This window comes from Sciurus carolinensis, chromosome 9 (assembly GCF_902686445.1).
Source record: "Sciurus carolinensis chromosome 9, mSciCar1.2, whole genome shotgun sequence".
Taxonomy (NCBI): domain Eukaryota; kingdom Metazoa; phylum Chordata; class Mammalia; order Rodentia; family Sciuridae; genus Sciurus; species Sciurus carolinensis.
Genome location: NC_062221.1, coordinates 124174739 through 124463096, shown reverse-complemented (window position 1 = coordinate 124463096; position 288358 = coordinate 124174739). Strand labels below are relative to the sequence as shown.

Sequence of the window (288358 nt, the reverse complement as noted above, 5' to 3'; positions counted from 1 at the left end):
CACCAAGGTCAAACCATATCAGTTCCCAGAGTTAGATGGTTTAGAAACCAGTCTCTCAAATGGAAACTGCAAATGTTTGGGTGCTACATGTGTGATCCAAACTCTCAACTGCTAAGAGAGAAGCTAGGTATTAGGATAACACCAACCCCAACCTGTAAGGTGCTGTAGTGGGATAAGGTTTATGGTATGAATGTATCACAGTTTTCTTATCCATTTTGATATTTTCTCAGTGGCATGATATACCGAAGTCTCTTAATTAGTTTCTGGATTTCTCTCAGAGGAAATTGATTTGTGCATAACTGTTTATTTGGTGCATTTGTAGGAGAAGGAAAAGTCAGGCTCCTGCTATTCCATCATTTTTCCAATGTCCTCTGCTCAATATGTTTGAAAACATAAATGAATTGCAATATCTCGGAAAAATAAAAATTGTCAAATATGAATGAATACTTACAGCAGTCTATTGTTTATAAATTATATTCTGCTGTCAGCTAGAACAGTAAGACAAGATGAAGAAATGAAGATTAGATGTGGGCAAATCAACCTCAGGAACATTAGAATTATATACATAGAAAATCTGAGATAAACAGAAATATTATTAGAGGTAAGAATCAGCAAGTTTCCTGAAAATAAGAACCTATGGTAAAATCATGTGTTTTCCTAATAGTTGTTAATCCATATAAAACTTTATTTAAAAGAGAAATGTTTAAATAATTACGATAAATAAAATAAAGCTTCTAGGATCAATTATACAAAAATCTGTTCCATATTGTAAAATTGCATGGAAAATGCTATAAAACTTTATCTAAAATATTTTGGGAACTTTAAAAATCAAATGGAAACATGTAGTCATGGATAAGGTAAATATCATGACGATGTCAATTTAATTATGAATAAACTGAATATAATTATGAAAAATTGAATAGGATTTTAGATGAGGTTAACCAACTGATTTAAAAAATGTATTCAGGAGAAGAATGGGTCATATATATTAAAAGCTATTTGAAAAAATAATAATTTTGACTAGTGGAGGGGTTGTTACTCTGTTGCATATCAAGGCTCATGATGAAAGTATATTATAAATACTATACAATGCTGACAAAGGAATAAGTAAAGAGACCAATTGCACAAAATAGGGATCCTGTTAAAAAACAACAGAACAACATTGTAACTCAATATAAGCCAGAAGTAGTATTGAATGTACAAATAAGGAAGAAATGATGGAACCTATCTGTAATGGTGCCAGGAAAGATGATTATTCCAGTGGAACAAAACAAATCTCTGAGACACTTTACACAAATGCATGAGTGTGCACACACACACACACACACACACACACACACATACTCCTTCAAATTTGTTAAGACATAAAGTGATACAGGAAGATATGAAACATTTTTTTTAAATATATAAAAATTGCATACTTGAAAGTAAGGTGTGGGTGAGTTTTTATTTCAAAAGGAAATAAATTATAAACCATAAAGGGAGAACTTAAACTGCATCAAAATGAAGAACTTCAATATATCAAACAGTATCATTTAAAAAAGTTAATTTGCAAGCACTGGGCATGAAAATGATATCTGCAGTGCATTTAATTGATAAAAGTGTTTGAATATAGAATAAGAACCATAACAGCATTCCAATAGAAGTACAGATAATGGATGTCAAAGGCAATTCTAAATAGTGCAATCATAAAATGTGCATGTGAAAACATGCTCCATCTCCTATAAGAAATACTTATTTCAATTCAATTACTATAAGAATTTAAGAACTCTTATTTGATCCCTAATTCAAATATGAGATACTCTTATACTTCTTTGAGTAAAAAGATAACATTTAACCTGATCAGATAAGTCAAATTTAGAAGAAAAAAAAATCTGTCCATCAGTTTTTTTTTTTTTTTTTCTAAAACTGTGAAGTAATTCTTATACTCTGTTGGTGGGAGTGCCAATAGCTTTAGCTAATCTAAAAAGTAATTTGACAATGTCTTTATTGTTGAACATTTGTTTATTCCTTACCTTATGATCAAGCTATTCTACTTCCAGGTATATGACCTAGAAGACTGAACACAAACAAGATTACAAGATTGCTCATTGCATCCTTGTATTCAGCAGACAAAAATAAATAAAAATTAATATTTCACCAATAAAGAATAAAGAAATTGGGATATGTTCAAAAAATGAAGTAATATAAAATAGCAGTGGAAAAAATGAACTAAAGCCTTCCATATCAATATGAATAATTGTCAAAATGCAATTCTGTTCTCATAAAGTTAAAAATGACCCTTAGAGGTTTCAAGATGGCAGACTAGAGGGCGGCTGCATTTCATGTTGCTCCAGGACGCAGGATTCAAAAGAGGAGATAGTGAAAGACTTGGGACCAACTCAAAGCCCCCGGGTGAGTCTCTCCCGTTGGGGAGGCGTCCCAGATGGGGCGGTAGCCCTGGAACGCAGGGAACTTTGTGAAGTAGAGTTGCCTGGCGAGACGCCCCTCCCCCACAGGAGCGGTAAACACGGACAACTGGGATCATCGTAGAGGAGGCAGCTCAGCACAGCGCTTGGACTCGGAGCAACCACTGGGGCTCCGGGCGGCTGCCTGAGGAGGAGCTGCGTGGCGAGCTATTTGGACTCAGAATGACCGCTTCTGAACACCGAGGGGGCTGCCCGGAGGAAAAGGAGGAAGGTGGTGGGTCGCTTAGTCTAGGAGTGACTACATCAGAACTACAGGCAGTTGCCAGAGGAGGAGCTGCGTGGCGAGCTGTTTGGACTCAGAACGACCACTTCTGAACACCGGGGGGCTGCCCGGAGGAAGAGGAGAAGCGTGGCGGGTCGCTTGGTCTAGGAGTGACTGCATCAGAGCCACAGGAGGTTGCCAGAGGAGGAGGCGAGTGGTGAGTTGTTTGGACTCAAGCGACACTCCTGAACACCCGGGGGGCTTCCCCAAGGAGGAGGAGGAACAGGGTGGGTCACTTGGACTCGGAGTGACTGCCTAGGGCTACGGGCGGTTGGCGGGAAGAGGAGATGCGAAGTGAGTTGCTTGGACTCCTAGTGACTGAGTCAGAAACCGGGCGGCTGTCCGGAGGAGGAGGTGTGTGGTGGGTCTCTGGGTCTCAGAGCTATTGTATGGGGCTCCAGGTGGCGGCTCAGAGAAGGGGCTGCATAGCCAGGCGATTAGGTGCAGAGCAAGGTCCTAGGACCGGCTTCTTACTGGAAGAGCCACACAGAGACACACCTAGGGGCAGAGCGAAGATTCCAGGACTGCAGGCAGATTCTCTGAGGAGAGGCAACCTAAGGAGACTCGTCTGTGAAGGGTGAGGATCCCAGGCCCAGGAGGTAGGTCTGGGCCCCTGGGAACGTTGCAGAGGAAGACAGCCCAGACCAGGCGGTAGGTGTAGATTGAGGGGAACCTCTAGGAGGGGAACTGACCAGCGAGACCTCCCCACTGGGTGAGGCTTCCCTGCTGGGTGAGGTTTTCCCACAAGGACGGTAAAAGCAGAGACACAGGAACAAACAGGCCTTGCCTCAGCCTGCAGCCTAGTTCCCCTTGGATGACAATTGGTCAACAAGTGGAGGCACCTCTGCCCACTAGCAGGGAATATACCCCACCTGAGGGTCACCATCCCTAGAGAGGCAGCTTCTTTGTGGAGCACCGCATTATCAACTTCCTCCAAGACTGCAGGTACTGAAGGATAAGAGGGGATATACTAGCAATCTTCAGGGACATTATAAGTCAATAGAGGAAGTCTGCAATATCTTAATGACCTACTGATTCCTGAACAATATGAGAAAACAAGGGAAGAAAATGCCCCAAACAAATCTAGATGTTACATCAATAAAATCCAACGACAGCATGGCAGAAGAAACATCAGAAAGGGAGTTCAGAATGTACATAATTAAAATGATTAGGGAAGCAAACGATGAGATGAAAGAGCAAATGCAGGCATTGAATGATAGCACCAATCGACAGTTAAAAGAGCAAATACAGGAAGCAAAAGATCATTTCAATAAAGAGTTAGAGATATTGAAAAAAAAAACAAACAGAAATCCTTGAAATGAAGGAAACAATAAACCAAATTAAGAACTCCATAGAAAGTACAACCAATAGGATAGAACACCTGGAAGACAGAACCTCAGATATTGAAGACAAAATATCTAACCTTGAAAACAAAGTTGACCAAACAGAGAAGATGGTAAGAAATCATGAACAGAATCTCCAAGAACTATGGGATATCATGAAAAGGACAAATTTGAGAATTATTGGGATTGAGGAAGGCTTAGAGAAATAAACCAAAGGAATGAACAATCTATTCAATGAAATAATATCAGAAAATTTCCCAAATCTGAAGAATGAAATGGAAAATCAAGTTCAAGAGGCTTATAGGACTCCAAATACACAAAATTACAACAGACCCACACCAAGGCACATTATAATGAAAATACCGAACATACAAAATAAAGACAGAATTTTAAAGGCTGTGAGAGAAAAGAACCGAATGACATTCAGGGGGAAACCAATACGGATATCAGCAGATTTTTCAATCCAGACCCTAAAAGCTTTCTAGGAAACAACATTTTTCAAGCTCTGAAAGAAAATGGATGCCAACCAAGAATCCTATACCCAGCAAAACTTACCTTCAAATTTGAAGATGAAATAAAATCATTCCATGATAAACAAAAGCTAAAAGAATTTACAAAAAGAAAGCCAGCATTACAGAACATTTTCAGCAAAATATTCCATAAGGACGAGATAAAACACAAAGAAGCAAACCAGCAAAGGGAGAAATTACCCTAAAGGAACTGTCAAATAAAGGAGGAACCAAGTTGTGTCAAAAAAATAAATAAATAAATAAAATTTAAAAAATGAACCAAATGAACGGGAATACAAATCATATCTCAATAATAACCCTGAATGTTAATGGCCTGAATTCATCAATCAAAAGACATAGACTGGCAGAATGGATTAAAAAGAAAGATCCAACAATATGTTGCCTGCAAGAGACTCACCTCATAGAAAGAGATACCCATAGACTAAAGTGAAAGGATGGGGAAAAACATACCATGCACATGGACTCAGCAAAAAAGCTGGGGTATCCATCCTCATTTCAGATAATGTGGACTTCAAGTCAAAGTTAGTCAGAAGGGATAAAGAAGGACATTTCATACTGCTTATGGGAAGCATAAATCAGCAAGATATAACAATCATAAACATTTATTCCCCAAACAGTGGCTCATCCATATATGTCAAACAAATCCTTCTCAATTTTAGAAACCAAATAAACCGTAACACAATAATACTAGGTGATTTTAACACGCCTTTCTCACCACTGGACAGATCTTCCAAAACAAAATTGAACAAAGAAACCATAGATCTCAATAACACAATCAACAATTTAGACTTAACAGACATTTATAGAATATACCATCCAACCAAGAGCGAATACACTTTCTTCTCAGCAGCACATGGATCCTTCTCTAAAATAGACCATATATTATGCCACAAAGCTAATGTCAGCAAATACAAGAAGATAGAGACACTACCTTGTATTCTATCAGATCATAATGGATTGAAATTAGAAATAAATGAAAGAGTAAAAAACAGAAACTACTCCAACATCTGGAGATTACACAATATGCTATTATATGATGAATGGATAACAGAAGATATTAGGAAGGAAATTTAAAAATTCTTAGAGGTAAATGAGAACAAAGAAACATCATATCAAAGTCTCTGGGACACAATGAAAGCAGTACTTAGAGGAAAATTTATTTCATTGAGCGCATTTAATAAAAGAAGTAAAACTCAACAAATAAATGACCTAACACTACAGCTCAAAGCCCTAGAAAAAGAAGAACAGACCAACACCAAAAGTAGTAGAAGACAGGAAATAGTTAAACTGAGAGCTGAAATCAACGAAATTGAAACAAAGAAACAATACAAAAAATTGACAAAATAAATACTTGGTTCTTCGAAAAAATAAACAAAATTGATAAACCTTTAGCCACACTAACAAAGAGAAGACGAGAGAAAACCCAAATTACTAAAATTCAGAATGAACAAGGAAATATCACAACAGACACGACTGAAATACAAAACATAATTATAAGTTATTTTGAAAATCTATACTCCAACAAAATAGAAAATTTCGAAGACATGAACAGGTTTCTAGAGACATATGAATTGCCTAAACTGAACGAGGAAAACATACACAATTTAAATAGACCAATTTCAAGTAATGAAATAGATGAAGTCATCAAAAGCCTACCAACAAAAAGTCCAGGATCAGATGGGTTTTCAGCCAAGTTCTACAAAACCTTTAAAGAAGAGCTCATTCCAATACTTCTCAAAGTATTCCATAAAATAGAAGAGGAGGGAACCCTCCCAAACTCGTTTTATGAAGCCAATATCACCCTGATACCTAAACCAGACAGAGACACATTGAGGAAAGAAAATTTCAGACCAATATACTTAATGAACATCGACGCAAAAATTCTCAACAAACTTTTAGCAAATTGCATACAAAAACATATTAAAAAGATAGTGCACCATGATCAAGTGGGTTTCATCCCAGGGATGCAAGGTTGGTTCAACATCAGGAAATCAATAAATGTAATTCACCATATCAGTAGACTTAAAGTCAAGAATCATATGATTATTTCAATAGATGCAGAAAAAGCATTTGATAAAACACAGCACCCCTTCATGCTCAAAACACTAGAAAAAATAGGGATAGTGGGAACATTCCTTAACATTGTAAAGGCCATCTATGCTAAGCCCATGGCTAATATCATTCTTAATGGTGAAAAACTGAAAGCATTCCCCCTTAAAACTGGAACAAGGCAGGGATGCCCTCTTTCACCACTTCTTTTCAATATTGTCCTTGAAACTCTAGCCAGAGCAATTAGACAGACCAAAGAAATTAAAGGGATACGAATAGGAAAAGAAGAACTCAAACTATCCCTATTTGCTGATGATATGATGGTATACTTAGAGGAACCAGGAAATTCCACCAGAAAACTTTTAGATCTCATAAGTGAATTCAGTAAAGTAGCGGGATATAAGATCAATGCACATAAATCTAAGGCATTTTTATACATAAGTGATGAATCTTCAGAAAGAGAAATTAGGAAAACTACCCCATTCACAATAGCATCGTAAAAAATGAAATACTTGGGAATCAATCTCACAAAAGAGGTGAAAGATCTCTACAGTGAGAACTACAGAACACTAAAGAAAGAAATTCAAGAAAACCTCAGAAGATGGAAAGATCTCCCATGTTCTTGGATAGGCAGAATTAATATTGTCAAAATGGCCATACTACCAAAAGTGCTATACAGATTCAATGCAATTCCAATTAAAATCCCAGTGATGTACCTTACAGAAATAAAGCAAGAAATTATGAAATTCATCTGGAAGAATAAAAAACCCAGAATAGCTAAAGCAATCCTTGGCAGAAAGAGTGAAGCAGGGGGTATCACAATACCAGATCTTCAACTCTACTACAAAGCAATAGTAACAAAAACGGCATGGCATTGGTACCAAAATAGACAGGTGGGTCAATGGTACAGAATAGAGGACACGGACACAAACCCAAATAAATACAATTTTCTCATACTAGACAAAGGGGCCAAAAATATGCAATGGACAAAAGATAGCCTCTTCAACAAATGGTGCTGGGACCATTGGAAATCCATATGCAACAGAATGAAACTAAACCCATATCTCTCACCATGCACGAAACTAAACTCAAAATGGATTAAGGACCTCGGAATCAGACCAGAGACCGTGCATCTTATAGAAGAAAAAGTAGGTCCAGAGCTTCAACATGTCGGCTTAGGACCAGACTTCCTCAACAGGACTCCCATAGCACAAGAAATAAAAGCAAGAATCAATAACTGGGATAGATTCAAACTAAAAAGCTTTCTCTCAGCAAAGGAAACTATCAGCAATGCAAAGAAAGAGCCTACAGAGTGGCAGAAAATCTTTGCCAATCATACTTCAGATAGAGCACTAATCTCCAGAATCTATAAAGAACTCAAAAAACTCTACACCAAGAATGCAAATAATCCAATCGACAAATGGGCTAAGTAAATGAATAGACACTTCACAGAAGAAGAGCTACAAGCAATCAACAAACATATGGAAAAATGTTCAACATCTCTAGTAATAAGAGAAATGCAAATCAAAACCACCCTAAGATTCCATCTCACCCCAATTAGAATGGCAATTATCAAGAATACAAGCAACACCAGGTGTTGGCGAGGATGTGGGGAAAAAGGTACACTCATACATTGCTGGTGGGGCTGCAAATTAGTGCAGCCACTCTGGAAATCAGTGTGGAGACTCCTTAGAAAACTTGGAATGGAACCACCATTTGACCCAGCTATCCCACTCCTTGGCCTATACCCAAAGGACTTAAAATCAGCATACTACAGAGATACAGCCACATCAATGTTCATAGCTGCTCAGTTCACAATAGCCAGATTGTGGAACCAACCTAGATGTCCTTCAATTGATGAACGGATAAAGAAACTGTGGTATATATATACAATGGAATATTACTCAGCCATAAAGAATGATAAAATTATGGCATTTGCAGGCAAATGGATGAAATTGGAGAATATCATGCTAAGTGAGATAAGCCAATCTCAAAAAAAAAAGGACGAATGATATCGCTAATAAGTAGATGATGACACATAATGGTGGGTGGGAGGGGTTAGTGTTAGGGTTAGAGTTTGGGTTAGGGAGGGGGGCAAGAATGGAGGAAGGAAGGACTGTATAGAGGGAAAAGAGGGTTGGGAGGGGTGGGGGGGAAGGGAAAAAATAACAAAATGAATCAAACAGCATTATTCTATGTAAATTTATGATTACACAAATGGTATGCCTTTACGCCATGTACAAACAGAGAAACAACATGTATCCCATTTGTTTACAATAAAATAATAAAAAAATAAAATTAAATTAAAAAATAAATAAAAGTGATCCTTGCAAAGTTAGTGCTTTGTGAGATAAAGCATCTTGATTCTATGCTATCACTGCAGAATAGAATGACCAAATGGGCAGAACTAATCGAATTTATTGGGCTAGTAACTTCCTTGTGATTGAGGCAGAAAGAAAATTTTCACATGCATACATTCTACTTTTCAACTTTATTTTGAGGTAAAAATTTGAAATCTGCAAGCATAGAAGATTATCAAAATTTGGCATTTGGTTGAATTTTACTGCTAATATTTTAACAGTGACCTGAATTACTTCCATATCATTAGTATTCTGTTTGTTTCTGTAATGATTTCTGCATGATGTTATATGCAGTAGCACAATTGTGTAGACTCTACATACACATACATACATACATATAAGAAAAACACATTATAGTAGAAGTCCGTAATTTCAATAGGTGAGTCCATGATTACTTTGTAAATGTTTTTCAAAAGTGTGCCATATAAAATAATGATCATACATCATCCTAGTGATAGACATTAAGAAATTAAAATATTTATTTAAGACAGAGCAAGATAATTGGTGCAGTATCTCTTTTCCTAAGATTTCCAAGTTCCAAAATTGTCAGAGACATTTTTAGTCTGAGACTTTAATAAGCATAAAAGGTTCTTTATCCAAGGTCATTACATCAAACTTCAACAGGAGAATAAATAATCATGTAGGAGTTATTTAATTGACCATGGAAGCACATGCCAATTTAGCTTGGCATTTTGCATGATTCCTGTTGAACACTTTTTAACATATTATAGAGATACTTGGGAGCTCACCTTTGAAGCGAGGTATTTATTTAGGTAAATAAATTAAAAAGAACCACCATGACAACACACACACACACACACACACACACCTTTCCTAGAAGATGTCTACCATATTCCAAAGCTTAAGCACACACACCAAGGTCTTATTTTTCTCTCTAGGCTAATTCTGTTTTTAAGGTGTACACAGATAATGTTACAGTTTAAGAAACTCCATATCCATATGTTCCCATTTGCATTTCGTATTGGTTCACGTATGCCATTTTTACAAAAAAAAAAAAAAGAGGTACTACAAGATATCTGTCGTCTTAATAAAAAAATTAATGTTACCAAGTGAAAAAAAAAACTTAAGCACAAAATTCTCTTACCCTATTTTAAGTCATAATAGCAAGATTTTATCTCTGTGAATATTCCAACGTGTCCCTTGTTTAGGTATATGATATCAACCACTTTTCTCCTCTCAGCTCTAAAATGGTAGAAAGATGATGATCTCTCTTAAGTTCATGGTTGGCATAAAAGTTTAACATCTGTGTGCAGCATTGAGCAGAATTGTAAGCAGTAATATACACCAAAAATATGGGAGTCTTTCTTATTAGGGCTTGCACAAAGCACTAATTAGTGATGACAATTATTAAACATTTTTCCTTCTCTTAAACCCAGTTTATTTTAATAATAATTACTCAATTCTATGTATTAGGCAGTATGTATGATAGGTGAATAAGAAATTATCTGGGCCCTCAATAAATTCAGTGTCCAGTAGGAAAGAAATACACAAACATAATTGCAATGTAATAGAATTAATAAGCTATAGGATTTCCCAAGAGTAGGAAAAGTAAATCCAACAAAATGATAAATGGATGATTTAAGAAAGAAGGTGATAGCTAACTTGAGTACTCAAAGATGAATTAGAACTAACCAGATTTTTTTTTTTTAAATGAAAGGGACCTTTCAGTCAGGAAGAACAGACAAAGGAGACGTGCCTGAGAATATAAATTCTTTAGTTGGATAACAACTTCGAGGAGTAAAATGTCAAGCCCGGATTAAGAAAAAGAAACTCTCGAGATGGGCAAGGACCTGGTGATAGGGACCTTAAATAAATGGGCAGAAAACGAGCATCCTTAGATGGATTATTTTTAAAGGTCAGATTTATTTTGGATAGCTATTTTCTGGTTGGTGGATGATATCAAAAAGGTCAAGTCTAGAAAATGGGAGACCAATTAAGGAGCTTTTATAAACGTGCAGGCAAGAGACAATGAGAGTCTCAAGGAGGAGGGACAGTGAGTAAGGGCAAGATTCCAGAAATATTTGAGGAGCTATACATTTGGGAAGCCTTGATTGTGTAGATTAAGAGAAAAGAATAAAGATAAAAATGACTCTCAGGTTTCATGCTGGGGTGGCTGGGTGGGTGAAGATTTCCTAAGCACAGGTCCAGAGTAGAAATGGGACAGAAAGAGAGAGAGACTGAAAAAGACCTGGGTGAAAAAAGATGAGTTAAGCCATGGGAGAATCAACAGCAGATTTTCAGATTGTCAACATATAATTCAGTAAATATTAGAAGAACAGACACAGTAACTAGAAAGACATTCCAGAGTTTACAAAGAAAGGGGTCCGAACAGAGCTCTGGGGAAAAACTTATGAGAAGAAACAGGACACGGAAGTGGATGAAGCAAAAACAGAAAAGAGAAGCAGAGAGTCCCTCTTCTAAATCTAACAGAAGAGGATTTTAATCAACTAGTACCCTTGCATTTAATGAAATGTCATCTAAAACCATACATATTTGCCCCCATTTTTTTTCATAAAGGATTTCCAGAGGTCATTTTGATTTCTCAGAAGATCAGCTGTACTCTTCTGTCCTCTGATGTCCAGTTCGCAGAGTGTATTCAGTACCACATTTTTTAAAAGGATATTTTCTGTACTCCTAACATAGTTTGTTTTAACTACTTTTGAATTTCTTACTGAAATAAAATTTAAGTGAGATTCTCTTCCAGTTAATACCCACCTGTCCAGCCCTTAATGTGGTCCCACATGGCAAACAAGTTCATTCTATGAATAAAGAAATAACTTAAAAGTTTAATGCATACACTCAACTGAATCAGAAACAGACATTTTTAAAGGTCTTTTCAAAAATAGGATGGGAAGAATTCACCAAATCTTTAGCAGGTGTCTCATGGTTGTCAACAAAATTTAAGTGCCTTCCTTTTGTGGTATGTGGTATGTATCTTGGGGACAAAAGGATGTAAAACACAGCTCCTGCTCCAATGTCCCATAGTCTGGGAAAAGCATACATAAGGAAGTAAATTATTACTAGAATGTGCCACCATTCTTAAAAGCTTATATGAGGTGTTATGAGAGCTCAGGTATTATGGGCTGATTTGAAAATTAGCCTAACTAATTCCATCTTGTTCAGACACCTCATGGTGTGAAGTTGGCCCCCTTCCACATAAACCCACTCCACAGAAGCTAACACCTCCACTTCCACCTACTTGCACCCTGACCTCAATAGCCTTGCTCTATGGGACTAATGTGCTATGGGACTAAACTGTTACTCTGAGAACATAATTTCTGAGAAAATGTAACTTGGCACTTTTCCACTTTATTAAGTATATCTTGTGATTTATGATTGTCTCTCCTGCCTCCCACTCCTTCTCTGTGGTTTTATAAACTGGTTCCTTATAAGTTGGGTGCTACTCCCAATTGAGGTCAAATTTCGCCCAGCCAGCAAATAAAATTTTTATCTTCACCTTCAAATGACCCAGAGAATTATTTGGAAATTTGGGGATAGCACTTTAACATTTTGGAGGCCCCAGCGAGATACCTTCTGGAGTCCAGATTTGGCTCTCAGCCACCCGGGACTCCCACCCCACAAACACAGAGAGGGGCTCCCTCCTCTCTGATTGTGGGAACTCTTTGCTTTGCCAGGGTTTGGATCCAATGTGGTGACCCATTGGAGCCCTGCCGCGAAGAAGGATAAAAGAAGCTACACGTGCTTAAAGGTACCTCATTTGTTCTCTCCATTTGGATGAATGTGAAACCTAAAGGTGTATCAGCAAGATTGATTGTAAAGCCTCAAGGTGTATCATCTAGATTGATGGTAAACCCTCTGTGGTGTTTCCTCTAGAATGAATGTAAAATGCAGAGGTGTGTCAACTAGGTTGACTGTAAATCCTTAGAGGTGTTTCAGCTAGATTGATCCTAAATTCTTATAGGTATTTCAATTAGCTGACAGGACACCCGGTTTGGCCCAGATCCTCAGATAAACAGGTCAAAAGGGTGGTCTGAGACTGGGAAGAGAGGAGAGAGTTCCTTTTTCCGTGGATAATTGTCTTTTGTTGATCATGTGTGTCTGTCTACTTGTCTCTAACACAAGCACCTTCACTGTTGCCCCAGTGAGAAAATATTCTTCTCTCCCTGACAGATCAGACCTGCCAGTGACTCACTGTCTCGCTGCCCCCAGATCCACAAACTCACTGATTAGATTTTTGTCTGTCAGTTTCCTCCTATTTCTGCCTGTTGTTCTAACCCTTAGCCTCATCATCTGGGATGATGGGATCTAACCAAGCTCATCATCTGACCCTCTGAGATGTATGTTAACAAATTTCTCATCGGGTTTCCATATTGATTATGGGATGCCTTTAATGCCTCCAAACCCTAATTAGCATGACCCATGTTCAGTGTGGGATAGCCAAGCAGGGGATCTGTGGACCCCCAAATTGTCCAGAAGGTCTGAAATATGGTATCTGGTAGTCCTGGCCACCCTCACTGTTCCCATATAGAGAACAAAGACTGAATTTAATTTTGAACCCTCCAAAATGGTTGCAAAAGTGGATTAAGGAGGCAACTCAGTCAGTAAAGATTCTGACCCTGGAGGGTAATGAAGGTCCTCAAAGTTATCAAAAAAATTTTTAAAGTTCTAAATATAAAATATATTTAGTAAAAAAGAAAAATGGACTAGTCGGTCGCAGTCGCAGAGCAAGCTGGTGAGTGAGTCAGGCCACCTGCCTTGCGGAGCTAGACAGCGGGCAGCCAACCTGCCCAGCCACTAGGCCAAGGACAGACGCCATCACTGAGCAACCCCGCCTGACCCCTGCACCAGGACGGCGCCATCACTGGTCAGTCGCAGTCGTGGAGCGAACTGGCGGGTGAGTCAGGCCGCCTGCACTGTGGAGCTAGCCAGAGGCTACTTTATAGGCTGGTACAGGCAATTCGAATTATTCCTGAGGGCATGGCCATCATCATTGGAAGGGCGGCTCCCTTCCTGAGACACCTACAGGAGGCTAGAGGACCTTTGACAAGACCCAGGAATCAAGAAAAGGAGGTATCAAGAGACTCGGGACCAACTCAGAGCCACCGGGTGAGTCTCTCCCAATGGGCGGGCTCCCCGGATGTGGCAGTAGTCCCAAAATGCAGGGAACTTCGTGGAGTAGAGTGGCCCAGTGAGACTCCCATGCTTGAGCCGAGAACCCAGTCAACCAGTAGTATTTCAGAGGAGGGCCCCACAGCGAGAGGCGTCAATGCAGAGTGAGGGTCTGAGGCCCAGGTGGTAGCTCCAGTCCCCAGAGAACATAGCAGAGGAGGGCTGCTCAGAGAAGAAGTCCCTCACAGGGACAGGATCCCCAGACCAGGCGGAGGTCAAGACCCCTGGAAACATCACTGAGGAAGTCTTCCCAGTCCAGGTGGTAGTTCTGGACCAAAGGGAGCTGCTCAAAGGAGAGCTGCCCAGTGAAACTTCCCCAGGGTGTAAGTCTTCCCTGCTGGGTGAGGCTTTCCCACCAGGGCAGTAGAACTAGAGACACAGGCCCAGATCAGATGTGCCTCAGTCTGCAGTCTAGTCCCCCTTTGGCTGACCATCAGTCAACAAGTGGAGGCACCTCTGCCCACTGACAGGGAATATATACCACCTGAAGGCCACCACCCCTAGAGGGGCAGCTTCCTAGTGGAGCACCACATTATCAAATTCCTCCAAGACTTCAGGCTACTGAACACTAAGAGGTGAGTTATTGGAAATCTACAGAGACAATATTAGTCAATAGAGGAAATCTGCAATATCCCAGAGTTTCACTACTAGAGGGGTAGATACCTGATCAATATGAGAAAACAAGGGAAGAAAATGTCCCAAACAAACAATGGTATAGATGGTATAGCAATAAAATCCAAATATGGCATGGCAGAAGAAATGTCAGAAACAGAGTTCAGAATGTACATAATTAAAACAATCAGAGAAGCAAACAAGGAGATGAAAGAGAAAATGCAGACATTGAATGATCACACCAATTGACAGTTAAAAGAGCAATACAGGAAGCAAAAGATCATTTCAATAAAGATAGGGAAAAAAAAACCAGAAATCCTTGAAATGAAGGAAAGAATAAACCAAATTAAAAACTCCATAGAAAGCATAACCAATAGGATAGAACACCTGGAAGACAGAACCTCAGACATTGAAGACAAAATATTTAACCTTGAAAACAAAGTTGACCAAACAGAGAAGATGGTAAGAAATCATGAACAGAATCTCCAAGAACTATGGGATATCATGAAAAGGTCAAATTTGAGAATTATTGGGATTGAGGAAGGCTTAGAGAAATAAACCAAAGGAATGAACAATCTATTCAATGAAATAATATCAGAAAATTTCCCAAATCTGAAGAATGAAATGGAAAATCAAGTTCGAGAGGCTTATAGGACTCCAAATACACAAAATTACAACAGACCCACAACAAGGCACATTATAATGAAAATACCTAACATACAAAATAAAGACAGAATTTTAAAGGCCACGAGAGAAAATAATCAAATTATATTCAGGGGGAAAACAATACGGATATAAGCAGATTTTTCAATCCAGACCCTAAAAACTAGAAGGGCCTGGAACAACATTTTTCAAGCTCTGAAAGAAAATGGATGCCAACCAAGAATCTTATATCCAGCAAAACTTACCTTCAAAATTGACAATGAAATAAATCCTTCCATGATAAACAAAAGCTAAAAGAATTTACAAAAGGAAAGCCAGCATTACAGAACATTCTCAGCAAAATATTCCATGAGTAAGACATGAAAAACAACAATGTAAATCAGCAACAGGAGGAACTACCCTAAAGGAACAACCAAATAAAGAGAAACTAAGACGTGTCAAAAAGAAAAGAATGAGTCAAATGATCAGGAATACAAATCATATCTTAATAATAACCCTGAGTGTTAATGGCCTGAGCTCATCAATCAAAAGACATAGACTGGCAGATTGTATTAAAAAGAAAGACCCAACAATGTGCTGCCATCAAGAGACTAATCTCATAGAAAAAGATACCCACAGACTAAAGGGGAAAGAATGGGAAAAAACCTACCATGCACCTGGACTCAGCAAAAAAGCAGGAGTATTCATCCTCATGTCAGATAAAGTGGACTTCAAGCCAAATTAGTCAGAAGGGATAAAGAAGGACATTTCATACTGCTTAAGGGAAACATAAATCAGGAAGGCATAACAATCATAAATATTTATGCACCAAACAATAGCTCATCCATGTACGTCAAACAAATCCTTTTAATTCCAGAAACCAAATAGACCGCAACACGATAATACTAGGTGACTTTAACACACCTCTCACCGCACTGGACGAATCTTCCAAACAAAAATTGAACAAAGAAACCATAGAACTCAATAACACAATCAATAATTTAGATTTAACAGAGATTGTAGAATATTCCATCCATCAATGAGCGAATACACTTTCTTCTCAGCAGCACATGAATCCTTCTCTAAAATAGACCACATGTTATGCCCTAAAGCTACTCTTAGCAAATACAAAAATGATAGAGATACTACCTTGTATTCTATCAGATTATAATGGAATGAAACTAGAAGTCAAAGACAAAATAAAAAACAGAAACTACTCCAACACCTGGAGATTAAATAATATTCTATTGAATGATACAAGGATAACAGAAGATATCGGGGTAAAAAATTCCTAGAAGTAAATGAGAACAAAGATACAACATATCAAAATCGCTGGGACAATATGAAAGGGATAATAAGAGGAAAATTCATTTCATGGAGCACATTCAATAAAAGGCAAAAAAGTCAACAAATAAACAACCTAACACTACACCTCAAAGTCCTAGAAAAAGAAGAACAGATCAACACAAAACTAGTAGAAAACAGGAAATAGTTAAAATCAGAGCTGAAATCAATGAAATTGAAACTAAAGAAACAATAGAAAAAATTGACAAAATAAAAAGTTGCTTCTTTGAAAAAATAAACAAAATTGATAAACCCTTAGGCACACTAACAAAGAGAAGAAGAGAGAAAACCCAAATTACTAAAATTCGGAATGAACAAGGAAATATCACAACAGACATGATTGAAATACAAAATATAGTTAGAAGCTATTTTGAAAATCTGTACTCCAACAAAATAGAAAATCTTGAAGACATCAACAGGTTTCTAGAGATGTATGATCCACCCAAACTGAATCAGGATGACATATACAATTTAAATAGATCAATTTCAAGCAATGAAATAGAAGAAGTCATCAAAAGCCCACCAACAAAGAAAAGTCTGGGAACAGATGGGTTCTCAGCTGAGTTCTACAAGACCTTCAAAGAAGAGCTCATTCCAATACTCCTCAAAGTATTCCATGAAATACAAGAGGAGAGAACCCTTCCAAACTCATTCTGTGAAGCTAATATCACCCTGATACCAAAACCATACAAAGACACATCAAGGAAAGAAAACGTCAGATCAATAGACCCAATAAACATAGGTGTAAAAATTCTTAACAAAATTTTAGCAAATCGCATACAAAAACATATTAAAAAGATAGTACACCACGATCAAGTGGGTTTTATCCCAGGGATGCAAGGTTGGTTCAGCATCTGGAAATCAATAAATGTAATTCACCACATCAACAGACTTAATTTTAAGAATCACATGATTATTTCAATAGAGGCAGAAAAAGCATTTGATAAAATACAGCACCCTTTCATGCTCGAAACTCTAGAAAAAATAAGGATAGTAGGAACATTCCTCAACATTGTAAAGGCTATCTATGCTAAGCCTATGACCAATATCATTCTAAATGGAGAAAAACTGAAAGCATTCCCCCAAAAAACTGGAACAAGGCAGGGATACCCTCTTTCACCACTTCTATTCAACATCAACCTTGAAATTCTAGCCAGAGCAATTAGACAGACCAAAGAAATTAAAGGGATAAGAATAGGAAAAGAAGAACTCAAACTATCCCTATTTGCCAATGACATGATTCTATATTTAGCAGAGCCAAAAAATTCCACCAGAAAACTTCTAGAACTCAAATGAATTCAGTAAAGTAGCAGGATATAAAATCAATGCTCATAAATATAATGCATTTTTATTCATAAGTGATGAATACTCTGAAAGACAATTTAGGAAAACTACCCCAATCATAATAGCCTCAAAAAAAATTTAGTAATCAATGTAACAAAAGAGGTAAAAGACCTGTGCAATGAGAACTGCAGAATACTAAAGAAAACAATTGAAGAAAACCTTAAAAGATGGAAAATCTCCCCTGTTTTTGTATAGGTAGAATTAACATCGTCAAAATGGCCACTCTACCAAAGACACTATTCAAATTCAATGCAATTCCAATTAAAATTCCAATGACACTCATCAGAGAAATAGAGAAAGTAAACATGAATTTCATCTGGAAGAATAAGAGACCTTGAATAGCCAAAACAATCCTGAGCAGGAAAAGTGAAGCAGAAGGTATCACAATACCAGACCTTAAACTATATTACAGAGCAACAGTAACAAAAATGGCATGGTATTGACACCAAAATAGACAGGTAGATCAATGGTACAGAATAGAAAACACAGAGATGAACCCACATAAATACAGTCACCTCATACTAGACAAAGGTGCCAAAAACATACAATGGAGAAAAGATAGCCTCTTCAACAAATGGTACTGGGAAAATTGGAAATCCATATGCAGCAAAATGAAATTACACCTCTATCTCTCACCCTGCACAAAATTCAACTCAAAGTGGGTCAAGGACCTAGGAATTAGACCAGAGACTCTGCACCTAATAGAAGAAAAAGTAGGTCCAAATCTTCATCATGTCAGTTTAGGATCAGACTTGCTTAAATGACTCCCAAAGCAAAGGAAATAAAAGAAGGAATCAATAATTGGGATAGATTCAAACTAAAAAGTCTTTTCTCAGTAAAGGAAACAATCTATAATGTGAAGAGAGAGCCTATAGAGTGGGAAAAAAGTCTTTGCCACACACACTTCAGATAGAGCACTACTCTCCAGAATCTAAAAGAACTCAAAAATCTTTACACCAAGAATACAAATAACCCAATCAATAAATGGGTGAAGGAAAGGAGCAGACACTTCACAGAAGATCTACAAGCAATCAACAGACATATGAAAAAATGTTCCACAGTTCTAGTAATAAGAAATTCAAATTAAAACTACCCTAATATTCCATCTCACCCCAATTAGAATGTCTATTATCAGGAATACAAGCAACAATAGGTGTTTGCGAGCATTTGGGGAAAAAGATTCACTCGTACATTGCTGGTGGGGTTGCAAATTGGTGCAGCCACTCTGGAAAGCAGTGTGGAGATTCCTTAGAAAACTTGGAATGGAACCACCATTTGACCCAGCTACCCCACTTCTTGGCCTATACCCAAAGAACTTAAAATCAGCATACTACAGAGATACAGCCACAACAATGTTCATAGCTGCTCAACTCACAATAGCCAGATTGTGGAACCAACCTAGATGTCCTTCAACAGATAATGGATAAAGAAACTGTGTTCTATATACACAATGGAATATTACTCAGCCATAAAGAAGAATAAAATTATGGCATTTTCAGGTAAATGGATGAAGTTGGAGAATATCATGCTGAGATTAGCCAATCCCAAAAACCAAAGGATGAATGATCTCTCTGATAAGCAGATGATGATACATAATGTGGTGTGGGAGGGAGGCAAGAATGGAGAAAGGATGGATTGTATAGAGGAAAGAGGGGTGGGAGGAGTGGGGGAAAGGGCAAAATAACATACTGAGACAAACTTCATTACCCTATGTACATGTATGATTACACAACTGGTGCATCTCTACTTCATGTACAACCAGAGAAATAAGTTTTACCCCATTTGTTTACAATGAATCAAAATAAATAAATTTTTAAAAATTAATGATATTAGTGGTAACATTTCAGAATGACATTTAGATGGAGCTTTAGACAGTTTTTGTATTTCCAGTTCTATCTTTTACTACTCTGCATGTTTGTCTTTTAAAATTCTCCCAATAAAAATATGTTTTTAAAATAAACCTGGAGTATAGAAGCTGGAAAAAAAATGAGACTGCCTCATTTTTGACTGTAACAAAATTTCTTCTAAATGAGATCATATGAACTGCCTGCCATCAGATAATGGGACAACATTCACTGCAGCCATAGCCCATAAAATATCAAAGGCTTTAAACATAGACTGGAAGCTTCATTGCGTTTCCTTGTCTCAAAGTTCTGGGCAGATTGAGCACATGAACCAGACTCTAAGGCGTATCCTCAGTACATTTGCATTAGAGACCAGTGCTTGGTAGCCAATGCTTTTGGCCTGTTGCTCTTTTGTGGACCCAATGCACCCCTTACAAGGAAAATCTTTCTCCCTTAGAGGTCACACATGGAAGACCACCCTCTTTATTCCCCCAGGTATTTAATGTTCATTTGGCTGAAATCAGTCACCAGACTCTGGTTAACTACTTTAAGTCTCTCCAGCAGATACAAAAAAAAGGGCTTACAGATTCCTTCATGAGCACCAACCCAAGAGACCACTGGTTTCCAACACCCATTCCAAACAGGAGACAAGGTCTACATCAAACAGTTCCAAAGGAAAGGGCTGACACCCAGCTGCAGAGGACCTTACTCCAGCATCTTGACCACCCCAACAGTGGTAAAGATGAACAGTCTCACTGTATGAATTCATCATATCTGAGCAAAGCTTGCCATGACACATCCTGCAGAGAATGAACTGCCCACTGAGACCCCATCCATCTTATAAAGATAAAATTTTTTAAGAAGACTAATTTTTAAATTTCGCTTGGACTGTGTCCTAAGGCCCAGACTGCTGAACTCCCCAGGTACAATTTTACCATGTCTTCTCCCCATGAAATTCTAGCTCAAGTAGAAAAATGGATCCCTAGACCAGGTCAGACAGGTCTGGATAAGCCTTAGTTAACTGTGCATTTGGAAGATACATCCCCATTTTAATGGCAATCCTTATACCCTGAGATGACATGATATATGTGTGTCTTGACGTCTCACCCACACCTAAATACTGTAGAGATCTCTCTCGTTTTATTGTCCCTCCTGGTTATATGTTAAGATAGACACCTATAGAGGTGGGCCTAATGATACAACTTGGCTTTCAGATTGGACAAAAATTTCCCCTAACTTTATGCTGGTGGCCCTTTTAAGAGTCAGAATCAAGGATTTGATTGTTTCTAGAAAAGGGGGAAATGTTACGGGTTGATTTAAAAATTAGCCCGGACTCACTCCCTCTTGTTCATACACCTCACCCTGTGTGAAGTTGCTCCCCTCTTCCACATGAGCACACTCCCAAAGAAACTAACATCTCCACTCCCACCTGCTTGCACCCTGACCACAATAGCCTTGCTCTAATGGGACTAATGCCAAAGTGTTTTTCTGAGAGTGTAATTTCTGAGAAAATGTAACTGGGTACTTTTCCACTTTATGAAGTATATTTTGCAAATATAATTGCTGCTTCTACCCCTCACCCCTTCTTTGTGGTTTTAGTTCCTTATAAGCTTATAAGCTGGTTTCTACCCAAAATCGTGGTGGGTTATTGCAGAGAGCAGCTTGACTTCTCTATGCTTTTGGCTGCAGGAGAAAAATAAAGCTTTTGTCTTCACCTTCAAAGGACCTGGAGAACTATTTGGAAATCTGGGAAGAGTACCTTAACACAAGGGAAAACCTCCAAGTGATATTTTGATACTAGTTAAACCATCAGCTTTAAAAGAGACAATGGGTTAGAAACACTTTGCAAATTACAGTACAACACTATATTAAAACTGCTAAACAAGGAAAGCTATTTTACCCTTTCTCAGCTTGGTCATTAGTGTCTTTACATTTAAGAAACATTTTCCTTCTGATTTGGATTGAGTAGGTTTGAGTTTTGCCATCATCTTCCTAAACAGTACAACTGGGATTGAAGTAACATTTGGAAAGAGAAGTTTGTGTTTGTATACAGAAACATAGAAAAGGACATCTGTTATTGTCATAAAAGTTTTTAAATTTTACTGAAAAAAATCTTATTTGATGTATTCTATGTTTCTTGAAAGTTAACGAAGATCGAATTAACATGTTTAAATATTACTTAGGCAGTATTTCCATAAAGAAAGCTATTAAAAACACCCAAAAATAATTTTTAACTTCTTATGCTCTTTCTTCTTTTCCCCAGTGTGCAGAACAAGTACAGAAAGATATTTTTATGAATATTCACCATACAGTGCATAAATGTGTCTCTTTCCTGGAAAGTAACAATACCCTAACTCCTTATTTTCTACTTTCTTTTGGGAAAAGATGACTTCCTACAGATTTACATGCCACTCTGTACCCTGGAGATGCATATTCAACAACGAGTACAAAGATCTGGATATAGAAGCAGCCTTAACTCACCGGCAGTCAAAATTGGAAGAACGTTGCTAACATCAGTTTCATTGGGATTCATAAAGGCAGTCGCCATAGCAACATCATTTTCACAAGGCCCAGAAATGCTGCATTTTATTTTATTTTTAATGGAAAAGCAGAAGGTCAGATTATCATTTTACCCTATATCCCATTTATTCTTTGCCCTCACACGGGTCTCATTGCATTAAAAAGGAGCTTTATAGACATAAAAGATTGCTTCGCATTTAAGTGGAATAATACTGTTTCTTATAGAAATATACTGTGTTAGAAGATTTAAGATAAATCTTAGAGAAACTCCTGAAATTAAAAATTTTACTTGATCCTCACTATGAAATGTAGGGAGTTAGCTATTAAACCTGACTCTGGAAATTCAACAAAGAAGTTCCTTCGAGAATCAAATAAAATCCAGTTTGTAAGATTAAAAGGTCAGGAAACATTTCACATCTTTCTATTTTTCTGTTTTCTTTAAGAATTAACTCAAGAAAGAGAGTGATTATTGTTTTAATGATTTTGCTAATAGATGTCTATTTATATTACCATACTAGGTTGTGTTGCTTAGAAAATAATGCATGCTTTTTCTTTATAAAAGATAATGGTGGAAGAAGAAATGGAAGGGACAGTTGGCAGCAATTTTTTTTTATTTTCTTGGTTATTTAAAGGATTTTTCCTAGAAAAAGTAAAAATTTTTACTTATGTTTAAATTTTCTTTTCTCAGTATTCAAACATTATGTAAAAATCTTTCATTTTAGGACTACAAGCATTTTTAAGATTATAGTATTACAACTATTTAAGTGCATTTCAATTTTGTTTAAAGAATTCTAAAATGAGCTTTGACTAAATTGACTAAATGCATAATTAGGTGAGGCAAGAGACTTTTCAGAAGTTGTTGTTGTTGTTAACCAATAACATTATTCATGAGACAAACCTGAAGGAAACTAATGAAAATATTTTATACTATCTGTTGAACAAGTAATTCTTTCATAATATGTCTCTTCTAAATAAAAAAAAATCTTATAAAGTTAATTTGAGTTCATTGTAATGACCCAAAATATTGAAGTATGAAATTTGAGTATATACACAGCAGAGATCTTAATAGGTGCTTCAACACTTTTTTTATTTCTGCTACTGACTTGACAATAATGGAATTAAGACATCTAGAATAAGAGTGCAGAACTATGGAAATTAGCTTTTATACATTTTATTAGGATGTATAATACCAACTGGATAACTTCTGGACATGAAATACAGCTTTTTAGGTTAAGGCCTACACTTTCTTTGAAGAGTAAACTTTACTTGTCTACAAAGAATATTTGGTTGATGAGAAAAGTTTGGGAAAAGAAATAGCCAACACTAATGAAATATAGCCAAATTGACAAATGACTAAAAATTCCAAATAGATAAAGAGCTATTTGAGTGAATATTTTCTAATGACAGGCTGGTTCTAAAAATTATAAAATTACAAAAATAAGGCAAACAAATACATCAATATTTACTTTTGATGTTATCTTCATTAAATATGAAAAACTTCCTAGCATAATAAAGGATTAAAAGTAATCAAATGTTATTTATCTTAATACACCCATTGAATGAATATAGTCTATATCCTTGTAGTATAATTTTACCAACATATGGTTCCAGAATATTTTTTCAATTAATAATTCTGACTTTTATCTTCCTTTAATATGTATTTGCTCAAAGAAATGAAGAGTTGTGCTCAATTCATGTACAATGAATCCAAATACATTCTGCTATCATGTATAACTAATTAGGACAAAATAAAAATAATAAATAAAATAAAATCCTATAAGCACATTCTTATTTTTTATGGCGTTGAATCAAATAGAAAATTTTGTTGTATCAGAAATTCACTGTATTCATTTCATCTCATATTTCTCACTTTATCCACCTTTTCCAATATCTATCACATTTGTAATACAAAATCCATTAATATGAGTCTAATTCCTTGTGAGTCCTTGTTTTAGTCAGCTTTTTTGCTGCTGTGACTAAAGGACCCAACCAGCACAACTCTAGAGAAGAAAAGATTTATTCAGAGGCTCACAGTTTCAGAGGTCTTCATCCATAGACAGTAAACTCCATTCTTTGGGACTCAAGGTGAGGCTGAATATCATGGAGGAAGAATGTAGTAGAGGGAAGCAGCTCATATGGTGATCAGGAAGCAGAGAGGGCTCCACTTGCCAGATACAAATACATATCCCAAAGCCACACCCCAATTCCCACCTTCTCCAGCCACACCCTAACACACTTTAGTTATAACTCAGTTAATCCATACCAGGGGATTAATCAGTGATTGGGTTAAGACTCTCACAACCCAATCATTTCTCCTCTGATCCTTCTTGCACTACCTCACACATGAGCTTTTGGGGGGACACCTCACATCCAAACCATAACAGGCCTCCTCTACACACATTTCTCATTCTTCCTTCTGCCCAACTGAGTCTCCCTCTGAACACCATTTTATGTGAAATACCTTTCTTCCTCCTGCTGCCATCTTGCATCCCTCTCTTCTAAACAATAGTGCCAGTCTCATGTCTGCCAAAAAATTTTCTCATTCAATTTCACTCTCTTTCGCCTACCAGCAGAACATCCCTCTTAGGACCTATATAATCATTGCACCTCTATGTCTATTTAGGTTTCATGCATGCCTTGTTTTTTGTTTTGTTTTCATAGTGTCAATTCCAGAGGACTAGGAGAGTAAATTTATCATATACAAGATATGATTTGTTCATTACATGATATCATGTACAAGATTTGAGTCACTCTGAAATGTCATGAAGTCTTCTCAAATTGTCCACAAAAGGTTGAAGAATGAAATCTATAAACAATGCAATTTTATGAACAAATTTTATTTTAATGTTATATCTAGTGGACAATGTCATTGTACAAAAGTGACCTCTGCTAAAAGATCATATTTATGTTTGACTGGCACATGAATTATGGACCAAAATATGTGGTTAAATGTGTAATCTGTAGATCAAGAGTATCAGCCATTTTTAGCCTGACAGAAGGAAAAAGAAAAAGAAATCTTTCTTAGATAGACTGGAGATATGAAAGAAGAAGAAAGGAGAACTCCAGTACTATAATTGAAAGATAAACTTCAGGAACAGAAACATTGCAGAATCGAGAAAAGCACACAGTTTGATGAAACAAAGCAGATAAGATAAATACCTTTAAACATATATAAGAAGGCCATCTCTCAAATCAGAGACATTAAGATACAAAAACCTTATTAGTTTTTATTATGGTAGTCTCCACGTGAAAAAAATTCCTGCAGATGCCTCTCAGAAACTTTTGAATGTTCTAGGGTCCCTAAATCAAGGTATTTCTATATAGAATTAAGTGATCTTTAAACCCGGGTGTTTAAAGCACAAACTTTTATTTTCATTAACCTCTAATTCAATAAGTTAGCATTTCTTTTTCATTACTAATGTTAACAAAATTCAGTGGTACAGAGACAATCGTGTTTGTGTTGACATTACTTTCACCACATTCTAGTAAGTAGTTACAGTTGTAAATATCATTTATGCTTAAAACTAAATTGAAATTACTGCAAACTTCAGAACATTATTTTGTGTATTAATAAAAAAATGCATGTGTTACTATTTCAAAAATTTGAATGCTTGTTATTTTTGATGATTTCATTTCTCTATTATTGGTTTCTTTTGTGATCCTGTGTGTGTTTGTTTGTTTGTTTGTTTGTTTTGCAGTTAACATTATACCCAGCAAGATGCCATAGGCTTCACTGGACAGTCAAAACAATTCATGTCCCTATAAAGATGAGATCCCTTGAAATAATCCTGACATGTAGAAGTCTTATATTCAATGACTTAGCATGAAATAGTTCTTCAGCAGTGTGTGCTTAGGAGAACTTACTTCCATATGTTCGTTCAGAAGTCCATTCAATACGCTTTAGGTAAAATCATTTTAAGTTGAAGTACTTTTGAAATTTTCATGGGAAGTGAAAAATAAGAACATGCCCTGCAGTAAATATTGTACTGTGAGCAGAACATAGTTTATTGGTAGGAAATTTGGGTTGATAAGTTCAAAGGACAAATGTTCAATAAACCACAGGAGTTGATATTAGGCTGGAGGGTGTTCAGCAATCATGACCTCTTGAGTATCCCCAGGATTTCACTGGACATCTGGTCACAGTGTTCGGTCTGACCATTGTGAAGTCCTGCCAGGTTCCACGAAAGCCAGCAGTCATTCCACCACCAAGTCACATTCAGATCATTACTTTATGTGGATGACAGCCTGCATTTACTATGCCACTTCATGAGGCCGTCACATCCAGGGTTCCAGTCACAATTTATAACAGTGCCTCCAGCCCCATCTGCTTGTCTGTCCACACGTTCTTTCTCTCTATCTCTCTCTTTCTCTATCTCTCCCTTTATCTTTTGGTGGGTAGTCATCTAGCAGCTGAAAAGCCTTACATGTCCCGTGTAAATGTGAAAAAATTATTTTTCCATGATGAAGGCCTTTATACCTTAGTCCCTAAAATCCCTAAACCATAATATTTCAGATTTGAGAAATTAAAAGGACATTTTGTATGCATGTGTAAATATGAGAACTTATGCATTCACTTCTACCTCCTGCTTTCACAGTCAATCCATTCTGGTAATGGAAGAATCAGCAGCTTCTGGTCATACTGTGTCCTGCAAAATATAGTCTACCAGCTGGGCTGTAACTAGGTCACAATAGTGCTTTTCTATATTCTGGGAGAGCACAAGCTTACAACTAACAGGAGACATGATAAGCCTAGTAAGTCCCTTATGCTCCTTTTTTTTTTTAAATATAAAATGAGTTATTTGATCACAATCAATATTGTGTTCTGTACAATGATGAAGCTTTCAAACATCCAATAAGATGAAGGATGAAAGCATTTGTTGCATGTTGAGAAGGAGTAGAAAAGCAAAATTCAAAATAAGATCATAAGCAAGGAAGGAAAAGTTATTTCTTTCCATGATTGAAGAAGTTCAAAGTAATCAACCAGGAGCTTAGAAAATTGCTGGTATCCAACCATTGTATGTTTCCTTGTTGGAGGGAGTTTCAAATAGAAAGTTTTCACTTAAAAAGGCTACAGTTTGGAAGTGTCTGTTCCTCAAATATTCATGTGTTTGAAACTTGGTTCTTACTATGAAGGTGTTGAGGTCATGAACCTCTAAGAAATGGAAACTAGTGGGAGGTCACTGGAGGCCTGCCCTTGGAAGGGATTAAGAAAATTCTCATGGAATCCTGAGCTAGTCCTCACTAGAGTGAGCTGTCAATACAGTAGGCTTAGTATTGACCCCAAAGATATTCAGGCCCTAACCTCTGGGACCTGTGAATGTTAATTTATAATGCAAAAAGAGACTTCAAAGTTGCAATCAAGTTTAGGATTTTGACATGAGCAATTATTATGGATTATTCAAGTGGTGCCAAGTTACAATTATCATGTGTCCTTATAAAAGGGAGACAGAGAAAGGTATAGCTACAGAGACCAAATGCAACGTGATGAAGCAGAGAGAGACATAAAGACACTTCACTGCTGGTCTTGAAGATGGAGGAAGGGACCACAAACTCAGGGATGTAAGGAATGTAACTCTAGAATCTAGAAAAGGCAAGGATTCAGATTCTCTCCTACACCATCTAAAAGAAGCACAACCCTGTCTTGATTTCAACCCCATAAAACTGATTTCAGAATTCTGACCTCCAGAACTATAAAAGAATAACTGCACATTGCTTTAAGTCATCAAGTTTGTGATGGTTTGCTATAATTGCCACAGGAAACTAGTATCCTTGATAAAAAGTGACAATACATTTATGTGATTATTTTCACATCACAACAATCCAGGTGTTATATTTTGAATGTGAGGTGCCCTCCCCCAAAACTCACACGTAATATAATGCAAAAAGATTTGAAAGAGAAATGATGGAACTACAGCCTTAACCTAATAAGTAAGTGAATCCCTGATGGGATTAACAAAGATAACTGAAATGATGGGGTGTGGCTGGAGGAGGTGGGCATCAGGAGCATGGCTTTGGGGTATATATTTGTATCTGGCAAGTGGAGTCTCTCTCTCTGCTCTCTGATCATCATGAGAGCTATTTCTCTCTATCATACTCTTTTGCCATGATGAAGTTGGCTGTATATGGACTGAGATCTCTGGGGCTGTGAGCCCTTAAATAAACTTTTCCTCCTATGCAGTTGTTCTGGTCAGGTTTTTAAGTCACAGCAGTGAAAAAGCTGACTAAAACAGATATTAGTACTGAGAAGTGGGTCATTGCTGTGAGTAACCCAGCCAGGTTGTTCAGAAGCTTTTTGAGATTTTTGGAATTGGTGGGAGGAAGTTTGAGACTTTAGCAGTGTAAGCTGGAAATGCTTTAGATTGTTGTAAGGGGATCTTAATTGTTGATTCCAGTGGGAACTCAGGAGAACAGAATGCCTATAGGACTGTGGACAGCAAAGACACTACTCAAAAGGGTGTAGAGGAAAAGGAAGACGCTATTGGTAATTGAGCTAGAGGCCATTCCTCTTATGGCCTGGCTAAGAAATTGTCTGCATTTTGCCTGTGTCCTGAGACTTTCTGTGAGGCTGATTTTAAAAGCAATGGACTTCTTAATCTGGTGGAAGAAATGTCTAGGCAGCATAACATTCAGTCAGTGATATGGATATTGCTGGTGGTTTTTAGCCAAGTTTATTGTGATATTCAGGAGCAGAATGCAGAGAAGAAAGATTTGAAAAATTTGGACTTGAAAGGCAGGAGTAAAATTGGGGCTAAGAAAGTTGCAGTTGTTAAAGACATTACTCCCACTAAAGAAATCCTGAAGACTTTGCCCAGGGACAATAAGAAAGATGACTTGAGGGCATCTCAGGAGCTGGCAAGACAACACCATCTGTGGCTTAAGGGAGTAAAAGTGAAAATTCTCTTGAGAAGAGACCTTCTTGCACAAGGAGTCCTAGGAAGTTTTTTCAACATGCTCAGCCTTCCTAGTACTCAGAAGCCACTGCAGCCAGGATCCCTGGAGGCTGTCTACTGATCCAGATGGCAGCAAACCTTGGCATCAACCACGTGGTGCTGGTTCTGTAGGAATGTATTATGCTTGAGTTAGGGGTTTATGGAGGCTTCCATCAAGGTTTCAAAGGAAGACCTAGAGACCAGGAAAAAGTGCAGCAGAGTATGAGTCCCTGTGGGCACCCCCTGAGAAGTCAAAGTGCAGAGATGTGAGGAGGAAACCAAAGCTGTAGTGGAGACCCCCAAGATTAGGAAATCCCAGGAATGGGACTAGGGATGTAGTGCAGGGGCAGCTCACTAGCCTAGCATGTATGAGGCACTGGGTTCAATCCTTAGCACCACATTAAGAATAAATGAATAAAATAAAGGCAATCTGTCCATCTACAACTACAAAAAAATTAAAGAAAAAAAAAAAGAGAAATCCAGTAACGCGGTACATCATCCTAGGAAACTGCAGGAATCAAGCAGAGACAAGTCAAGAGGAAGGCCAATTGGACTGCAACCATAGGGGAGGAGCTACACAACCCCTTTAGAAAGAACGTCATTATTGTCATGTGTTCCAGATGCTGAACGTGGAACTATAGGACTTGTTTGTCAACTGGATTTTGGCCTTGCTTTGGTCCCATTCTTTCTTTCTATGACCCTTATTTTGTGACTGGAAATGTTTACTCTGTATCATTATATATTTATAATGATTGTAAATTGCTTTTAACTTTACAGAAACTCACAAAACAAGATTAGTACAAGCCTCAGAGAGAATTTTGATTGTGAAATTTGAGCAATCTCAGAACCATTGAGATTATGGAAACTCTTGGAAATGGAGTAAATGTGTTTTGCATTGTCAGATGAGTGTGGGCTTTTGGGGGCCAGGGTTGGAATGTTATGGTTTGGATGTGAGGTGTCCTCCAAAAGCTCACATGTGAGAGACAACACAAGAAGGTTTGAAGAAATGATGGGATTGTAGTCTTAACCTAATCAGTGAATGAATCCCGATGGGATTAACTGAGTGGTAACTGAAATGGTGGGGTGTGGCTGGAGGAGGTGGGCATTGGGAGCATGACTTTGGGATATATATTTGTATTTGACAAGTGGAGTCTCTCTTTCTCTGCTTCCTGATCATCATGTGAACTATTTCCCTCTACTATACTCTTCTGCCATGATGAAGCTGGCTGTATATGGACTGAAATCTCTGAAGCTATGAGCCTTTAAACCTTTCCTCCTCTACAATTGTACTGGTCTGGTTTTTAAGTCATGGCAATGAAAAAACTGACCAAAATGCCAGGGTTTGCTAATTCCACTCTCTAAGAAGGACAGAGCTCTGGGCCTAACTGTCCTGTGACTCTTGGCTCTCTTCTCCAGGTGGCCAAATGGAGCCACAGTCTTGAGATTCATGCTATACTGTGACGCACAAGCAAATGTAGAAAGATAGAGCAGATGTTTACTTCCTATTTACTAAGCAACCAGTATTATCTTCCATGGAGACTCAGATTTGTTTTATCCTGGTGGCCGATAAGCCTTGATAAGAAGGAGTGTTAAATCCAGGCATTCTTACAGGCAGCCTTGGCTACTTCTAACACCACTGAGTCAGTGTGGGTGGTGTTGGGAAATGAGGCAGATTGAATTCACAGAGCATGTCATCCTTCCCTCTAATTGTTAAGACTCATCTCTTCAGAAGTGAGCATCTACCTGAAACAAATAACCTCATGCTCTAGGCTCATCTCAATTGTATTCCCCAAACTTCTTTGCCCCTGATTATCAAATCCCAGACCAAACAACCAGATCAAAGCAATGATATGCACCTTGATTCAGATAATTTTTTTCCAGGCAAAAAGGACAACTGTGTCCACTGTCCTTCAGAATCACAGCTGGTAGGACTGTAATGCTGTGAATTTACTTAGAGACCACTTTAGAACTTTGGGAGGAACCATCTGTAAACCGGGGTGTATTCATTTTTTATTTAATGAAGGATCAAATACAGCTTCCATATGACTCTAATGGTAGGCATGGAACAGGTGGCAGGTTATCCAGCAGGATACATTCTGGGGGTGAGATCAAACTATCCCTATTACTTACTTGTGTATTTCAGACTGTGTGTGCCTCATTCTATATATGCCACTTCCATTCAACGATGTAATGATGCAAGGCAGGCCCTACTTTATCAAGTGGTGATCAGATGACACCTAAGTTGAGAAGTATGGTCCTCTGGTATCACCCATGGGGATCCAGTCTCTACCTTCTTGTTCCCAGTACCAACCATGATCTGTTTTTTGAAAGGATACAGATTATTTAACTAAGCAAACAAAATTTGCTCAAATATCCTAGAGAAGTGGTGTTCAAAATATGTGACCTCAAGGTTCTGCAAGAAATGCATTTTAATTTGAAATTCAGGACAAGGCATTCAGAAAATCCTGAACAAAATAAACAAGTTTTAATAAATGGTGCTGTTACTTTAAGCTATGTACTCTGATATTTTTCTTTGTATTCTTTTCTCTTTCATATTTTTAAAATGCTGCTCAAGACCTGTTAAATGGATTTCACAACTCACTAATGGGTCACAACACACAGTTTGAAACATGCTGCCCCAGAGGTCTCATGGTAAATCTCCAACTGGGATTTGCTAGAGGAGCCATAGAACAATCCAATCGGCTACAGAAAGTTCAAGCAAAATTGATACTACTGCTTCAAAAGGTCCAAATGGCAGAGCTGCTCACCCTGCAGTGTCTGCTGGAAAAGACTCTCTGGACCACACTTAAGTCTGGCAGCCCACAGAATCACGAGGAAGTGGGTCAAAGCAGCACCCTCCACTTGCTCTACATTGGCATTAAATTTAAAGGGCCAGTGAAGCATTCTTTCTTCCCCTTCACACAGGATGCACAACTTTTCTTTAGTTTTTAAGAAGATAAACTACATGCTTTAGTAGTCTATCAGATGGAAAAGCAAGTGCAAGATCTTCTAGGTTCTAGGAGGAGATGAAGGAAAAAGGGAGGAAGAATACACAGAGGACCAGACATCCTGGTTTAGACTTATATAGTAGAAAAATTTAATTGCAAAACAACCAGATAATCTGAAAGATCCTCCAAACAGTGAGACTTCATCTCTTGAAGATCCTAGGCAGATAGGAAACAAGATTCCTCTATATTCTCAATTCTTGGGAGCTGTGGAAAAGATGTCCAACTAGTGTCTAAGACCATCAATAAACAGTCTCAAGTCATAGTTTCAGGTACCAGAATAGGGTTTGCTTCCATAAGGTGGAGCTTTAAAAGAAGTTTCATTAGAAAGTTCAGTGGAGGAGGAAACTTAGACCATGATATAGTCTACAACTTCTAGAACAGTGATAGGCAACAGTGTCTGTGACCAGCTAGACAAGAGACCCACAAGAGTTCTGAGAGCACATAGAATTCACATGTGAATCTGAACCCCTCCCTTTGTTCCCATGCAAACATGGGAGCTGTCTTTACACTTGAGTCATAGGATGTAGAAGAGATAAATAGACCTGAAAAGGAGTTTGAGTTTTTCTTGCTTTAAGAGGCATTGGAAGAATTTTAGGAATTTTTTTTATCAATTATGGTAAATAATGAAATTATTATACAGCATGTACAAAATTGATCCTACTATAGTTTTGAACATTATACATGTAGATAATTGGTCCTACTATAGTTTTGAACAGGGATTAATTTTGTGGAACCATGTGAATCTGTAATGCTTCAAATTTAGTTGTACATGTAAACCATCTGGTTAAAATAGTCCAACCTTTTCTGTGGTTTAGTTTTTCTGGGTTTCAATTACCTGTGATTGACCATGGTCTGAAAATATTAAATGGAAAATTCCAGAAATAAATAATTCAGAAATTTTAACTGTTAACCATTCTGAGTAGCATTATGAAATCTCACAGCATCCCACTCTGTCCTTCCCAGAACACAAATCTGTACACACTCTGTGTGTTAGGAAACAGACAGAAGAGGATGGTGAGAAAATTCAGTTAAGAGAACAATTCTATAAAATGGTCCCACTGTGCTGACCCCCACATGTCTTCTTTGCCAAAAAGCATTTACATGAAGCCCTGCCTGGCCTAAGTGGACAGGATATGTCACATTCTTCATCTAACTATCAACAGGTAGTTATCTACAAGGAAATGCAGGCAGGAAATAACATTTATAAGAGGAACCCAATTTACTTTGAAGGGAGAGGCAATTTTTATCCTTTTCACAGGCCAGATTACAAAAGATAAGAATAATTACTCCTGAGGATCCAAGATGGTGAACTAGAGGGAAGCTGCGTTACTTGTCGCTCCTTAACTCCGGATTCAAGCAGAGGATATCTGTTTCTTGATTGCTCACTGTCAGGCGCCTATCATCTGCCATTTGCCTGCCTCTTGCCTGTCCATCACCTGCCTTACACCTATCCATAACCCAACGAACGAGGTTCACCTCCCGATCGTCCAACAACAGTCAGCAAACTGATCGCCGACCACCAGTGGAGCACCAGCTGCCTCCTGTTGCCTGGAAGTTCACTGTTACAGTACCTGCAGGTTTGATTACACATGGCTGTCGCCATTTTGAGACAAGAGCCAGGCCCCATAGACCCCTGGTCAGACTGACTGAGCCCCATCTCCAGGATCCCTCAGCCTGACCGATCACTCCCTGCCTCTGGGGCCCTCACATCCACTGACTGCTCCCTGCCACCGGGACCCCCAGACCAACTGACTGCGCCCTATCACTGGGACCCCAGACCGACTGATTGCAACTGGCCTCCAGGATCCCGCAACCACACAAAACACACTCGACATCCAGGACCCCTGCCTGACGAACCGCATCCCACCTCCAGGATCTCCTACTGACCACGGCCACACCCTGAGTTGCAACTCCCCATTTGCCAACGCATTTCGAAGCCAGAGCGCCCATCTTGGATAATCCTGGAAGCCGTAGCTCCGATCTTTAAGTGGGGCAAAACCGATCCTGAGATGACTGCTGGAGGTTTGAAGCTCATTGTCAGGTACCTCTCATGCATCAGGCTACTGAACACTGGGAGGTTTCATTAGTATACAACTGTTATACAGTAGATTTTCTTTTTCTCCTTATTGAAAAAATTTAAGTTTTTATTTCTTTACTTTTCTTGCTCTCTTTTCCTTTTGTTTACCTGTTCCCTCAGAGTCTCTTTCTCCCTTTTTTGCATGCTAACATTCAATTTCTTTTGATTACACTCTTACCCTTTCTATTATCTAGAACTTCTGTATATTCTTTTCTTATCCCGTTAACAGCCACATTCTACATCCCTCTGCATCCTCTTTGTCCTCCATTTGAAACTGCAGACCTTATTGCAAATCGGTTTGTTTTCTGAAGATAATATTTGAACTCATTCTATTTATTATGACAATTTTGTTATTATCCTCATAGGGGCTATTTGGTCTAGGATTGCATAGTGTCTGAATTGGGCACTGTTAATATTGATCTCCCCTTAAAGAAAGGGTTTTGGAAACCTATAGGACCACTATAAGCCTATGGGGGGAAATCTGTAATACCCCAGATCTGCACTGCTAGAGGGGAAGATATATGAACAACATGAAAAATCAAGGGAAGAAAATGATCCAAACAAATCTAGATTCTATATTAATAGAATCCAATGACAGTAAGTTAGAAGAAATGTCAGAAAAGGACTTCAGATTATACATGATTAAGATGATTCATGAAGCAAAGGATGAGATAAGAAAGCAAATACAGGCAATGAATGATAATACCAATAAGCTGACAGAGCAACTGCAGGAAGCAAAAGATCATTTCAACAAAGAGATAGAGATTCTCAAAAAAAACCAAACAGAAATCTTTGAAATGAAGGAAACAATAAACCAAATAAAAAACTCAATGGAAAGCATCACCAACAGACTAGACCACTTGGAAGACAGAACCTCAGACAATGAAGACAAAATATTTAATCTTGAAAATAAAGATGCCCAAACAGAGAAGATGGTAAGAAATCATGAACAGAATCTCCAAGAACTATGGGACATCATGAAAAGACCAAATTTAAGAATTACTGGGATTGAGGAAGATACAGAGATACAAACCAAAGGAATGAACAATCTATTCAATGAAATAATCAGAAAATTTCCCAAACCTGAAGAATGAAATGGAAAATCAAATACAAGAGGCTTACAGAACACCAAGTGCACAAAATCATAACAGATCCACACCAAGGCACATTATAATGAAAATGCATAACATTCAAAATAAAGATAGGATTTTGAAGGCCACGAGAGAAAAGCACCAGATTATGCGTATAGGGGGAGACCAATACTGATAGCAGCCGACTTCTCAACCCAGACTCTAAAAGCTAGAAGGGCCTGGAACAACATATTTCAAGCTCTGAAAGAACATGGTTGCCAACCAAGAATCCCATACCCAGCAAAAGTTACCTTCAGATGTGAAGATGAAATAAAATCCTTCCATGATAAACAAAAGTTAAAAGAATTTACGAATAGAAAGCCTGCGCTACAGAAGGTTCTCAACAAAATATTCCATGAGGAGGAAATGAAAAACAACATTGGAGGTCAGCAAAGGGAGGAACTACCTTAGAGGAAAAACCACTCAAAGGAGAAACCAAGCCAACTTAAAAACCAAAAATAAGCCAAATGACTGGGAATACAAATCATATCTCAATGATAACCCTGAATGTTAATGGCCTAAACTCATCAATCAAAAGACATAGACTGGCAGAATGGATTAAAAAGAAAGACCCAACAATATGCTGCCAGCAAGAGACTCATCTCATAGAAAAAGACATCCACAGACTAAAAGTGAAAGGATGGGAAAAAACCTACCACACATATGGACTCAGTAAAAAAACGGGGTTTCCATCCTTATATCAGATAAAGTGGACTTCAAGTCAAAGGTAGTCAGAAGGGATAAAGAAGGATATTTCATACTGCTTAAGGGAACCATAAATCAGGAAGACATAATGATAGTAAATATTTATGCCCCAAACAATGGTGCATCCCTGTACATCAAACAAATCCTTCTCAGTTTCAGGAATCACATAGACCACAACACAATAATTCTGGGTGACTTTAATGCACCGCTGTCACCACTAGATAGATCTTCCAAACAAAAACCAACCAAAGAAACCATAGAACTCAATAACACAATCAATAACCTAGACTTAATGGACATATACAGAATATTCCATCCATCAACGAGTGGATTCACTTTCTTCTCAGGAGCACATGGAACCTTCTTGAAAATAGACCATATGTTATGCCAGAAAGCAGCCCTTAGGAAATGCAAGAAAATAGAGATACTGCCTTGTGTTCTATCAGATCATAATGGACTGAGAATAGAAATCAATGAGAAAATAAAAAACAGAAATTACTCCAACACCTGGAGACTAAATAATATGCTATTGAATGAAACATGGATAACAAAAAACATCAGGGAGGAGATAAAAAAATTCTTAGAGGTCAATAAGAACGATGATACAACATATCAAAATCTCTGGGACACTATGAAAGCGGTACTAAGAGGAAAATTCATTGCATGGAGTGCATTCCAGGAAAGAATGAAAAGTCAACAACTAAATGACCTAACATTACAGCTCAAAGCCCTAGAAAAAGAACAGAATAACAGCAAAAGTAGTAGAAGACAGGAAATAATTAAAATCAGAGCTGAAATCAATGAAATTGAAACAAAAGAAACAATTCAAAAAATTGACAAAACAAAAAGTTGGTTCTTTGAAAAAGTAAACAAAATAGACAAACCCTAGCCACACTAACAAAGAGAAGGAGAGAGAAAACTCAAATTACTAAAATACATGATGAAAAAGGAAATATCACGACAGACACCACTGAGATACAGAACATAATGAGAAGCTACTTTGAAAATCTGTATTCCAACAAAATAGAAACTACCGAAGACGTTGACAAATTTCTAGAGACATATGCTCCTCCCAAACTGAACCAGGAGGAAATACACAATTTAAACAAGTCAGTATCAAGCAATGAAATAGAAGAAGGCATTAAAAATTTACCATCCAAGAAAAGTCCAGGACCAGACAGATTCTCAGCCAAGTTCTACAAGACCTTCAAAGAAGAACTCATTCCAATAGTTCTCAAAGTATTCCAGGAAACAGAAAAGGAGGGTACCCTACCAAACTCATTCTATAAAGCTAATATCACCCTCATACCCAAACCAGGAAAAGACACATCAAGGAAAGAAAATTTGAGACCAATATCCTTGATGAATATAGATGTGAAAATCCTTAACAAAATATTGGCAAACTGTATCCAAAAACATATTAAGAAAATTGTGCACCACGATCAAGTGGAGTTCATCCCTGGAATGCAATGATGGTTTAACATCCATAAATCAATAAACGTAATCCATAATGTCAATAGACTTAAGGATAAGAATCATATGGTTATTTCAATTGATGCAGAAAAAACGTTCGACAAAATACAACACCCCTTCATGCTCAAAACTCTAGAAAAAATAGGGATAGTAGGAACATACCTGAATATTGTAAAAGCTATTTATGCTAAGCCCATGGCCAACATCATTCTTAATGGAGAAAAACTGAAACCATTCCCTTTAAAAATGGGAACAAGACAGGGATGTCCTCTTTCACCAATTCTATTCAACATTGTCCTCGAAATTCTAGCCAGAGCAATTAGGCAGATGAAAGAAATTAAAGGGCTACGAATAGGAAAAGAGGAACTTAAGCTGTCACTATTTGCTGATGACATGATTCTATATTTAGAGGGTCGAAAAACCTCCTCCAGAAAACTTCTAGACCTCATCAATGAATTCAGCAAAATAGCAGGCCATAAAATCAACATGCATAAATCTAAAGCATTTTTATACCCAGGCGACAAAACAGCTGAAAGGGAAATGGGGAAAACAACTCCATTTGCAATAGCCTCAAAAAAAATAAAATACTTGAGAATCAATCTAACCAAAGAGGTAAAAGATCTCTATAATGAAAACTACAAAACATTGAAGAAAGAAATTGAGGAAGACCTCAGAAGATGGAAAGATCTCCCATGTTCTTGGATAGGCAGAATTAATATTGTCAAAATGGCCATACTACCAAAAGTGCTATACAGATTCAATGCAATTCCAATTAAAATCCCAATGACGTACCTTACAGAAATAGAGCAAGCAATCGTGAAATTCATCTGGAAGAATAAGAAACCCAGAATAGCTAAAGCAATCCTTAGCAGGAAGAATGGAACAGGGAGTATCACAATACCAGAACTTCAACTCTACTACAAAGCAATAGTAACAAAATGGCATGGTATTGGCACCAAAATAGACAGGTAGATCAATGTTACAGAATAGAGGATACGGACACAAACCCAAATAAATACAATTTTCTCATACTAGACAAAGGTGCCAAAAATATGCAATGGAGAAAAGACAGCCTGTTCAACAAATGGTGCTGGGAAAACTGGAAATCCATATGCAACAGAATGAAACTAAACCCATATCTCTCACCCTGCACAAAAATCAACTCACAGTGGATCAAGGACCTTGGAATCAGACCAGAGACCCTGCATCTTATAGAAGAAAAAGTAGGTCCAAATCTTCACCTTGTTGGCTTAGGATCAGACTTCCTTTACAGGACTCCCATAGCACAAGAAATAAAAGCAAGAATCAATAATTGGGATAGATTCAAACTAAATAGCTTTATCTCAGCAAAGGAAACTATCAGCAATGCGAAAAGAGAGCCTACAGAGTGGGAGAATATCTTTGCCACTCATACTTCAGATAGAGCACTAATTTCCAGAATATATAAAGAACTCAAAAATCTCTACACGAAGAATACGAATAACCCAATCAACAAATGGGCTAAGGATATGAACAGATGCTTCAGAGAAGAAGATCTACAAGCAATCAACAAACATATGAAAAAATGTTCACCATCTTTAGTAATAAGAGAAATGCAAATCAAAACTACACTAAGATTCCATGTCACCCCAATTAGAATGGCGATTATCAAGAATACAAGCAACAATAGGTGTTGGAGAGGATGTGGGGAAAAAGGTACACTCATACATTGCTGGTGGGGTTGCAAATTAGTGCAGCCACTCTGGAAAGCAGTGTGGAGATTCCTTAGAAAACTTGGAATGGAACCACCATTTGACCCAGCTATCCCATTCCTCAGCCTATACCCAAAGGACTTAAAATCAGCATACTACAGAGATACAGCCACATCAATGTTCATAACTGCTCAATTCACAATAGCCAGACTGTGGAACCAACCTAGATGTCCTTCAATTGATGAATGGATAAAGAAACTGTGGTATATATATATACAAGGGAATATTACTCAGCCATAAAGAATAATAAAATTATGGCATTTGCAGGCAAATGGATGAAATTGGAGAATATCAAGCTAAGTGAGATAAGCCAATCTCAAAAATGCAAAAGACGAATGATCTCACTGATAAGCGGATGATGACACATAACGGGGGTGGGAGGGGGGCAAGAATGGAGGAAGGAGGGACTGTATAGAGGGAAAAGAGGGGTGGGAGTGGTGGGGGGGAAGGAAAACATAACAGAATGAATCAAACATCATTACCCTATGTAAATGTATGATTACACAAATGGTATGCTGTTATTCCATGTACCAACAGAAACAACATGTATCCCATTTGTTTACAATAAAAATGAATTAGAAAAAAAAAAAGAATAATTACTCCTACCCATGATTAAGAATCCAATTAGAACCAGTCAGCATGGGCCAAGGTGACACAGTTGTCATGGCAATGGGGACTTGAAAGTGTGTCATCCTGTTGTCATTCAAAAGTCAAGGGGTGGACCTGGACAGGGCTCTCTGGAAGCTTCTCTGAGATCCCCAATAAAACTGGAGTGCAGGAAAGGCACATGGTCCCTCTCTTATCTGAGAGGACCTACTCTCCCTTGAGAGTGTCCCCTTTCCCTTTCCTATCCCTTCAATAAACTCATGTCTGTTACTCTGCATGTCACGTCTGAAGCCTTTCTTATTTGATCATAAAAATTGGGATTTGAAGAGGGGGTCTTCACGCTGCCTCAGTTTTCCAGAAGGTCCCTGCTCTGTAACATGTGTACTACATGATGGTTTAAGTCACTCAGTAGCCCTCTTGAGGATCATGTTGATGTCACCAATTCTCAACGTTTTTGTTCAGGTAACCCTTATTTTACTTAGCAACTGCACTGAAGTCCAAGAGTAGTGATGCAGAAGAGGTACCAAGGCATAAAACATGAAGGACAGATTGACTCTGGTATCTTATAGCAAAGCTGTATATAGGACAAAACATAGTATGTAATGATTCATGACTATCCATGGTTTTATGCAACCACTGGGGATCTTGGCACAAACCTCTTGCAGCTAAGGGGAACTATTCTATGTTAAGCCATAGTAAATGAGATTCATTTTTCTTTTTTTTAAAAAATGAAAAATGTAAATAGACAGAAAACTTCAGATATATTCAACAGACAATGAAGCAGGGACTCATAGCTAGTTTTATCCCAGTTCAATTTCTTACAAAGATGTCACTATAAATCAAGCAATCCAAAACTGTACTTTACGAATAATGAATGAGACTGAGAGATATAAAACTCCTTGACCAAGGTCCCACATAAAGTTAATGACAAAGAAATGACTGGAATCCAGATTCAGTATAATGTTTATTTTGAAATTCAGTAACTCCATTAAATTCCTTTTCTGTATATGTAGCTCAGATTTACAACTGGGGCATGAAAGTGGAAGAAAACATCTGTATATTAAATTTCTCCTCACTATACATCAGCTGAAAAGGTGATGCAGGAGATAAGTGAAATACTTCAATAGCCTACTTCTTCAGCATTCATGTATTATGTATGAGCGAGAAGGGTATATAATTGTCATTATGACCTCCTGAAGGAGCTTAGAGGGTAAAGAAATTTTTTCATTAAGATCCTGTGATATATTAGTAAAACGTACACAAGGAAGATTGATAATTACAATGACATTAGAAAACATTCAGTCACAGTTTTAAAAATGTAAATTTATACCAACATAATTGATTTTTATATAAAATGACATTTGCTTCATTAATGATAATAAATTTGTTTGTGACATATATTAAAATACATTCAGATAAACCAATTTTTAGATAATCACATTCCAGATTACTGTGACAAACTTTTAAGGACACACACATAAAATCTCATTTGAGCAAATTTCTTTCATAATCAGAAGTATCTTTCAGATTCTAATTCACACCTTTCCTTCTTCATAAGGGCAATATTACTACCTGCCTCGAATGTGTCCATCTCCCTCTTGCCAGTCTCACTTTCTACATTCAGAAATGTAGGCCCTTTTGAGCCTCTGAATAGTCTGTCTCCTCAGTCTTCATTTCTTTTAACACCCTCTGGTTTCCCTCATGAACTCTCCTTCCAGAAGATGAGCTCCTTCTTCAATGCTAGGTCTCCCTACCCCATTCCCAAGTTCCTGCTCCCCACCACCTTCCATGGGGTTACCCTCCACTGAATGAAACCAGCCACCTTCTCAAAGTCACATCTTTTGGGGATCTTCTGGCACCCAGTGACTTGTAGATGAAAGGATGAAGGCCCAGATTCATTGGTCCTGTCTTCCCAATTCTGCAGGCCACACAGGGACAACTACAGTTGGTGGAGGTCGGGATGTGGCAGCAAAAGAACCCACTCCTCCCTCGGTCTGTTTCTGCTTCTTTTGCTCTCCATGAGTGTTAATCCCCAAAGCATTCCCCATGGAAGCTTCCCAAATGCTGATGACCTCAGAGTCACCTTCCTGGCAGAGCCTGTCCTGAGATACTGCCTTCTTGCCTGAAATCCTAAGCTCTCCATGAAGCCTATCAATAGTAAGGGACTGTTCTGTTCCCTCAACACTACTGAAACTCACATAGACAACTGCCTGCAAATGATGAACATGAAATCATATTACATGTATTTACATTTTTTATTTTGGTAAAAATTAGTTAGCATAAAATGTACCTTAGTGAATTAAAAAAATTAAGTGTATAGTGTAGTACTATTAATTAAATGTGAATTCTTATGCCACAGATCCCTAGAACTTTTTCATCTCATATTACTGTACCCTTTGCACAGTTAATCCTCCTATCCCCAGCCTCTGGCAACTACTCTTTTACTTTCTGCTTCTAGGAATTTGACTACTTTAGAAGCTTCATATCAGTGTAACTATGCAGTATCTGTCCTTCCGTGATGGGTTTATTTCATGTAGCAGTGTCCTCAAGATTCATCCATGTTGCAGCATATGACAGGATTGCTCTCTCTTTTATGGCTGAACAATATTGCATCATGTTTGTGTACTACATTTTCTTTATCCTTTTATCTATGTACATTAAGTTTGTTTCTATCTCTAGCTATTGTGAATAATGTTGCAATGAACGTGTACTTGCAGAGTACAAATATCTCTATAAGATCCAGTTTGCAATTCTTTTTTATAAATACTTAGAAATGCATTAAATTATAAATTGTTTTGTTCATTCATTTACCTAATATGCATGACTCGATATTCCTGTTGATCAATTGGAAAATACATAAATATATTCATTTGAATTACGACTACCATGTCATGATCTTTTCCCATTGTTCTGTCATAATACCTTAGGGATTTGGGGTGTGGAGTGGAGCATTTTATTTAAAGAAATGATTTTATTATCTTGCCTAAGATTAAGCATGGGAGCCAGATGGGTTCTTCTGCAATCAGTGATTTGCGAATGACCATGAGCATTCCAGAGAGTTCATGGCAGTCATTCCTATTTCTCTGCTGTTAATCAATTCACAAAACAAAATATATAAAACTTTTCTTTCCAGTGAATGTGATGTGAGCTGGTGGAGGTCAGGAGAGTGCTCTGGGACCTGAAAGATGGCTCACGGATTCATGACTCAGTGGACCTCACTGGACATCATGTAAGTTGACAGGAACATGAGCCATTATTTTCAGCTAATTTTAATGTTAATTCTAGATAATCCTATGGAACTAACATGTACATTCTATATAATACTGTACACTATATAATACGGACTCAAGTTGAAACAGTCATTAACAGCAGGAAGCATAGGTAGAAGGATATTGAACTACAGATAAAGAGAAGCAAATGAAGGTAAATTACTCTGAAATTTTGTTTCAGAGCAATCTTTATTAGATCTGGCTAATCAAATTCTTAACTAACATTTTAAAATGCTTCTTCTGAGTTGAAACTCAACGTGAAAAAGACAAAGCAAACAATGGACTGTCCTTAATTTGACTTTAGCCTCTTTAGAAATAGTGATTACTAAATACTCAAAATGTGTATTAGCAGATATATGTTTACAAAGCATGGTTGGAAATAAACCCAAATGGTTTCTGTGTTCATTCAATCTAAAAACAAAACACAAAATGATAAAAAAAAAATACAAACTGCAGGAGTCATCAATGATGTATTGTGAAAGCTGTCTTTCCATGATTTTTCATACCACAGGACTTAATATTCTACACACATTTCACTTCCAATATAAACTATGCCAATATATTTATTTATTTATTTTTAAATCACAATTTTCTTTTGTAATTCATTTAAAATAAATTAACTGGTAGATGTCAGTTGTTATTTGAAAAAAGCTGAAATCTGTCCAGTGAATTTTAAGAATAGTAAATATATATATATAAGATTTAACATATGATACCAGGAAACACTGTTTCCTGGTCTATGTCAACAGAGAGAACACATTTAGGTGAAACACCGGTACATTATCAAGAGAGATGGGGAGGCCATTTAAATTTATACTACTTTTTTGGAAGGAATTAAAGAGAGACTATATTTATAACTCTGAGTCCAATGTGTTAAATGTCTTTATTGCACACTCTCTTTCACTATCTCATACAACATGGCAAGAGAGTTGTTACCTACCTCTTTTCTCTCTGCATCCAGCTACCCCAAATTTCTTCTCCCTTAATCTTTGCAATTGCTTCCATTGTGCTGATAAACACATATTTTAAAAATACCAATAAATAAAAATAAAAAAGCAATCCCAGGAGTGGCTTAACCAACAAAGGAGTCTTTTTCTTTACACGGAGGTAGGAAAAGCTGTGGCTATTTCTACTCTATGTGTTTTCTTTGATCTCTTAAATGTCATCTTTTCCCAGATCTCTTTATTTAAATGCATAATTTATATTCTATTAAAATTTACAGATCTTCAACTGTACACTGTAATGAGTTTTTACTAATATATATACCTCTTCAAGCAATACCCTATGTTCTAACTGTATAGATAATTTTGATTAACCCAGATGTTCCTATTTTACCCTTGTCAAACAGTTCTTCACAATTAATGGAGCTGGTGGCTCTAATGGTTTGTATCTTCATTTTATTATTTATCCATATTTTTCATGTATCAGAACTTAATTCCTATTTTATCTCAAGGTGGTATTCTATTGTGTTAATGTATAATCTTTTGTTTATTCTCTTACTGAGACACATCACTGTTTTCTCCCTCTCCATTATTTTTAATAATGTATTGATCTAATAGGCTTATACTTAAAAATAATTAATTTTATATCCATCATATCAACCAAACATATGTTTATGCATTTAATGAAGATTGTAGACAAGGATTCTTACATTCTACTGGGAAATTATAAATCATTTTAATTACTTTGCAGAGAAATTTGGCAATATTTAAGAAAGTGGTAGAGGTGCATTTTCTATTATCCAATAATTCCACCCTTAGTTTTATGTTCTAAAACATTTTCAGACATACACCTGAGGAAAAAAAATCTATAAAAATGTTCACAGCAAAATTTTTATAAAAGCAAAAAGTCAAAGGAGCATAAATCTCGAAAGAAGACTGGATAAATTGTGATAGATCCCTAAATTGAACACTGTGTAGCAATGAAAGTAACTAAATGTGGGTCACTTGTATCTACTTGGATAATTCTCATGAATATTTATATTGAGCAAAAAAAAATGGGAGTTAAAAAAACTATAATACCAATTATTCAAACTTTAAAAATAGTGAAAGAATAGCATATGTACAAAAAATATATTAAGAAACATATAGAAATGATAAACATTATATGGAGGATAAAAGTCACCTGTGCAGAAGTGGGAAGTAGATGAGACACCAGAAGTTTTGATTAACTTTCATAAACTTGGCTGTGAATATATGAGAAATCGTTTTAGTATCTCGTTTCTTGTATTATATCTGAAACATTTTACAATTGTAATAAATTTTCTTCTATGGCACTAAACTGCTCAGAAGTGAACACAGATTCAATTCCTAAAAGGATCCTTTAGAAAGTATACAAAAGTAAGAGGAGCTGAAGCTAGAATATTTGGGAGACACAGAAGCAGCTGCGCTTTGAGTCTTGATTCTGTGAATCAACTTTGCAAATAGCTAAATGTGTTGAATCAAGAACTGGGTAATGATTGAAGAAAATGTGGCATATTTCAGGTCTAGGGAAATTACTGTGAAGAAATATTTTGGTCCTACAAACATTTTATGCTTTGACATTGCATTCAAATAGATGAGAATGTATTTGAACATTTAGACAATTAGAAACAGTAACAGGTTGGTAATCATTTAACCTGCTCAGGGGGAGGAGGGCAATAAAAGCCCTGATGTGTAGTGACTGTCAATTCCAATGATATGAATGCTCACACCTTGGTTGATTTATGCTGCCAACTTGGCCTTTGATGAATGCAAACCTGGGAAGAAATGTATACAATTGATTTTCATGAACCGGCTCTAGAACTTCACTGTGTGAATGTAAAGAGGTGTCACAGAAGACTTCCCCAAGAGACTAGAAAGATCTGGTACTGGAAGTCTTTCATGGTCTAAAATGATATGGGATTTTCCCAATGCTCAAATGAACGCATGGTGATTTAAAAAAAAAATACAAAGAAGAAAGTATAGAAGAGCAGGATCTTAGTACGTTCCTATGTTAATCTAAGAGTACAAGTTTGTAACTTCCTACATTTCAGAGGCTAAGTCTTTACCCTTCAGAAAACAGATCTACTTCTGATAATAAGTCTTGGATAGTCAAAATCAGAGTATTGTTATAATGAAATGGTGATGTCCTCAGTAGAAAGAAGTCAACAAGCACAGGTTAAGAGCTGAGCTGATGGCAAAAGATCAGGGAATGTATAAACTTGTTTAGTTGAGGAAAGGATTGCACAGAGGTCAGTTTCACAGTTCCCAGAAAATAGTGGAAAGAGTAAGGGTGCACTACTCTGCATGATTCCATCCATGAGAAGAGTAAATAAACCAGATGGGAGAAGTTTCCATGCATTTACTTTTAAGTTCTCAGGCATCTCCTGTTCCTCCTCTGCACCACTGAATTTCTGGAAACACAGTCTCAGACTCTGATCAGCAGGAGCATAAATTGAGTGTAAAGCACTCCAAAGTGTTTCTAATACTGCCTGAGAACAGAGGTTAATATTGTAGACTCTTCCCTAAACTCATTCAAATTCAGTCCCCTTTTGGGTTTCCTTCCTGCAGATAGATTAAGAAACACACTATGACCAGGCGCATGCCTGTAATCCCAGCAGCTCAGCAAGCTGAGGCAGGAAGATCACAAGTTCAAAGCCAGCCTCAGCGACTTAGGGAGGTCCTAAGCAACTCTGCAGGACCTATCTCAAAATAAATACCCAAAAAAAAAAAACAAAAAAAAAAACAGGGAGCTGGATATGTGACTCAGTGGTTAAGTGCCCCTCAGTTCAATCCCCAGTACCCTTCCCCGCCCCCCAAAAGTGAAATGCATTGTGATAAAATTGAAGTCTCAAATAATGTTGGAAATTCTGTGATTAAATTAGAATTTTTATTTTGTCTCTCATTATCTTCAGCTCAGCATTCCAGCCACTTAGAGTCATGAAAGAATGGTATTTGATATGCAAACAATTATTTTGCAAATAAGTTCTTTTTCATTGAAAAGTTAACAAACCGTCTACTTAAATATTTATCATACACACACACACACACACACACACACGCACACAAACTAGGTACAAACTGAGTCCTTTGGCAATGTATTCAAACTAGAATTTTAAAAATTCAAAAACAGAAACAAATATTCAGGTCTAATTAAGGAAGCCCTGCAGCATCCAGGATGATTAACACCAGTAGCACAGCTTGACTCTAGGAAGCCTTTGTCCATGCATGCAGATAATATCGTGCTAATTCCATTTCAGAAAACTTTTTGCAAGTTGTTTTATTTAATGTCTACTTTAGAAAGCTCACTACAGTTATATGGATGATAAACTACACAGATATCACTTTATGAAAAAGAGGAAAAGCCAAAAATGCCACTTTCAGAGAACCTATACCTCAGTTTTATTCAGAGCAAATAATAACCTTCAATCATACAGGAAGAAACACAGCCTTAGGTTTGAAATGGGTTCTCAAACTACACATGCAGGACAATATTATGCTAATACAGTTGATTCGCTGCTGTCTTTGTCCCCTGTTTGTCCAAAGTTAACAGTCAAACACTGAGCAGTGCAGCTAACATTTGGAGCCATTTTACAGGGTTACAATGTCAGCACAGCATTTCACTTCTCTGCAGCTACTGGGTCTCCTGGCCTTCCTCCTCTTCTGTAAAATAATTTTGATATTGAGGTCTTGAAGGTCTCCTCAGGAGTTTCCCATTGGTCATACTGGCAACAAGAGTCTTGCACATAACATCAGGCAAATCCTCCATGTCTGAGTTGTTCGCAGCCAGCGTAAGTCCAAAACAGTGTTTATTCCTTGTTTCGGGAATTCTTGATCCTAAACAGAAATACTGTCTGTTTTGCTTTTCTTTGTTATGATCATGCTCAGGAGGAGAAGGGTCATCCCCGTGATGGGGGATGAACAAAGGACCCTTTTTAGTATTGCTGCATTGACATCTGGTCCAGGCACCTGGTCATCATATCTTCACCATCCATTCTCAGATCATCTAGCAAGATCTTGATCATTGCAGATTGTTTGGCAATTTCTATATCAACTTCAAAAACCTCTCCATCAGAGCTCTGCAACTTAATTGAAGGTATGGCATTAGGACTCTATGGGAGGGCAGGCGGAGGCAGAGAAGAGCAGGACAGTCAGCACAAAGAACCTGCCCAAATTATGCTTTGAAATTGACCAAATTATGAAATTGACCAAACTATGCTTTGTGCATGTACATACATTGCAGTATCATTATCATGTATAGCTACAGTGCGTCAATAAAACCACAAACAAGCAAAAACAAAACAAAGGCAGAGGCCAAGGCCTCTCTGCAAGTTTTATCTTTGACCATTGCTCATACGTAAGAGAAAAATGATCTAACCTTAGTAGTTTCTTTTGAAAACAGAAAGAAAACCTAACTGTGATTTTCCAAGGGATATCTTAAGGATATTACTATGTCAGCTTCTTTGTTAAAGATTTAATAGCAGAGAAAAAGTCTAAAATTTTCATTTGAGGATATTCTATATGCTGAACTGACTAGTAGAAATATTGTAACATACATAGCTTTAAAAAACAGTTCCATTATTGCCACAGAGCCATAAAAATAAATTCTGCTGTTCCCACTGTTTAATAATAGATTTTTAATTACTACTTATTTTTTTCTTGTGATTTGGGGATTCATTTCATTTTCTGTCTACTTTATGATGAAATAATACACTCAAGAATTATTTTTCAAGGATTTATGAACACATTAAAGACCTTGTTTCTTAGGTTGGCTCAGGGTCTCCCTAGTTACCAGGACTATGTTTAACCCAAATAGTAATTCAAGAAAGTAGCTTTAGTAATTTTTCTCAGAAATCTCACACTATTAGCTATGAGGTTATTAACTTAACCTGTCTTTATGTCCTTGACTGCAGTGATTTTAAAAATGCATGTTTTCTTAAGTGTGAACTGACACTTAGAAATTTTGAGAAGGAGTTTCCCTCTAATTGTTTAGAGTACAAATGCTATTTAGAAATGTCACCTAAGGGGGTTTTCAAGGCGGCGGACTAGAGGGCGGCTGCATTTCACGTTGCTCCAGGACGCAGGATTCAAAAGAGGAGATAGTTAGAGACTTGGGACCAACTCAAAGCCGCCGGGTGAGTCTTTCCCGTTGGGGAGACGTCCCAGATGGGGCGGTAGCCCCGGAAAGCAGGGAACTTTGTGAAGTAGAGTTACCTGGCGAGATGCCCCTCCCCCCACTGGAGCAGTAAACATGGACAACTGGGAACATCATAGAGGTGGCTGCTCAGCACAGCACTTGGACTCAGAGCAACCACTGGGGCTCTGGGCGGCTGCCTGAGGAGGATCTGCGTGGCGAGCTGTTTGGACTCAGAGCAACCGCTTCTGAACACTGGGGAGCTGCCCGGAGGAAGAGGAAAAGTGCGGCGGGTCACTTGGTCTAGGAGTGACAGCATCAGAGCCACAGGCAGTTGCCAGAGGAGGAGCTGCGTGGTGAGTTGTTTGGACTCAAAGCAACCGCTCCTGAACACTGGTGGCCTGCCTGGAGGAGGAGAGCGGTGGGTCACTTGGTCTCCAAGCAACCGCTCCTGAACACCCGGGGGACTACCCCGAGGAGAAGGAACAGGGCTGGTAACTTGAACTCGGAGTGACTGCCTAGGGCTATGGGCGGTTGGCGGGAGGAGGAGACGCAAAGTGAGTTGCTTGGACTCCTAGTGACTGCGTCGGAAACCAGGCGGCTGTCCTGAGGAACAGGTGTGTGGCGGGTCTCTGGGTCTCAGAGCTATTGTATGGGGCTCCAGGTGGTGGCTCAGAGGAGGGGCCGCAAAGCCAGGCGATTAGGTGCAGAGCAGGGTCCCAGGACTTAGGCGGCTTCTTGCTGGAAGAACCGCACCGAGACACGCCTAGGGGCGGAGCGAAGTTTCCAGGACTGTGGGCAGATTCTCTGAGGAGAGGAATCCTAAGGAGACTCATCTGCGAAGGGTGAGGCTCCCAGGCCCAGGAGGTAGGTCCGGGCACCTGGGAACATAGCAGAGGAAGACAGCCCAGCCCAAGTGGTAGTTGTAGATTGAGGGGAACCTCTAGGAGGGGAACTGACCAGCGAGACCTTCCCACCGAGTGAGTCTTCCCTGCTGGGTGAGGTTTTCCCACAAGGACGGTAAAACCAGAGACACAGGAACAAACAGGCCTTGCCTCAGCCCGCACCCTAGTTCCCCTTTGGATGACCACTGGTCAACAAGTGGAGGCACCTCTGCGCACTAGCAGGAAATATACACCACCTGAGGGTCACCACCCCTAGAGAGGCAGCTTCCTTGTGGAGCACCGCATTATCAACTTCTTCCAAGACTACAGACTACTGAAGGATAAGAGGTGATATACTAGCAAACTTCAGGGACATTATAAATCAATAGAGAAATCTGCAATATCTTAATGACCCACTGATTCCTGAACAATATGAGAAAACAAGGGAAGAAAATGCCCCAAACAAATCTAGATGTTACATCAATAAAATCCAACGACAGCATGGCAGAAGAAATGACAGAAAGGGAGTTCAGAATGTACATAATTAAAATGATTAGGGAAGCAAACGATGAGATGAAAGAGCAAATGCAGGCATTGAAGGAGGAGATGAAAGAGCAAATGCAGGCATTGAATGATAGCACCAATCGACAGTTAAAAGAGCAAATACAGGAAGCAAAAGATCATTTCAATAAAGAGTTAGAGATATTGAAAAAAAACAAACAGAAATCCTTGAAATGAAGGAAACAATAAACCAAATTAAGAAGTCCATAGAAAGCATAACCAATAGGATAGAACACCTGGAAGACAGAACCTCAGATATTGAAGACAAAATATCTAATCTTGAAAACAAAGTTGACCAAACAGAGAAGATGCTAAGAAATTATGAACAGAATCTCCAAGACTATGGGATATCATGAAAAGGCCAAATTTGAGAATTATTGGGATTGAGGAAGGCTTAGAGAAATAAACCAAAGGAATGAAAAATCTATTGAATGAAATAATATCAGAAAATTTCCCAAATCTGAAGAATGAAATGGAAAATCAAGTTCAAGAGGCTTATAGGACTCCAAATACACAAAATTACAACAGACCCACACCAAGGCACATTATAATGAAAATATGTAACATACAAAATAAAGACAGAATTTTAAAGGCTGTGAGAGAAAAGAACCGAATGACATTCAGGGGGAAACCAATACGGATATCAGCAGATTTTTCAATCCAGACCCTAAAAGCTAGAAGAGCCTGGAACAACATTTTTCAAGCTCTGAAAGAAAATGGATGCCAACCAAGAATCTTATACCCAGCAAAACTTACCTTCAAATTTGACGATGATAAAATCATTCCATGATAAACAAAACCTAAAAGAATTTACAAAAAGAAAGCCAGCATTACAGAACATTCTCAGCAAAATATTCCATAAGGAAGAGATAAAAAATAAAGAAGCAAATCAGCAAAGGGAGGAATTATCCTAAAGGAACTGTCAAATACAGGAGGAAACAAGGTGTGTCAAAAAATAAATAAATAAATAAATAAAATTTTAAAAATGAACCAAATGACTGGCAATACAAATTATATCTCAATAATAACCCTGAATGTTAACGACCTGAATTCATCAATCAAAAGACATAGACTGGCAGATTGGATTAAAAAAAAGATCCAACAATATGTTGCCTGCAAGAGACTCATCTCATAGAAAGAGATACCCATAGACTAAAGGTGAAAGGATGGGGAAAAACATACCATGCACATGGACTCAGCAAAAAAGCTGGAGTATCCATCCTCATTTCAGATAATGTGGACTTCAAGCCAAAACTAGTCAGAAGGGATAAAGAAGGACATTACATGCTGCTTAAGGGAAGCATAAATCAGCAAGATATAACAATCATAAACATCTATGCCCCAAAGAGTGGCTCATCCACGTACGTCAAACAAATCCTTCTCAATTCCAGAAATCAAATAGACCACAACACAATAATACTAGGCGATTTTAACACACCTCTCTCACCACTGGATAGATCGTCCAAACAAAAATTGAATAAAGAAACCATAGATCTCAATAACAGAATCAACAATTTAGACTTAACAGACATTTATAGAATATACCATCCAACGAAGAGCGAATACACTTTCTTCTCAGCAGCACATGGATCCTTCTCTAAAATAGACCATATATTATGCCACAAAGCTACTGTTAGCAAATAGAAGAAGATAGAGACACTACCTTGTATTCTATCAGATCATAATGGATTGAAGTTAGAAATAAAAGAAAGAGTAAAAAACAGAAACTACTTCAACACCTAGAGATTAAACAATATGCTATTATATGATGAATGGATAACAGAAGACATTAGGAAGGAAATTTAAAAATTCTTAGATGTAAATGAGAACAAAGAAACATCATATCAAAATCTCTGGGACACTATGAAAGCAGTACTTAGAGGAAAATTTATTTCATGGAGCGCATTTAATAAAAGAAATAAAACTCAACAAATAAACGACCTAACACTACAGCTCAAAGCCCTAGAAAAAGAACAGACCAACACCAAAAGTAGTAGAAGACAGGAAATAGTTAAACTCAGAGCTGAAATCAACAAAATTGAAACAAAAGAAATAATACAAAAAAATTGACAAAATAAATAGTTGGTTCTTCGAAAAATAAACAAAATTGATCAACCTTTAGCCACACTAACAAAGAGAAGACGAGAGAATACCCAAATCATTAAAATTCGGAATGAACAAGGAAATATCACAACAGACACAATTGAAATACAAAACATAATTAGAAGCTATTTTGAAAATCTATACTCCAACAAAATAGAAAATTTCGAAGACATCAACAGGTTTCTAGAGACATATGAATTGCCTAAACTGAACGAGGAGGACATACACAATTTAAATAGACCAATTTCAAGTAATGAAATAGATGAAGTCATCAAAAGCCTACCAACAAAGAAAAGTGCAGGACCAGATGGGTTCTCAGCCGAGTTCTACAAAAACTTTAAAGAAGAGCTCATTCCAATACTTCTCAAAGTATTCCATAAAATAGAAGAGAAGGGAACCCTCCCAAACTCATTCTATGAAGCCAATATTACCCTGATACCTAAACCAGACAGAGACACATCGAGGAAAGAAAATTTCAGACCAATATCCTTAATGAACATCGACGCAAAAATTCTCAACAAAATTTTAGCAAATTGCATACAAAAACGTATTAAAAAGATAGTACACCATGATCAAGTGGGTTTCATCCCAGGGATGCAAGGTCGGTTCAACATCAGGAAATCAATAAATGTAATTCACCATATCAATAGACTTAAAGTCAAGAATCACATGATTATTTCAATAGATGCAGAAAAAGCATTTGATAAAATACAGCACCCCTTCATGCTCAAAACACTAGAAAAAATAGGGATAGTGGGAACATTCCTTAACATTGTAAAGGCCATCTATGCTAAGCCCATGGCTAATATTATTCTAAATGGTGAAAAACTGAAAGCATTCCCCCTAAAACCTGGAACAAGGCAGGGATGCCCTCTTTCACCACTTCTATTCAACATTGTCCTTGAAACTCTAGCCAGAGCAATTAGACAGACCAAAGAAATTAAAGGGATACGAATAGGAAAAGAAAAACTCAAACTACCCCTATTTGCTGATGATATGATTATATACTTAGAGGAACCAGGAAATTCCACCAGAAAACTTTTAGGTCTCATAAGTGAATTCAGTAAAGTAGCGGGATATAAGATCAATGCACATAAATCTAAGGCATTTTTATACATAAGTGATGAATCTTCAGAAAGAGAAATTAGGAAAACTACCCCATTCACAATAGCATCGAAAAAAATAAAATACTTGGGAATCAATCTCACAAAAGAGGTGAAAGACCTCTACAATGAGAACTACAGAACACTAAAGAAAGAAATTAAAGAAAACCTTAGAAGATGGAAAGATCTCCCATGTTCTTGGATAGGAAGAATTAATATTGTCAAAATGGCCATACTACCAAAAGTGCTATACAGATTCAATGCAATTCTAATTAAAATACCAATGACGTACCTTACAAAAGTAGAGCAAGCAATTATGAAATTCATCTGGAAGAATAAAAAACCCAGAATAGCTAAAGCAATCCTTGGCAGAAAGAGTGAAGCAAGGGGTATCGCAATACCAGATCTTCAACTCTACTACAAAGCAATAGTAACAAAAACGGCATGGTATTGGTACCAAAATAGAAAGGTGGATCAATGGTTCAGAATAGAGGACACGGAAACAAACCCAAATAAATACAATTTTCTCATACTAGACAAAGGGGCCAAAAATATGCAATGGACAAAAGATAGCCTCTTCAACAAATGGTGCTGGGAGAATTGGAAATCCATATGCAACAGAATGAAACTAAACCCATATCTCTCACCATGCACGAAACTAAATCCAAAATGCATTAAGGACCTTGGAATCAGACCAGAGACCGTGCATCTTATAGAAGAAAAGGTAGGTCCAGAGCTTCAACATGTCGGCTTAGGACCAGACTTCCTCAACAGGACTCCCATAGCACAAGAAATAAAAGCAAGAATCAATAACTGGGATAGATTCAAACTAAAAAGCTTTCTCTCAGCAAAGGAAACTATCAGCAATGCAAAGAAAGAGCCTACAGAGTGAGAGAAAATATTTGCCAACCATACTTCAGATAGAGCACTAATCTCCAGAAACTATAAAGAACTCAAAAAACTCTACACCAGGAATGCAAATAATCCAATCGACAAATGGGCTAAGGAAATGAATAGACACTTCACAGAAGAAGATGTACAAGCAATCAACAAACATATGGAAAAATGTTCAACATCTCTGGTAATAAGAGAAATGCAAATCAAAACCACCCTAAGATTCCATCTCACCCCAATTAGAATGGCGATTATCAAGAATACAAGCAACAACAGGTGTTGGCGAGGATGTGGGGAGAAAGGTACACTCTTACATTGCTGGTGGGGCTGCAAATTAGTGCAGCCACTCTGGAAATCAGTGTGGAGACTCCTTAGAAAACTTGGAATGGAACCACCATTTGACCCAGCTATCCCACTCCTTGACCTATACCCAAAGGACTTAAAATCAGCATACTACAGAGATACAGCCACATCAATGTTCATAGCTGCTCAATTCACAATAGCCAGATTGTGGAACCAACCTAGATGTCCTTCAATTGATGAACGGATAAAGAAACTGTGGTATATATATACAATGGAATATTACTCAGCCATAAAGAATGATAAAATTATGGCATTTGCAGGCAAATGGATGAAACTGGAGAATATCATGCTAAGTGAGATAAGCCAATCTCAAAAAACCAAAGGACGAATGATATTGCTAATAAGTGGATGATGACACATAATGGTGGGTGGGAGGGGTTAGTGTTAGGGTTAGAGTTAGGTTTAGGGAGGGGGGCAAGAATGGAGGAAGGAAGGACTGTATAGAGGGAAAAGAGGGGTGGGAGGGGTGGGGGGGGAGGGAAAAAATAACAGAATGAATCAAACAACATTACCCTATGTAAATGTATGATTACAAAAATGGTATGCCTTTACTCCGTGTACAAACAGAGAAACAACATGTATCCCATTTGTTTACAATAAAATAAAAGAAAAGAAAAGAAATGTCACCTAAGTTAATGAAAAAGTACACCCTGTGTAAGATTACTGACTTTGGGGTGGGGGGGTGTGCTCCTTTATATGATTTTTTTTAAAAAACTCACTAAGTTGTTTATCTACAATGGGATTCTTTGGGTTAATATCACCTGAGCTATGTTAATCTCCAGAGGAGTAAGTTGTTTGCCTGAATTTATCCATTTCCATCTGTCACATGGAATCTGTGCACATGTGTAGTGTACCTCTAAGCACTAGGCACGGTCTTAAATTTCAGTCAAGATTTATTGGTCCTTGGTATTCTTGAAATCTTTACAGTCTTTTAGGTTTTCATTAAAAGAAATTCCACTATGCCTTCATTTGTTTCTGTGTCATTTTGCTTTCTTCAAAGAGAATGTAGTTCTTTTGGTGTATTTAAAAATACTTGCGACTTTCCTACTTAAGCTACTTCTTTAAGCTGCCATCAACTAGGGTCTTGTTGGACAAGAATCAACAGCTGGTTGAGAACCTCATAGGTCCTTTCAAGGCATAAGCGAGATGAAAACGAAGGACAAAATCTGTAGAGAGAAATGCAAAGAGCAAAGATCAATTTCGTCCTCATTGAAAACACCGTTTCAGGGGCATCTGCTTAAGAGTGACAGATCACACCGGTACATTTTCCATGCTGCCTGCAGGAATATAACCAAAATGACAGTGAAGAATAAGAAAGGTAAACTCACAATCCCTCAAGGATAAAGAGAGCAGAAGAGACAAGAAGACAGGTCAGCAAAAATTTAGAAGCTAGAAAACAGATGGATGATTGATCATGGATTTAACTGGTCAGAGAAAGCCAAAAGCTACCGGCTGCCCATAAAGCAAAGTAGCTGGCCCTGCAGAACTACAAAAGAGGTGAAGAACTATGGTGGGAAGATTGGGCTTCAAAGCAGAAGGAATGATTGAGATTCCCTATAAGATGCAGGTCCTTAATAGATTCTTCACACTAGTGCCCCAGCACTGAGCACATCCTTGAAAAGAGGAGTAAGTGTTGGATTGAGAATGGAGGGGCCATATCCTTCCCATACTCCATTCCCAGACTCAGACAAGAAGGAAAGAGGGGAGGAGGGAGACAAATAACCTTACTTCCTTTTATACCGCCCCATGGAATAATAATGAAGTACCGAGGTCAGTATTTGGACTTAAACAAATGCATGGCACATAACTCAAATGAGCATATTATCAAAAAATCCTGTTCTATTTAGTTTTGAACTGCATTATGAGGATTTCAGCTTTTAAATTTTTTATACATATTCTTAATTATGTTTTGCTTTGTGTTATATTAAAATTAGGTCTAACTCCCTGTTCACTTGTGGATGGAGAGTGAGAGATACATCTAAAAGTAGAGAGTGTAGTTAAAAATGTAGTAGCCACTAAGACAAATTTCTGGTAAATGTGACAAGCACATAGCTGCACAAAAATGCCAACCAATTTAATTTTTAATGGATGTCTAAGATAAGACAATAAAATCCCACCCATTTTAAGAATCAGGAACAATGAGTGATTTTAAGAATCAAGATGATTACTCAGGGAATATTTATTCCAAGAGCAGTTATTGAACAAAAGTCACAGCAACATAGTCACAGAAAAACCTCAGTGGTTTAGATGGTGGCATTATGTAAACCAGTTTTGTTTCCCAGAATGCTAGCAGAAATCAAGAGTGTAGTCAGCAATGCCTGACTTGTTAGTTGATAGATGAAGGATGCGAATCCCCACAGGTTAATATTGAATATCACGGGTTTGGTGTGAATCTTTCTTATTGACAAACAAACAAACAAACAAACAAGAACTAGGAAAAGAGTTCAAAATTTTTACAGAGCTAACAGTAATGGTTATTTGTCCAAAGTGGGTCTTCACTAGGGTCTTATGAATTGCCAGAAGTAATTGGCCACCTGCATTTTCTATGAGCTATAATCTAACATTCTCACAAGGATTCCTAAAAATGTATCCTTTCCAGAATGTTTCAGCCCAAATCAGCTTATATTGAGAGAAAAATCACCAAACGTCCCCCACATCTCTATCTCTATCACTTTTTTGCTTGGGGTGCTTTATATCAGTAGATGAGATGCTCAGACTACTGTGGAAATAAAATATAACTACTTAGAAATAGATTAAGCGTCCTATTTTCTTCTTTAAGATATCTTCCTTTGGAAACCAACTCTTTACATGTTCTACAAATCAATGGAGTCTTGAAGTTTCTTATAGAAAAAGACGTTATAAAATTTTTCAAGTAAAATTAAGTTAATAAACTTTTCTTGATTCCTCCTTATGTGGGTTCATATGAAATCTTGGACCTTGATTATAACAACAACAAAAAAACAATGCTTTTTAACTGATACAAAATTGTATGTATTTTGTGAGTCCAGTGTGACAATTTATACATGTATATAACATATAATGATTAAATCAGGGTAATTAGCATTTCTATCTCATTAAACATTTGTCATTTCTTTGGATTGGGAGCCTTTGAATTCATCCAAGTTTTTTATAATGTAAAATGTATAATAAATTGTTCTAAACTATAATCACCCTACCATACTATGAAATAATACTTTTTATATCCCATATTTCAAAGTTATGAATTATACTTTTATACCAGGGGATCAATCATAGTCAATGCACCATACGTGCTATTGAAATATAAAGTAATTTTTATTTTAATAATTTTCTTTAATAAACTCTATCCCAAAGGAAATTTAATGAATCAGCTAATTGTTCTTTTTATTACTGTTAGCTAGCATTGAAGTTCTGATTTGTTGCTATACATTGCCAATATACTTCAGATTTTACTATTTTTTTGTTTCTGTATTTTTTTTTCATTTTAGGAAATATCTTGTGATGTTTTTAGGGAATAAATTGTGTCTCCCATTCCCAAAAGGAAAAAAAAAAAAAAAACCTATGTTGAATCCCTCACCTCTAGTGTGACTCATTGTTTACAGAAGGCCCTAAAGAGGTAACTAAGATTAAATGAGGTTGAACAGGTGGTATCTGAATTCAGTATGACTTGTGTCCTTCTACGAAGAGAGAGGGAGATACTAGGGATGGGTGGGCACAGAGGAAAGGTCACACAAGGACAAAGTGAGAAGGTGGTCATCTGCAAACTGTGGAAGAGGCCCCAGGAGGTTCCAGATCTGCCAACCCCATGATTTTGAACTTCCAGCTCCCAGAACTGTGTGACAATTAGTTCCACCCAGTTAGTGGTGATTTGTGGAGAGTAACTCCAGGAGAATAACCCAGACAGCCATTTTTATGTCTTTGTAACCCTACCCATACAAATACTCTTTGCTCTGAAAAGTTCTATGTTTTGGAAGACACATAACTCCATAGCACTTTATTATAACATGGTTAAGAAAATCAAATAAAGAAATACAAAGCCAGAGAAATTGGCAAACTGAAAACACTTCTTTTGGTAGATGGCAGTGCTCATTATTATTTGTCTTACATTCCCAGAATGGTATTCTTGGGTCACAAAGAATACACCACCTGTTTTTTTTTTTTTGTGTGTGTGTGTGTGTGTGTGTGTGTGTGTGTGTTTTCTCTGGTATAGAAGAAAGAGAAATGACTTCTTGTTAGATAGGAGGAGATATGAAGGATTATTTGAGAGAGTGCTGTGCTTACCAGTCTTGAAGTTCACATATCTGTGAATGCCCCCAAATGGCATGACTCTGAGTACATCCCCATCCACCTAGAGACTTAATAAACTTCCAGTTGTAAATGCGAGATTCCCGTGAGTCTTTCTCAAGTGCAGTGGCCTTACATAGTTGGCCCCTTCTGTTTCTGCGTAAGATGGCTACTCTGCCAAGCTCACCCTTCCTGGACTGGTGCCCACAACGTCTATCACCATGCTAAGCATGTTTGACTGTATCCCAAACCACAAAACCAAGATCAGGCTGGATCTTATGATTCCTTAAGGCAGATTTGATGAGGTTACAACACAGAGAGAAAATATCCCTCTCTGCTCTCTATAGATGGTCAGGTCCATTTTCAGGATTCATACATAATTTCTAGTTGTGAAATGTATGGACCTTCTTTAACAGCATTTGGCACAATCCATGTTCTGTATCATAGACCTAATGATTACCTACCTTCAACTTGGGGCATGGAAGAGCCAACCGATCCCTCTACAAGTGTCCTGACTACTATCATACCTCTGAGACTAGTCTCCATAGTCCCAAAACTCCAACTGAAGGAAGGTCCTTCCTTCATCCTACTATGAGCTTCGTCCTCTTTCCACAGGGAAGTTGATTAACTGAGGGAATACTTCTCCCTTGAGAAGAGATCTTACCCTCACAGAGATGTGGCTTTTCCTTCTGGCCCAGTCAGAACAATTATACCTGAACATAGATGCCCTGAATGAGAGCATTTCCCAGTGTCTACGTTATTTGGTTTTAGACAAGAATAAGAAATCAAGAGTCACCCCAAATGCTCATACTATGTGAAAAGAAATGTCCTTCCTTTTCTGGTTTCCTTCCAGTGCAAGTTTAAAATTGTGGCTCTATCTCTTTCTTGAAGTCCAATTCATTTGAGATCCTTATTCCAGAAAACAGCTGCTCAAGCAAGAATACATACAATCTCCAAGAATAAATTACAGTATATAAGCAGACTGTATTATAAATATATTCATAAAACAGAAACACATCTCTTAAAGAAGCAACAAAATCTGTAGACACATAGCTTTGCCAAAAACTTATGCACAACAGTTAAAAGTACCAAAGAGACTACATAGCTTCTCAGTTTATAACATCTGCAGTCATGTTTACATACTCAGGAAAAGAGCCAGAGATGAGAGAAAGATATGCCAAAATGCAGAATAATAGATGTATGTGGGGAAAAAAATCCCTTAGGTGCATAACAGTTAGGAGATAGAAAAAGGCAGAAGTCGTAACACAAGTAGACAGATTAACCTTGGATAAGAGGAAAAGCTGATCTTGGCTTGGGAGTAGAGATCTGGAAAAAGATTCTAAACTAAAACTGAAATCTCTATTAAGACATGAGAAACTGCAGGATAAAACATTAGATTCATTTTAGTACCACAGTTAACTCCTTGGTAATTTGCAAATAACCCTCTCTACCTCTCTGACTTTGAACTGACTTTAAAAAAGGAAAGTATAGATTGCACTCTTGATTTAGGATATAGAAAGTGTGAGCATAAAAGTAAGATGGTAAACATGCACAGAAGTATATGATGTATAATTAATAATCAAGGGTCTAGGTGTAGTAGTGCATGCCTGTAATCCCAGCAGTGGCTCAGGAGTCTAAGACAGAAGGATCACAAGTTCAAGACCAGCCTCAGCAACTTAGTGAGGCCCTAAGCAACTTAGTGAAACCTTGTTTGAAAATAAAAAAATAAAAATGTTGGAAATGTGGCACAGTGCTTAAGCACCCCTGGTATCAAAATAAATAAATAATCAAGGGACATGTAATTAGAGAAGGCTTATATGTTTGCCTGGTAACTATAAACCAGAGGCATTATTTTCAGTAGATGGAAAGGTAGATTTCCTCCTTGTTGACTCGAATAATATCTCTTATTGAAGGTAGGATCATATTGAATCTATGATATGAAACTTAGATTACATCAGATGTTACGATTCACCAGAGCAGAATATCATCATGTTCATTTGTAAAGGTGCCCCATACCTCAGAATGGGCACAAGAGTTAGCAGTGGAAATACAAGAAATTTTGAAGTGATCACCTTTAATATTCTTGTACCACTATATATTAGCAACAATTAGGCAGATCTGTGAATTCCTTCACAAGATGGGAATAAAAGCAGTACCTCCCAAGTTTCCTGTCCCTCCTGTCTTTCCTCTTGATGAGGCGGTTCTGGTACAAATAGAGGCATAAACACAAGGACAATATCAGGGGAAACCATGATCACAATGCCCAGAGGACCCCGGTGAGGAGGAAGCACGTAGGTACCACTGGGATCTGCAACCTCTTAGTATCTTGGCCAACTCCACAGAACCTCCCAACTGGAATGCCTCATCCATGGCTCAGTTTGGGGCCTTATTTTTGCTATATATTCTCTCCTCAAATATTTAAATACCATCTGTGTTAGTTTCCTAGGGCCACTGTAGCCTAATACCACAAATTATATACCTAACATCAACAGAAATGTATCATCTCACAGTTTAAGGTGGTGGCAGGGCTATGCTCCCTCTGAAACCTATGAGGAAGGATCTTTCCTTGACTTTTCCTGGTTTCTTGTGGTTTGTTGGAAAGCCTTCGAGTTCCTTGGATGGAAGCTGCAATGATCCAGTCTCTGTCTCCACCATCACATGGAGTTCTCCACTAGTATTTTTGTTTCTCTCCTCTTTTTATGATGACACCAGTCATACCAGATTAAGGCCCCACCTTACTCCAATATGACTTCATCTTAACTAACTCCATTAGCAGCACCATCATATTTCCAAATAGGATCACATTCTGAGGTACCAGAGATTAGGACCTTAATATATTCTTTTGGAAGGACAAAATTCAACCCAAGAGACCAATTATATACTGAAATCTCCCAAATTTATATCTCTGATGTTAATCCTGAAAGATCTCGTAATGGTCTACTTGGTGTCTCCACTTGATTAGCAGAAGAGACATCTGAATATGTACAAAACTTAACTATCCCAAACCCTCATTTCCAAGCTTTTCTTTCTCTGCTTGCCTCACCTCAATAGAAAATTTAACATCATCCATCTGCCTCATTGTTTCACTTAAAAATCCAAAAGTCATGTTTGTTGCGTTTTCAACCTAATACCTTAACAATATCCCACTCTTTCTGCCATTCTACTCAGAGCCAAATCATCTGTTTCTCTCCTTTATTCTGCTTCTACAAAATCACCACGGAGTATAAAAATACCCTCCTAAATTATCTTATTGCTTATCTCACTGTCTCGCTACAATCCATTTTCCATACAACAATAAATATTTCAAAAATATAAATCAAATCCTTACTTTCTTCTTCTTGAAACCCTCAAAGATTTTCTACCATATTTAGAATGAATTTGAACTCACCATGGCCCGCCTGGGCTAACAAGACTGGAGTCTAATGCCAGCATCTCATATTACTACCTCCTGATTTATCTTGGTGTAGTCATGCATGGGAACACTGGTTATAGAAACGCTCTTGTCCAAAGTGTCCAGAGTATAAACACGAAGTGTTCCTGGAGATAAGAGGAGTGAGAAATGGAGGTGGAGGGAGAGGAGAAGGGAAGAACAGGAATGAGCATTTCGTGGTTGCAGAGATCTGGAATCCATCCATTTCAGTATACCTACTTTAAACTAACCCATCTCTTTTCAGCCCTGCTAACTACTCTACTGCCTTCCAGCTTTACCTGGTGCCTCCAAGTTCTGAGCATTGCAATGGGAATTCCTTTTGCAGATGTTTAGTTTGAGATTATTTTCTTTCTGCCAGGCTAGGTGCTTTTCCTTGACTGCCTTGCTATCTTTCAAAATTTATAGAAATCTCTCGTCAGTAGATGTTTTCTATTCAGTCCTCTTTGACTTTATGAACTAATACCTTTTCAATTCTTAATTCTCCTTAAGGGAAGTTTGGGAGAGTGCTAAGTCTTGCATCAAGACATAGCCCAATACTTTAGGCCCTGCATTACTAAATAGTTCTAATCAATTCTCTTCTCAAACCTTCTCAGCTCCTCTCCTCCATTTTAACTAGTGCTTCCAACATCTGACCACTGCAATACAAATACCTGTTACTGCTGTTGAGGGTGTCTTTGCTCTGTCTATAAAGTCATACCCCAGGAAATGAGGGAAATGAAAGAATCCAAGACAAATTCTAGGGGACTCAGCAGTCGAATCCTCTGCTCTTCACACCATTTCCAGTGCTATTTGCAGTATTCTCCAACCTTCACTCTCAGTTGTTTTCACCTACCAATCCTCCATTACAGGCGCCATATGTAAATTTCTATTTCATCATATTCTTTTAATGAAATTGTTTCTCGTTTACAGTCTATCTGACACCATCGAGGGGCCTTGTACATAAAATATATGAGATAGGCGCCTAAATTTATGGCATTTATATTCATTCATGAGCAATTGTTAGTAAATAATAAACCAATCTGTACTTAACCCAACTGGTCATAAGTACTGTACAGAAAACTAAAATGTAATGTAATAGAAAGGAAGAGTGACAGGGGAGGAGGCACAAAGGGAAAGATTAGACTAAGAAGTTAAGATGAAAATCACTAGGGCCGGGGTTGTGGCTCAGTGGCAGAGGCACAGTGTTCAATTCTCAGCACCATATATAAATAAATAAAATAAAGGCCCATTGACAAATAAAAAATATTTTTAAAAAAAGATAAAAATCAGTAAATGGGTGACATCTGACTCAAAACCCAAAACACAATAAAAGGACATAATTAAGAATTTCCCATTTGAAAATCTAGAAAATAGACTCCAGGAGAAGGAAATGTCAGTGCTGTGAGCATGTGTGTGTGTGTGTGTGTGTGTGTGTCTCTGTGTGTGTGCGTGTGTGTGTGTGTGCATATATGTGTTTGTGTGTTTATGTATATATATATATATATATATATATATATATATATGCATCTAAATTAACTTTTTCTCTATTTTTTTGGTTGTGTTCATTGTTCATCCCTCATTAATTTAGGCCAGCAAATGACTCATTAAAACTGTGTGCTCTCTCCTGCATGTTTAGAATCCATTGCTACCTGACTTATTATTTTGCTATCCTCGTTTGAATTTTCAAGTACTATACTCCGATTGGTTGCACTTACCCCCTTTTAGTTCCCTAAGTAATGCTATAAACCACTTTCCAGACGAGAGATTTGCTACTCCTCTATCTGATGCCCGTTCCTAATGTACTCAACAAGGCAGAGAAAGAAAAAGGCCATTTGGTACCAAAACACCTGCCTGTGGTTTCCCTTTGTGCTTCCTCTTGTACAACTACAGTCAAGTCAGTTTCCTTCATAGGGCGGATAAGTGAGCCGCCAGACTGACACATCTCCAGGAATCACCAACTGAATCAACCTTGGCTGTATGCTCAAGGTCACTCTACCCTCAGGTCTGCTATCATTCATGTTCTGTTTTTAATTTGCCTTTGAGAGAAATTCCTGGAAGACATCAGAAAACGAGTCCTGGCAGTAGCAGAGGTTAAAAGCAAACAGATAAGTGTAGGTCTTCCACACAACAGCATAAGATTGAAACTGATTTTCCCTAGAGAGTGAAAAGATAATATGCTTTAGGTTTCTTAGTTCACTTTCCCTGGTGTGAATCATGTACTCAACCAAAAATTATTGCACACAGTTCTGAACCAAACCATGTTTAAAGTTCTTAAGAAAATATCAATGAACAGAATAGATCCAGTCCCTGCCTTTGGGAACTTGTGCTCATTTGGTGAAGATTTGCCATACATCTCTTATTACCTAGTATCCTTTGTTTTGTTTTGTCTTCTTTTGTTGTTTTGTTCCTTTTTTTGCAAGTTAGCCATCTAAGGAGGATCGCCTTTCCAAGGAAGATGTCAGAAACAACATTTGGACTTTATTGCAACTAGAACTCTAGCACGTGATTTGACTCTTGAAATGTATTCTGATGATGCTTGTAAGACAAATGAACACAGAAGAAAATGCTGGGAATGTGGACACACATGCAGAATCTATGTCTTACAAACATGAGTGGCATTGCAAAGTCTGATTGGAAGCAGTGACAAGGGTTCCTGTAATGTACTTGTTGACAGAGATGTAAAGTCTTCAACTGAGCAACTTCATGGCATAATTTGGATATTTCCTAGATTTGTACTGTTCAATATGATCATTACCAAATATTTGCCTCTACTGAATACTTAAAATGTATTCAGTAAAATTGATGAATCAAAAATTTCCATTTTATTTCATTTTAATTTATTTAAATTTTAACTTGAAATACTTCCTTTAGTTAACTGAAAAACTTTTAAAGTATGTTTGAGGCAATTTTGGTTGGAAATCTACCTTCTCAACTACATAAAATCTAAACATAGACTATCTGATGAAATTTTAACTCACAAATTAAGATCAGTTGCAAATGATAAAGAACCCAGAATTTTTTGACTGTGTTAATAAGTATGTAAAATATATCATTAATGATTATTTATATTACTTATATGTTGAAATAAAATTTTGAAAGGGTCAAGACAAAAGGTATTATTAAATTAATTTCAAATCTGTTTTACATTTTTTTAGCATGGATATGGAAAATTTGAAATTACATGTGTAGCTCACATATTTTTACTGGACAGCAATTTTCTAAACCAGTGGTTCTCAATTTTAATATGCATCAGAATTGTCTGGCATCCTTAAACCAAAATGATGTTTTGATTGAGAATAAAGGAGAGTGAGTGAGAAAGTGATCTCTGAGAAAGTGGTAAGTTGTTATGATCTTAAGATCTGGAGAGAGGACGGCTACAGAGAGATGGGATAACTGGTAGCAAGGAAATGATCACCACTTCTGAGAATTTCCCAAGATTCTGTGGTCAGAGTTAGTGAGGAACAAAGTCAAGAAAGGCAGATGGAAACTACACCATCCATGACTTCCAGTCTTGGTGAAGGGTTTGAAGTATTCCAAGGCCAAAGAGAATACACAAAAGAGTTTCAGTCAGTGGAGGATTCAGATATATTTCAATTTTTAAAAGTTTACAAAGCTAGTATCTGGAATCCTGTTTAGATATGAACCAGAGTGGAAATTGAGAGACAAGTTAGAAGTTATTGCCACAATAAAGAGAGGGCATATAAAATATGCAAAACAACCTGATGGAACCCTAAGCAGTTGTTGAAAATAATGATCATCAAGACTACAAACGTGGGAAGTGCTTAGGATGCAATGTTAACGGAAGAGAAGAAAATAAATGATATGGATAATGTGCTTCAGTGCGGAGTTCTGCATTCATACCGGAAAAGGCCAAGTAAGAATGCAACCCACCTCTCCAAAGAAGAAAAACAGAGGGAGTATGGATGATATTTTTTCCTTTTTCAAAATTTAAATTAATGTAAAATTTTAAAGCAACATAGATTGAGAGGCTTGGTGTAATTAAATGAAGAATTTCTTTCACCATTCCTCTTAGTTCAGTGGAATTCGTTTATTGGGCAAGAAGATAAATTTGTCATAATGTGGGCAGTATTTGTGCTTGTGTTTATCACTGAAGATTGAGTTTCACTTTACTTTCTTAATACAAGGAGGTATTCCGTGCGTCTTTCCATAGCATTCTCTGTGCTACAAGCACAAATGACATATCATCCATTTGAAGAATTTCTGTCTCTACTAGTATCAATGCATCAGACCTTGAACTGGGAAACAAGGTGAGTCGTTGATATGCTAGACATTGACAAAACCAACACCTTATCTTCTAACCAGTGATGACTTGGGGACTTAAATGCTATTGTTACATGCTAATTTTATATCCTGCTACCATACTAAATCTGCATCTAACATCACAGAGATTTAATTGTATAAAATGAAACTGTACAAGTATCCTTAATGATGATAAATTCTCCTATAACCTGAGAGAAGCAAAATAATTCAAAATTCAGAGACCAAAAAATGAATAAATAAAACTACACCAATAAATTTTACCTCTTAAAAATTAAAATTATTTGTATGACATAAACACGATAGGCAAGAAAAGAAAAATGACAAACTGGTAGAACATACTGAAATACATATCACATGCAGAAGGTTTGATATCCATAATATACAAAGAATTGTTTAAGGAAACTCCCCCAAATACTATGGACAAATAGGTATGTTATGAATAAAAAATTCAAAAAAGGATTAATAAAATAACCCTGAGAAAAATGTTCAGTTTCAACCACAATAAGAGAAACACAAGAAATACCACCTCTCATATCAAATTGGAAAGAAAGATGAAAGAAAGGAAGGAAGGAAGGAAAGAAGGAAGGAAGAAAGGAAGGACGGGAAAAAGAGAGAGAGATGGGGAGGGAGGGAGGGAGGGAGGGAGGGAGGGAGGGAGTGGGGAGAGGGAAAGAAAAAGAATCAATGGCTTGGACAAGATAGTATGCAGGCACGCTGTTGTGGATCCATATTAGTAGGAATGCAAAATGTCACAGCCCCCTTAGAGATAAAAGTGGCAATGTTCAACACTTTTACCTATGCATTTACCCTTCAACCTAGCAATCCATCTCTTGTAAATTTATCCTGAAGATAAACATATTTTCAAGGCCATTAATTCCAGCATCATGTGGAATTGCAAACAACAGGAAGTGACTTAATATCCAAACAAATAAGAAAAAAAAGGCACCCATTCAATGTTACACTTTTTCATTTTGTTTTTATTTTTTATTTTTATTCATTGTACACAAATGGGGTAAAACTATTGCTTCTCTGGTTATATGCAAAGTAGAGTCATACCATTTGCATAATCATACATGTACATATGGTAATGATGTTTGTGTCATTCTATTATCTTTCCGTCTCCCCACCCCTTCCCCATGCCTCATTTCCCTCTACACAATTCATCTTTCCTCTATTCTTCCTATACCTTTCCCCCACCAATTATGTATCATCATCCACTTATCAGAGAAACCATTCAGTATTTTGTTTTGGGGGGATTGGCTTCTTTCACTTAGCATGATATTCTCCAACTTCATCCATTTACCTGAAAATGCCATAATTTTATTATTCTTTATGGCTGAATAATATTCCATTGTGTATATATATCAAAGTTTCTTTTTGCATTCATCTGTTGAAGGACTTCTAGGTTGGTTCCATAATCTAGTTACTGTGAATTGAGTTGCTATAAACATTGATGTGGCTGTGTCACTGTAGTATGCTGCTTTTAAGTCCTTGAGGTATACATCAAGGAGTGGGAAAGCTGGGTCAAATGGTGGTTCCATTCCAAGTTTTCTAAGAAACTCCATACTGCTTTCCAGAGTGGCTGCACCAATTTGCAACCCCACCAGCAATGTATGAGTGAATTTTTTTCCCCAAATACTCGCCAATACCTATCATTGCTTGTATTCCTGATAATAGACATTCTAAATTGAGGTGAGATGAAATCTTAGGGTAGTTTTGATTTGAATTTCTCTTATTACTAGAGATGTGGAACATTTTTTCATATGTCTGTTGATTGCTTATAGATCTTCTGTGAAGTGTCTGCTCCTTTCCTTCGCCCATTTATTGATTGGGTTATTTGTATTCTTGGTGTAAAGTTTTTTGAGTTCTTTTAGATTCTGGAGATTAGTGCTCTATCTGAAATGTGTGTGGCAAAGATTTTTCTCCCACTCTGTAGGCTCTCTCTTCACATTATTGATTGTTTCCTTTGTTGAGAAAAGACTTTTTAGTTTGAATCTATCCCAATTATTGATTCCTGTTTTTATTTCCTTTGCTTTGGGAGTCATTTAAGCAAGTCTGATCCTAAGTCGACATGATGAAGATTTGGACCTACTTTTTCTTCTATTAGGTGCAGAGTCTCTGGTCTAATTCCTAGGTCCTTGACCCACTTTGAGTTGAGTTTTGTGCAGGCTGAGAGATAGAAGTTTAATTTCATTTTGCTGCATATGGATTTCCAGTTTTCCCAGCACCATTTGTTGATGAGGCTATCTTTTCTCCATTGTATGTTTTTGGCATGTTTGTCTAGTATGAGATAACTGTATTTATGCCAATTTGTCTCTGTGCCTTATATTCTGTACCACTGGTCTACCATTCTATTTTGGTGCCATACCATGCTGTTTTTGTTACTGTTGCTCTGTGGTGCAGTTGAAGTTCTGGTATTGTGATACCACCTGCTTCACTCTTCCTGCTAAGGACTGGTTTAGCTATTCTTGGTCTCTTATTCTTCCAAATGAATTTCATGATTGCTTTCCCTATTTCTATGAGGAATGTCATTGGGATTTTAATTGTAATTGCACTGAATTTGTATAACACTTTTGGTAGCATGGCCATTATGACAATATTAATTCTGCCTAACCAAGAACATGGGAGATCTTTCCATCTTCTAAGGTTTTCTTTAATTTCTTCCTTTAGTGTTCTGTAGTTCTCACTGTAGAGGTCTTTCACCTCTTTTGTTACATTGATTCCCAAATATTTTATTTTTGAGGCTATTGTGAATGGAGTAGTTTTCCTAATTTCTCTTTCAGAGGTTTTATCACTATGAAAAAAAATGCATTAGATTTACAAGTGTTGATTTTATATCCTGCTACTTTATTGAATTCATTTATGAGTCCTAGAAGTTTTCTGGTAGAATTTTTCAACTCCTCTAAATACAGAGTCATGTCATCAGCAAATAATGATAGTTTGAGTTCTTCTTTTCCTATTCATATCCCTTTAATTTCTTTAGTCTGTCTAATTGCTCTAGCTAGAGTTTTAAGGACAATGTTGAATAGAAGTGGTGAAAGAGGGTTTCCATGCCTTGTTGCAGTTTTTAGGAGGAATACTTTCAGTTTTTCTCCATTTAGAATGATGTTTACCACGGGCTTAGCATAGACAGCCTTTACAATATTGAGGTATGTCCCTACTATCCCTATTTTTTCTAGTGTTTTGAGCATGAAAGGGTGCTGTATTTTATCAAATGCTTTTTCTGCATCTATTGAAATAATCAAGAGTTTCTTAACATTAAGTCTGTTGATGTGGTGAATTCCATTTATTGATTTCCAGATGCTGAACCAACCTTGCATCCCTGGGTATGAAACCCACTTGATCGTGGTGCACTATTTTTTAAATATGTTTTTGTATGTGATTTGCTACAATTTTGTTAAGAATTTTTACATCTATGTTCATTAGGGCTATTGATCTGAAGTTTTCTTTCCTCGATGTGTCTTTTTATGGTTTTGGTATCAGGGCGATATTAGCTTTATAGAATGAGTTTGGAAAGGTTCCCTCCTCTTCTATTTCATGGAATCATTTGAGGATTATTGGAATGAGCTCTTCTTTGAAGGTCTTGTAGAATTTGACTGTGAATCCATCTCATCCCCAAAATTTTTTTTTATTGGTAGGCTTTTGGTGACTTCTATTTTTTTACTTGAAACTGATCTATTTAAATTGTCTTCCAGATTCAGCTTGGGTGGATCATATGTCTCTAGAAACCTATAGATGTCTTCAAGATTTTCTATTTTGTTGGAGTATAGATTTTCAAAATAGCTTCTAATTATGTTTTGTATTTCAATAGTATCTGTTGTGATATTTTCTTTGTCATCACAAATTCTCCTTCTCTTTGTTAGTGTGGTTAAGGGTTTATCAATTTTGTTTATTTTTTCAATAAACCAACTTTTTTTGTCAACTTTTTGAATTTTCTTTTGTTTCAATTTCATTGATTTCAGCTCAGATTTTAATTATTTTCTGTCTTCTACTACTTTTGGTGTTGATCTCTTCTTCTTTTTCTAGGGCTTTGAGCTATAATGTTAGGTCATTTATTTGTTGACTTTTTTCTACTCTTATTGAATGCACTCCATGTAATGTATTTTCCTGTTAGTACTGCTTTCATAGCATCCCAGATATTCTGATATGTTGTATTGTTGTTCTTGTTTACCTCTAGGAATTTTTTTTAATCTCTCTCCCTCGTTGTCTTCTGTTATCCATGCATCATTCAATAGTGTAGTCTTCAGGTGTTGGAGTAGTTTCTATTTTTCATTGATATCTAATTTCATTCCATTTTGATTTGATATAAGTTAGTATCACAATTTTTTTGTATTTGCTAAGAGTAGCTGTGTGGCATAACATATGGTCTATTTTAGAGAAGGATCCATGTGCTGCTGAGAAGAAAGTGAATTCACTGGTTGATTGGATGGAATATGCTATATATGCCTGTTAAGTCTAAATTATTTTATTAAGTTCTATGGTTTCTTTGCTAAATTTTTGTTTGGAAGATCTGTCCGATGGTGAAGGAGGTGTGCTAAAGTCAACTAGTATCATTGTGTTGTGGTCTACTTGGTTCCTGGAATTGAGAAGGATTTGTTTAAAGTATATGGGTGCACTATTGTTTGGGGCATAAATATTTATGATTGTTATGTCTTGCTGATTTATACCTCCCTTAAGTAGTATGAACTGTCCTTCTTTATCCCTTCTGACCAACTTTGGCTCAAAGTTCACCCTATCTGATATAAGAATAGAAACCCCTGCTTTTTACATGAGTGCATGGTATGATTTTTTTCCCATCCTTTCACCTTCAATTTGTGGGTATCTTTTTCTGTGAGATGAGTCTCTTGAAGGCAGCATATTGTTGGGTCTTTTTTTAAAATCCAATCTGCCAGTCTGTCTTTCGATTGATGGGTTTAGGCCATTAACACTCAGAGTTATTATTGAGATATGACTTGTATTCCTGGTCATCTTGGCTTATTTTTGGCTTTTAACTTGACTTGGTTTTTCCTTTATTTGGCTATTCTTTTAGGGTAGTTTCTCCTTTTGCTGACTTACATTGTTGTTTTTCATTTCTTCCTCAAGGAATATTTTGCTGAGAATATTCTGTAGTGCCGGATTTCTATTTGTAAATTGTTTAAGCTTTTGTTTATCATGGAAGTATTTTATTGCATCAAAAAATCTGAAGGTAAGTTTTTCTGGGTATAAGAATTTTGGTCGGCATCCATTTTCTTTCAGAGCTTGAAATTTGTTGTTCCAGTCCCTTCTTGCTTTTATGATCTGGGCTGAGTAATCTGCTGATATTTTTATTTGTCTTCCCCTATATGTAAACTGATGCTTTTCTCTTCCAGCCTTTAAAATTCTATCTTTATTTTGTATGTTAGGTATTTTCATTATAATGTGCCTTTGTGTGGATCTGTTGTGATTTTGTACATTTGGTGTCCTGTAAGCCTCTTGTATTTGATTTTCCGTTTCATTCTTCAGATTTGGGGTATTTTTTAATATTGAATGGATTATTTTATTGAATAGATTATTCATGTCTTTGGATTGTGTTTCTGTGCCTTCCTGAATTCCAATAATTCTTTAATTTGGTCTTTTCATGATATCTCAAAATCTTTGAGATTCTGTTAATGATTCCTTACCATCTTCTTTGGTTGACTTTGTTTTCAAGATCATATATTTTGTCTTCATTGTCTGAGGTTCTGTATTCCAAGTGATCTAGCTTGTTGATTATGCTTTCTACTGAGTTTTTAATTTAGTTTATTGTTTCCTTCATTTGAAGGATTTCTGTTTTTCTGGCTTTTTTTTTCAGAATCTATATCTCTTTATTGAAATGATCCTTTGCTTCCTGCTTTTGCTCTTTTAACTGTTTATTGGTGTCATCATTGATTGCCTACATTTGCTCTCTTATCTCATTGTTTGCTTCTCTGATCATTTTAATTATGTACATTCTGAACTCCCTTTCAGACATTTCTTCTTCCATGCTATCATTGAATTCTATTGATATAGCATTTAAGTTGTTTGGTACACTTTCTTCCCCTTTTTCTCATGTTGCTCATGTATCTTCCCCTCTAGCAGGGTGAATTCGAGGTATTGCAGTTTTCCCCAATAGACTTATAATGTCCCTGCAGGTTTCCAATACCTCATCTTGAAGTGAGAGATCAATATTAGCAGCACACAATACAAACAATGTGCATCCTTAGTCCAAATAGTCCCTATTAAGATATTAATCATATTGTCTTAATAAACAGAGATGATGAATTCAATTATTATCTACAGCATAACCCCATAGGTTTGAAATAAGGACCACAGTTTCTAATGGTGGACAAAGTGGATAGGGATGAATGTAAGATATAACATTAATGAGGTAAGAAGTGAGTCTATAGAGGTACTATGTCCTAGGAATAGTAAAAGCAGAAATAAAAGAAATAGATTGTTAGCATGAGAAAAGGGAGAAAGAGTCTCCAAGGACCCAAATAGATAAGAGGAAAATAGAGAGAGTGAAAAAATATAAATAAAAGAAAAAAGTAGGAATAATAGTAGGTGTGATAAGAATAATCATAATACTACTAATTGTTTAAAAATTCTACAATAAAACTATACTGTACTGTTCAAACTTCCTAGTCTTCAGTAGCCTGATGCCTGAGGGGAACTTGATAATGCAGTGTCCCAAGAAAGGTGCTGTCCAGGTCGGAAATAATTGATGCTAGTGGGCAGAGGTTACCCCACGCATTGATAGATGGTCAGCTGCAGTGCAGGTGCTAGACCATGGGCTGGGGTGTGGGCACTGAAGACAGCCATTCAGGCTGGGGTTTGGGCCTTGTCGAGGAAGATGCAGGTGGGCAGTGGGCCTGGTGGCTGGGCAGGGACTCGGCATGCTCAATGTTACACTTTGGAGCAATAAAAAAAAATGAATGAGTACAATAACTGTGAACTGATATGGAATGATTGCCTAGTGAAAAATGCAAAAGAATGTATACAATGCTTAAGACAGAAAGAGAAAATTTCTTTCTTGTTCCTCTCAATTCCATAATCTTTTAATGTGTATAAGATAGTTTCAGATTCTTTGTTTTTTATTTTTTTGCCTATACCACCTCAAAAAACAAAACAAACTTCTAAAATATGGTCTATAAAAAGAAGAAAGAAACTTGATACAGAAACCAGCACATAAGGAAGGTGGTTATTTTCAAGGTGTTTGGAGACTGTAATGGTGAATGGCAAGATTGACACGTCTTTAAATAAACCTCTGCATGTTTTCTCTCTTACTTTTTTGTTTGTTTTTGTATCAGGGATTGAGCCCAGGAGTGCCTAACCATTAGGCAACATCCCCAGAGCTCCCCTTTTTTTAAGGCAGGGTCTCCCTAAGTTGCTTAGGGTCTCTCTAAGTTACTGAGACTGGCTTTGAGCTCACCATCCTTCTGCCTCAGCCTCCGGAGCCACTGGGATTATAGGTGTGCACCACCGTGCCCTGCATGTTTTTGGCTTTTAGAAGCTTTCTAATATTCTGCACATTCAGAAAACAAAATTAAATCAACAAGAATGGGAGAAGAAAACAAACAGTAAGAACCTCAAAGCAGTAAAACTGAAAGCAAGTTGAAACAGATGAACCCAAGGGCATTTTAATTGAATTAAAGTCGGGGAAGGGAAGGCACAAGGTCAAGTAAATTATGAATACATTAGTTGAATCTATGCCCTTGGTCCTGGATGGAATATAGTGGAGGATGAAACAAAAGCACACCCTGAATCTTTTCAGTGTGTGTCTTTTGTTGTTGGTTTTTTTGTTGTTGTGTGGTTTTTTGTCTTGTTATGTTTTGTTTTGGTGTGTGTATGTATTGGAGTTCTGGGCAATTATATAGATGAAGCGATTCTGAAACAATTCTGAATGTATTAGAGGAGTGAACATGAAAGTTAATGCTTCAGAGTTACAGATATGGAGTAGGAGAACTTCAGGAAGAGCCCTATGATGATGGATTAGAATTAGAGATATCAGTGTGAACTCAGATTTCTAAGACATATATGTATGTGTGTGTGTGTACAAGTGACAATGGAAACATGTTTTTATTTTCTAGCTCTGTCCACTGTAAGAGGCAAGAATCAAAGGCAATCCAGTGGCAACAAACACAGCTAGTGCTGAGAGTGTCTTCTGATACCATTATCCATTACCGATAGTCAGGTCTCCTCAGAGAACAGACTGAGTACAGGACTGGAACATGGAAGATCCATCAAACCTGGAACACTGTTTATGTCAAATAGTTAGGAAGTGCCTGAAACCACTGTGGTGTTGCCACAATGACATGGAAGTCCGCTCGAAGGCACTCCACTGGCTGAATATGGGGCATTTTGAAATGAACAAATGGTATATCCACCCTTGGAAAAATAGGACTTCATGAGACCACTTCTATAATCAATCAATAAATGAGGAAGAAGGGATTCTCATTTTGCATGTCAAGCTCCTAGTAGTGTACACAGAGAGAGCACTGAAGTACAAAACATAATCATCTTATAGCCACCACAGTAAAAATCATTCAAGCAAAAACCATTAATGCATCTTAATATGGAAAAAGAAAATTTCCTGAAGATCAGGGTATTTGCATGACTTAAGGTATCCCCATAGAATGCATATTGTTAGGAAAGGAAAAATTAGCAACTCTATGTTGAAAATTTCTAACAGACAAACATACACACTGAGATATTTAAGAGGAAAGAGCTACAATATGTAGAACTTATTCTCGAATGGTTCAGGAAAACAATAACATGCACAGGTATAGAGAAAGAATGCATACAGAGGGTGACTGAGTGCTGTTAATAGTGAAACCATGTTGAAATGGTGCACTAAAATAGACCTTGAGATCCAGAAACAGAAACCTGGATTCTAAACCTCCTTCTTCCTGCTACTTGCCCACCTATGTCTATTGTGGCATGGTTCACAATGGTCAAGATATGACATCAACCTAAATTGATCACCTAATCACCTAAGTGTCCAAACGTAGATGAATGCATAAGGAAAGGGTGATATATATGTACACACACACACACACACACACACACACACACACAATGGGATCCTACCCATGCAGTAAACAACATGGAAATCTTGTCATCTGTAGCAACATGGATGAACCCAGAGGACATGATGCTAAGTGAAATAAGTCAGGCACAGAAAGGCCACCACCACAGTAGCTCACTCAGATGTGGAATCTAAAAAGGTAGGTCCTCTAGGCCCCTAGTTGAGGCTGGAGCTGGGGTTAGGAAGGGGAATTAGGGAGAGATTCATCATTAGGGTATTGTTATGGTTTGGATATGAGGCATCTCCTAATAAGCTCATATAATAGGCAATACGGGAGTGTTCAGAGGTGAAGTGATTCGATCATGAGAGCACTAACCTATTCAGTGGATTGATCCATGTGATGGATTAATAATTTGAAAGGTCTACTATATTGGGTGGTAACTGCAGACCAGAGGGGCATGATTGGAGAAGGTGGGTCTCTGGGGACTTTCCTTGGGGACTACAGCTTATCTTCCTGGATTCTCCCTCTCTCTCTACTTCCTGACCACCATAAACTGAGAGACTTTCTGCCATGATGTTCTGACTCGTCCCTGGTCAGAGCTATGGTATTGTCTGACCCTGAACTGAACCTCTGAAACCAGAAGCCAAAATAAACTTCCCCTCCTCTAAGTTGTTTTCATTGAGTTTTTTCATCACAAGGGCAAAATGCTGATTAATCCAGGTACAAAGGTAGAGTTGGGTAGAAGAGATGTTCTGGTGTTCTGTTGTGTGATAGGGTGACTATAGTCAACAATATTGTATACTTCATATTGTATATTCAAAGCTGTAAGACAGAATTTTGAATGTTTTTGCCATGAAGAAATGATAAATATTTGAGATAATAGATGTGTTATTACTTTGATATGATTGTTTCACAATGCACACATATACCAAAACACAATGTACTCCACATATACATATAAATATTATATGACAATTTAAAATAATTTTCAAAAACTTGGTTCTTTCTTTTAAAAGTAGCTAAATATAAGGGACAGTATTCCCTAAAGCAGAATTTTCAAAACTAGTCACTTTGTTGTGGTGCTCAGACAATGGTATCCACCACTGGGAACTTGTTAGAAATGCAAATTGTCAGGTGCTAACCTTTAATTTCTGAATTGGGATTGAGATCATTACATTACAGTGTGTGGTGACTTTGATGTATGCTTAATTTTCAGCACCACACATCTAAATTATAACCTAATATTAATAATATAGCATATTTCAGGATTATTAGGATAATTAAATGAGATGTTATGTGAAGATTTTCCAAATTGTAATTAAAAACGCATTGCTAATGGCAGATTGCTTTTGTGTGACATAAAATTGTATGAGAAAAATCCTGAAATCAATAGAACTTTGAGCTTTTATCAAATTAATCTTTTAAGAAACTTTAAAGTTTATTTCCTTAAACTTTATTTCCCATGCTTTATCCCAGGTCTAGCAACAGGGAGTTGCCTCAGTAGAGCTGTATTGATGCTGAGATAATTGCTGTTGAGAAAAGCCCTCAGCAAGTGCTTTATCTTCTGTTTTTAATATAGCCAAACTAAGAATCTTTAATTTCACTTGAACCAAACTTTTTTTTTTTTTTTTTTCAGTTTCAGGTTTGACATTTTAGATTTGGTGGTTAAGGGTGGAATCTCTGCTCAGGAGTTATATGCTCAAAGCACTCTCTTTAGATATGTGACTAAAAGGCAAATTTACTTCCTATTCTGAGTTTCAAGGACTTCACTCACACAATAGGGATTGTAATAATAGCATCCATCTCACTGGAATGTTGAGAGTTTTAACTCACATATCCAAAGAATATGTAGTAATGGTCTTGGTGTGTAATAAGCTTTCAGTATTCTTTCTGTATTCTGAATGCCACACTTCAACCATGATTTTTCTTCTTGCTTTCTTCTAGTTTTTTTCTTCTGTATGGGCACTTTGATTTCTTGGCATCCACACATCTTGAAGAGGAAGCAGAAGCCTTATGTACATATAAAAGTGTTTTGTTGCATTTATTAGTGGATAACTAGTCATAAGAAGTGAAACTGATCTGCATGACTTTATGAAGAAATAAATTATTTGAAGAGAGAATTGTGAGTTAAGAGAACTGTTGGGGATTGTCATCAAACTTGGAACACTCTATTATATCACTGCAAATTCTCTGTGTGATCTCTCTGTGTGGAATCTTGCCTCCCTCTAATTGATGTGGTACTCTGGCCTTCGTTTTCCCATCTATGAAACTAGAAAACTGACACACAATGTATGAAATTCTCTCTTATCATAGTTAAATAAAACTAAAGGTTAAAACTGCTCATCTGTCATATGTGATCTATAGCTTTTTTGATCATCTTCAAACATTTATAATGTGGAAGTATACATCATCCAGAGACATAACTGTAATACAAACACAACACCAAATTACTCATGATATGCTAATAAATGCTCATTGATGAATGTTGCTTTTACATTTTCAGAACTATGACTGGAATTTAAACTTCTCAGAGGTGAAATCATTCAATCTTCAAATGCATTTGAAAGTTTTCACATGACATTAGTCTTTAGGAAACATCTACTCTAACAGGCATAATCAGGTTGAAAGATCTTACTTTAAAACCAGTTTTTATCATTCTAACACAATACATGTTTATTGTAAGTATTTGAAAACATAAAAAGCAATAAAAAGTAAATTAGGATCCAATAGTAAACATAGTTTTGCTTCCTTTTTAAAGCATCCCTGACCATTTCTCTATATCGTTAAATATGCTACAATATGATAGAATTGCAAAATGTAACATTTATCTTAAGAACTAAGCAGTAACTTAGGAAATTTATGAAATAACAGTCATGATGCTTCTGCAAACACATGCCTGAGGCAGTCTGGTATGTGTTTGCACATGCGAGGGCAAACTTGCAGCCTCTGATGGGGGGAAGGGTCCAGTGAAGTCACTCTGCCACTGGGGTGCCTTTGTTTCTCGAATTATTTACCGATCACCTGAGGCATTAGCCACGGCTGCTGCATGGAACATGCAGAGTACAAGGCACAGGTACATACAGTGTCTGACTATCTTCATGGGAGCCCCATGATTTGCTATGGACCATAACGCTTTCTTTCTTCATGATCTGTCTTTCTAGATAGCTGAGCAGTTACATCTTCAGCTGGCTTATCTTCCAGTCATTTAACTTGTTAGGTCATCTGCTTTCTGAGCCTGGCAGAAGAGTATGGCTGTGTGCTGCCATATAAACCATGCACAGTTTCAAATGAAGTTGTTTCCAGATGTCTTTCCATATCTTTGCCTCGTTCCATTGCTGTGACAGGGGACCTACGGGAATCTGTTTATTGCCCTGCCATTGCCACAGGATCCCCTTAAGCCCATCAGGGCAGCTGAAAGCACCTAACACCTAGGGCTGTTCCTGGACTGGCATGCCTGATTCTTGCAATTGCTCTGCGGCTACATTTTCTTGAGAAAAGGCCTCAAGATGTTCAAGTTCCCAGTACCATCAGGCTTTCCTTTGGAGGGACAAAAGCATTTTAACATTCCCAAGAAGTTCTGTGACTGTTTGGGAATAAGGAAACTTGGACTTTATCTTTAAGAGCAATACCCAACCAGATAGCCCCGAATACTTGGCAGACAGCCCAGGTCCTTGCAATGTGGAGGGTCAATGGTCCATACTCTCTCCTAGAGATACACCACACAGTTTGAGTCGCCTTCTCTAGGTGAGGAAAAGACTCAGAAGTTAACATCGCATCATTAATATCATGAAACATCCATACTGTGTCAGGTTTGCCCACCAGGCTAGACTTGTCCTCATGTTCCCATGACATATGGTTGGGCTATGTAAATTTCTTTGAGGAAGAAAAGTCTATGATTGTCCTTCCCGCATGAAGGCATCTTGCTTTTGCCTTTTTTATTTGGACCCCTTGTGTTTCCTTTGCCCTCTCTTTGCTACTTTTTGTGATCCATGCTGTTATTTCTCACTTATTAATCTTTTCAGTTTCTCCCATATCAGCCACAGCCTGTGCTGCTCAGAAAACAGGAAGATGGACTAAAGGGCTCAGGATTGAGACCAGAGTTCCATAATATTGCTCTGAAGCATTTGGAGAACTGTCCTTCGTTCCTGATGTGAATGTTTCATTATCAGGACCAGTGTGGTTGACTGTATAAACGGTCTGCTTCATTTTCAACTCTCTTAGGAGGCCTTGCAGTTCTTCCATCCTAGAGGCTTACGTTAGGTAAGCATTTTTATAAGCAATATCAGTCAGATGGCATGGTCCTCATTAACAGCTGAAAGTGAATGTTGCTGTAGGGGAGGGTGAGGGTGACTGAGGCAGTTTTATTCAGTTCTCTCCCTGATAGGACTATGTCTCCAGTACCAGAGTCCCAAAGTCTGCTCCATTTCCCTGGCTTTCTGCCTAAAATTCTTCCAAGTTCTATCAATTCAGCAGCACTACAGAGACATACATGTACCAGTCGGAAGGAAGCAGGTCCTCAATATTCATTCCCACTAGCTGTGTACTGATACCCAGCCAGTGGTGGAGCAGAATCAATTACTAGGACAAAAAAAATAAAGAAGTTCTCATTTGGGACAGAAAACATACCCACATATTCATACTAAATATCCTACAATAAACATAATAAATAAATAATATGGTAGGGTAGCAGATAAAATATGCTATGTCAAAGAGAAAAAAGTAGAGCATGCACAGTTGTGGAAGGTCAATCATAGGGAAGAAGAGAGGCTGGATGGAATCTTGAAAGTGTGGTCCAAATATACCTCATCAAAGATGTGACATTTAATCAAAACTGTGAAACAGCCACTCTGCCTACTTCATTTTCTCCCAAGACTTTATATAGAAGGTCATCATTGGAATGACCAGATAAGATCTTAATTGTTACACATTTAATTTTAAAAATTAAATAGTAAAAGTCAGCACAGGCTGAGACTTTTTTTTTAAAAAAAAGAAAGAGACACCTAGAGGAAGGTCAAGAGAAAATGTTTAATAAAAGACACACTGAACTTTCTTTAATGAGCATTTTCTCATTATTGAAATATTTTTGAATCCTATTTTTCCTTTATATCTTATAAGGATTTTCCCATAATTTAAAAATATTAACTATTAATCCATATATGTATCCTAATTTACTTAAATACTCTATCTCTGCTAAACACGTAAGTTTTTTGGTGTCTTTTAAAATCAGAATAAATTGTTATAATCATTGATCTTCATGGACTCACATAGACATAGACACTGATTTGGAAATAGGATTCATAAACTGTTACTCTTCATCTTTCAAAGATCTTGAAATATTTTCACTTTCTTTTAAATTTTAGGGTTGCAAATCAGAAGTCTAATGTTTACCTGATATTCTTTTTTAAGTAAAAATTTTATCACATATGGAAATTTACATTTTTTAAATATATAGTTGTTAACATAGACCTCTAGGAGATATATATCTGTATAATTCTATATAAATACATATATATATGTGTGTGTGTGTGTAAACATTTCAAAAATTCTCGTTAGAACCCACCATTTAAAATCTGAAGATTCAGATATCATTACAGCAGCCCACACCAGGCCCAGTGCTCACTGTTTCCAACACGAATACCAGGAGCGTGCCCCACCCCATGGTCTAGTGCCCACACTGCAGCTAACCATCTATCAACACGCGGGGGTGCCTCTGCTAGCATAGATTATTCCTGACCTGGAGGCCACTATCCATAGTGAGACAGCACCCTTCTTGGGACACACATTATCAAGTTCCCCTCAGGCATCAGGCTACTGAAGACTAGGAAGTTTGAACAGTACAGTATAGTTTTAGTGTATATTTTTTATTAGTAGTATTATTATAATTATTCCTATTATGCCTACTATTATTCCTATTTTTTTCTTTTATTTATATTTTTCCACCTCTCTCTGTTTTCCTCTTATCTATTTGGGTCCATGGAGACTCCTTCTCCCTTTTCTCATGCTAACAACCTATTTCTTTAATTCTGCTTTCACTATTCCTAGGACATAGTACCTCTATAGACTCACTTCTTACCTCATTAATGTTATATCCTACACTCATTCCTATCCACTCTGTCCACTATTAGAAATTGTGGTCCTTATTGCAAACCTATGGGGTTATGTTGTAGATAATAATTGAACTCATCATCTCTGTTTATTAAGAAAATATGGTTAATATATAATAGGGACTATTTGGGCTAAGGATGCACATTGTTTGTATGGTGTGCTGCTAATATTGATCTCTCACTTCAAGATGAGGTATTGGAAACCTGCAGGGACACAAAAGTCTATAGGGGGGAAATTGCAATACCTCGAATTCACACCGCTAGAGGGGAAGATACATGAACAACATGAGAAAACAGGGGAAGAAAGTGTCCCAAAAAAACCTAGATGCTATATCAATACAATCCAATGACAGCATGGAAGAAGAAATGTCTGAAAGGGAGTTCAGAATGTACATAATTAAAATGATCAGAGAAGCAAACAATGAGATAAGAGAGCAAATGTAGGCAATCAATGATCACACCAATAAACAGTTAAAAGAGAAAATGAGGGAAGAAAAGGATCATTTCAATAAAGAGACAGAGATTCTGAAAAAAAAAAAACAGAAATCCTTCAAATGAAGGAAACAATAAACCAAATAAAAACTCAGTAGCAAGCATAATCAACAAGTAGATCACTTGGAATACAGAACCTCAGACAATGAAGACAAAATATTTGATCTTGAAAACAAAGTTGGTCAAACAGAGAAGATGGTAAGGAATCATGAATTGAACCTCCAAGAATTAATATCGACTCCGGCGGTGGGCCCCGCCCACACAGCCAGCTTCTCCAGGTTCTCGGAACGGAACTGGCCCGCTAGTGAGAGCCTGTCTGAACAGAGCAGGCTCCGAGTCCCGGAGCCGCTGCAGTGCAGTGTACTCCTGCAAAGAACCAGCGGAGAGCCTCGATCTGCAATCAGCCTCAGGGATAAGGGCAGGGCAGCCGGAGACCTCTTCAGGCGGCTCTGCCCACTCCGGCTGCGGGCTCTCTTCACGGGGCGATCCAAGATGGCGGCCTAGAGGGAGACTGCACCTCCGGTCGCTCCAGAACCCAGGAGTTAAGAAGGGGAGGCATTGAGAGACTCGGACTGAAGTGGAGCCACGGGTGAGTCTGCCCACTGGGTAAAGCTCAGCCCGGGTGGCAGGCCCAGATAGAGGTGGCTTAGCAGAGCCGGGCAGGGCAGCTTGAGTCTTCCCAAGGTAGTCTTCCACACTCCGGCAGTGGGCTCTTCCCACACGGCCAGCTGCACGGTGCAGGCCCACAGTGAGAGCATTTCCGCACAGAGCCAGTTCCAAAACGTGGAACCAGTAGGGGGCTAGGGGCAGTATTCTTCGAATGAGCTGCTTTATCAGATTCCTCCAAGACATCAGGCTACTGAAGGCTGGGAGGTGATACACTGGAAATCTACTGGGTCACTATAAGCCAATAGTGGAAAACTGCAATATCTCAGGGTCCCACTGACAACTGACCATTATGAGAAAACAAGGGAAGAAAATGTCCCAAACAAACCTAGATACTACATCAATAAAACCCAATGACAGCAGAGCAGAAGAAATGTCAGAAAGGGAGTTCAGAATGTACGTAATTAAAACGATCAGGGAAGCTAATGAGGAGATGAAAGAGCAAATGCAGGCATTGAAGGAGGAGATGAAAGAGCAAATGCAGGCATTAAATGATCGCACCAATCAACAGTTAAAAGAGCAAATACGGGAAGCAAGAGATCATTTCAATAAAGAGTTAGAGATACTGAAAAAAAACCAAACTGAAATCCTTGAAATGAAGGAAACAATAAACCAAGTTAAAAACTCCATAGAAAGCATAACCAATAGGATAGAACACCTGGAAGACAGAACCTCAGACATTGAAGACAAAATATTTAACCTTGAAAACAAAGTGGAACAAACAGAGAAGATGGTGAGAAATCATGAACAGAATCTCCAAGAACTATGGGATATCATGAAAAGGCCAAATTTGAGAATTATTGGGATTGAGGAAGGCTTAGAGAAACAAACCAAAGGAATGAACAATCTATTCAATGAAATAATAACAGAAAATTTCCCAAATCTGAAGAACGAAATGGAAAACCAAGTACAAGAGGCTTATAGAACTCCAAACATACAAAATTACAACAGACCCACACCAAGGCACATTATTATGAAAATACCTAACATACAAAATAAAGACAGAATTTTAAAGGCCGCGAGAGAAAAGAATCAAATTACATTCAGAGGGAAACCAATAAGAATATCAGCAGATTTTTCAATCCAGACCCTAAAAGCTAGAAGGGCCTGGAACAACATATACCAAGCCCTGAAAGAAAATGGATGCCAACCAAGAATCTTATACCCAGCAAAACTTACCTTCAAATTTGACGATGAAATAAGATCCTTCCATGATAAACAAAAGCTAAAGGAATTTACAAAAAGAAAGCCAGCATTACAGAATATTCTCAGCAAAATATTCCATGAGGAAGAGATGAAAAACAACGATGCAAATCAGCAACAGGAGGCGCTAGCCTAAAGGAATAGCCAAATAAAGGAGAAACAAAATCATGTCAAAAACAAATATGAGTCAATTGACTGGGAATACAAATCATATCACAATAATAACCCTGAATGTTAATGGCCTGAATTCATCAATCAAAAGACACAGACTGGCAGATTGGATTAAAAAGAAAAATCCAACAATATGCTGCCTGCAAGAGACTCATCTCATAGAAAGAGACACCCATAGACTAAAGGTGAAAGGATGGGGAAAAACATACCATGCACACGGACACAGCAAAAAAGCTGGAGTATCCATCCTCATCTCAGATAATGTGGACTTCAAACCAAAACTAGTCAGAAGGGATAAAGAAGGACATTACATGCTGCTTAAGGGAAGCATAAATCAGCAAGACATAACAATCATAAATATCTATGCCCCGAACATTGGCTCATCCACGTACGTCAAACAAATCCTTCTCAATTCCAGAAACCAAATAGACCACAACACAATAATACTAGGCGATTTTAACACACCTCTCTCACCACTGGATAGATCGTCCAAACAAAAATTGAATAAAGAAACTATAGATCTCAACAACACAATCAGCAATTTAGACTTAACGGACATATATAGAATATACCATCCAACACAGAATGAATACACTTTCTTCTCAGCAGCACATGGATCCTTCTCTAAAATAGACCATATTTTATGCCACAAAGCTACTGTTAGTAAATACAAGAAGATAGAGATACTACCTTGTACTCTATCAGATCATAATGGATTGAAATTAGAAATAAATGACAGAATAAAAAACAGAAACTTCTCCAATACCTGGAGACTAAATAATACACTATTATATGATGAATGGATAACAGAAGACATCAGGAGGGAAATAAAAAAATTCTTAGAAGTAAACGAGAACAAAGACACATCATATCAAAATCTCTGGGACACTATGAAAGCAGTACTTAGAGGAAGATTTATTTCATGGGGTGCATTCAAAAAAGAAGTAGAAATCAACAAATAAACGAGTTAACACTACAGCTCAAAGCACTAGAAAAAGAAGAGCAGACCAATACCAAAAGTAGTAGAAGACAGGAAATAGTTAAAATCAGAGCCGAAATCAACGAAATCGAAACAAAAGAAACAATCGGAAAAATTAATAAAATAAATAGTTGGTTCTTTGAAAAAATAAATAAAATTGATAAACCCTTAGCCACACTAACAAAGAGAAAGAGGGAGAAAACTCAAATTACTAAAATTCGGAATGAACAAGGAAACATCACAACAGACACGAGTGAAATACAAAACATAATTAGAAGCTATTTCGAAAATCTATACTCCAACAAAACAGAAAACCTTGAAGACATCAACAAATTTCTAGAGACATATGAACTACCTAAACTGAACGAGGAGGACATACACAACTTAAATAAACCAATTTCAAGGAATGAAATAGAAGAGGTCATCAAAAGCCTACCAACAAAGAAAAGTCCAGGACCAGATGGGTTCTCAGCCGAGTTCTACAAAACCTTTAAAGAAGAGCTCATTCCAATACTCCTCAAACTATTCCATGAAATAGAAGAGGAGGGAACCCTACCAAACTCGTTCTATGAAGCCAATATCACCCTGATACCTAAACCAGACAGACACATCGAGGAAAGAAAATTTCAGACCAATATCCTTAATGAACATCGATGCAAAAATTCTCAACAAAATTTTAGCAAATCGCATACAAATATATATTAAAAAGATAGTGCACCACGATCAAGTGGGTTTTATCCCAGGGATGCAAGGTTGGTTCAACATTCGGAAATCAATAAATGTCATTCACCATATCAACAGACTTAAAGTTAAGAATCACATGATTATTTCAATAGATGCAGAAAAAGCATTTGATAAAATACAGCATCCCTTCATGCTCAAAACACTAGAAAAAATTGGGGTAATGGGAACATTCCTAAACATTATAAAGGCCATCTACGCTAAGCCCATGGCTAATATCATTCTAAATGGTGAAAAACTGAAAGCGTTCCCCCTAAAAACTGGAACAAGGCAGGGATGCCCTCTTTCACCGCTTCTATTCAACATCGTCCTTGAGACTCTAGCCAGAGCAATCAGACAAACCAAAGAAATTAAAGGGATACGAATAGGAAAAGAAGAACTCAAACTATCCCTGTTCGCTGATGACATGATTATATATTTAGAGGAACCTGGAAATTCCACCAGAAAACTTTTAGAACTCATAAGTGAATTCAGTAAAGTAGCAGGTTACAAGATCAATGCTCATAAATCCAATGCATTTTTATACATAAGTGATGAATCTTCAAAAAGAGAAATTAGGAAAACTACCCCATTCACAATAGCATCAAAGAAAATAAAATACTTGGGAATCAATCTCACAAAAGAGGTGAAAGACCTCTACAATGAGAACTACAGAACACTAAAGAAAGAAATTCAAGAAAACCTTAGAAGATGGAAAGATCTCCCATGTTCCTGGATAGGCAGAATTAATATCGTCAAAATGGCTATACTACCTAAAGTTCTATACAGATTCAATGCAATTCCAATTAAAATCCCAATGATGTACCTCGCAGAAATAGAGCAAGCAATTATGAAATTCATCTGGAAGAATAAAAAACCTAGAATAGCTAAAGCAATCCTCAGTAGCAAGAGCGAAGCAGGGGGTATTGCAATACCAGATCTTCAACTCTACTACAAAGCAATAGTAACAAAAACGGCATGGTATTGGTACCAAAATAGACAGGTAGATCAATGGTACAGAATAGAGGACATGGACACAAACCCAAATAAATACAATTTTCTCATACTAGACAAAGGTTCCAACAATATGCAATGGAGAAAAGATAGCCTCTTCAACAAATGGTGCTGGGAAAACTGGAAAACTATATGCAATAGAATGAAACTAAACCCCTATCTCTCACCCTACACAAAACTCAACTCAAAATGGATCAAGGACCTCGGAATCAGACCAGAGACCCTGCATCTTATAGAAGAAAAAGTAGGTCCAAATCTTCAACTTGTTGGCTCAGGATCAGATTTCCTTAACAGGACTCCCATAGCACAAGAAATAAAAGCAAGAATAAACAACTGGGATAGATTCAAACTTAAAAGCTTTCTCTCAGCAAAGGAAACTATCAGAAATGTGAAGAGAGAGCCTACAGAGTGGGAGAATATCTTTGCCAACCATACCTCAGATAGAGCGCTAATTTCCAGAATCTATAAAGAACTCAAAAAACTCTACACGAAGAAAACAAATAATCCAATCAACAAATGGGCTAAGGAAATGAACAGACACTTCACAGAAGAAGATGTACAAGTAATCACCAGATATATGAAAAAATGTTCAACATCCCTAGTAATAAGGGAAATGCAAATCAAAACTACCCTAAGATTTCATCTCACCCCAATTAGAATGGCGATTATCAAGAATACAAGCAACAATAGGTGTTGGCGAGGATGTGGTGAAAAAGGAACACTCATACATTGCTGGTGGGGTTGCAAATTAGTGCAACCACTCTGGAAAGCAGTGTGGAGATTCCTCAGAAAGCTTAGAATGGAAACACCATTTGACCCAGCTATCCCACTCCTTGGCCTATACCCAAAGGACTTAAAATCAGCATACTACAGAGATACAGCCACATCAATGTTCATTGCTGCTCAATTCACCATAGCCAGATTGTGGAACCAACCTAGATGTCCTTCGGTTGATGAATGGATAAAGAAACTGTGGCATATTTATACAATGGAATATTACTCCGCAATGAAGAATGATAAAATTATGGCATTTGTAGGCAAATGGTCGAAATTGGAGAATATCATGCTAAGTGAGATAAGCCAATCTCAAAAAACTAAATGACGAATGATCTCGCTGATAAGCGGATGAGGACATATAATGGGGGGTGGGACGGGCTAGCATTAGGTTTAGGGTTAGGTTTAGAGTTAGGCTAAGGAGAGCAGTAAGAATGAAGGAAAGAAGGACTGTGTAGAGGGAAAAGAGGGGTGGGAGGGGTGGGAGGGGTGGGAGGGGTGGGGGGGGAGGGGAAAAATATAATAAACATCATTACCCTATGTAAACGTAAAAAAAATAAATAAATAAATAAATAAAAAAAAAAAAAAAGAATTAATATCATGAAAGACCAAATTAAAGGATTATTGGAATTCAGGAAGGCACAGAAACACAATCCAAAGGAATGAATAACCTACTTTATGAAATAATACCAAAAAATATACCAAATCTGAAGAATGAATGGATAATCAAATACAAGACACCAAATGTACAAAATTACAACAGATCCACACAAAGGCACATTATAATGAAAATACCTAACATACAAAATAAAGATAGAATTTTAAAGGCTGGAAGAGAAAAGCATCAGTTTACATATAGGGGGAAACAAATAAAAATATCAGATACAAATAAAGATAGCAGATTACTCAGCCCAGATCATAAAAGCAAGAAGGGACTGGAACAACATATTTCAAGCTCTGAAAGAAAATGGATGCCAATCAAAAATCTTATACCCAGTAAAACTTACCTTCAGGTTCTATGATGCAATAAAATCTTTCCATGATAAACAAAAGCTTAAACAATTTACAAATAGAAAGCCTGCACTACAGAATATTCTCAGCAAAATATTCCATGAGGAGAAATGAAAAACAACAATGTAAGTCAGCAAAAGAAGGAACTACCCTAAAAGATTAGTCAAATAAAGGAGAAACCAAGTCAAGTTAAAAGCCAAAAATAAGCCAAAATGACCAGGAATCCAAGTCATATCTCAATAATAACCCTGAGTGTTAATGGCCTAAACCCATCAATCAAAAGACATAGACTAACAGATTGTATTTAAAAAAAAAAAAGACTCAACAATATGCTGCCTTCAAGAGACTCATCTCATGGAAAAAGATACCCAAAAACTAAAGGTGAAAGGATGGGAAAAAACATACCATGCACACAGACTCAGTAAAAGGAGGGGGTTTCCATTCTCATATCAGATAAAGTGAACTTCAAGCCAAAGTTAGTCAGAAGGAATAAAGAAGGATATTTTATACTATTTAAGGGAGGTATAAATCAGCAAGACATAACAATCATAAATGTTTATGCCCAAACAATAGTGTATCCATATACTTTAAACAAATCCTTCTCAATTCAAGGAACCAAATAGACCACAACACAATGATACCAGGTGACTTTAACACACCCCTTTCACTATTGGATAGATCTTCCAAACAAAAATTTAACAAAGAAACCATAGAACTCAATAATACAATCCATATTTTAGACTTAACAGACATGCATAGCATATTCCAATCATCAACAATTGAATACACCTTCTTCTCAGCAGCACAGGGATCCTTCTCTAAAATAGACCATATGTTATGCCACAATGCTACTCTTAGCAAATTAAAAAAATAGAGATACTACCTTGTTTTCTATTAGATCATAATGGAATGAAATTAGAAATCAATGATAAAAGAAAAAACAGAAACTACTCCAACACCTGAAGACTAAATAATGCACTATTGAATGATGCACAGATAATTGAAGACATCAGTGGGGACATTAAAAAAAATTCTTAGAGGTAAACAAGAACAACAATGCAACATATCAAAATTTCTGGAACACTATGAAAGCAGTACTAAGAGGAAAATTCATTGCATAGAGCACATTCAATAAAAGATGAAAAGGTCAACAAATAAATGACCTAACATTACAGCTCAAAGCCCTAGAAATAAAAGAATAGATCAACACCAAAAGTAGTAGAAGACAGGAAATAATTAAAATCTGAACTGAAATCAATGAAATTGAAACAAAAGAAACAATTCAAAAAGTTGACAAGATGAAAAGTTGGTTCTTTGAAAACATAAACAAAATTGATAAACCCTTAGCCACACTAATGAAAAGAAGGAGAGAAAAAACTCAAATTACTAAAGTTCATGATGATAAAGGAAATATCATGACAGACACTATTGAAATACAAAACATAATTAGAAGCTAATTTGAAAATCTATACTCCAACAAAATAGAAAATCTCAAAGACATCAACAGGGTTCTAGAGACATATGATCCACCCAAACTTAATCTGGAGGACATAAACAATTTAAATGGATCAATTTCAAGTTTGAAATAGGAGAAATAATCAAGCCTACCAACTAAGAAAAGTCCAGATGAGATGGATTCACAGTCAAGTTCTACAAGACCTTCAAAGAAGAACTCATTTCAATACTCCTTAAAGTATTCTATGAAATAGAAGAAGGGGAACCCTCCCAAACTCATTCTATGAAGCTAGTATCACCCTGATACTTAAACCAGACAAAGACACATCAAGGAAAGAAAACTTCAGACAAATAACCCTAATGAACATAGATGCAAAAATTCTTAACAAAATTTTAGCAAATCACATACAAAAACATATTAAAAAGATAGTGCACCATGATCAAGTGGATTTTATCCCAGGGATGCAAGGTTGGTTCAGCATCTGGAAATCAATAAATGTCATTCACCACATCAACAGGTTTAATGTTAAGAATCACATGAGGGGCTGGGGAGATAGCTCAGTTGGTAGAGTGCTTGCCTAGCAAGCACAAGGCCCTGGGTTCGATCCCCAGCACCGCAAAAAAAAAAAAAAAATCACATGATTATTTCAATAGATGCAGAAAAAACATTTGATAAAATACAGCACCCCTTCATGCTCAAAACACTATAAAAAATAGGGATAGTAGGGACACACCTCAACATTGTAAAGGCTATCTATGCCAACATCATTCTAAATGGTGAAAAACTGAAAGCATTCCCCCTAAAACCTGGAACAAGTCAGGGATGGTGAAAAACTGAAAGCATTCCCCCTAAAACCTGGAACAAGTCAGGGATGCTCTCTTTCACCACTTCTATTCAACATTGTCCTTGAAACTCCAGCCAGAGCAATTAGACAGATCAAAGAAATTAAAGAGATATGAATAGGAAAAGAAAAACTCAAACTATCACTATTTGCTTACGATATGATTCTATATTTTGAGGAATCAAAAATTCCACCAGAAAACTTCTGGAATTCATAAGTGAACTTGGTAAAGTAGCAGGATATAAAATCAAAACTCATAAATCTAATGCAGTTTTATTCATAAGTGATGAATCCCCTGAAAGATAATTTAGGAAAACTACCCCATTTACAATAATCTCAAAAATAAAATATTTGGAAATCAATCTAACAAAAGAGGTAAAAAACCTCTACAATGAGAACTACAGAACACTAAAGGAAGCAATTGAAGAAAACCTTAGAAGATGGAAAGATCTCCCATGCTCTTGGATAGGCAGAATTAATATTGTCAAAATGACCATACTACCAAAAGTGCAATACAAATTCAATGCAATTCCAATTAAAATCTCAATGATGTACCTCATGGAAACAGAGAAAGCAATTATGAAATTCATTTGGAAGAATAAGAGATGCAGAATAGCCAAAGCAATCCTCAGCTAGAAGAGCAAAGCAGTTGGTATCACAATACCAGAACTTCAACTATACTACAGAGCAATAGTAACAAAAATGGCATGGTATTGGCACCAAAATAGACAGGTAGATCCATGGTACAGAGTTGAAGACACAGAGATGAACCTACATAAGTACAGTCACTTCATACTAGACAAAATATACATTGTATGCCAAAAACATACAATGGAGAAAACATAGCCTCTTCAACAAATGGTGCTGGGAAAACTGGAAATCCATATGCAGCAAAATGAAACTAAACCTCTATATCTCCCCTGCATAAAACTCAATTCAAAGTGGATCAAGGACCTAGGAATTAGACCAAAGATCCAGCACCTAAAATAGAAGAAAAAGTAGGCCCAAATCTTCATCATGTTGGCTTAGGATAAGACTTCCTTAATGTGACTCCCAAAGCAAAAAATAAATAAATAAATAAAAGCAGGATCAATAATTGGGATAGACTCAAACTAAAAAACCTTTTCTCAGCAACAGAAACAATAAATGTGAAGAGAAAGCCTACAGAGTGGGAGAATATCTTTGCCATACACACTTCAGATAGAGCACTAATCTCTAGAATCTATAAAGAACTCAAAACACTTTACACCAAGAATACAAATAATACAATCAACAAATGGGTTAAGGAAAGGAGCAGACACTTCACAGAAGATCTATAAGCAATCAGCAGATATATGAAAAAATGTTCCACAACTCTAGTAATAAGAGAAATGCAAATCAAAACTACCCTAAGATTCCATCTCACCCCAATTAGAATGGTGATTATCAAGAATACAAGCAACAATAGGTGTTGGTGAGGATGTGAGGGGAAAGGTACACTCATACATTGCTGGTGAGTTTGCAAATTAGTCCAGCCACTCTGGAAAGCATTATGGAGATTCCTTAGAAAACTTGGAATGGAACCACCATTTGAACCATCTATCACATTCCTTGGTTTATATTCAGAGGACTTAAAATCACCATACTACAGTGACACAGTTACCTCAATGTTTATAGCAGCTCAATTCACAATAGCCAGATTGTGGAAGCAACCTAGATGCCCTTCAATGGATGAATGGATAAAGAAATTGTGTTATATACACAATGAAATTTTATTCAGCCATAAAGAAGAATAAAATTATGGCATTTGCAGGTAATGGATGGAGATGGAGAATATTATGCTAAGTGAAATAAGCCAATCCCAAAATCCAAAGGTCGAATGTTTTCCCTGATAAGTGAACGATGATACATAATGGGTTGGGTAAGGGAAGAACGGAGGAAGGATGGATTGTGTAGAGGGAAATAAGGGGTGGGGAGAGACGGGGGAAGGAAAGATAATAGAATGAGAGAAACATCATTACCCTATATACATGTTTGATTACACAAACAAATGGTATAACTCTACTTCATGTACAACCAGAGAAATGATAGTTGTACCCCATTCGTGTACAAGGAATCAAAATTTAAAAATAAAACAAATATCATTAATGCTCATAATTTTTAAGATTCAAGGCAATCTCATAGCGTGAACTCCTATAAAAATCAACAGTTACCTATACCCTATACATAAAGGCACAAAGTAAACATTTCCATTCCACAAGGGAGAAATAGGGGCATTGAAAGAAGGAATGGAAACAAAGCAAGAGCAAAACTCAGCTGGGCAAACAGGTCCTGCAGCTCCACGTCCAGTTTCTGGGGTACATGGCATCATGATGTTTCCAGAGGGCTTGTACAGCTCTGTCCCTATAGCTTTGCTGGTTGCAGCCCACATGGCCTATCTGTTGATTTACCTCTGCTCAATTCCTGAAACTTCCCTCAGTCCATGTCCTACTTCATTGGCAATTCTTAATCTCAGGGCTCTCAACTGAAGCTTTGGTTTTCTCCTCACATATCCACACATCACCTTCTCAGGGGCAACCTGCAGGGACTCTGACCCTGGGATAGTGCCTGGTCTTCCAAGTCTTCCTATGAAATCTTGGTGGAAGCCTCCATGACCCTTTAATCCCATCATCCTGCATTCCTGCAGAACCAGTACCATGCGGTTGCCACCAAGGTCTGCTGCCATATTGAGCAAAAGTCAAGCCTCCAGAGACCATAACTGCAGCAGTCTTTGAGTACTTGTGAGGCTGAGCATGGGGAAGCAACTTCCTAGGCTGCCCTGTACAAGCAGGGTGCCCCACTGGTCTCTTCTCAAAGGAATTTTTACTTTTTCTCATTGAGCCTGAGATGAGTGTGATCTTGCCAATTTCTGAGACCCCTTAAGCCATCTTTCTAACTGTCTCTGGGCAAAGTCATTGGAGGTTCATTAGTGGCTATAATGTCTTTAACAACCACAGCATAACCTCAGTTTTCTGCTCAAACTGCAATTTTTTTCATATCTTTCTGCTTTGCTTTCTGCTCCTGATTATCACAATAAACTTGATTGAAAGCCACCAGAAATATCCATGCCACTACCTGAATGTTATGCTACCTATAAATTTCTTCCACCAGATTAAGAAGTATATCACCTTTAAATTGAGCCTAACAGAAAATCGCAGGACATGGGTAAAAAGTAGACAACTTCTTAACTAGAACATAACACGAATGGCCTCTAATCCAGATATCAAGTGTCTTCCTTTTCCTCTGAAACCTTGAGTTCCCCCTTTACTATTCACAGTCCTGTTGGCATTTGAGTCTACTGAGCTTCCACCAGAATCTAAAGCTTTTCAAGCTTGCATCTCCAAACTTTTCAGAATTCCTCCCACAAATTTCAGAAAGCTCTGTTTCAGAACTGCATAGTTAGGTTAGACAAAGCAGTGATCCCACTTCTTGTTACCAATTTCTATTTTAGTCAGCTTTTTTGCCACTCTGATCAAAAGACCTGACAATAACCATTAGAGGAGGAAAAGTTTATTTGGGAGCTCAAAGTTTCAGAGGTCTCATTTCATAGGTGGCTGATTCCATTCCTCAGAGCTCAAGGTGAGGCAGAACATCATGGCAGAAGAGTGTGGCAGAGGAAAGTGGCTCGGGACATGAAGCAGAAAGGGAGAGCTCTCCCCACTAGGACAAAATATAAACCCCAAAGGCAGACTCCCACCTCCTCCAGCCCTACCTGCTTTCTGTCACCACTCAGTTAATCCTTTTCAGGGAATTAATTCACTGATTGGGTTAAGGATGTCATAATCCAATCATTTCACCTCTATACCTTCTTGCGTCATCTCACACATGAGCTTTTTCCTGTAACACAAGACACACACACACACACTTTAATGGAATGTCTGTTAATATCAATTTCTATTGATGATTTTCTTTTTATTATTGGTTTTCTATTGATTATTTTTCTTATTGATTTTTAAGTTCCTTAAATAGTAAGGTATCAGCTCTGTTCATTCTATGAATTGCAAATGTTTTTATCAGTCAAATGATTAGCATGTTATAAACAGAACATTTTAATTCTTACTTAGTCAAATTGGTCAATATTTTCTTTTATGGTTCCTGAATTTGGGAAATGTTTAGAAAAGACTTTCCTCTTTCAAAATTATTTGAATGTCATCCCCTCTTTCTTTTATCTAATATTTTCATATTTGGATGTTTAAAATTCTTAAATATTTAATTCATATGGAACTGACTTCAATGGAAGAAGGTAAGGCTCCAAATATGCCTATGCATAGTCCCAACTTAATTCATTGGATAACTTGTCATTTCCCATTATTACACTGTTTTATCATAAATTAAATTATTGTACATCATTATGTCTGCCTTTGGTTTCTTTGTTCTCTTCAATTGACCCTATATATTCCAATGGCTGATCCAAACTGTTTTAATTATTGTGATATTATAATATATATTTAATATCTGCTAAAGTTAGTCCCATGCACTATTTCATTTCAAAATGTATGTTCTTCTATGTTTACACATAAACTTTAGGATCAAATTAGCTTGAAAAAAAATCAGGTTGGTATTTTTACTGAAGTAGTTTTGTTCTCAAATTTATAGGATAGTTTGGAAGCCTTATTATCTCTTAGTTAAGAGAAGTATCTATATTTACTCCCCCTCGATTTTCTCTCCTTTCTTCATAACACTGAGTACTTTCTGATTTTTATTTGCAAGAAAGAAAAATTGATTTTTTTAGAAAAGAGCTTTGGAGTCGGTTCCCTTTGATCTTCCACATACCCAAGCATCTCACTTGCTAATAATTTTGCTTCCAATCTTTATAAAATCTTTTTTCTTTCTCTTTTCTAATGGCACGATGCAGTCACTCCAGAATATTGTTCAACAGTAGCAATGACTGTGTACATTCTTGTTTTGTTTAGTTTTCCCTTTCTTTACTGGCATGCTTCATGTATTTAATAAAAACATTTTATCAGCTTTCAGCAAAGATACCATACAGTTTCTGGACTTTCCAATTCTCCTGGTTTTCTCCACTGTCATTTTTTTGTCCAAATACCTTCAACCCTGAAAATTCCCTTCATTTGTTTAAAGATAAAAAGCGATGTTTTTTATCCATTGCCGATGAAGGAAAATATAGTGCTGGAGGCCAGAGAGAAAAAGGAGCTGGTTAAACACCATAGCAACAGCCAAGACAGGGTTAGGAAAAGTTCCTTCAGGACAAGGCCGAGTCCGCACTGCACAGAAGGAAGCGCCGCACAGTGGGGAGGAGTCGCGCCACCCCGCCCTCTGCCCCTCGTTAGTGCCACCGCGGAGATGAAATGTGAGCCTGGGTGGCCCCCGACGCCAGAGCAGTCGCTTCCCTGGTGCCCAAGCACCGTGGGGAGGGACAAAGAGTCCTCAGCCCCCGGCGCCCCGGGTCCTCGCCACCGCGCCCCAGCCCGGAGCCCCGCACCTCCTGCCCGACGCGCGGGCCGGCTCTCCTCAGAGGCTCGCTGGGCCATGGCCAGGTCCCCGCTTGACCTGGCTCTCAGGAGAGCTGCTCTCTCCATCTGACGGCACTCCATCCTCCCGTTCCCTCCCGGTTCCGCGCGTTCCTTTCGCTCCAGCCTCGGTCCAGTCAGTCCGTCCGTCCTGGCGCTCAGTCTCGGGCCACCGGCTTGGATGGACGCCCTGAGGCTGCCCGGGCATCCAGGGGTCTTGCTTCCGAAGTTGGTCCTGCTTTTTGTCTACGCAGGTCAGTGATGGAGGGAGGAGGGAGAAGGTCCGGGCTCTGGGGACTTCGATCAGGTCCCAGCTGGGCCAACGCACCTTTGTAGGAGGCAGACCTTGTGGGGTCCCCGCGAGGCGACGGCAGAAACCAGCTCGCTTGAGACCTCTGCTCCGCCTTTTGTTTCTGAATTTTTGTTTTTTCTTTCCTTTAACTTTTCCTGTTGCTTTTTCCCCTCTTTTTCTCTCTGCCAAGCAACTTGGATACCGCAATCCAGTACTGGGGGATTTCACTCTAAGCAGGGCACAAAGTATCAAGGATTCAAGGGGAATCTGGGGTGAGGGCGGGGACTAAGGGGTAATGGGAAAGCGCTTTCCAAAGGCACCTGAAGCAGAGAGGCGCTGCTGAATTTAAAAATAATCCAATTTGGTGAAATTTCCATTTTGTTATAGCTTACTCATGATCCCTTCCATCTCGGACTTTTTGAATATTCTGTTGGTTTCTTGTTTTTGATTTTGTTTTTCTTGTTTTCCTTTTAGAAATAAAAGCCTTACACTTTTGTTTTTGTTCTTTAGGAGATTCACAAGTATTGAAGGCTGGTCAGTTAGATGCTCTGAGTTAAACACAGTTTTTGAGAGGCATGAATTCACCCAGAGTCTAATCTCTTTTCTTTGATGTAGTTAAGCACTCTTACGTGAAGGGCATCTCATTTTCCTCCTTCCATTTACTCTTACTGAGAATGGCTAATAATTAATGAAGCAAAGTGAGTTTTCTTGTTTTGTGATTGATACAGAGCCCTCAATGGCCTTTCATTGGTTATTCAAGTATAAAGTTGATTACACATGTGCTCCTCGCATCTGTTTGGTTCACAAAATAACAGCAGCAAAGTTCTTTGTAAAATGTTTTCATGTTTCTAAGTTCCTATGACAAAAAAATCACAGGCTTACCCATGACCTTGCAATGCTAAGTATATGAATAACTTTGCAGTTTACCTTTTGAGACTTTACAAAAATACTGCAAATGAAATGAAGATGCTCTTCTACTTCATTACCTGAGCATCAAGAGAATTGAATTTCTTATCCAATTTTGACAGAAAGGAGTCAGAATAACTTCTATAGAAATTTTTGATCTGTTTATTAAAATGCAAAATGGTGGATGTCTAAAAGCACTCACTTAAAGATATTTTATTGTAGGGGAAATGCTGACTTTCTAATATAGAAATTCGTAGAAGTAGAAAAGTCTCCTTCTATGAGAGGAATCCAAGATTGCAACATTCCTTTTACTTAACTCCTATAAGGCTTTCCATATGTGATGGAGTATCAATTGCATTCATGTTAGTTTTGTGTAAAAATCTATTAGTTCATTTGAAACAATGATGATTCTTTCCTCCTCTTCTGCTTATCAAAAGAAAATAAGAATAGAAAAACAATAAACAAATGAAATACGCTTAATCCTTGCTTACCCTTACCCAACCACTCCACTAAACCAGTTTTTCTTACTCTTGTGTGTATTTTATTCCCTCTGGTGGCCTGAAAGTTTCTACTTTGCACTTCTGTCCTTCTCTTCTTCCAGTTCTCTTAGTGCTAGGTCCCCAGCTCTCTAGGGCTCAGGAAACTAGAAGGGTTGGCCCACTGCATAGGTGGTTCCTAGGGATATCTTCCATTCCTGTTTCTGTGCTTCAGTTCCTACCTAGTAAACTGCAAAGTAATCCCAATTCAATGCTAGGTTGTCTTAGTGTCTTTCATAAGAAATGTATAGTTAATGAGTTATTTGGTGTTTATTCCTGAACTCCTTATTTCAGAGGCCTTTTTAAGCTTACCCTATTTATTGGAAAATAAGCAGAGGTCACGCTCTGAGATTTTGCTGGCAAGATTTTCAAAAAATAGGGATGCCCCAGACAAGAGGAGATGGGGTAGGGCATATAGGGTGAACAAAGGCATAAGCAATGAGCTGGGTATATGCAATGATGGGTAACTCAGTTTGGTTGGAACTAAGATGCAAGATTACAAGTGTCTGTTGGGGCTAGATGCTGGAACACCACAGAAATAAAAATAGTTAAGACAGTGTGGTAAATGAATTGACAGTTTCATGGGACCAAAACTTAAGTAGATAAACCACCTATCTTCTCAATTATTTTCTGTAAAAGTAATGCATTAAAATTCACATTCCGTTTATTTTTGCAAATAACAGTAAGGTTTCTGTATCTGAAGTGTCATGATTAATCCTGGGGTTACTTTTGGAAAGAGACCCAATGTAGTGTTTATATAATTGTCCAACTCCCACCGTAGGCTACAAAGACAGGATTTGGTCAAGGTTTTACCTTCCTGGCTGTAGCCAGTGCCTTCTGTCCCCTCCCTTTCCTTCCTCTCTTGTCCTTAGCTATAGTTTGCAAAAGCCATTTGCAAGCATGTGCTTCAAACCAGATATGGCTTTTCCTGTACTGCACATTCCTTAAGCGGGGTGCGGGGTGAGTAGGGGAAGCTTCTTCCACATCATGCCTGTAATTAAAAAGCCTTTGAAGAAAGTTTGAACTGGCTGATTTTCAGGGATATTAACTTGGATATTAGAAGTAATATTATTTATCTTTCAAGGACAATTGGAATGTTCCATTCTTTCACAAGTGAGAAAATGACCCCGTTCAATTCAGAGTCTAATCTTCATAAAATTATCATCAACTCAGCCAGAGAAAGCAATTAACATAACAAAATAAGCTTTGAGGTATGATTGAAACCTCAGTTTGGAAAGGTTGTGATTGTGACTGTATTTGCCATACTATTAAATTTGCCCTTTTCAGTAGTAGCTTAATTCTAGGACATAGTCAAAAGTATTAGAAAATGCCATAAAAATAATGGACAATGTGTGACATGATCTAGATGTTTACTGTAGGTATAATCCAGTTTCTTGGCTACAAGATTTTGGGCTTGGTTTTCTGTAATGTTGGCTCAAAATATTTTGATAACACCATGTTCTTATTATAGTAGTAATTGGAGTACAATAGTAGTGATTGAATCTTTGATATTCATGGAGAGTTTTAGAGGGTTTCACTGCCCTGATCATCATTCAAAAGGCACCTGTGAAGTTATTTACATATTAGTATCTTCCTCTGACAGAATAGTGAGGAATTGGCTGTCTCGTGATTTTAGGGGCTCTTTTCAGAACATGAAGCAATGTATCTGCAAAGTCCAGAGATAATTGACAAATCTAAAATTTTAAACAAATTGAACAGCCCTAAAAAAAAAAAAGAGAGCTACAGAAAACTTACTGAGAAAATTATAAAATAAGGAGCCTCAAAAGTGTGACATCCTTTGCAAAAAACAGTGACTGTCATACATTAGCTTCTCCCTTAGATCTAAATAATTTGTGTTTCTCTTTGAAATTTAAGACTGGATTTCAGTAAAGTTACTGAAAACCTCAAGGTTCATGTTTATTAATCTATTAAGTAGAAATAAAATTGAGGGAAAGATAATGTGAACTTTCTTGCTTGTTCCACAATAGCCATGCATTATTAATGAAGGCAGATGAGCTTTGGGACCTTCTGAACACATTCCTTTGTAAAGAACTATTTTAGCAAAGAGGGGATTTAAAACCAGTCTAAATTTTCTTTTCTAAGAGGGCAATTCAGGGATGTGTAGACACAAATATAATATCTTGTACTTTAAATATTATAACTTATAGGAAATAAAAACTTTGTATAATATATATAAATGATAGTATCTTCAGGGATTGAGTTGAAAATGACTTATTTGGTGATTCTAGAACATATAACTTAAATTATCAGACTACTTTATGTTTTCCTAATCATATGCCTGAAATCCACACATCCATTATAATTTATATTACTGGTTATAACTCAGTGATAACCTTATACTGTTGTACATAAATCACTTAGGTAGAATAAAGAATTTCAAAAGTTAGTTCAATTTTTACTCAATATTTTTTGGTATAATTTTATTTATTGAAAAATACATTGAAAAAAATAGCAATTTGGTTTTGTTGACTCCAACATATCCTGCTAATCCAAAAACACCCTTTCCCCCTTTATACTTGATGTTTCTTTCATAGCTTATGAATTCTTCCCTGTGATGTTAAACTGTTAATTATTCACAAATTAATTATCTATGTGAACTCTTTCTATAAGTAACTCATCACCTTCCGAGTCATTTGTGTTGCCCTATGTATGCAAACTAATTATGAGGGTAAAAATGGGGGTTAAAGGAAAAGCATATAATGCATTGTCATGACAATCATACATTAGTTTTAAATTATCACTCTTTGGTAATACCCATTTCAAAAACACTTTCCATTCATTGAGGTTGAGAATATAACACCCTAAAATCAGAAAATCACCAATTAAAAACTATTCTAAGAACTCTGTTGACAGATTGAATGACTGACTAGGTGACTCATTCATTCATTTCTCCCTTGGTTGTCTCATTCAACCATCACCACCTGCCTGTGCCTGTGCTTGGTGTGGGAGATTCAAGCACGGTCTTGGCCTTTACCAACTTGGAGTGTGACTGTGAAGAAAGGCTAGTTTAGACTCTTGCAAACGTTTTGGAATTTGGAGCCTGACAAAGAAGAATCAAGTGTACTGAGAACTGATGGTCAACCTAAGATTTGAATATGATCTCACAACTCTTAAGTGCTCTTGTGGTTTTCCTTTTGCAGAGGATTGCCTTGCTCAGTGTGGCAAAGACTGCAGGTCATACTGCTGCGATGGAACCACACCCTACTGTTGCTCCTACTATGCCTACATTGGGAACATTCTCTCGTGAGTATTGGTCAAATTTGGCAATATTGATCTCGTCTGGTTGTTTTCAAGCAGTACTAAATTATAGGTATGGGTTAAAACAATTAATATGGGTTGCTTATTTTGGTCCTGGAAATTGAATCCAGGTACACTTTACCACTGAGCTACCTCCCCAGCTCTTTAAAAAAAAATCTTTTAAATTTTATTGATTAATTTATTGTTTGTGGTACTGGGGATTAAACACAGGGGTGCTCTACCACTGAGCTATATACCCAGCCCTTTTTCTTTTCTTTTCTTTCTTATTTTAAGTTGCTGAGGCTGGTCTTGAACTTGCCATCCTCTTGTCTCAGCCTCCCAAGCTGCTGGGATTCCAAGCATGCACCATCACACCTGGCCCATGTAGGAACTTTTGGAGTGATGGGGATATTTCACATCATGTTGTTGTATAGGTTATATGACTGGACATAAGTCAGTACTTGGAACTATTCATTTGCAATTGTGCATTTTATTGTTAAGCTGTCTCGAAATGGTAGATCAGAAACATAATAAAGATTGGTTATTAGCATAAAGTGTTTATTGGAGATATTAAGCACTCATCATTACCTAGTATATTGTATTATTTGACAAAATGGTCATGTTAGTATAAGTTGCCTTGACTAGAAAAGAGTTTATAATGATTGTTTTATTTCTTAATTTTGTGTACTACAATAATGTTTTAAATAGATCTAATGTACTTAATAATTTTTAAATGTTGTCAATGATATGTTTTCATCTGCTATGATGAAGTATTTATATGTTAACATTTATTATTTAATTATGGCTGGTTTATTTTACCATCCAGGTATTATTTTGTCTAATGCATCCAGTAGATAACAAGGGAAAAGAGATATTATGAATAAAAGGCAGTTGAGATAGAAAACATCAAATCTTCACATAATACTCAGAAAACCACTTCAGAAACCAATTTTAGAGGTCAAGATAAGGTGTGGGTGAATAGCGTAAAATAATAAATAATCAAACCACATACACACACACAAAGACATAAACACAATATGGAAATAGGTACCTGTAGGATATGTTAACTATTTCCCCGAAACTAATTAAGAATGTGTTTTAGAGCTGCTTCCAAACAAAGGGCAATGAGGGACAGGACCTGCCTTCAGGGTTGAGCATTTGGAAGAGCGTGCACCTGTCAGTTCTCTGCACATGCAGCTGAGGAAAGGAAGGTAGAGAATTAGAAATTAAAATGGCCTCCTGTCAAAATTCCCATGGCTTTCAGATGGCAGTGGTGGTCAGACTGCTGTCCTATTGGTTTGCTTTTCAAGCGAATGTTGTAATGATTTCTGTTCCCAGTCTGCTTAACTTGTGCCCTGTGAAGACTGAGTGGAAATGGGAACTATTAGGCACTAAGTCACCTGCCCAGCTATTTTAGGGACGTGTCATTGAGCAGGCTTATAACACATCCTCCACTTCCTGAGAATAGAAAACCTGGCACCACAGAAACTTTCTAGAATCAGAACTGGGGCTGATGTTAGAGATCATGTCCGTTTGAACATGGCTTAAAAAAAAAAGGGCATACTATGGGACACTCTTGAAGACTATAGGGGGAAGGTCAGGCTGAAATAAAAAATGAAATGTGGAATTTAAGTATTCTTTGAAATGCAAATAAACTCTAAATTAAATATTTGAATATTCCCTCATGGAAGATTTGGTAGGAAAAGAGAGTTAAGCCCATCTTCTACCTTAGAAAACTGTCAGAATGATTTTTACAGGAATTATATCAGCTCATACGTAAATATTTAATGATGTTTACAGTTTCAAAGTAATTTAAAGGGTTTAAAGCAATTTAAAATTCCTTATTTATAAATTGGAAATTTATTTTTGAGTAATCTTCATATGCTAGATGGTACTGTTCCAGATGGCACTAGCAGATAATGCAGATTTGGGGAACTTGAGGTCAGAGAGATCCTGGGATTGTTTGATCTTATCTCCTGGTCCATTGCTCTGTCCACTAACTACATTGTGGTGGGCATAGTGTCCCTGTTTCTCACTTCAAGTTACCTGCACTCTGGTAAATATGCATAGAATGTGTAATGACTCATTAATCACAATATTTTTAAAATTTAAATTTACAGATGTACTTTATGTGTGATTTACGTATGCAGTTAAATCCACACTCTTTTGATACATGCTCCAGATCTCTAACCAATTTCACCTTTTGGCTAAAGTAAATCATTAGTGGTATTCATGTATTTATTTGGGTTATTAGGACCATGTACTCGTTGTTTTGGGGGAAAAAGTAATTGTGTTTTAGAAGGGAAAATAAACACAGATGGAATTATATTTTTGGCAGTTAAAATTGAACTTTCTGTTCAAAATAGAAGCCATTGACTATATCCCTTGCTAAACAATTCCTAGCCAAAAAAAAGAGAGAGAGAGAGACTTTAAAGTGTTTTTCCCCACTGGATAAAGAAGAATACATTTTCAGGATTTCCAGTTATTGTTTAACATTTGAAAAGAGTTCTTAACTCCACCCAAAGCTTTATTTTATTTTTTTTAAGTTGTGGGAGGGTGGGAGAGGTGCAGTAGTTAGAAAATAATCAATTCTGAGACTACATACCAGAGTCCCTTTCATGCACAATATTTTCAAATATTGCTATTTTGGAACTTATAAACTGTGTTCCCCCTTTCAAGCATCCAGGCACATTCTTGGTAAAAATCAGTTTAATGATCTTAACAGAAAGTTAATATTTTGTGGTTATCAGGAAAAGTAATAAGGAAAAACAGCAATAATACAATAAAATGTTAGATATGTTAAATGAGTAATTTTATAATTTGCTTTACTTTTGTTTATTTTCAAAGTAAAAAAATGGCTGAGTTTAAAATGAGCTAAAAAGAGTAGAAAGTGTAATTTGGCACATTCTAGACTGTTCCTAAGTTGGTAAAGTTAGGTCCACATGACTCTTCTTACTGAGGTCACCCCATAACAAACCTACTTATCAGAGTTGAGGAGAGATATTCAGTCCTGAATTATGTTTACTTCACCAGATTTTACTCTTTTGCAACCTAATCATTAAGATTCACTTTTAAAGAAATTATAGGAGCTGACTTATATTACCTTTTAGTTGAAAAGTTTTATTTTGCTCAGTTTCTCCCTTCTTTTTGGATATTTTTGATACCAAGCATGAATTACTTTGGGCAAATAAATTTAGGACCCTCACCCCAATTTTGTTGCTTATTTTACCTGTTTCACCTAGGAGTTTTAAGATTCATTTCTGTCTCATGAAAAACTTTAAAGATTAAACTTAAAAAAATAGAATACCTACTTTTGGTTCTTATAGTCACAAATACTGACTTCCGTATAGAATTGTGTTATCTTCCAGAATTTAAGAATAAATTTCACACTCATTGGCATATACTATTCAATCAATTAATTATCTATAAATGCACACAGAGAGCCTGTTACCATGCAGAACTAGGCAAAGTCCTGGGATCCGAAGATGAATAAATGATGCATCTTGACTTCTAAAAACCTGGAAATCTAATAAGAGAGTGCAGCCAAATAATCACTGGTGTGACCATGAAGTATTAGTGAAGGACCAGAGAGAAAACAGCCTAGTCCATGGTCTGTGCGTGCGTGCGTGCGTGCGTGCATGCATGCGTGCATGTGTGCGTGTGTTTAGAATAAGATATTTAGGGAAACTTCATAAAAGGCACTTGATCAGAGTTTTGAAGGAAGAGTAGATATTCATGTAAATGGACAGTGAAAAAAGGGAAGCATATTCCAGACAGAGAGGCTCCTGCGTACAAAGACATAGATAGGAGGAAGGAAGTGATCAGTTGGGAAAAACCCATGTTGTTCAGCATAACTAGAGGGGGGGAGGTTAAATTCTGACTATAACATGGGGATAACTGGGTCAGATACAAGACAGATTCTTACCAATGTACTTTTATTGGTCATTCCTACCAAAACTACAAAGAAATAATTCGGTATTTTTCTGGCAAAACTAGTCATCTGGTTTATTCAGGAAGCATGCATGCTTAGACACCACTTAAGACCCTAGACAAAGGTGAGCAGGCTCCAGATGAAGATTGATTTTATTTATTCCACTGATGAAAAGCATAAAATACAAACTTCGAGATGTTACATTATATATAAGATTTTATGACAAACATGCAACCTCATAATTATTTCTTCAGCTTAAGAGATTTTTGACCAGGAGGACAACTACTTGAAGATTAGAAACATTGGTATGCTTAAAAACGAGAATTCTGGCCAGGTTGAGAAATAAACAATTGGCCACCAGATTGATTCTCAAACATTTCATTCAGTAACTCTTTTCCATGAAAGACGAAGTACTCTGTGATGAATATGGAAAAGGACATTTACATTTTTGCTGATGATGAAATTTAATTGACATTTCCTGGAGAGTGGATTCACAATAAAGTTGTAGTATATGGAGTACTCTTTAAAATTGGTAGAATTCAAGGGAAGAAAGGGTACAAATGAGTGACTAATTACTGTTACCCAGTGGGACAAAATAAAAACAGGACACTCCTGTAAATTAAGTTATTCTGCCATGTGAGTAAGAAAATAATTGAATAACATTAAATATGAACTAAAACTTGACTGGTTTGGACACAGTGAGCCAGATGACAAGATATAGGATTTAATTCACTAACTCAGAAACAGGTTTTTGCTTTTCTAATTTGCCATTCTAAAATGCTGATCTGTCCAAGGATTCTTCAGAGCACCATCTGGTCATCATAAAAATCCCCACGGGAAAAAAAATCAAGAGGAAGAACTAATAATGGAGATCCTGGTGGGATTAAGTTTCTTTTCTTCTCAATGAAATGTGAAAGATGTATTACCCGCGGTTTTGCAAAGACAGCTAATAAATATCACAACCGTGATTTCAGAGCCAGGCTGTGCATGAAAGCAAAACTAGATTAAAAGATAAAGGTTTCATATTTTCAAATGGCACTTGAGGTCCTATGATCATGAACTGAGTGTTCTGAATTAAACACAGGAGGCTACTAAAGCACTGAAGAAACAATGCATTTTAATAGGCCTTCGGCATTTATTAAAGACATCATTTAAATTAAAATAGTTTTAGTCTTAGATGTGGAAAAAACTGAAAAATACATACTGAGGGAATCAAAGTTTGTGAGGTCTTATTTTTGTTTTAATAATGATACAAAGAAAAGTAACTAATATGATGTTTACAAAATACAAACTTGATTTAAAATGTACATTAACATATTTGCTCTAAGAAAGCCAGGGGCTGGGATTGTAGCTCAGTGGTAGAGCACTAGGCCCAGGGTCTGATCTCAAAACCTCAAACACAGACAAATAAAAAGGTGGGAGGTTCTCAGGAGACACATGATTACATCTTATGGGTTATTTTTAGTAAGAACAAACATAAGTATGTAGTATCTAAAACTTTTCTCCATCAAATTTATAGTGTATCCTAATTACCTTGGTAAATCAAGGATAATTGTCAGAATTATAATTTGGTTTTATAATGGAATAAATGCAATCTCTAGAACATATTCTCAAGAGTTTATTGCTACAAATATACACAGGGATATTCAGTAACCTATAGAAGCCATGAAATGAGGCGACACTGAATCAAACATGGTTCCTGCAAGTGAGGTTCCTGCCAGTGAGTTGCCTAGAAGCTATTGAGGACTGTAGACCTCTAAGCAGACAGCTTAACTGCTATGGAAAACACAAAATGCAGTAGAATCCGTGAGAAGAAGCTTTTACTTCAACATTAGAATGCTCTAACATCTTCTAGAAGGAGAGTACTTTTAAGAACTTGGGTAGAAAAACAATTGATAAAATTTATCACTCAGAATATAACACTTAGGAAACTCAGAATACAGAAAAATATTTTAACCTAATATATAATCTTAATAAATAAATAAAACCCCACTTAACCTTGAACACCATACTCAATGATAGGACAGTGAAACCCTTCCCTTTAAAGATAACAATAGGACAAACCGGTGTCTGTTACCACTACTATTAATTATTGTGCTGAAAACCCTGGCCGAGCAATCAACAGACAAGTATAAAGACAGGTGAAAGGAATTGGGAGGGAGGAAATTAAATTGCTTTTATTTACAAATGATATAATTTTCAATACTCTTCAGGTTATAAAAGCGAATAGTAGAATTCACCACCATCACAGGATACAAGGTCAGTGCACAAAAATTAGTTTATCACTATATACTAGCAACAAATATGTGATATATATATACACACACACACTATAGGTATATGGACTATATATATATGTGTACATACACATATAAACAAGTCTCAAATACAACATTAAATACTGTAAGATATAAGAAATCAAATAATATATGCTTTGCATTTATATAATTATACAAATACATAAAAATTCAAGGTATGAAAGAGAAACCTGAAGAAATTGAGAAGTATATATAAATCATGGATGGGAATATTATAATGATGTCATTGCTGGAATATGTTACTTATTCCTGAACTATTTACAAATTTGGTGTAATTCCAATCAAAATCCACAGGATCCTTTTTTTAATCAAATTTAAAAACTAGGCTTAAAATTTATCTGAGATAGTAAAGACCTAGAAAAGTGAAGATAACTATGAAGAAGAGCAAGGTAAAAAGACATGCCTCATTGACATTAAGGTTTATTATAAAGGCATAGAAACTGTATCATGCAATACTGGATCACAGATAAACCAAATAATAAAGAGCTTACAAATTGACTCATATATGGGGGAGCTTGATAGGTAACACAAATAGCATTAGAAACAAGTAGAGGTGGATGGGTTATTAGATAAATGATGCTGAAAGTATTAGCTACCCTTTGAATGAACACCAATCTAGATTAGTCCATTGCTGTGCAACCACAACTCCATTCCTATTGGACTAATTACATAAATGCAGAAATCAAACATTTATATTTTTTAAAAAGGGGAAATATAACAAGTATGTACATTATGTTTTAAAAAGTTAAAAGAAAGAATTCTGAATGTTTTCACCATATAAAAACAATAATTCTCTGTGAAGATAGATATATTTAACCTGATGTATTAGAAAATGTATACATGTATGAAAACATCATGATACTCAATTAATATATGCCATTTTTTATGTTTTTATGTATCATATCAGAAAATAAATTTAATGTAAAAAGCAAACAAGAAGGGAAGATTGGCATTATAGTGTTAGGATAAGAAAGGTTTTTAAAATAAAAAAATAAAAAGAACAAACAGTAAAAGGAGAGAGATACTAAAAATCATTGAACTGTACAGTTTAAAATGGTGAGTTTTATGGTATGTGAATTATATGTTTTTTTTTAAATGTTAAATATATAGGCCAACAGAATTCCTAGATAGAAGTAAGAGGAAAATTCCCCACTTGGAGAAGATACTGGCAATTCTTATGATTAACAAGATATTAGTATCCAGGATACCTCAATAGGAAAATGAGCAATTCATGTACAAAAAGGTCATAGGGCAGAATACTGAAGGGCCACGAACACGTGGAAGAGGTACCCTGTGGCTGCCTGAAGCAGGGAGAAGCCATTAGAAATGATGAAATGCCTTCCCACATCCATCAGCTGGACACACTCCATAATCCTGATAGCACCAATCAAGGTGGACTGAAAGGGTTCCCACACTACCGAAAGGAGAACAGAAACCCCTTGAAACACTTGGAGAACAATTTGACCCCGTCTTGTAAAGCTGAAGACGGCAACCCTTAGAAATTAACAGGAGTTCTTCAATAAGCATTTCCTAGAAATTCCCAAACACATGTGAGGAGACATTGGACGACATATTATTTAGAATAACAAAACATTGGAAGCAACGTAAATATCTGCCAGAAGAGCGTAGATAAATAAATTACAGTATATTTGTTCCATGGAAGAGGCAAGTGATTAAAATAAATCAGTGTATATTAACATATCATTATAGTAAATCTCAAAACTGCAATGCTGTGTGAGAAAGAATGAATCGAAGATGAATGTGCACAGCATGATGCAATTTACATAAACACGTAAAATAATTCTGTGTATTATTTATGGAAATGTGCACATGGTGAAAGTGCAAATGTATGAAGGAGAGAAGGGTACACGTGAATTTCAGATTGCCCAGGACTGAGGGATGTACAGGGTTGAAGGATTTCCAGTGCTGCAACAGGAACAGATCACAATGGGCAAACTGAGACAAGTTGGTCACCACAGGGAGAAGCATAAGACCACACAGCTTTCAACTCTGTAATATTTTATTACTTAAATTGAACAACCAAAGCAAATATTACAAGTCATTAAAATGCAATAACTCTGATTGGGTATGTGGGTATTTATGTGATCCCTGACTTAACAATGGTTTCACTTGTGATTTTACTTCACGCTGGTGTGAAAGCAGTATGATTCACTAGAAATGGTACTTCAGGCCAGGTACTGTGACTCACCCCTGTAATACCAGCAACTAGGGAGGCTGAGGCAGGAGGATCTCAAGTTCCAGGCCATCCTCAGCAATTTGGCAAGACATTGTCACCTAATAAAAAGAGCTGGGGATGTAGCTCATTTGTAGAGGACTCCTGGGTTTAATCCCCAATACCATCAAAAAATACATGAAAAGAAATAGTACTTAAAATTTTGAATTTTGAACTTTCCCAAGCTAGTGATATGCAATACAAAACTCATGATACTGGGTAGTGGCAGCAAGTGCCATCTCTGGTCAGCCATGCGATCCCAAATGGAAGCTGTTGACCCAGAATTTTGGGATATTGTGTTTTGTGGTTTTGCGTCCCATCATGTCTACAAAATGCTCATCTGTGAGAATATATGAGATAACCAACACTTTGTTATAAAATAGGCTTTGTGTTCAATGATGTCACCCAACTCCAGGCTAATTTAATGTTCTGTTTATATTAAAGGTAGGTTGTGCTAAACTTTAATGTTCTGTGGGTTGGGGGTATTATATTCATTTTCAACTTATAATATTTTCAATTAATCATGAGTTTCTCTAAATGTAACATTATTAGTTATGGAGCTTCTGTGTTGGTAATGCATAATTTGAAAATCCTTGTAATTAAAAAGAGAATAAGGAAATGGAACTTTGGATGAAGGTTGTAATGCAATAACCTGGACACCTTGTTCACATACAGAATCTGATTTAGTAGGCTCGAGTGGGGCCTGAAATTCTGCACTTCTAATGACTCCCAGGTGATGCTGGTGTTCCCCATTTGGTGTTGTTTGACAATGTCTTGTGCTACAGGATGAAATGATAGAAGAGATTGGAACTTGTGTACTGATGGGATGTAGGGCTAGGAATTGGGGCTTAATGAGGAGAACGAGTCCTCGTAATTTCTGGAGTTTCTGTTTGGGATGATTGGATGGATGGCATACTGAGAACTAATGAGGATACGCAAGAGGTTCAGAGAAGGGAATGGATTCTTCTTTTGGCTTATTGAATGGGGGGAGGCTAGTAGACTACTCATCAAAGTCTGTGAGCCTTCAATGGTGGAATGCACCAATCTGAAGCTGAGTGGAAAACACAGAGCATCACATAGAGACTTGGAAGTGAAGAGCCTATTGCTGCTGATGGAAAAGTTGTGCCAAGATAAATGAGCTGTTCTGAAGAAAGGTGGAAGAAACAAAAGAGCAAGCCAATCAAGTAGCTCCAGAGAAGTTCGGGAGCATGCTGGGATGTCTCCCTTTTTCACATTGGGATGCCATTTCAGCCTCCTTCACCTCTATCAGAACTGATCTGCCCTTCCCTCTTCACCTAAATATATCTACCATATCAGTGGGGACAAATGCTCCTATATTTTTTATTTGTTTTTGTGTTTTATATTGCATAAAATGTAGGATTCATTAAATTTCAGTTCATTCTGAATGGCATATGGCGCCCTAACAAAGCAGTTTAGGAGATGGCCCATCTATATTTAATCTGTGCCCAAAGCAGATCGACTCATATCTGGTCATGTATTCCAGGTTTTAGGGTTCTTTTCATTAAATATAAATCACAGTTATTATATTATAAAAGAATGTGTTTTGGTGATGATAGGAATTGTTAGAATGAAAAGCACTACAATTTACTTAATGCTTTCTCCATCCCAGATGCTTTATGTATTAATTTATTCTTTAAAATAGCACTTGTAGCCTAGGTATTATTATTTCTGAGGTTCAGGCTTAGAGTTATGTAATTCGTGCAGTTTCACATAGCTGTGATTTAGTGGACTAGCATTTAAACCTAGTTACTTTCTGCTTTTCTCACCGACTTCTGATAATCTGAAAGAGGTTTCAAGACAGACTGAATGGAAATGATTGCTATTCTTAGGAAGACCTGCACTGTGCTTGAGGACAGCCTTTTCTTGCCCTCAGTATCTGAACTAAAATCCCTCTTATATGCTGCCATGACAGTATCCTTTCTGGGCCATGTTACTATTATCAGTTTATCCAAGTTCCTAAGTTATCAGAGTGTCCTGTCAGGTTCACATACCACACATAAGAGTACAAGGAGTCCATCTGCCAACTCACCATCCAAGCTACAGGGGCTGTTGGCTTGAAAGATCCAATGACAGATCATTTAAAGGCAGGACAATCCTGCATTTAAACATGAAAAACCTGAGATTTTGTGGGATCTAAATTAATATTCATCATGTGGATAAATATTTGTTTAGACAAGTGAAATCGTAATCTGAATATGTTATTGGTTTCAGAGACTGTCTTCATGGAATGCAGATTAGATGTCATTGCAGAAGAAAAGGTGTGATGGATTCAGTTGTCACTTTCTAATCACACTGTTTATGATAACTTAAAATCAGATGAGGGGGACTAGAAATGAACTGCCAATTTGATGATCATGATTAAACTTCTTGTCATGTTCCCCAGTGAATGCTGTCAATCAATGAGGCAATGTGTTCTGCCCACCTATGACCATTACAACAGGCTCCCAAGCAACTCAATGCACTTCTATAATTTTTGGAGATTACATGTTTTATTGATATAATTGAGGAAGGAAATTTACATACTCTCAGTGATTTTTACTCCCTTGTATTGGGAGAATTCTGGCAGGCAGCTGCAGCATAGAGCACAATGTCTCCCAGCCGTCTCCCAACTGCAAAATGTTAAGCTGAACACACCCATAGCTAATGAAGATTGCAGAGGGTGATGATAACCTCATAAAATCTAATAGGAATTCATCCAAAAGTGCCACAGGTGAAAGCCTTAGCTGTTTAACCCATACCAACTCTCTGTGATTCAAAGACAAACACAATCTCTAGTTTCTATATCACTATGCTATGGAGTGAGGAGGAAGAAAATAGACCTTACAGGTAAAGAGAAAAAAAAATTTGTGCCTTTGCATAAATCAGACAAAAAATAGAGAAAAACGTTGCACGTTACTTCAAATGTATTTCTGTATGCATTCACACTGCCAAAGGGCAAAATGAACTATTTCTCTCTGCTGCATTTTGCAAAAGATAAGTGTTACCTTATCTTTTTTGGAGGCTGCTCTTGTGTTATATCTGGTGTTTGTAGAGGAGGGAAATGCTATATTAACAGTATAGAGTTGGTTGCAAATAATCAAAATATCACCGAAATATATTTGAATTGAGGATTTTTTAAACTTGATTTTTATTAATATTAATTGTACATGTTAGTGTGATTCATTGTGACATTTTACATGCATATAATATCAATTATCAAACCTAGTCTCCCTTTATCAATACGCCCCCACTTTGCAACCTTCAGTAATCAGTAGTCTACATTCAGTTTCATTTAACTTCCACATATGAAAGTATACATGCAGTATTTATTCTTCCTGTATCTGGCTTTTATTTCACTTAATATGCTGTCTTTCAGTTCCATCCATTTTGCTGTAAATAACAGAATTTTATTCTGTGTCATGGCTGAATAATATCTCATTTTGTATATGTACCACATTTTCTTTATCCATTCATCCATCGATGGACACCTATCTTGATTCCATCTTTTAGCTACTGTGAACAGGTAGAATATATATTTATCAAAAAGTGCTGAAAACTTGACTTTGAGATTACAATCTCGGCTAATACCCATCTTGACATTAAGTAGATAGACCTCACTCTTTGCCAGGTAGACTCAAACAGGAAACAAATCTTTGATTCTTTTACCAGTACTTTTAGCAATAGGAAGTTGTAAAAGAAAAGTTACAAAGGTTTAGATTCAGAAAAATCAAGTTTGGGTTGCTCTTTTTTGCTATGTGAACTTAATTTTTCTTATATCACTGAACTTCAGTTTGTAAATGTATAAAAGGAAAATCTTACAACTTGCCTCCTTCTCATATTTGAGCTTTTCAACTTTTTTCTGTCATTAATGAAAACATTGGACTTTGAAAACATCTGGATTTGGGGAAAAGTGGAAACAGAGAAAGAGCAAAGTGACTTCTCCAAGGTCATTTGAACAGATTGACTGGGCAGAGTGCCACTTCGGGTGAGAGGCTCTGTCCCTGGCCCTCTGGATTTCCTCAACAGGAGGATGCCACCTGCTGAAACTCGGGCATCCTCCCCCCAAGAGTGCACTCTCGGCCTTGCGTGAAACAAATGGCCCTCTTAATCAAATGTGATTGGAGTCTGATAACTGCAAAGGTAGCTAATTAAGTCTGGTGTCCTGCTGCCCAGCAATTGCCAAAAGCATAATGCAGCCCGAAAAGTCAGATGCATTAGGTATACAAATCTGCCATGCTGCCCTAGGCCGACCTGTGAGTTAGAGAAAACAACTCAGAAACAGAAACAAGTCTAAATGAAAGTACATAAACCTGATTTATGAAAAACCCCACACGCAACACCAGTGATCAGGAGGTAATGATTTGCTTTGTAGTTTCATTATAAAATTCCAATGAGTTCTCTTTTCAAAATTTATTTTATGCACAATTTTTCAGAAATATTTATTTTGCATATGCCGGGTTCTTCTGGGAATAATTTGTGCACACAACATATGTTCTAACTGGTGGTCATATCAGTAGTTATCACAGTGCTCTCTAGATATGAGTGTGTCTTCGCATGTAATCATTGAGATTTACCCTGATTAGGCTCTTTAAAAACTCTGTTAATCAGCAGTTCTCTCAGTACAAGTCAGTGCTTTTAAATTTACAAGAAAAGGGGCAATGACTTGCCTCTGACATTATTGCACATAACCTACATTTACAACAATCTCCAGTCTACACATATTTTCAGGGGTAGCAGATAAATGCCAGATGGTATGCCAAATAAAAAGTCATTGATCAAAGCAGGGACCAATCGAGGTCTATCGGTTCCAAAGTGACTTTCCTTTCATTCAGCTTGTTGGCGTTACACAGACAACTGTTAGACCAGCTGTATATTTTGTTTAGTGTTTGTGGTGCAATAGTTTTTGTCTCGTCACCTTTAACTGGAAGGGTTGTTTCTGGTCTGGGCAGGATGAAGAGAGCAACTACTCAGGGCTGTGGAAAGTGAATAGCGGGAAGAGGGGGAGCAGAATTCACAGTACCACCTAATCAACCTTGACTTCATCCTGTTTTCCTTTCTTTTCCCCACCATGGACTAAATAACCCAAAACACATTAGAGGGCATTAAGGCTAGAGAGAACTGCTGGAGAAGCTCTCTAGTCTCAGTAAAGTAAGCAAGGGCTCTTTATGCTTTAAGACGCTGGGAGATGTTCTCTGATATTTTACTTTTTTAGTAGTAGGAGATGGGGTGAATCCTATTGCTTTTTCTTTTCTTCCTGTCCTCCTACCACTCCACCATGGATATGAGCCCATTTTTTGACATATGCATAGAGTAGAGTAAATAAAGCCCATTAATTTGGCCAGAGAACAAGAAAGGGTTACCCCAGGAGCTAACAAGTGCTCTGGAGATGGTAGAGATGCAGAACTCAGGGAAGGGGCTGCTGTAGTTACTTTTGATTCCTGGGCTTACCTCCAGCTGCACATGCATAGATCTGACCCTGAACAATCCACCATAGACCCAAGAACTGAATACAGGTGAGACAGCCACCAAAATTCCACAGTGGCAATTGAGTGGTTACAAAGGGGCCCATCTGAACATCAATACAAAGGCTGTGACAATGGAATTTACATTGAAACCACAACCCATAGAAGTCTGGTTGGAACTTATTGTCTTACCTGAATCTAAATTGATTGTCTTCTAAAACAAAAATATCAAAATTCTCCATAAGCTTAAACAAAACTTAAAGTTTCTTGACATAATCAAAAATTCCAGGTTGTGATTCAATACTACTCAGCATAAAAATAACCAAGGAAATTTTAACTCATAAGCAAGCGAGGTATCAGTCTCACTGACAACAGGCGACAGAGATGTTGCGATTATCTGGCAATTATTGTAAAAATGATTCACAAAGTAATGACAAATACTATTGGAGATTAGTGAAAGGCCAAAATCTCAAAAAAGATAAGACAACATGAAATTTTAGAACAATAACAAAAAATAGTAAGTAAGGTCAAAAAATGCTCTCTATGTGAGCTCAAAGGCAGAATAGTGATATAAGAATAAAAAATAAGTAAACTTCAAGACAAACTACTAGAAAGTATCTAGTCAGCTAGCTTTCCAAAATGAGAGAGAAAAATACTGAAAAAAAATGAGGCTTTGGAAGTGCATGAGGGGTGGAAGGCTTGCCTAGCATACATGTACCCTTGGGTTTGATCCCCAGTACTGAAAAAAAGAAAAAGAAATTGGAAAAGAAAAAGAAAAGTCTCTAGTGTCAATAGAGCAATGACTGACATGAATATAGACAGGGCCTGGAGTTCATGGTCATCAGTGTCCTAGAGAAGAGGAGGAAGCTCATGGTGCTAAGTCCAAGCATGGTGGCACACACCTGTAATCCCAGCAACCTGGAAGCTTGAGGTAGGAGGATTGCATGTTCAAGGCTGACCTCAGTAATTAGCAAGACCCTCAGTGACATAGTGAGACCTTGTCTCAAAAATAAAATATACAAAGAACTAAGGATGTCTCTCATTGGTAAAGCACCCTGAGTTTGATCTCCTGTACCAAAAAGTAAAAAAAAAAAGGTGTGGTGTTAAAAGAGATCCAAGTTTGGTGAAAGAGATAAACTTACAGATTTAAGAAGCCCCACAAATTCCATAAGGATAAACCAAGAAATCCACACCCAAATACATTACACATACACTTCTCAGATTAAGAAAAACTAAGAAAATATTAAACTAGCTGACCTGGTCTAAAAAGATTATGCTAGAGAAAGTTCTTAAAGAAAGCAAAAGATACCAGAATATCAAAAAGGAAAAAAGAGCATTGGTGTACACCTGGGTAAGTATTGTATCAATGATTTTTCTCCTCTTCAGTTCTTTAAGATGCATTTGGCAGCTGAAGTAAAAAAGAAATATGTGGCATGATACTGCTTTCAATGGGTATCGATGTCATAAGAGTTGATGCCTCTCCAGCACAAAAGGGATGTGTTCAGAGATCGAGAAGATGGTAAAGTTTCTATATTCTAACTAAAGTGGTATAAAATCAGTTCAAAGCAATGATAAATTAAGTGCATATTCTGAAATTCCCTACAGAATCCACTGTTTAAAAAACAGTACTTGGGCTGGGGAGATAACTCAGTTGGTAGAGTGCTTGCCTTGCAAGCACAAGGCCCTGGGTTCAATCCCCAGCACCAAAAAAAAAAAAAAAAAAAAAAAAGTACAAATCTACAGAGCAGTATAATTGAAATCACAATAGATAAATTAAAATAGAATATTATTTAATTAATATATAAATGTTCATATCACCAGAACAAAAACTGGAAAGGGGAATCAAAGGAGTGTATAACAGAGGAACAAACAGACTAAATTCAAACATCAATAAGTACATTAATAGTCTGTACCAGGTTAAGGACAGAGAATAGACATTTTTAAAACTGACCCAAATCTACTAATATAGGGAAATTAGAAGTAAAAGGATGGGAAAAAATGTGCCATGCCACCATGAACTGAGAGAAAGCTAGAGTGGCTCCATTGACATAAGTTCTGAGCAAAAATATATTACCAGAGATCAAGACTGACATTGCAGAGTGATGCACCATCAGTCAATCACGAAGATGTGACAATCCTGGATGTGGATGCACCTAACAAGAAAGAGAACATATCTGAAGCAGAAACAGGAAGAACTGAAAGGAATGATAGATAAACCTGTAATTATGGTAGACTTCTCTCTCCAAAGATAGAATTGATAGAAGGGGTCAAGGGAAAATCAGCAAAGATTCAGAAAACCCAAGAGATTCCATAATCCAGTGGACATGGTTGAAATGTCTAGAATATTCCTCTCAAGCCGAAGGTGTCCTTCTCAAACACCTTCTTGGAACATTCTTTAAAATAGACCACAACTGGGGTCACAGAACAGCAACACTGAAATTAATGAAAAATGTTATCTGACAATACTGGAATTATGCTGGAAACCAAAAACAGAAAGAAAGGAGGGGAAGTCATGAACACTTGAAGACTAAACAATATACAAAAATAACCCATGGTCAAGAGGAAGTCTTAAGGCAAATTTAAAAATACTTCAAACAAAAGTGAATATTCAACATAAGAAATAAGCAATGAAGCAAGAGTAGTGTCCAAAGGGAAATTTAGAACATTAAATTTATTAAGAAAAGTTTTAAATCAGTAATCTGTTTCTATTTTTAGGAACCACAAAAGAAAGGCAAAATAAACCCAAAGCAGGGGTATGAAAATGGAAGAATAGAGAAAAATCATGAAACCAAAGCTTATTCTTTCAAAACATTCATGAAATTAGCAACCCTCCAACAAGACTTACCAAGAGAAAAATAGAAAGGGCATAAATTACCAGTGTTAGGAATGACTGAAATATCTGAGGTATTCTTTGTAATATATTATCACCACTGCAATATGATACATAGTCGAAAAATACAAAATTGCATATTGATTTTTAAATTTTATATAAATCCCCCCTCATTTATCAGTTGCCCATATAGCCAATAAGTAATCATATAATTCTTTTTTTGTAGAGGGATTCCTATAGCAATTTATTCTCACAATTCTGGCAGTATTTGCCCATTTCTATTTTTTATGTGTTTTTAGACATGTCATCTCCCTTTGACTAAATTCCTGAGTGAAAACTTATATTATATTCACATTTTTAGTGTCTTTTTTTCCTAATATGATACCCAGTCTTATGATAGTTCAAGCTTGACAAATAGCTAACCATATGGTAGATACTTGCAAACTATTAAATAAGCAGTTGGTTGTATAATCCAAAGAGAAAGAACTGTGGAGACAAGTAAAACCAGGTATGCCTCCTGGCTCCATATTAGCTAATAAATTTGGACAAATTCATTGACCTCTTTGACTCTCTGTTTTCTTTTATTTAAGAGGAGATCATAGTATCAACTTTCAAATTTCTTGTAAAGTCTAAATGAAAACAGTATTTAATTTCATGCCTGTGTTAAAGCAGATGCTTAAAATTGTTGGATGCCTTAACCCATGCTGCTTGTGTATTGCTGAACAGCTGGAACTACATCATAGAAGAGTGGTGTCCAAATTGTCTTCAGTTGGGAATATAAAGATGATCTAGACATATGTGGTAGTGCACGCCTCTAATCCCAGTGGCTAGGGAGGCTAAGAAAGGAGAATCTCAAGGTCAGGTCCGACCTCAGCAATTTAGTGAAGCCCTAAGCAACATAGTGCTCTTGTCTCAAAATAAAAAATAAAAAAGGAATGGGGGTATAACTCAGAAGTAAAGTGCCCCTAGGTTAAATCCTCAGCAGCCACCCCCCAAAAAAGATGATCCACTGGGGTGTCATCAGGAAATCATAGAAATAGAAAAATTTTTGAATGAATTACTTTTGGTCCTTTATCACAGTAGGGCAACTACTGGCTTAAACAATCTATGACAGATAGATAGATAGATAGATAGATAGATAGATAGATAGATAGATGTATTTGAAATAATAGGATTTATCTTCTCTATCTTATCATTTTAAAATTTACCACCTCTGTTATAATGTACATACGTAGTACAGTAATGCAGAAATATATACATATAATTTTTAATAAGCACACATATTTTGAAACTGTCTATAAAAATGTTTTTCCAGATGTGGTGAATGATTATAAAAATTTGAAGACACTAAGGTAAGGGAGAAAATGGTTGATTGAGTATACTTTGGGAAAGACAAGCTGTATCTGTTGATTTTTTATCAAAGTGATAAAATATTCCATTAGGTCACCAGGTACTAAAGAGAATTTTAAAAATCTAAATATCTAGACCAGTGGTTCTCAACCAGAGGTGATTTTGCTCCACGGTTGGCATCTGGAAATGACTTGAGATATCTTTTGGTAAATAATAATAGGAGTACTGGCATTTGGAGCAGAGATGTCAGATATGCTACTAAATATCCTACAAGACTCAAGCTGGTCCTCCACATCAAAGAAGTATCTGACTCCAAATGTTAGTAGTGGCAAGGTTGAGAAACCCTGAGCTAGGAAAGAAGTGATCAAGCTTCAAACTAGCTCTGCCCTTTAAAGGCCTTGAGGCAAAGCGTTTAAATTATTTTGTAGATATTTTAATCTACTTTAAAGAAGATCTAACATTTTTTTCACTTAACCAAAATGTCACTCTCAGTTGGCACTGACATGCTTATTATAAAGTCTCTTAAAACTTAAAGCACATATTATCCTGTATTGGTATGAGGCGACAAATAAGTGGCACTATAACAATCATTAGAGAAAAAAAAAGAAAAACCTATTCAGGCCTGTTTCATTAGCACATGTTAAAATATCTTAAATATTTCAAAAGAAATAGAACAAGTGGCTGAGCTAACCATTCTTCACCAGGACACCGAGTGAACCTCCGTACATTATGGAACAAATGTTGAATAAAATCATGACAAACTTGTTTAGTTAAAGAACAAGGCAGAAGAAAAAAATTTTTTGATATTTGTTATAATGAACAATAAACAAGGAAACGACTTTATCGAAACTCACATTCAGGGGAAAGAGGACAATATGGGATGTTGACTTACTGTAAGTGAAATTGTATTCATTTCTCTTTTTCTTCTGTACTTGAGTGTCATGCTGGCAGACTGCAAATAATACCATGAAAACTTAGATTTATGCCAGTCTATTCTAAACCAGTCCAATATTTGACAATCCCTGATAGTTTGTACAGGGTGAACACCTCACTTAGGAATTGAGATCTTTGAGGAGTAGGCCCACTCTGATATTTTCCCTCATGCACCAAAAAGTCATCAAGAGATGGCAGAAATACTAATTTCCATGCTGTATAGTGAGCAAACCCCACAGATGACATGGAATAAAGACAAAGACATGGGAAACAGAAAGTTAAGGATGTCAATAATTAAATTTGATGATGTAAATACTAAAATAATTAGTTTCAACTGAGGCTTATTACGAGAAAAACACTGTTTCATGAAATGTGTAAGAGAATTTTGGAAGGGAAAATAAAGTAATACAAAACCAAAACTCTTTAATCACTGGCAGCCTTCCCCAACTGTGTTCATACATTTTTAAAAATTCATTAAACTTTTTAAAAGAATGATCCTGGCTTTTGCCTTCTGGTATAAATATTTATGAGAAGGGAGAGCTCACACAGAACTGTAGAGACCCAAAAATTCATTCCTTTCTGGGTGCAGGAAGAAAGTTGTTCATAAGGGAAAAGAGCTTATCCTGAAACGATTTATCTGAAGCCAATAAAATCTGTTCTACTTTTCAGATTATGCTATTAGGTAGTCCAACCCCTAGGTGTTTCAATTAATCAATGGTCTGATTTAAAAATCTGCAAAATCTTGTAGGGTTTTTTTTTTCTGCATTCATTTGTTTCAAATAGCATTTTTAAACTTGCATTTGCATACGAGAAACAAAAACATACTTTATTTCTTAAATTGCATTTGAGCTTTTAAATGTCTTGCATTTGTAAACATCAGGCCTTAATTATTGTCTGTTCAGCAGAAAGTAGAGATTTCATAGCATTTAAATTAGAGGTTCTCAAACTTAAGCATGCATGGACTCACCTAGGAATGCTTGCTAAAAATACATTTTCTCAGGTCCCAATCTAGGAATTCAGATTCAAAAGGTGCAAAATAGAGAAAGAAAAGCTTCCCTTGGACCACACTAGGCTAAGTAAACCACACCAAAAAGCATTTTGTTTCAGACTCTTATTACCCTCTTTAGTTATCAAATTAAAGTATACAATTAATGTCATTTCATGAATTTTAACTTCCTTACCCTTGCCTAGACCTATGTAAAGGATTATTTAAAATTGCTCTCATAAATATATATCAGGAGTATTAAAAATAAAATACTATAAAGATTTGCTTATGTTTGGTCAAAGTAATTAAATAGAAAGGGGAGACCAATGACATCTCATAAGCATCCAAATGGTCAAGTTTACAAAGCTTCTACCTCTACCATAAATAGGCTGTAAAATAGAGATAACATTACAATCTGCCTCATTGGTTGCTATGTGGATTCAATGAAGGCAAACCTATGAACCACTTGGAACTGGTTCTCAGTAATTACTGCTACCAGTGTATGCTTCCTTTATATCAATTAATACCTACGTGATGGGTAAATCAGGAGTGGGTATTGCTATAACTGATAAGTCGTATTTGTTTAAATGTGATCTTTCCTTGGAAAGAAGAACCAAAAAAGTGCAAATAAAATTATAACCTTGAGCTGGAAAGGACAAACTCTTAACCTGAGTGCTTCAAAGAGTGGACCCTAATTTTTTAAAGAAAACTAAAATGAGTGCTGGCTCCAGGGCTTCCAAATCAAAAAAAGGTGCCCTCCTCCTTGCTTAGCTCTTGACTTCTACACATGTCCTTCCCCTATGCTCAAGGGTCACTTCCATCTTTCATGTCTTGATGCTGGCAAGTTGATCTTTCTACTGGACTGTTTCTACATCTGTTCATGTCCTCTGGAGGCAGTCTCAGGCTGCATTAGCTTTCTGCCAGAGCTGGGCATGCTGTTTCCATTATTGTTGCAATAGTACACTAAGCAGAGCGAAATCTATGGTAACATGGGTGAAGTTTTCTCTTCAGGTCTCCTCTCTACCTCTGCCTGGTCTTTTAATCTGTTGTGTACTGCTATAACAAAATACTGACTAATCCAGTCCATGAGACCTACCTCACTCCTGAGGGAAGCATTAATCTCTTAAAAACCTACTAACCATCTTTTAAATACCCACAACACTAGAACACTGGGGACCAAACTTCTAGCAGTTAAATCTTTGTGGGGCAAACAATGATCAGCATATAGCAGGCCCCTTTCTTGCATCTAAGTGGATGCAAATGTGTGGTCATGAATTTTTATAGCACTTGAAAAATTATTTTAATTTTTAAGATCATTATCTTTTTTCCATTTCAATTTCCTCTCTCTTTAATGGCTTAGAATGGCTACACAACTTTGGGGGATCCAGCTGGAATTGTGGATGCATTTTCTGAGTTTATTTTAGTATGTATTCTTGTGGGTGATAGTCATATTCATGTATAGTTAGTTAAGTTGTTGCTGGTCATTTCTATATAGGAAAAACTCCCAAGAATGATCAGGTAGCAACTGCATCACTTATTCAACATTCTAAAAGGAAGGAGTACTTGATTATGTGAGTGAAGTGTGTCCCACGGCTATGCAGAGTAGAAGTCATGGATAGTGACGAAGAAACAAAATTTGAAATATAGGAGCCAGGGCAGAGTCTGTGGAAAATTCTTCCAAATACAGTATTACCACTTGTATATGAATGATACCTAATACAAATTTTCTCAAATTTGATAACAGTCCTACATATTTACCCATTGACACTAACGTACTGTGAAAGAAAAAAAAATTCTTAAACCAGGAATAGCCAAAAGCAAGTTATAATCCCTGAAGCTAGTAGAATACTAGTTTTCTCATCCCAGTTTGGAAAAAGATATTACAAAGTTGTTCTCACGTGAACACGGGATCAGAAACTTTTGCAGCCAAAAAATGTAATAAACCATGGAGGAATTTATACTACTGAGTTGTGTTGAGCAGTTACTCTAATGTATTTATTTCCTTAAAGAGAAATCCCCGAATTTTATAAGATTCAAACTTGAGAAAACAGATCCAGAGCTGGCTTTGATTAGGAAGTTGCACAAATTTTAATTATTCTGCCTCAAATCTGTTTTTCCCATAAGTCTTATTATTTTTTATTCATAATATTGCAGAACTTGGGTGTTTTGTTTTTGCAGAAGGGATACGCCATGCTACCGTAGATTCACCTATTAGGTTAATAATATGATATGCAATGATGATTATTATCACTACAATTGTTGGATATTGCAAAGAGCAATGAGGTACATGTGTGTGTATGTAAATAACCAAACCAGTTAAATAATAGAAAGATTTTTAAAAATATTATCACATTTCCTATTTCACTTGCTAAAAACTGAATTTTAAGAACATCTCAAGAGTATTAAAACTCAAAGAAATGCTACCCCAACTGTTTCTGAAAATTAAGAACGAAGCAAATCAGTGATTTCCTGAAGTATTTCTTGAACATGTATTTTATTTTAAAAGGTACAAGCCATTTCTTCCATGTTTTTAAGAAATCTCGGATACCTACCCTGAATAGCAAAGTCTGTTTACCCAAGGAAATACATAATTTGTCTGTTCATTTAAATTAGTTTCAATTATCTGTTTAATCTTTCATTATTGAGAAGCAAATAATGTAAACTGTCTTTAATATTAGGAATATGGACCATATTAGCCAGAAGATAGAAACCATTCCTCCCTGCCTTGTTTGCCCATCCTATCATTTCATTAAATCTGGTATCTGGGGATCAAACCTTCAAATTGTTCGTTAGTATCTCTCAGTGAAATAAAAGAAGAGAAAGCAGGCTAAAGGACAGAGAATGGAGGGGTGTACTTCACACTGGTACTTGGGAGGGATCACATAGGAGGTGCTGAGGCGGTTAATTTTGAGCACTGTGAAGCTTTTGAAGAGTGCGGTCTCACCAGGAAGGAGGCAAATCCAGACTCTGAACACATGACATTCGAGAAAGCTGAACCTGAAAAATAAGATCTTTCAAAATGGCTTGAATATTTTATATTTATAATTAAATTTGTTTAATATAAATTAAATATATTTACCAGGTTAGGAATTTGACACAGACCAGAATATATAATAAAGAAATTATTTTCTTTTGATGTGTTCTGAAACATTACTTTAAGATGTTTTGATGGTTATTTAAATTCTCACATATGTGTCATTTTATGCCCAAAGAGTCATTTATCTTATTCTTTAAAGATTTAAACCTGTGTCCCCATAACATTAAAATATATAAATATTTGATAATAAATTTAAAATTTTAAATTTATTTAAGTTATAGTAAATAATGTGCATAAAATTATCTTTCCTTCTGGCATTTTCGTTAATTGGTGTATTCCAAGTGTCACCAGGATGTCTGCCCAGCCCTGGTGTCATTAGAGATGGATCCTGCCTGCCAAGGGTTTATGAAATTTAGTTTTGTAAGTCAGAAAATAGATTTATAAACATGGCATTCTTATGATAGACATTCAGCTAATAAATCCTAAACATGCTTTGATTTATAAATCATTTTATTTGCCTTGGAATTCAGTTGACTGACTTATGAATCAGCATGCTGAAATGTATAATTTGATCAGGCATAAATCTTATTCTATAATTTCTGTTTTAACACATGATTCATAAATCCTGGTCAGTATTATGTTATGGGTTTTCCAAACTCCCTACTGGTGTTTTTTTATACACCTAGAACTGAGTCTCTAAAACCATATTTGAGAATTTTGATGAAGAAGAGAGTGATTATTTGCCTGTGATTTGGTTAAATATAAAAAGTAGCTGAGAACTTTTTCTGTATTCTGGTGGGTGGGTTAGTAGAAGCAAGTTCTAAATTCATGGATGATTTTGAAGTATTTTAGCCTTAAGAATAGTAAAATATTGCAGTTAGAATTGGTCCTGACTTTACATAGCAGACAGCACTGGTGTCAGAGATGATTAGTTGTCTCCTAATGTCCAAACTCTTTTATTCAATAGCAATTGAATCTCAATAGAGTGTCATGGCTCTTCGGGATAAACACTACCTCCTCCAGCCCACTTTGCAGGTTGTGCACCGTGTCACAGTCAGATAGTGAATGTGACTATCTGACTGACTTTCAGCCAGTGGGGTGTGAGCAGGTGATTGTGTGCAATGTCAGTACCTATTCTGGTGGGCGTGCAAGAGTAGCTCAGGTCCAGGTGCAGAACAGGAAGAGCACAGACTCCTGACAGGACATGCCATCTTCAGATCCCTGGTGCACATAAGGCTAGAAAAACAGGTGAGGGAGAAAACAGTTTACAATTTTTAAAGAGTAATTGACACCTCTTGTATAACAGACAAACGTTCTTCGATTATTCAATAAAATGTGTTCGATGTTTTGATTGTCAGGCACTCTACTGCTCATTGTGGAAATAAAGGTACATAGGATTTTGTCTTTGCCTTAATTAAATTTATCATAATAAAAATTTCTTTTTAAAATTTTTGTTTATTAGTTTAAATTTTAACCGATAAATAAAAATTATACATATTAATGGGGTACTGCTGTTTCTGAGCCCTATCATATAGAACATTGTTTTAGATGTTTTCTAATTGCTACAAGAGCATAAAAATGCAATTAGTGGTCATTTATTGGATACAACCACCTTGCTAATTTACTTAATTTACTTAATACTTAATACTTAATTTACTTAATACTTAATTTACTTAATACTTCTAGTAACTATTTCATACCTTGTTTTGAATTTTCTGTGTAAATAATATATATATATATATATATATTATTTATAATCTGAAAATAGAGTTTCAGTTCTTTTTTATGATATGTCTTCTTTTCTTACCTTATTTCCCTGGAAACATTGAATAGAACTGTTAGAGAAGATATCTTTGCCTTGTTCTACAACTTAAGAGCAAGTTCTCAATTAAGTGTGACATTAACTCTACTTTTTCCCACCAATCCTTCTTTATCAGATTGGGGTGATTCCCTTCTGTTCCTGGTTTGTTGAGAATTTCTTAAGGAATGGAGGTTGAATTTCATCAAATTCTTTTCATGGCTATTGAAATGCTCACATTTCATTCTCTTGAAAAGTGGGTTGATTTTCAAATTTTAAACCAGCCTTGCATTCCTGGGGAAAATCTCTCTCTCTCCCTCCTCCCCCCATCTATCTCTCTCTCTCTCTCTCTCTCTCTCTCTCTCTCTCTCTCTCTCTCACTCTATCTCACACACACACACACACACACACACACACACACACACAAACACACCATGACCGCCTTCTCATGCTACTTGTGCTGCCAAATGCAATAGTGTCTTCCCAGCCTTTAACTAAGTCTGCATTCAGGGTATATCTACCTTAATTTTTGTATTCAAAGCTCCACTCCTCTAGGCAGCAAATAATTTGTGCTTTTTAGAGTTTTTTTGACTATCCCTGCCTCTTAACTGAAGTATTTAACTTTGAATCAATGTAATTGCTGATGTGCTTAGATTTAGTTCTGTCAGTTTGCTAATTTTTTGTCCATCTTGTTAGTATTATGTTCCCTTGTTGTACCTCTCCTACCATCTTGCATTAATTAAGATTGCTTTTAGAATTCCATCTTCATTGATCTTTTGGCTTTTTAGCTTCCTTCTTTGTATTATTCTTTAGGAGGTGTTCTACAGATTACAATATGTACCTTCAAGTTTTTAGCATTTTGGAAATTAATGTTTTAACAATTCTCATAAAATGCAATAAATTCACAATCTTGCAAGTCTTTTAGACCTTGTAATTTATGCTATGGCTTTCCTGTTTATTACACACACTATCATTATTTTAAACAGTCTTAAGAATTTGAAAGAAGTTAAGATCTGAATTTTCTCCTCACATCATTTTCCTTCTACTTGAAGAACTTCTGTTAGCTTTACTTTTTGGGTAAGTGAAGAATTATCATTGTTTTTGTTAATCTGAAAATGCCCCTATTTCACCTCTATTTCTGGAAATTATTATTGCTCCATATAGAATTTTTGGTTTGTTGCTTTCATTTCACATTTTTTAAAGCCATCATTCCACTATTTTCTGGCCTCTGCTGTTTCTGCTGAAAATGTCAGGGATAATTTATACTTTTGCTCTCATATAGATAATATTTTTCCCCTGGATGCCTTCAAGATTTCTTTATCGTTTGTTTTTATCAATTTCACTATGACATTTCCAAAGTTTCTGGAGTTTTTTTGCTTTTGTTGTTATATTTTCCTCTATAATACATAGGAAACCTAAAATTTGAGGTCTGTAAAATATAGGGTTTTTTTCATTCTTTCTTCAAACATTGAATTCTTCATCCTGTCTCTCATCTCCTCTAATGCTCCACATGCATTTGACCTTTTGATACAATCCCACAAAAGCACTAAGACCCATCTTTTTCTCTTTTTGTTCTCTTTTTCTCCAGTCTTTATGATTTTGATTGAAATATCTTCAAGTCACAAGTTCTTCTTCCATCTGCAATTTGCTGACAAGCTCATTCAATGAATTTTTCTGTTTTAGATATTTTATTGGTCATTTGATGAATTTTCTATTTTGTACATTTTTATAGTTACCATCTCTCTTTTGAGATTTTCTATTTATCCATTCATCACAAACATATTTCCTTTGGTTCCTTGAGCATGGTTGTAATATCTCCATTAAAATTCTTGTTTACTAATTCTAGCAGCATCTTGGTTATTTCAGGATTTTTTTTTAATTGCCTTTCCTCTTGACCATGTGTCTAGTTGTTTAGAATTATATACCAGACATTGCTTTAAAAATACATGATAGGGATTGGATTTTGTTATTTCTTCTTGTTAATTTTTGTTTCTTTGTGTGATTTATCAGGGAGTTAACTTGAGAGGACACAAATTTGTTCATGTCACTCCTGTAATGGGTAAAAATCTAAAATCTCTGTTAATTCTTTGAACCTAAGGTGGGCTGCTGGGAGTTTACTTCATGTAGGCACAATTCTGAGGTTTACCTGAGATTTTTCCCAAGATTTATATGGGAAATATAATACCCCAACTTTTTTGGTTTTCTCTGATTTCCTCTTTCACTATCCCTCTACTTTGTAGTCCTGAATTTCCTCCCTTGGTTTTTAAACCTACTGTGCTGCTCAGCTTCTGTCTAAATTATAGCTAACTTGCTTCTTCTGACTGGAGCATGCCCTTAGGCAAAAAGCCCCATCAATTGCAAACTCACTTGATTCCAGTTCCTTCTTCCCAGTTTTGACTCACTTCCTATTCATGTCTGCTTTTGCTTTCTTTCCAGTGACTTCAGGGAGTTGCTTTTACATTTATCGATAATCTATGGTTGTTATCTGTGGTGGGGTTATATCAATAGGAAATACTCCCCTTTCACCATTCCCATAGAAGATACTGCCACATCCCTGAACTCAGTCTTAAGACCAGAAGAGAGATGCCAAAGGCATCTGGAGAGAGTCCAAGAAAAGTTCTTTTAAGAAATGATTACTTACAATACAAAATAGATGTCTTCCTGAAGTGGCATTATGTATCAACCTTGTTTTTCCACTTACTTTTATATTAAATCAGAAAGAAGTAGATATGCTATTATGAAGCAGGGAGAGGGGATGTGAATCCCAGACATAATAAAATGCTACTTAGGAATGCACCAATGCTTCTGGTTAAATAGTGTAGATTGAATGCAAATGTCTCTCTGTAATTCCTTCTGAATCTTCACAAAGCAATGACATTTTTTTAAGACACACAAGGACAAAAAGAGGTAATAGTTTGAAATCTGGAAAATAATTTAAGCCCTGGTAACTGCTGCAGTCCAGAGAATGCAGAAAACTGAATGAGGCAGAAAGCCAAAAAGCTAGTAATTTCCACACAAAGTACAGTAATCCTCTGGGACTAGAGACAACTGGTGCTTTAAAGACAGTTGTGCCAAAAATGGGTATAAAAACTGGAGTGTGTATGGAACATCTTTAAGACAAGTTAGACTTCCCTCTTCGCCCTCCAACTCTGCAGCATGAAGAGAAAACCTGAAGTCTGTTACTGGAGAGGTTTCATCAGACAGCCCCTGAATTTGGAGACAGACAGTATATTTGAGATGGGAAGGTGAGTTACTGTGCTGAAATCTGAGGGTTATGGGAAAATCTTCCCACTGAAGAGAGATTTATTCTCTGCATGCCTCGCGAATGGCCAGCAGCTGGGTTTAAAGTTTAAGGTTAGAGATCGGTGAACTGCTTCCTGGAAAAATCAATCTACCCAGAAGTAAAGACCTACAGCAGGAATGTTTAACCAGAGGGCCTGAGCTTGAGGGAGCACAACAATTTATCTCCATTTTGACTCACCTCTGAAAGTGAACATTTCTTCCATTTCTGAATGTAGGTGGCACATCGTCATGCTATAATTGTGCCTATGATTTTGTGACCAGTAGCACTCATTTATTTTCTTACAACCTGACTCATTGTTTTGATCTCAAAATAGCATTTATACTCATCATTATTTCAAAATTAGCAATCTGAAGAAATAATTCTGAAGCAGGGTCCATAGCCATTTTAGTCAGTTTTTGTGTTGTTGTGACCCAAACACCCAACAAGAACAATTTAGAAGAGGAAAAGTTTATTATGGCTCAGAGGTCTCAGTTCATGAAAGGCCAACTCCATTGGTCTGGGCCCAAAGTAAGGCAGAACCTCATGGGGGGAAGGGCTTGAGGGAAGGATGCTCCCTCACCTCATGGCAGCAAGGAAGCTGAGAGAGGGGAAGAGGCCACAGGAAGAACAACCCTTCCAGAACAAGCCCTTGGTGACCAGCCTTCTCCAACCACTTCCCACCTGCCTATAGTTCCCATTCCATCCTTCACAGTAGGATGCACTGATTAGGTTACAGTTCTCATAATCATTTTACCTCTGAAAATTTCTACATTGACCAGAGCTTTGGGGGTCACCTCATATCCAAACCATAACAATAGGCATCACCAGATTTCATGGCACTAAGAAGTGTAAGAGCCTCTGAACTGTGGACATGAGCATTAATGATCCCACAGTAGCATCTACAGTGAGAGTCACATACGGATAAGCCACACTCAGCCTTCCAAATCAGTGTTTTTCAAAGTTGTTCTAATTAATTATATATGACAGTAGAATGCATTTTTACACATGATATTTAAATGGAATATAATTTCTCATTCTTCTAGTTATACATGATGTAGAATCACACCAGTCGTGTAGTCATATACACACATAGGTTTATAATGTCCAATTCATTCTACTATGCTTCCTACCCCTCTACCTCCTCCCCTCCTTCACTCCCTTCTGTCTAATCCATAGTACCTCTATTCTTCCCTAGCCCCTCCCATTGTGAATTAGTATCTGCATATCAGAGACAACATTTGGCCTTTGGTTCTTTGGGATTGGCTTATTTCACTTAGCATAATATTCTCCAGTTCCATCCATTTACTGGAAGGTGCCATCATTCCGTTCTTCTTTAAGGGTGAGTGATATTCCATTGTGTATACATACTATATTTTCTTTATCCATTCATCTGTTGAAGGTCACCTAGGTTGGTTCTATAGCTTAGCTATTTTGAATTGAGCTGCTATAAACATTGATGTGACTGTGTCTCTTTGGTATGCTGATTTTAAGTCCTTTGGGTATAAACCGAGGAGTGGGATAGCAGGGTCAAATGGTGGTTCCATTCCAAGTTTTCTGAGGCATCTCCACACTGCTTTCCATAGTGATTGCACCATTTGCCGTCCCACCAGCAATGTATGAGTGTACCTTTTTCCCCACATCCTTGCCAACATCAATTGTAGCTTGTGTTCTTGATAATTGCCATTCTGACTGGAGTGAGATAGAATCTTAATGTAGTTTTGCCAAATCAGGTTCTTATGAGCCCCATTTTAAAATATAATTTGGCATCTAAGGAAAACCTGACATTTCAGGAAAGGCTCTGCCATGAAAGGTAGAGACAGAACAAAACAAAGCATCACTGAACAAGACGGGAAAGAAACAAAGTGGAAAAATAAACACACGAAGGAAGCATTGTGATTAATATCCTGACAGAAATAAAAGACTATATTGCTTTCATGAAATGAGACCAGTCTCATACATACAAAAGTAAGAGAGTAACAAGGAGATCTTGGAAATTAAAAAGATAGCTTGAATAAACATACAAGAGACAGATGGAAAACAATATTTGGGACAAAATTACTCTCGAGGTAATTCTTTCTAGAAAGTAGAAGAAAAGGTCAAAGAGAAATGGTGTTTTATCCACTATAATTATTTTCCACTTAAAAAACATTGTGCATTTTAGTAAATAATTTCTAACTTCCAAGTTTGCAGATTGTGATACCAGTGTAATGCCACTACCCACCCCCATCTACCTGTAGTTAGAAACAGGTGGTTGAAAATAATGGATAGTTTGAAAAAGGATTAGTTGCTGGTAGGGCACCAGTAATTTTCTGTTTCCACAGACTGCAGTATCTGATAAAGGAAGGTTCGGCTCTGTGGTGGTCACTGCTGTTGCTCCTCTTGCTTTGTTCCAACTACTGCGTGAAAACAGCAAAAACTGGATACTTTATAAATGTATGAGAAATTTCAACAGAAATTTATTCCTCATAGTTCTGGAAGCTGGGAAGGCCAAGCTCAAGATACTGCCAACCTCCATGTCTGCGGATGACCTGCTTTCTCATAGACGAGGCCTTCTCTGTGTGTTTTTATGTGGTAGATGGGGCAGGACATCCTTTTACAAGCACATTAATCACATTATTGATGGTTCATTCCTCATGACCTAATCACTCCCCAAAGTGCCCAACTCCTAATATTGTCACACTGGGACCAGGTTTCAATGGATGAATTTGGGGGGAACACAAACATTCACCAACCATTCTTAGCTTTCAAATGACTGGTTTCATGGCAGGATTCCTCACCCTTGAGGTTATGCATCAGTCCTGGCTTGCCTTGACTTGCTCTGGCCAGTGAAATGTGCGCCACTTCTGGAGAGAAGCCCTTAGAAATTGTTCAGTCTGGCACATGCTCTTCTTTGTCACAGTAAAGCCTCTGCCAGCCCAAATTGCAGGATGCCAGTTAAGGACAAAGCCTCCTTTCTGCCAACCCAAATTGGACATAAAGATGGAACAGTAGGTAAACTTTGCTTGGACCATGCACTAAGAGCTTGAGGTTATTTGTGTCACGATGAGAACAAGAATCTTTATCTTCTACCTCCCTGTATCTGTTTATATATCTTGAGTTATGAGCTGCTATGATTTGAATATGTCCCACATAAGTTCATGTTTTTGAACATCAATCCCCATATTCATACATCAGTAGTATTTGGAGATGGGTCTTTGAGAAGTGATTAAGATTAGATAAGGTCATGAGGATGGGGCTACCATGATGGCATTAATGGCTTTATTAAAAAGGAGAAGACTGAACTCTCATGCTTGTTCTGTGTTACTCTGTGATGCCTTCTGTCATGTTACAATGCAGCAAGAAAACCCTTCCCAGTTGCTGAGCAGATGCCAGAGTCATCTTGGACTTCCCAGCCTCCAGAACCATAAGCCAAAGAAACTTCTATTCTTTATAAATGACACGGTGTTTGGTATTTTGTTATGGCAACGGAAAATGGACTAAGATATGAGCCAAAGGGAAATGCTACACAAAATAGAACAGAAAAATAAAATAGAATAGAAAAAGCAAACTGAGATTCCTTCATGTCTGAAACCTGACCTGTTAAATGAAATAGTTTCATTCGGTGGTTTCAGTCAAACATTGTATATATCCATACCTAATTTCAGAATCACAGACTCTCTGAGCCTCTGAAGATGCTGTTCTCTCTCTCCAATAAACTCTTCCCTGGACCTTCCCCTAACCCCTTCAAATAACTAATTAACTTAAGCTCCTCAGTCACATGCTCCTCTTCCATTGTTTCCCTAGGAAACTTCTCTAAACTCACTATTGGGGAAGGCTCCTTGCTTTAGTCTCCTACAATATATTTTTGCTTCACAGCTTCCCAGTATTTATGGTGACACATTCTTGGCTCCTTTGCTTGACTGCAATCTCCATGAGTGCCGAATCTCTATCTGGGCTGGCTCACAGCAGATGCTCAAAGATTATTTACTGAATGAATGAACAAGTAAACGAAGCATCCAGAAAGCTGAGGATACATCTAGAGAATACAGAAATGACGTAGTTTGGGGAAAATGCAGAAATAAAGATCAAGGCACAGATGAAAGCAGACCCTGTTAAAGGACTGTGATGCGGTGGTGCCCGCGAAACATCACAAAGCATATACATTTTCGTTCCGGTGTCTCAGGGCTGCCAGTGTCATAAAAATAGTGAATAAAAATCAAAAGGAAAGAGTTATCATTCTCTTTCTACCTAAGTATTGAATTTTAAAAGCCAAGCTTCAGGCCCTTTATAATCACATTAGAGTGACTCCTGCCATGCTTTTCTAACATGAAAACCTCTGAAGTTTGGAGGAAATGGTGTTTAAAATGGACTAAAGTGACTGACTTATACCTTCTAAAAAAAGTCTTAAGTTGCTGCCATCCCTGATTTTGAACCGTTGTCATTTGGCATTGCCTCCCTTTGATAATGTGCTCTCTTTGTTCATTCGCACAGACTGTACATAGACCCATTTGTTAAAAGCACAATAAGGCATCTCATGGAGAAGCGGGGCTCAGCGCCTGTGTGCCGCTGTCAGCGGTTTGATACATCTGCCCTCTTTTTCATGCTTCTCTGGCAACTTAATGCTTAAGTGACACAGGAGACGTCCAAACTCACTGATCCCTGTGGATAGGGAAGTTATGAACATCCTCCTGCAGAGGTCTCAGAGTTCACTCCACTCTTGAGATTGGAGGAGAAACTGAAGCAGCCTCTGGAGGGTGGGACTCCGACAATGGCCACAGCTGTACCCTGGGAGCAGAGGCCAGGGGAAGAGCTCAGAATGCAGACACTGTGTATAAAACAAATGAAATTAGACAGCCCTCTGGTTTTCTGAGGGTGCTGAAATAAAACTTGGTTTGGAAAACATTGAATCCATAACCATGGGGCTAGGTGCTAGGAAAACTCTCCCACGCTTTCTTCCCTTCACCCACATGAATAGAAAGAGTAGCACTTTAGTAGTACAATTCCTTATAATAGCAAAATTATTTTGAACTAAGTTCTTCCATCCTTCCTTTCATGAGCCTCCCTCCCTTTTTGCCTGAATTCAACAAAGAGCCTTCTTAAACTGACTTAGTCTTTGATCCAATAGATGCGTTCACTTGGGGCCAGACCGTCTCCATGCCTCCCTCTTCTAGCAGTTGTAGTGTCAGAAGACAAATTTCCAATGACGTGTGGAAAACAAAAAATGCATGAATAAAATAAATAAATAGGATAATAAATAATAAATAAAACAAAAGAGACATTCCATGTAGATATCACAGTTGCCCTGTAAAATGAGAATAGTCATATTTGCCTTGCAGGTGCAAGGAGTCAAATTAATTCTGTGAAACCAATATGAGCCACGGTTATGATACCTGGTCCTATTAGTCCATCATAGCAGAAAACAAATAGCACATTCAGTCTGGAAATTAAAAGCTGTTTGGTAAGAGGACCTTTTAGAAAGGTGTAGGCAGGGATTACAGAAACCAACAAAACATGGGTACAGCATTCTGGGCTACCAATGGTAGAGAGTTTTTACCATCCCAAGCCAGAGAGAAGAAAGGAGAATGAGCAATTCCTAAACTCTGGAAAGGCAGCTGTATGCAAGGGGCCATCCACAGGAATGATGGCTGTCCAGAAACAAGGCAGCCAGCTGGCAGCAGTGGACTGAAGAAGAGCCAGAGGACCACAGGTTTCCTTCCCACTCCCCCATCCACCTCCATTCTCCAGCCTCCGGCTTCCACTGGCCAAACCCAAACAGAGGTCAGAGGGCAACTTGATCGGTTGACAGAGCCACTGACAGTCAGTCGTCCTGACTACTGATAAAAACAGAGAAGAGTAGAGTTGATCAGGAGGGGTAAGAAAAAAATATCCAGCACATTAACACATAACAGAGATGTGAGGCATGGCCACTACCTCTCTGGCACTGAGTCTGATGACATGAGCAAGGAGTGATTCATTCTTTAATCCACTTATTTAACATTAGTGCTGTACTAAGCCCTGAATGTGTAAAGAAACTGCCAACTTCCCACAAAGTTTGATATCATTTATACCCTCAAAGTGTTCTAGTGGGGAAATTAGGTAAAGGGGCAAATGAGAATATATATTACAGCTGTATTAGTAAAGTATTATTGAAATTTTGGTTTTAAGATCCTGTTGGACAAATTACTTAAACTGATTTGAAAGAAGTGCTGACACAGAGCCAGAAATAGTGGTGGGTGACATATTGTGTATGCTTGGAGCTCCATGTCTATGGTACAATTAGACTTTGATAAGGAAATTTATACCATTTGAGTAAATCTTTAAAATACATGAATAAGTTCTTAACAAACACTTCTGAGCCGTTTGCCATGAAATAATATGTGGCTTTAGTTGGTCCGTATGTAAACTAGTATTTTTTGACCTTCACTTTCATAAAAATGCTCTCACTCTCAGGACCAATAGCAAGCCTCCAACACAAGCACGGTCACCACCAACGGCAATGGCGGGGGCAGCAACCTGGATGCATGGTCAATGTGTCAACTTGACTGGTCTCAGGAATACTCAGCTGATAAGACATTGTGATGCGTCTGTGAGGATGTTTCTGAAAGAGTTTAGCATTTGAATCCTTACAGTAAAGGTCAGACTCATCTGTGAGTGGACATCCTCCAATCCACTGAGGGCCCTGCTAAAATAACAAAGAAGAGGAGAGGCAAAATCACTCTTTCTGCCTGATCTGGAACATTCATATTCTGCCCTCAGATTTTGGTAGTTAGATTTTCTGTCCTCTAAACTCCAGAACTTACATCAACCAGCAGTCACCCACCCCTAACCACCTAACTTCACACCTGGCTCACAGACTTTCTGACAGACTGAATCACACCTCTGGCATTCCCCATTCTCGTTGTGCCTGGCAGATTGTGGGACACCTCAAACTCCATAATCCTGTGAGAAGATTTTTGTAATTTATGGATGATGGTACTAGAGAACTTCGATTCTTACACTATTTAATTTTTTTTTTCATGAATGTGTGCCAGTAGGGTAGCCAAAAAAACCAAAGACTCAAAATTCTAGAGAACAGTAGACTTTCTCCATTAGAAAATAATTTCATTAAGGGCAAAATAATTATTTAGGCTGCTTGTGAGCAGTTTGAATTCTCTAAGCAATTTCTCAACTCTAGTATCTTTCATAACACACAAATACGAGAAAATAGACTGACAAATTAAGGCTTCACAGTGCATCCTGAGTCATATAGCTTGGGTTGGTTCTAATCTACCATGGAAGAATGGTTTATTGACTTACCATAGTTGTACTGTTGCTTACCAATACTTAATTTATGTCAACATATATCAGTATTCCTGTTGATATATATGTGCTTCCACCTGGTTCATCGTTGTCACTAGCAAGAATAGGATGGATAATGTTATGGTTTAGATATAAGGAGTTCCCCAAAAATCTCCTGTGTTAATGAAGGAATATTTAGAACTGAAATGATTAGATTACGAAAGTTGTAACCAAATCAGTTCGTTAATCTATTTGATGGATTAGTAAATTGAAAGAACTACTGTACTGGTTGAAACTGTAGGAAAGTAGGGTATGGCTAGAGGAAGTAGATCATGGGGACATACACTTGGATTATCTTGTCCCTGGCTTCTTGTTCTCCCCCTCTCTGGTTTCCAGCTGCTTTGAGCTGAGCAGTTTTCCTCTGCCACACTCTTCTGCCATGATGTTCTACCTCACCTTGGACCCAGACCAATAGAGTCCACTGACCATGACCTAAAATCATGAGCCCCAAATAAATTTTTCCTCCTCTAATTTGTTGTTCTCATGTATTTTAGTCACAACAACAAAAAGTTGACTAACAGGCAACAATAACATTAACTTGTCAAGAAAAGAACTTTTGAAAATCAACTATTATTACCAAAGGTCTAAGGGCTAATTCCTTAACCTCTCTGAATATACCTCTGCCCATCAATCATTCTAGCAAACAACTAAGAGCTTAATAAGATAAAATTTAATAGAAATGAACCACACTGACCTCTGTCAAAAACAACACCACCTACAGCAATTAATTTCAGATTAAATGAAATAGGAACTGATGATATTGTCCTTGGCTGTAAGAAACAATGCTCACCTGTGCCTTCATGACCTGTTTTATGAGCCATGCTACTGGTTTAGCTAGCCTCTAAATCTGCAACAGGGCACTTTCTTCTAAACCATGCTAATGACTGCTGCTGGATTCAGAAAAACCTTTCTGTATACAGATTTGATCCATTTTGGATAAAGCTATGGATGTTTATTTGCATCTAAAGTTTAACTAAAAATTAAGACTACCTGTTTTGAAGAATTGAATACTTACCAATATAATGCATGATATTCATTAAACAGTGAATATCTCTAATGTATGTTAATATGGGACTCAGTTTAGAGCAACTTATTTATATCCAATTTATCAGTAGCTCAGTTATTTCATAAAAATCCTCATACCTTTTTAAAAAATATGCAAAAGGAACATATGTGAGAAAATTTGATGTGATAGACAGAATGGACGTTGAATTAAACATATGTTCTTAAAATTGCTGCCTTTGCCTCTTACTAAGTAACCCTAGGCAAGTTGTGAAACCCCTCTGAGCCTTACTCTCTTTATATGTTAGATAGCATTAATGCACAACTTTGTGAGAAGTAAGTACTTATCTATGTACTAGCCATGGAGAGGCCCTTATAACTATTGAGAAGGACTCGAATTCATTTTAATTTTACCTATGACCTTTTGTTTGCTGCTAATGATGGACTATGGTTGTATGAAATAAATCCTAAACCAACAAAACTTTATAGTGCTTGCCCTCCTGCCTGAGAAAAACTTTGTTGAAAAGGTTTATAAGAAATCTACTTGAATGTTCCTCCTTCTCTGATAGGTTTTGTTCTCTGATGACCAAATATAATTAGTAACCAAGCTCCATGGTAAAATTAAATCAAATTGATTTCAGATTAGGAAATGGCTTCTGAATATAAATAATGGTGCCACCTCAATAGATTGGACTGAATATTACATTTTTACTTTCACTTTTCCCTTATTTTTAAGCTTTTTCCAAAGTTGCATCAACAAAGTTCTGGAAAATATTATTAAACAAATTTCTAAAAGAAATAAAAATATTTTAAATGCAAACCTTTTGAGTGCAAAGCAGAAATCTAATTATTAACAAAATGATATTTTATGTAAAACAAATATTTATATTTCTGTTTTGTCAAAATATTTTTTCCCTAGTATTATCTGGTTCTGTCTGTTTGAATGCTAACCAGATTTTTACCAGAAAAATCTCTGGATTTTTACTCACTTTAGATACTGCTAAATTTTTCCTTTGCTCTTTATCTATAGAATGTAGTGGTTTGTTGCTTGAAATTTCTATGTGTTATTCTTACAAAACTGTTCACTTCTCTGAGCTTTCAATTACATAATAATGGTGACTTTACCATCAGTTTCTCTGACTTGGTAGAATGCTATATTTCTAGATGCCCAACAGGTGAAAAGACCTGGTGACCACTGAGCTGTGATATTATTTGAACAACATATTCTCCTGGGACCTATAAAAGATTCTGATACCTCAAACCTGAATTCAGCTTTGAATCTGGCAGCAGTACTCCTTTGTAGAACAGCACTCTTCAGGAGGAACAGAGCTTTCTTTATATGTGATTCATCTGGCCATATTCATGCAAAATAAAAGAAATGTACAAAAGCAACAATGAAGTGGCTTATATCCATGCCAACATGGGCCATTTTTACTTGACGATGAAAACAGATCTATTCAACAATCAGTAATTATCCATATAATGACAGATAACTGAATTCAGAGAGAATATAAAAATTAACTTATCAGACATTCCTTTCTAGTTGGTGTTCTAACCCCTGAGGTTTCTAGGACATTCATTATGTAAAAATAAAAGCGATCTGGATTTCCTTTGGTTATGTAAGTTGATTATTTTACATAATTGAAATATATCAAGTTTACCCAACTTCAGGCCTGACCCAAAAAAAATAAAATAAAATGGACAGGGAGGTAGCCATAATGTTTCAGAAATTATGCTTGGTTAGTTCTAAATCCCAAGCCCTGGTTTATTGACAAGACTACTTATTTTCATAACATCTTGGACTGTGGAGGGAAAAAAAAGAGGGAAACTGGCAGAGTCATCTAGCCTTTGCTCTGGCTCTAATTTGGTCCAAATGTTCAAATGCCTTTCTTATGTGTTTCTTGTGCAGAATAAGTATGTGAGGGCAGCCCTTCCCTGACTTTTGATCACTCATGTTATGAATACAATCATATATTTGGAGGGAAAAAAAAAAACAAAGCCAGAATCTTCAACTTTTGGGTCAACTTACTTTATTTTCTAATTCATTACAAATGATTGACATCAACTCAAGCTTCCTTTATTATGCAGGGACAGGAAAATCTTCTCTCAGGGGGCGTGAGAAAGAACAAGGCCATAATGCCTGGAGCGCACGTGATGTTTTCCTATGGGGTTCCTAAATTTCAAAATGCCTTTAACTTTCTTATTTCTTCTGATACCTAGGACCCTGAAGCAAGGACAAGAATTATTATACAACTTTAAAGATGGAAAAAAAAATTAAACCAAGAATTAAATAGATGAAGAGACTTATAGGGTGTTCTCAGTCAGTTAACTAATAAAGAGTTGATCTGAATTTGTAACTTGGCTTTTCTGAATCTTACTCCAGGATACCAAGGTGGAAAGATGTGTTCCTGGAATCCTTTAGGTGGTGTTGAAATTCATTATTTTCACTCAAAACACTTAAAAATTGTTTCTAGTATGGAAGACACTCATATTTATCAGGTAATTCAAACATCTGTCATAATCTTAATATGAAAGTAGCTACTACCTTGCAAATAAGAGATTTAAAATGTGTTGTTAAACAGTCATTAGTAAATTAGGGATTGCTTATAAGGAGACTAAAAAGAAAAAAAAAAAAAAAAGAAAGAACTTTTTAATCAATGGGAACTACCTACAGAGATAGCAGAGTAAAATGATTTATACATAAGCATACATACATGATTATAGTGGTTTGGGGGGTCAGATAGCCAAGTGTTACTCTAAATAATAAAAGAATCCCTTCAGAAAACAGGTAAGCTTTAATTTAACATAGTGCTAATAAATTCACTCATTAAGTGTCTCAAATACACATAAGAATAACATTTTTAATTAAAAAATTGTAGGGCTCAATAATAACACAAATAACTCCATGAAAAAAATAAAGATGAAAAAGGAGAAGAGAAACACACAGGTGTTAATCTGTGCTGAAGCCCCTGGGGAGACAGGCAGGCAGGGACAGCTGGAGTTTAGCTCCTAAGTTCTGGGCTCATGGTGGGTGGAGCCAGACTCACTGCTAGAACTTGTGGACTGCTGTGGGCTGAGGTCAGCTCCCCTGGCTGTCAGAGATGCTAAAATGACTGCAATGGAATGATATGATAGGCATTGATAATTAGTTCAGAATAAATATGTTTATATTCTCAAAGACATAAAGGAAGAAGTCCACTCAAAGATATGAAGCACAACCAAGAAAACAGGCAGAAATGAAAAAAAGTAGATTATTAAGAAGTAGGAGGGTGAGGATAAGGCATTAGAAATCCTGTAAGTGAAAAATATGGCATTGAGATTTTTAAAAATTGCAATACCATAAGATCTCTGAAGAGATGAAGGGAATGAGAAGATGGTACTGGGAAATCACACAGGGCATTAGAAAGGGGATGACCGAGGAAATGTTCTAGAATTTCCATGCCAGTAACCAATTTATTACCTCTTTAAAAATCTTTAAATTAAAAAGCACTATTAAGCAAGATTGAGAACAAGAAGCCTGTTGTGGGGCATAGGCCTTCCACAAAACTGAGGCAGCCCAAAGACCCCCCCCTTTACCCCAATTTTTGCAATCAGGCCAGAAAGATTTTATACATGCCATTCAGAGTAACGAGCATGAGTTCATTGGAATGGATAGGAATGGAGTAAAGGAACACTGGGTCCTCTCAGAGAGGAAATTGATGGTGTGAGCCTCTCCTGCTCACAAGTTTTACCCGGGTCCCAGGGAAATTTCCAGAGATTGACACCAGGAATCCCTCTTGACTTTCGACTGACAGCAGGATGACATCAGACTTTCAAGTCCCCACTGCCATGACAACCCTAGGTCATCTTGACCCATGCTGACTGATTCCAATTGGAACCTGTTCTTATAGATTTTATGGTCAGAAGAAATTACCTTTATCTCCCTGAGTGCTGGGATCTCATCTGTGCAAGGGACACAAAAGTCCTCCACCTTCGGGGTAGCTTGTGTTCTTCTTATCATTGGCATTTGGAGCCTACATTTTCTCCTTCAGATAACAGGTAGTTTTGCTGAGGAATGTGACATATCCTGTTTACTTAAACCAGGCAGGCCTGCAGGTAAATTGCTTTCTTGGAAAAGAAAGCATGTGGGGGTTAGCACGGGGGGTGGGGGGGGTGCATTTTATTGAATTAGCCCTTTAATCTCATGACCCCCCACTCATTTCTGCCTTTCCCCATCAGCACTATTTTATAAAGAAGACTATTACTTATGGAAGAAAATAACAACCTGTCAGTCCATTTATGATAATAAAAACACACAATCCTAACCCTGCGCAACTAACAACATTTCCTTAAATTATATAAAATTAAATTTGATAGAATTATGCAAAAAATGGATAATGCCCCAAAATGTTAAAGGGAGATGTTATCACACTTCTCTAAGAAACTAAAAGATTTTTTTTTAGACAAATAATGAGTAAGAATCTAGAAGATTAGGACACAAAGGTAAGAATATCAATCAAAAACTCTGCACCAAAAAATAGAAGATTCAAATTTCTCTCAAGAACACATGGGACATTTACAGATTATGACTGCAAAGAAAATTAAGCAGATACCAAGAAATGATGTCATTCAGACAATTCAAGATGCAATTAAATTAAATATCATACATACACATACAGACTATAACAACCTGAGTTTAGAAACTGAAAAGGAAAAAAGAAAGAGTAAATTGTAAAATAAAGGGAAAGTCTTAATGGGAATTGCAAAATGATTTGAATTCAGCTCTTTTATATATCATCAAAAGTACTACATCAAACTTTATGAAATGCAAATGGACTACTTAGAGGAAAATTCTTAATCTTAAAAAGATTGAAAAAAATCAAGTTAAGCATTCATCTCGGGAGGCCTGAATACAGAAATAGAATCCCAAAGAAAGTGCAAGGAAGGAAATGATAAAACCATGGTTTTTGCACCTTTTACTAATAGCAATGTAAATCAGAACTTCTGACACATGATGAAGAGGGCATCAAAAAGTACCCTTTGGAGCATTATTATTCTAAGCAGGAAAAAGATGTAAATAAACAAAAAATCATCAAAAATCAAGAAGGGAAAAGATAAATTGTAGCAATAATGAAGTAGAGTATGATACAGTGATTGAAAAGAAATCAGGCTTGAGTAAAATAAAGTAGAAGCTTGTAGGAAAACATACATATGTAAAATTTTGATAACAAAACATTATCAGATAAAAATTTACATGTTTATTTTTCCATATATATTTTCCATATTATATATATCTTCAAGAGAGTCTAAAATATGGTCCAGCTAGAAAGACATAGTCTTTAACTGTGATGATTATTTTTTTCCTTAAAGAAATAAAATATCTGATACAAAGTGACAAAATGCTCATGGCAGTTTATTCTGGGTGAGGAATACATGGTGTTTGTTAAGTGACCCTTTGTTTGATGATGGAATCTGTTAAATTGACAAGATTTTAAAATTAACACAAAGAATATACAGTGACTATTTGAGAGAGACAGATAGAGAGAGAGAGAGAGAGAGAGGCACTACTCAGTTGCCAACTTGGAGTTGATGACCAAGCATCTTTAGCTTCTAGGCTTCAGAAACCAACAGAACTGCCTAAGCTACTACCTACATTAAGCCATTATTTCTCCACTACAATGTACTTTATTTTAGAATGTCTTTTAGCTTTCGCTACTGAGGAAAGGGGATTAGGATTACATATGTACAGGCCAAATACATTTTCTTGCTTTTTACAACATCAACTGCTATCGGAGTGCCCAAAACATCAAATGGAAGCTATTTGAAATTGTTGGGTTAAATTCAGGGATAGAAAATTTGGATATTCTCCTGGACTCAAATTCAGAGTAAACACTTAATTGTGTTCAATGTCAGAGTGAACTTTTTGAGAAAAATAGTGGCTAAAAAATAAGAATTCCAAATGGCCCATATACACACATTGTTTATAGCTCAGTGGAAGATCAATCCTGGAATCAATCTCCAGTACCACAAAAAGAAGAAAGAGAAGGAGAGGAGGAGGAGAAGAAAACTGTTAAGATTATTTAACATATTGACAATTTTGCAAATGACTTTAAAACCTACTAAATGAAACTAAAATCTACTTATGAAATCATGGAATAGATGAAGATCAGGCTAGTTTATCTTCTGTAAGTTTTAAAAATAATATACACTTTTTTATATATTTGTTGATTGCTCATGTATCTTTTTCTGTGAAGTGTCTGACAAATTCCCTAGCCCATCTATTCGTTTGGTTCTTTGTATTTTTGATGTAAATTTTTTTAAGTTCTTTATAATTAAATTTTGGAGATAAGTGCTGTATCTGAAGTGTGTGTGGAAAAGATTTTCTCCCGCTCTGTAGGCTCTCTTTTCACATTAGTGATTATTTCCTTTGCTGAGAAAAACTTTTTTAGTTTGAATCTATCCCATTTTTTGAGATTTGCTTTGATTTCTTGTACTTTAGGAGTCTTGTTAAGGAAGTCTGTTCCTAAGACGACATGATGAAGATTCAGGCCTACCTTTTTCTTATATTTGGTGCAGGGTCTCTGGTCTAATTTCTAGGTCCCTGATTCATTTTGAGTTGAGTTTTGTGCAGGGAGAGAGATAGGGGTTTAATTTCATTTTACTGCACATGGATTTCCAGTTTTCCCAGCACCATTTGTTGAACAGGCTATTTTTTTCTCCATTACATGAAGTTTTTGGCACCTTTGTCTAGTATGAGGTGACTGTATTTATATGGATGGGTTTGACTCTGTGTCTTCTATTTTTGTACCACTGGTCTACCTGGCTATTTTCACTCAAATTAGAATGGCTATTATCAAGAATACAAGCAATAATAGGTGTTGGTGTGGATGTGGGGAAAAAGACACACTCACGTTGCTGGTGGAGTTGCAAATTGGTGCAGCCACTCTGGAAAGCAGTGAATCCTCAGAATAGAATGGACCCACCATTTGACCCAGTTATCCCACTCCTCCATTTATACCCAAAGGACTTAAAATCAACATACTACAGTGGCACAGTCACATCAAAGTTTATAGCTGCTCAATTCACAATAGCTAGATTGTGGAACCAACCTAGATACTCTTCAATAGATGAATGGATAAAGAAACTGTGGTGTATATATATATATATATACAATGGAATATTATTCAGTCATAAAGAAGAATAAAATTATTTCATTTGCAGGTAAATGAATGGAGTTGGAGAATATCATACTAAGTGAAATAGGCCAATTCCAAAAAACCAAAGGTTGGATGTTTTCTCTGATAAGTGGATGATGATACATAATGGGGGCTAAAGCGGGTAAGAGAAGAATGGAGGAAATTTGGATTGCATAGAGGGAGATGAGGGAGGAGAGGGGGTGGGGGAAGGAAAGATAATGGAATGAGACAAACATCACTACCCTATGTACATGTTTGATTGCACAAACGGTGTGAATCTACATCGAGTACAACCATAGAAATGAAAAGTTGTACCCCATTTGTGAGCAATGAATCAAAATGCAGTCTGTAAAAATAAAAATAAATATAATTTTTAAAAATAATAATATACAATAAATCTCCTTTGTGGGAATACTACCTATATTACTAGTTGTTAGCAACATCCTAGTATGGTTGTCCAGTAGGTGTAGGTCAGTTTTAATGTGCAAAAATATAAAGGTATGGCAATCTGTGTTCTAGAAGGCCTATAGTTTTGCAGAGTGTCACATGCAACAATGACATCAATGTAAAACTGTTGGTGGACTTTCATTCATGTGCATTAAGTGTACAATGATGATTGTGTAAACTTCTCAATCCATACCATCACAGGTCCTTTCTGCAGGACAAAACACCTAACAAAGAGACAGTATAGCTTCAAAACAAGAGAAAAACATAAATGCCATCTTTTCTGGATGAAGAAATGAACTGAATTTTGTTCCTAAACATGAGCAAGTATTTTACCTGTTTCTCATGTTTGCTTCTTTGTGATGATTTTCCCGTCTTTGACCTATAGACTGTGTCATGGGTAAGCAGAAGTATGGGTAAGCAGAATAGGATGAAACAATATTTGTTGACCATTCTTTTTTGTTTGAAACATAGTAAGGAGTTCCATAGGGGGTAGCAGTATATGAGGAATTCCTTAAAAGTAATAGATAGAAATACCACTCTCTGATCAAAATCAGACCAAGTTGAAGGAGGCCATTATTTTCTATTGTTGATTAGTATTAATCTGAATGTTCCTTTTGGGTAAGTTTGTCCTGACAGTTCATACTGGAATATGTAATTGAAGTCAGTGTCCATCCAGAAAAAATAAATCTTATCTATTTACAAAATTTAAGAACTAAGGAAGTACCTAAGCATATCTCCAGGTAAAAGTTTATTTGCAGTACTATATTTATTTAACTCGTTTTTTTTTTTTTTCTTTTTAGCGTACATATAAAACAGTTTCACTCTGGGCTGTTAGTTTGATAGGTTAGCTCATGGGAAAACCAAGATTGCAGATTTCATCTTTTAAAAATATGCTTTACTACAGGGTGTGGTGGCACATGCCTGTAATCTCAGCAGCTCAGGTGACTGAGGCAGGAGGATCACAAGTTCCAAGACAGCCTCAGCAACTTAGTGAGTCCCTCAGCAACTCAGCAAGACCCCGTCTCTAAATAACATTTTTAAAAGGGCCTCAGTGGTTAAGGGCCCCTGGGTTTAATCCCCAGTACCAAAAAATAAAAAATAAAAATATTTTACCTAAATTACTGCATTGTCTACTAATTCATCTCCCTAACTTTGGCCTCACTATGGTCAATCTCATCTCAACCCAGGAACCAGAGATATTCTTTCAAAAACTTGAGGTTGGAACATGTCACTCTTTGCTCAAAATCCTTCAGGAGCTCCCCATTTTCAAACAGAGTAAACGCCAAAGTCCTTAAACCAATTACTAGTCTATGACCTGCCCTTTAGCCTCTGTCCTCAGCTGCCATTTTTCCCTGTGAGGACTTTGCTTCAGCCACATTGACCTCCTTGCTTAAAAATGTCAGGCATTCCTCAGACTCCTGCTCTCTCAGGGACATCATTCTGGAATGTTCTGGGTCAGTTGTCTGATTGACCAACTCCATCACCACCTTCGTCTCTTCTGTTTCTCAGTTCACCCCCAACCCTCTCCCTGTTCCTCCTTATTCTGCTAATTTTGTTATTCCCTGTGGAGTTGAATAACTAGTGAAAATATTAATGCTTTCTTCATATTTGATGCCTGTTCCTCTACCCCTCCAAAATGTCATCTTTCAAGGGTGGATATTTTACTCAATGATACATTCCAAACATCTAAAATAGTGCTTGGCACACAGGACACTCCCAGTAAGTACGTGATGAATCAAATGAATAGATGGATTGGCTTACATCCTAAGATTTTCTTATTCATTTACTCTGAAAATAGAAGGATTAAAAAGAAGATTTGATCTTGTTTTCCAAAAACTAACCTGGGAATCCTCTAACCTTAGAAACTGTATGAAAAAGGACACAAACATTTTACTCCGGAAACAAACATACTTGAATGAAGGAGCCGGGATGATTTGCCAAAGCTATTCTACCTTGGGAGAAAGGACATCTGCTGAAGGGGTTTCGGTGGTGTCGGGGTTTCGGCCGGACCCCTGGCCCTAGGTGTGGCAAGGCTAAGATGGCGCCTGGCAGTGAGCCAGAGCAGTTAACTTTTGCACAAACAACTGACATTATTTTGAGGAAGTTCCAGGGATTGGCTAAGCTCCCTGATGGACAGTACAGGTCCACTATATGCCTCGCTGCCTGTATATGTTAATGCTCTCCCCTCGTGCTCAAAGGCTGATTGGTTACAAGTACTGTATATATTGGAGTGTAAGTTCCTCTAAGAGGGAACAAAAGAAAGAGAACAAAGAATGAACTATGAGGAAGAAGCGCGCAAAATAAAGAGCTCAAAAGAACCAGGCCTGTGTCTTATCTCTCTGCGGGCAGGGAGTGCGATAGCTGGCGCCGAAACCCGGGAATCTACAGATAAAGTAAGAGTCCCAGTCTCTGTTACAGATGCAAAATTGCCAGTGTTACTATCAAGAAACAGGAGAGAATTTGACATCACAGCGGCTATGGTCACTGCAATAGTGGTTTCTGCAACAGCAGCACTAGCAACTGCCATACCTACAGCAACAGCAGTCAATCACTTGGCCGAAAATATAGCTGCAGCCTTACAGACTAAAGAGACCCTAAACCAACATCTAACAGCAGGCATACTCCTTATGAACCAGCGAGTGGACTTACTTCAAGAACAAATGGACATTTTACAGGAACTGTTAAACGTGGGATGTATTTATCATCTGGCGGGACTGTGCGTTACACCTGTAGCTTACCATAACTTCAGCTATGCAGCAAACTTGTCTAGAATCTTGTCTGCTCAGCTACAAACAAACTGGTCTTACGAATTTGATAATCTTACTGCTATTCTTAGATCTCAAATTGTTAGTCTCAATGCTACTAGAGTTAATGTAGCCCCTATGTCCGAAGTGCTAAGTTGGCTATCCTCCTCTTTCAGCTTTGTAAGCAATGGGCAGGTATGGGAGCCTTTTGTATGTTCATGGTTATTACTGTTATCTTCCTCACACGCCTTATCATGCGCATGCGCCGAGATCAAGCTAGAGATCGTATCATTTTCCATCAGGCCATGGCTGCCCTAGAGGCCGGCAGTTCCCCACAAGTATGGCTCACGATGCTGGATCGCTAGCCAGACGGGTAAGGAAGGAGGTGACCACTGTACCGACCTAAGACAGGAGCTGTAGCATGCTCTGCAGTTAGCCGATGACGGGTAAGGACGGTGGTTGACCACTCCGCCTAAGACAGGCACGGTCCCGAGCTTTCCTTTTCTTTTTAAAAGAGAAAAGGGGGAACTGTCGGGGTTTCGGCCGGACCCCTGGCCCTAGGTGTGGCAAGGCTAAGATGGCGCCTGGCAGTGAGCCAGAGCAGTTAACTTTTGCACAAACAACTGACATTATTTTGAGGAAGTTCCAGGGATTGGCTAAGCTCCCTGATGGACAGTACAGGTCCACTATATGCCTGCCTTCGCTGCCTGTATATGTTAATGCTCTCCCCTCGTGCTCAAAGGCTGATTGGTTACAAGTACTGTATATATTGGAGTGTAAGTTCCTCTAAGAGGGAACAAAAGAAAGAGAACAAAGAATGAACTATGAGGAAGAAGCGCGCAAAATAAAGAGCTCAAAAGAACCAGGCCTGTGTCTTATCTCTCTGCGGGCAGGGAGTGCGATACGGTGGCCCTTTGAAAATGTGAACTACTGTCCCATTTGTGAACTCAGAGTGACACTCTGACCCTGGGCACTGTCTGTTTCTCAAGGCACTCAATTGGTGAGGAACTAAGATCAAAATTAATTGAAGGGTCCATCAGGTGTTTCAGAAAGTTAATAAGCTCTGGGACACTGGCATTCTGGGACCATCGGAAAGCATAGAGCTATAAAGAACAAAGTAGTATGATTTCCGCATCTCTCCATTGGAGAAGTGAAAGCAGCATGTTCAAGTTAGTGGCCTGAATGACCATGTCAACGGTCCTGAGTTTGGAACTTCAGGTGGTAGCACATGTGTAGTTTCTCATTTCTTCTTCCATCACACAGACACTGCCTCCTCTGAGACTCAGGGAGAGGCCCCACCCCCATAGGAAATCAGTCCTTCCTTATAAAGAGCCAAAGTCTTCACCATGGCTGTGCACCAATCAATAAGTGTAGGCCTTAGCGCCACATGAGAGGAACATGAATATATCTTCAGGTCACAAGCAAGTTCTGGATTCCCCCAAAACACCTGTCTCTGCCTATGTGCAAATCATCTGGAGACTCCTAGAGGTGTAATGAAGAATCATCCCAGCACCTCAAATATTAAGGTTCTCCTCCCCATCCAAAAAGGTCAGTATGTCTGACTCGCCATGAGTCTTTTCCTTTTTGACAGAAGGATGAGGAGGACAATACTTTCATACAAATCAAATATCTCTAGATGGATGAAAAAGTTTTCTTCTGCATTTTGTTTTCAGTCGCAAGTCCCTTCTGGGAAATAATTAGGTTTATCTGACAAGGTACTTAAAAGATTAGAAGTAATACATACTAAAACCATATATAATAATGTGAAAAGTGAAAAATAGATTCTAGAAGGAACAGACCTGGATATTCTTAATATAAACCTTTTCTATTTCTTCCATGATAATTCACTTTATTGATAGGCACATTATTTTTTAATGTTGATTATAGTTGAAATTGTTATTGGATAGATTGTCCTAGTGAATTATTAAATTCTGGCTAATCATCTCTTATTCTCTGGAATCCCTTCCTTCTTTGAGAGCTTGTAGACAAATTTTAATATTAAAATAAGAAAAAAATTTTGAAGAAAATATTTCTTTAAATATATAACACATTCTAGAGGACAATATAAGTGTAAGTATGACTATTATCTTTCATTTTATATATATGTATATATATACACTTATATATCTACTATTGCCTAGTTAAGCAGATAATTAAAAATTGATTCTATTTTGGAAAACCTCTGTACATCTATCAAAACTAGGGAAGTTATTATCTAGCAGAATACTGGAGTTTGATATTCTTCCATTAATGTTTTCAAGGTGCAATTTTCAGAATAATTCATATTCATACTTTTAACTTTAGTAGAGGCAAATATTCTCATGGTCATTGAAAACTCAAGATGACTTTTTTCATAATTTAGTATCCATTGGTCATCCACTAATAAGAACATTAATATTTATCAGATGGGAAAGAAAGCCTCTTTTAATATTCCTTAAAATGTCCTAAATTTGTTTTTCCCTCCAGTTCAAATTGGCTTTCATAGAACCTCGTAAACTCTGAGACTATCAAAACACTGTAAATTATGTAGTAAAAGAAATTATGCAGTGATTTGAAATAGAACTTCTTGGAAGGATGCTTGTTCTCCAATGCAGATCAGCACAGTATTTCATTGAAGACTGAAAATCAGATTGTCTGCCACTAACCCTGAACATGCTATTGGCAGTGAAGTGTTTTTTGACTCAAATCTTCACATTAGCTTTGCAATCAGTATAAGGAAAATATCCAGTCTATCACAACTATGTCAGCTTCTGCCATTTCTAAGAATTGCTTCATTCTGAGAAATTCTGGTGATCAGAAAGATTTGCATTAATTAAAAAGAACCAAATCAGAATATAGAGGGTAAGTGTGTAAATAAACTTTAGAGGAGAAAATTATCCATATAGAGGAAACTAAGAGTGAAATTTTATGTGTAAATCATTCTTTGGTACTTACAAAATATCTTAAACACTTCTTTTGTGTAGGACATTGTAAGGCACCATGGAAGATAAAAAGATGAGTACCAGGCAGGAGTTGTGGCTCAGTGGTAGAGCACTTGCTTAGGAGGTGCAAGGCCCTGGGTTCAATACCCAGCAAAAATTTTAAAAATGGATACATACTGTTTGTAGTACACTTCTTGAATTTCATAGAACATGTACAAGTATTATTTCCAATCAACTATAATACCACATAAATGGTGAAGAAAAAATGCTATAAGAATAGAAAAAAAAACTATACTAAGATTTCATCTCACTCCCATCAAAATGGAAATTATCAAGAAAACAAGCAATAATAAGTCTTGGCAAGAATGTGGGGGGAAATGTATACTCATACATTGCTAGTGGAACTGCACATTGGCACAACCGCTATGGAAAGCAGTATGTAGATGCCTCAGAAAACTTGGAATGAAACCACCATTTGACCCAGCTATCCAACTCCTTGGTTTATACCCAAAGGTCTTAAAATCAGCATACTACAGTGATGCTGCCACATCAAAGTTCATAGATGCTCAATGCATGATAGCTAAACTATGGAACCGACCTAGGTGCCCTTCAATAAATAAATGGATAAAGTTGTATACATACACAATGGAATATTACTCAGCCTTCAAGAAGAATAAAATGATGGCACTTGCCAGTAAGTGGATGGAACTGGAGAATATCCTGTTAAGTGAAATATGGTAATCCCAAAAAACCAAGGGCTGAATGTTTTCTCTGATATGTGGATGCTAATTCACAATAAGAGGGGGCTAAGGAAGAATAGAGGTACTTCAGACTAGGTAGAGGGGAGTGAAGGGAGGGGAGGAGAAGGAAGTACAATAGAATGAAACAGCATTATTACACTATGTACATATATGACTACACAACTGGTGTGATTCTACATTATGTACAACCAGAAGAATGATGTGTCAAAGTGCATTCTACTGTCATGTGTAACTAAGTAGAACAAAAAGAGAAAGAATAGGAAAAGATTATTTCTGAATGCAGAGACCAGAGTGGATTCTATTGAGGGGGTAGCATTGCACACCGAGTGGGCAAGATATATAAATGTTGAATGGCAAAAGTAACCCAAGAGAATTGAACAAAATAAAACTAGCCTGCAAAAGAAGTTGGGACTATTTTGTTGAAGGCTTTGACAGTCAGAAATCTAAAGCAACTCCCTAGAGCAAACAGTATTTTCTTAAGTTACTTCTTGTGCCTTCTGGCACTTGGGACACAGGATATACATGAGCTGTGTGTTCAGTGGGCCAGCAATAGTAGACACAAGCAACCTAACTTAAAAGGAAAGACTAAAGAGACCATGGGGCAAAGAGACAGGGCGTGTGTCACATGCCTGAATTCTCAACTACTCAGGAGCCTGAGGCAGGGAGGTCACAAGTTGTAGGCCAGCCTGGGAAAATCAGTTAGACACCCCCTCTCAAAATAAAATTTTTAAAAAGGAACAGAGATGTAGTTCAATGGTAAAACACACCTGAGTTCAATCCCCAGTACAGAAAATACATATACACACATACCCACATACACACGCACAGGGAAAAGATTAATATTCTCATGCAGACCACATTGAATTGTAAAAAGCCTATCCATTTATAGCTTTCTATCTTCATTATTCGTTTAATAATATTTGTTGAAGAAATGTGATATGGTGGTGGGGGGTATGTGGGAGAAGTGGTTTGGGTTCATTTAGGCCTACCTTTGGATCTCAGTTCCATACTCACTGAATCTCTCTAAGCCTCAATTTCCTCATCTATAAAATGGGGATAATGTGGTTTCCTTGTAGAGCTACTGTGCATATTAATTTGACAGCCTTATCACAGGACCTCACAAATGGTTAATGCTCAAGATAAGTTAGTCCCTCACACTCTGGCCCTCTCCTCCCTCAGCTTGGTCCCTTCCTCTGTGTCTCTTGTCTTTGCCCACAGCTTGGGCCACTTTTCCTTCTTTATAGGTCTCTCTTCTCTGTAGGGCCTGGGATGCATTGAAACTGAAGTAAGAGTAATTACTCCATATTTGGATGTCTGTTCAGATCACCTGTTCTGTAGTGGTTTCTCTCTGATCATGAGTGCGGTTTCTCATCTTCTGAAGAGGTAGGATTTGGCATAAGATCTGGTTGAGCCAATTGCTTCCCTTGTGAGGTCAAGAAAGGTACCATCTTTGGGTCATGTTTGCAAACCCAAAATATGAGGGAAATAACACATATCTTATTTTTATCAGAGAGGTTTACACTTCACAAATATAAAAGTTTATAAACAGAATTCCCAAGTAAAGGCTACCATTCAAATACTAACATACGATAATGCCGTATGATGCACAGGAAAACCTGACCATGTAAAGTAAAATGAATTATATTTTTATTTTGCATCAATATTGATAGTTATCCCATTATTAGAGCTATAGAGAATGCACCATTTGCAGACCCTCTGGCTTAACAGCTGTGGTGCTCAGCAGTGAAGGAGGAGCTGATCCTAACTCAGGCTTTTATGCCCGGTCAACTTCTTAGGGTCCCAGTGCCCAGGGTCCAGCCACTCTATTCTCCTTGCCCAACTCCACAGCCCCCACTTTATCCTCTTTTCTATTGGTCTGTCGACCTGCAATCTGGTCTGGTTAATAGGATTTTGCACCTCACTGATGATTAGGGCCTGACTGGTTTACTTCTGGATTAAGTCCTGGGCTTGTGACTTAAAGCTCATTTGATTTTGATGGAACAAGTCTTCCCACAGCAGCTTTATTAGAACACCAACTTGAGTCTTTTGCTACACCACTGGAATTTCCTGAGGACTCCACAACTAAATATGGGATTGTGCGTGGATCTGTACCAGGCCTGCCACATCTGCAGCATTCTGAAGGGTACAAAGATGACTGGGACAGTCCTTATATTTAAGGATCACATAATGCATGAGTGCATGACTAAGATCAGCACAAGCCAGATGCGGGAAGTATGTCAGAAAAGGACTGTAGCAAGGGAAGAGTAAACACTGGGTAGGAAGGTAGAAAGAATCTGGTCTGGGTCCCAAGTACAGAAAATCTTAAATGTCTGAGAGTGAAAAAGCACTTAATATGGTGGATAGTTGAGCACAGAGCCATGGTAGACAGCCACACAGTTTATGCACTGCCAAATCCAGGGGCTCCATTCATCTATACTAGGGATTGGCAAGCTTTTGTGTTTTATCTGGCCAAATATCAAATATTTTCAGATTTGGAAGCCGATATGTTGCAACTACTCAATTCTGTCTTTGTAGCTCAGAAGTCATAATAGACAATGTGTGAAAAAAATGAGTGTGGATATGTCCCAATAAAGTTTTATTTATGGACACTGAAATTTAAATTTTTACAAAATATTATGACTTTTTTTAACCACTTAAAAATGTAAAAGCAAAAACTGTTCTTAGGTAACAGACTATCCAAAAACAGGCAAAAGACCAGATTTGGTCTTCAGACTGTAATTTGTTGACCCCCAATATGAATGATACCCCTGGACTCAATATGAATGACACCCTGGAACACACAGACCCTGGTGGAAAGCCATTGGTGCTGCTCATTAAAGCAAACATGACATAATCAAGTTAAGAAATGGACTAGTAGAAGAAGCCATGTGAGAAAGGGATCTGCTTCTGAGACCCCTGCCACGATGGAACAAACTCTCTGTGCGTGTGTGGTATTTTTGACATATTTCTGAACTGTCATGTAGAAAGTGACTCTTGAGCTGAGTTTCTATTTTTATACAACTATTTTCCTATACTTTTTACTCTAGATTGTCTACACACTGTGCTTTTACCTTGGCACTGTGACCAGCTCTCTGAGTATCTCTTGTTAAAGAGAATAGCAGAAGCATCCAAAGAAAAGAAGAAAAACCATCATTCTCGAGGTTATAATATTTGGCAGGAGGGGGAGTAACTCAAACTCCTGAGTGAAAGCAGTACGATAAGTTGTCAGCAAAATAAAACAAAGAGGCAGTCATGTTGCAGTAACCCAATCCTGTTTTATCACAACACCATATAAAAACAGCATATAAAATCCACTGTGCTTTCTCTTACCCCCCCCATGTTAAGCCAGCACTTGGCACGTCTCAGAATGTTGGTTCAGAGAACTTCTGTTGTAAAAAAGTCCATCTCCTTGTTGATAAGCTGCCTGCCTTCCAGCACGTGGCTCTGGATGTGCATTTGTGTTTGGCCTGACTCCATCTTCTTTGGTTCATCACAATAGACCTACATAGGCCAATGAGTAGGCAGGAAAATTACACAAGCCTCAATTAGGAGATTCACATCTGGCTTTTTGTGTGCTGGTTAGGCTAATACTAACACCTTTGTGGTTACTAATACTTTAACCTCAATCTGTGACCTTTAATTAATCATAAAATATTTTCAGCTTTTGGTATGTGTGTGTGCAATATGGACATTAGCAGCGTGAAGCATCTTCTAATCTAGTAAGTAACAGGTGGAGTTCCAAGATGAGCATAAAGTATCTGCTTATTCTGTGAGATACTTTGCATCAGATAGAGACACATGTGAACGGAATGAGCTTTCTCCCAGGTAATCAATGACGTGCTACAGAAAATTGATGAAAAGTTCTCCATAGGGGCAATTGGTTCCTTTGGCAGGAAGCTTGTCCTCTCTCTATCCTGATATTGTAAAATAACTCTGAGTTTTCTAGAAGATCCAAACCAAATTTAAATAGAGGAACCCACAAAATTGAACACTTTGCATTAAAGGTATTTTTAAAAGTAGCTTTGCTATTTATCAGACTTTCACATAGATAAAACTGACAAAACATCATTATTGTCATTATTAACATTAACATTTTATTATCATCAACAACTTTGAGGTGACTAACAAAATTCACTATCTTTTTGAGGTTTGACAGGAAATGTATTCCTTAATGATCAAAATCTTAATATTTTTAAAAGATTTTTGACATATCCTTAAATAGATCCTATTAAGACTTTAAATAGCTATATTTGGTCAGTGCTCAATATGCATGAGTCCTTGAAACAATGATTGACAGTATTATACAATTGCCCATCCAGGAGGGGTCTCCCAGAAACAGAGCCTAAGATTCCATGCAAGCTGCCAGAGTTGAATTCAATGAAGGCAATGATGAGACAAATGTTCTCATAGTCTATAAGCACGTGGTTTTGGTAGTCTTTAATGTTTGTTATATATCTGAATTTCCTTCACATTTTCTTCTTGCTCAATACAGAGGAAATAAGCCCAATGCTAATGCATTCACAACTCCTTACCTCACCAACTCTTAAGCCAGCAGGTGTGCAAATGGGACATTCTCTATGGTTCCAATAATAGGGTAACTTTTTCAATATTTATGTCCATAGAAGCATGATTCATGTTCTCCTATCTGGTCAGTGTTCTATGCATCATACTGTACTGTTTGTACACTAGCATGTGAATGGTAGCCTACCTTTGAAAATTCTGTGTGTAGACTCTTGTATTGGTGACTTGTAAGTCTTTCTGTTATAAACAGGATATGTGTTGTGTCCCCCATATCATGCATTTGAAAACAGAACCCCAGAACAGATCCCTAACTCTTAACCCACAAGCATAGTGGTTTGCTCAGCCAGATCTGTTGCCCAGCCCTACTGAGTTCTACTCCAGTGCTCTCTCCATTGCCTCACACTGAAGCTTAGAAGATTATTCCAATGCAAATCAAAACCAATGATGCAAATAAAAACCAATGATATACCACCTCATCCCAGTTAGTGTAGCCATTATCAAAGACAACAAACAAACAAATGCGGCAAGGATAAGGAGAAAGGGGAGCTCTCACACGCTGTTTATGGGAATGTAGATTACTGTAGCCACTATGGAAAACAGTATAGAGGTTCCTCAAAAAGCTAAAAGTAAAACTCATAGGATCCAACAATCCCAGTACTGGAGAAATATCCAAAGGAAATGAAATCAGTTTGTCAAAGAGACATCCTCACTCCCATGTTTATTACAGCATTACTCACAGTAGTCAAGATATAGAATCAACCCATAAGTCCATCAATGGAAGAATGGATAAAGAAAATGGAGTATAATATTATTCACCCATAAAAAGAATGAAAATCTATCATTTGTAGCAACATGGAAAGAACCAAATGACAATATGTTAAGTAAAATAAATTAGACATAGACAAACACTGCATGTTCTTACTTATGGGGAGGCTAAAATGTTGACTCAGAAGTAGAGTAGAATAGAAGACCCTGGGGAGGAGAGATGGAAAGAGGAAGGTTAACAGGTACACAGGTGTAGGGAACATTCCTCAAGTTTATCTGGCAGCAGTCACTGACGCCATGGTCTAAGTAAGCCAAACAGTCTGAACAGAGAAACTGAGGTAATGGTAAAGACTTGCCATGGAATGAAGGTCTTTGCAGTTGCTGAGGCTGAGTTTGAGCTGAGGGGAGTCCTCATTCTGTCATGCATCCCAGAAAGCTGAGATGTGAGCTCACCTGCGCTGCCTTGCCTCATGCTGTGTGCTGGAGCTTGCCATTCTCCCAGTCCTTTGTCTCAGACCTGTTGCTGGGCAGAATTGCTTAGGCAGGGTTGGTTTGTTTACACTACCTGGACCCTTGACATATAGTTCACCTATAGGCTGACTCTGTTATAGTTTAACGAGTGTGTTAACCTAACTGGATAATGTGCCTATATACATCCTGTGCAACCCTAAATAAAATTAGATCCGTGCCTTCAGAGCTCGATCTCCAATGCCTGGGTAAGCGCGCTGGGTAAGGGTAGGCATCGTCGTCCTCACCCTCAGCAAACCCGTCTCTGAACATCTACACACAGGTACAGTGTTAAGTAGGAGCAAGAATTTCTAATATTATGCAGGATGATAAGATGACAAAGGTTGACAGCAATTAATTGAATATTTCAAAATAGCTAGTTGAGAGAATTTTGCATGTTCTTAACACAAAGAAATGATAAAATGATAAATGTCTGAGTGAGGGAGAACTGCTTACCAATAGCTGTGTCTCTTCTCTTTCCATGGCACTAGTTCTGACCAATAGACCATGAGCAGAAATGATATGCATCACTTCTGGCCTGAGTTGGGTAAAAGCTGTACAGGATCTTTCAACACTTTTGTTTTCCTTCTGGTGGCAATCACAGAAGCCATATGTTGAGCTGGTGGATTCATAAGATGAAAAGATCCTCTATCACTGGGTCACTGCATGAAGGAGAGCTTTCCTGGTGAGTCACCTGACTTAAGCATACTTTGAGGAAGAAAACAAACTGTTTAGTTAGTTCATTAAAATTTAGGAGCCATTATGACAGCAGCATAAACTCAGTCTATTCCAATATATATATGTATCTTCTAACACAACTCATCTAGATTCTTTTTGCAGCTAGTCTTAGCACTATACCCTTATCATCTCCCAGGATACCATTTTCTCCAGTAATGATGTTGAAAGGAAGTACAGCAACTGTTCTTTGGTGCTATGGAGAAAATAAAACAGAAGAAAATGACAGGGAGTGGATATGGTTTAGGTGCCATGATTTTAAATCGGGTGGTCAAGAAAGAATTCACTTAAAAGGTAACATTTGTCCAATGACTTAGTCCTAGGCAGACATCCACAGAGAGTGAATTCTATGAAAAAGGGAATTGTCAAGCATCTGTTGTTTTAGGAGCAGCAAATAGGCCAGAGGAGCTGAAATTCTGTGATTGAGAGGAGGGGATAGCAAAGAGAACTGAGGTTAGAAAGTTGAGAATGAGGCAGATCATGGAGGGCCATGTGAGCTTCTTAGGAACTTTGCTCCTGTTCTGAGTAAAACTGAAACCCCTGGGACGTATGGTGCAATGCAGTGACATGACTGGATTTATGTTTCTAAAGGTTTGTATTATGGTTTGCATGTGAGGTGTCCCCCAAAAGCGCACATGTGAGGTAATACAGGAAGATTCAGAGGAGAAATGATTGGGTTGTAAGAATCTTAACCCAATCAGTGATTTAATCCCTGGTGGGATTAATTGAAGGAATAGGGTGCTGGAGGAGATTAGAATTGGGGCATGACTTTGGAGTATATATTTTGTATCTTGAAAGTGGAGACTCTCTCTCTCTCTGCTTCCTGATGATGTGAGCTGCTTCCCTCTGCCACGCTCTTCCACCATGATGTTCAACCTCATCTCACGCCCTAAGGAATGGAGCTGGCCTTCTATGGACTAAGACCTCTGAAACCATGAGCCCTCAAATAAACCTTTTCTCCTTTAAAATTGTTCTGGTCAGATCTTTCAGTCACAGTAGCAAGAATGTTGACTGAAACAGATTGTTTTCTATGAGCGTATTTATGGCACTGAACAATTGTTTACAATGGAGGGAATTGTTGCAATGTAATAATTCTTCCTTTGATCAGGTGTTTTTTATCTATGAGTGATTCTGAGCAAACCAGTGCTCGTGGTATTAGCTCACAGTTTATCTTATATTTATGATAGTTAGGCTTCTATCTGAGGTTCCTAGGACCCTACACTGCAATTCCATGACTTGAAATGCCTGCCATAAAACTTTCAGAGATCTCTGCAAGAGTCTTTATTCTCAAGACCCTCCAGTGTAAATCAAAAATCATTGGCTATAATTTCATAGCATGTGAAACTATTACTTGGAGTAGTAGTATCCTAGGCAATGGCAGAGTGGATGCATTGATCTCACAAATAGTTTACTCTGTTATTTCCACCTCAATACCTAAAAGACAGCTTTGGCTCAGTGTTTTCAAAAAATAAAATTATTTTCATCCTTCTCTATGTACTCCAGAATTTGTGCCCATTATATTCCTTTTCTTCAGTTCAGAAAATACCCCTTACCACAGTAGCTGAAGTCAGACACCCTCGCAATTTGTAAAAGTTCTTTCTCCTACACATCTTTAAATCTACCTTTCCCACAACCCCACACAACCTCAAATTTAGCCCTCATTTTCTCTCTTGTGAATAGCTGGGATAGCTGCTTATGGGTCTCACGTTGCACAATGCTTCAGAAAGTGTCATTCTGAAGGACAGATCTGGTCATGTTATTCCCCTCTCTCTGTTGGCCTGAAGACTTCCTTGTGATCCTGTTGCCACCTTCGTTTTCAGCCCATTCTCTTGCTACTTCAAGATCGCATTTGCTTCAGCCAAACAAAGCCGTTTGCTGCTTTCCAATCACCATCAGCTACTGCACCCATCTGTGATTTGCAAATGACATGCTCTCTACTGGAATATTTTCTTGCCTTGTCTAACTGACAAATTCCTATTGCTTTCAGCCTCTGTCTAGATGTCATGCCGTTTGTGAGGTTTTCCCTGACCTCACCTTCAGAGCCTCTCATAGTTAACTTCTCTTCAGGGGTGACTTTGAGCTTATGTCTGGCAGCCCCACAAGCCACTCCTTTGTATGGCAAACCCCTAAGATAAAGATGGATATATGGTATTTGATCCTTGTGGAACTCTAAAAACCATTCTGGTTAAATGCCTGGCGTTAACATAATTAAGAGGACATCATAACTACATCGCAACACCCATCCCGTGATTCTCTGAGTAGAAAAAGGCATTGCATTGATGTGTCCTTTGTGAGGGAAATTGTGGCCATTTCTTTCAGCAGTTTGCTTGGTAACTTGAAAATAAACAGAATTTTAATATGGAATTTGTTCTTCCTCAGGATGGGGTTCTTCATTTGTGTCCTATTTGTTTGTCATTTTGTTGTCCTGGATAGATTTATCTTTGCTATTCTTCTCTGTCTCGCAGCAATTGTTATTAAATGATTGTGGTTTTTCTGAAGGCTCACCTCATCCTCTCGTATGTTGGAATCTTTGACTGTAAAAGGAGAAACTTGTTGAAAAAATAAATCTGCCTCTGCTTCTTGCCTCATGTAGAGATCTGATTTTTTTTGAAATTTGTATAAGGATAGATTTCATTGAAGAGAAAGCCATTCTAAAACTAACAAATTATGAGAAACACAGAGATACTTAATTTTCTTGAGATATTACATTTCAGCACTATAATATTGTTTAGTATTTGCATTTGGCTTTTTTTTTTTTATTACAGAGTAGCGTATGTTCTGCGACGGGACATTGCTGGTTTTACCTCATCAACATGAAACCCCTCTCTAGTCAACATAAGGCCTGCTGGGTTGAATACTGCAATAATATGCTCTTATAACTGGTGGCTGAGTCCCCGGATTTCACAGGGTTGGTGCCACAAGGATTTGAGACATATGTCTCGTGTGTCAAATTGGAGTGTGAATTTTAAAGTTGAAAGTAAAATGAACCCTTGAACATACTTAAGAGGAAATCACAGCAACCTAAGGACTGAGGATTTTCAGAACTACTATTTGATTTTTTTTTTCCAAAGTTGCTTTTTATTATACTGTTTGTATTTTCATGCAGCACTTAGGAAACATCTAAACCCACAGCTTACTGATACTGTCATGAAAAGCTATTAGGAATGAGTTTGATTTCTCTGTAGTTATAAATCTCAATCCTCTGTTCACTAGGGGCTTTCCTTGCTTGTAGAACAACCAGTGAATGAGTGGTCAAGTGAGGGACCAGAGTCATTTTAGCAAGTATGCACCCACCTAGATTCAAAGGTCCGTGCACCTTTGAACCTGTTTCTCTCTCCTGGAGTGGAAGGATTCACAGCATGAACATGTAGTTCAGGAGTCCAGGGGAAGACAGAGGGGACAGGAGACACGGGTAGTGGCAGCACATGGAGAGTGTTCCAGGAACACCGAGTACCTTCTGCCGCTACATCCTGACTGAACACCAAAACTAGAACCAAGAAACTATCTTCCAGAGGTTGAGTTTGAGAGTGTGGCTGCCCCTAGAGTTCACCTTTATGTCTTCTTAAAGCACATTTTCTCTGTCTTCTTATTTAGTATTTGGTCCAAGATGCTTTGGAAAACACAAGACAAAGATGGTTAAAAATATAGTGAAATTTATGGGGCTTGTGAATGTAAAAAAGTGAAAATTCAGTAACATTGTAGTTGAGAGAAAGCCCCTTAATGTCAGAAGAATGTCACAGTACAGATGAGTTAGGATTAGGGACATGCTGATGGTAGAATAACTAGAACCAAGGGGATCCAGAACATACATAAAGTGGAATTCCTGGGTCAGGATTTAAGTCTAGCTAGGGAAGAGAATGAGGGCTTTAGATTTCTCAAGATCATTTTTCCAGATTGAGAAGAGAATCTGAAGCCATCTATAATCAACAGAAGTGGGTAGAAAGTGGGGCCTGTTGGTATGTCCCACATGTTAAAGTCATCATGAGTCCATAGGCTTATTAAAAAAATCATAAACTCATCAAGCAGCAAATTTAATATTTATATGCTGATGTAAAATTTATCTCATTAAAGGATAAACAAAACAGAGAGAATGTGTAGAACTGGGGCAAGACATAGATTTTCGACATTCCCCAAGAATGAACAGTTCCTTAACACAATCTGATATCAATTTTCTCTCTTCCACCTATGAAAAACATTAGAACCCTTTCTTGTTTGTTTTTTCCATGTTAGCCTACTTCCTTCGGAAAGTCCTCTTTGTATGGTGTCAGATAGACAATAACTTCCTTTTGTTTACTCAACCGCAGTTCATGATTAGCTGTGTGGCTCTGAGACTGCTCTCATAAACCCTGTCTTGGAACTTTATGATCATATTGGTTTAATGTAACTTGATAATAATGATAATGATAATAGCTAATGTGTATTAAGTACTTAATGATGTTCCTGGTACTCTAGTTACACACGTACTTTCATTTAATGCTCAAAACAATCCTATAAGTAAAGTTCATTAAGTATGTGCATTTTTCTACCAAAAAAAAAGAACAAAATCTGGTGAGGTCGAGCAGCCAGGACATGGTCATACTGAAACATGGCAGGAACTTTGGTTATCAAAACTTAATCTTAAGCTGTAGCCTCTTCTAGCAGCACCTAAACTCTCATAGAGGAGAGTTTGTAACTTGGGCTTTAATTGCTCTTTACATGTTTGGGAATAAAGAGTTTATAAACTATATTCATTCTAAATACTTTATCATACCTCGGTGACCATGAGCCATCACATGAAAAGCAAAGTAATAATGAATAGTATCAAAGCTAAAAAATTTAGCAAAGAAGGGACATGTTTTCCTTCTAATTTCATCTCTGAGTTGTATTTTAATTCACATAAATTTTACAGATTAGAGAATTGTTTTCCTTTGAGCACAAACATTTTAAAACTATTTTAACTGTCTTTCGAAACTGAAAAATACAGGCTGGTGTCTTGCTAACTTCTCACCTAGAGTACACCGTCCACCATATATTTACCTGTTCTTGAGGTCTCTATCTCGTCACTATTTTGTCATAATACAGTAAGTTATGTGGATACCATTAAAATGGACACTACGCACAATGCCCCAAGTCAATATGGAATTCTTACAGCTACCTTTTGTCTCCCTTATCACTGACTCTCTTTTTATTTACAATCGTCCTTAATTCTATTCCGTGGAATTTGCTGCTTTGAAATCATCATGGGCTAAAGAAAACAATGATAGACAACAGAGCTAAAAACACAGATGATAGATCCTTTTAGATTAGTTCTAAAAAAACCATAATAAATAAGTAATCAAAAAGATTCTCCTATAAATAAAGAGCAGATTTTATTTTTTAATCCCAGTTTCCTCTTGCATGGATTTATAAAATTTAGATTGTTTTCTCCTTTGCATCTCATTCTTTATTTTTATGGCTACCAGAATAGGTATTATACAGAAAAGTACTTTATGGTGACTTTAAAAAACTATTACTTGCTTAGGAGCAAATTGATGATTTCTGTCAGTTCCTCATTAGACATCCTAAGTCTCCAAGAGGCCACAGCAGTGGATGTTCTTCAAGAATGGTCTCCTGGCAACCAGGCTTCCAGGAAGATACTGCTAAGGACACAAAAGTGAACATAAATTAGATGAGAGGCAGTAAATTTAGAAAAGAAGGAAGAATTTCATACATATGAATGTGTGTGTGTGTGTGTGTGTGTGTGTGTGTGTGCGTGTGTGTTTGTGTGTTCTACTATCTTAGAAGAGTAGAAATTTTTCAATTCAAATTGATTTCTTAAACTAGACTACAGGATTTTTAGTTATCTGCTTAATATTTTAACTTTTACCAAAAAATACAATACTCAATAGCATGCTTTTCAAGTAGAACTTTTATTTAATTTTGATCATATACCTCAAATAACTGTTTTCTTTTCCAAGACTGAAACAAATGTTTAAAGAACGCAGGGCTTAACATCTTGAAAATCAGTCCCCCACTCAAGAACAGATTCCAAATCCCCTCACTAGCAACCTCACTTTAATGAGATAAATGAAGTTCCCACATAGTCTCTTCTTTATAATAGTTACTTTCAAGTACTTTTAATGGTAAAATACTCTACTGAAATTGACACTATTTTCATACAGACTGATTTTTAAAAAAAAAATCTTTTAGTCATCCGTGAACCTTTACTTTATTTATTTATTTATATGTGGTGCTGAGGATCGAACTCAGGGCCTCACACATACCAGGCAAATGCTCTACCACTGAGCCACAACCCCAGTCCCTACAGACTCACATTTTGTCATGGATTCTGCTGCACCTCTAAAATTGAACCTGAAAACCAGAAAAAAATAATAATATTAACCCAACTATCAGTTCCATCCACTCTTTTTTTCTTCTCTCACCTATTTCAAAATCAAGTATAAAATAGGAACATTTGACTATAGGAAATACATTTGTTAAGGTTTAGGTGTGACATGTTCCCTAAAAGCTCACATGGGAGACAGTTCAAGAAAGTTAGAGGTAAAGTGATTGGGTGATGAGACCCTTAACCTAATCAGTGCATTAATCCCCTGATAGGGATTAACTAGCAGTTGGGGTGTGGCTGGAGGAGATGGGTCACTGAGGCTGTGCCCTTGGGGTTTATATTTTGCCTGTAATGTGGTGACTGTCTTCTTTCTGTTCCTGATAGAACATTCCCAGCTGCTTTTCTCCACCATACTCTTCTACCCTGATGTTCAGCTCATCTCAAGTCCCAGGGAATGGATTTAGCCATCTATGGACTGGGATCTCAGAAGCCACTGAGGCCCCAAATGAATGTTTCCTCCTCTAAACTTGTTCTTATCTTCTTTTGGTCATGGCAGCAAAAAACTGCGAAAAAAAACAATGTTCAACCACATTTGCAAGGTGGAATACAAACATCTTGGCTAAAATAAGCTAGTGTATGTGAATAAGGAATAAGAAGAAAAAAATTCATCAAAAATGTTAATCTGTAGGAACAGAAAACTATCATATCCACATGATATTAAAAATGACTTAAGAAAAATAAATTTTCTTTGACATTATCTATAGCTGACTGTACTACAACACAGAGACAAACAATAGGAAAAATAAAACATATTCAGAATTCAATATATAGCAAGACAAGGACAACTGTTTTATGTTTACAGGGAATTCGAGTCCTCTAAGGGAAGAAAGTGACATGTCCATCTCACCCTTGTGTGTGCAAAGACCAAAAGAGATTGTAAGGGTCAAAATAATTTTATTCTAGAAAGTTTATAGCCTGAAATAATTAGTTCATAGGAAGGACACAGTGGCTTTAACTTTCTTTAAAATTGTTTAAATTCATGAATAACTTACCCTTTTATTGCTCTATAAATGTAAGAATGTAACTAGCCTAAGTAATTATTAGTTACTTTTCCTGTCAAAAGTACTATGCATTTCCTGTGTCCCCTGACTATCCTCCTAAGCAAGAAGCATTTACAACATCCTCCCTTTCAAGACCAAAAAAAAAAAGAACTTACCAAGTTATCAAGTGCATCCACACAGCACATAAATTCTGCTCATGGTGCATTTTGAATTGGGAGCAGAGAACCCTTTGTCTTGTTTCTATTTCTGAATAGCTCTGTCTTTAATCTTTTGCTTTCCTATATGGATGATTCTAAATTTACAAGTCGTGTTTTTTTATTTCATTAAAGTCTGGGTGTACCGATCAGTGCTTTATTTTAAAATTGGAGAATGAAATTTTCAGTATGCAAAGAATAATTCACTATTAATGTCTCAGATAGACTTTGTTATTGTTTTAAATTTTCTACACGGATATCCTACAATATTCCATGCTACCGTGCAGCTTTGTGGCCCTAGAGCAAGCAAGCCGAGATCCTTTGCTGTATGGTTTTCCACATTCATTAAAATATACTTATCCTCTGACACTTTAATACTCAGCAGTTCTCTCTCTCTCTCTCTTTCTCTCTCTCTCTCTCTCTCTCTCTCTCTCTCTCTCTCTCTCTCTCTCTCTCCCTCCCTCCTTCCCTCCTCTCTCCCTCCCTCCTTTGGGCTCCCTCTCTCAGTATACTCTTCATCTTCAATATCTTTAATACATTTTGCAGGCTGTCATTAATTCTTAACAATACTTCGGAGAGGTAGATAAGTGGGTATTACTGGTCAGATTTCCATTCAGTCTAACTGGGAATCCTTCCATCCAGATAACATAAGATGAAATTGGGACCCATTATCTCCACTGTATAGATGAAGAAAATGAGAAATGGTGAACCAAGGGCAGAGAGCCCATGTGAGCAAAGTGGAAAAGCCTTTTCAATTCCACCTCTCAATCCTGGATCTTTTGTATTTACCTTGTTACAGACCTTTCCCTTGACTAGGGAGAATAAGTGGAATGTATATGTGATGCTTAGGAAGTTCTCTATAAAATCTTCTCTAAGAATTAGAAGTGATAAAATCACCTAGTGCATTGCATACCATGATTTGTGCATCCTAAGTTTAGCACTAGGGAACAGGAAAAGCAGAAGAAGCCTTTGGCGTCTTATTGATTTTGTTCTGAAGAAAGATGTCCCTCACTGGTATTTCTTAGAGAAAATGTTCATCCTTTTCCTTCAATGTCTGAACATGCATTAAACAACCATGATGCTTGACTGATAAGCAGAGTTCAGTGCTATCCCACTGTTTACAGGAAGATTTTGCCCTCTGAGGGCTGAAAATGTGGTACATCTATGACTTTTCTGCTCACTATTAGTCCTTAAGTCTTTTAAACCCCAAAACACTGAATTTCAGAAATTTCAACATCTCCCCTAAGGTGTCAGTAAACATTCCAGACTTTTTGCGAGACTTCTCCCCTTGTACCTGCAGAGGCCAGCAGTTGCTGGGTCACCTGCCTTTGGGAACAGGATTGTGGACCCTTGCCCTCTACCACTTCTACCCAGAAGCTCCCTTTCTCCCAGTGTGGATCCATCAGTACCTGACCTATCAGAGGGAAAAAGAGAAGAAAGTGGCAAAGGAAAGTTCTTGTTCCCCTCCTGATAGGTACTTTCCTAAGTATTAGAATGCTTGCATAAGCAGCCTCCAAAATTTAGAGCATCTCCTCTGCTGGATGGTGACCTTGTTGATATCCACTATAAGTGGCCACTGTCTTTTCCTCTGTTTCCCCTCCTGTCCTTCCTTCATTCATCCCACGAGGACAACTCTTTTGGTGTAACCCCACTGCCCTTCCAAGTGGATCTCTCAGGGCCTAACCAGCTCCAGGCTGACTCTGTCCCACACCAGCTACACGATAGTCAAATTCCTTGCCTGTTATGAACGGAAGATGTGGGTCCCCACAAAATGCACATGTTGGAGCTCTACTTCCCAAGGTGATGTTCTCAGGATGGTCGAGGTTTTGAGGCAATAAGGCTTAAATGAGATCAGGGGAGTTGAACCCTGTGATGAGATCAGTACCCATCTAGAAGAGAAGCCAGAGCATCCTCTCTTTGACATGTGAGGGTGCAATAAGAAGGTAACCATCTGAATTGTAGAACGCAGATCCTCACTGAGAAGCAAATCTGCCAGCACCTTGACCTGGGGCTTTCTAACCTCCAAAACTGGGAGAAATAAATGCCTCTATTTAAGCAATTCAGCCTGTATGGTATTATAGCAGCCCAAGGTGACTACAGCCTTGTTCTATTTGGGGCAGGGTATAAATCTCTCCCCTATCCAGACTCTTGGCCCCTCTCTTGCTACTCTACTGTAGAAAATATTGCATTCTATTTCATTTTTCTTCCCTTTCCAATTTTCCTTTCCACTTCCCAAAAGCATGATCCTCCTCCAACCAGCCTGATCTGCTCACTGATCTTATGGCATGTGCATTCACACCCAGCAACTTTTCAGAAACATAACCTGCTTGCCTGTGCAGCCTCATTTCCAGCTTCTCACTCATGGATTCTATAAGATCTAGATCTTCTGTTCAGAGTCCCCAGTGCATCAGATTCTCACTCTCCTCCTGGATTCTTCTCCTACCTTGCTGCATTAGTTACCCATAGCTACCATGACAGATTACTAAAAACTCTAGCTTAAAGCAACAAATGTATTCTCTTGAAGGTCCAGGGACGCGAAGTCTGAGAGCAAGGTGTCAGGCAGGACCATATTTCCTCGGGATGCCCTAAACATGAAGCCCTCCTGGCCCCTTGCAATTTCTGGTGCTGTTGCCACTCCTTGATGCATGCTGAGACTCTGCCTCCACAGTCACACTGCCTTCTCATTTTCCATCTGCACAATGCCCCTGGTGTCTCTTTTAAGGACACACAGAGTTTACCGCCTATGCAGATAATCTAGAACTAACTCTATATTTCAAAATACTTAATTTAATTATATCTGTAAATACCCTTTTCAAACACAGTGTCATTCACAGATTCTTGGAATTAGGACATGGACTTGTCTTCTGGTGACCACCATTCAGCCACTAGACACAGCAGTACCTTTCCTCTCCACTTACATAGGAGCCTCTCTCCTGGTGTCCCTGTCTCCAGTCTTGCCTCTTCTCTTCAATTTTCCCTTCTGCTTGCATCCTCCTGAAAGATAGCTTTCTTCCTGCCAACTGCCTCTTACTTTATAGTCTCCACTGACCTGTGGCCTATCATCAAGTTCATTTCTGTGTGACCATTAGTCAAACACCTGCCTACAATAAAACCGCACATAGTACTTGCTTTATTGAAACTTCCCTTTCCTAAAAGAGGCCGGTCATACCTTCTAGGTCATCATTGTATCCCCAATACCGAAAAAAAAAAATCTGTAGTAGATAAACATATGAAGAGACATGTTCTTCACTTTTTAAGAACTTGCAAAATATAAAGGATGGAAATTATATAGAGTTGACAACAAATTCGGCAGCCTGAAATTTCAAACCAAATAAAAATATATGATGCAAGTGAAATATATGGGCTTGGTTTGAGACTCCACTTAGGCTCTTTAATATAATGGAAAGCATAAAAGTCAGTATATGCATCTGGCTCTGCAGGAAACAATATCCATTCCTCAGGCATTTTATCACATAAGAGGGGTCTTGATTCTAATTTGATTGGTCCCCCAAAAGGTAATTATTCATTTTACATCTTTACAGTATTGTTGTTGGAGGCAGCACGTCCTTCTCAGGTGGGCCAGATGGGCATGAGCTGCACCTCACTGGAGTTCATAGCATTTTAATAACTTGAACTTAAAATAGTGAGAAACCAAATTGCATTTTTTTTCTAGCTCTGTAGAGTTTTAGAATCTCCCTTAGGGAATATATAAGAGGCAAACTATCTGCTAGTAGCAGAAGTGAAAAGCAAAGGTCAAGATTTCTGAAACAGGACTGAAGGCTCCTGTGACCATTTTTCTTTGTGGTCACAATTCTCATGGCACTCTTGGGAGTTGATTTGCTTTTAAAAAATGACCTTGTCTTTCTTATAGAATCAAATCCAGATTCTTGTTAAAGGTTTTATTTTATGTTCTATGACTTGAGTGATAGAAGATTGATGAAACAATCTTTGAAATCATGAACTGGTGAATTGATTGGCATAATCCAAAACTAACTCTATAAAGTAAGTGATTGGTGTTGTTCCCTGGAATTTTTATGATATGGATTTTCAGCTAAGGGTACATTAGTATGAAAGGGATCCTTTGCAGAGTAAATATGACCAAATATGAGAGTATTTGGGGGGCCAAAGTTATTAAGAATTTTTACCTTGATCTCTAGTAAAAATAAATAAACAAATAAATAATACATTACTGTCCGCTCTTTCATTACCCGAAGATATTTTCAAATTTTTCCTCCCACCACCATTTAGTGGTTCAAGAAACAGCGGCAATTTATGAGTGACAGTTATAGATGACTAAAGGAAATTAGTATATACCTTTTCATTAAGATTCATTCACATCTAGTAGTAAATTGATCTTCCCTGTTGAATGTGGGTGAGGTGAGCAGTGAATTGTGGGATCAGATACATGATGGGTCTAAACCAATCTGGAAATATCTAGTTTGCTGGGCTAAATTTTCTCCCTTTCTAGGAAACACCAATTGGTCAATTTTCCTAGTCAAACATGTCTTTAATGACTATCTGTGAAGAGAAAAGATTGCCAGCAATTGTTCAATGTCTGTATTTCTATAACATGGTGTTAATGTTTTACTAGCTTTGTATATTTACCAGGCTTCACATTTCCTAAGTTAAGGAGTTTAGGGTTATTGCTCAGTAATTAAAATGTGTGCCTACCTTGCTTGAGGCCCTGGTTCAATTCCTAGCAACTGCTCTCCACAAAAATAGTTTTCCATGTTGAACATTCACTTTGCATCAGTGATTTCTTCTTAATTTACATGTATCTAGTAGACTAAGAATATGGAATCATTCCAGTGGCTTAGAAGGCTAAGGCATGAGGATTAAAAGTTCAAAGCTAACCTCAGCAATTTAGCAAGACCTTAAATAACTTAGCAAGACCCTGTTGCAAAATAAAAAAATAAAAAAGGTCTGGGGATGTGGCTCAGTGGCTGAACACCCCTGGGTTCAATTCCTATGCCAAAAAAATAAAAAGGAGAGAAGAAAAGAAAAAAAAAACATGAAATAAGACACTACTTGACATACAGAAGATCATTAGAAACTATTTTGAAAATTAATACTCAAATAAAATAGAAAATCTCAGACACCAACAGATTGCTGGAGACATATGATAAGATCTTTCCAAACTTAATCAGGAGGACATACACAATTTAAACAGATCAACTTCAAACAATTAAATAGAAGATGCCATCAAAAACCAACAACCAAGAGAAGCCCAGGACCAGATAGATTCTCAACTGTTCTACAAGACCTTCAAAGAATAATTAACACCAATACTCTTCAAATTATTGCATGAAATAGAGAAGGAGGCAACTCTTCCGAATGTGTTCTATGAGGCTAATATCTCCCTGATACCAAAACCAATCAAAGACACATAAGGAAAGAAAGCCAGGGCAATATCCCTGACGAACATAGGTGCAAAAATTCTCAATTAAAAATTCTGACAAACCACATACTAAAACACTAAAAAGATAGTGCACCACAATCAAATGGGGTTAATCCCAGGGATACAAAGTTGGTTCAAAATACAGAAATCAATAAACATAATTTATCACATCAATAGACTTAAAGATAAGAATCATACGATCATCTGAATAGATGCAGAAAAGGCATTTGACAAAATACAGCACCCCTTCATGTTCAAACCACTAGAAAAAATAGGGATAGTAGGAACATACCTCAACATTGTAAAAGCTATATATGCTAAAAACAATTCCAACATCATTCTAAATGGAGAAAAATAGGAAACATTCCCCCTAAAATCTGGAACAAGACAGGGATGCCCCCTTTCACCACTTTTATTCAACATGGTCCTGGAAACTCTAGCCAGAGCAGATAGATAGAAGAAAGAAATTAAAGGGATACAAATAGGAAAAGAAAAACTCAAACTATCACTATTTGCCTATGACATGATTATATATTTAGAAGATCCAAAATTCCACCCAAAAACTTCTTGAACTAATAAATGAATTCAGCAAAGTAGCAGGATATGAAATCAATACCAATAAATCAAACCCATTCCTATACATCAGTGATGACTCCACTGCTAGACAAATTAGGAATACTACCCCATTCACAATAGCCTCAAAAAATAAATAAATAAGTAAGTAAAATACTTGGGAATCAATTCTAACAAGAGAGATAAAAGACCTCTATAATGAAAACTAAGGAAAACTAAAGAAAAAAATTGAAGAATACCTTAGAAGATGGAAAGATTTCCCATGCTCTTGGATAGGCAGAATTAATATTATCAAAATGGCCATACTACCAAAAGTGTTTTACAGATGTAATGCAATTCCTATTAAAATTCCTAGTTCTATGATATTATGAAATTATGAAATTCATTTGGAATAATAATAAGGTTAGCCAAAACAATCCTTAGTGAGAAGAATGAAGCAGGAGGCATAACAATACCAGACCTTAAACTATACTACAGAGCCATAGTAACAAAAAAGGCATGGTATTAGGAAAAAAAAAAAAAACAGCATGGTATTGGCACCAAAACAAACACATAGACCAATGGTACAGAATAGAAGACACAGAGACAAACCCACATAAATACAGTTGTCTCATACCAGGCAAAGACACCAGAAACATACATTGGAGTAAAGATAGCCTATTCAACAAATGGTTCTAGGAAAACTGGAAATTCACATGTAGCAAAATTAAATTAAACCTCTATCTCTCACCCTGCACAGAAATCAATTCAAAGTGGATCAAAGACTTAGGCACTATAACAGAGACCCTGCACCCCATAGAAGAAAAGTAGGCCCAAAACTTCATATCACTTAGAACCTGTCTTCCTTAACAAGGCTCCTAAAGTACAGGAAGTAAAATTGAGAATCAATAAATGGGATGAACTCAAACAAGAAAGCTTCTTCTCAATAAAGGAAACAATCAATAAAGTGAAGATAGAATGTACAGAATGGGAGAAAATCTTTACCACACACACCTCCGATAGAGCATTAATCTCCAGGATATATAAAGAACTCAAAAAACTTACCACCAAAAAAAAAAAACCCAAATAACCCAATCAATAAGTGAACTAAGGAACTAAACAGATACTTCACAGAAGAAGAAATACAATTGATCAACAAACATATTAAAAAGTGTTCATTATCTCTAGCAATTAGAGAAATGCAAATCAAAACTATTCTAAGATTTCATTTCACTCTCATCAGAATGGCAATTATCAAGAATACAAACAATTATAAGTGTTGGCAAGGATTTGGTGGAAAAGGTACACTCATTCATTGCTAGTGGAACTGCAAATTGGTACAACCACTGTGGAAAGCAGTATGGAGATTCCTCAGAAAACTTGAATGGAAGCACCATTCAACCCAGCTATCCAACTCCTCAGTTTATACCCAAACTACTTAATATCAGCTTACTACAGTGACACAGCCGTGTCAATGTTTATAGCAGCTCAATTCACAATAGCTAAACTATGGAACTAACCTAGATGCCCTTCAACAGATGAATGGATAAAGAAAATGTGGTATATATACCCAGTGGAATATTACTCAGACTTAAGAATGAAATTATGGCATTTACAGGTAAATGAATGGAGCCAAAGAACATCATGCTAAGTGAAATAAGCCAATCTCAAAAAATCAAAGGCTAAATGTTTTCTCTGTTAAGCAGATACTGATCCATGATGGGGATGGTGGGGGGTAGGGGTGGGAAGGACAGTAGAATGAGACAGACATTATTACCCTATATACATATATGATTATATTACCAGTGTGACTCGGAACCATGTACTAAAAGAGGAATAAGGAGTTGTGCTCCATTTGTGTACCATGTGTCAAAATGCATTCTACTTTCATGTATTAGAATAAATTAAAAAATAAATTAGAATAAATTAAAAAATAAAAAAGAATATGAAATAAAATGAGGACTGAGGAGAATATAATAATAATATTCATAATGGTTTTTCTTCTTTGTAATCTCTGTAAAAAATGTCTTCAGTTAAATCACTATCTCTTTTTTGTTGTTGAGAAATTGCTACTAAAATTACTTCCTTTTCCAGTTTCACACGTTTGAGTCCATGTGATGTTTCTTTTCCTTGGACTCTGAACCTATTTCTACTGAGACAACTCTTAAGCAGCTCCGGATGACATCATGCAAATCTTAGCCTCTAGTGGTGCCAATTCAGTAATTCCCAACACTGGTTATGTATTAACACGGCCAGGGTAGCTGTAAAATATCACAATGCCTGGCTTTCATCCCCAGAGATTCTGATTTAATTGACTTGGGTTAGGACCCAGGCATCGTCCCTCTTTTGTGATTTAATTTAAATCTAATGTGGAGCCAGAGTTGAGGATCACAGCCTTCGCTCAGAGAAAATGGAATTAGCTCTTATATTAGATTCTGGATTAGCCTAGTGGCCACCTCAAAACCCTTACGAGAGTGTTCCACTACATTTCCATTTTGCTTCCTGAGTGGACCCCTTACAGCAGTCTATCCAGATAACAAGATTCTTACCCCAAAAACTGAAGCTCAGAGCCATCAAGGCACAGAGTTTGTTATTAGTGGAAACTAGATTTAAACACGGGATGTGGTGTGCTGAATTCACATCCGTTCTGTTAATGAAAAAAAGCCAGAGCTTCCAGGACAACAAACCCTGGCATCTCAGTGGCTTAACCCAACACACTTTCATTTCTTGATCACAGCACCATCTCAGCTGTGCGACTCTCCCTCAGTCCATGACTTGGTGACTCATCCTCCTTCCATATGGTGGGATCTCTCATCTCTAGAGAGCCCATTGCTTCCAGTCATACAGACAGACAGGGGAGTCCAGGCGGTTGAAGAAGAGGCATTGATGCTAACTGACGCTGACAGGAGGTGACCTATAGCCTCCATTAGCATTCAGTAGGGGAGCATTAGTTGCCAGGGCCCACCAGGAGACATGGGAGAGTGGGAAATGTAAAGAGGCATGTGGATGTTTGGTGATCCTTACCCATGTCTGCCTGAAATCTTCTGCTCCCCTATTAAGGTAGATCTCTGGAACCTCTTACTCCCTGTTGCTGAGTTTCTCCTTATTAGATCCACATCTCTGCCTAATCTTATTTCATCAGAAGAATTGTCAATTTGTAGGGACATCTTAGACGAATGTGCTTTATTCTGCCTATCTACACCAGTAATATAAGTTACTTGAATAACTGTTGTTTATAGTGTTATATATTGACAGTCATCTGCAGAGCTTATGTTGACTAAATTTCTACTCCCCACGTAGGAAAATTGTCATTTCTCAGGCTACTCCTCCCTGTTGCCTCTCCTAATACAGGGATCAGGATGAACTTTGACTGATTTCTGAGACATACAGAGAGACCAAACTGTGATATAATAACCATCACTCTGATGGCTCAAACCAGGAATAAATCCCTTCCTTGTGAGTTGTATGGCTTCACAAATAAGAGTCTCCCTGGCCTGTAAGAATTTCAAAGAATGCAATAAAGCATTCTGCTCTAAAAAAGGCACAAAATCTACCCATTTTTAAAATGTTCTTTCTTTTTTAATTGAAAAAAGGTATATGCTTATGGAATAAAATGCAATCTTTTAATATATGTAGTGAAATCAGCAAACCAGGCTCTTGAATATTTTAAAAAGTGTCATGTAAGATGATATAGTTTTCTATATCAAGTATTTTGTAATGGTTTAGTCTCTTTTGCCAAGACATTTGAGATAAAAGTATGCATTTCCAAGTTAAAAATCATTAATTTAGAGCTGACTATCAATATGCAGTTATAATTACTTATATAAAATATTCATTACTGCCTTGGTGATTATTATCTCTCACAGACAAGATTGTTTTTTATATTGACAATAAATGAGATAAGAATTATTGGAAAGAGATATTTTCTCTCCCCCTCAGAACCAAAGATGATATTGGAGAAGATAATTGTGTGAATAAATACAGCTTAAATTACAACTAGTCAATATTCATATAGAATTTTGTTCGTATTGTACTGTAGTTAATAATCACACAAAGTTAACTTACTTCCAATCTTTTTTCCAAGTTCATTAGGCTAAGAGTTCCACCTTTGCTTTGCTTTCCTTTATTGACCTGCAGCAACTGTATCAATAAGGTAAAAATTTCTGCTAATTATGATACTAGGGAGCTGAAGGGAAGCTCAAGCATTATCTAATCTAATTAGATTCTAACTGTACAAAGACCTGAGTGGGAAGATCAGACTACATGAAGCAATTTAAGAATAACTCAAAAACTATTATTTTTTAACTTATGTTTTATAGAGGTTTAAGTACATGAGTTTTGGAGAAGGACAATTAAGAGTTCATTGCTTGTATGAATAAAACCAACCTCCTATGTCTGCATGCTCATTATCCCAAAAATTTATGGAATGCAGTATTAAAAAAAATAGACATGCCTTTTATGAAAATGTTCATGTTGGAAAACATACTTGTTTACAGGCAGCCCAGAAAGCACCAATAACAAAGGCTTCATAGGAAAAGTTTATGTCCTGCCCTCTCTCTGACACCTAGCTGGGTCTGACCCTGACCCTCTTTCCTATAAGGAGTCAGAATGTTCCCTCTGTAGAAGTCTCTTCTTTAGGAGAGAGATAAGAGATCTGATAGATTAAATTCATTCTCAAAGCCAAACACATACATGTCCTCCAGACTTAGTGCCTTTTAAGTACTGGGATTATTCAAAAGCTTCTGGTGACGGTGATAGTATAGTTCTAATAGTCCTTAAGGAGTTAGAACTTGGTGACTTTGAGACATAAATGAATTGGTTTCTTCTGTCATTCCTGGATTCCCTCCTCCCCACCTTCCTCCTTGACTCACTGCTATTATCACTTTAAGTCTTTTGCCATCTTTTACTCAGATGATTACAATGGTCTTTTAATAGGGCTTCCTGAGTACAGTCTGGTACCATCAAATCCAGTCTCCACATTACTCATAGATTAACCCATGCTGACAGCTTTTCACTTTTTCCAATGAACTCCAATAAAAACTCCAAGCTCTTGAAAGTGTCATTGAAGACCTTCCCAATCTATCTACACCCCTGCTTCTTCTGCATCCTTACCTCCCTTCTTTTCTATTCCAGCAGCTCTTGAATTTTCAGGGTTCCTTGAACACATCATGATGTATTACATTCCTAGGCACTTAAATATTGTTCTTTTGGTGTGAAATGTGCTTCTGTTCGAATCCCTTCAATTCTCTTTAATTCTGTATCATCCTTTTGGATTCAGACAGGGTTTCCTCCTTCAGAAATCTTTCTCAGGCACCACACATGCACATACAATTTCTGTCCTTCACACACCAATCTCTGCTCATCACACATTAAAACATGTCCTCACACAAACTAACATGTTTGGATTAGGTGCCATTCTATTTGGTCTTTTGTTTTGTTTTGTTTATTTATTTGCTTTTCATAGACTGCATTTTGATTCATTATACACAAATGGGGTACATCATTTCATTTCTATGGTTGTACACGATGTAGATTCATACCATTCATGTAATCATAAATGTACATAGGGTGATGATGTCTGTCTCATTCCACCATTTTTTATACCCCCCTCCTTCTCATTTCCTTCTACATAATCTGAAGTTCCTCCATTCTTCCTTCACTCCCCACACCCCCCAACCCCATTATACATCATCATCCACTTATCAGGGAAAACATTCAGCCTTTGGTTTTTTGGGATTGGCTTATTTCACTTAGCATGATATTCTCCAATTCCATCCATTTATTTGCAAATGCCATAATACCATTCTTCTTTATGGCTGAATAATATTCCATTGTGTATATATACTGTAGTTTCTTTATCCATTCATCTGTTGAAGGGCATCTAGTTTGGTTCCACAATCTAGCTATTGTGAATTGAGCTGCTATAAACATTGATGTGGCTATGTTACAGTAGTATGCTGTTTTTAAGTCCTTTGGGTATAAACCAAGGAGTGGGTCAAAAGGGTCCATTCCAAGTTTTCTGAGGATTCTCCACACTGCTTTCCAGAATGACTGTACCAATTTTCAACTCCACCAGCAATGTATGAGTGTGCCTTTTTCCCCACATCCACACCAACATCTCTTATTGTTTGTGTTCTTGATAATAGCCATTCTAATTGGAGTAAGATGTCTGTGATTCCCACTTGCTCTTAATGCCTTACTTTACAATGACTTGTGTATATATACATCTGTTATCCCCAGACTCTGTTTTCTTAAACCTTCAACATTATATTTAGAATATAGGAGATATTTTAAAATGTTTGGTGTTGCATAATTTACCATTTTCTCCAACATTTAGATTCAACTATTTTTTGAAGTAAGGGTCTACCAGAACAGATGGCCACAGAAATCCTCACACTTGCAAATTTGCCTAAAGTTATCTTTCTGACTTTTTAGTGCCACTTACATGTTTGGGTAAAGGATAAATGGATCTGAGTTTTGGGGCATTTGTCCATGTCTGTCCTTCATTCCTTATTATTCTAACATACACGTATAGATGCAGACTTGGACCTGGAATTCTAACAATTCCAACTATGTTTACAATGCGGGTGAACATCTATTTCTTATTTGCCAACTCCTGTTTCTGTTCTTGAATCAACTACCTTTATGTTCCCCATTGGTTACAAATGGCAGGTTTAGGGACAGGCATCTAACCTAAGCTGCACTATTCATGTTAACCCCTGGCCTTGGTTGTATATTGATCTACAGGTTTGTTCCCAACCCCATCTGGGCCAATCACATTCCTTCTCTGGAATTATATTTACTGGAATGAGACAAGATTAAAATTAGTTTTTCTCTGATAGGTAATGGTAAGACATAAATGCGGGAACTATCTGGAGCTCTTAGCAGCAGCCAGTTACACCGAGAGAATGATATTGATGCTCTGATGAGACTGAAGTGCTTGTGAATGACTTTTCTAAGCAAGAGGCTAGATCCTAAGAGAAAATCAAAATGTGACAGCTCCAATCAATCACATCAGTCTGGCATAGGTGAGGTTGTGAGTAAGACCTTCTGAGAGGCATGACCAGGCAGCAGCTGCCAGGTCTGGGCAGCCTCAGGCTCCTGAGAGTTAGGTGTGGATAACTAATGTCAAAACCAGGTAAATTGTTGGCAGGGCTGGAACACAAGACCTCCCCGACTGACAGTGATCAATCACGTGCTTGTCTTGGCAGAGGATGGAACTCACCAGGGCCCAGAAAGAGGAGGCCAGCTTGTAATGTGTTTTCAGGCAGTCAGAAGAGCCACAGAAGGAAATACTGGACTGGCACAGGAACTCATTGCCAGGAGACCGTCATGCCGTCGGAGTCTGTTACTCACTTTGGCAGCTAATTTGGAAAGGTTTACAAGATCCATCATGACCCTTTAAATTGTAGGACCTGAAAGGCAACTGCTCTGTCAGGTAGAAGACTGTGAAACTCTATAGGTATTTGAAACTCCATCATTGAGTAACTGGACAGAAAAGCAGATTAGCTCTGAATTTTCATAATAAGATCCAATTTCTTAAGTCTAATATGCTTTCAGGACTTAATCTCAGAAAGAAGTGGACTTTCAATAGAAATCTTTGTAGTCTCTGTTAAAAACTTGGTTTGTGATTTTTTTATTTGTTTAGACTCAAAACATGATAAAAAGGTATAGAAAGTCTGGGCTAAAGTAATCACAAGCAAGTTAAGTTGATTAGTTCAGTGGGAAGTTTCAGCAAATCTTACTTCAGGTTTACTTACTGCCATAATACAAATGACAGTATTATATCTAGAAGTAATTGAGAACATTTTAGGGTTCAAAAGCAGAAGGCAGAAGAACTCATATGCAGTGAGTCCACTTGTTTAAATCTTCTTTTCATGTCAACACAGTTTACATACTGTACTGTATGCCATGTATGCCTGCTTCTCACTCCCCCATTCAATCAGTCCCCAGATCTCTGAGCTTAAATTTCCAAATATATCAGGAATCCTTTCTCTGCTCTGCCTCTCCAGTTCCCAACTAGACTTCCTTTTATCTTTATATGCCTAGTGCTTCATAGAGAATTGGACTCAGTGACAAGATTCCATGTGTTTTAGTCAGTTTTTTAGCTGTGACTAAAAGACCTGACCAGAACAATTGTAGAGGAGGAAGAATTTATTTGGAGGCTCATGGTTTCAGAAGTATTGGTTCATAGACAACCAGCTCCATTCCTTAGGGCTCAAGGTAAGGGCAAAACAACATGGCGCAAGAGTGTAGTAGAGGGAAGCAGCTCACATGATGATCAGAAAGCAGAGAGAGACTAAGCTCATCTCACTGAATATATGCCCCCAAAACACACCCCCAATGACCCACCTTTTCCAGTCACTCCCTACGCCCCATAAGTTACCCCCTAATTCTCTGACTGGGTTAAGGCTCTCATAGCCCAGTCATTTCTCCTCTAAACCATGCATTGTCTCACACATGAGCTTTTGGGGAACACCTCACATCCAAATCATAACACCATGAACACAGTAAAGAGTAAGAGCAAGACAATCCACTGCCCCCTAAACAGCTTTGTGGTGACAATTTAGGACTGCTGAGCTCTGTTCTTAAACATACCACAAAACGAGGCACAAGATCTTTCACAAGTACTTTATTTTAGCCTCTCGCATATTTGGGTTTTGTACCTGCAAAACACGTAGGTTGGATTCAATTTCACAAAACACCATCTGAGTCAAAAACTGTTCTATATAACTGAGAAGAAGCATTGAGAAATCATAACTACTCCCTTTAGTTGGTTATCTTCATGCAGTTTTTTTTATCAGAAGAAAAAAAAAGTTCTCTTTTGCTGACTGTGATCAATTCTTGCATTGTTTTCCAGTCTTAGTCTTCCATGTCTGGTGATAGTTGACCCTCAGAATCTCTGTCCTTGTTTGCTATGTAACATCTGACTTTAAAATTCTTCTCATGTATCATGTATTTCTCAACTTCTTATTTCAGTACCCAGAACAGTGCCAACATGTGGTAGATGCTCAATATATATTTTATTGAATGATGTAGTAAATATTGCTTTCTAGTAGCAGCCATTTGGAGTAATGGTAGGCATAAGGACTGAGGAATAAATCAAACCCCATCAGGATCAAAATTGGAAAATTAAATCTATTCAAATGTGGGTCAGTACCACCTTCTCAAATATTACTGTTAAATAAATAGCTAAATGAAAAACTTTTGTGTAGAAAATGAAAATATAACTTGAAAAAGTTCTAGAAATTTCCATAACTGTGAGCTACAGTATTTATATTTTGACATGCAATACATTTTGTTATATTATCTCAGAGCTTTACTGACAGCTAATCAAATAATGACATTTGGTTTCTGTTATGATTTAGGCGTGAGGTGTCCCCCAAAAGTTCATGTATGAGGCAATGCAAGAAAATTTAGAGGTAAAATGATTGGGTTATGAAAACCTTAACCTAATCAGTGTGTTCACCCACTGATAGGGATTAACTGGATGGTAACTATAGGCAGGAAGGGTGTGATAATACATACATATATATTTATATCTCTATGTGGCAAACTGGAAAACAATATTAATTGGTATTTTTAATATTACTCTTGTTTAACCACATACACTTAATCTTCATTGAATCTATATTGGCACAAATCAGGTAGGAATTGAGAATTTTTTCAGAAAACTTGATCAATGGAGATAAGGGTAAACCAATCAACTCTCAAAGGATCCTTTTTGTCTTGAATTATTCTTGCTTTCTTCACTAGTCAAAACATTTACATTGAACTCTAGTGATAAAGGTATTATTGTATAGATCAACCTACAATTCATAACACATTCAAGACTTTTTATTTTCATTTTTATGTCTTCTTTGATGCCTAAGCAATGTAGATAATTCTTGAAGGTCCTCACTGAGTCATAAAGTATAAGTCTATATAAAATATAAGATGAAAAATCCCAATTTAATAGAATTTGAATGTAATCTCTTATTCTCTTGTTAGTGGTATACATTTTCTATTTTTTTTGGCGTGGAATCTTTCTACAGGTTTCCACACTATCTTTATGTTCCCTGAAACTGCTGTTTCCACATTAAATATTTCATTTTGTTTACAATAGCTGAGATTGTATAATAACCTTGGCAAAGGAGTTATATTCAATCAGATTAGGTCAGGCAGCATATCTCACACACACACACACACACACACACACACAGACACACAGACACAAAGTAACAGTAATTTTCACGAATAAAAAAAATTTGTTTAATCTCTTGTGTAAATGAAATTCAGGGATAGGCAACTGGGAGCTGATATAGCATTTCCAGGTAGCTACTGGGAAAGAAAACCATCAAATTCATACCTCCTCTGTCCCTGGGATATGGCCTTTTTCTTCATGGTATGGAGAGGTGGTCACTGCACCTTTTATTTCAGAAAACAAAACAGAGGGTAGGATGAAGAAGTGGGACAAAAAGCCCATTCAAGTCATCTCTTAAGGGGGTTCCCTGAGAGAAGACACAAAATATTTAACCTACAACTTATTTTCTGAATTTCATCATATTAAAGAAAAAACTATCTTGAAGGGTGCCTAGAAAATCAAAATATTTATTTCAGATAGCTATCTGTTCAGTTAACATTCAAGAGTTATTTTATCAAGGAAAATGCAGAAGAGAGATATTGAAGTAGACAACTGTCTCTTACAAAGGGCTTGATTCAGCAAATCAGGTACCCATTTACCCATTCAGAGTCATTACTTTCTTATTTTACTGTTATCTTTGGTAAATTTAAATGTCACAGTAATTTTTTTTGCAAGTAATATAAACTTATTGGAAAAATCACATAGGTAGGTACTCCTACTCTCCATAGATATTACACACATGGAGTAGTAACAATATTTACAAACAATTTAACCATTTTCAATTATAGTTCTATTTAATAAATTCAGATGTGCATGTAGCTAGATATCGAGAGGTACTTAGAGTTCTGAGGACCTATGATTATTAGCGGAAGTTGTAAAAGTAATATTGAAAACTATATTCCATTGAGTTTGTTTTTCCATTCTTCCCAGTCTGTCATGATTTGTTAAAGTACCAGGTAAGAAAATGCATTATTTTAAAGTTAAGCAAGTCAAAATTTTACTGAACTATATTCCTTACAAATTTCCAAAAAGTTTAATAAAGTATTGGTTTTGAAGGGTATTACAATACTGCAATGCATTGACACAAAAAACATAATTGTTGGGTAAATACAGTAGTCTAATGGGGAATTTTTTCCAGATTGTATTCTTCTTGTGTATATTGTTGGGAAAGGATTTTTGTTATTGCTCTAATTCATCATATATGGATTTTGATAAGTAGAATGATTTAACATATCCTTTAATAAAAAGATTTTAAAATTTTTGTTTCATGTCTAATTTATTTGTACATTATAAGAAGAAATGAACTAATTTCTGTTACGCCATCTGCAATTCCCCTCAGTGCTTGAAAAGGATTCGGCTGAGTAATAAAGGTGTTTGCAAAATCTCATCGTATTGGGAATTCGGTTGCGAACTTTCCTTCCTTGCTTGCTTAATATATGTAGGTTTACTATTAATATTTTATGTGTTTTCCCTGAAAACAGGGGTCTTAACAGAACCAAGGTTAAAACATAAAAACCAGACTTCTAATGGAACAGTGATTTCAGATTTAGTCATTTGTAATGAAACTTTGAGTAACCAAGAATGTTATGAGAAAATACAAAAATAGATTCTAGCTGCCGATCCCCTGTTGACTACTCTCAGATGACCTGAAGTATATAGGCAAATAACTCCAACCCCATCAGGAATGATTAACAGGAACAGAAGAAATAAAGAAAATAGAGTTCCTGCAGTTAAAACACCTTATGACAATGCTTATTTAATTAAAGGAAAGCCATGACATCCTTACACAGGGATGCCTATTAAACCCCTGGATTTAGACCCTCCTTATCTCCCACAGGATAGTTAGATGTAAAATCAGGACATGTTATAATCTGTTTTGAAAGCATACATACAAGAGTGCAAGATATTCCATTTCTTAAAGATTAGGATTTACTAAATGCTGTAAATATTATTGGCCACCTATCCCTCAGAGAAAAAGTTCCTCAATGTTAAGTTCACACAGTAGAAGATGATGTCATATTATTGTTAGCTTAAACTGTCTAGCACTTATTAACCACAGCAGTAGCCACACACAACTGACATTTACTCAACCCTACTGAACTTGCTTTAACCTTTACGATTAGTTAAGCAATATTAATATGTCTTATTGTTTAGTTATAGGTTATCACGAGTAAGCAATTACTAAAAATAATTAGAATACTTCATTGCCTGGTCTAGTAATGATTATACAAGATATTTTTGTTATTTTTCCTTGTGATCTTTTCCTGTTCTGGAAAAACATGTGTAACTGTCAACCTTTTAATGTATAAAAAGCTGGCTGGGAAAAATAAAATTTAGAACTTAGCATCCGTTCCTTGAGTTTGTGTTGCTTTGTTCTTCACCTCGCCAACACCTACTCCATCACCTGTGACCACTACGACCCCTGCTAGGGTTGGACCCCGGCACATTTCAAACTTATTCTTTTGAAATTGTTGTCATTTTTCCAGAAAACTCTCTTTTAAAAATTTTACCTTTTGCTATATACTTCTTAAAACCTTCTATGTCCATATGAAAAGTTTCTCCTAACAAAAATGTTCTACAGTTTGCATAATTTTTATATGGGTATCAAATATTTCTACGTTCTTTTTTATTTTCCTATTTTTTGTGAATGATGTTATTAAATAATTATTTAGAATATTCACAAGTTATTTTATTATGCTTGTTGCTAAAATGCATTTGTAAATTGAATCATGTCAGAGAATAGAAATATTACACTGGTATTTTTCTCACATTTACTACTTTACTTAAATATTATTTAATAGTAAAATCTTGTCAAGATATGTATGAGGTGGTATGAGGTTGTATGAAGTTGCTGTATAGTAATGATGAACCTAAAATTGTGTTGTCAATATTATTCTATTGTTATTCTAACAATACAACATTATCGGAATCTTTTTTACACATAAAAGTTATTCATTGAATGAAATAAATTATCTCTGAGCCTTGTTTTGAAAGACAGTTTTATATTATTGTTAGAGCCACTACAAATACATTTAATGTCTGGATTGTAAAATCTCACTTTGTTGCAAATTTTCAATCCATAATTTTGTTGCAGTTTCTTTCATTATCATCCAGTAGTCAATATCTACCTATGAAAATGAACAATAGGCACTTGATACTTCCATACATCGGCAAAGAATTTTTTTTCCCTCTTAACATCAGCCAGTTTTGACACCAACAGGGTATCTGTCCTTTACAATTCAATTTAATTCTGACATTAATTATGTGGAGCTAGCCTCAGCCTTCACAAGCTTGAGGGCTCAGTCTCACAAGACTACCCTCACTGCAGACAGACACCAGACACAAGTTTCAGGTCCTAGGTACTGAACACCCTCATTTCTATGCCATCTTGGCTACGAAGTCAAAGGGTTCCCTCAGGTTTGATTACTTGCAAGAACTACTCAGAGGACTCAGGAAAGAACTTTGCTATTACTGGTTTATTATAAATGAAAGAGATGTATAGAACAAGGAGAGCTTGGAGCTTTCAGCTTCAATGTCCTCTCCAGCACACCACTGCCCCAGTACCTCAAAACGTTCACCAAGCTGAAAACCATGTGGATGTCATTGTTTTACAGAGGTTTCATTAGGTAGGCATGTGCTATGGTTTGCATGTGAAGTGTCCCCCAAAAGCTCATGTGTGAGACAATGCAGGAAGGTTCAGAGGAGAAATGATCTGGTTGTGAGAGTCTTAATCCGTTAGGGATTAACTGAGTGGTAACTAAAGGCAGGTAGGGTGTGGCTAGAGGAGGTTGACATTGGGCTCATGACTTTGGAATTTATATTTATATCTGGCAAGTGAAGAGATTGTTTCTCTCTCTCTCTCTCTCTCTCCTATCTGATGATCTTGTGAGCCACTTCTCTCTGCCACACTCTTCTGCCTCCCCTTGAGTCCTGAGGAATGGAGGCAGCCTCTTATGGACTGAAACCTCTGAAACCATGAGCCCCTAAATAAACTTTTCCTCTCCTACAATTGTTCTGGTCAGGTCTTTTAGTCACGACAGCACAAAAAGATGACTAAAACAGCATCTGTGATTAAAATCACCCGCCATTGGTGATAAATTTAACCCTGAATCCTCCTCCCCTTCCTGAAGGTCCATTGGTAGAGCTGAAAATTCAACTACTGAATCTTGCTGGTGACCAGCCCCAATCTTGAAGCTTTCTTGGAGCTTCCAGCAACCAGTCATTCCATCAGCTTGAGAAAGACATTCATTACTCCAGAGATTCCAAGGGTTTTAGGAGCTGGGTGCCAGGAATAGGAAACAGATCCCACACTTATTTTTTATTATTCCATGAAACATAAATGATTTTTTGTGTTAAGGTAGCATCAGAAATGTACTACAGTAAATAATATTAATAGGACTAATCAAAAAGAATATTCAAACTTTGCAACTCCTATGAGTTTCTAACTAAAGGACTGAAAAGAACATCCCAATACCATAGGGTGTTAAATTGTCAGTACAAATTGCCCCACTTATGCCACAACTTGGCTTTGTTATAGTATCTTTAATGTCATAAGTTTTTCAAAAAATTCATCTAGGGAAAAACATCATTAATATATTTGAGTGAATTAAGTCAGGAGTCTGTATGCTTTTTCAATGTTAGTAAGTGTTGAAGCTTTGTAGGCATGTGGTCTCTGTCACAACTATTTAACTTTCACTTTGTAGCACCTAAGCAGTCAAACACAAAATGAAAGGGTGTGGCTTTGTTCTAACAGAACATTATTTATGAAAACAACTTGTGGGTCTCTTTTGGCCCCTGGTCTTTATCTGTCTACTCTTGCACTAAATTGACTAAGAAAGCATTCATTAAGAATAATTATAATGAATGATTAAAAAGAAGAACTTGCTTGTACCATTGTTTCAATCATCTTTGTTGCTGCTGTGACCAAAATACCTGACAAGAACAATTAGAGGAGTAAAAGTTTATTTGGGGCTCATGGTTTCAGAGGTCTTAGTTCTTAGATGGCTAATTTCAATCCTCTGGGCCTGAGGTAAGCAAAACATCATGGTGGATGTGTGTGACTAAGGAAAGCAACTGGGGACATGGTACCCAGAAATATAAAGAGAAACTTCATTCACCAGGGACAAGATATATACACAAAGTTATACCCCCCAATGACACACATCCTCCAGCCACAACATACTCACCTGTTGTTACCACCAGTTAATTCATTCAAGCGGATCAATGCACTGATTAGACAAAGGCTTTCATCACCCAATCGTTTTACCTCTGAACTTTCTTGCATTGCCTCACACATGAGATTTTGGGAGGTACCTCACATCTAAACCATAATGAACACCTTGGGGTTTTGTCTGTCAATCATCATATGTAAATAAGAAAGCTAAATGTTTTATTTAGTACTAAGCTCACTCAAAATTATTAAAATAAGAGATATAATTATTTTTGAAATTTGCAGATTTCATGAAAGTACAGCAGTATCCTGAAAACAGAATGTTTTCATTCCATATTTTTACCCAAATTATGCCTTATAATCCAGAAAATCAACAGTTGAAATAAAAATAATTAACAATGTTAAAAAAAATTATATTTCGCTAGCAACTTGGGAGGCTGAGGCAGGAGGATGGAGAGTTAAAAGACAACCTTAGCAAAAGCAAAGTGCTAAGCAACTAAGTGAGACTCTGTCTCTAAATAAAATACAAAAATAGTGCTAGGGATGTGGTTCAGTGGCCAAGTACCCCTGAGTTCAATCCCCCGTACAGGAAAAAAAAAAAAAAAGTTATATTTCTTTCTTCTCCCAAGGAGGGAAAAATATGACTTCAGGTTTGATTTGTGTTTAGAATTTATGTGGTTTTAAGAAAGGGTGCCATTTCTATTATAAAGTTCTGCAGGTTTTAGTTCCTTAAATAAATGTGGTTGAATAGCCTATTTGTATGCATAGAAAAAGGTCCAGAATCATTAAATATATGTAGGCCATTGTCACATAGCTTTTACATGAAAAACCTAAGCAGTATTAAAAGCTGAGTCTTTAAAAACATTTATCATCTTTTTATCTTGCCTATAAAGGTATTTATATATTACTTGTGCTCTTAAGGACAATTCACTTTGCAGTTTTAAACAATACCTTTTATTATAATATTTTATTTTTCAATAAGACCTAATAAGAAGATTCTGAAAGGTGAAGAGAAAAAGGTAGAGCAACTAGAAACCTTGTGGACTACAGAAGACAACTGTGAGTTCCCTGAGGTTTCAGGTAGAAATTGAAAACACCAGTGGGTTCAAATCATAAAAGTCCCAACAGAAAAGTTGCTCTCTCCAACCAAAACATCAAAAAGAGGCAACCTAGAAAGACAGAAAATTTCTAGACATAACCATTTGTCTGTGGTCAGACACCACAGGCAGAAATCAATACAGCCCCACTCCAACGACAACCAGCAGGAGTCAATAATGGAGCTACCAAGAAAGAAAACAAAAGCAGGACTGAAAGGAGAAAATTCAAACCCACAATTATACCTGAGGACTTCAACACTCACCTTGAAAACTGATAGAACAACTCAAAGAAGAATCAGCAAAGGATACAGAAGAACTTAGCAACTTCACAACCAACTGAACATCATCAACATTTACAAAACATCTCTGCAACAACAGCAAACTACACCGAACCTAGAAATAGTCCCAGGCAAGCACGGCCAACTGATTTTGTAAAAGGGTCAAAACCAAGTAGATGGAGGAAGGACAGTGTTGTCAATAAATGGAACTCAGTTAATTGGCAATCCATGGCGGTAAGTAAATAAATAAAGCCCTAAACCTGACCTCTTATACAAAAAGTAAACCAGAACGGATAAAAAGATTCACTATCAAATATAAAGCTATAAATATATCTTTTAGAGATACTGAAGAAGACCTAGGACTTGGTGAGAGTTCGTAGACATGACACCAAAGCATATTCATAAAAGAAACAATGGGGAGGCTTCCTTAAAGCCCCTTTATTCTCTCCCTGTTGAGAGAACAACAACAAAAATGCTATAGAGTGGGAGAAATCTTTGCAAACCACCAATCTGATAAAGGACTTACATCTATTATTTATTAAGGTTTCTCAAAATTTCAACAGTGAAATAACCAATCCACTTAGGGAACAAAAAAAAAAAAAAAAAAAAAGGAGAGACATTTCATTGAAGAAGATAGGAATGCCAAATAAGCTCATGGGAAGATGTTCAGCCTTACTAGCCATTGAGGAAATGCAAATTAAGACCATGATGAAGATAGGTGAGATGGCACACACCTGTAACCCCAGCAACTTGAGAGACTGAGTATTATGGTTTAGATATGAGGTGTCTCCCAAAAGTTCACGTGTGAAACAATGTCAAAATGTTTAGAGACGAAGTCATTATTTATGAGAGGGATAACCTAATCAATGGATTAATCCACTGGTAGGGATTAACTGGGCAACAGCTGTAAAAGGTGGGGTGTGGCTAGAAGTGGGCCACTGAGTGCCTGCCTTTGGGAGTTATATTTTGTCCCTGGTGAGAGGAGCCCTCTCTCTGCTTCTTGGTTTTGCTGTGTCCTGAGCTGTTTCCCTCTGCCACTCCCTTCTACCATCATGTTCTCTCTCTCCTCAGACCCAGAACTGTGGATTGGGTTAACCATGGAATTCACCTCTGAAATCATGAGTCAAAATAAACTTTTTCTCCTCTACTTATTATTGTGGGGTCTTTTGGTCACAGCAACCCAAAAGCTAACTAAAATACCGACATAGAAGGATCACAAGTTCAAACAAGACCCTGTAGCAAAAATTTTTTTAACAAGGTCTGGCGATATAGCTCAATGGTAGAGTCCCTCTGGGTTTAATACTCAGTACTACTTTTTTTTAACTTCTTTTTTAAAGTTGAACACATTTAAAGTATTTTGAATTGTTCCATGAAATCAACTACTTAAAATAAAATATTTTATTTTGCCATTATGCATATCAAAATGCAGATTAACAGATATTTCTCTCTCTCTCTCTCTCTCTCTCTCTCTTTCTCTCTCTCTCACAGACACACACACACACACACACCAGTACTACTTTTAAAAGGAAAAAAAAGAGACCATGTTCAGATATATCACCATTAAAACAATTAAATTTTTAAAATAATGGCAATTATAATGGCAATATCAAGGCTGCAGAGAAACTGGCAAGGATGCAAGAAACATGGATCTCATACATAGCTGATATGAAAATTAAATAGTGCAGCTACTCTGAGTAAAAGAGTTTGGCAGTTTCAATGAAAATTAAGCATAAACTTATTATACATCTCAACAGTCATACTCCTGGACTTTTATTGTTGAGAAATGAACTTTGTAAAACTCAAAACTTGAAATAACCAAATGGAGCTATAACCATACCAATATAGTGATATAGCCAGACCATGGAATCCTACCCATTCAGGAACCAATTGTAATTCACATGAAAAACCTAGAATGGATTCCAAGAGCATTGTGCTGAATGAAAACTGACTACGTTGATGGTTCAGTACCATGGGATGCCATATGTACAACATTCTTGAAATGACAGGACTATAGATGTGGAAAGCAGATTACTGCTGCCAATGGGTAATAAGGATGGGGAGAATAAGTGGACATGACCATGAAGTAGGTGCACCATGGAGGTATGGTGATGGAATAGTTTGGCACCTTGCTAGCTATAATGATCATAAGAACATAAGCATGTGTTCAAATGATGTAGAACTGGACACACTCTTTACACTTCTGTTGGCTTTTACATATTAATGTTGTGCTTTAGTTACCTAAGATGTCATCCTAGGGGGAAATTGGTTGAAGGATACAGCAGACCTCTCTGTTCTATTCTTATAACTTCCTGTGAATTTAAAGTTATTCCAAAATAAGTTTTAAAAGGCAGGAAATATGCAAATCCTGCAAAGCATTCATTCAAACAAAAAAACACATTCCCTAAAATGTTTTCAAGGTGCCAGATTTCTCAGTTCAATACCTTCTCCTTCCACAGTCAACCAAATCAAATTGTTTATATACAGGAAGATTACTATTTCATTATTTCTTTACTAACAGAGTAAGTATTTCATTAATAAAAATTCAGTATTTCTTTAATAACAGAGTAAATAATTCTACAAATTCTATACTTACCATTTGTTAAACTCTAATTTACAGTTGCTAATGGTGTCAAAGGATCAAGGACACCAAAATCATAATTTAATCAAAAAACCTCCTTTAACATATTAGTTGCAACTTCATTATTGACCTTAAGAGCAGACACTTTTGCTGCAGCTGTCAACAGGGAAACGAAATGTGACTAATATTCTACTTTCCTCCATTTAAAAAAGGAATTTATGAATATAAATATGCCCCAATTGGATATCTTAAAAGCTTCCAGAACACATACTTTGAAAACTCTATGCCTGAATAATTGGGCCATTGATTATTTCTGGAACATAAATTAAGTCCTCCAATTTAATCTTATTTAGACATGAAATTACAATAAAAAAGAGGTTTCCAGATAATTTTTCATCTTCTTATTTCAAATCATCTCCTTTAATAATTTTTTCTTGAAAAGATTTATTTAATAAATTAATAGACTCTGACGTTCTTTAATTACCAATAGCAGCACCTCCAAATGTGTCCTACATTCTGCTTCATAATTTACTAACAAAGTGAAAATGCCTGTAGAAATATCTTAAAGGAGTTTATTGAAATTTTGAATGATATTCTATTTTTTTTTAAGTGAGTGGGAAAAAAATCTCAGAGGATACCTTGTGGAAAGTATAAATAGATAGGGTTCACAATCCCTATCTGTACTTTCACTTGTCAGAGCTTTTGAAGATTTCAGAATTGCAGATAAGGATCAATTGGTGGCATGATTAGACCAGAACAATCCTGGGGCTTTTGGGTAGTCTCTATGTAATCTGTAAGGACACTATTTTTTAAACAAGGGGAGTTTACAGGTATGCAAAGACGTGAAAGACTACCTCTCTTTGAATCTGTCTTTAATCCATGAGTGTTCATATTCCCACCTTCACTAGAGAAATGCAAATATGCTCAGGATACTGCACAACTGCTTGTGTGAGTGTCGTAGAAGATGCAGTATACTGTACTTCCCACATCTGAAAGTCTTCAACGTGTGAAACGTGACTGGCCCCAATGATTTGCAATGGAAGATTATGGGTCTCTCTAAAAAATATAGAAGAGATTTTCAGAGAGCCCTGGGCATAGAAACTTCTTATCTAGCACAGAAGTCCATAAGCACAAGACTCATGACAAGAAATTTGACCCATAAGCTCCAAACTGATTGTCATTTTATAAACGAGAAAACTGAGTCATGGAGAAGCTGAGAAACTTGCTCAGGGTTCCCTGGCTTCAGTTGGAATGTAGGAATCTGGGTTCACAGATTATACTTTTAAAACCCAAAGCAGCAGTCATAGTCTAGTGAGAGACTGGGTCTCTGGGGTAAAAGCATGAGGATTTTGTGAAAGTTTGTTTTCTTTCCAAAAAAAATCCAAGATTTAGGATACTGGCTATCAGATGCACATTCCCACGTATGATACTGGAGAATCTTTTCTTGGAGAAAAATGAACAGCCCATAGGAAAAGGTATATGACAACTGACCTCAGGTGGTCTTCACCTGTGGAGGTCACCTGTCAAATTCTGGTCATGAATACTGAATTTCCAAGCAGCTATTTAAAGTCTCTTTTTTAAAATAATTAGATATATTTAGGGGTTGGGGATTTAGCTCAGTAACAGAGCACTTATCTAGTACACGCAGGGCCCTGAGTTCAGTCCTTGGCCCTGAAAAAAAAAATTGATGTATTTGTCTGTTTTCCATTACTATAATGAAATACCTGAAGTCAGGTAATTTATTTTAAAAAGAGATTTGTTTAACTCACACTTGTGAAGTCTGAAAATCCAAAAACCTCTTGTAAAGCCTTCTGTTACTGTGTCACATCATGGCAGATGGCATCGTGATGGGAGCAATCACATGACAAGACAGCAAGACAGGCAGCAACTGGAGAATCACCTTAAGCCCTTCCATGGACATGGCCCAGTGACCTCCCAATCTCCCACCATGCCCACCTCTTAAGGATCCCACCACTTCCTAATATTGTCACACTGATGACCATGCTCCCAGCACATGAACCCCTGGGTACACATTTAAACCATATGCAAACCATAGTAGAGGGAATTCAAAGATCACCAGACATTTGAGGAAAACAAACATAAAAGAGGTCAAAATGAACCATCAATGAAAAGGAACATGGATAGGATAGAGGAAATAGAAAAGTTAGAGCAAGTTTCAGTGACGCTATCATTAGTACCCCAGAGAATAAGAAACAAGACTGCATTCACAAACCCAAAACAGAATGCTATTTTTTTAAAGGAGGAGAGTTTACAGGCATGCAAAGACCTGAAAGACTACCTCTGTTTGAATCCATCTTTAAGAATGCGCCTCCACAAACAAGGCAGTTCATCAATAAATAGCAAGAAAGAGGTCCAGAAGTTTGATTTGAGAACCACTAATCCTGGTCTGGGAACAGAGAAACAGATGGGATCAGTGAACTGTCAGAGGGAAATCTGCCCAGGTAAAGAAAACCGTAAGGCATTTTTACTATGTTTCAGTATGAAAAAGTTACTGATTACTATGTAAAATATTTCTAGGAATATTGTAAGGGAGGGAAATTGTAATAGGTATATGGAAAAATAAAAACACATGGAAATTCCTTTAAAAAAAAGTTGCTGGGGAGATAGCTCAGTCGGTAGAGTGCTTGCCTTGCAAGCACAAGGCCCTGGGTTCGATCCCCAGCACCCAAAAAAAAAAAAAACAAAAAACAAAAAACAAAAAAGTTGTAAGAAAAATGAAAGGTAACTATTGTGATTTGTGTGGCCCAATAGTAAGCAATGTCATAGCAATGTAAATACTCATAACTGATTTAATCAATAATAAAGCTTGCCTGAGAGATCTACTTTCCTAAATACTATAAGAGCAACCAATAGATAATATATAAAAATAAAAAATAAATAAAAGAATTCATAAAAACATTTAGAAGCTAACAAGTACTAGAAAAAAAAGTAGCTAAAAGAGTTGAAATTAGTTGCTTTTGAAGAATACACAAATTAGAAAGTGGAAAATTCCTTTATTTTCCCATATTTATAAAATAACTGTTATATATGTATAATGGTTAATTTAAATTGTCGACTTGATTGTATTAAGAGATGCCGATGATTAAGAGGCTCCTGGGTGTGTCAATGAGGGCGTGTCTAGGAATGATTGGAATGTGGAATAGTGAACTGAAGTGAAGACCCTCCCTAAGCATGGACAGCACCGTCCAATAGGATGGTAGCTTGGATGGAAGAACAAGGAAGCAGATGCAGATGCAAGTTCCACTCTTCTTGAACGGGTCTTTGATTGCTTCTTTGATCATCTGAGGATATAGGACTCTCACTTCTTCACTCTTCCAAAGCGGACTCTGCCAGTGATTCTCCAGGTAGTTTCCAGAAGCCTTGGTCTCAGACTAAGATAGCACTGTTGAACCTTTTTGTTCTGGAGTTTCCACCTCTTGGACTCATAGCTGCTGCTTCTTCGAGCTCTCTAGCCTGCAGACTGTCATTCTGGACTATCCAGCTTCTGGTCTTATAAGCCTATCTAATAAATCCCATTTTTAAAATCATACTTCCTATTGATTCTGTTCCTCTAGAGAACCTGACTAATACAATATGTATTTAAGAGATTGACATATAGAAATGCAGTTTTACCCCATTGCAGTTGTTCTGTAATTACTGTTAATACTTGCTTTTTCATTCATCATATAACTATTAGGTTAACCATGTGCTCTGGGCATTTCACCACAATCATGACAATCATGTTGATAAACATCCTTGTTTGTGTACATATGTGTAATACTTAGGGAACATTGTAGGAAATGATACTGCCTACTCGAAATTTTCATCTGATAGATTTTTTCATTACTTTTCAAATTAATAGATGAATATAGTTGTCTATAAATCATCCACAAATGATAATGTTATATCTATGCATTTTTTTTCTACTTGTGATTTTATTGCATGAGCTAAAACATTTCGGAGAAAATCATTAACATGAGTAGGAATAGAGATTTTGCTTACATTGTTCCTGAGTTTAATGGGAATGCTTGTTATAATTTTGAATATTAACAGATATGGTGTTTGGCTTGGTTTGCATTGCATGGTTAAAAAAACTTACGAAGTATTTGAACTGAGAATAAATATTAAATCATATTTGATTTCATGTCATTTATCAGATTGTCTTCACTAAACGCATACATACCAGGCTCCATAGATCAAATTCTTTGCTGCCTAGGTACATAGCAGAATGGGTTTTTAATAATATTTTAGATTGCATATCTGGAGACTTGTGTGTTGTATAAATACATGCATTCTTAAAACCAGAATCAGAATAAAGGATTGGTCAACTCTGCTGGAAGAGGAGTCCCTAAACGTTTATAACTTGTCCTTACCTATTGAAATGCAGACCATTTGACTGATTCAAGGAATTTTCTTTTAAAAAAAATCATTCACGAGAACAGCTGGAAAGCACTTGTCACATAGCCATGGAGCTGTATTTGAACAACTGAAGAATCCCTGAAGTTCTTCTTAACATAACTGCTTTGTTTGACCTTTTAGGGGCACTGCGATTGCTGGCATCGTCTTTGGGATCGTGTTCATCATGGGTGTCATTGCTGGAATTGCCATATGCATCTGCATGTGCATGAAAAACAACCGGGGCACTCGGGTGGGTGTCATCAGAACCGCCCACGTCAACGCCATCTCCTCTTATCCTGGTGAGCAAACCCGCTTTCTCCTGATGGAGGAGTCTGATTTCTTAGTTATGCTCTGCTCCTTGGAGAGTGAAAGAAACATTAAAGACTCTAACCGAAACAATCTCTGGGTTTCTAGGGTATTTCTAAGTAAATGTAGATCGAAGCTCTAGCTTTGAATAGAGATTACTTAGACCCAAGGAAGAAAATCCATCTTGTATTTGGAGGATATTCATATTTTCAATGGCTCACTCATTGACTTTAATTGCCAGTCTGCCAGAATGAAGATAAATAGACAATTCACACACACTGTGTCTACCTGCCGCTGAGTCCTGCCAGGTCATTACAGAGAAAACCTGTCTCAGTAAACTGGCATCTGATTCAATAGCATATAGTCTTGAAAAAAAAAAAGAGTATTTTAAAAAGATTTCATGTGTCCTCATTATACTAAAAGAAAAGTTTTCACATAATATTAGAAATATCAACAAAGAGAAAGATAATATATTATAATTTGATAAGCATTTGTTGAGAACCTGCTAGAAGTTCCACATATAAATATACTGAGTATGTGTGATTCCATAAAGAAAATACTGCATTTGTGCATTAGAGATTTTAATAGTGCTTTTTTTGTCAATCTGCACAAGTACTACTTGGTATATAAAAGGTAAGCAAATTCTTACTTTGACACAACCATAGAATTTCACATCCTCTCTCAGTCTTTGAAGTAAAGGGACAGGGTGCCTTCAAAATACAGTCTACCCATGTATCAATCCTCTGATTCTTTCTTCCTTTTTAAATCTTGTATCAGTTTGAGGGAGCAAATTTCCAATGAATGTGGAAATGATAGCTTCTCCGGTTCCTCTTTGCCAGCTCTTCCTCTTCTCTACTATCTTCATGCTGCAGTGCCTCAGTGCACGGTCTGTGTTTTCTTCCACACGTATTTTAACTATACCATTTGACCTTGCAGTAAAAAGTGCCACTTATATGCTAATCCTCCTCAAAGTTATATAATATCTCTGATCCAAACCTCTTCTCTGAATTTCAGATTCATTTTATCCCAGGGTGTATTGGACATCTCCACTTTTGTACCTAATAATACCAGTTGTGACATATTTAAAGCTGTTTTTCTAACCATCTCCCCAAATCCCTTCTACCCCTTTCAATTGGTGGCATCTCTAGCCCTTTGTTTCAGACCAAAAACCTTGGAGTCACCCTTGATTCCTCTTTTTCCCTACATGCAGTCCACCAGGAAAACTTTCAGCTGTTGTTTCAAAATATATTCAGTATCTGACTACTTCCCACAGTGAGAAGCAGAAACTGTTACTCCCCTGGTGGGATCACACTGTCAGCCCTCACCTCCGTCATTGCCTTAAAGTTCTGGCAGGTCTCCCAGCATCCTCCCTTGGCCTGCTGGGGTCTATTCTCAACAAAGCAACCAGCACAAAACTTTTTACCTAGTTGTCATACACTCCTGTGCTCAAAATCTTCCAGTGGCTCCCAACTTCCCCTAGAGGGAATTATCCCATGTAAAAGGCCATTTCTTTAGTGGGGCTCTCTCCTTTTTTTTCTCCCCCACAAACCCTAACATTTTGGGGGCCTCATTCCCTTCTCCCTTACTACTCTGTCTCCAGCACACTCTGTCTCTTCCTGTTCCAGGAATACATGGTGTAAGAAACCCACGAAAACCACACCAGACATGGGACATCACATAAGGGAGTTTATTAAGCAAACAAAGTGTATCCCTGCAGGGTAAGAGAGAAAATGAGAGGAAAAGAGAAAGGGCACATGCTAGAGAGAGTGTGAAAAGCGAGGAGGAGAGAGAAAGAAAGTGAGTAGGAGAGAGAAAGCAAGAGAAAAGATGGCGGGAAGCTATCCTTAAGCAGTTGAATTTGCAGGGCTAACAGGGGACCAATAACGGAGAAGGATACTTGCAAGCTGACTGATGAACCAATAGCTAGCTAGGATGTTCACAGACTGACAAGTAGTTGGGAGGCGGGGAAATGGCTTTAGCGGAAAGGGCAGGGAGAGCAGCTTTGTATTACATTCCCCTGTTTCTGTTTTTATAAGAAAATCTTTTGTTCTCCAGTTCTTTCCTGCCTTATCTCTCCTTCCTGCCTAAGTCACTAGAGCTGGTTTTGCAGGTGAGATGTAAAAAGTCCATTCTCCCAGGGGCAGTCTTCAACTTCCAGACTTCCAGAGGCAGATGGTTTTCATGGACTTCATTTCCTTGATTTGACTGATCCCCTATTTCTACACTAACTGCCTGTCCCCAGTTCTGGCTTCATTCACCCCTCTAATTTTAGGAACTCCTTTACTGCTGTAGGGAAAGGGGGTGATGACTGATCTGGCTTCTTCGAGCTGGAAGCGGGCATGTGGGGCAAGCAGTTTGGAGTTCCCTTTTTAGAAATTGGGATAATCGAGGGGTCCATGGTAGAAGTCTGGTTGGGGAAGAGCAGGTTGTAAAGACATCTAGGATGGGTGCTTCTATGAGAGAAGAACAAAAAGACATGAGTACTGAAATGAGATTAGTACAAGATAAATGTTGCAGAATCTGGAACATGTCAATGAATATCATGAAGATGGCAGAAGTCAATAATTCCTCACCAGGGAGTGGAATAACTGAGAAGTTGTTCCCATAACAAGGCTTAGCAAAGGCTGGAGAGGACAAGGCCTTTATTAGGGAACTTTAACATTGTCTAGGTTATCAGGAATGTAAACACAACATTTAGTGAGATCTCTATATTTCTGTTACTAGCAAGCATAGATTAAGTCCATCTGTGTCTGTAGGCCTTAAACTGACTAAAAACTTCTGACTCTGGCAGTTTCTCTTGATAGTTATCAGGCACATTTGCCTAAGAATCTCTCTTTTGTATCTTTTAGTCTTTATTCTAGTGGGCTAACACAAGTGTACATCTTAAGTTACATTTAGCTATTATTTCTTTTAAATGCCCAAGAATGGCTATATTTTGGTTTTAACTGTTATGCTAGGTGTTTAAGATCAAGCTGGTCAAAGTGACCTGTTCCTGTCTATTAAAGAGTCTGCTGAGTTCCCACAGGGATCACTCATAGAGAACTTGAGAGCCTTAGCTTTAGTGCCATCCATTAGGCAGGCACCTCCTTGAAAGCACCAGGGATGTCTCCCTTTTTCCTTGACCCTCCTCTGCAGCAGGTGCACTGATTGGCTTTTCATCCTCTAGTGACCTCATCAATCTCCCTGATCGGGAGGTCATGTGACCTAGAGTTGCAAAGCTCCTTAGGGAAGTTCTCTTGTTCCCTGGATTCAGGCTGACTGAGGGCAAGACCCAAATACTGGCTTTTCTTGGCCTCTGTATTTAATCTCAATCTCTAACTTTGATCTTAACCATCCAGCAAGCCAGTCTCACCAGTCATAAAGTAAGAGTGCTGGACTTTAACTTCAATGTCTATGACTTTACAGTTATTTACCCCTTTTATCTTATTGGGGTCTACATTATCTGTCCTATATAATTTCAAGTTAATTTACAGTGTTTGCTCTTGAACCTGTACTTCTGCAAAATATTAATCAGGCGACAGTTAGAGTTTACAAGGAAAATACAAAATGGAATCACCAAAAGTAAAACATTCAGTTTGTGCAATAGCTATCTTGAATTTTGGCTAAGTTATTCATTACATCCTGTTTGAGATCACAGTAATCTTTACAACAAACATCAAACTTTTGAACACAACTTTAAATGAGTTAAAGTCTGGCTTACTTTGGAGCCATTCTAACATGCAGCAGGGTGAGGCAGAGCCTTATCTCAGGTAAGGCAGGGCTCTTCACAAATCTTAGGTAAAATGTTCTAATCCTGAAGCTAATTTTTTCCTCTTTTGCCATGACCAGCATGACCAAATTCTCAAGTTCAGTGAGGGGCAAAGGAGTATTAGAAAATAAAGGTTTATAAACACAGATTTTGAAGATTAAGCTGAGATCAGATGGAGCTCTGTTCTCTGATGGAAATGCAGATCTAAAGAGTTATGTCACCAGTCTTTATATATGTCTTATTATTAGGTTAAAGACTATGTAAGCATTATTCTTTGTTTTCAGGAAAGTTACAGAGACTAGGACATCTACGTAACTTTTCACAGTTGCAAAGTGCAATGTTAGGAGCTCTGTGTAGCTCTCAAGGAAGTCCACTGTCCAAAGTTACTGTAAGGGTGGGCAGGAACCAGAGAAGAGAGCTGATGAAACACCAGTTAGCAAAAGAATTCCTTCCTTCCCAAGAGCTGTGTGCCTGAGATCAATGTCAGAGCTGATAGGACTCCTGTATAGAGCCTCCCCAGGGAGGGTACTGCCACAGCAGTTAGGCCTCCTGTGCCTCTGCACAGGAACACTCCCAGGCACCAGGCATGCCACAGTCATGAGGTCAGAGACCCCAATTTCAGTCATTGTTGTTCCATTTTTGCTACTGTGCATTACACTCTTTCGTAAATGTCATTTTAAGAAGTTTACATATATTAACTCCTGAGTCTATAGGAACATTAGCTAACACAATTTAACATATATCTAAAACATGAGTTAAAGAAAGGTTGAGAGAGCTTTTAACTTTCCTTTTGTGTGGCAAAGTGGCAAAATGCTTTCATGTTTCATGATATTAAACCTTTAAACAAATCAGTCTCTCACTAACTTTTAATAGAACATTAAATGATAGAAATAAATCCCCAATAACATTTATTCTTCTTATAAGTTTAAAATTACCATTACAGACAAGTTTAATTTAAACTTTAAAGGCTTGTATACCTGGAAAATATGAACACATTTAATATATGAAGAATAATGTTTTTAAGTATGTTACTCCATGGAATAACTTTGTAAATTAATCAGATGTCTCTGACAAACACATTTGAGTAATCCCATACATGTCAACTCTAATTCACTCATCTTATTGTAAAAAAAAAAACAAGATATCAGACAAGTGTACCAACAGTATTTGCCATCTCTTTCTTGTTGAAGAAAAGTCCTAGAAAAAAATTGATGTTATACATTTTATAAACATCAACATTTTATTAGTTTGACCACCTAGAAACTTGTGAGTTAATTTTAAAGACATTTTACTTCTATTAGTTTACCTAATTTAAATTGAACCATTTTAAATCACATGAATTAAAAGTATTTGGATCCATTTTTTTTATTTTAAATTTTATGCGCACTTATATTTAACACAAAAGTAAAGGCCTTGTAATGTTTATCTCCATTGCAATGTAACAGATGTTCAAAAATAACTCTAGAGTTGGATAAAAAGAATGATCAAAAATCATTAACCTAGGTATGTAGGATCAAAATTGTGAGCTCAAAAATAAAGCATTTAAGAAAAACAAAAGTCCTAGAAGAAAAATGATAATGGCGATTAATTATAGCATGAGAGAATGAGAAGGAGAAGGTCAGAGATAAGAGGTAAAAGGGAGAGAGAAAGTGTTCTGTGTTGCAGCCCAGGAGAAATTTTAAATGGACACTTTTCTTTTTCCTTGGGTTTGAGACTGGTCTCCCACTGAGCATTCTGGCTTCCTCCATTTACATTTCAACGTAAGCCTTGACTGAGATCTGAAAGGGGCTAACAGGTTCTAGCAGAAACTTGATGCATAGGGCATTTTAACCCTTTTTCCTGGTTAGTAATCAATTCAGGTTTGGATGCAGAAAATTGTGAAACATTATCTCCCACTACTTGTAGGGAATGGGTCTGCTATATCATACTCCTTACTGGGACACATCACTGATGGTTGGACTGGTTACTCCCTCCACACCGGCATATGTGGGACCTCATGGCAGGAGGACTAGGTGGGCTGGGCCGGGGAATAGAAGCAGAAACAGAACGGGGTAGAGGAGATGGAGAAACAGGGGGAGATGGAGAAGCAGGGGTCAGAGGCTCCTGAGGCTGCAGGAAGAGCCAAGAAGCAAGAAAGAAGAGACTCGAAGATAAGGAATCCCTTTCCATCTGCCCACTCGTTCACAGAAGCTGTGTGCCATTATGTGGCCATTTTGGATTGATTATCTAAAGGTATACAAATGAATTTTGATGACTTTAAGCCGGGGGTCAGGCAAAGGGTCCTAAAATGGTCCCGGGGTGAATCTGCCAGAATGGAGGACCCAGATCCCATGTTGGAGACTGATACAGTCGAGTCTGTGCCCCAGCATCCTGAGACCACAGAGTAGTCAGGTGGCGATGAGGAGTCAACCCAGTGATGGTGTCATCACACAAACATCAATGTATGCCAGGCAAAAGCCAAGGAGGGTTGAGGACCTGATACCAGGGTTTTGGAGTGCGAGTGTGAACGTGAAAATGAGCCTCAACCCTGAGAGAGAATCTCTACCATAAAATCAGGAACCCACCCAGTTGATAAGATCCACTAAGGGGAGCCAGCTATAACTATAAAAGTCGTGGCTAGGGGTTAAATCAGCCTAGGGGAACCTGCCTAGGGGAATCACCAATCTGAAGTCCGGTGATGGATGCAGAGCAGAGCAGAGCATCGGGCAGAATGGAAGGTGAGGCTGTGTCTGGGGGGCACTGGGGCATCAGAAGGGGTCCCACTTGCTTCAGTGGAAGAGCCCATCCGAGTCACGGCACCAATGTAAGAAACCCACGAAAAACACGCTAGACACGGGAAATCACATAAGGGAGTTTATTAAGCAAACAAAGTGTCTCCCTGCAGGGTAAGAGAGAAAATGAGAGGAAAAGAGAAAGGACGCCACAAGAGAGAGTGTGAAAAGTGAGGAGGAGAGAGAAAGAAAGTGAATAGGAGAGAAAAAGCAAGAGAAAAGATGGCGGGGAAGCTATCCTTAAGCAGTTGAATTCTGCTGGGCTAACAGGGGACCAATAACGGAGAAGGATACTTGCAAGCTGACTGATGAACCAATAGCTAGCTAGGATGTTCACAGACTGACAAGTAGTTGGGAGGCGGGGAAATGGTTTTAGCGGAAAGGGCGGGGAGAGAAGATTTCAGACTGACAAACTAGGTTGTGATGCAGTGTAAAAGGCGGGGGAGCAGCTTTCAGACTGACAAGCTAGGTTGTGATGCAACGTAAAGGGCAGGGGAGCAGCTTTGTTCTACACATGGGGCACACTCCCATCTCAGAGCTTTGCCTAGGTCACTGCCTCACTCACTTCATTCAACTCTTTGCTCAAGGGTCATATCCTAAATGACCCCCCCCCTTAAGATTCTAATGTGTCTCACCCCGTAACATCCCAGTCCACCTTAGGTTACTCTTTTCTCAGGGTTCTTTTGATCTTCTAAGATGCATATAGTTTACCTAATAACACTATGATATTTACTGTCGATTGTCCATCTCTCCCTTTTGGAATACTAACTCCATTGGGCAGATCTCCACCCTTGTCATTCACCTCTCTGTCTCAAGCATCTAATGCCAGGCTTAGCGCATAGTGGGCATACAGCAAACGCAGCTTGATAAATGAAAAGTGCACCTCATGACAAGACGTGATTTAGTCTTAGATCAATACCTATAGAATTGACCTTAAGTTTCACCTTGGCCTATGTAGCTTTTACATACTATGGAAGCATGCTAGTTAGCTCTTTGTCAATGTGACAAATACTTAAGGAAAACAACCTGGAGGGGGAAAGATTTATCTTGGCTCATGGTTTCAGATATTTCAATCCATGGTCAGCTGCCTTCAAGGCAGAACCATGGAAGAAGGGCATAGTGGAACAAAGTTACTCAGCTCATGGTAGCCAAGAAGCAAAGGAAGGGAAGGGCCAGGGGCAAGATATAGTCCCCAAGGATGTGCCCCCAGTGACCTACCTTCTCCTACAAAGCCCCACCTGTCTATAGTTTCCACTATCTCTCAGTATTCCATTCAGCTACCAATGGATTAACCCACTAATAAGGTCAGAGTCCTCATGACCCAGTCATTTCCCAAAGGCCAATATATCAGAACACTGATATATTGGGTACAAAAGCCTTCAATGTATGAGTCTTTGGGGAACGCTTCATATCCAAAGCATAACAGAGAACAATTTTTTATTTAAAATATACCCAACATTTCAAGAATATCGTTGGAATAATGTAACAATGTTGGGACTAGGATACAAGGAAAAGAAGAGATGAAACTATTTGTTATTCTTCACATCTCCTCATCCACCCTCCTGAATCGACCCATAACCCAAGAGAAGAACAGAGGAAAATCAAACAGAGACATTAATTGTAGAGAAGTGCTCCATAATTAATATTCTAGATATGCATTTGATTGATCAAAAAGAATTTAATTATATTCAATTTAAATCAAATAAATATACTGCTATAAAATATTTTATATTTTATTTTACCTTTCTTCAAATCCAAACTTTGTATCAAACTGGAAGATTAAAAACATCACTAATTTAAAGTGGGGTCACGTTTTCTTAGGTGTGCACTTTGTTTTGTGCCTAGAATCCTGTTTTCACACTTTACAGTGGCATCTTTCATAGTGGCAGGTCACAGCAATTCCAGTAAATGCATTGTTCTGAAAACAGAACAATGCAAGAAACATAATGAACCCCATGCTGGAAGTGTTTCCCCTGCAAAAAAAAAAGTCTAGACCTTCAAAAGCGTAATGTGCTTGATTACTTCTCATTTCTTTCTCAAAGTCACTAATTAAGCTTTTACTTAAAGGATCAGGAAACTACACGTAATAGTATTGACTGCTTTTCAAAATCTTTCATGTGTAAAAATACAAGACTTTCACCCACATTAATTAATTAACCCTGTGATAATTGAGATAACAACCCAACCCATTGTATTGTCTAGTCCTCCAGCCTAGAAGCCAGATAAATGAGAATGTCATTTAGAGAAAGATGCCTTATCCCATGGTGAAAGTACTTACTGGGAACCCTATAGTGAACATTACTGCTCTGCACCTGGGAGAAGAGAATGTCATTCTGCTGTCACTTTTAACCCTTTCCTGGAGAATGACCTTCCCAAATTTAAGCTTTTCATGTCAGCCATTTTGGGTAGAGTAAACAGGAGTCTTCTTTAATTGCAATTATTTTTAAAATAGTGTGAAGGTAAGAATGGTCAAGTTATACATTTTCACTCTTTTCAAAAACCTCAGAGTAAACAAAGAAGAATGATCATATTAGCACTTTTTCAAAAAGTAGGTTTGGCTGATGCACATCCAAAAGAAAATAATGCAGTGAAGTTGTAACCAAAATTGGCAGGTATAAAAATCAAATGCAAACAGAAAAGAAAACAAGGGGTTTCAACACCATCAAGAAAATGGAAGTTCGAAGTACAGTATTGAGTTTCCTAGGACAGAGAGATGGTAGATGGATAGATAATGGAGAAGTGAGCAGGGTCCTTCCTGATGGAAGAGCAAGGATAAATACAGAAGGAAACTATAAAATTGGGGGGAAATTATCCCTTTAAAATCATCACAAGATTTGGAACAAAATCTTTATCAATAGTCACTAAAACTAGAGGAGAATGTTGCCAAAGAGCAAGATATTTGCAGTGCTTAATGTATCTAGCAGATTTATTTTCTCAGCTAATAAGAGGAAAAAGAGTAACTTCAGATAACATCTTGACCAGGTTATCAAAATTAATAGCACTGTGGGAGGACACATGGATGTCTTACAGTACATGTCTGTGGTATTCTGTGAGTTCACAGCCTGAATCTTAGCATGAAAAATGTCTGACAAATCCAAGTTGTCATTGACCCAGAGACAAAAATAAACAGCACCTATCTAGGAGAAAAAGAATCACAATTCAGGTACACTGCATCAGGTCAGCCCTTAATAGTGTCCCGTAAGGCAGGTGCAGGAGAGATTTGATAGGGGATTACCACAGAAAGCTGTTTTCAGGGGCAGTTCATTGGCCAGACAGGAATCCTAAATTGCCAACCAGTTCTGATTGGCTAGTTAACTGGGGCACTGCCAACAGAGTACTAGGGACTCTGACTCCAATTGTTCATCCAGTCTACTGGAACCTCTGTGATTTGATCTTTAGCAGTGTTAGTGCAGTTATATCGCACTCTCCCAATTCCTGTTAGAAAGTCTTCATTTGAGTTACTTCATTTTATTTTACACTCTTTAAAACAACTGTCCTGTGATCTTTAATATCTCTTGGAAATACTTCATTAGAGAACAATGCTCCATTTATCTCACTGAATTCAGAAACAAAGGCAAACTTAGTACATTACTAAGGAACTTAGTACATATACACAGGAAGACTTCTGAGTATTCACCAAATCTCTTTCAGACCCCAAATTCATACTGAAGATAATTCCTGTGTTTGTACTTAATATGAAAAAAAAAATGTCCAACTCCTATGTGACTTTTTTTATACATAGAAAATCCATACTGGAGAGGTTCTCTGTAATAAAGTTGTGACTGTGAGCTCAACAACACAACTCATACTGGAGTAAAACAAAACAGATGGAATGAATGTGGTTGTCTTCACCCAGGCAAGCTGTTTCAGTCACCTGCTTTGGAGAACTCAAACATGAAGTAGGAAAACTTTCTCTAATATCATATTAATTGTATGTACAGAATCAGTACTGTAGATAAATTTATGAATGTATTGTATGATGAAGTAGAGATAGCAAATACAAAATGTTTGAAGTGTTTTGCCATACAATGGGTCAAGAAAAGTGGGATGGACATGAAGTCAGAGGTTTTTGGGCTTTCCATTAGTTAATCCAGATCATGGTGTCTGGTTCCTCTAATAAATACACTGATGGGAAAGGTAAAGGAGGAAACTGATAAATGTTGAAGGTAGAAGGGATTATTGAAAATCAGGGTCCTTGAGAATGTGGAAGAAGAGGATCCAACACCCTGTGGACTAGGTAGCCTTGGCTGGGGTCAGAGACAGTGCATTAACTATCACAGAGGGAAGCAGTTCATAAGTGAGGTCATCGTAGATGTGGGGATCAGAGGATGAAGATCTTCCCTTCTGCTGGTGCCTATTTTTTCAGTAAAATAAGAAGCAAGTCTTCCTCTTAAGAGTGAAAAGGGTAAAGAACAAAGAATAAAGCATGAAACTCATCTCAGAAAAAGAGGTGTGCAAAATGCCTAAAGGTATATGTAATTTCGAATCCCATACCAACAGTCACCACACTTAAGAAAATGGTCATTTATTTAAAGTGAGATTAGTCAGGATGATTACACTTTGTCTCCAGGCACATTAAGCTCTTGGATAAAAATGCAGGGTAGCCAAAATGTTGGATTTAATCAGGGATAGGGTCCTGCCAGGCAGTAAGGAGAGAAAGAGATAAAGTCATTGACCATAGATGCAAAGGAACCATCTTAGTGATGAAGCACAAATCTAAGGCTGAATGAAGAACTTCCTGAAGATGGCAAAGAGATGACATAAATTTAAACTGCTTTAAAATCACCACCTGTAAACTGGAAATTCAAGTGGAATCCAAGTTGTGGTAGAATGGATGTTCTAGAAAGAGGAAGGGTACTGGTCAGATTTATAAAATAATGATTTACAAAACAACACTGTTATTACTAATGATATGGATGAGGAAAACACTGAAGGCAAAAATGTCGGGAACTGAAAGACAGGCTTACCCAGATGTTGAAATGACAGAGAATGATGAGGGTATGGAAAGAAAGGTGGACCAGATGCTAAGTCTCCAGTAAATAGGGGTTTGGAGCGGGAAGGACTGGAGACATCAATAAAAAGAAATAGAAAGCAGTGTAATCTGGTGGCATAGTGTTACAAAAGAGCTCAGATTTTTAAGAGGGAAAATAGATAATAGTTTGAAAAATAACTAGGAAGATCACAAATACTTTGAACAAGTCCCGACCCTATAGATTGTGGGATGTGGGAGAAACAGCAGTCCCCGTTTGACAGTGCTACAGAGGAGGCCATCCTGTGGTGGAAAATCAGATTTTAGTTAGAGTAAACAGGTGGTTTGGTTGTTCACTTCATCCCTGAGAGAACTGTCTCATGCAATCTTGTCCCTTCTCGAACCTAAAAAATCTTTTTAGGCCTTTCTCACTCTCAGCAGTTGTCTTCTCATCACATCTTATTTCCCAGAGAAACAGACACAATCAGAAAAGGACTTCCTCATGTTCTGAGCTAGAATGGTGAAGTAAAGAACAGGGACACTCGGGACACACAGGACACACGGTGACAGGTTTTGTTTTCCACTGAGCATGGTCAAATGGGTGGAGGAGTTTTGGAAAGTTAATCAGAATAGATGTGCAGAGGCTTCCTGGTTTAAGTCTACAATGAAGCCTGTTCTGGGAGATTGTCCTTCTCCTGGTGACAGAGAGATGTAAAACACAATAGAACTTTTCTTGATGTCATCTGAGAGGAAGGAAAACAATGGGTCCTAATATCTCTCAGCATCTTGACCATTGTGGAGAAGAAACAGGAGGTACTGTTTGTGTGGCTGAGCCGGGCAGGAGGGACCTAGGCAGGAGCTGTGTGGGCTTCTGTTTAAATCCTCTGCTCTGGACAGGGCTCAGGTGAATTGGGAAGAGGGGGAGCGGAAGAGTGGAGGAGGAGATCTGCACCTAGCAATAAAAGCAGAAATTGTCTTTAAAAATAAGATGATATTCACAGTCGACCAGACATTAAAACCATCTAATATCAGAAATAGTTAAAATGAGGCATTTTTTGGTATAAAAACACAACTTACTCTTGGAACACGAACTTTATGTTAGGATTTTGCATATTCTAAAGTACACAGCAAAACAGTGAAACTTGAGGGTTATTTGATAAGGCCACACTTAGGTAATTTGACTTAAGCAAAACTTAAAAACTGAGAAAAAATAAACTTTGATGCAAAAAATATATATAACTAATAAAATAACAAATGTAAAGCGGCATTAAACACATTAAACATACATGGATAAACTCAAAATGGTTATGTATCAGATATCTGAAAAATAAGGTTCATGTTTATGCTTATAAACAACATAGAAGAAACAATGAAGATGAAAAACCACTTGTTATACACAAGTTTTAAACTTTAATATGGTAAGGTGGTAAAAATTGCATAATGAAATAAACTATTCTGACAAATTATCCTTATGAGAAAAAGCATGTAATTTTGTATGCTTATTTATATTTTTTTACCTTAATTATATCTAATTCTAAGCTCAGATTACAAGTTATCAGTCCAGAACAAAAATTTCACCTGGTATGAATTTTTAACGGCAAACTTAATGTAAAATAATGTGAACCCTAGCTATTATCAATAAAAGGACAAAGTAAAATAAAGAGCTGTATTTCTTCTAATTGAAATAATTCCTTTTGAAAATAATATCAAAATTATGCTCTAAACATAAAATTTATGTTATTTCAGCCAGTTAGTCAATTTCTGGAATTTTATTCTAAAGAAATCATTCAAAATAGTCTCTGTTCAAGAAGATATCCATCACACCATATTTATAATAAGAAGCACTGATATACTTTGAAGCTCCCCCAACATGCTAGATCCTTCAACTAATTTTATCTAATGGAAAATATGTTGAAACATATTGTTTTAGCAAGATGACAAATAAGGCAGAGGCTTTCAAACATTTTCGACTGACATGTACAATGATATGTACATTTTATACAGTGACCATTGTATACACCTGCTCCTCACCCCTACCCCACAACAAATGTAATGGTAACAAGAGTTTTAGGTGCAATACCTTTTAGGAATAATGTGCTAAGATAGTTTTCTCTTCTCTTCTGCTCTATTTCATTGAAAATGAAAAGTTGATTGCAATCCACTGAAAAATTTTTTTAAAAATCAGTATTCCTACCAAAAAAAAAAAAAACGAAGAATTTTAACTTTAAAATAACCGAATGATCTGTGGAGTCTTATGCAACCATAGAAATAAAGTCTATGAAGAATATGTAGCAGAATGAAAAGGACGCAATGTAAAATGGAAAAGCATTTGGCATTGTATGTGACTACAAAGATATAAATACACATAAGCAACTGGAAGATAGCATCTAAAGGTCTTATTTGTTAAATTGAGATGACAAAATCCTGAATGATTTTCATCCACTTAAAACTCTTCCAAAATCCTTTGTGGGTAAATAGACAGAACTGGAGAACATCATGCTAAGTGAAATAAGCCAGATCAGAAACTCATGGATCATGTGTTTTCTCTCCTATGCAGAAGCTAGAGAGTAAAAGGTATTACAAAGCAGGGAGGGCTCTCATGAAAATACAAGAGACTTCAGTAGAGGAGAGGTAGGAGACCAAGGAGGAGGGATGAAGGGACTAACTGTTATATCCATGTCTGAATATACCACATTAATCCCACTTTTATGTATAAGTTTAATACACCAATGGAAAAAAAAATGTATACATGTAAGTAAATAAAAGAAAGACCAGAAGAGTAGAGAAAGGGGACCTGGAGCAGAGAAGGAGTTGAAGATGGAAAAGGGGACATACTGGGAATGAATTGGAGTAAATTAGTTGCGTGTATAAATATGTCACAGTGAATCTCACTATTATGTATAATTATAATGCAGTGACAATAACATTAAAAAATGTTTTTCTATACAATAAATTATTTGATATTTATTTTAAAAACAAATAAAATAATGTTGAAAAGTTTTGATGACACCATGCATCTTCTTTAGAGATAGCGGTCTGAGTGGGTGAATATACTGAATTTCTCCTCTGAATTTTATAGTATCCCTCCATATTTTTTTTATATTGTAGATAACTATATCTGACATGGCATAAGTTACCCTACTTATAGTAAAGTCTTATATATTGGTTATGAAAGAGTTTCAAAGACCTCAGATCTCCACTTCTTCCACACATTTTTCAAAGATTACTTGACCTATAAAAAAGAACAAAACCTCTTAGGGTTAATCAAGAATTCTATAATTGATACCTTGAAAAAGTTTACTTCCCAGTACAACCTTGTTATCAATAAGATAGATAGCAAAGTCCACCATTATACAAGTGTTATTTGAAAATGTCTTCCAGCAACTATTATTATAAAAATGTACCATCTTTATTTCATAATGAATAGTCCTTAAAATTCCGTCTTTCAATATTATATTATTACTTTATCAAAATTCAAGGTTATATGAATGAAAGACCACTGTTTCATACCAGAGAGGTTCATGTCCAACATAGAGCTGTGTAAACCCTAAGGATTCTCATGCAAACATTCTCCAGCAGTTTTTGTGTAGTTGACCCATTGTGACTGCTTTGCTTTGGATGCATTGACACACACCAGGAGTCCAACAGAGGCTGATGTAGAGCCAATCAGCAGGTTAAGTCAGAGTGTGCTCCTTCGGCAGGAAGGGGAACATCCTCAAACAACGTAGGGCTGCACTGTCAGAGGAGCTGTGCAGTGGGCGTCCAACTGAAACCCCCACTGTACATGGAGGCTGCAGTGTTTGGATAAAATTTTTAATGAACCATTTTTCTCAGTCCTCCTAGATTTAATGCAGCCAACGAGTCAGTGTTAAGTTCAGAGGGAAAGTGTGTGGACTCCACGGCAGGTATTCCACAGTGTTGTTAAAAATGGAGCTTAGAGTAGCACAGGTTGAGGGAGTATTGAAAGACTGAAAGCTACTTCACCAGTTTCTTCACAGAGCTGTGTCCTCTGCTGAAAGCCCTCTGCCTGCTCAGTGTCCACTAGGGACTTAGCAACAGGGCTGCCCCAGGAAAATCCCACTCAGTTCTCTGACTCGTTCTTCCCCTTTCTGCAGGTGACTCAACTCTGCTTCCTCATATCCTCCGACTATAGGGAGGTCAGTAAATTGTTCCATGTTCAAGCACTTGGCAAACAGAGGCAAGCCAGAGCAACCTAGGAGGAAACATAACTTGGCATCGGCCTAGCAGTTGAGGTCCCATGTTTGTATATCTCTGTTTAGCAGAACATGGTTAAGTTCTTATTAGAAAGAGCAGAATGAAACAGACATTATTACCTCATGTACATACATGACTGCATGACCAATGTGATCCCACAATATGTATAATCAGAGAAATGAGAGATTACACTCTATTTATGTACAATCTATCAAAATGTATAAATGCATACTACTGTCATGTACAACTAATTAGAACAAGTAAAATTTAAAAATTAAAGAAAGAGCACAATTTAGAAGACCCTTAGAAATATGTATATATATTTCGTGTTGCATTCTAATGTTTAAGGCTTAGCTATTTATTTGCATTATCAGGACACTAATCTTGAGATTGAGGTTGCTATCACAGTAACCAATTAAGGCATGTCGATTTCCACATACAGCCAGGATCCTGAGGATGACTCAGCTTCTGTCATATCTTCAGATTGGCTGCTGAGGGTTGCTCAGCTGTTGCAGAGTGATTAATTTCTCAAAGACCTGGATGAAACTCAACTTAAAGCAGAGTCTTTCCTCTGGTCCTGGAGACAGAATTGAGATCACTACAAAATAGACACATAATCATCATAAAGTGTTGTGATTTTAAAACATACTAATATGCACTATAGTAAATTTAAAACAAATTTTCAAATATTTAGAAAATTAAATTCATCATTCCCAAACCTGCTTGGCATTAGATAGAGATAGATAGATGATAGACTGATAGATCAATTGATCAATCATAACTTTACCTCTTCTTTCTCGCTCTCACCCTTTTTTCCACATACTTTGGTATCACCTAATCACCTAAGCGCTCAAACCACTTGGCTGCTCAGGGCTTTTATGAGTGTTTTCCCCTCACTGTCATGAGTCCCTTGTTATGGTTTGGATGTGAAGTGTCCCCCAAAAGCTCACATGTGAGACAATGCAAGAAGGTTTAGAAGAGAAATGGTTGGGTTGTTAGAGTCATAACCTGATCCGTGAATTAATCTCCTGATGGGATTAAGTGAGTGGTAACTGAAGGTGTGGCTGGAGGAAGTGAGTCATTGGGAGTGTACCAGTAGGGTATATATTTTGTACCTGATGAGTGGAGTCTCTCTCTGCTTTCTGATCATGATGTGAGCTGCTTCCCTCTGTCACACTCTTTCCCTATGATGTTCTGCCTCACCTTGAGCCCTGAGGAATGGAGTCTGCTGTCTATGGACTGAGACCTCTGAAACTGTGAGCCCTCAAATAAATGTTGCCTCCTCCCCAATTGTTTTGGTCAGGTCTTTTAGTCACAGCAGTGAAAATGCTGCCTAAAACATTCCTGATGTATGCTGTTAAATCAGTTCGCCTTTTCTTCAGCTTTCCTCTGACCTTGCTGCTGAAACAATGAATGGTCTTCCCAAAGCATATTCCCTAACATATTCAAAAACATCTCTGATAACTCTGCATTGCACACCACAAAGACACTCAGAGCCTGCCGTGATAATGTAGCCAGACCTCCCCGTGTCTCCTTCACATGCATCTTGCTTAAACAACATGCTCTCCTGCTTCTTTGCTGTGGGTCAAACTTGAATTGTTCCTCATCTTTTTCTCTCTTTGCCCCTCAGCCATACTTCCCAGGATCTCTCCCTCTGCCACCAATTCTGAACACCTGGACCTGTGCCACATTTCACAATACTCATCCTTTCACGGTTCATATCCTTAACCTGAAAAAATTATTTTTCAAACAAAAGGTATGCCCCCTCCCAAAGTATCTAGTCCAGTGGTTCAAGTATGGCAGACACAAATATTCACCAAATGCCTGATGGTCTTTTCCTTTTCTTTTTCAGTGCCACCCCCGCCCTATGGTTATGACCACGAGATGGAATACTGTGCAGACTTGCCTCCTCCATACTCCCCGACCCCACAGGCCTCAGCACAACGTTCTCCACCCCCTCCTTATCCTGGACATTCAAGGAAATAATCTTTCTCCTGGAACAGAATATGTGTCAATCAATGATCTTGCCTAGATTAAATGCCTCTACTCAGAAACAGGCAGGAAAGGATGGCTCTAAGGAAGACTTTTATGGGTCAGATACTATTGCTGGTGGAATGTCTGTATTAAAAGACACAGGGCTCCCGCCCTGATCAGAGCTGACCCCATGTGGAGCACTATGCATAGTTCTTTGGAACCACATTTAAGGGATCCACTGAAGCACATTCAGAGGAAAGGAATGAGAATGAACTTCTGATAATTGTTGTTTAAGGACTAGAGGAAGGAAGTTTCAATATTGATCCTGTAAAAGAGAAGACTGTCATAGGACAGGAGAATGACCTGGACTACATAAGCCAACAGCTTTATTCTAGGTAACTTTAGAGTCAGAACCAGAATTGCTCATTCTTTCCTTTATCATGAAATGTATACTGAGTACCTGAGGCCTACTCTGTGCCTGGCACTATTCAAGGCACTGGATGTAAGTTGCCAGAAGGGAACTTTGGTTTTAGTACAGGCATACCTCATTTCTCTTTACTGTGCTTTGCAGATATTGTTTTTTATGGAGTGAAGGTTTATGGCAACCTTGCATTAAGTAAGTTCACCAGCACCATTTTTTCCAATAGCATGTACTCACTTCTTGTCTCTGGGACACATTTTGGTATTCTTACAATATCTCAAGCATTTTCATTATTATTGTATCTATTATGGTGATCTGTGATCAGTGATTCTTTGATGTTACTATAGTAGTTGTGCTTGGATGCCACACACTGTGCCCAAGTAAGGCAATGAGCTTAACAAATGGGTAAATATTGCATACATTCTGAATGTGCCACCGACTGTCCCCTGTCTCTCCCCCTCTCCTTGGGCCTCCTTATTCCCTGAGACACAAAAATTTTGAAATTAGGTCAATTAATACCCTATGTGTTTAAGTGAAAGGAGAAGTCACAGGTCTCTCCTTTTTTGTTTGTTTGTTTGTTCTATTTAGTTATATATGAGAGTAGAATGCATTTTGAATCATTGAACACAAATGGAGTACAACTTTTCATTTCTCTGGTTGTACACAATGTAGATTCACACCATTTGTGTAATCATACATGTACATAGGGTAATGATGTTTGTCTCATTCCACCATCTCTTCTTCCCTCACACCCTCTCCTCCCCTCATTTCACTCTACATAATCCAAGGTCCCGCCATTCTTCCCTTATCACCTCCCCCCGCCTGTTATGTATCAGCATTTCCTTTTAAATCATGCACTAGAAATGATTAAGTTTAGTGAGAGGCATATAGAATGCAGAGACAGGCTGAAAGCTCAACCTCTTATACCAGTTAACCAAGTAGTGAATATAAAGAAAAAATTCTTGAAGGAAATTGAAAGTGCTACTCCAGTGAACATATGAATGATAAGAAAGAGAGGTAGCCTTATTACTGGTATGGAGAAAGTTTTAGTGGTCTGGACAGAAGATCACACCAGCCTCAGCCTTCCTTTAAGCCAAAGCCTAATCCTCTCATCAACTTGATGGACTTCGAGAGTTGAGGGAGCTACAGACAGAGTTTGAAGTTAGCAGAGCTTGCTACATGCGGTTTAAGGAAAGAAACCATCTGCATAACAAGACAGCACAAGTGAAACAAGTGCCAATATAGAAGCAGCAAGTGATCTAGAACACCTAGCTCAGGTAATTCATGAAAGGACTAAACAAATTTTATTCTTAGTTTTTTAAACAACATATTTTCAGTGTTGATAAAACACCCTTGTATTGGAAGAAGTTGCCTTCTAGGACTTTCACAGCTGTGGAGAAGACAATGCCTAACTTCAAAGCTTCAAAGGACATGATGACTCAATTTTTTAAGGACTAATACAGCTGGTAACGCTAAATGGAAGCCAGTGCTCATTTGCCATTCCAAAAATCCTAAAACCCTTAAAAAATACTAAATATACTGTTCTTGTGTTCTATCCATGGAACAAGAGATCCTATTTATAACGTGGTTTATTGAATATTTTAAGCCCAGCGTTTAGACCTACTGCTCAGAAAAAAAAAAAAAATTGTACAGAAAGCACTTGAGCCAAGAGCTCTGATGGAGATGCACAGCAAATTAAAGTTGTTTTTCATGCTTGCTAACACAAAATATATTTTATATCTCATGGATAAAGGAGCAATTTCTACTTTTACATCTTGCTATTAAGAAATACATTTCTTCATAGGCAATAGTCGTTATAGAAAGTTAGTCCCCTAATGGATCTGGGAGAAGTAATGGAAAATCACCCAGAAAAAATTCATGATTCAAGGAGTCATTAAAATCATTCATAATTTGTGGGTGGAGGTCAAAATATCAATACTAACAGAAGTTTGGAAGAGGTCAGTTCTCATAGATGATTTTGAGGGTTCAAGACTTCAGTGGTGGAAATGTGGTCAAAAGAGTGAGAGAGTTAGAACTAGCAGAGGAGCCTGAAAATGTGACGCACTGCTGTAGTCTCATGATAAAACTTCAGTAGGTGGGTAGTTGCTTCTTATGGGTGAGCAAAGAAAGCAGTTGACAGAGGTGGAATCTACTCCTGGTGAAGGTGCTGTGAAGAACATTGTTGAAATAACAACAAAGGATTTAGAATAGTACAAAAAATTAGTTGACAAATTAGCAGCAGTGTTTGAGAGGATCTACTTTAATTTTGAAAAAAGTTCTAATGTAGATAAAATGTTATTAAGCAACATCAAATGCTACAGAGAAATCTTCCATGAAAAAGTCAGTCTATGTGGCAAACTCCACTGTTGCCTGATTTTAAGAAATTGCAACTCCTCACCCAAACTTCAGTAAACACCACTCTGATTTAGCCAGCAGTCACCAAAGTTGAATTAAAAATCCTCTGCCAGCAAAAAGATTATGACCCACTGAAGTCTCACATGATCCTCAGCAATTTTAGCAATATTTTTCAGACATAATGCTATTGCACAGTTAGACTCAGTACAATGTGAACATAACTTTAACATGCACTGGGAAGCCAAAAAATTGCATGAGTCACTTTATTGTGATATTCACTTTATTGTGGTAGTCTGGAACTAAACCCACAATATCTCCAAGGTATCCCTCTAATTAAAAAGAGCATTTAGAGCATCCTTATTGACAAGATTGCTTTGTAAAGTCTCCTTATGAGGACTTCAAACAGAACGTAGTATATGTTCTAGAAAGGATGTCTAAATCAAATGGTAGATAGGACCATTGGACAACCAAAAGTTCTGCTTATGTTTTTTTATGCAAGTGAATTCCTATGACTCTAAAAATAAAAGCAACAATTGAATCTTACATATTTAATTTGAGAGTTAAAACACAACCATAGAGACTCCACAGCTGCTAAAAGTCAAGCAGTCTTCAATGTTGGCTACCACCTCCTGAAAATCATCTGACTTTGGACAGTGGATTATGACAGGCTTTTCCAACTCCGGGGGAGAAATTGTACCAAATTCTACAAAGCAACAAAAACTTCACTTTAGAATAAAAGATAAGAAGTCAAATATTCATCTAGATTTTATATCAGATAGCAAAATCTCATAACTTAGCCATGAAAATATACAACAGACTAACAAGAAGAAAAGGGAAAAAATAAAATTTGAGTTACCTTCTGTGGGAATCCATTTAAATGTAACTGAGACAAATTTATATTTCTCTTTTGTAAAACTATGATTATATATTCTCTTGAAATAGTTATATAGCTAAATGGAAAAGGATAAGATATTGACATCACATTGTTGCCTTTTACCAAAATGTAAATTTTATGAAGTGCCTACCTTTAGCTGTAAAAGCACTTAATAAATAATTTAAATGTGCCATATTTGGCTGGAAGTGACCTTAACATTTATATTTTGTATGGATCTTTTCATGTATTTAAAATTGTATACTGAATTTTGGGGATAGATGATAGGACTTTTGTGTCAGAATACAATTAAACCTGCTTGATCCAATATCATCACCATCGTTTGTGAAATTCCAAATGATGCTAAGAACTTTGCAAAATAAAACAATCAAAGGATATTCCTTAAGATATAAATTATAGTATCTGCACTCATAGTTAGGAAACTTAGTAGTTAATATAAGTGGTTATATAATATACTTTCAAATATCTATACTGTAAATACATTGATCTGGCTAAATATAGTCTGCCAATGAGGTTTAAAGGCTAGATTTGTTTGGAAACACTTGCCTGATTTTTAGGCACAGATGATTTTCTTACTTATTAAGATACACAGCATTCAAGAGTTCTAGTCTATTCTAGTGCGAGATTCCCTGACTCACTGTAGTATTTAACACAATGTTAGTAGCACTTATGTTTTAATTTATTTTTCCTCTGCAAGTGCAATCAGATCCAATTACACTGCAGCTATGACACTCAACATTCCAGGGTCTCCACAATTTTGCAAATGTTGATTGCAAGTACACTATATATTCCTGAAGAAATCATGGAGAGGAAAAACCATTGGAAATTGAATTTTCAACTCTTCTGCTATTGTGTACTTCTGTGTTCTACAAATACTGTCTATTAGAGCCCTTTCACTCCATACCATCTCTCCTGTGTTTATGCCCTTCTTAAGGGATATCACAAACCCATATTTCTATGATAGATGAGTATTTTGACTACTTGTGTTTAGGGTAACAATATCAAAAATGTGCACCTTATAGATTTTTGAAGTTCACTGATTATTTTCACAGATGATGCAACTTCAGAGGGAAACAGTAAGTGATGTGAAAGCTCTGAATTATGGTGATTTCAAAACTAATGTTATTTGCTGTGGCCAAACTGTTTACAATAAGCAATAAAATGAAAGAATCCATTATAACCAGGGTTATATTTTAGTTGTCTTGAGTCCATTTGTTTCACACACCCCAACACACACCATTCCTACTCAGTCTCATTCTTCTGTACAGGAAACAAAGATTAGAACCAGACAGACTTTATTTTGAATCCTATCTCCCAGTGACTTGAGGCCACTGACTTCATCTTTTGAGATTCAACTTTCTGCTCTGAAAAATGTAAATAATAATATGGGCCGTATCAGGTTTTATGAAAATTGTATGAATATACGCAAATTTATAAGTATACTGCCTGAGTCTTAGAAAATGTCCTATAAACATGAACCAAAAATAAATTAGCAAAAAATTCAGTATAATGAGAACAGCCTCTAGAACTGCACTATCCAACATAGTAGTTGCCAGCTACATACAATCATTTAAATTTACATTAATTGAATGTAAATTAGGTAAAAAATTCATTTCTTGAACTGGAGATGTAGCTCAGTGGTAAAGCATTTGTCTAGTATGTCTGAGTTTTCTGGGTTCCATCTCTAGCACACACACACACACATACCAAAAACAAAACAACAACAACAACAAAAACCCTTCAGTTCTTTAGTCCCACTAATTCCATTGCAAGTGATGCCTCACCTCACGTGGCTGGTGACTACCATACTGGTTAATGGTACCCAGAAAACTCTATGCAAAATTAACAAGGTAGGGCTGGGGTGTGGCTCAGTGGCAGAGCATGCCCAGCATGTGCAAGGCCCTGGGAATCCCCAGTGTCCTAAGAGGCAAATAAAAAGCAATGAGGTAGCAGGAAGGTGTTAAAGATGAAGCTGCTCCACTCACCTCCTCCAGCAGAACCTATGGACTTTGTCAGTTACTTGTGATGTCCTTCATGAACATGCGTAAAGAAGCCATTGCCATGAAAGCAAGGCTGTGACCTGGCCGAGGACTCAAGAGCAACCACAGGCCCATCTCCCCCTCTTTCTAGGGCTAGAATGGGGACGCCATTGCAAGGGCTAAAGGGCTGATGGTAGAAGAGAGACCTTGGAGCTGCTGCTGGATCTAGTCAGACATTCTGCTCAGCTCTCAGAGCCATCACAGGAGAGTACAGGGCCACGCTCACCTTCCTGAGATGCTATCCTACCATGTTCCTCTGTTTTTTTAATTTTTTTTTAATAGTCTTGTTCTTACACCAACTGAAGCAAAACTCGCCACACATCCATTTCATTCCCAACTTGTCTTTGTTTAGCCAAGTTCATTTTGCTAAATCTTGGTTGTAGGTGAGATAGGGTTCAGCACCCCTTGGATGATATATAGAAACCATCAAATAGTAGGACTCTGAGTGCCATTGTTTTATTTTTTAACTTCATCAAACAACCTAAGACCAGAACACCAAACTCATGTGACCACTTCTCTAAGCAGGCTTTTAAAGACTACTGGATCCTCAATCAGAAACTGCAAGGAATGAGCAAATTTACCTTCTGCTTACTGATCCCAGCTGCAAAAGGTAAGGCTGAGTTTGGGTAAGGTCAGTGTTTTTCTGGCAAACCTCACTGTGTGGTAAGTTTCACTTTACACTCTCAGTACCTCCAGAGAAGGAGAGGGACATCAGTAACTTTGAAAAGATCAGCAGGTGATTCTGATTGCCCTCCTCCAGCTCTGCCCGCTCCTCTTATCTCTAATGCAAAGGAAAGAACCAGATTTCAGAGCAGAAGTCGCTGGTCTCTCTCATCACGCTCATCTTCTAACCATATGTTCTGAGTCAAGTAACTGGATTTCCATAATATCAGTTTCTTCCAAAATATGTGAACAAAACTACCCTTGTCAGGCTTTGCAATTATTATAAAGAATATGTGTAGGGCCTCTGTCACAAAGACACTGTCTGAATTGGTGACTCAGATGCAAATGTATATATGGATTCTTTTTCCAAATTTTGTGCCCCACCCAAAACCTTACTCCTTCTATAATCAGTTGCATTATTCACGGCTTCATAACAAATTACCTCAAAACTAAGTGGCTTGAAACATTTGCTAATTTGGCTTCTACAGAGCAGAACCCTGGAAATGACTTATCAGGATCCTCTGGCACAGGGACTCTTCCAGGTTACAGTCCCATGCAGATTTGTTGACAAGATTCAGTTCCTTGAAGGCTTTTGGACTAAGGAACCCATTTAAATCTTCATTGGCTGCTAGCCTGAGGCCACCTTCCATTTCTTGCCATATGGGCTTCTCCACAGGGCACCTCGAAACATGGCAACTTGCTTCCCCAAAGCAAGCAAGCAAGCGCACAAGAAGAGCCATACAATGAGAGAATCTTCGTAAATCGTAAATGACAGTGCTAGCAAGACAGGAGTTCCAGACTCCTCAACTTGGAAGTGACATCCACAACTTTTGTTCCTTAGAATCAGGGCACATCCTGATGGTGGGCCTGGGCAGGGGAGTGATAACACCAGGGTGCAGAAACTAAAACGGAAGAGCTTTGGGGGCTCTCGTATAGTCAGCGCACCAGAGCCAAGATTTCATCACAGTCTCTCAACCCCTTATTTGGAGTTTAAGCAATGTAAACGTAATACCTTCCCTCTAACAAGAAGAAACCAACTCAGCAGCTGCAAGAATCCCAGGGCTCTGCCCAGCTGTGATCAAATGCTTTTATTGAACTGAGGAGAGAAGACTGGAGCTGGCAGCATGCAAAGGCCACACTAACTAGATAAGTCTACATTCCTGAGGAATATCGAAAGGAGACACTCAGGTTTGTGTTTCTCATAAACTTCATTGACGAGCCACACATCACTTTTAGCAGAGAAGGAAATGTGCCACATACCACATATCTTTATGGACAAGTGTTCACACAGTCCCAGTTCTAACCTTTGTCTCAGCCTCGTGCCAAGATATTTAATCTCCTCCAAGAAAAGAATTCCAAGACCAGTTTCCAGATGAGTGTTCAGTGGATCGAGTTGCTACCTAACAAAATCCTGAATACCTTTGCTAAAAATGGAGACACAGTAAATCCAAGTAAATGTTTGGAACTTCAGAACCATGTGTTAGGAATGTTCAGCTTCACTGGACGCAGGAAGAAACAATTGGTCAAAAAATTGTTCACAGACTCTCTTTTCTCCTGCTTCTGTTCTAACCCAGTCATGAGTAATTTTGGAGTTTGTGCCACCTGCCATTTCTGAGTGTGAGAAAGAGGCAGAGGCATCATTTTCTGAATCATGTTTTGCCATGGTTGATAAATGAATAAGAGATCTAGCACTGTTTCCATGACCTGAAAAATGGATCCCTCAATTTTTTTTTCTGACTAAAATCCAAAGACGACCAAGGGATCTGATTTCTCATTTTTCTATCTTATTATCAGTTAATGTCTTGTTTATCTCATAGGGGGTGTGTCATTTTCTGTGTTGACTAGAAGAGTTAGATATTCAGAATTCAACTCCTGATTTGCCAGTGAAAAAGCATATGAAGGTTCAGGCCCCTCCCCGCCGCGGGGCTTCTAACGCTCATTCCCTCCCAGCTTTTTGGGGTAGATGTGCCTCTAGCTTATTCTATGGAAGCAGACCAAGCTAAAGGGCTTATATTCTGGGGAGCAGACTTCAGTAATTTTTTCACTGAGGGTTGTTTTCCACCTCTTCCCTTTTTTGTACCTGTTCTGCAGCCCTCACAGCCTCGTCACAGATGTTTAAACATCTGCCTCCCCTTCAGACTATAAGCTCTTTGAGAGCAAGGACTCTCTCTTAGACATTTGTAGTCTCCAGGTGGGTACCTGCATATTTGGATCATGAAACTAGTGGCTGAATGTATCGTCAGCAAATAATAGTTGACCTTTAAAAGTGGTAAGAGTTAGAGCTGGGTATGTAGCTTTGCGGTAAAAAGAGTACTTCCTAGCGTGCATGCCATCTTGGGTTTAATCCCCAGCACTGAAAAAAAAAAAATGTTAAGAGATAGAAGAAGTGAGATGATAGTGAGTAACATTCTGAGTAAGGACTAAAATCCAACAATCCAAGGTGTGGATCAGGGAACTAGATGAAGGGCTGGAATTTGGGAGTTTTTCATCAACTGTGTCAATACAGAGACTGGCGAATTTTGAAGTTAAGCTCAGTGTTAATTGTGTCCATTTCTATAAATGCACGTGCTCATCTACTCTGACTCATTCAGTGGGTACAAACCCACAAGCCAATCTGAGACAGGCACTTCAAGATTCTTCAGTAAAATGGAGCTGCTCATTTTTTACATAAAAAAGAATTGCCTTATAAATCACATTTCCATGGATTCTAATGTGATTTAAACATCATGAGCAATGTTCAAAGGATTCACTAAAAGCATTTTTACTGTAATAAGATGCCTCAGCTTTTGTAGTGCCATTTCTTTGGGGTATATTGAAAAACTACTGAATATTCTGAAATGAAACAAAACAAAACTGGCTGGAAATGGGTAACAAATGGAAGTAGCTCTGGTGCTGGGGGTTGTTAAATATCTAGGGAGCAAAACGGTGCATTTGTCCAAGTTCTGAAAAACAGCAACAACCCAGTAAAAAGATTGATTCTCAGTGGAATCATCCCTAGAAATGCATTATCTTATATAGCAATACTAGCAAGTTTTGTGTGCCTGTGTGCTGAGCACTGTTCTGAGGAACTCTGCTTTGAATTTACATTTGATTCTCTCCCAACTCCCAATGATAGTGGCAGGTACTATCATTGTCCCCATTTTGCAGAATTAGAAGTTGTAAATGGGATGCTCTGTGGTCCAATTTTTCTTTCCATTAAAAGAATAAACTTTTAATGCTGCACAGAAATACACCCAGGTTTGCTCTTTATTTGCACACGCTACCTGTGACAACCTTGAGGCTGGTCGTGGAAGCTGCCTTTGCCTGGTTTTAATTCCATGCGGATGATTATACCTGTATAAACCGTCTGAAGACTCACATCCTTCACTTTGTCCTTCTGTTGCAATTTTTCATTTAGCCCCCACCGGCTCCAGTTCCTAGGTACTCCATGGACAAGACAGAGAAGAGAAGGGCTCTTTTACCTCTGAAGCAGCACCTGTCCCAGCAGAAACCGTCCCTAGATCACATCCCACATCGACACTCACCTGCATGTTAGAAACCACCATGAACTTTCTATGGATGCCTTATATTTCCTTCCCATGAAGGAATAAATCAGTATTTATGCAAAAAGGGGCAATAGAAGGGGACATCTGCAAAATGATTTGAACTTTTACCTAATATTGCGAGGATAATCATGAAGTGCTGGTAAGCTTGACTGAGAACAACAAAAATTGGGACAGTAGTCCAAACACAATAATTCATCTGTAGCTTTGCTTTCCATAGTTTCATTTATATGTAGTCAAAATATATAATAGAAAATTCCAGAAATAAACAATTTGTAATGTCAAAGTACTCTGGGAAGATGTTGAAAACTCACAGTGCTGCTCCTTCCCACCAGGGGGCCACAGATCATTCCTCTGTCCAGCATCCTTACACCAGGCCACCCATCTGTCAGTCATTTAGTAGCCATTTCAATTTTCAGATTGATTGTTGATTGCAACAGTATCCCAGTCCCTGTGTTCAAGTGACCCTTATTTTACTTAATAGTGGACCAAAGAACAAAAGTAGTGATGCTGGCAGTTGGGACATGCCAAGAGAAGCTATAAAATGTTTCCTGTAAGTGAAAAGGTGAAGATACTTTTAGAGGAGAGAGAGCCACATTCACCTAACTTGTATTACAGTGTATTGTGTAATTGTTCTGTTGTTGACATTGAACAGTGGGACCTTAGCATCTTTTCTGTTATCCACTATACAATGCAACTTCCCTATACAATTATTGATTCAGGTTGTTATATTCACAGTCTTTCCAAGATCAGGGCCTTTGCACATGCTGTTCCCTGTCTGGAACATAGCTGACTCTTTCTCATTCTTCAGGTCAACCTTAAATATGGGGCTTTCCTGATATTCCCACCCAAGTAACTGTCCAACAACCCTGTCCATTATTCTGTACCTCTACTTCAGATGTGTTGTCTTCATAGCACTTATCCCAAGTTGAAATTAAACATGTGTTTCTTTACTTATTTCTGTTCTGTCCTTTTTTCTCTACTAACAGTAAAATTCTTTATAGCAGGGATATGTTTGTTTAATGCACAACTCTATCCAGCACCTGGTACAGGTATTCAAAAGGAAACATGTGTTGAATGAATTATTGAATGTGTTTACAGATCTACAAATTAGGGTATAGAATGTAATTGCACAAGTGCTCTTATGAAAGCAAAGTTGGATTTAAGCCCAAAGTTCTCCAGTTCAAAGTGATCATCACATGAAACTATCATCACAAGAAGCTATATCCCCACACCTTCTCCACTCCTTTTCCTTGCTGCTTTTCCTAACAGGCAGGAGTCACAATGAGAGATGGTACCATTCCCCACACTCCAGTTGGTACAGAGCCTAAGTGATCCTACTGGAACTCAGTGCACTGTCGGAGATGGTCCTCTACAATAAGGAATCACCCTGCCCAAATATACCAGGATCACACTTCCCACAAGATTTTGCTTCCTGAATATACCTGAAAGTCAACCAGAAAAATGGAGAATTATCCGAGGCATCCTTACTCCTGAAATGTTTCAGATATTTAATAACCATAAGATAGGCCAGCTGACTGTGTTGTTCTGGGGAACAAGGGAGTATTAAGAAATATTCTAACTCAATCCGCTTCTTCAAACTTGCAAGACAGTGAGCAAGCAGCAAGAATATCTCCAGCAATGTTTTGGTCTCTTGCTGCAGTTCTGCTTTGACAGCTATGTTTTACCCAGGTAATGGCCACATGCCACTGTCTCCCAGAGATGGATGCAAATAGCCATTGTTTGAGTCAGCAAATATTTTTACCTGACAGCAACCTGAATTCTACTCAGAGAGAAGCTGCATTTTATTGTTGGTGAAGAGGTGAGTTGGTGGATGCACAAGTTGCTGGAGTATGAATAATTGACATTGGGCATAAGTCCTTTTTATGCTCTCCATTCATTAGGACAAAATCCAATCAGGCAGAGCTGTTCCCATGTCACCAGCTTTGAAGTATGTCTTGGGGAATAAAAACATTGGCTTTTTACATGCATTAAGTATGAGTTTAAGTGAATTAAGTCCTATATCCATAAGAAAGAACTAAAATTAAAAAGATTAAAGGCAGCATCTCTACTTATATTAAGAACAAAAAAGAAAATTAGTGAAGTAGACCCATTAATATAATGACATCTCTAGGCCTAAATTTAAAACTGAAATAAGGTTGATGAGTTTTATAGCAAGACCACTTCTTGCCAGCAAGTTACCAAAAGGTAAACCTGACACATTCATGGACATCTTTCTAGAATCCCATTCATTCACTTATTTCATGCATGGTATTTAATCAACAGGTTATAACTGAGTAAGTATCTTGTGCCAGGCCCTAGATGCTGCAGTTATAGCAATGAATAAAATGGACATGGTTCCTTGGCTCATAGAAATACAGTTGTCTCTATGAACCAAACATGAGAAATGAAAGTCAATGCAAAATCGCTTCATCAAATTTAATTATGGGACATGCTGTGAAGACACAACCATTCATGTGAAAACTTAGAGGTCATGATCTCAGAGGTGGGGATGCTGACGTGGAAGGGATAGTGCTGAAGTTTACATACAGTTTGTCCGCACCCTTGGAGGGTTTGAATACTGGAAGGTTGGCCCTCAGTGTGGCAATGTTCAAAGGTGATAGAACCATTAAGAGCTGGGGTCCATTTGGAGGTAATGAGGTCGTTGGAGTCATGACCATTGGAATGACCTCACAGAATGCACTAGTCCTCATAAGAGTGGGTTGTTACACTGTGTGGCCACCCCACACGCTTGCCCCATTCTGCATGCAGCCAGTCCCCTTTCCACTTTTCCATCACCTGAGGAAGCGAGGGGGGCAGAAGTACCATGCTGTTTGCCTCTGGCCAGCAGAACTGTGAGCCAAATAAACTTCTTTTCCTTATATAGTACCCAGCCTCAGACATTTGTTATAGCAACAGAAAACAGACCAATGAATGAATGACTCAGCTGAGTGTAGACAAAGGAAGCAGCAGGCTTGGTGCTCACACTAGGCAAAATGGATGAAGTATACGGGATCTTCTATGTGCATAAGGTTGACAGGACCACTAAAGGGCAAAATTCCTTTCTTTCTTTGTTTTAACTAAAGTTAGGCTTTAGCTAATGCTACCTCAAGAATTTTCCTTGAGAATAGTTATCTTTGAAATCTGAGAAATTTCCTTTTTTATTAATTTAATGTGACCAGTATTGATGGTTTTCATTTGGTTTTGTCATACCTATTGGTTATACGTCTATAATTTACTTGCTGGCTGATTGGTTATAGCATGGCTCAACTATCTCACGGTTGTACAAGACACAAATCATCCTTGAGTAAACAAGGAGAAGACTAGTGATGCTCATAGACCTACCTTTGCTAATGGTCCTTCATTTGATCAACATCTATGAACTGAGCACCTCCTATGTCTTATTATGGCTGTAGATGCTGGGGATTCTCCAGACAACCAAAACTCCCTAGAGTTTCGTTCTCATGGGGAAGAAGGACCAAATTAAGAAATATATAGCACATCAGTTGTGAAAAAGCTCTGAAAAAATAAGGAAGGTCAAAAGAGAGAGAATGATAGGGTTGGGAAGCCCCAGGCTGAGTTCCTGATAGAAGATCAGGAGACTTTTGATACAGTGCTCTGCAGATAGATACCTAGGGCAAGAGTGTGGCAGGAGGACGGAACAGCAAGTGTCAAGGACCTGGAGGGGGGACAGATCCAGCTTATTTAAGGAAGAGCCAGGATTCCTTTGTAGCTCCAGCAGAACAAGCTAAACAATGAGAGGATGGAGATCAGGCCACTGGAGAATCCAAACCCAGGAAATGTAATGGCTTATAAGTCACAGTAAGGATTTTGCAATTTATTCTGAGTGAAATGCAAACTCACCAGAGATGTTGAAACAAAAAAGATAGATAAACAGGTATAAAGAGGTATAGGTAGATGTATAGCATTACTATGATGTGTTTAATTCAAACAATAAAATCATTCATATATATCACTGTCACAATGTATAACATTTTGTATACATTACAATATATTGTTCTTCAGGTACCAGAGTGCTTCTGCTTATATAACTGTGTTTTTCTCCTTACAGAGGAGTTTGCTGATTGAGGGAGACCTTGAAACAGATATTGAGTTAAGGTAAACATGTAACCTGACACTACCGCACATGGATGGCCATCATGAATATACACAGCTTCTCTTTACAGGGTTTCATCCAGCACATCTCTAATGGGCATTTGCAAACTATAGAAGAGACAGGACATTTGGAAATTTGAGGTCACTGCCATGGATCTGGAAGGGGCTGGAGAAGTAGCTGGGTTGTTGGGGAGTAGCTGGGACTGGCTGGCAAAGAGGTGGTACTAGAATACAATGGAGAGTGCTTCAGCATGGGGAGTTCCTGTTCCCAAAGATTTTTTTTTACTTCAAAATGTCTCCCAATACCTGGATAATACTGGCAAAGCTCTAGCCAGCCCTTCTCAGCCTGCCAACAAAACCAACCCAAAATAAAATTTCACAGCCCAAGATCAGGCCTCAAAACTTCATCTTCATTTGTAAAATGTCCTTGGGTAGGACTGGGGTGTAGTTTTGTGAAAGAGCATTTGGCCAGCATGTGAGAGGCCCCTGGTTTGATCCCCAACACTGAAAACAAAATTCCTTAGGACTCACCTATGAAATTTTCTACCAGCTTATTTGTTATTTCCTGGACTAGAGCACCAGTTTCTTCATGTGGGTCTATCTGCACTTCCAGATGTTAACCATCTGTATCATACTACACCAAAACACACAGCTCATTCCATTCATTCTACAGAAGGCAGAAAGGGACAAAAGTTTGCATAAGATAATATAAAAGTGAGGACAGATGAGTCCCTGGTTCATACAAATGTTCTTATGAAACTTTTACCAGCTTTCTGATAGAACTGAGATGTAATATGGGCCTTTCGTTTATTAACAGTATCGTGATCTGAGACATTTAATATCCATTGTGCATGCCTTTGGGAAGATCTGAAGTAAAACTGGAAAATATTATTTTACTGTGTGCAGCAGGCTCATTGTGCACTGGGAACCAATTTCTCGAGTCCAATGAGGCAGAACACACTCATATGCAACAAGTTTCAGAAAGTGGATTGATCACTTACAGATGGGCAGCAAGGAACAACAGAAGCCTGTGATTTATTGACAGCCTATCCCCCAAAGCTCAGGAAAGTTGCCAGGGGCAGATGGAGTCTAAGCTGTGCATGCCCCATTTGCACCTTGGCTGAAGGACCCTGCAAAGTGACCTGCCTGAGTTTATGCCCCAAGGCTATATGACTCACTCACTGAAGCCTCCTGTTTGAGGCAGGGGTCCAGAACAAGGCCTGGGCTATTCCTTCAGGTCCCTCTCTATCTCAGGAAGCTGCATTTCCAGCACATTCTACAGTTATTATAGAACTACGAATCAGTAAAGGGGCGAAAGTGGGTTGGTCTGAGGCCACTCAATTGTCCCTCACACTGTCCTTTCCCCTTAAAATGAATTTAAGAAGTGTCTACACCTCCCAAAGTAGGAATTTTTAGTATATGTTGTGGTTTGGATATGAAGTGCTCCCTCAAAAGCTCCTGTATTAATACATGAATGTTCAAAGGTGAAATGATTGGATTATGAGAGCTATAACCTAAAGAGTGGATTAATCTATTTGATTAATAATTTGAAAGGACTACTGTCCTGGGTGATAACTGTAGGCAAGTGGGGTGTGGTTGGCGGAGGTGGGTGTGTGGGGGTTTGCCCTTGGGAACTATATCCTGTCGCCAGGCTCCTCTCTGCTCTCTCTCTGCTTCCTGGCTGCCATGAGGTGAATAGCTTTCCTCTGTGAGCCCTTCTGCCATGATGCTCTGCCTGGGGCCCAGAGAGCTGGAGTGGACTGACCATGGACAAAACCTGTGAAACTGTGAGCCAAAATAAACTTCTCCTTCACTAAGTTGTTCTGCTCAGGTACTTTGGTTGCAGCAGCAAAAAGCTTACTAACACAGCATACCATGAATTTTCAAGTCTCTACTTTATCAATAATGAGTAATTTGCTACATACATCAGAGATTATTTAAGAATTTGTAATGGACGAATGTTATGTCAAATCTAGAGAACACATCACATATTTATGAATATAAATCATTGCTTGTCCCAAAATAAGTCAATGACAAAATTTGCAAACTACTCAAATGTCTTCTGTTAACAATTATCAGATTTTAAGCCCTTATATCCTATAGACGAGTGAAAGGAGAACCTTGAATCTGAAAATAACTACAGTGCTTTTCATTATAAGATTTTCCTTTGCCTTGAGTCAGTAATTCATGGTATTTTCCAGCTGTCTCTAAAAATTACTCCTATGAAATCAGTCAAGAAATGGGGACATTTTAAATAAAATTTAAAGACAATTTATTCTGAAAGAATAAATTTTCCTTGTAGTCCTGAGCCAGCACAAGGTAAGGTATGGGTTGAGTGCTTATATCCTAATGGAGTAATGCCATTTTGTCACTTCTGACCTTTTAAAGTTCCCATTTTATATTTCTGAGTGGCATGAAGGAACACACAATCTCCTCAATACATACAGAACGAAAACTCATTGAACCCAGTATTGAAATTACTGAACCACCCAATTTCCTAACATGAAGCCAGTGAAAAACAGTATCTTCTAATTTTCTTAAAAGGAAGGAAAGGAGAGAGGAGGAACTTTATAAAGTACTGAAGGCTTCAGGAGGATGCCGACCACAGCTCCCAAATATTTTGAAATATCTTGACAAATGGAGGTGGTTGATACGTTTTCCCTTATGCTCTCTGCATATGTTAGACTCAGGCATAAATAAAATCCCCCCAAATTTTTATTTTTCCAAAATCAGTGGCATTCTTTTTTAAAAACATGGCCCAAACAAAATTCGGAGGTTTTGATTTGTTACCTGTGACAACTTCCTTCCTTTCTGACTCAATTTGCCCACGTAGTATGGCACAACCTCTCCTTGGAGTTGCCAGCAATAACAAAAGATGCTCTGGGACATTTTCCTCTACCATGACATGAATTTTCCAGGTGTTTGTCTAAAAAGGTCAAAGAGTGGTGGTGGGGGCCTGCGTAGCATGTATGTATGGGAGTGTATCTGTGTGTGCACCCAGCTCACTGTGGACTTCGGTGTCAGTCAGAGGTGGATTTGAATCATGACTCCACTCCTTACAAGCTGCAGGATCTTGCTTGAAGTTACATAATTTCTCTGAGACTCTGTTTCCTCATCTGTCAGTCATCAGCCACTTAGTATAGATTATTAATTTTTCTACTTCTTAGCTCTGTCCATGCTATTTAATATTTTGTGTCAATTTGGCTAGATCATGGTGTCCAGTTGTTTGGTCATACCCTAGTGTATGTGCTGTTGTGAAGGTATCTGTGGATGTGATCGACATTTACAACCAGTTCACTTTAAGTGAAACAAATTACCCTTCATAGTACAAGTGGGCCTTTTCTAATCAGTTGAAGATGTTAAAAGCATCTTCATCCTAAGGAAGAAGCAATTTCATCTGAAGACTGAAATATAGAAACCCTGCCCAAGTTTTTAGCCTCCTGGACCACATTACAGATTTTGGACTTGCCAGCCTCCACAATCACATAAGCCAATTCCTTAAACCACACACACATGCATACATACATGCATACACACACAAAAACACACACACACATGCACAGACCCTAGTGGTTCTTTGCTAGAGAAATCTAATATACTGTCTCAGGTTGTTACATGGATAAAAGGAAAGTTTCCATACAAGGTCAGAATTTCCTAAGTGTTCAATCTTACTCCATTACCCTCTCTCTCTCTTAAAAAAAAAAAAATCACAGGAGGTCCACGGAAGGCTACCTCTAAAAGCAAATCATCTTTGTCCTTTGGGTTTTGCAGGAGAGCAAAGAAAGGGTGTAGAAGGAGAGAAAGTCATGAGAAATAGGGTCTCCCATGAGGAAAGAGCTATGTGTTGATCCATCTTTTGACACAATTCACTCACAGCAGCTGCCCACGACAAAAAAAAATTAAAGTCCAGTGTGTCATTAGCTGTCATTTGGCCCAGATCCAGCCCTAGGCAGGGTCTCACTTCACCAGAGGAGAGGGCCATATGTCTGGCTGCAGTCATTATATTTTAAATGAGAGCTGTTGGCCCAGTTTCTGGAAACCATCTAACATCAAAATCAGAACCAAACTGTGCTTCTCTTGGGCTCTGGCATGGAAAAAGAAAGTAGAGAAAAAGGATTCAAAAATAACTCCATCAGAAGAAATATGAAAAAGCAAGACTAAGGCTTTCCTTTATCGCCGAAGGTGATAAAAATAATGCAATGCCTTCAATACCGTCACCTCTCTTTATCAAAATTTCTAAAGGAGAAACTTAAACCAAAGTTAGTTCAGTTACAGAGTTGGTTGGTACTCTTCTCATCAGACAAATGGATTCAGTATTATGTCTCATTAACCATAATTTAATGCACTCTTTTCTTTCCCCCACTCTCTGACAACCTTATATTGTGGGTTAAACGGGAAAATTTTTATCTGGGAAAACACTGAATTTTATAATCATTGCTTATGAAAACATAATCACACTTCACAGTCAAACTAAACCCATTCAAGACTTCAGAATTTTGGCAACCTTCTTAATGTATTGGAAACCTATTCTAAAAACTATGCATCTGGTGAAGAAGTGGGAGACGGGTGCACTGGGGTCCTATTAGAATGGAAATGGGCAGCTCTTCCTGGAGAGCAAGCCTGGCACCAGGCACCCAGTTGCAAACTAAGCATCATCCTTTAACTCCACGTTGCCACTTTGAGGAAATTATCTACAGGAAATAATAGGACAAATAAGCAGAGCTGTATGCATGCTAATCATAATTGCAATGTTGATGATAACATAAAATAAAATCAACATAATTACACATAATGATCATCCACCCGATGAAACTCTCTTCAGCTACCAAACTGAGGCATAAGAAACTATTTTATGTCCACGTTACATAAAGCAGGAAAAAAAAAAAACAGAGGAATTGTGGTATGCTTTTAACAAAAATTCTATCTCCATATAAAATCCAGGAAAAGAAATACAAATTGTTTTTTAATTTTTATTCTTAGGTTGCTGTTCAAAAGGACTTATTATTTCTTTTAAAAATAATATTATTTTCTGGATAAATAGCACATTGATTTTTTTAAATTGTGAGCAGAAGTTAACTTAAAATTTTAAATCTAGATAAATTCAAATAAAATACTTATTTTCATGTAGTTTAAAGGGAAATTTTAATTTTTGAATTTTCAGACAATTAGTAAATAATATTTTCTTTTTTTTTTTTTTTTGTACCAGGATTGAACCCAGGGGCACTTAACCACTGAGTCACATCCATAAACCTTTTTTATATTTTATTTATAGAGTCTCACTGAATTACTCAAGGCCTTATTAAATTGCTGAGGCTATCTTTGAATTCTCTATCCTCCTGCCTCAGCCTCCCAAGCTGCTGGGATTTCAGGTGTGTGCCATCACAAGCCAGCTGGTAAATAATTCCTGAAGAAGTCATAAACAGGAGTGTGCTGTTTCAAATTCAAACAAAACAGAGACTTCTTTGAAATTGAGGGAATCTGCAAGAAAATATTCAAATGCTCAAGAATCCTGCAAATAAGAATGTAAACTGAGAAATATGGTACCAAAGAGTTGGACTGTCAGTGTCTCTAAATCTTTGGTGGCGCATGAGCAGTTTGTCAATGATCTATTAAGTATCATGAGGACTGATTCCAAGCACTGTCTGTCATTGACAACATGATGTGCAATTTGACGAAGCTTTTGTTATCATCTCAGCTGGAGCTATTTTTACATTGTACGTTTGCAGTGTGATTCCTCTCTGGATATTTTTACATTGATTTTCAAAAGAAGCCCTTCTAAAACCTAAACTCAAGTCAGATATGCTTTATCATGTGTTCAGCGGTGAAGAGAGCTGTTGTTTTAGAAGACGGATTCTATGCAAGCAGGAAAACACCTGGTATTTGTCCAGTAGGACAGACAACTGGAAGAAATAATCTGACTGTCTGCTTAGGGCTCAACTGTGAATAGACAGGTGCAATGGGTTCTTCTGAGTTGTTTAAAGAGGAGTTAATAAAATAGAAAAAATATAAATAATTAAATTAATAAATAAAGTGTGATTGAGTTTAACAGATAAGGCAGTCCTAGAGGCACTTTGCTTAGTTCAAACTTGGTCCTTGAGTCTCTGAATACTTGGGAGGTAGAAATGGGTGTGTCCTGAAGATAACCCAGGGAAAAGTGAAAGAAGAATTTGGAGGACTCAGAATAGCATACATCTAGCAAATGGTATAAAATTATTTCCATATTCTAACAATGGTAGAACATGCCTCAAATCAACGTTTCCCAGTGTATTTTCCCATAGCCAGTGGTTCAAAAATTGTGTGGTTACCTCCCAGAGGATATCATGTTAGAGGAATAAGCCAGACACAGAAAGAACAATGTTCTCCATCATATGTAGAAATTTAAAGAAAAAATGGCCTGAAAGTAGAAGAGGTAGGAGAAGGGAAGGGGGCTTGATCAAAGCCCAACCCACGCATATATGGAAATGTTACAGTGGAACCCACCATTGATTTGTACAATTAATCTGTTGATAATTTTAACACTAAAACAAATTGGCACTTTTCAAAACAAAGAGTAAAACACAAATGATCTTCAACTTACATGCAATGGGGTTATCCATTGTGAGCTGAAATCATCATAAGTTAAAAATGCAGGTTAGATGTAGTTCTAACATTGGCAACGGCATGGCTGACTAGAAGCCATGGCTCACTGCCACTGTCCAGCATCATTAGAAAGCATCCCACTGCCTATCCCTAACTTGAAAGACCCCAAAATTCAAAATCCTAACTATCATCTCTGATGAATGCATATAATTTTCACACCACTGCAATGTCAAAACTTGTTAAGGAAAAACATTGCCAATTGGAAGAGTGTGTAATGACCATTTTGAATTGGTTTTGCTTCTGGAATTTTTCAGCCATTTCTGGAGTTCCAGAATTCCAGGTATAGTACCATCTTTCAGTGATTTTTCATGGCATGGAATCAATAGAAAGCAAATTCGCAGAATTCTTCAGTCATACTTTTTTTGAAATACATTAGGATCTAAGTGAAAAAAGCATAAAATAACAAATTTCAACCTTAGCAAAACTGTAAAAATTTCAGTCTTTCCTTTCTTCTACTAAAGTCTACCGAGTTGCACAAAAATGTCAATGTATTTAGTGCCAGCAAACTGAACACTTAAAATTATTAAAATGGTCAATTTTACATTATGTACAACTAGGAGGAAAACCCAGTCCAAGAAGTAAGAATTTCCAGACAAGTTTACCTCTAGAATTTTTCAAATGTATTAAAATTTGGATCTGTGCTAGGATTTCAGTAACAACTATTCCTTGCCCCTGTTTAATCTTGATGGGCTGTGCATCACACCAGCGTGGTTGCTGTGATGGATGTCAGTTGTGTTCTGTCCTCTTGGCTCAATTGTTGCTGTAGTTCCACCACCACTTCACAGCAGGTGTGGTCTCACATCACCTTTCCGCACCTGTACCCACAACCTGCCATTTCATGTTCTCGGGCTTCTCTGATGCTGCTACTGCTGCCACCTGGTGCACCTGTGACTGAAAAGTCATTCCAAGAGGTATACACCACTGGAAGTACAGGGCAGGTAACACCACATGGGAAAAGAGACAACTCTGAGACTCTTACTTCATGGCTCATCAGACAAAACCTAGCATATAACATATCCCTACAGAGTCATTTAGTAGTCTCAGGGGATTGGTCCCAGGACCCCCCAACAGACCTCAAGACCTGAAGGTCTCAAGCTTCCTAAATAAAATGGCACCATATTTGCATATAACCTATGCATAACTTTCTGCGTACTTTAAGCTCTCGATTACTTATAATACACAATACAATGTACATATTATATGGTCAATTTTCAATAATTTCTTTAGTTGTCAGTGGACTTTATTTTATTTATATGCAGTGTTGAGAATTGAACCCAGTTCCCTATACTGGCCAGTGTTCTGTAACTGAGCTACAACCCCAGCCCCATAAATAGTTATTAAACTCTACTGTGTAGGGAATTGAGACAAGAAAAAAGTCTGTACCTGTTCAGTAAAGAAACAAGTATTTTTCTCAAATTATTTTTGATCTGTGGTTGTTTGAATCCACAAATACAGAACTCACAGATATCGTGGGTTGACTCTATGTGTGTGTGTGTGTGTGTGTGTGTGTGTGTGTGTGTGTGTACGTGCATGTATGTTTGTCTATTTCTGTGTATGGGGCATAGATTATCCCTAGAAGAATAATCAAGCAACAAAGTGGCATTGTTGCATCCAGGAAATCAAAATTGGGTGATGAAAGACGAGGGTGGGAGGATAATTTTCAATGAACATTCTTTTATGACTTCTGAATTTTGAACTTTGTGAATGTACTATCTAATAAAAGATAAATAAAATTAAATTTTAAAAAAGTATCCTGCATTAATGTTAGAGTATCTTATATGGTATGAGAAGGCCTTAATATTCAGGCTAATTCCAGTCATATAAATTGGGGAGAAAAAGAAAACTCACATTACATATGGCAGGGTTGTCACGTTGAGAAATTACCTAAGAAAATCAAGTTTGTCAGCAATTATCTACCAGAAGCACATTATTTTTAAAGAATTTAGCATTAGCATTTTAGAAAGCAACCATTATATTATTTTGGCTATATTTAAACATCACATGTTGGAAATGTTGGAATATGAAACTGTAGGTTGAAACCTATTTCTGATACCTTCAAATTCATTCTGCATTAAAAGTGGGGGAAAGGTGTGTCTCTTACATCAAAATACTGAACTGACTGACAGTATCCCTTTACTGTTCTCTGCTATTCTACACAGAAGCCTTGTTCAAGTGAATCCAAATGGAGTCGTATGATCATTTCAGAGAAAGAATTCTTCGATTTGGATAGACTTCTTTTCAAAATAACCCCATTTGTTTCTAGTGCCATATCAGACTTTGACTACAAAACTCACAATTAGTCAGCTATTGGTGGTGTTTGTATTGCCCGGAATTATTTTCTTATTTTGAGCTTGCCTTTTTATTCCTTTTTTAAAATCATTTATTTATTTATTTATTTTTTACAGACTGCATTTTGACTCGTTGTACACAAAACGGGGTCCATCATTTCGTTTCTGTGGTTGTGCACGATGTGGATGCATACCATTCTATTTAATCCTTTTTTGAATGTGAGCAATTGGCAGACAGGAAATTTTCCAGAGCCATCGCTCTCATTCCCTACAAGCAAAGAGAGAAGCTGAAGGGCATACGTTAGCCATGACAGATGACCTAAAAGGAACATTTGAAGACCTGTAACAAGAAGACTGGTCAGATTATTCATTCTTCCACAAGTACATTCCAGATTCAAGCGTGAAAGGCAGTTCTACTGAGATGTCACTGAAACAATGACTCAAAAGTTTCCGCAGTCTCCATTCGATTCAGGCAGGGAATAGCAAAAGATGATTTTTACAAGGAGGCGCAAGGCCGAAACAAGGTGACTTTCCAACATTTTCATAAAGGCCTAGTTTTCTCTTGGATGTTTTCTTCAACACAATTGCTTTAGTCAGTTGTTTTACTGCTGTGACCAAAACACCTGACAAGAACTATTTCAGAGGAGGTAAAGTTTATTTGGCACATGGTGGTAGAGGTCTCAGTCTTTAGACAGCGGACTGTCACTCTTGGCACAACATCATGGCCAGAGGGTCTGGAGGAGGAAAGCAGCTCAGTACAAGACACCAGGAAGTACAGGGACAGCTCCACACACCAGGGACAAAATATAAACTCCAAAGGCACTCACTTAATGACCCATCTCCTCCAGCCACATCCTACTTGCCTACAGTTGCCACTCAGTTAATGCAGTCAACTGGATTAATGCACTTATTAGGTTAAGGCTCTCATAACCCAATCATTTCACCTCTAAACTTTCTTGCATGTATTGTCTCACACATGAGCTTTTGGGAGACAGTTCATTTCTAAGCGATAACAAGAGTGTTGCCCCAAATGGGATTGGATCTACTTTCCATTGTTCCAGTTTTTTATGCCGTGTAACAAATTACCACAAGCTTAGCAACTTAGCACATGCCCACATATTAGTTCACAGGTGGGCTCAACTGGGTCCTGCACTTAGTATCTCATAAGGCTGAAACCAGGTTGTTGACTGGGTTTGACCCTTACCTGAAACCTTCGGGAAAGAACTTATCTGTCCACGAGGTTTAAGGAACTCAGCTTCATGCAGCCAGAGGCTGGAATCCCCCTTTCCCTTCTGGCTGTCAGCTGATGATCACACTGGTCTCCTAGGGGTTGCTCTCTGGTCTTTATATGTGGCCTTCTCCATCTCTCTGACTGGAGCATAAGGGGATGTCAGCTTCACACCCCGCTGACATCCCCTTATGTTCCAGTCAGGGAAAACTCTGCTTCTGAAGATCTTGTGATGGGATTAGTTTCACCCTGATAATTACCATTTTTCCATATAATCTATCACAATGATGGCAGTAATGCTAGCCATGGGGACACTCTTATCCTTTTTTCTAGTGCATCTATTCATGTCCTGTAGTATACTTACCACGTGAGTGAGCATAGAATGTGTCTTCTTTAGAGCTAGATTGTCAGATTAATAGATATGGCTCAAAACTGCGATTTCAGTAAACGTGGTCTTTAAGCCTATTATGTCTATTACCATATTCACTGTGATAATTCTGCCGGTCCCTAGGTTTGAATCAAATCAACTCCTTATAAATCCTATAAGATACCCATACCATTTTCTGTTCACTCCTGAGTTACTATATGTAAAATATCCCCTATAGTTTTAGGCCCACTAGTCGGTACTAAACAAAGTTGATTTGCTCCCCGGCCCCTGCAGTGCACACATATATGAGCCTTATTGTTTTTGTTTGTTTTGCATTGTTTTGTTTCATTGGGTCAAAATCCAAATTCTATAGTACATAACAAAAATACACTCATTCCAGTAAGTTCTCTGAAGTCAGGGTGGTTGAGCTATCCTGCAGTGAATGACAGATACACCTCCCCCAAGGCTAGAACACCAGTCAGAAGGATCAACTGGGACTCAGAGCCTGGAATTGAGTAGGAGCTAGTGTCCTCCCCAGTCTACAGCCTCATGTTTTACTGGAGGACTATTTTCATCTAATATGCAGAATGGCTCCCATGGCAAAATACAGAAACTCTAGACCCTCATAAAATCCGTTGTAAACACAGCAGCTTCCTTGATTGATAGTCTCTGCTGTGCTTTAAGCAAGCATGAGATATGCAAATCTGTTGTTATAAGAAGAATAATCAGTGACATTTCAAATAACCAGTCCACTTGGCGAATTTAGCTTCCTATTCCCATGATCTAGATTTATGATAAAAAATTCTGGGAGTCTTTTTGTGTATAAAATGTAGTTATAATATTTTATAGTATATTAAGTAATTCTCTTGCTTTTTAGAAGTATCCTTCTAAAAACTAGCATTAACTACAATTTTTCCACTTTTACATATAGGAAAAACTGAAATGAGAAGGTGGTTTGACTTGCCTCTCTTGCAGGATAGCTTCACTGGAAAATACATGAAGATTTCAACCTTTATTTTGCCCACAGAAAACAGATACTGCTCTTTTGCAGCAAATCATGGGATATGCTTTTCTTATTTCCTTTTGTGTTTTATAGATTAAATAAGAATTTATTCTTGATAAAATTACAAAATTAATTATTACTTGAATCACATCAAATAAAATGATAAAACTAGGCAATTTTATACTTAGCAGAAAAGAGCCTAAATTCAACATAAGTACCTAAAAAGCACACTATTGGTTGCTGTCCTGAGTGCCTGCCTACAATATTTCAGGGGAAGTATTGTCACATGCCAGAGGAAGGCATAATTAGGATTGCCTGCTGGCAGTGCCCCACGCAATGCCATCTGTGCACCCAGAAACTCTACTTGTCTTCTGAAGGTTGATTCAGGGGCTCCTTAATCTGACAAGATGTGCTGTATTGGATTTTCCCTTGTAATAAATATTGGTGTCATTAATGTAGGGACCAAACCTTTATTGAAAACAATATATTATAGAGATAAACTCTTACTCTGTCTGAGAAAGCAATCTCTAAGTTCCCAATATGAGTATATTAACTATCTAAACTCGATCTTCTCATGAAGCTAATTTTTAACTGCCTTCAACAAGTACATGCAAGCTCTTTTATACAGAGTGGGGGAACAGGGTGACTATTTAAAGTGAAACACTAAGTAGGAAAAACAATGAATTTCACTAAGTTTGTATTTAATAAACCTTATACCTACTGAAGACTGAAACTCTTAGTTATTACAACTTACATAACATTGAGCTAGGCACTTATGTAAGACCATGATAGAGGTGACACTATCCAAATTTTAAAAAGAGAGAAAACTTTGCATGAGAGATGACCTACTGGCCATCAAGGGACTTGTAGAACTATCTAGAAATTATACTAAGGTAAACTTTGGGGTAATAGAAAAAAAAATATATATATATATATATATATATTTCTTGGAATTCTGGAGACAGATCATTTAACTTTTAAAAATCAACTTCTCTTCCTTGATTCTAGTATGTGAGAACATATTTTTAATCCCAGATATGCAGTCTTTGGCCCCTGGTAACAACTGTTTTCTTTCTTTGCCTTTCAAAACACTTCATACCTCTCTTGGGAACAGATGGAAGAATTTTCATAAAAAAAAAATCTACTCGATTCCAAAATAGCCAGGGCATTATGTTGGACAAAGAAATCAGTCAATCCAACCAAATTAAATCTGTGATGTCATGTAAACAAATAAACAAACAAAAAACAAAGTCATTGGTGTTAATATTTATTTATTTACCCTGTCATTTGGTAATTTTGTAGTGTTCAAGTACCAAAAGATGAATATGTATTTTCAACTTCTAATCTAAATCAAATTTATTCTTGATCTAGTCTCAAATGGTGCCAGGAAAATAACAAGGAGCTCTTTCAAGGGTAGTCTTTTAGCATAAATTTTAAGGAGTGAAAAATCTGAAATGTTTCTTCTCTACTACTCACCTGAAGCACCTTTAAATTACAAACACATCTTATCCATGGACTTGTTCAAAACATCCTTCTATTTGTGACTCTCGGTGGCAGGCGATCCCCCAGGATCTACTCTGGGCATGTTAGACATCATGGACCTGACAATACGTGGAATGAAAAATGCCAAGCTGACCCTCCAGTTGAAATCGATCTGCTCCTTTAAACTTTGAAGTTTAAAGAGTTATTTGTCATTTTCACTGACTCTGCAGGTATGGAATTCTCTTGTTACAGTTTTCAGGGTCGAAGCTTTGGTCACTCTGCAGTACCTTATTTCTTTTCCTCCTGAGCATGACTTACAGCCTAGTCAGTAACCAAAATGACAACAGGGAGGAAAGAGTAAATTGACTGATTCCAGAGCCAAGTTTCCATTCCAGAGATTTACAGCAGGGACCACAAAGGGATATCAAGTAGTCAAGAAGTGCTGCTAGACTCCTTAAATTCATGGTGTTCTTCATTTCAACCTACCTAAGAAATGGAATGACAACAAAATCTATCTGATATTCCTTTCATGCTGTTTAACTGTGGTAATAGTCATAATGCATTGGTAGTGGTAGTAATAATTGTCACAGAAGCATTACCCCTTGACATCCTTACAGTTCTATAGTAGATTGTACTATAACCTTATGAAAAAGGCCAATTGAATTGAACTGAAAAAAGAACCAGACCATGCCTGGTAAGTCTCGTGCCAAGAGGAAAAAGGAAAAATATTTGGTAGTAACAACCACAACAACAAAAAAATCAGTAAAGGTGGAAAAAGAATCTAAACTCAGAAAATACATGCTCTAAATAAGCTACCAAAACTTGACTTATTTATCCAATCTTCCTGACTCTCAATTTTATCATTCACATAATGAGAGATTAAATGACATCTAACTTCCTTCTCAAGTCAAAAACTTGAAGGTCTGTGATTGTGGATATATATCAACAAAAAGCAAGTGAATATTTACTTCTCACCCAGATTACTATCAGTTCTACATTTCATGTTTTGTATAAACTATAAGAGCTATTTTTGTTTGATTGCTTTTCTTATTTAATCTTGAACAACATGTAAAGAGGCATTTTGACCAAGACCATCAAATATATTTCCGAATAGTATGACCAGTGCATCCTGATTTGCCCAGGACTGTTCCAGTTTTAAAACTCTAACCCCCATATCCCAAGAAGCCCCTCAGTCCAGGCAAACGAGGAGAATTTATCACTCTGTCTTATCACAATATCACACCAGTCACTCCCTGCTACACCTCCCTTTCCCTGCAGTTATCAACTCCTTCCATGAGGAAATTCAGTTCCATCCAGTTACTGATTCCATCTCAACCGAGACAGGTCTTAGAGAAGAAACTATAACAGCTGCTATCCAGTGGGCCTGGACAGCCCTGGCCAGCTGCCTGTCCACAGAGAATTTATTCCCATACTAGGTCTGCAATCCTTCTGTGACCCCCTGACCTCCTAGCTATGGCCCTGACAACTTGCCATACCCTTTCCCCATTCTCACTATGGGGGTTGTACCCGTCCTTTGCATTCTTCCATAAAGGCAGGAATCCTCTTTCAACACATTGAACTACCCACTTGGGAGTGAGTTGTCCTGTTCCCTTAACTTCCATGAAACACCTCCCAGACTGGGCCTTCCACTCACTGTACCAACCTTCTACCCACTCCTAAAATGGGCTCTAGGGGAGCTCATATCTGAGATAGCCATATCCCTCTGAACACCATAACTGTCCTAATAGCCATCTTTATGACCATCACTGGTTCCTTTCAATCCTGAATTTCCCCACCAGTTGGCATTGTTGGAGGTTTCAGCACCAGACATGAGGCTCCAGCCCAAAGAATGCAAGGTTCCCCCACTTTGGGATAGGACTCTCTCACACTAAATGTGACACTTCTCACCTTCGACTCTCTCAACTTTGAATTATTGCTGAAACCTGTTGTGGAGCAAATGGTGCTGAAGGGGGTGGCTTGGCACACCATTCACGCTGGTGTCAGCTGTGCTCAGTGTCACTAGAGCACAGTCACAAAAATGATTAAGCCAGCAAGAAAATGAGATGGTTAACCCTCCTGAGCCTCTTAAAGTGTTTAATGGCCAAGTCAGTTTTGGTGCAATTTTCTAATGCAACATGGAAATATTATTTTTAATATGGAAAAAGTGTTCTAAGGAGAAACAAGGAGCTTCAGCCACAAATTATATCTTTAGAGGATTTGGGGTAGGAATCAGAGCTGCTGTCAGTTGTGTGATAATCCAAGATTATTGTTTGAATCTAATTCATACTTCCTTTTGCAGCTTGTCAATCCTTAGTGGCAATCCCCAGCAATGGTGAGCAAGCCCTGTGAGGAGGTGGCCATGTTGCAACTTTTAAGAAAGTAAGACCCTCATTCTAAGTCAAGATGTGACCTCAGAAAAGCAAAGTCAGAACCTCATAGGCAAAGACATCCACAGATTGAATGTGAAAGGATGGGAAAAATCACATCACTCATATGGATCAGGTAAACAAGCAGGGGTTTCCATCCTCACATCAGATAAAGTGGACATCAAGCCAAAGTTAATCAAAAGGAACAAAGAAGGACATTTCATACTGATTGGGAATTATACATCAGTAAGACATAACAATCATGAATATTTATGCCCCAAACAATGGAGCATCTATGTATATCAAACAAACCCTTCTCAATTTCAGGAATCAAATGGATCACAACACAATAATAATGGGTGACTTTAACATACCTCTCTCAACATTGAATAGATCTTCCAAACAAAAACTAAATGAAGAAACTATAGAACTAAACCATTCAATCTACAATTTACTCTTAACAGACATACATAGAATATTTCATCCATCAATAGAGAATACACTTTCCTCTCAGCGGTGCACAGATCCTTCTCTAAAAGAGACCATATCGTATGCCACAAAGTGACTCGTAGCAAATACAAAAAAATAGAGACAATACCCTGCATTCTATCAGATCTTAAAGAAGTGAAATTATAAATAATGATAAAATAAAAAATATAAACTTCTCCAACACTTGGAGATTAAATGATATGCTATTAAATGACAAATGGATCTCAGAAGAAATCAGGGATGAAATAAAAGAAATACTTACAAGTAAATAAGAGCACCAGTAAAACATATAAAAATCCCTGGGACACTATGAAGGCAGTGCTAAGAGGAAAGTTCATTGCATTGAACTAATTCATTAAAGAATAGAAAGTCAATGATAAATGACCTAGCATTGTACCTCAAAGCCTTAGAAAAAGAAGAACAAATCAACATCAAAAAAAAGTAGAAGACTGTAAATAATTAAAATCAGAGCTGAAATGAATGAAATTGAAACAAAAAAGAATTTTTTTAATTTACAAAACAAAAAGTAGGTTCTTTGAAAAAATAAATAAAATTGATAAAACCCCAGTCATGCTAACAAAGAGAGATAAAACTCAAATTACTAAAATTTGTGATGAAAAGGAAATATCATCATGCACCCTACTGAAATACAGAAGATAGAAACTATTTTGAAAATTTATACTCAAATAAAATAGAAAACCTTGAAGATATTGACAAATTTCTAGAGACCTATGACCTACCCAAACTGAATCAGGAGGACACACAATTTAAACAGATCAGTTTCAAGCAATTAAATAGAAGACACCATCAAAAGCCTACCAACCAAGAAAAGCCCAGGACCGATAGATTCTCAACTGAGTTCTACAAGACCAATGAAGAATTAACACCAATTTCCTCATATTATTGCATGAAATAGAAAAGAAAGCAACTCTTCCAAATTCATTCTATGAGGCTAGTATCTCTCTGATACCAAAACCAGACAAAGACACATAAGGAAAGAAAACCAGGGCAATATCCCTGACGAACATAGGTGCAAAAATTCCCAATAAAATTCTGACAAATCACATACAAAACATATAGAGCCCCAACCTCATTAAAATTGCATAATGTGATCTCGCCCTGTTGAAGTTTAGTCTGTACCCAAATTCATGACTTATTTAAATTATCTTAGAAAGTTGCCCAGAAGGTGAGGTTTAATGAAGAGCTTTAAAAAACCCAGAACTCCCTCAGTGAAAGAATTTAAGCATTAAAATTAACTTATGCATAAAAAAAAATAGTGCACCACCATCAAGTGGGGTTCATCCCAGGGATACAAGGTTGGTTCAAAATATGGAAATCAATAAGCATAATTCATCACATCAATAGGTTTAAAGATAAGAATCACATGATCATCTGAACAGATGCAGAAAAGGAATTTGAGAAAATACAGCACCCTTTCATGTTTAAAACACCAGTCGTACTGGAACACACCTCTACATTGTAAAAGTTGTATATGCTAAATCCAAGGCCAACATCATTCTAAATGGAGAAAAACTGAAAGCATTCCCTCAAGAACTGGAAGAAGACAGGGATGCCCTCTTTCACCACTTCTATTCAACATCATCCTGGAAACTCTAGCCAGAGCAATTAGATAGAAGAAAGAAATTAAAGGGATACAAATAGGAAAAGAAAAACTCCAACTATCACTATTTGCCATTGACATGATTCTATATTTAGATTATCCAAAAATTCCACTAGAAAACTTTTAGAACTAATAAATGAATTCAGCAAAGTAGCAGGATATAAAACCAATACCCATAAATCAAACCCATTCCTATACATCAGTGATGAATGTACTGCAAGAGAAATTAAGAAAACTGCCCCATTTACAATAGCCTCAAAAATAAAATAAAGTACTTGGGAAACAACTTAACAAAAGAGGCGAGCAACCTCTATAATGAAAACTACAGAACATTAAAAAAAGAAATTAAAGAAGACCTTAAACGGTGGAAAGATCTCCCATGCTTCTAGATAGGCAGAATTAATTTTATCAAAATGGCTATACTACCAAAAGTGTTACACAGATATAATGCAAATCCTATTAAAATGGAATGCCCCAATGACATTCTTCATAGAACTAGAAAAAGCAATTATGAAATTTATATGGAAAAATAAGAGACCCAGAATAGCCAAAGCAATCCTTAGTGAAGTGAAGCAGGAGGCATCACAATACCAGGCCTTCAACTATACTACAGATCAATAGTTAAAAAAAAACAGCATGGTATTTGCACCAAAACAGACACATAGACCAATGGTACAGAATAGAAAATACAGAAATATGCTTATCTCGTACTAGACAAAAGCACCAAATACATTCACTGGAGTAAAGATAGCTTACAAATGGTGCTTGGAAAAATGGAAATTAATATGTAAAAAAATGAAATTAAACCTCTATCTCGCATCCTGCACAAAAATTAACTCAAAGTAGATCAAAGACTTAGGCACCAGAACAGAGATACTGTGTCTAGTAGAGGAAAAAGTATACCGAAATCTTCATCATGTAGGTTTAGGATCTGACTTCCTTAACAAGACTCCTACACTACAAGAAGTAAAATCATGAATCTAGAAATGGGATGGATTCAAACTAAAAAGCTTCTTCTCAGCAAAGGAAACAATCAATAACATGAAGAGAGAGCTTACGGAGTGGAAGAAAATATACAGTCACCTCAGATAGAGCACTAATTTCCAAAATAAATAAATAACTCAAAAAACTTAACACCAAAAAGCAAATAACCCAATCAAAAATGGGTTAAGGAACTGAACATATACTTCAGAGAAGAAGAAATACAATTGATCAACAAACATGATAAAATGTTCAACATCTCTAGCAATTAGAGAAATGCAAATTAATGCTGCTCTAATATTTCATCTCACCCCAGTCAGAATAACAATTATCAAGAATAAAAATAAGAATGTGGGTGAAAAGTTATACTCAAACATTGCTGGTGGATCCGCAAATTGGTGCAACCATCATGGAAAGTATGGAGATTCCTCAGAAAACTTGGAATGGAGCCACCATTTGATATAGTTATCCCACCCTTCACTCTAATACCAAAAGGACTTAAAATCAGCATACTGCATTGACACAACCACATAATGTTTCTACAGCTCAACTCACAATAGCTAAACTATGGAACCAACCTAAATGCCCTTCAACAAATGAATGGATAAAGAAAATATACACAATGGTATATATACACAATGGAATATTACTTGGTCTTAAAGAAGAATGAAATCATGGCATTTGCAATAAATGGTTGAAGCTGGAGAATATCATGCTAAGTGAAATAAGCCAATCCCAAAAAACCAGAGTTCAAATGTTTTCTCTGATATGCAGATGCCAAGGTACAATAAGGTCAGAGGTGGGAAGTGCCTAGGGAAGAATAGAGGTATTTAAATAAGATAGAGGGGAGTGAAGGGAGGGGAGAGGATGTGAGAGTAGGAAGGACAATAGAATGAATTGGATATTATTGCCCTAGATGCATATATGACTACATGACCAGTGTGATTCTACATCATGTATAACCAGAAAAATGAGATGCTATACTCCATTTTTGTGTGATGTGTCAAAATGCATTCCACTGTCAGGTATAACTGAACAAATTTTCTTTTAAGAGTCAGATGTGGGGACAGAGGGAAAGGCATGATAGCCAGTATCATCCACTGGCTCTTTTCCCAAGTACAGCTTCAGAGGATGGAATTCAAGTGCCCCAGAAGAGGAGGAAATCTCACATTGAAAAGAGCAAAGCACCCTGTACTTGACACCTGTTGGACAAGAGAAAAATGCCACATAGATTGGGAAATCTGGGCAGAACAGAAACAGGGAACAGAGAGATGAGTAGTCACAGGGCAGGAGGCCAACACCTGTTGGAGCTAGAACTGATGAAAGGCATGGTGGCGAGAACGCTGGAACAGGGAGGCAGAGCATCAGGGAGAAGAGACGAAGGGAACAGCCCGTGACAGAGCAGAGACCAGCTGAGTCAGGGCAAAACTGAGCTCTGTCTGCACAAGTCGAGATCAGACTGGGACCCAAAGATGTGGCATGGAGGTGACACAGTGATGCTACGGGCAGAACCTCAAGACACGGGGAATGAATGGTTCTTCTTTTCCATGAGGACCTTGGTCTTGGACCTTCTGACCCAGGGGACATGTTGCCTAGTTCTTGTCCTGGTTTTTCTTCGCTGCCACCATCACCTTCCAAGTGCCAGAGGGATAAGGTGTGGTGAACCACCTTAGAGACAAAACAGACAACCAAACAGTGGACAGGTACACCCACAGCGTGCCCAGTCAGGGACACTAAAGAAAAGAGATGGCCACAGCAACCTGCAGGGTCTGAGGGAGGAGAATTGGGCAGAACACACTTTGTAAAACAGCTCTCTCCACCACCAGGGAATTAGCAGAGTGCAAGCTGGAGCAACGGGCTTGGGAAAGAACCATGTCTTCCATGTCTTCCTATTAACCCTCAGTGATTCCCACCATCACCCACCCCCCCCCACACACACACACACACACTGGAACAAGGAACTCTGAACCAAGAATAAAGTGAAGAGGTGCTACTCAAAAATTAAAAAGTCTTTGACATTGCCTAAGCATTCGGAAACTGAATTTTTATCTATAAAATTAAGGTAATAATGTTGCCTTCTTAATTTTAGCACAAACATCAAATAAGAAAGTGAAATATGAAGATGATGTAGTACTACAAGGTAAATTATGGTTATCTAAAGATAGTATGAGTCCCTTATTTGCCAGAGAAACAACAGTTGTACCCCATTTGTGCACAATGAATCCAAATAAATAAATAATTTTTTTAAAAAATATAGTTTTGATTTCTGTGGTATTACTATTTCATTGTTCTTCCTCCTTGTTTATTTTATTTTATTAACATATATTAATTTTACATGTTAGTGGGGTTCTGTGTGATATTTCAACATATGCATACAGTGCGCACTAGAAAATGTGGTATACATAATGGAATATTATTAAGTTGTGAATAAAAATGAAATCCTGTCATTTGCATCAAAATGGCTGAAAATGGAGGACATTATGTTGCATGAAAGAAATCAGGTACAGAAATACAAATACTGCATGTTCTCTCTTCTTTGTGGACATTTTAAAAATCCAAATCTTTTTTTAATGTAAATATACAGGAAATGTGTTTCCTGAACTAAATATCTTTGCAATCTTACTACAATGCAATGAAGTATACAGAAACCAGTAGGGATTTTGGAACATCAGACTCATCATAAATGCTACTTAATAAGAGCAATTGTTAGATAATGTCTGTATAGCAAGTATTAGCAGAAGGTGAGCATGCTCAGCTTGATTGCACAAAGACATTCCCAGTGACCCTCCCCCTTGACACATCCTCCCTCCCACATGGTACATTTTACTTTGTCCTCCTCCATAAGGGTCTCATTGACCTGGTTTTCCACCAAGTAAGTATTCTTGTCCTTATGATAGGATTTAAAATCACTGGCTTATACATTGAAACAGTATTAAAATGTACCTTATTTCTAAATGTCTACATAATACAGTGACAGTGTGTGTCATTGTTTTAAAATTTCCTACAAATGAAGATAAACTGTGAAGCCACTTTTCTACTATGAGTTTCTTTACACTTAAGGAAAGGAAAGGAGAGAGGGGAAAGTAAGCTGGAGAACTGGCCAGCTGAGAATATGAATATTCTAATTTAAACTCTAAGTTGTCTTGGAGTTCTATCTAACTGGTCACTAAAACTCTCTTGACTGTCTCCCTTCTGGTCTTTCTCTTTTTTATTGCTACTTCTCTAATCTAAATCCTCATACTCAAAACCTTTACTGTGTTCTTACAACTGGTTCCTCCTTTCAGACTTTCATTCACCCTGTCCAGCTTTCAACTGCTATCAGGCTTCTCCATTTAAAGACCTCCCTCTAAGGGCTTCCTGTCTTATAGACATAAAATCTGCAGAACCTTACCTCTAATCCCCAGGAGATCACATCCTAACCCTTCTACCACGCATCTTTCTCTTGAATCAGGATAGATCTTTGGTAAATGTTACCAGGGCTTGATTTTCTCAAATCAAAGCTCATTAGAAAATCATTTTAAAATGATCATGTGGCTTGAGCTCTGAAGTTTATCTTTTCACGTGAAAGAGTCTTCTACTCTATATGAAATTAGCCTTGCTCTGTGGAACTTAAAGTCCAGAAGAAAAATACAAAATCTAAATTACAGTGTACTAATACAATGCTGACTTCTTTTACTCTTGCAACACACATTCGGAGTGCTCATCATGTGTTCTACATAGTGGTTAATACAATGGACCATGTGAATAGTCACTGTCAAAGGGAACTATCAAGGAATGCTTTATAGAAGAAATGGAAATCCATGTACAGCCCTGTAGGTAACAGAGGAAAAAACATTCCAAATGAATTTTAAAAAAATCACAATTGTTTGTATGTTTAAGGGACAACAAACACAGAAAAAAAAAAATCACAATTGTTTGTATGTTTAAGGGACAACTTGAAGAATTTTGTAACTATAATGGGTACAGTGTGTCCTAAAACATAAAATTAGCATATTTTAGCATCTAAGGTCTGGTGCCACCTATTAAAGAATTTTTATAGCAACTTTTGAAGAGTCATTATCTTCATGGACGCAGGATAAGAGCTGAAGATAAGCTCTGTGAGAGTACATTGTATGTGTGTGTGTGTGTGTGTGTGTGTGTGTGTGAGTTGGTGTGGTGGGGATCAAACCCAGGGTCTTATGCATGCTAGACAAGTGTTCTACCACTGGGCCACATGCCCAACCTGGCATATATACTTGATGTATCACTTTCAGCACTGAAGGATAACACAGCTCATTGTGCAGAGGGATTTTGGAAAAATCACAGGAATGGGGAAAGATGAAGCAGAAGAAAGCCGCATTCCAGAATAGGAGCCCATGTTAATTTTTTCAAGTATTTGAATTTCACACAATAGACAAAATGGTACCATTGAATGACCCCAAAGAAGACATCGTTTGCCATCTCTGCATGGAGATGTATTAATAATAATCATTTGTTGTGGTCTACTGCCTTATCAGATACATTTCATTTCTTTTAGATTTGAAGTTCAGTTTCAGAAATAATGCATTTTGAATATCATACTGATTATTTATTCTCAAGTTATATTTAGAGTACCAGAATATATAAAATAGTGTTTCAAAATAATCAGGGAATAGAAGAGAGAATCCACAAATAGACAAACATATTTATCATCAATCAGGTCCACTGTAACAACTTGGGAAAAGAAAAACTGAAAACACTATCTGACAATAAAAAGGAATGACTACTGACCCACTCAATACACAGAAGAATCTCAAAATTAGTATATTGAGTGAAAGAAAGCAGACAAAAAAGAGAACATGCTACATGAGGCTATTCATACAAAGTTTGAGAACAATCAAAACTAATCTATAGAGATAGAAATCAGATTGTATTTGCTTGGAATAAGGAATGATGGTTGACTTCAGGGAGATACCAGGGAAATTTCCGGAATCTTATTCTTATATCTTATTTAGAGAGTAGAGTTTTATGGATGTCAGTTTTCTAGAACTGCCATCACAAATTGCCACAAATGGAGTAGCCTAAACAACAGCAATTTACTGTGACAGGGGTCTGGAGGCTGGAAGTTCAAGACCAACATGTTGGCATGCCATGCTTCCTCTGAAGGCCTGAGAAAGATCTGATGCTCCCTCCCTCCTGGCTGCTGACGGCTGTTTGGCTCGTGGAAGCATATAAATCTAGTCTTCATGTGGCATCTTTCCATGTACATGTCTCTGTGTCCAAACTTCCCCGTTTTATAAGGTCACCAGTTATATTGGATCAGGGAGTACCCTAATGACCTCATTTTTACTTGATTACCTCTATTAAGGCCTTTTCTCCAAATAAGGTCACATTCTGAGATAGTGGAGGTTAGAACTCCAATCTCTCTTTTTGAGGGGTATGTAATTCAGTCCATGAGATATGATTATACATTTTCACAACCCATATAACAGCTATTTAAAATGTGTGCCTTATATTACATCCAAACTGCGCTTTAATAAAATAAATTTTAGAAAAGTTGGATACCTATAAAATGTGTATTAGTGTAAAATAAAACTTAATATGCTCCTCAATGAACATATTAAAATTCTATTTTGTCCTGGATTCTTCCTAACTATATTAAACTCATTTCCAAAGCAACAAAAAAGTTGTCCTATACAGCCTTATACATGAAAGTAATCAACTCTTTTTGAGTGTTGCTTATATCTTACCTAATCCAGGTGATTTTTTATTAAAAGAGCTCTTTTTTTTTTTTTTTTTTTTTTTTTTTTTGGTAACATAAGAAACTAGGACTGGAAAGTGACTCAGTGGTACAGGGCTTGCCTAGCACACACACCTCTATCTTCCACCACCAGCACCACAGAAAAAGAAAAAATAAATAAAAAAACTACAATAACAACAACAAAAATCACATAAAAATATTAATACAGTTAAGGTAATGTCATGCAATGAAGTAATGAAAAGATCATTTGAAACCAAGGATTCCACATTATTTTAAGCCACATTGGCCTTATTAGTCAAGTGCAATAATGAAGAGGAAATCTCTCTGAAATGAATGGCTTGGGACCTCAAAAATCTAGCAAGTTACAGATAAAAAAATCCAGTTTAAAGGTCAAATATCCTATTTTTTGGAGCCAGAGAGGGATTAGGTATTTTGCTGAAGAATACATGTTTAGGAATTAAAATGTGGACTGGATGTGACGAGTCCCAACAACCTGAACCAAGTCTTCTCAAGCCCCTGCTCTGTCTACTCTCAGTTCCTGTCCTTAGGCTGTGTACTAAATGCAGAGGAGAGACGGGAGGTGCACACTGTCACCACAGTAAGGAAGGACAGAATTTCACATCCAGCAAAGTCATCCCCTAGTATCTTTACAGGATAAAAACTTACATTTGCAAATCATTTTATTGCATGTATAGCTTCTCAAGAAATTTCTGTTATGTGCTGTTGACATGTGAAAGTTTGAAAAACAGATAATTTTTATCTCAAATGGTTCTCAAAGTAAATTTTATGTATGTTTATAAGAGGTCATGTTTTGGGTTAATTAAAATGCACTCAGTGTTATTTTCAATTACAAAAAGTTCATTGCCTTTTAAGCTTTGAGAAGTTCTAGTAAAAGAATCTACATCTTTCTAATAGTGAAATGTATTTTATTTGCCTCATTCAATAGTACTTTCACATTAGAAGCCTAGTCCTTGCAAGAAAGATATTGTTTGAGGTTTTAGTAATTTCTAATGTCTTTGTGTGTGTGTGTGTGTGTGTGTGTGTGTGTATACACACACACATACTTGTACTCATTACTTTATTTAACTCATCTATTAAATAAAATTAGTATTTATTATAGGCCTGGCTCACCACAAGATTTAAAATATAAAAGTGCTTAAATTTTTCTTTCTGTTTCCTTATCAGAAATGTTCATTTAGACCATAACTCTTCAAACAAAATAACAACTCGAAGCTAGCTATCAAATGTTTACCAAACTCTGTTTGGAAGGTGATTCAGCTTTGACTCACCTCACTGGAAATAATTTAAAGCAATTTTTCCTATGTTCCAGACATTGTATAAAATCTATGATAAAACAGAAAAACAAAATAAAAATCTCTGACCCCAGGAAGCTTACATTCTATGGAAGAAACAAAAATAACAAACAGGTCATATAATGTCAGTTGATAAAGAGGAGTAAAGTGTGGTAGAAAGATAATAAGTAAAGAGGGAGGGAGAACTCCTTAAATTAGGGTGCCCAGGAATTCTTCTTCGAGTAGATAATATTTGCACAGAGACCTGGTTAAAATTAAAAAGTGAGCCTGTGTACATGTTAAGAGAAAGCATTGCAGCCCAGGGCACAATGAGGGCAAAGATTCAGGTAGGAACATAACACTTGGCATGCTTGCTGAACAGGAAGGAGAACAGTGTGACAGAGTGCATGAGACGGGGCGAGCATGATAGAAAACGAATGGGAAATAAAAGGCTTTCTTTTATATTTTAGAGTGTGATAAAAAAATGGGACAGAAAATATTTTGGAAGTTTCTGAGATAAGAAGGGACATAATCTGATTGGCATTTCTAAAAGGTCACTTTGTTTTCTGTATGTAAATTAGACTCCAGGAGAACAAGAGTGGAAGACAAGTTGTACGGTTCTTGGTGGCAGCCCAGGCGATGGCTTTGACAAGGGTGATAACAATGAGGTGGCTCAGAAGTGGCTGGATTTGGGACATATTTCAGAAGTAAAGTCAAAATATTTATTCATGGATCTTGAGCGTAAGGAAAAGAACCAGCACTGTCAAGATCGGGGCTGAGCAAACCAGGTACTGAAATGGGAAGAACAGGAGAAAGGAAGAAACCAGGGTCCAGTGCTGGGTCATGCCAAGTCTGAGGCACCTGCTCGTGAATGGGAAATTCCCGAGAGTGGAATACTTCAGTCTGGAGTTCAGGGAGAGGTTGCAGGTAGAAACAGATTTGGGAAGCATCACATATTGTCAGCTTTGTGTTTCTACAGTGAAACGCTTGAGGCAGTTGACATGTAGAGGGTTTACTTAACTCACAGTTTTGAAGGTTCTGCAGCCTGGTGCTTGCATCCTCTTGGTTCTGGTGAAGGCCCTCCCTCTTGGTTACATCCCATCATGGAAGAGGCATCTGTGTGTGGAATAGGTTACATCACCATAACTCAGAGAGAGAGAGACGGGCTCCCACAATCCCCTCTGAAAACAGGGCTCCAATCACCTAAAAGCCTCCCACAAGGCCCCACCTCTTAAAGCACTCCCCAGTGTCACCTCCCTGGGGACCAAGCCTTCAATCACAGTGGACTGAGGGAGACACAAACCATCGCACTCCATCCTGTGGATAATTTTAAAGTCAGGAGGCTCCATGAGGGCATCAGAAGGATGAATGTAGATTCAAAAAGACAAGGACCAGAAAATCAGACCTGGTCTTCTTAATTTCTCTTTCCTGTTCTTCTTTTTCTTTTTTTCTTCCTTTTTATTTTTTCTTTTTCAGTAAACATTTTTTAAGCTGACAACATTTATGTTTTTATCATGTACAGCATGATGCTCTGAAGTACCATGACTCGGTGGTTTTGTTCAATAATTAACTCAAGCTAATTAACAAATGCATTACCTCATAGAGTTATCATTTCTGTGGTGAGAGCACTTAACATTCACTTTCATTATTGTGTTTCAAGAACACAATATATCATCATTAACTACAGATACCTTGTTGTACAAGAGCGCTCTGGAAATTTATTCCTCCTATCAAATTGTAATTATGTATCCTTTGACCAATATCTCCCCATCTCCCTTCCCCTGGTAACCACCATTCTACTCTGCACTACTATATAATTTAAAAAGTGGGCAGAAGACCTGAATTGACATTTCTCCAAAGACATACAAATGACCAATGGGTATATGAAAAGGTGCTCAGTATCACCAGTCATCAGGGAAATGCAACTCAAAACCACAGTGAGATATCCCTTTGCCCCAGTTATAATGACCACCATAAAAAAGCAGAGTATAACAAATGCTGGCAAGGCTATGGAGAGTACTGAACACGGGCACACTCTTGGCAGGACTGTAAATTAGTACAGCTGTTATGGAAAACAGCATGACCCTTCCTTTAAACATTAAGATAGAAGCCTGGTCTTTAACAACATTTTACAGATTTAAAAAATGAGGAGGGGAAGCAAGAGTGTGATTTAAAAAAAAAAAAAAAAGGTCAGGGGCGATCCAAAATGGCGAACTAGAGGGTGACTGCATCTCCAGTCGCTCCAGAACCCAGGATTCAAGAAGGGGAGGCATTGAGAGACTCAGACTAAATTAGAGCCACGGGTGAGTCTCCCCCACCGGGTGAAGCTCAGCCTGGGCAGCAGGCCTGGATAGAGGTGGCTTATCGGAGCAGGGTAGGGCAGCTACAGTCCTCCCCAGGCAGACTTGCACACTCCGGCGGTGGGCCCCGCACACACAGCCAGCTTCTCCAGCTTCTCCGAGCAGGCCCCCCAGTGAGAGCCCTTCTGAACAGAACCAGCTCCAAATCCCAGAGCCAGCGAGGTGAGCTCCAGCCCGCAAGTGGCTTCAGGGACCAGGATAGGGCAGCCAGGGACTTCCCCAAGCAGCCCGGCCCCCTCCCGCGAGAGGTGCCTTTCAAGGCTAGCTTCTCCGAGCAGACAGTCCAGTAAGAGCCTTTCTACACAGAGCCAGCCACAAGTCCCCAAGCCAACGGAGAGCTCCAACCCGCAAGCAGCCTCTGGGATCAGGACAGGGCAGCCAGAGACTTCTCCAGGCGGACCTGCCTCCTCTGGCCACAGGCTCTTTCCATGGGGCGATCCAAGATGGTGGACTAGAGGGTGACTGCATCTCCAGTCGCTCCAGAAGCCAGGATTCAAGAAGGGGAGGCATTGAGAGACTTGGGCTAAAATAGAGCCACAGGGTGAGTCTCCCGCACTGGGTGAAGCTCGGCCTGGGCGGCAGGCACGGATAGAGGCGGCTTATCAGAGCAGGGCAGGGCAGCTAGAGTCTTCCCCAGGTAGCCCTGCACACTCTGGCGGTGGGCTCCTCCCACACGGCCAGCTTCTTGGAGCAGGCCCCCCAAGGAGAGCCTTTCCACACAGAGCCAGCTCCAAACCCTGGAACCAGTAGCAGTCTAGGGGCAGCTTTCTTCGGAAACATTGCGTTATCAAGTTGCTCCAAGACTTCAGGCTACTGCAGGCTGGGAGGTGATACACTGGAAATCTACAGGGACACTATAAGCCAATAGAGGAAATCTGCAATATCTCAGAGTCCCACTGACACCTGACCAATATGAGAAAACAGGGGAAGAAAATGTCCCAAACAAACCTAGATAATATATTAATAGAACCCAATGACAGCACAGCAGAAGAAATGTCAGAAAGGGAGTTCAGAATGTACATAATTAAAACAATTAGGGAAGAAAATGAGGAGATGAAAGAGCACATGCAGGCATTGAAGGAGGAGATGAAAGAGCAAATGCAAGCATTAAATGATCGCACCAATCAACAGTTAAAAGACCAAATACAGGAAGCAAGAGATCATTTCAATAAACAGTTAGAGATACTGAAAAAAAAACAAACAGAAATCCTTGAAATGAAGGAAACAATAAACCAAGTTAAAAACTCCATAGAAAGCATAACCAATAGGATAAAACACCTGGAAGACAGAACCTCAGACATTGAAGACAAAATATTTAATCTTGAAAACAAAGTTGCCCAAACAGAGAAGATGGTAAGAAATCATGAAAAGAATCTACAAGAATTATGGGATATCATGAAAAGGCCAAATTTAAGAATTATTGGGATTGAGGAAGGCTTAGAGAAACAAACCAAAGGAATAAACAATCTATTCAATGAAATAACATCAGAAAATTTCCCAAATCTGAAGAATGAAATGGAAAATCAAGTACAAGAGGCTTATAGGACTCCAAATATACAAAATTACAACAGACCCACACCAAGGCACATTATAATGAAAATACCTAACATACAAAAAAAGACAGAATTTTAAAGACCGCGAGAGAAAAGAATCAAATTACATTCAGAGGGAAACTAATAAGAATATCAGCAGATTTTTCAATCCAGACCCTAAAAGCTAGAAGAGCCTGGAACAACATTTACCAAGCCCTGAAAGAAAACAGATGCCAACCAAGAATCTTATACCCAGCAAAACTTACTTTCAGATTTGACGATGAAATAAGATCCTTCCATAATAAACAAAAGCTAAAGGAATTTACAAAAAGAAAGTCGGCATTACAGAACATTCTCAGCAAAATATTCCATGAAGAAGAGATGAAAAACAACGATGCAAATCAGCAAAGGGAGGAACTACCCTAAAGGAATAGCCAAATAAAGGAGAAACCAAATAATGTCAAAAAACAAAAATGAGTCAAAACACTGGGAATACAAATCATATCACAATAATAACCCTGAATGTTAATGGCCTGAACTCATCAATCAAAAGACATAGACTAGCAGATTGGATTAAAAAGAAAAATCCAACAATATGCTGCCTGCAAGAGACTCATCTCATAGAAAGAGACACCCATAGACTAAAGATGAAAGGATGGGAAAAAACATACCATGCACACAGACTCAGCAAAAAAGCTGGAGTATCCATCCTCATTTCAGATAATGTGGACTTCAAACCAAAACTAGTCAGAAGGGATAAAGAAGGACATTACATACTGCTTAAGGGAAGCATAAATCAGCAAGACATAACAATCATAAATATCTATGCCCCGAACATTGGCTCATCCATGTACGTCAAACAAATCCTTCTCAATTCCAGAAATCAAATAGACCACAACACAGTAATACTAGGCGATTTTAACACACCTCTCTCACCACTGGATAGATCTTCCAAACAAAAACTGAATAAAGAAACCATAGATCTCAATAACACAATCAACAATTTAGACTTAACTGACATATATAGAATATACCACCCAACAAAGATCGAATACACTTTCTTCTCAGCAGCACATGGATCCTTCTCTAAAATAGACCATATTTTATGCCACAAAGCTACTGTTAGCAAACACAAGAAGATAGAGATACTACCTTGTACTCTATCAGATCATAATGGATTGAAATTAGAAATAAATGACAGAATAAAAAACAGAAACTTCTCCAATACCTGGAGATTAAATAATACAATTATATGATGAATGGATAACAGAAGACACCAAGAGGGAAATAAAAAAATTCTTAGAAGTAAACGAGAACAAAGACACATCATATCAAAATCTCTGGGACACTATGAAAGCAGTACTTAGAGGAAGATTTATTTCATGGGGCGCATTCAAAAAAAGAAGTAGAAATCAACAAATAAACGACTTAACACTACAGTTCAAAGCCCTAGAAAAAGAAGAGCAGACCAACACCACAAGTAGTAGAAGACAGGAAATAGTTTAAAATCAGAGCCAAAATCAACAAAATTGAAACAAAAGAAACAATCGGAAAAATTAACAAAATAAATAGTTGATTCTTTGAAAAAATAGAAAAATTGATAAACCCTTAGCCACACTAACAAAGAAAAAGAGGGAGAAAACTCAAATTACTAAAATTCGGAATGAACAAGGAAATATCACAACAGACACGAGTGAAATACAAAACATAATTAGAAGCTAATTTGAAAATCTATACTCCAACAAAACAGAAAACCTCGAAGACATCAACAAGTTTCTAGAGACATATGAATTACCTAAACTGAACGAGGAGGACATAAACAACTTAAATAAATCAATTTCAAGCAATGAGATAGAAGAGGTCATCAAAAGCCTACCAACAAAAAAAGTCCAGGACCTGATGGGTTCTCAGCCGAGTTTTACAAAACCTTTAAAGAAGAGCTCATTCCAATACTCCTCAAAGTATTCCATGAAATAGAAGAGGAGGGAACCCTCCCAAACTCGTTCTATGAAGCCAATATCACCCTGATACATAAACCAGACAGAGACACATCGAGGAAAGAAAATTTCAGACCAATATCCTTAATGAACATTGACACAAAGATTCTCAACAAAATTTTAGCAAATCGCATACAAAAATATATTAAAAAGATAGTGCACCATGATCAAGTGGGTTTTATCCCAGGGATGCAAGGTTGGTTCAACATCCGGAAATCAATAAATGTCATTCACCATATCAAGACTTAAAGTTAAGAATCACATGATTATTTCAATAGATGCAGAAAAAGCATTTGATAAAATACAGCATCCCTTCATGCTCAAAACACTAGAAAAAATAGGGATAGTGGGAACATTCCTTAACATTGTAAAGGCCATCTATGCTAAGCCCATGGCTAATATCATTCTTAATGGTGAAAAACTGAAAGCATTCCCCCTAAAAACTGGAACAAGGCAGGGATACCCTCTTTCACCACTTCTATTCAACATCATCCTTGAGACTCTAGCCAGAGCAATTAGACAAACCAAAGAAATTAAAGGGATACAAACTGGAAAAGAAGAACTCAAACTATCCCTGTTCACTGATGACATGATTATATATTTAGAGAAACCTGGAAATTCCACCAGGAAACTTTTAGAACTCATAAGTGAATTCAGTAAAGTAGCAGGTTACAAGATCAATGCTCATATATCCAATGCATTTTTATACATAAGTGATGAATCTTCAGAAAGAGAAATTAGGAAAACTACCCCATTCGCAATAGCATCAAAAAAAATGAAATACTTGGGAATCAATCTCACAAAAGAGGTGAAAGACCTCTACAATGAGAACTACAAAACACTAAAGAAAGAAATTAAAGAAAACCTTAGAAGATGGAAAGATCTCCCATGTTCCTGGATAGGAAGAATTAATATTGTCAAAATGGCCATACTACCAAAAGTGCTATACAGATTCAATGCAATTCCAATTAAAATCCCAATGATGTACCTTACAGAAATAGAGCAAGCAATTATGAAATTCATCTGGAAGAATAAAAAACCCAGAATAGCTAAAGCAATCCTCAGTAGAAAGAGCGAAGCAGGGGATATCGCAATACCAGATCTTCAACTCTACTACAAAGCAATAGTAACAAAAACAGCATGGTATTGGTACCAAAATAAACAGGTAGATCAATGGTACAGAATAGAGGACACAGACACAAACCCAAATAAATACAATTTTCTCATACTAGACAAAGGGGCTAAAAATATACAATGGAGAAAAGATAACCTCTTCAACAAATGGTGCTGGGAAAACTGGAAAACCATATGCAACAGAATGAAACTAAACCCCTATCTCTCACTGTGCACGAAACTAAACTCAAAATGGATCAAGGACCTCGGAATCAGACCAGAGACCCTGCATCTTATAGAAGAAAAAGTAGGTCCAAACCTTCAACTTGTTGGCTTAGGATTAGACTTCCTTAACAGGACTCCCATAGCACAAGAAATAAAAGCAAGAATCAACAACTGGGATAGATTCAAACTAAAAAGCTTTCTCTCAGCAAAGGAAACTCTCAGTAATGTGAAGAGAGAGCCTACAGAGTGGGAGAATATCTTTGCCACTCATACTTCAGATAGAGCACTAATCTCCAGAATCTATAAAGAACTCAAAAAACTCTACACCAAGAATACAAATAATCCAATCAACAAATGGGCTAAGGGAATGAACAGACACTTCACCGAAGATGTACAATCAATCAACATATATATGAAAAAATGTTCAACATCTCTAGTAATAAGAGAAATGCAAATCAAAACTACCCTAAGATTTCATCTCACTCCAATTTGAATGGCAATTATCAAGAACACAAGCAACAATAGGTGTTGTCGAGGATGTGGGGAAAAAGGTACACTCATACATTGCTGGTGGAGTTGCAAATTAGTGCAGCCACTCTGGAAAGCAGTATGGAGATTCCTCAGAAAGCTTGGAATGGAACCACCATTTGACCCAGCTATCCTACTCCTTGGCCTATACCAAGGACTTAAAATCAGCATACTACAGAGATACAGCCACATCAATGTTCATTGCTGCTCAATTCACCATAGCCAGATTGTGGAACCAACCTAGATGCCCTTCAGTTGATGAATGGATAAAGAAACTGTGGCATATATATACAATGGAATATTACTCCGCAATGAAGAATGATAAAATGATGGCATTTGCAGGCAAATGGATGAAATTGGAGAATATCATGCTAAGTGAGATAAGCCAATCTCAGAAAACTAAAGGACGAATGATCTTGCTGATAAGCAGATGAGGACATATAATGGGGTGTGGGAGGCATTAGCATTAGGGTTAGGGTTAGTTTTAGGTTTAGGGATAAGGAGGGTGGTAAGAATGGAGGAAGGAAGGACTGTATAGAGAGAAAAGAGGGGTGGGAGGGGTGGGGGGGAAGGGAAAAAAATAACAGAATGAATCAAACAACATTGCCCTATGTAAATGTATGATTACACAAATGGTATGCCTTGACTCCATGTACAAATAGAGAAACAACATGTATCCCATTTGTTTACAATAATAAAAAAAAAAAAGAAAGAAAAAAAAAGGTCAGTGGAAAAATAGGAAAACCTGAAGGATGTGGTATCCCAGAAGACAAAGGAAGGAATATTTCAAGATGGAAAACATTAACGATTGTGTCAGGTGTGTTAAGAGAGCAAGATGAGGGCTAAATGTTAATTATATGAACATGAAGATGGAAGCTAAAAATGGACAACCCACAGAGAGCATTGCTGAGGTCCATGGACAGCATAGGGAAATGCACAAACCAAGCAGGTGCAAGAGAGAGCCAAGTTAATGGAAATACAGACATCAACTATAAAGTCATTTTCCAGGAGTTTTGCTGTAAACAACAGAGATATATGGCAGTAGCTGGAAGTGATGCTTGTTTATATATTCTCGGTTTTCTCAGTCACAACTATAAAATTGGTTCTGTCCTATAATCAATGCAATGTTCATAGGTGGAAATTTCTAAATGAACAGGCCTTCTCTTAAACTATAAATTTTAATAATGGCCATAATAAAATAAATTTAAGCTCAGAATGCACTTTTGATATTATCTGGAAATGTTCAGCAAGAAAAAAAAATGCTGAGAAATGCAAAGCAGCATTTAGTTTCACTTAAGCTACCAGCATTTAAGGAGTTTTTCTGTATCTCCCAGAGGATGTAACCAATTACTTTGCACACACCAGAAACATGCAATAGACACTGTTGGATTCATTTTTTGTGCCATAGAAGTTAAAGTTTAAAGGAACACCAAAAGAAAATATCTGAAGTTACCTATAGATCAAGGTTCTGGAAGAAATTTTGATGGCCCTGTTCACAGTTTAATGCAAAGCCAAAGCAAGTATATGGACAGCTAGATAAGAAACACTTTGAAAAAAGAAACCAATTTTAATAGCTAAAAAAAAAATTAGCCAATCATGAGCTAGATAGATAATAGGAATCCCCCATCATTGAGTCTATTATGCCTTTATACAGCAGAAATAGTGAGCCCTCTCTAAAATGCTGCATCCATTCCCTCTGTGACTGAGTCTTTTCTCAGTCTGTCAACATTTACAAAATCATTTCCTATAATTAAAATAATTTTATTTGTGCAGTCTGGGTCAGAAATTACTTCTCTGTACATCCAAGATTATATCTTTAGACCATAGATAGCCTCAAGCTCTCAGAGGAAGGCCACCCCACCCCACGTCCTTCATGCCCTACCCAGAAGGTGGAGGGTGGTCCCAGGCCCCTACTCCTCCTCAGTTGCATAAGCTCAACATCACTCACTGTCTTGAGGTCACCAGGAGTCATCAAATGATGGCCATTGCCACAACTGAAATCAGTTTCCCCAGAAACTAAGAATCCCAGCTGATCCATCTCTTACTCCAATCCTCACAACTCTCCGTATCCCTGGTTGGTCTCAATCCCAATCCCTCGCCAACAGGAAACTCTTCCACCATGCCCTCTGATGTGTCAGGTAGACATCACCAAAACATCCAAACACCTCAGCCTCTACTCTGGGGCTGCACTGGCTTTCGTAGTCTAACTGAAGCCTGGATGTTCCCGAGGGCCTGCTGCTCCTGCTTCTCTGCTGTTCTTTTACACACACCCCAAACCCTGGGCAGGAAAGTTGAAGAGTGCACTCGCTGCCATTTCTAGCCTATTCTCCTAGCTCCCACCTTAAAACCAGGTTTTTAATGTTTCAATTTTCAAAACCCTGAACACCCAACTTACTGTCACTCTCTTTCTCCAAAATCTACTTTTATCTTCAATTTTAGTCATTTCACTATTGATATAAATGGTGTTTCTAACATCCCGGACTTTGGGATCATGAACTCCTCTTATCTGTCATCTTGATCTCAATATTTCCATCAACCACAAAATTCCATGATTATAAACCATACCTTGTTATGCTAATTAAATGCAAACCTTTCTTAATTTTAATTTCAGATTTTCTATTCTCTAATATTCAATAATGCTGCAGCCATAATAAAACCTTCCCTCACACTTGCTCCCTTTCCACTGTCCCTTAGTCTTCTAGTCTCTTGCTTTTCTTCCTTATCAAATTGAAATTCCATTTCCATCATATATCCTTCCTTGAAAGCATTCTCAATCCCTTGTTCTGTCCTCACTTCTTACCATTCTCTTAGCAAAACTTGAACCCTGGACAAATTCATCTCTCCACCTGTCTAAACTTCCATTTATGCAACTAAACATTGTTATAATAAAATGCACAAACATGCTGGTTGCATTCATTTTAAATTCATGACTTTTGACCTCTAGTGGGCCCTTATTGCTACCCAAAATGTATGCTATATTTCTTTAGTCTAATATATGTATACTCTCATTTATTAAATGATTGTAAGGCATTTTCTCCTTTCTCCTCAAATCTTCAACAGCTTCCCACTCTCTCTCCTTCCCAAATTATGACCTTTCTTTTACCTTCACTGAAATAGTTAAACACTCTCAACCAGAAGGGAACTTCCTTAGTCCCCACCACCACTACATTAACCTGCAACTGTCCTGCTACTAAACATCCAGGATACTTAAAGTGCAGTCCCAGGTCACCAGCATCAGCATCACCTGGGGTGTTAAGAATGCAAGTTCTCTTTCTTCTTGCATCTCACCAGCACTTATTACTATTTGGTTTCCTGATGATTGCACTCTCACCTGAGTAAGATGAAATCTTAGTGTCATTTTTTTTATTTGTATTTCCCTGATTGCTAAAGATGTTGAACTTTTTTTCAAAGATTTGTTGGTCCTTTGTGTTTTTTCTTTTGAGAAACAACTGTCCAGTTCATTTACCCTTTTGTTGATTGAGCTCTTTGGTTCTTTGGTATTAAGTTTCTTGGGTTCTTCATAAATTCTCTCAGAAGAGTAGATGGCAATATTTTCTCCCATTCTGTAGACTCTCTCTTCATGATCTGAATTCTTTTCTTTGCTGTGCAGCAGTTTTTTAATTTGAAGATATCTCATTTCTTGAGCATTCATTTTATTTCCTGAGATTTAAAAGACTTATTAAGGAAGTTGACCCCTGTACTTATATATTGGAGCATTGCCTCTGTTTTTTTCTAGCAATTGCAAGGTTTGGGGTCTAATTTCTAGGTCTTTAATTCACTTTGAGTTGTCACTTATACATTGTTAGTAGAGCTGTAAATTAGTACAACCACTTGGAAATCAATATAGAAATTCCTGAAAAGACTAAGAATGAAATCACCATATGACTCAGCTATAACACTCCTTAGTCCAAAAGAACTAAAGTCAGCATACTACACTGATACATACATACCAATTTTTATAGCAGCACAAATGACAATAGCCAAGTTATGGAACCAGCCTAGGTATCTATCTACATATGAATGGGTAAAGTATATGTGCTACATATACACAATAGAGTTTCATTCAACCATAAAGAACAAAATTGTGTCATTTGCAGATTAATAAATGGAACTAGAGAACATCATGCTAACTGAAATAAACCCAGCTCAGACAGTCAAGGGTCATACGTTTTCTCTCTTATTTGCAAGTTAGAAAAAGTAATAAAAATGGAATCCCATGAAAATATAGGGAGACCAGTAGAGTAGAGGAAGGGGATGGGGGTTAAAGGTTAGGGGATAAAGATGGGAGAGAAAGGAGAAGTACTGTGGAATGAAATCAACCAAATTGTGTTAGGTGCATTTATAAGTATATCACAATGAATCCAACTTGTATGTTTAATTATAATGCACCAATAAATATGAAATGCATATTCAGATCCTCCAGACCTCTTGAATAAAACACTCTGGGGCAGGGAGCAGTCTGTGTTTTAACAAGTCCTCCAGAGAATTCTGATGCATGCTGAAGTTCGAGAGCCATTTGGGAAACATTTTTCCCTCTCACAGCAAATTTGTTCATACTGGCAGATGCCCTCATGCTCTTGTCTGACCATTGTCCAGTTTATTCCTACCAAGATAGCCCTGACCAGAAAGAAATAAGTTCAGGGGTGTTGCTCAGGCAAGACACAGAGGAGGCAGCACAACGAAGTACAAGGAATAACACAAACAGTAAATATTACCTACAGATCCCAGAGAGAAAAGGCACGTCTAGCAAGGTCAGTGGGAAGTGGGTAGTCATCTAGACAGGCACACTCAATCAATGGGTAGGGAACAAGAAGGAGAGATAAGGCCACTGGGCCAAAGCATCGATTGTGGCCCAGGGCATTACCCAAGCTTCCCGTGGGGAGTTCTAGTTGGTGGGTTTATAGCAAATAGGCCCAAGTTGCACAGAATCAAGATGTGACTGAGGGGTGGTCACTTATTCCTGCAGCCAGTGTGGTGTGGGTCAAGTTGAGTGTATCTAGAGGTCCCATAGATAGACGGTCAGTGGGAGGTGGCTGTATTAGAGAGATAGCTGCGCATTGAGGAACAGGTAGGAGGTAGAGAATGGAATCCATGTCAAGGGTGGCTAGACCCTGATTCTGGCATGAGAAAGTCCAGCTCACATTCAAAATGGATGCTGAAGCAACAAAGAATTAAAACAATTGGCTATGACCTTCCGCCTAAACTCAAGACTCATAAAGCCAGCTACCAGGTCCTAAGAGAGGCCTCAAACTCACCAAGTCTAAAATTGGTTGCTGAGCTTTCCTCAAAAGTTATGCTCTTTCCCCAGTCTTCCCAAACCAGTCAATGGCAGCTCCGTCCTTCCACCTGGAGTCATCTCAGTTCCCTGGCTCCTCTCTCCCTCGTAACTCACTCCAATTGAGGGACTCAAGCACACCCTCACTGACCTCACGAACCCACCCTTGCCCCAGTCTAGTCTTGCTTAACAGCCAGAGAGTCTGGTAAATTACGTTAGCTCATGTCACCCTCTCATGCAGAACTATCCAGTTCATTTTTTCTTAGGGTAAGAGCCAAGGACTCCGTAGTGCTTGAGAGTGCCCATCAGTTCTAGTCTACTATTTACCTGACCTCATCTCCGGGTACTCTCCTCAGCTGCTCCTCCATAATCACAGTGAGATCCTTGCTGCTTGTGCCAGATGTCCTCTGATCATCCCTCCTGGTGAACTCTCCACCCTTCTCAGTTCTGCTGTGTCCTGGAAAGATGAACTCCAAGATCCACTGCAATGATCTCCCTGGACTTCTGCTTCCAGGTGGTTTCAGACAGTGGGGAGCCCAGCAGGTCGGAGGAGGGATGAGAGGAAGGTCAGGGTCTTTACTCCAGTGTTTCTTTCCAGTTGTCTGTGCAGGTGCTGCACTCCTCAACCCCAAAGTTATGGCTCCTCCCAACACAGCTGCCTATTACTCCAAGTCTCTATATCCACCCATCTGTCACTCACTCAGGTTTGTGATAAGATAATGCTTCACAGACTTTGTCTCCTCAACACTGCAAAGCCCCTTGTGTTTCTCTACAACCTACCCACAGCTTCATAAATAATCAATTTTTTCAACTTTTCTAAAGATCCAATTTGAAAATGTCACTTGTCGCTCTTGGTGATGCAGGGTCTTTACATTGACTGTTTCCTCTGCCTGCAACCCTCCTTTTCCAGATACATCCCATACTCTTTGCCTCTTTCAAGTTTTTACTTAAATGTCACCTTCTCCTTGAGACACTTCCTCTTTCACAAACTAGAAATTTCACTTCTCCTCTCTCCCTTTTCCCTATGTATCTTTTCTACCCTATTCTAATTCATGGTACTCACTATTCTTCAAAATACCCACTTATTCATTAATTTGTATGATTTATTGGCTATCTACCCCTACTGGGAACTAGACTTCTCAGGGACAGGAGTTTTTGCTTGGTTTTATTCTCATCTACACCGCGAATACTTAAAACAGCGCCTAGTTTCAGGTAGTCAGCATGAAATGAACATTTTTTGAATTAATAAAAAACAAAATCAGACACACCAAAACCCCTCCTAAGCCCTACATAGAGAGCTTGAGGATTTTGCAAGTTCTGGTAAATGAGTCTGAGCAGTTTACTCTTGTCCAAACTCTGGTGAGTCTTTAACTAGATATTTTATTGAGTCTCACCCCCAGAGACTCAAGATTTCTATTTGAACAGGTAAAGTCTCAAAAAGACAGACATGCTCTTCAAACTGTACTTTTAAAGTGCATGTTATAGTCCATAAATCATTTCAGTTGCTTAATTAGACTTAAAACCAGGTCTGAGAAGTATACAGCAGCAACAGCTTCAGTTTGATACATGCAATTACTCAGTGTTTTCTATCTCCTGGCAGTTTATTGATCCTCTATTTTGTGAGTTTGTAGGAGAAAGTAATTTTTTACTCAAGTAATTTTGCATGGATGAATTCCCAATATCTCAGTGCAGTTATTCTTGAGTGTTGTAGAAAAGCCAATAGCCCTGCATCTCTCTCAGACTATGAGTCTGTAATTCACTATATAATTTTCTCATTCCCTTAGTTCATCTTTCATTGAAATTAGGAAACTTTTTATTCTTTTGTGAATGAAGTCCTCTTGACATGAACCTACCCAGGATCCAGGTACTTAACTCATAAATAATTTATAGTTAAAAAGCCATCACTCTGATGATTTCACTTGCATACTGTTCTTAGATGGTCTCTTTCTTGTGTTGATCTGACAATTTTTTCACCACTGTTGGATGATGATACATACCTTTCTGCTTCTACCCTGGCCCACTTTGGAAATATTCACCAGTGTCTTAAGTCTGCTATGAAAACTCCATTGTTTCAACAGATGATCAAATGATTCTTTCCAAGATTGGTGTTTTGCATTTAATATTTTTGCAGTAAACCATGCCTTTTACACTCTGACACAGGTACAGAATAAAGTGAAGACAATATCTAAAGTTGATATCTAATTCATATGCCAGTATCAAACATGATATCAACTGAGACAGCAGAGCAATCTTTTATTATTTTCAATTTCACAGAGAATTAATAAGTCCTTGGTTTATTTTAATGTCAGGTATTTACTTGACAGGAATCTGCACCTAAAGATCTGAAGTAGATATTTAATAAGTGACCAACTGCTCAACAATGAAGATTACTGATTGCCATGTATCATAATAACAACTTTTACTTCTTTTCAGATTCATTCCTGAAAATGTAGAATACATAAAAATATAAACTAAGGGAAAAGAAAACTCACCCTTATTCTCATATTGCAGATATGAAGATTTATCACAGATTTCCTGTCAAAGGACTTGCTGCCCAGCTGCAAGAACTGTGCCTGACTGACAGGCTCCAGCTGTTAACTCCTTTGGCATCTGTCTCAGTTTTCAAGGTCCTGCTCCTACAGAACAGATCCCAGCCAAGGACTGAGCAAGGCCGTGGTAGCCAAAGTCAAGGTGGTGATGGGAAGCTGAAATATGCAAAGGTCCAGCCATTTCTGCCTCATGCAGCTGCCTCTAATGAGTCATCTGCCCCTAAAGCTCCATTGCTAAGTAGATGGTCAGGTCTGCATCAGATAGATCCCCTGCCTAATTCTCTTTCTTCTTCCCTCCACTTCTTTCAGATTTTTATTGTGATAAGGTATACATAACACTAAAGTTACCATCATAACCATTTTTAAGTACTTTAGTGTTAAGCATTTTTACATTGTACAACCAATCTCCAGAACCTTTTCATCATGCAAAACAGAAACTCTATACCTACTAACAAACTCCCATTTTTCTCCCCTCCAACTCCCAGAGGTCACCGATCTACTTTCTGTTTTTACGAATTTGATTACCTCATGTAAGTGGATCATACGTAATTTTCTTTTTTGACTGACGTATTTCACATAACCTCTAATGTTCTCACAGTTTATCCATGATTTAGCTTCTGTCAGAATTTCCTTCCTTTTCAAGAATGAATAACATTTCCTAGTATGTATATACTACATTTTTTTATCCATTCGTCTGTCAATGGACACTAGGGTTGCTTCCATTTGGTGGCTATTGTACATGATGATGCTATGAACATAGATGAAAAATCTTCTTAAGACTCTGCTTTCAATTTTTTGGATATATGCCCAGCAATAGAATTGTTGGGTCATATGGCAATTCTATTTTAATTTTTTGAGGAACTGACGTACTGATTTCCATAGTGACTGCACCATTTTACAGTCCCACAGATGATGCATAAGCATTTTAGTGTCTTTATATCCTTGATAACGTATTATTTCCTGTTTTGAGATTTTTGTTGTTGTTGTTGTTAATAGTCATCCTAATAGGTGTGAGATGATACCTACCTCCTTTGATTTTTCCCTTCCCTAAATATTGGTGATGTTAAATATATATCCATATGCTTGTTGGTCATTTGTATATCTTTTCTTTCAATTGAGCTATTTGGTATTTTGTTGCTGAGTTGAAGTTCTTCTATGTTCTGAATATTAACCACTTAGTAGATACATTTGCAAAGAGTTTTTCCCATACCATAAGCTGCCTTTTCACTATATTGATTGTATCCTTTGATACACATTATTTTTTATTTTTACTGCAGTTCAATTTTTCGGTAATTTTGTTGCCTGTGCTTTCTTGTCCCAGTCAAGAAATCTTTGACCAAATACAGTGTCATCAAATACCTGTTTTATTTTCTTGTCTATGTCCTTTTGTTTTGTTTGTTTGCTTGCTTACTTGCTTATTGCAGTACTGGATATCAAACCTCCAGGGCCTCACGCATGCTAGGCAAGTGTTGTACCACTGAGCAACACCCCCATTCTTCTATCTTCTCTTAAGCGGTTTATAGTCCTAGGTCTTTCATGTAGGTTTTTCACCTATTTGCATTTATTTTTTGTATATGATGAAAATATTCCTTTGCATGTGGCTATTGTTTCCCCAAAACCATTTGTTGAGACCACAATAATTTTTTCACACTCTTAAATCCACCAGATAACTCAACCAGCCCATCCCACATCTAATACTAAAATTTTGCATCTATCCCCCCAGTTCTGTCCCTGTCTCTCCTTTTCTCTCTTCCTCTTTCCCTACACATGTATACACCACACACTCATAAGGCTTAATAGGACACTTTTTGACATAATATTTTGTATATGTTTCTGTTTCAATAGATATTTTCAGCACCATCAAGTTTAAAAATTCTGTAGTGACTCATCATGTGGAAGCACCATCATTTACTCTACCAACGTGTTACTTTTGATGACCATCTATTAAAAGAGTAGTTCATTCTAAAAATCTCTTTCCCTTTAGAAGATTGACCTATGGAAATGCTATGCTTGAATCAGAAAAAAAAAATGTATTGGGATTGATTATTATTCCAGTTATTTTTATTTTCATTCTTCCTTTACATGATTTGTGTGATACATGCAAAAAAATTAATCTTCTGTTTTACATTAAAATAGAATTTTCTAGATTCTTCATATGATGCTGTATGAGAACTAAGAATAGATTTCATACAAGCCTAGTTGGAGGTAAAGGAGTTTTGATTCCTTGAGGTCCAAGATGCCCTGGATGACAAAGCTATTTATTGCTTCAGTTATTGCATTTGACCTCAAGGCTGACCAATGTAAAGAAACCCATTTTCCACCAACCTCCAAGTTCTCTATGCCCTGGAACTTCTAACTGGGGGAGCCTACTAACATCACTGGCTACTAAAACTCTGAAAAATTCCTGATCCCAGAGTGAGAACAGCTGTAGCCAGAGTAAAGCCATGAAAAGCAGAAAATCACGTTCCCTTGTGGCCTCTAATTTATTGCTTTTATAACTTTAGTTATAGCATTAGAGCATTCTGAGCATGGTTTGCTCCCATCTTTAAATTAGCAGTAGTAATTACTTTCTGCTTAACAGAGTTGTGAGCTTTAAATAAGATAAAATGTGGAGAAATAAATTATTATAAACAGAAGGCATCATACAAATTTCAGTTGTCATTTTTAATAATTACCAAGGGTGGCACAAGTATGCAAATTATCAGTGATATCCATGCCCTGGGCTTCTTGGGAAAACAGGAGAGAAGGCAATCTGCAATTCTAACATACAACAAACAATTCACCACAGTCTTTCACACACTTGTCAAGGTGAACTAAGGCTCCAAAGCACTATTATTGATTGACTGGTTACAAGTTTCAGCCCAATAAGTAGCAACTTTAAACTATCATGGAGTGTCCACCAGCAACTATCAGAGATTTGTTGAGTCTTTACACAGCCAGTGGTGACCAGATGGTCTAAGTCTTCCTTACCCAATGACTGTAGATTCCAAGGAGGCTTTGGCATAACCCACCAGAGAACAAGCAAATACCATCAGCTATTTGTTAACTGCCTGCAAGTGAAGTCTTTGGCACTGAGATGTGCCTCACTTCACCTCAGGAAAAGTTAGAGCCTACATGCAATCATCCAGGGGCAGATCCGACCTAGGACTCTACATCTGCCAACATCCTCATTCCCTGAGATATAAACAACTGTCTGAGGAAGCTTCCTGATATCTCACGTCCATGGTCAGCACTTCCTTCCCCACCAGAATCAAATGCTTCTGAAACCAAGGACCTCCAACTTAAGGTTTTCACTTTTTTGAATACAAGATAAAGAGAGTATTCACCATGGTTCCTCTCCATGATTATAAATGCCTGTGCCCTTAATCTGGGTAAAAATGGAGTAAGCTGTTTTCTGGTTCTTGTATTAAAATACTCAAAGTACCACATTATTTAGTTTTTAATCAAAAAGAACTAAAATCAGAGAATAAAAGATTCAGCCTGCTTCTGAGGGAAGGATCAAGGCTTATGGAAATAAAGTCAGTTGATATTGTTGATAACTCTAGATACAGCACTACATCAAATGGGCTCCTAATCCAGCTCAAACTCTTCTGGCAGCTTTGTGATGAGGAGAGTTATTACTAAATTACCAAAAGAAAATATAAACTTCAGTGGAGAAAAATAGTTGATTGGTGGAGAATTCAGATCAGAACCTCTACTTTCCAAGCTCCTGTGCTTTCACTGGTAGGAAGAAAGGGAGGTAAACAGGGAGGAGGTGGAGAGGAAAATAATTAAATTCCTGTTTCACTTTTAAAGAGAAAATGGCATTAGTCCAGGTTGCAAGTCTGAATAAGGCTGAAAGGATGTAGTTAGCATCATTAGAAAGAAGTCAATAATCTGTCTCTGAGGTTTGACAACTTCATTGTTATTCAAGGATAATCTTTCCACTGTTTCTGTGGAAAGTACCCTGTGGAAAATCACTTCCATAGCTCCACCCTCAATTTTTTCCCATGACCCTATCCTGCCACTTCTGTCACCTCCATCCCTTGGTGACATCTTGGTTACTCCAGTCCCTCATTTCCATCCACTTCTCCATCTGACAGGCCCAGACGCCTTCAAACTGAGCAGAATTCTTTTGATAATTTGAACAATGACCCTGATATCCTCCAATAAAAAGAACATATTTCTGTCTGCACTTCACTGGTTCTTTCTGATGATCTCCTTGAGCTGGACTCCCTTCTCCTCAGCTTCTGGGATCGTACTCTCTCCTCCATTACTCCTACTTCTTCCACCGCTACCTTTTGGACTCCCTCTTCAGTTTTCTTTTCCCTCATAACCTAGTAACAATTGAGGTGATCAAGATTCTGTACCAAACCATCAGCTCTAATCTGCCTACCAACCATCCTTGGGCCACGTGCTGATGGTCATCCTCAAGCTCATCACCCTCTATTGGGTTTCAGTCCTCTGTATCTGACTTCTCATGTCCTGCAGGCCACTAAACAGAGCCCAGGTGGACCCACCCAAGCTTGATCCTCCTCTTTCTCCTCCTTGCTTTCACCCAGTAACCAAAACCATACACCTCACAGTCATGCTAAGCACACTCCTTCACCTGCTCTTTTATATCTAGGTAGTTGCCACCCTATGAATTATCTCCATCTGTCTCCAAATCCTCTTTCCCCCAATCTTCAGTGTCATTTATTTTAGTTCATACTCTTATCAATTCACTTCAGGTTTAGTGAAATAGCATGTTATCTCCCTGCATCCACTCTGCCTCTCTCCCACTTTGAGCTATATTCTAGTCTCAACTTTGATAATGGTGGTAAAGAGTTGGGATTTTCATTTAGAGGTCTGTGAATTCTGACCATATCTTCATAGGAAAATTTACTAAGTTTCAGTTTCCTTAACTCTAGGATGAACATAATGATAACTTTTTCAGAGATTTGTTAGAAGAATTAAATGAAATACTATATCAGTAGTTCTTAAAACATTGCCTGGAATAAAATAAATCCTCAATAAATGGAGTAACCCTTCCTTTATTAAAGTTATTTTACTACAACATCAGTCAGATTAGCTGTTTTACTTTCTTGATATCAATCTTAACATTTCTTTCCAACGGACCCAGAATTAGTTTAGATTTCTCATTTTAGCTTCCATGAACATTTTAATTTTCTTTATCTATGTTTACCTTTCTCCTTCATCACACTCACATGCCATCTCTTCCCCAGACTCTCTCCAGACAGTTGTGACTCCCCAAACACACCCTGGTGCATCCGCATCATAGCCCACATTGCTGTCACCTTTATCTAAAATATCTGTCAATCTATCTAAATTTCTCTCTCTATCTCTTTCAGTTAGAAGCTACTTACTCATTCTTTAAAACAGAAATCAGATCTTCCGGAAACTGCCCTTTTCCCCCTGAGTCTTCTTTAGAGGTTCCCCCCCTACGTATGTGAGAACAATACCTTGGGAGTACCTAGCTCTGTGTGTCACTATATCAAAGCTTCTACCACTCAGTTCTTTTTGTGCTTCTTTGGTTGACCGTACTCCCTTCTCCCAAAATCTAGTACCATGAACTCCACGGGTGCACAGATTTGTCTGTCTTCACTTCCCCCGGTGCCTGGCACACACTAAGTACTCCATGCTCAGGGCAAGTAGAATGAAGGAAAGGAGAGAGCAGGGAGGTAAGAAGGACAAGCTAAGGTCCCTGGGTCTTTCTCCCTCTCCTCTGAAATCTTCTAGACCCATTCTCCAGTCTCTGGAGACATGTCATGTTCTATCCTGTCATATCCTTCCACGTAGAATTCCTGCTCTAATGGAGGTGAAATATATGAGTGTGTCCTTCAAGGATGAAGAAAAGACCAAAGGCATCAACACGACACACATCAGCATTTCACTGATACCTGAAGTCATAGGACTGGGTGAGGTTATGTGGCAAGTGAGTATAGACAGAAAAAAATATCCAAGTGTGATATAATACCCTCCAGTGTTTAGAGCCAGGAGGCTTTAGCAAAGGAGACCAAGGACTAAAAAGGATGTGTAGATAGGGGAGGAAGAAACCTAAAGAGTATGAGGTCCCAGGGTTCAAGTGCAAAAGTGTCTTTCCCATGATCTCTACCTCAGAGATAAGTCTATGGGGGAAGACCTCACACAAGATGGGTAAAAACATTCCTTATGTTCCTTGTAAGACTTTGGGACCTGGAAGTGAGCCTCAGTCTCTCCTGTAAGGCCTGATTTGTGGAAGCATTTATACTTGTTTATTAATTTCTCATTTATGGGAAAATGAAAAGCAAGTCTTTAGGGAAAGAGGAATTAAATAGATGTATATAAATAACAGAATGAGAAAGACCTGAAAATGTCCCTGAATCCTAGACTTTGGATAGCAAGAGATTCCTTTTTACCTTCTCGTGCCCACCTCTGCTTAGCATAGCTCCAATTTGGTTTCTATCACATGCCGGAGCGAGATTCCAAATAATTCACATTCTACCATGACGGGGACCTTGCAAACAGACACCAACAAAACAGTGTGAGGAATTCAGGAACAAGTGCCTTCCTGTGCAAACATCTTCCCTCACTCACCAGCTGTGGCTTATGAAATTCCACAGTGAATGTGAAATGATCACCATTTACACCTTCTCTATCCCTAAACTATATGTCTTTAAAATGTTGTCTCTTTTAGATGGTCAGTCCTTGGGCACTGGAGAAAATCTTATTTTTCCAGAGTTCTGGAAGAAATATCTCTTCCCAGAATATATACAGGTGTCCAAAATATCATTGTATACACCTTTGCTCCAGTGTTAGGTGGAAATAACATTAAATATACATATAATATTTAGAAGAATTAAAATTTTGATTACAAATAAATCTGTAAGGCAAGGAAATGTTTATACTTGAACTGGAGACAAACATTGGATTGGGGACAGAGGACCAAGGAATAGGAGTGAGGTAGAAATCACAGCACTATAGCAAGCAGAAGTAAATCAGGTACAAAGAGCAACACCAGAAAGCCGCAGACAGATGCTGAAAGAATCGTGTCCAGACTAACAGAGAATGTCTGGGAAAGAGAAAGACTTGCTCATGGAAATGGCTATTAAGGGAATTAATTATTGCTCAGTATGTCAGACAGGCATTCTCAACTGGATTATGAGGTTCAAAGAGATTACATAGAAAGGAACAAATGTCGTTAGTTATCAAAGGTTCAAAAAAGAAGGATTGCCAAGATTCAGATTAGAAGCAAGAATAGGAGAAAAATGTGATATGAAAAATTAATGTCTTTAAGAGCTAACTCTCTATTCCATGCAAAGCTTTTTATTTCCAACTAGAAAAGTAACAGGATGCTACACTTAATATTTAACTGCCAAAACAGAGATGTCTAACACAAATAATATGTGTGGATATCTCTCATGTTGTAACTAAATTATATGTATAGTGTGTATATATATATATATATATATGTATATAAATATATATGTATATTCTTGTGTGTGTACATGTATGTGTGTGTATAAAATATGTCCTATCAAACATATTACTAAGAAAGGAACATGAGGAGGACTCAAGGTGCAGATGACTAGGTTGTCACTTTCAGTGAAGGGGTATTTACACTGAGACCATCACAGTGAATAGAACCAGTAGTAAATTCTTATTCTCACTGCATTGTTGGAACCAGAAAATCTACCAAATACTTAGTTTTAATCTTTGTTCTTCAATTTCTTCTTTCCAAGCATTCATAGCAGGCTGGAAAGTAGCAGTTCACAATCTTTGAAAGGCTCATTCATTCAATTATCTGATGGTTCTCAAGGTCCTCCCCATTTCTCTTTTATTACCTGAGTCTGGGGGAGAGATACTGCCTCAAGCAATTCCCCAATCAGGGTGTGGAAAAACTGTTCTAGAAAAGAAAAAAAAGAATCATAATGATTTTCAAAATATCAGGTTCAATGTGATTTGAGAACTTTGAAATGTTGACCATCATCACAGATATAGAGAATGCAAGACCTAGAAAGGAATCTAAGGATTTTCTGATACAAAGTGCCCATTTGTTCATGAATAAACTAAGGCCCAGATAAACCAGAGACTGGATCAGGGTCACGCTGCTGCCATTTCCAGTTGGTGAAGGATCTGGGGTATTCCACTCCCAGTTCCATCTTCTTAACTCCTTCTGGGCCTTGAGAACATTTGAATCCAGCTATTAATACAGAGGATCATTAAAAAGGTGGTTAATTCAAGAACCTCAATAGTACATTCCCTGTTTGTGAATGAAACTAAGGTCAGGGAAAATTTTAAATAGTGAAAATAATGCTCTAGAGCTAAAGTTTTATGTTCTAATGATACATGTACCACATTGATGATTATTACCATAAGGTTACCAAAAATTTGCATGCATTTTAAGTTCAATCAAAATGACTGGAAAAAAGTTATGGAATCCTGGAGGAATTGGTAGCAGACAAAGGGTATCCAATCTAAGGGTGCCCTGGACCTTTTTCATTGCATTTTAGCAGCAGAACACAACACATCTTCCTCCAGGAAGAGAGCTGAGAAAAATGCAAGAATAGTTGGACAAGTATGCTACATTTTCTGTATTAAATTCAGGAATTGGGGGGGTTTCAAGATGGTGGACTAGAGGGCGGCTGCATTTCATGTTGCTCCAGGACTCAAGATTCAAAAGAGGAGATAGTGACTTGGGACCAACTCAAAGCCGCCAGGTGAGTTTCTCCCATAGGGGAGGTGTCCCGGATGGGGCGGTAGCCCCGGAACGCAGAGAACTTTGTGAAGTAGAGTGACTCGGCTAGACACCCCTCCACCTGCCGGAGCGGTAAACACGGACAGCGAAGTAGAGGGAAAAAACGGCGGATTGAAGTTTCCAGGACCGCGGGCAGCTTCTCTAACCTAAGGAGACTCGTCTGCGAAGGGTGAGGCTCCCAGGCCCAGGAGGTAGGTCCGGGTCCCTGGGAACTTTCCTGGGAAGGCTGCCCTGCCCAGGCGGCAAGACACACCACCCCCCCCTGGAGCAGTGAACTCGGAAAGCGGGGAACTTTGCAGAGGAGGCCGAGCAGCACACCGCTTGGTTTTTTGGTTTTTTGGAGCAATCTGCTGGGGCTCCGGGGGCTGCCAGAGAAAGAGTTGGGCGGCGAGCTATTTGGACTCAGCAACCGCCTGAGCAACGGGAGGGGGCTGTCCAGAGGAGGTGGAGGTGCGCAGTGAGTGGCTTGGTCTCCAAGCGCCCACACAGAACACCGGGTGGCTGCCTGGAGGAAGAGACGAGCAAGGGGTCACTGGGGCTTGGAGCATATGTACGAGGCTCCAAGTGACTGCTCAGAGGAGGGGTCGCATAGCCAAGCGATTAGGTGCATAGCACGGTCCGATCCGGGGATCTAAGCACCTTTTCTTGAAAGAGCTACACAGAGACAAGCTGAGGGGTGGAGCGAAGGTTCCAGGACTGCGGGAAGCTTCTCTGAGGAGGGGCTACCTAAGGAGACTCGTTTGCGAAGGGCAGGGCTCCCAGGACCAGGAGGTAGGTCCAGGCCCCTGGAAACATTGCCTGGGAAGGCTGCCCTGCCCAGGCGGTAGTTGTGGACTGAGGGGAACCTCTAGGAGGAGAACTGACTAGCGAGACCTCCCCACCGGGTGAGTCTTCCCCGCCGGGTGAGGTTTTCCCACAGGGACGGTAAAACCAGAGACACAGGCCCAAACAGGCATTGCCTCAGCCCGCAGTCTAGTTCCCCTTTGGATGACCATTGGTCAACAAGTAGAGGCACCTCTGCCCACTAGCAGGGAATATACCCCACCTGAAGACCACCACCCCTAGAGAGGCAGCTACCTAGGGGAACACCGAAGTATCAACTTCCTCTAAGACTTCAGGCTACTGAAGGATAAGAGGGGATACACTAGCAATCTTCAGGGACATTATAAGTCAATAGAGGAAATCTGCAACATCTCTGCAGTCCACTGACACCTGAACGACATGAGAAAACAAGGGAAGAAAATGCCTCAAACAAATCTGGATGTTATATCAATAAAATCCAATGACAGCATGGCAGAAGAAATGTCAGAAAGGGTGTTCAGAATGTACATAATCAACATGATAAGGGAAGCAAACAATGAAATGAAAGAGCAAATGCAGGCATTGAATGAACGCACCAATAGACAGTTAAAAGAGCAAATACAGGAAGCAAAAGATCATTTCAATAAAGAGTTAGAGATATTGAAAAAAAACCAAACAGAAATCCTTGAAATGAAGGAAACAATAAACAAAATTAAGAACTCCATAGAAAGCACAACCAATAGGATAGAACACCTGGAAGACAGAACCTCAGATATTGAAGACAAAATATTTAACCTCGAAAACAAAGTCGAACAAACAGAGAAGATGGTAAGAAATCATGAACAGAATCTCCAAGAACTATGGGATATCATGAAAAGACCAAATTTGAGAATTATTGGGATTGAGGAAGGCTCAGAGAAACAAACCAAAGGAATGAACAACCTATTCAATGAGATAATTTCAGAAAATTTCCCAAATCTGAAGAATGAAATGGAAAATCAAGTTCAAGAGGCTTATAGGACTCCAAATACACAAAATTACAACAGACCCACACCAAGGCACATTATAATGAAAATACCTAACATACAAAATAAAGACAGAATCTTAAAGGCTGTGAGAGAAAAGAACCAAATTACATTCAGGGGGAAACCAATATGGATATCAGCAGATTTTTCAATCCAGACCTTAAAAGCTAGAAGGGCCTGGAATAACATTTTTCAAGCCCTAAAAGAAAATGGATGCCGGCGATCCAAGATGGTGGCCTAGAGGGAGACTGCACTTCCAGTCACTCCACAACCCAGGAGTTAAGAAGGGGAGGCACTGAGAGACTCGGACTGAAGTGGAGCCACGGGTGAGTCTGCCCACTGGGTAAAGCTCGGCCCGGGTGGCAGGCCCAGATAGAGGTGGCTTATCGGAGCCGGGCAGGGCAGCTAGAGTCATCCACAGGCAGTCCTGCGCACTCCGGCGGTGGGCCCCGCCCACACAGCCAGCTTCTCCAGGTTCTCGGAACGGAACTGGCCCGCTAGTGAGAGCCTGTCTGAACAGTGCAGGCTCCGAGTCCCGGAGCCGCTGCAGTGCAGTGTACTCCTGCAAAGAACCAGCGGAGTGCCTCGATCTGCAATCAGCCTCAGGGATAAGGGCAGGGCAGCCGGAGACCTCTTCAGGCGGCTTTGCCCACTCCGGCTGCGGGCTCTCTTCACGGGGCGATCCAAGATGGTGGCCTAGAGGGAGACTGCACTTCCAGTCGCTCCACAACCCAGGAGTTAAGAAGGGGAGGCATTGAGAGACTCGGACTGAAGTGGAGCCACGGGTGAGTCTGCCCACTGGGTAAAGCTCAGCCCGGGTGGCAGGCCCAGATAGAGGTGGCTTAGCAGAGCCGGGCAGGGCAGCTTGAGTCTTCCCAAGGTAGTCTTCCACACTCTGGCAGTGGGCTCTTCCCACACGGCCAGCTGCACGGTGCAGGCCCACAGTGAGAGCATTTCCGCACAGAGCCAGTTCCAAAACGTGGAACCAGTAGGGGGCTAGGGGCAGTATTCTTCGAATGAGCTGCTTTATCAGATTCCTCCAAGACATCAGGCTACTGAAGGCTGGGAGGTGATACACTGGAAATCTACTGGGACACTATAAGCCAATAGTGGAAAACTGCAATATCTCAGGGTCCCACTGACAACTGACCATTATGAGAAAACAAGGGAAGAAAATGTCCCAAACAAACCTAGATACTACATCAATAAAACCCAATGACAGCACAGCAGAAGAAATGTCAGAAAGGGAGTTCAGAATGTACGTAATTAAAACGATCAGGGAAGCTAATGAGGAGATGAAAGAGCAAATGCAGGCATTGAAGGAGGAGATGAAAGAGCAAATGCAGGCATTAAATGATCGCACCAATCAACAGTTAAAAGACCAAATATGGGAAGCAAGAGATCATTTCAATAGAGTTAGAGATACTGAAAAAAAAAACCAAACTGAAATCCTTGAAATGAAGGAAACAATAAACCAAGTTAAAAACTCCATAGAAAGCATAACCAATAGGATAGAACACCTGGAAGACAGAACCTCAGACATTGAAGACAAAATATTTAACCTTGAAAACAAAGTTGAACAAACAGAGAAGATGGTAAGAAATCATGAACAGAATCTCCAAGAACTATGGGATATCATGAAAAGGCCAAATTTGAGAATTATTGGGATTGAGGAAGGCTTAGAGAAACAAACCAAAGGAATGAACAATCTATTCAATGAAATAATAACAGAAAATTTCCCAAATCTGAAGAACGAAATGGAAAACCAAGTACAAGAGGCTTATAGAACTCCAAACATACAAAATTACAACAGACCCACACCAAGGCACATTATTATGAAAATACCTAACATACAAAATAAAGACAGAATTTTAAAGGCCGCGAGAGAAAAGAATCAAATTACATTCAGAGGGAAACTAATAAGAATATCAGCAGATTTTTCAATCCAGACCCTAAAAGCTAGAAGAGCCTGGAACAACATATACCAAGCCCTGAAAGAAAATGGATGCCAACCAAGAATCTTATACCCAGCAAAACTTACCTTCAAATTTGACGATGAAATAAGATCCTTCCATGATAAACAAAAGCTAAAGGAATTTACAAAAAGAAAGCCAGCATTACAGAACATTCTCAGCAAAATATTCCATGAAGAAGATATGAAAAACAAAGAAGCAAATCAGCAAAGGGAGGAGATATCCTAAAGGAACTCTCAAATAAAGAGGAACCAAGTCGTGTCAAAAATAAGCAAATAAATGAATAAAATGAGTCAAATGACCGGGAATACAAATCACATCTCAATAATAACCCTGAATATTAACGGCCTGAATTCATCAATCAAAAGACATAGACTGCAAGATTGGATAAAAAAGAAAGATCCAACAATATGTTGCCTGCAAGAGACTCATCTCTTAGAAAGAGATACCCAAAGACTAAAGGTGAAAGGATGGGAAAAAACTTACCATGCACATGGACCCAGCAAAAAAGCTGGGGTATCCATCCTCATTTCAGATAAAGTGGACTTCAAACCAAAGTTAATCAGAAGGGATAAAAAGGACATTTCATAATGCTTAAGGGAACCATAAATCAGCAAGTCATAACAATCATAAATATCTATGCCCCAGACAGTGGCTCACCCATGTATGTCAAACAAATCCTTCTCAATCTCAGAAACCAAATAGACCACAATACAATAATACTAGGTGATTTTAACACAACTCTCTCATCACTGGACAGATCTTCCAAACAAAAATTGAACAAAGAAACCATAGATCCCAATAACACAATCAATAATTTAGACTTAACAGACATTTATAGAATATACCATCCAACGAAGAGTGAATACACTTTCTTCTCAGCAGCACATGGATCCTTCTCTAAAATAGACCATATATTATGCCACAAAGCTAATGTTAGCAAATACAAGAAGATAGAGACACTTCCTTGTATTTTATCAGATCATAATGGATTGAAACTAGAAATAAATGAAAGAGTAAAAAACAGAAATTACTCCAACACCTGGAGATTAAACAATATGCTATTATATGAGGAATGGATAACAGAAGATATTAGGAAGGAAATTTAAAAATTCTTAGAGGTAAATGAGAACAAAGAAACATCATATCAAAATCTCTGGGACACTATGAAAGCAGCACTTAGAGGAAAATTTATTTCATGGAGCACATTCAATAAAAGAAGCAAAACTCAACAAATAAACAACCTAACACTACAGCTCAGAGCCCTAGAAAAAGAAGAACAGACCAACACCAAAAGTAGTAGAAGACAGGAAATAGTTAAACTCAGAGCTGAAATCAACGAAATTGAAACAAAAGAAACAATACAAAAAATTGACAAAATAAATAGTTGGTTCTTCGAAAAAATAAACAAAATTGATAAACCTTTAGCCACACTAACAAAGAGAAGACGAGAAAACCGAAATCACCAAAATTCGGAATGAACAAGGAAATATCACAACAGACACGACTGAAATACAAAACATAATTAGAAGCTATTTTGAAAATCTATATTCCAACAAAATAGAAAATTTCGAAGATATCAACAAGTTTCTAGAGACCTATGAATTGCCTAAACTAAACGAGGAGGACATACACAATTTAAATAGACCAATTTCAAGTAATGAAATAGAAGAAGTCATCAAAAGCCTACCAACAAAGAAAAGTCCAGGACCTGATGGTTTCTCAGCCAAGTTCTACAAAACCTTTAAAGAAGAGCTCATTCCAATACTCTTCAAAGTATTCCATGAAATAGAAGAGGAGGGAACCCTCCCAAATTCGTTCTACGAAGCCAATATCACCCTGATACCTAAACCAGACAGAGACACATCAAGGAAAGAAAATTTCAGACAAATATCCTTAATGAACATCGACGCAAAAATTCTCAACAAAATTTTAGCAAATCACATACAAAAACATATTAAAAAGATAGTGCACCATGATCAAGTGGGTTTCATCCCACGGATGCAAGGTTGGTTCAACATCAGGAAATCAATAAATGTAATTCACCATATCAACAGACTTAAAGTCAAGAATCACATGATTATTTCAATAGATGCAGAAAAAGCATTTGATAAAATACAGCACCCCTTCATGCTCAAAACACTAGAAAAAATAGGGATAGTGGGAACGTTCCTTAACATTGTAAAGGTCATCTATGCTAAGCCCATGGCTAATATCATTCTTAATGGTGAAAAACTGAAAGCATTCCCCCTAAAATCTGGAACAAGGCAGGGATGCCCTCTCTCACCACTCCTATTCAATATCATCCTTGAAACTCTAGCCAGAGCCATTAGACAGACCAAAGAAATTAAAGGGATACGAATTGGAAAAGAAGAATTCAAACTATCCCTATTTGCTGATGATATGATTATATACTTAGAGGAACCAGGAAATTCCACCAGAAAACTCTTAGAACTCATAAGTGAATTCAGTAAAGTAGCAGGATACAAGATCAATGCTCATAAATCCAATGCATTTTTATACATAAGTGATGAATCTTCAGAAAGAGAAGTTAGGAAAACTACCCCATTCACAATAGCATCAAAAAAATAAAATATTTGGGAATCAATCTCACAAAAGAGGTGAAAGACCTCTACAATGAGAACTACAGAACACTAAAGAAAGAAATTAAAGAACACCTTAGAAGATGGAAAGATCTCCCATGTTCCTGGATAGGCAGAATTAATATTGTCAAAATGGCCATACTACCAAAAGTGCTATACAGATTCAATGCAATTCCAATTAAAATCCCAACGATGTACCTTACAGAAGTAGAACAAGCAATCATGAAATTCATCTAGAAGAATAAGAAACCCAGAATTGCTAAAGCAATCCTTCACAGGAAAAATGAAGCAGGGGGTATTGCAATACCTGAACTTCAACTGTACTACAAAGAAATAGTAACAAAACGGCATGGTATTGGTACCAAAATAGACAGGTAGATCAATGGTACAGAATAGAGGACACGGACAGAAACCCAAATAAATATAATTTCCTCATACTAGACAAAGGGGCCAAAAATATGCAATGGAGAAAAGATAGCCTTTTCAATAAATGGTGCTGGGAAAATTTGAAATCTATATGCAACAAAATGAAACTAAACCCATATCTCTCACCGTGCACAAAACTCAACTCAAAATGGATGAAGGACCTTGGAATCAGACCAAAGACCCTGCATCTTATAGAAGAAAAAGTAGGTCCAGATCTTCAACATGTCAGCTTAGGACCAGACTTTCTCAACAGGACTCCCATAGCACAAGAAATAAAAGCAAGAATCAACAACTGGGATAGATTCAAACTAAAAAGCTTTCTCTCAGCAAAGGAAACTATCAGCAATGTGAAGAAAGAGCCTACAGAGTGGGAAAAAATCTTTGCCAATCATACTTCAGATAGAGCACTAATCTCCAGAATCTATAAAGAACTCAAAAAACTCAACACCAAGACTACAAATAACCCAATCGACAAATGGTCTAAGGAAATGAACAGACACTTCACAGAAGAAGACCTACAAGCAATCAACAAACATATGGAAAAATGTTCAACATCTCTAGTAATAAGAGAAATGCAAATCAAAACCACCCTAAGATTCCATCTCACCCCAATCAGAATGGCGATTATCAAGAACACAAGCAACAACAGGTGTTGGCGAGGATGTGGGGAAAAAGGTACACTCGTACATTGCTGGTGGGGTTGCAAATTAGTGCAGCCACTCTGGAAGGCAGTATGGAGATTCCTTAGAAAACTTGGAATGGAACTACCATTTGACCCAGCTATCCCACTCCTTGGCTTATACCCAAAGGACTTAAAATCAGCATACTACAGAGATACAGCCACATCAATGTTCATTGCTGCTCAATTCACCATAGCCAGATTGTGGAACCAACCTAGATGCCCTTCAGTTGATGAATGGATATAGAAACTGTGGCATATATATACAATGGAATATTACTCAGCCATAAAGAATGATAAAATTATGGCATTTGCAAGCAAATGGACGAAATTGGAGAATATCATGCTAAGTGAGATAAGCCAATCTCAAAAAACCAAAGGAAGAATGATCTCGCTGATAAGTGGATGATAATACATAATGGGGCGTGGGAGGTGTTAGTTTTAGGGTTAGAGTGAGGGTTAGGGAGGGGGGCAAGAATGGGGGAAGGAAGGACTGTATAGAGGGAAAAGAGGGATGGGAGGGGTGGGGGAAGGGGAAAAAATAACAGAATGAATCAACCAACATCACCCTATGTAAATGTATGATTACACAAATGGTATGCCTTTACTCCATGTACAAACAGAGAAACAACATGTATCCTATTTGTTCACAATAAAAATAAATAAATAAATAAAAATAAAGATACTTTAGAGCCAGGTTCAGTGGCACTCACTTATAATCCCAGAGACTTGGGAGACTAAGACAAGAGGATCAAAAGTTCAAGGCCAAACTCAGTGACTTAGTAAGATCCTGTCTCAAAATTAAAAAAATAAAATAAAATAAAAGAGAAAAAGAACTGGGAATGTATATCAATGGTAAAGCATTTCTGGGTTCAATCATCAGTAGCAAAAATACAAATAATACAAGAGTAAAAGAGACATAATGTGAAGACCTAATGAGAAGGTACCATCTGTGAACCCAAAGATGGGCCCTCATCAAACCTCAAGCCTGCTGGCATATTCATCTTGAACTCCCCAGCCTCTAGAAATGTAAAAAATAAATATGTTACTTATAAATCACAATATTATACTAATCTGTGGTGTATTATTATAGCAGCCCTAATGGACAATATTAACATTCTTTCCAAATCTCATAGGAAAGATTTTTCTTTAATTCCTTGTCACAGTTGTTACTGTATATTTCCTAAATCTTTTCTCAGCTCCAAAGTTTTAACAAATTCTCAGATTATGATTTTATTGATTATTTTTTATTTCTGTTGTGTGTGACTAATATTTTACTTCCCACTTAGATTATAAACTACCTATATGAAAAAAAAAATTCAGGAATTGTTTTAAAAAGGAAAGGAAGTGTCTTAAATTATGTAAACTATCTAAATAGTGAAATGCAATAGATTTCCCTGAAGATCCAGGGAGGTGCTCACCCCCTTGAGGTCCAGAACCTCCTTCCTCCACATGGGGCTATTATGAGGGAGGAAGATGTCAGCTGATGACAATGAGGTCTAAAATCCCAGGTGAGGTCTCTTTCATGTAGTCAAGGAAAGATAGAAAGACAGGAAAGCCCATGTAGGAAGACAAGTAAGAATAAAGCCAGCAGGAATGTATGAAAAATGGAAGGGGATATGGAGAACTAACAGCATCAAGGGCATGAATTAGGTAAGGAGGTTCATGGGTCATCAGCAGCCCTGTGCCCAGGTGGAAAGAGATAGCAAGGAAGCCAACTAGGACTGTCTCAAAGGACCATTGCATGAGGAAACCTGGGGCTTTAATTTAACCTGGAACACCAGTGAATATGAATCATGAGTTCCAACTCTAAGCCATTTGAATATAATGACAAAAGAAAGTAAAGGAAATAGGGTGTCTGCCCAGAGGAGCAGAAACAGTGGGTGTGCTTTCTTTTCAATACATTAACTTTCAAGGGAGAAAACTGGCTTTAAGGACAGAGGAAGCAGCAGCTTCCCTAGCATTAAAAAGATTAAGGGAAATAGTATTGGACTGGAGCAGAGAGGAAATGATTTGCCTGTCTCAGAGAAGACATTTCTGTTGTTATTGCCCCTATAAACCATTTTCACCCTCAGCTCCAAATCGGGCTGGGCTGATGGGATTTGTTGAGGCAATATATCAAATTAGTCCTGTTGAGGAAACTCCAGAGAGAACCCTGGAGCCAAGGAGTGCCCTGAAATTTATCTAAGTGACAGGTCACTTAGAGAAGCAAATAGAACCCTTTCTTTGACATTTTGGACATCCTAGCCAAAACAGTGCTAATTAGAAGAGCTGTGTCTTCAATTCCAGAGAAAAAGTGAAGATTCCAAGTATTAACCAATGAACATTTAAAATCCTTATAACCAGACTTGAACTTGGATGAAAATTAAAGAACATGTCTTGTCATGAACACCAATCAGAAGCAATGTTAGGGAAAAAATATGAGGGCTGTCATGATGGACATTGACCCCACTGAATGGATCAAGAACCAGCAGGATTACACAAACATTACACAACCAAGGGAACCATCTACTTAGCTTGAAGGGGTAAAGATACAGACATGAGCAGATCCCAGCCAAACATATTCTCCGGACT

General features: G+C 37.7%; 1 protein-coding gene across 1 annotated transcript; it reads left to right on the top strand.

The window, feature by feature from the left end:
• Nucleotides 1–97126: 97126 nt before the first annotated feature.
• On the top strand, nucleotides 97127–216588 carry Cyyr1 (cysteine and tyrosine rich 1). The gene is made up of 4 exons (XM_047564923.1): nucleotides 97127–97550; nucleotides 102192–102294; nucleotides 196638–196795; nucleotides 214358–216588. The coding sequence occupies exons 1-4, from the start codon at nucleotides 97478–97480 to the stop codon at nucleotides 214489–214491; spliced, it is 468 nt and encodes a 155-aa protein (XP_047420879.1). The 5' UTR covers nucleotides 97127–97477; the 3' UTR covers nucleotides 214492–216588.
• Nucleotides 216589–288358: the final 71770 nt, after the last annotated feature.

Coding starts and splice junctions, on each gene's coding strand:
- Cyyr1 (XM_047564923.1), top strand. CDS start 97,478: ATGGACGCCCTGAGGCTGCCCGGGCATCCAGGGGTCTTGCTTCCGAAG. Junction 97,551..102,191: donor CCTGCTTTTTGTCTACGCAG/GTCAGTGATGGA, acceptor TTCCTTTTGCAG/AGGATTGCCTTGCTCAGTGT. Junction 102,295..196,637: donor TACATTGGGAACATTCTCTC/GTGAGTATTGGT, acceptor TTGACCTTTTAG/GGGCACTGCGATTGCTGGCA.